The sequence below is a fragment of the Carettochelys insculpta genome, chromosome 30 (assembly GCF_033958435.1).
Source record: "Carettochelys insculpta isolate YL-2023 chromosome 30, ASM3395843v1, whole genome shotgun sequence".
In the NCBI taxonomy this organism is placed as follows: Eukaryota; Metazoa; Chordata; order Testudines; family Carettochelyidae; genus Carettochelys; species Carettochelys insculpta.
Genome location: NC_134166.1, coordinates 12141492 through 12377683, shown reverse-complemented (window position 1 = coordinate 12377683; position 236192 = coordinate 12141492). Strand labels below are relative to the sequence as shown.

Sequence of the window (236192 nt, the reverse complement as noted above, 5' to 3'; positions counted from 1 at the left end):
TTTGGCTAGAGCAGTGGTTCTCAAACTCTTCAGCCCACCTCACTGCACACAAGCCTCCCTGCAGCCACAAGCAACTGCCCACCCTGGCAAAATACTGGTGCTTATCAATAAATACCTGAATGTGTTTGTCTCTTGGAGCCTAAAACAGAGATGGCAGTTGTAATATGGGCAGGGGGTGCAGGGCTGGAGAGCCAGGGAGGGCTTCCCACAGCTGCAGGGTGGGGAATAGTCCTGAACCCACAGCCTCCCTGCAAGATGAATGTGGACTGGCCACTAGTGGTCCACAGCCCAGACTCTGAAAACCACTTGTCTACAGCCTAGACTGTGCAGTTGCCCCACCACAGGGCAGATCCCATCCCAACCCTGGCGGCCGGATGCTGCTGTCAGAGCAGCAGCCCGTCCCTGGGCTACTCAGCGGAGCAGCCCAGCGGACAGCACCTGGGGAGCTTGAGAGTCCAGAAACGGGAGACCACTGCATGCAGCTTGGGCTCCTGCAGCCTGTTTGGAAGAGCAGTCGCTCATTGCTGGGTATTGGAACTGGAATTGGCTGATTTGCAAGACGAGGACATGTGGACTCGTAAATTCAGAGGCTGGGTGACTGAACACGAAGCTCTAGAAAGGCAGAAATCTACCCTGGCACCTCAACACAGATGAGCCGAGATGCTTGATCTTAAACGTTACTGGATGCTAATAGTAACAGGAAGAGAGACGCATCTGGTATCCTGTCCACCTCTGGATCTACTTACCTGTGTGAGCAACTTTCTGGGGAAAGCCAGGACTTTGGAAAGGATTATTGTGGGCAGAGGCACCTAGCGTGAGGGATTCCGGGCGGGACACCAGCCCCATGCCCCAGCCTACCCCTCCCCTCTTCCACCACCTCCCTGCCTATACTCCATGCACACCCCAGCTTCTGCTTTCCCCACGCTCTCTCCACTCCTGCCCCCTCTGCTGGTGGCAAGGTCCAAAAGTCGTCTGCTCTGGGGCTGGGCTACTCTTGGAGAGGTGGGTCTGCCCTGCACTCATCAGAAGTGGCACTGGGGGAGGGTGATGCTGGGGTGCATGTAACCCCCCCCGTGCCCCACCCCCCCCATGACCTCCAAGGGGCTGCAGAGGGCGAGTTACTCAACAGCAACTCTCAGGGTGAAGCTGTAGTGAAAAGCTACAGCCGTTGGGCTGGGCCATGTGGGGCGTATGGAAAAGGTGGTGATCCAGCCCTGGGCAGAGCTGGATGAGGGGATACTGTGCCAGGAGGGGCAGAGAAGAGTCAGGGTGATGCCACCTTTGTAGTGAGAATTGCAAAACGCAGGCGGAGGGAGAGCGGCCTGCTCTGCGATCCAGCAGCATCGGCCCCCCAGGCCCCATGGCCAGAAGCAGGAATGAGAAGTCTCTTTGGGTTCAGAATACGCCCCAGGCTTGTGAGGGTGATTCGCTGTTGAACCCAACTGCCCAGAGATGGGCTGGATTCTCCTGCTCTGGGTGTCTTCTAGCGCAGGCAAATTGCTTCTCTGCTAGAGAAGCTCGTCTGACCTACGGGACGCCTGTGCTCTGCAGGGGTGAGATTAGCTGCTCTAAAGCCCCTGCTGGCCAGGAAATCTACAAACCTATGAATGCTGCAGGTAGCTCAGGGAGCTACCTCTGATGTGTGGTTGTGTGACACACACCCCCCCCACCGGGGGGTCCAGAGTGTCACCCCTGGAATGGTGCAATCCAGGGCAGCAACTCACACATCACAAGGGGTGGGTTGAGTGTAGGACCTCAGCTGTGCAGGGGAAGGGTGGGTGTGGCAGTGACATCATAAGAGCCTTTGGCAGGATCTCAGCCTGTTGGGCTGGGGATGCCCTGACAGCAGCCAGGCGGGTGCAGGGCTGGGCCAACTGAGGGGATGCTGCATGTCGCCTCTGCATCTCTCCTCCAGTGACCTGTGCCATTCTCTGAGGTGTTGGCTGAGAACCCTCTGCCTCCCCTCCACAGAGTCTCAGCCCTGATGGGCTCAGAAGGGGGCTAGTGATGGGGCAGGGGCTCCAGGCCTTGTTCTCCTTTTAGACCAAGTAAATAAGTCACAGTCAAGGATACATTTGAGTAACTGTGATGCTTCTTCCCATTGGTGGTGGCTGCAGCGGGGGTGTCAAGTGCAGCTCCCCCTCCATGGTTACCATCAGTGCCACAGTGCTTCTGCTGAGTGTGGGGCAGTCCCAGCCCCTGCCCTGAAGCAGCACAGCAAAGAGCAGCATGAGCTTCCAAGCTTGTGCAGCCCCCTAGGTTGCTGCACCAGGAGGGGCCCACGGTGGAAGTGGGGAAGGGAGAACTGCCCCATGCTGCCCGAAAGCCATGTGGTGCTGCAGCGGGAAGCTTGGGTTGCAGAGGGGTCATGCTGCTGTGAGCTCACACCAAAACACACCTGTTCACGGGCAGAGACCCAGTTCCAGCCTGGCACAGCCCCTGTGAGAAACTGCTCTCCAGCATGAGCTGCTGCCAGCTTTGGACCCCTTCGTGCCTGAGGCTTCACAATAAGGGATGTCCCTGAGTCATGGGACCTCAAAAGCCTCCAGAGAATCAAGCTCTCTAGCTTTTTCTTGCTTTATACCCCTCCCAGCTGGTCTCCTTCTGGGACCCCGCTGTATATAGTGAAATGTGAATCCTGTTTAGCTAAACCTTAACTAGCTATTTTACTAATGTGCTTTACTAGCCAACTGTAACACTATAACACAGGCGTGGGGGGAAGGAGCCCGCTTAGTCTGTAGCTTCACAAAAAAACCAAACAATCCCACAGCACCTTAAAGACCGACAATCTGGCTGCTCCATCCCCTCCTGCGTATCAGGCCCTCTGCAGAGTACTGTGGTGGGCATGGGTGGACGAGCCAGGTAGGACATCCTGGCTAGAAACTACTGACTGCAGCCCCTGGGCCTACAGTGACACAGCTACGTGCATCTAACATGGCACACACAACAGTGGCACAGCTGTAGCACTTGTGTAGACACAATGTACGTGGAGTGCAGGGCCAAGGGCAACTGGTGAGGGAGCACGTGACCCCCCCTAGCCCAGGGAAGGGCTGGGATAACTGCCTTCACCCCCAGCTCTGCCTTTTCCAGTCCCTGCCCCACCCTCCCCCTGGCTCTTCCCCACCATTACTCTGCCTCACCCCCCAACTGATGCAGCCCTGAGGAAGTGGGGCTGGGAATCCGGTGCTGGTGGCAGAAGCCCCGTCCTTCATGCTCCCTGGCAGTAGGCCCAACCATGCAATGCTAGGCTGGTAAGGAGGAGACTGTCCTCATGGCTCCACCAGCACCAGATAACAAAACAGATCTCAGGCTGGTTACAGAAAACTTCGTTGGGCAGCATTTTGTCTGGCAGGAAACTGCTTAGCAATAGTTGGAACTGTGGTGTCCTCACCCTACGGTTATGGGCCTCACTTCCCTATTGCTAGTATCATCGGTCTGGTTTTCACTTACCTGCTATGTACTTAATTTTGCTAAGGGTAAGCCAATTAAGGAGGTGGGGCAGGGTTGGTCGGATAATTCTGTTACCATATCACAAAAACAAGCAGCCCCGTAGCACCCTGAAGACAATTTTATTTATTAGGTAAGGAGCTTTCATGGGTTAAGACCCACTTCATCAGATGACCCACGAAAGCTTCTTACCTAGTACATTGTCAGTCTTTAAGGTGCTGTGGGATTGTTTGGTTTTTTTGTGAAGCTACAGACTAAGCGGGCTCCTTCCCCCCATGCCTGTGTTATAGTGTGTTACAGTTGGCTAGTAAAGCCCATTAGTAAAATAGCTGGTTAAGGTTTAGCTAAACAGGACTCACATTTCACTATATACATCAGGGTCCCAGAAGGAGACCAGCTGGGAGGGATATAAAGCAAGAAAAGAAAGGGAGCCCTGGCACAATGCACCTAGATGGTGCAACAACTAAAATCCAGATGAAGCTGACCTGCTCTGGCCAACAGGAAATTCACCTACCTTGATAAGGATGGGGGGGCATCGCCCCATGTGCTTAGCATGTGTCCTTTGCTGGCCTGGTAATGCTCAATAAAGAGCACTAAGGATATTACTGGCTAAGGCCTTTTCACCCTAAAAGGTCCTGCAAACCCACAGGAAGTTACAGCCTGAGCTGTAGGAGTAGGGTAAGGGGGTAGCCCTGGGGACTGGCTCATGATGTGTCTAGTGGGTGGGAGTGAGACTTTTACATGGGTAACACCAGGCCTGGGCAGGTTCTTCTGTTCTTTACCCTCCTGCTACAAATGGGCCACCTTGTCATTTCCCATCAGCTGGAGGAATGGGGGGAGGGAGGCTGAGTGTCCAGCCAGGGGCTGTTAGCAGGGAGAGCTGCTGTTCCCCTCATCCTGGAGGAAAAGTTGTTCACTCAGGGCTAAAACACCTGAGATCCCCTGGTGGAAGGAGCTCTAGGACTGGGACCACAGGAGGGCATTTCAGGGTGCTGAGAGCTCCTTAGCTCATCTGACAAGGACAGAGGAGACAGTGGTGGCTGAACCCAGACCAACCCAGCTTGGACACAGGGCAGATTTTCCCAAGAGAAGGGAGCTGACCCTTGGAACATCTGCACCAGGGGCAGGACAGATCTTCCAGTGCTCAGAATCCCTCCCTGAACATCAGGCAGATGCCTGTACAAGTTCCACCTTCACTCAACCAGCAGCTGGGGGCTAGAGGCAGGAACCCCCCCAAAGGGCAGGGGTGGGGCAGTGCTGTCTGCCTACAGCCCCCACCCAGCCCCACTCTGCAAGCCCCCCCCAGCCACATACTAGCAGGCTGAGTAGCACCCAGCCAGTCCTTCACACAACCATGTCTAGGCAAAAACCTGTCCATGCTGTGCCTCACACCAGCCACCTCCTTGTGTCCTGCCCCACACCAAGTGGTGAGGAGCCCCAGGAGGCCAGCCTGCACCCCAGTCCTGCTCCAGGGCCCACTGGGGTAGCAGCTGGCAGCTTCTCCACCAAGCCGTGTGCACACACGTCCAGCTGGCTGGCTGAGCTCCCACTGCCCCCGGCCCTTTCTGCAGGAGACCAACACACAGCTCAGTAGGGGGTCAGGCTGCAGCCCCCCACCCCCCCAGACCTCTCCCAGACCCCAGCTGCTCGTCCCCCCATCCAAGCACACCCCATGTCACAGGACCCCCTTGGCAGCCTGCTGCCAGCGCTGCCCCCCACACCCAGCCATCAGTCCAGGAAGCGGCTCCTGTTCCTGTGAGCTTCCTCCAGGTGTTCACTGACGCCCTGTATGAGTGGTGGGTGCTTGCGGGGCGGAGAGAGCATTTGTTCTGCAGGGGTTGGCGCAGAGCCCAGCTCCCAGACTCAGCAGCAGGTGCTGGGTCTTAGGCTTGGACTGTCCAGATGTCTGGCCAAGTCGAGGGAGGAGACAGCTGAGTTATCCCTGGTATCCCCAGGCTGTCATTGGCCCAGGGCAGAGGGTAGCAGTGCTGTGACCCATCACTATTCACTGGTTTGACCGCAGCGGGCTGCCACCCAGGGGGGCTATAACCGGCGAGCTGAGCCGAGCCAGAGCGCCAGAAAATCTGCTCCCCTCGCCGACATGCCCAGAAGGCAGGTGTGAAGGGTGATGAGGGGCCAGCTGCGCCCTCCTCTCAGGCAGGATTCTCCTGGCCTCTTCTCCCAACTGCGGGAGGCGAGTGGGGTCTGGTGGCTGGAGGGGGGGGATTAGGAGAGACTAACTCCTTAGACATCCTATCATGGTGCCCTATGAAAGAGACAAGGATACTGCCAGTTTCATCCTTTTACTTATCCAGGCCTAGACCCTGTCCCATTGTAGAGCACCGCACTCTCCAGCGGACAGGACCAGAGACAAAAATTGAAATCAGAGGATCAGCAAGCGGCATCACACCAAGGGGCTGAGCAGAGCCACTGCCCGCAGGGCAGGAGCGCGCATGTGGCCAACACAGTGACACCAGCCAATTAGATCTTGCCAGGAAAAGTTCCTTCTGCTATGCGTTCATCCCAGGTAGTGACCTGAAAGAGACCAATGGGCAATCAGAGGAAGGTGGGGGAGGGAGGAGACAGTCAGCACAGAGGCTTCCCTTCACATCCCTTCTCAACACCACTTTTTGGCCGCAAAGCCAGAACTTTGATTAGTGCCTCATGGGAGCTGTACTTCAAAAGGCCTCACACTCCCATTCTCCAGTGGGCAGACATCCTGGCTGGACCACAACTCCCATGATGCACCACGGTCTCCTCTTGGAGAGGTAGTTCCATTAGGACAGCTCCTGACTGCATTGAATCATGGGAAATGAAGTGTAGCTATGTAACCCAGGTCATGAAGGGGTCGAAGCCAGAAGGGAAAGCAACAACTCCCATCAAACACTGCGGCAGGGGAGCCAAAGGGAGACACTTCAGATTTAACGACAATCTGATTTTTCCCTGCGAGACAACAATGAATTGGCCTGATTTTCCTTCACAATCACGTGCCCGGGGAGCTGCCTGAGTGGGGGTATTGGAAGTTGGTTGTTACAGTAACGAGGCAGCACCCAGCCACCTTAGCTCAGTGCAGATATGAAAAGCTGGGCCACTGCAGGACAGAGATCTGATGGGGGAAATCTGGATTCCTGGCAGATCTCTGAACAGGTTCTAGAAATACGGCTTCTCAGGGCAAGGAAGAGAGGGCAGCAAGCTCAGAGACAGCCCCAAGATCAACACTGCTGACTCGCTCTAAGCTCCACCCACCCTCCTAGCTGCGTAGTTCCATATGGGGAAGGACAGACAGATGGGGGAAGTCAGGACTCCCGCCTGGGTGAACGGTGCAGCTGTTCGAACTGTCCTCTCCCACAGTGGCACTGAGACCAGGAGGGAGGGGCTGAAGACCCCATGTTTGGCAAAGTGGGGGCAAAGATGGCCTCCATCCATTCAGCTGTCTTCCAGCCACAGGCTGGGGATTCTCAGAGGCTGGGGCTACACTAGCAGCCCCCTTTTGAAAGGGGGATGCTAATGAGGGACTGCCATGCATATGCAGCACCTCATTAGCATATGGGGGCCGCACGCATTTCAAATGTGACACATTTGAAATGCACGCTGCCGGTGTAGACGGGGGCCTTTTGAAAGGACCCCCAGACTTCAGCCACTTCTTCCCATTTGGTTTTGGGAAGAAGGGGCTTTCAAAATTGGGGGATCCTTTCAAAAGGCCCCCTATCTACACCAGCGCTGTGCGTTTCAAACACGTCACTTTCAAAACGCGGGCAGCCTCCATTATGCTAATGAGGTGCTGCATACCCATGGAAGCACCTCATTAACATCTGCCAAAGTGGCTCATTAGCATCCCCCTTTCAAAAAGGGGGGAGCTAGTGTAGCCAAGGCCAGAAAGAAGACTTCCTGTATCCCACAATTCTTTGGGCCTGCAAAGGATTGTGGGAGCTGGGTCACAGGATGATTTTTCAGGTGGAAGTTAAAGGGAGCCATGCAGCTCTAGATCAGACATGTTGCAGCTTCCCAGATATGTTCATCAGCTCCTGTGTCTCGTCTCCAGATGGAATTAACAAGACACAGGCCCAATCCTGCAAGGTGCTGAGCACCCTTTCTCCCACCCCCTATCTAGTAAACCCGGCTTTCCGGCCAAGAATCTTTCAGCCCCTCAGATGAAGGAGACACACCCAAGCAAATGCCCAGCCCTTCCCAGCAACCTACCCAAGAGATGGGACACAGGGACTTGTACACGCGACGGTACCACTGGCAGCATGTGGCATCGGCTCCCCGGGCAGCCATGGCTTTCTCGCAGCGATGGAAGTCTGAAAGAGTTAGAGAGGCGGAGGGGGGTGGTTTTCAAGGCTCGAACTATTCCCCAAAGAGCACAGGCTGATGCTTCCAGGGACACAGGAGCAGTTTCACAGATTCCAAGGCCAAACAAGACCTCCTGTACCAGACAGGCCATAAGATGTCCCTGAATCCTTTCCCAGAGCAGCTTTTTTAGGAAAGCCACCAACATGGATTTTAACTTACACATCACTTCCACTCTGAATTTATCAAGCTCTAACTGCCAGCCCCTGGATGGGCTTAGACCACAGAGCCCATAAATATTTATTCTCCAGTGCAAGAAAACAGGCCCACACTGGATGCAGGCAAATGGTTTTAAATGAAGTTTGAATATTAGCATGAGCAACTAGCCCAAAACATGTGAAAAACACCCCCTCTTGAAGGCTTTGGTAATATAATTCCTTTTGGCAATGAAAGAAAGGATGGCCAAGTGGTTAGGGTACTGTAAGCCTAGAATTGCAGAGGCCTGGAATTAAATCCCTGTTCTGCTGCATGGGCAGTGTCAGATAAGTTGCTTAGTGTTGCTGTACCTCAATTTCCCCTGTTTGTTTAATGGGTGTAAGAGCACTACCCTGATTCACAGAAGCCTGGTGAGGCTAAACCCCTTGAAGCAGAGCCGCTGAGAAGCTGTCTCCCCATTGACTGCAATGTTCTGAACATTTTAGCACCAAATTAAAACGAAAACCTGAACCTTCAAAATTCTCCACGGAATTTGGAGCACTTGGCTCTAAACCATCCCAATGTTTTAGTCTCACTTTTTAATGTAAGTTAATATAAAGTACAAATGTAAACTTTAGACTTGCAACTGAGCCTTTTCCCCTCAATGAAAGGGCTCGTTTGGCCACTTTCCCATTTAAAGTTATCACACTCAACATGTTCCTCCAAAAACCTTCAATTCTGGTGAAACTGCGTTTACCAAGGAAAAACTGATGCATGGAAAAGTTTGAGATGCTCAGATACTGCAGCAATAGGGGTAGGGGGCAGATTAGCACTGAGCCCAGAATCACAGGTGCATGCTGTGTCCTTGAGGATGGCACAAAATAAGGGCTAGCACCTGGCTGTCAATCTCCACTGATCGGCACCTGTGGTGGTTAGCCCTGGAGGGAGCTACACAGATGCTGCCAGCCCTCTCAAGCCCTCAGCCTTCCACTCAAGGAGACTCTCTGGAGAATCAATGATTCAGACACAGCTGGGGATCAGGAACTTCCAGTGCTGAAAAGGCTAATGGAATCCCAGAATGCATAAACAGAAGGAAGTGGGTTTTCCCTTTTGTTGTCAACCCTGGGGTGACCACAGCTGAAGTCCTGTGTTCAGGAAAGATGCTGAGAAGTTGGGGAGGGTTCAGAGAAGAGCCAGGAAAGAGCCTGAAGAGTGACAGACTCCAGGAGGTCAATGGGGTTAGGTTCAGAAGAAGGTTAAAGAGCTACTTGATCCCAATTTGTTAGTATCTGCATCAGAGCTGGAGTTATTACCCACATAATTCCCGCGATACTATCCCGTAAGTGCCTCTTAAATCCAAAGGCTAAAGGACTTAATTCAATTACAGTAGAACCCCAAGATACACACATTTGAGTTGCACGTATCTCGGATTAGCAGGACTGAGTGGCAGGGAGCAGGCTCCTGGCTGCCCACCACTCAGGAGAACCAGGAAACTGACCAGCACAGCAGCCCTGGTCAGTTTCCTGGCTCCTGGACATGGCTGGCAGCCTGGAGTCAGGCACCAGCTCCCTGCCATTCACAGGGGCAGGGAAACTGACCAGCACTACTGCACTGGTCAGTTTACCCCTCCTGTCAAGGGCAGCAGAGTCAGGTACTGCCATTGACAGGAGTGGGGAAACTAATCAGCACAGCAGCACTGGTCAGCTTCCCCTCTCCTGTGAGCTGCAGGCAGCCCAGAGCCCTGATGTGCTGCTCAGTTTCCTGACTCCCCAGAGTTATGCAAATTTTGACTTACACGGGGTTGCACAAGAATACAACCTCCACATAAGTCAGGGGTTGACTGTACTCTAAACACACTTATTTAATAGCACTGACAAGCATTTGACTGAGATACTTACAACCACGCTACACCCAAGGGCACTTCAGCCCAAGGCAGGGATGCACTTGGGATGCCACAGCAGCATAGCTACAGCACTTATGGGAAGAAGCGCTCTCCTATCCACGGAGTAAGCCCCCTGCCTGGAGGAACTAGCTGTGTCTCATTTATTTCTCTCATTACCAAGAAACGATGTTTCCAAAGCTGTTGAGAGGATTTTTTTTTTTTTTAAATAAGATGAGTATTATTTAGGCCTCCTATGATAAATCAAAAGGCCCAGAGCTGTGTCCTCCCTTGCAGTGCTGGAAACCAGAGGCAAAGGCGATATGGTTAAATACCCATGCCACAAACTGAATTTGATGGTTCTCTTCCCTTCGCAGAGCAGAGTAATTCCCATTTTCCATCTTTCACAGATATTTGAATGAAACCTGCTGCACTATTACTCACACAGGCCCTGCTGAACAACTCACATGAGTAACAGGAGTTACTTTGCATCTCAGCAACAACGTGGGGAAAATGAGGCTCTCTTTGGACCACCTGAGGATGCAGCATTCAGGATGGATTGCTCAGGCCTAGACACCACCACCCTTGAGTCCAAGCAGCTCCATCAGAGCACCTAATGAAACCCTGTTAAGTTATTAACCAAACTCCCCTCCCTCAATCATCTTTTGACTTATCTTGGGGGCAGGATTTCTGTGCCATGTGCTGTACAACACCTGCCAAGTCAACAGTCTGACTGTTGCCTGAAGCTTGGGGTGCATCTGCCAGAACTTTATTTCCTGGCTTTTAGAGGGTTAAGTTTAGTTCCTCCCCACATTCTGGAGGGCAAGAGACAACACAAGTCTGCTTTAAACACTGCATTAACAAGCCCACTGACATGCACTTAATAGAAAGTGAAAAAAATTGTTACTGGGCTCAAGAGCTGGGTGACATTCTCCAGCCTAGTTATCCAGGAGGTCAGACAGTGAGGTAATAAGCCCTTCTGGCCTTTAAATTTACTTATCACCCCAAGGGGTCTTCAAAGGGTCTACGAACCAGGTGGAGAGCCCGGCAAACCTGCCCATACCTACTTTATATCTGCAGACCATGTTTGTGGATTGGCTGTGGATAGAAAATTTGTATCCATGCAGAGCTTTAAGCACATGCAGAGGTAAGCAGGTTCTTAAACCTTTGAGGGCTTCAGGGTATAATTCCTTCAAGGCAAAGACTATTATCATTATCACTGAGCACCCAGCATCTAGTGGCCTTAATCCAGCGTGCTACCAATTAGAAGAGGGGACAGCAACTGTTTCATTACCTCAGCATTTTTAACTAAACAATTTGCAGACTGGGGCAATATAAACTATCATTAAGAAGCAAAACTGCCTAGGCTGTTAGCACACACTAAAGTGAGCTAGCTACATCAGAGGTCGCATATCTGGTTGCTAACAGCCTCTCTCACCGAGGTAGTTCTGCCAGCAGTTACGAGTCTGGTTCTGATTTGGGAACCTGCTGTCAAAGGGAGCAGTTTTGTAGTTGTCCAGCTTGGCCTGGATGTCGTCAGCCATTTTTCCTGTTCGAGAGAGAGAGAGAGAAAATTTGTACAGTGGTAATACCCAAGATCCATAACAGGACCTGCTCCTGCTCTGGCCCTGTTGTGCCAAGCACTGCCCAGACCCACCAAGAAACAATCCCTACCCCGAGGAGCTAACAGTTTAGCCCCAACAAATCCTGAGCTTTGAGCAGCAACAGCTTCCCACAAAGCATGAGGATCGTCTGATCAAAGGCTTCACACCCCTTTGCTCTGGGACCAAAAGTGTGTTATAGCTACAGCTGATTTCCCACCTCTGGGATGCAGCAAGCAGAGCCCCCTCAAGCTGCCAGTGCCACCTGTTTGTAACACCCCCAAGTCAAACAACCCAGATAACGTGGTGCAGTGACCAGAACAGACACCTACGTTACACAGCTTTTACAGAGTGGGGGTTACGCTACAGGTTGCACCTTCCTGGTCCAGCACAGTCAGGACCTAACGTGTCCCAAACAGGAGAATTTGCTAGCTCGGGAAGATCCAGGGCTTTTGCCATCAGGCAGCCCAACAGTCCTGCCTCAAATTCCCAGAGCCGCTGTCGGGCTCTGGCCCTGCTCCAGCTCAGGTCCACGGATGCCCGTCTGGCCACAGGCCCGGGACACTCCAGTCCTGGAAGACCCGTGGCCCTGCCCTTGTTGCTGGAGAAGAGACAGGCGGATTTAAGAGGTGGCCCGCGAGGCGGGTCCCACGACAAATCTTTCCTCCTTCCCCACCGGGGCGGGCGGCGTTACAGTTTAAGCCTCTCGGAACGACAAGATGCGGCTCCATTGCCCGCCGGGGCAAAGCGGCAGAGCCCGCCGCAGGGAGACGCTCTGCGGTCCCGTGTCGTCCCCCCGCCCCAGCGCCTGCACCCGGGCCAGGCCCCGAGAGACACGGACGGCGGGAAGGTCCGGCCCCGGCCACGGACCCGGGACCCCCCCCCCCGACGCGGGGCAGCCCTCGGGCCGGCACCACACGGCGGAGTGACCCCCCTCCCCCCCACGGGCCGGGCGGCCCCGCCCACGCCGGACGAGGGGTCAGGGCTGAGCCGAGGGGGCTCAGGGCTGAGCCGAGGGGGCTCAGGGGCTCCGGTTGGCGCGAGGGGCCCGGGGCGGAAGGGGAGGGTCTGGGGGCGATGGGGGGAGGGGAAGTGCGGTCCCGGCCTCACCCGGGCAGCGGCGGGAGAAGCGACGGCTCTTCCTGAAAGTGACTTTCACCCGAGCTCGACGGCCTCAGACCGGAACCACAGAGACCAGTACGGCTAGAGCGGCGCTGGAAGTGACGGTTTATCACCGAGAGGAAGCGACGCCCAGGGGGTTCGCAGACTAGAGCGTCGCCGGGGAGGATGATAGAGACGACAGGGCGGGCTAGAGCGGCACCACACCTGGCTGGCGAGCTGCGCGGGCGGGGCGGTGTTCCTCGCGGGAGTCTGAACCTCCAGCTGTTACCATACTACAGCACCTAATACAATGGCGGCTATCGTAATGCACCTAATAAACAGGCCAGCTCCTGCTGCTCAGCTTCCAGGTGAGCCCGTCCTGACTAGGCTGGGGATTTCGTGAAGGGTGTCACCGAGTCACTAGCTCCACCTGCAACCCCTCTGCCCTGAGTGCTTCCATAGGCAACGCCGACCCAGCTCCAGCCCTAAGATCCACTAGTACCAGGTTCAAGCCCCCCTGTGAGCAGCTACACACGGCTGTAAAAGGCCTGGCTGCTGAGGGCAAAGCTGGGCTGCTTCTCCAGGGTAACCAGCACCAAAGGTGGTCTGGGAAAAAGTCCTTAGAACGTAAACGTGCCTTTGCTGTACTGCTAAGGACTCGCTGTCTGTGTGGGAGTCTGGGCCCTACCTGGTCAGCTGAGCCAGTCCCTCCTAAAGGAAAGAGTCTCTCAGACAAGTGGGATTAAATGGACAAAAGCAGATCACCCACTGAGGGGTATCATCTTTTCCCCCCAACACTGGAGAGTTGGACAAACAGAAAAGCTTTCAGTAAATTAAGCAATGCTTGCGGTATGACAGCACAGCTTATTTCTTGACAGCAGGGAAAGATCCCAGCGGGTGGCCACTCTTTTGCACCGCTGCTCTTTCGGTGCAGCATCCCTCAGTGATAGCGTGGGGTGTCCAGTAAGTTCACCACTCAGCCCATGCGGCGAATGGGACCCTGCACTGTGACACATAGCGGGGTGGCCAACCTGCGGCTGTCGAGCTCCTCCTGCGAGCCGCACGCGAGGAGTGCCATCGGCCTGCCCTGCGCACATGTGGGAGAAGAGCGCAACAAGAGCAGCTCCAGCAGTGGCCTCGAAGGTGGCTCTGGTGAGTCGCCAGCATTGAATAAGAACAGGCGGTTGGGCATCCTGGCTCTGCGGGAGGGCATTTACTTAGAGCTGGGGGCTGGGAGTGCCTGGCTGCTCTGTCAAGTTTTGTATAATACAGTGTGGTGAATATGGAAAGACGACAGCCGCAAGTGTGGCGATCTTGGAGCTCCGGTTGGATACCGCTGCGACAGTGCAAAGAATAGCCCAGGGGCAGGGGTGGGAGAGGAGAGTGAACTAGCTTCTCAATCGGTGTGTCTGGGGGCAGGCGAGGGGGGGCACGAAGAAACAGCAGAGCCACTGGTGTAAAAAATAAAGTGTCCTACACTCCTCAGGCTCCTGGGTAGAGGGAAGGCAGGAGCCAATGTCCTGCAGTAGCAGGTTTGGGGAGACTGCTGCTCCCCACCCCCGTGTGAATCTCCCAATGATGCCCCAGTGGAAGAATCAAAACAAAAAGCAGTCAAGTAGCACTTTAAAGACTAGCAAAATAGTTTATTAGGTGAGCTTTCGTGGGAAGAATGTGTCTATTGAGACAGCTGCCGTTGCTTGGGGAGGTGGTGTTCTTACAGGTTATGCCCTGCCACTGTCGTGCTACAGTGTAGGCTCTCACTCCTACTACAACCAGCATAGACACAGCACCTTAGGGAGCATTTACATGGAAAACCCACACAGGGACCGCTCCATGTCACCGGGGTGTGAAAAATCCACACCTCTGCGAGACAGTGAAACCAAACTAACCCTTAGGGTCGGCAGTGCCAGGTCAGTGGAAGGATTCTTCTGTCCCCCTAGCTACTGCCTCTGGGAGGCGGGTGGGTTAAGTACAGCCAAGGGAGAGCCCATGCCATGGACAGGGTGTGGTGTGGAGGGCACAATGGGGATCAGTACGTATTTGAGAACTAAACCCTCAATGAGAGACCTGAGCTGCTCAGAGACAGGGGATGAAGAGAAGCAGCCAGAGCACTCGGACACATCTCTGCTTAGGGCTTAGTTCTTTGGTCTTAACAGAGAACAAAAGGCCCTGCATCTCCTCCCTCTGCACAGCCCCCTGCTCGCCCCATCCGTGGTGAGACCCAGGGAGGTGGGAGGCTCAGGGTTCTCACCGAGGGCCCAGAGATGGGCCAGGACCCCAGGGGAGGGGAATCACTCTCAGAGCTCAGCTCCAGACCACCTCTCTGGGAGGGCCTCCCACCATAAGCCTTGGACAGAAACACCCCCCTCCTCGCCCTGCCACCAACCCCACACATGGCTCCTGGTACTGAGAGGAGTGCAGGGGAAAGCAGAAAAGAGGCAAGAAAACCAGAGAAAGGAGAGAGGGAGGAAAAGGGAAACAAGGAGGAGACCTCATGTCCCCAGGGGGTGTCAGGGACAAGGCCCAGAAGGAGGAATTCGGCCACTTCAGGCTCATGTTTTCCCTGCCTACAATTCAGCTGGCGCCAGGTGGCTCAGAGGGAGCAGGATCCCAGCCCAGCAGAGGCGCTGACCTTCCAAATAGGGATGTCTGTTTTCCAGCCAGCTCAGTGAAAGACCAGGAGAAAACTCCAAAGGGAGTTCTCCTGGTGCTCACCTGTGGGAACAGGAACTCTCTCTCATTCCTCCAGGAGAGATCTCGGGAAGGAGAGTTTCTGAAACAAAGCCACAGGGTCTCTGGGGCTGCCCCAGCCCTGGACGTTTGTCCTATCCAGCTGACATCAGGGTCTCTCTGTGAGGTCACCACTTCCCCACCACCTTTGACCAACAGGCTGAGGTTCTTCCAAAGGTCTTTGTGATGTCACTGCCACACCCACCCTTCCCCTGCAGGGCTGATGTCCTGCCACTGGCCAGCCACACTGGTTGTTTCAGCTACCGCCTCTGGACCAGCCCATGCAATGAGGGCTCCTTCCAGGCCCCAAGCCAGCCACCCAGTAACACATCTGAGGCTGCGCCCCAGGACACACTCAGCTGTTGGCCAGAAGAGATAACTGGACGATCTAATCTGACTCTCTGCATAGCACAGGCCTGTGTAGCACAGCAGAGAGTTTTTGACCAGACACACTCCAGAAAGGAATCTAGTCTGTTCAAAGATACCAGGAGATGGAAAATCCATCATATTTCTTGATGGTTTGATCCTTTGGTCAATCAACCTAATTGTTGAACTTTTTTGCCTTATTTCTAACATGAATTGCTCTGCTTTCAGCTTCCTACCCTGAGGTCCTGCTGTGCCTTTCTCTGCTCCATTACAGAGCCCTCTGAGACCTGACAAACCAGAAAAAAATGCCTTGCATGTTGAATAGTAACAGAGAGTGAGCCCTGCTAGTCTATACACTATCAAAACAAAAAGCAGTCGAGTAGCACTTTAAAGACTAGCAAAAAAGCTATTTTGTTAGTCTTTAAAGTGCTACTTGACTGCTTTTTGTTCAGAAAAAAAATGATCAAGGTGAACGAATCAGCAAGTGGAGGGGTGAGGGGGGAGTCAAGAATTAGATAAAGCCAAGTATGCCAAAGAGCCCCTACAATGACTTGGGGCTCTTTGGCATACTTGGCTTAATCTAATGATTGACTCCCCCCCCCAACTCCGCCCCTGCCCCTCTGCTCTCTGATTTGCTCACCTTGGTAATTTTTTTTTCTGATTTGTCAACTTTGATTACTGTTTTTGGTTCTCTGTGCCTTAATTATTGAGTCTGTTCTGTTCTGGCTATGGTCTGAAGAAGTGGGTCTGTCCCACGAAAGCTCATCACCTAATAAATTATTTTGTTAGTCTTTAAAGTGCTACTGGATTGCTTTTCTGTTCTGGTCGCAGAGTCTCAAGTTGCTAGCAGCTGGTTAGAGCCAGACTAGGGAGGTTGGGAGGGGGACCGCTGGTGGCCGCAGGCCTGATGGAGGTGAGCCCATCAGGGAGGCTGGTGACCTGCCAGCTCAGAGATCTGACCTCACCTGGTCCGGCAATCTCCCTTGTTCGGCTTGTTCCCGCCGGCTCCTGAACGTTCCGGACCGCGGGGGGGGGGGGGGGGGGGGTCGCGCTCGGGGTGTGTCTACACGGGGAACTGTGGTCCGGTTTGTTCCGGTTGATTTTCTAGCACCGGATTTGTAAAGCCCCAGCCCCGGCCCCAGCCTTCCAGTCATGCGTCCATCGCTGCCTGGGCGGGGCAGCTGGGGGTAAGCGGACAAGTGATTCCCGGGCAAAGGGAAACCCCCCAACCAGCCTGCCAGCGCCGTCTGTGGATCCGCCCGCAGGCGGAGCGGGTGCTGGGGCAGGTGCCGCAGAGGGAGGCTCTGGGAGCCGGAGGCAGCTCCCTGCAGGCTGCGGCCCTGGGCAGGGGGCGCGTCCCCAGGACAATGGTTTGCAATGACCCCCCGACGCTGCCGGGATGGGGGGCACTGAGCGGCCCAGCTGCAGGGGGCGCGTGTCGCCGGGTCCCCGGGCTGAGCCGGGCGCTGGTTTTAACAGCCCAAAAGCGCCGGCTGTGTCCGGCTTCACCCCCAGCGGCAGCTCTGCGCCCCCTGGGGCTCTTCCAGCGCCGGAGCGGGGCAGCACCGCCCGGCTGGGCTCGGAGCCCCGCGTGGGGCGGATCGGGGTGCGGGTACCCGGGGCGGGGAAGCCGCAGGCGGGGTTCAGCGGAGAGTCAGAAACCGGCCCGGGGCGGGGCGTTAACTGCGGAGCGAAACAAAAAGTTTCAAGTCGGGCACGAATCAGCGGCGGAGCTGCTGGGCGGTGGTTGGACCCGCCAAATTCAACCCCCTGAACCACGCAGCCGGCCGGTAGGGGCGATCCGGGGGGCGGGGAGCGGGGGCAGTGACGGGCGGTGGAAGGTTCCCATGGGGCAGGGGGCTGGCGATGGGGAGGTGGGGGCAGTGACTGGCCGTGGAAGGTTCCCACGGGGCCGACGCCGGGCGATGGGGGACCCGGGGACAGCTCAGGCCCCGCGCCCCGTCCTTGCGGGCAGACGCTGGGTCCGGCTCCTGCTAACGGGGTCCCCCTCCCCCCCCGGTCTCTTCCAGCTGCTTTCGGCCCCTGCACCGCGATGGCCCCGGGCCGCGCCCTGCCCCTGCTGGCCGTGTGTGGGGCGCTGTGGGGTGAGTACCGCCTCCTGCCGGGGGCCCCGTGTTCTGTCCGCTCACAGCGGCCGGCGGTGCGGGGTGTGGGGCAGAGCCGCTCCGGGCCCGCGGGGGGGCAGCATTGGGGGGCTGCTGGGCTGGCCCCAGTGGGGGAGGGGCTCGAGCTTTCCTCATTTGCAGACCCCCAGGAACCCGGCCTGGAGCTGCGGGCCCGGCCCGGCCCCGCCCCGGGGCCCGGCTGGAAGCGCTGCCCGCCCGGGGGGCCCGGAGATCCGCGGGGCAGCGGCCGCTGCAATGCGTGAGGGACTCGCTGTGAGCTGAACGGCGGGGCGGGCTACTGCCTTCTGATTGACTGTCGGCCTCACGGCCCTGCCCCCACCTCCCCTGGGAACAAGGGGGCGCCCCTCTGCCGCGGGAGGTTCCGGGGAGCTGCTCGTGTTCATGGCAGAGAAAGCTGGGAACCAGCCTGCTCCTGGCCACGCCCACATCGTTAGGTCCCGCCCCCTGCCGGAGCTGGGAGAGAACCCAGGAGTCCTGCCTTGGAGCAGCAGAGGCTGGGAGGAGTGTTGTCTAGTGGTTAGACCCGGTGGGACTCAGAGCCAGAACTCTTGGGTTCTCTTCCTGCCTTTGTCACAGGCTGTCCGGGTGACCGTGCGTCAATCCGTGCCTGGCCTTCTAGCCTCAGTCTCCCCATCTGTGTAATAAATTGTGACCCTGCTGTGTCACTGCAGCCCAGACCTCTGGGGTTGCTGCAGGGTGGGTGGAGCAGGACTGCAGCTGAGACCTGCAGCTCCCACTCCCCAGCTCTGGAGAGAATCCCTGTCCCATCCCCATCCCCCTTCAGGACTCATCACAGCTGAGTTGCCCGTCGCTGCTCGGTTCGGGGGGGACATCACCCTCAGTTGCCTCTTCCGCTTCCATCCCGGGATGAACTTCCAGCACCTGACACTCACCTGGCAGAAAGAACAGGAGGGGGCAGAGGCGTTGGTGGTTCACAGTTACCATTACGGGAGGAACCAGCTGGAGACACAGGACGCGGCTTATAGGAACCGGACCTGGCTGGATGCAGAGGGGCTGGCCCGGGGGAACGGGTCCCTGGTGCTGAGGGACGTCCGCAGGCAGGATGAGGGCGTCTATCTCCGCCACGTCACCTCGGCGCTGGGCGAGACACTGACAATGAGACAACTCACAGTGGTTCAAACCAGCTGCATCCCGACCGGGGTGGCGGGGGTGGAGAATGCGGGCAATGCTGCAGGTGAGTGTGGGGGGGAGCCCGTGGTGGGGCACAGGGGGTTGCAGGTCAGGACTGAGTGGTGCCAGCAGAGCCGTGGGGTGGGAGGGTGAAGCCCTAGAGCAGGCGTCGGTACCTTTCCCAGGCAGAGTGTTGAAATTTGACCCTTCGACCTCTAGGTACGGTCCGAGTGCTGGTGATAGTTTTAAAGTCACTAATTGTCCTGCTCACAGATGCTTCATTCATAAATAGCTGACGAGGCAGAGCATTACCTACCGCTTAGGGTGATCATTGGCCTTGCTCTGCCTTGAAGTCATCCCCACCCCTGCCTCTATGTGTCTAAAGCCCTATACAGCCTGTCCCTTCCCACTGCCCCATCATGGAGATGGGTCTGCTCCCCGCAGACAGGGCTTCCTCCCCTCCCACTACAGGTCAGGCAAAGCCTCCCTCCCAGCTGAGCTGAGCCCTCCCGAGGGCAGTGGGTGGTGGGCACAGGGGGGATAAGCCAGTACCCCCATCAATAACCAGCCACCGAGCTGGGCTCTGCACACCCCCATCAGCACCCCAGCATCTTGAGCCCGGAGATGCATCTCCCCCTCCTGGCAACAGCTGGCCACCCTCTGCACCCCACTCACCTTCTCCACAGCAATAACATATTGGGCTGGACATCCAGCATAAACAGCAGTGACACCCTCCCCTCCCAGCATCATCCCCCTGTGCCAGGAGCATATTCACTCTGCCCCAGCAACAGCTGGGGCCCTGGCAGCCTGCACAGGGAGCAGGTCAGTTCCTGCCACTGCACCACCCCGGGGGTCCAGTGATCCCAGCCCTGCACTCCGGTCCCCTCCCATGCTCCATGGGGGAGGAGGGGGTTGGAGCCCCAGCTGCATGCTGCTCTAAATCAGCTTGTTTACCCAGAGTGGAATTCATGCTGGAGATTGCTGAGCCCTGCCCTAGACTGGGACAGTCAGTCACACTCCTCTTCACTGAGCTGCATCACCAGCTGCCCTGGATCGGGTTGTGGTGGTTCTGTGACAATCAGGATCTATCTTAGGCTGACCCTGGGCATTAGGTATAGCTAAGGCCTAGCCGAGAGGCACATTTACTGCCAGCTGGTGGCCCCCAGCCTGACAGAGGCTGTGTCATCTACCTTCTGAGTTACCAATGGGCAGCTCGTGGACTGTCAAGGGCTCTAGAATAAACAGGAATATCTTGTTCACTTTCTATCGTCGCTATTGCTGTATGAAATATGCTTCTCTGGAAACAGTCACCCCACAAAGAACAATGATATTCAGAAAAGGGCAACAAAAATGATGAGGGGTCTGGAACAGCTGCCACCTAAGGGCAGATCAGAAAGTCGGGGACTTTTCAGCTTAGAGAAGAGGAGATGGGGCGGGGGTATCACAGAGGTTTGTAAAAGCAGGACTGGTGTGGAGAAGGTGAATAAGGAAAAGTTATTTACCTGTTCCAATAACACAAGAACTAGGGGTCACCAAATGAAATTGTTAGGTAGCAGGTTCAAAACAAACAACTATTTCGTCACACAGTGCACAGGCAACCTGCGGAACGCCTGGCCAGAGGACATTCTGAAGGCTGGGGCTTTAACAGGCTTTAAAAGAGAACTCTGAGTTGATAGCAAACAGATCCCCCATTGGCTGTTGGCCAGGCTCAGCAGAAAGGGTGGCCCTAGCCTGTGTTTGCCAGAAGGTGGGAATGGGCGACAGGGGGATGGATCCCTGGATGATTACTTGGTCTGTTGGTTCCCTGTGAGACACCTGGCATTGGTCACTGTCAGAGGACAGGAGACTGGGCTAGATGGACGTTGGGTCTGACCCAGTTGGGTCATTCTTACGGAGTCTGGGCCTTGACCAAGAAAATTGGACCTAGAGGAAACATAATTGCCTCCCCATTTTCTCTCTCGCAGCAGGGCTGGGCAGCAGCTGGGTCCCTTTGCTGGGTCTGGGCCCAGTGCTGATCCTACCCCTTCTCAGCTGACATCACTGGAAGCCCTGTGCAGACATGTCTTGACCTGCCAGGATCATTTGGGCCCTGAGCCCCGTCGAAGAGACCGATGTGCAGGAAGCCAGATCCTGGGACCAGATCCTGCATGTCTGTGCTGAGCAAAATGGGCCCAACCTCCTGGTGACATCTCTGGGGCACAGGCCCCGGGCTGCTGGGCTGGATTCAAGGGCAATGAAGATTTTCTTGAGACAGAGCTGCTACAAACACCATGAAGTTGTTCTTGGGCAGAATTCAGCTTCGTGATGGGATTGTGATGTGTGTCGCACAATGTGTGCAGTGTGAGGTATCATTAAAAAGCCTTGTCGGAGTTTCACAGAAATACAGTGTGTGGTTGGTGGCCCCTCGCAGCCGGCCTTTCCAGGCAGCAAAGGAGCAGCCCTACCTGGTCAGAGAGAAGCTGATGGTCCCTCCAGAAGGACCCACTCTCCCAGGAGTTGCTCAGGGAGGGCACATGCACAGCCTAACACCCCCCACCCCGCCGCCCCAGGTCACATCAAGAATCCTTCCAGCCACTGGACATAAGGTATCAGAGGGGCAGTGACATCACCACCTGGCCTTTCCCTTGTCCCATCGCAGCCCTGGCAGAGGGGCTGGAAGTGAAATACTCTGAAGCAGGGAGAGTGGTCCCAGCCGGGGAAGGAATCCAGCCTGTGTGCCCAGAGCTATGAGGTGCCTATGACACAGGCAGCTGGGTTCAAATCTAGCTCAGTCCAGAACTGAGACTGCAAAGTTTTTATTTGTCACAGACTCTGCTCCCCCTTCCGGCTTCTTAACATCCGTGCTCCGGGTTAGTAAATCTGCAGTCACGTGCTGGAGGAATCACAGCCCAGATTACAAAGGCTGCTGCCTGTCCACTTGCCTTTGTCCAAGGGGGGATGCACTAGGCAAAGGGGCAGGAGCGGGGTCAGAGGGTTTATTTCCGGGCTGGAGTGCTGGGCTGGTGTATCTCGGGGAAATGGGTGAGTGGCTCAGTGGCATTCCTGCAGCTGAGCTGGGTGTGGGGGCTGCACAGGCTGCTGGGTGAGTGATAACAGCATCTGGAGGGGTTTGTGGACTGTCACTGGCCCAGTGTTGCGAGAGGCAGCCCAGTGCTGAGAGTTAAGGGGGTGCACATTGCACCCCAGGGATCCTGTCACAGCAGGTTTTCGCCATTGTCTGTTGGGGATGCCTACAACTTTCAGACAGAGGGGAGGGCCCCCTGGGGTATCCCAGACATACGCAGCGGCTCCCCAGAACACAAATTGCAAACCAGTGGTGTAGCTGACTGGCCACAGGGCCCTGGTGCAGCCGGCGTAGCTGACAATGCAGTTCCAGGCGTGTGCTCCAAGCTGGTGATGCTTAGTGCTCGCTGTGTGCAAACGGTACGGCCACCACCTCTGCTGAACATCATACGGCCACACTGGCGTGTAAATATGTTCATCGCCACAGAGCCCTCGTGCACATGTGCTTTAGCCAGTGAATGTCTTAATGTGTTCACGCTGATAGCGCCCACCCCAGTCCCAGGCCCTTGTGTACAGCTGGGGCAGACCATTTGGTCCAGCTGGTCCCATATTTAAGCACAAGCAGTTTTGCTGGGCAAGGAAAGGCAGATGCCTGGGGTCCAGGCACACCCTGCTCACAAGCTCAGGGCATTTTTCACACGACAGGTAGGGTGCAAATTCAGCCAGAATTGGGGAGCATTTTCCGAGGGGTTTCCACTTCCCAGTTCGGGTGTGGGAGCCGGGCGGTGGTTTTTTCCCAGGACAGATGTGAGATGGTGTCACACGGTGCCCTGCCCCAGGAGCGGGGAGAGGCAGGAAGAAGTGGTGGGGGGGGAGTCCAGGGCAGAAGGGAGAGGAGAGGATCGTGCTGGTTCCTAACAGCCCCTTGACCCAGTCGTGGGCACCACAGCAGTTGCTCAGGTCCTGCCCTCTTCTGCACAGAGACTTTCTGATTTCCCTGGTGCGGGGAGTTGACCTCTGATCTGATCTGCTCTGGGGCTCGCCTCCAGGCACACTCCACCCCTTTTATCTGGGGCAGCCCCCTCCTCCCGCATTCCCTTTGCCCCGTCTCCCCCGTGCCTCCTGCAGGTGGCTGAACAGCCGACAGCAGCAGGCTGGGGGTGGGGCTGAGCTGCAGGTTCTCTGCTGGGTGCTGAGCACCAGCTGTTTTCACCCTGTGCTGGTGCCGAAGCTCCCAGCCCTCACAACCTGGGGAAGGGTTATGTCTCCTGAGCCCCCTTTGCAGCCCACAGAATTCTGGGATCTTTTCATCCCCCCTGCCACCCCCACACCCACCCCTTCCACCTGGCAGCAGACAAAGCTGGGGATCCAGCCCCAGCCCCCACGGTGCTCTGGGGCGGTGGTTTTTGATGGGTGTGCCACGACCCATGGGTGCGCTCCGGGAAGTCTCCAAAGGAGCCCTGAAAGCCCAGCCATTTCCCCTCCTTGCAGCTCTTCACAGAGCCGCAGCGAGGGGAGGTGGCTGAAATGCTGCTTCCCCCATCCAAACACACGGGCAGGGAAGCTGCCCCCGCTCCCTGTGGCAAGGGAGAAAGGAGGGAGCCCGTTGGAGCTGGGAGGTGGTTTAAATACCCTGTCCGGGCTCCAGTGAGCTGGTGCAGAGGGGAGCCGGCCAGCTGGAGCCACCACCTCCACCCATGAATAAGCCTTTGAAAACGCGTCTGCACTCGCGGTTGAAGACGGGGGCTCGGTGGCGGCTCTGAAACGCGAATGCATTTGATCCTTGCGCAGCTTGTGTTCCTCACTGCTAGGTTGCAAAACTCTCGAGGAAGACCATAACCGGAGTAAATGTAAATCCATGTGATGTTTCTGAGCAAATCGACTCAGCTGAGAAATGTGGCAGGGCCACGGAATCGTTTCTCTCAGGGCGGTGGGCCAGGTTCCTGAAAAGTTTGGGAACCACAGTGCTAGATTGCTTCAGGGCGCTTCCGCTCTCAGAATCCGGTGCCAAGAGACCAGATTCACGAATTTTGAGGCCAAACCAGAACAGATTTAGTAACATTAATAATAAATAACACCTCGCTTGAACATGCAGCAGCTCTCATGGCAGCACAAAGACATCAGCAGTAATAGCCCCATTTTATAGATGGGGAAACTGAGGCATTTCTTCCCAATTGCCCGGAGCAAGGAAGACCAATAAGTCTGACGCAGCCAAAGACTCGTGCAAGTCAACATTCGAAACCTCAACACTTGGAGCTTCAGCTCACAGGCCTGTTTTCTCCAACAGAAACGTATAGCAAGAATGTTTAACATAACCAAGCAGGACATCCTATCAAACCCAGACACTCAACGCACAGGTGGGGGAGAGGCGGACAGGACAAACCCCAAGTGCCAGCTGCACAATTGGCAGAGCTGGACAGGACAAGGGCAGCCAGAGGAACAATCACAGCTGCTCACACAAGTATTGGGCAGCCAGGGATCTGCTACAGGGCTGACAGGTGGAGCCCCAGCCTCGGTTGATCTGGCAGGTCTGCCACAGCTAGCTGGGCTCATGCACTATCCTGGGCCAGGGCTGCCTCTACTCCCAGAAGGGGTGTTGTTGCAAAAGGGGGAGGCTATTCGGGGGGCCCTGGTTGGAAAATACAAGAGCCGGAGTCCTGGGGCAGGACTGCAGCCCGAGACCCCTCAGTGACTCCGCCAGGGGACAAGGTGGGTCTCCAAGCTCTTGGCCTAGGGCAGCAGGCAGAGGGGCTTGGCCAGCTGGTACAGCCAGAACAGTGGGATTGTCCTAGCTCCCTCTAGCGCTCAGGTGTCAGGACCTGACAGAGCCCATGTGGCTGATGGTGGCTGCAGCTAAGCCCCAACTGATCAATCTGCATCAGTGCTGCCTGGTTGCTCATTGCCAGCGGGGCCGGCTTCTCCTGAGCTGGGGCTGGCTGGGACCGGACAAAGGGCCTCTTTCTGCTCCTTCTCAGCCATCCCCCTGGAGTTGGATTCGACCGGGCGCTGGTGGAGATAGTAGAGAAACGCAGCGGCCAGCAGGACGAGGAAGAGGCTGGCGGTGCAGAGGACAGCCAGGCGGATCCCCAGGCAGGAGACTGGGGAATCCAGGAGTTCTGCAGCAGAGTGAGGGGATCAGGCCATGGCACAGTGTGGGGGTTGCCCCTGATGGCAGCTGGGACGAATGCTCAGAGAAAGGGGTGGGGCCCTAGGGCGCTGGCAGGGCAGATCCACCAGTGGGGTGTGGATGGGGAGGAAGGATGGGGCTCCCTTGTTCCCACTGGGCTCCCCCCATCTTCAGGGTCCCCAGGGTAGCACTGCTGCTATCTGGACACTCCCCACCTGCCCTGACTCACCTGGGCTCATCTCCACGCTCAGGAACCGGGTGATCGGCGTTCCCAGCGTACGAGGGCTCAACACGAAGGCCAGCCGGGCACGGCGGGTCGCAGGCGGCACCATGACCCAGCTGGTGACGTGGTAGAGCCCCTGCTCATCTGCCGACTGCTCTGTGGCGCCCTCTGCCGTGACGTTCCCGCCTGCCTCGTCCAGCCAGTACAGGGTGGCCGCGGGGTACCCGCCCCCGGCGCAGGCGGTCAGGCGGACTCCGGTGCCGGAGATGCTGACAGTGAGCTGGGGCTCGCTGAACGGGGCTGGGGGCAGAGACGCGGCAGGGGGTCAGGGAGGGGCTCGCAATCGGGCCTCCAGGCGGAGTCTGGCCCTGGGCTGAGAGTTCGGCTCTGGCCACACGTCTGGAGTTTCAAGCGCTGCCGCAGGGCTGGGCGAGATGTCTCCCAGCACTCCGGGTGAACCGCCTCCCCTGGGGGAGCAGCTCCCAGCCCTGGCAGCCTGCTTGCACCAGCTCTGTGCAACCGCTGCAGGGGGTGTAGTCACACTGCCTGCTGGCTGCAAGGGGCATGGAGCCCCATGGCGTTAGCCAGGCCCACAGGCGGCTGTATGCAGCTGCGTGCCAAGGCCCCACCAGTATCAGGCCAGGTCTCTCCCGCTGCCCCACCTGCTAACCTCTGTGCACCTCCCAGGAGCATCGCTCTGGCTGGCGCCTGCTGCGCATGGGTGTGAGCCGGCAGTGGCTGAGTGCTGTGAGGGGCAGGGCAGGGCATCCCCCGTGCCCAGAGGGGAGTCCTTCCTGCCAGGGGCTTGGGTGTGGACACATCAGGCCAAAAGTCGGGGGGGGGGGGCAAGGAAGAGGTCCAAGCCCCAGCCCTTCCCACACCCCAACCCCTCTTCTGCACCCTACAGCAGGGCTGGGCAGACTGTCCCACAGCCCAGTCACATGCCTGCCCCATGCCGCTCCAAACCACCAGGGGCTGGAGCCTGCATGTGTCTCTGCAGCGTCCACCCCAGGGGGAAAGGGGGTCTTGTGCACTGCTCAGCCCCAAGCACGATGCTTCCAGCTCCCACTGGCCTGACGCTGCCTCCTCCCTGGGTGCATCCCAGGCAGGGAAACACAGGCTGGGCCCAGCTGCCAGCTGCAGTAGCCAGGGAGGTGCCCAGGGTAAGCGCCTCCCAGTGAGAGCCTGCGTGTGACAACCCCACCCTCCCACGCCCCAACTCCTGGCCCCAGATCACAACCCAAACCCTCTGCACCCCCCACCCATGTGAGCAGGTGTAACTGGCAAATGGGGACGTGGCGGGACGCTGGCCATGTGACCTACCCTCCTCTGCTCCAGGCCCTGCTTCTCCCTGCCCCCCCCGCCCAACCTCTCCCCTAGCCACGCGGTGGGGAAAACAGAGCAGTGGTGCTTCACTTCCTCTGCCCTTGGCAGTTAGTGCAGGGCTGGGTGACTGACCCTTGCTGCAGGCCCCAGGCTGCCCTGCCAGTCCCTCCGGATGTCCAAAGACTCTGGCCCTGCCCTCCCCACTCCTGCCTGGGGCCATCCCTGCCCTGAGGCCTGCACCCCCACCCTCTGCCCCAACCCTGAGCCTCTCCTACACCCCAAACCCCTCATCCCAGGCCCATCCAGACCCAGAGTCTTTACAGGGCAGCATCTGGACCCGCTCTGGCCTATCCCAGGATGCCGTGTGCCCAGCACTCACCGGTCACTCTCAGCTCCCAGCGCTCAGCCCTGCTGCCCAGCGCCGAGGTGACGTGGCAGAGATAGACGCCCTCGTCCTGCGTGCGGACGGCCCTCAGCACCAGGGACCCGTTCCCCTGGGCCAGCCCGTCTGCATCCAACTGGGTCCGGTTCCTATAAGCTGCGTTCTGTGTTGCCAGCTGGTCCTTCCCATAATAGTAACTGTGAACCACCAGGGCCTGTGCCCCCACCAGCTCCTTCTGCCAGGTGACGGTCAGGCGCTGGAGGTCCATCCTGGGCTGGGACGGGAAGAGGCAGCTCAGAGTGACGTCCCCCCCGAACTGAGCTACCACCTCAGATACCAACTGTGCTGCAGGGAGGAAAAAGTGCAGTTATCAGTGAATTTCAGGGTCTGAAATTACCTATCCCAGCAGGGGGCACTGTGGGGAGCGGGGTGGGGGGCAACCTTCGGCCTCGGAGATGCTCCTGGCTACTTCAGACCAGTTAGGCCCTGCAGGGGGCGCTGTGGGGTGGGAGCGGGAGTGCCAGATGTGGGAGCAGCTCTCAGCCAGACCCAGCAGGGGGCGCTGTGAGGAAGGGGTGGGCTGGCATGCCAGCTGTAGGAGGCACTCCTGGCTAGGTCCAGCAGGGGGTGCTGTGGGGCATGGGGCAGGAGTGCCAGATGTGGGAGGAGCTCCCAGCTAGATCCAACAGTGGGTGCTGTGGGGCATGGGGCAGGATTGCCAGTTGTGGGAGGCGCTCCTGGGTAGATCCAGCAGGGGGCACCGTGGGGTGGGAGTGCCAGTGGTAGGAGGCACTCCTGGCTAGGCCCAGCAGGGGGCGCTGTGGGAAGGGGGCGGAGCTCACTGCAACTGTGATCCCCAAGGTACTGTTGGTGACATATCCCCTTACCTTCTCCCATGGACAGAACTGAAAAGTGCAGCCAGTACACAAGCAACGTCTTCATAGCTGCTGCTGGCGGCAGGGACGACCCCGAATGACTAAGGGCTGGGATTCAGGAGTCCTGTGTTCAGCTCCTTGTTCTACCACAGACCTGCATGTCAGATGTGGCATGTCCTCTGTGCCTCAGTTTCCCCCATCTGTAACAAGGGAACACCAAACCGTCCTGTGTCTCAGTTACTGCTGGATCCCTTCAGGTGCAACTGGCACATGAGACGTCAATTCGTCCCTCTAAGGATTGTGCCCGGCCTTGTTCTTTTCAGACTGTTCTGTGCCGAGGGAAAGTTCTTAAAAGGCCCAGTTTGTAAGGTCATTTTCACGCCAAAAGGCAATTAGTGGAGTTACATTGGGTGGGGGGTGCAGAATCAGGCCTGGGCCTTCAAACAACCCTTTAACCCACTGGGGGCAATCATTTCTGCTGGGGGGCAGTCCAAGGTTTTGGTGAGTGGTTGAGGGCTCTTCTGCGGAGGGGGTGTGGGGTCTGGGATGGAGGTTGCAGCACTCCACCAGCACTGGGTGTGCAATAAACTCTCCTGCTTGCTTCATACACGGTATCCAGACTTTGCTCCAACAGGCAGCTTCCCTGCCTGGCTCAGCCCCACACACTGGTCCCAGCAGCAGACAGCTGGGGCTGGCCAATAGGAGATGTGGTGGTGGTGCTATGGGTGTGGCCAGCTCCAGCAGGCAGGGAACCGGATCCAACGACTCGACAGGGTCACACGCCCTACCTTGCCCCACCCCTTTGCCGCTATCCCACTCTTTGTGCCTCCCCACATCTCCCTGAGGGATCAGTCACTCCAGGGCTGACCCTTGAGCCTCCCGACCCCGTTTCCTACCACAAGCTCCTTGCATGAAGCCCTTCAGGCCAGACGCCAGGAGAGCTGTCAGGGAATGAGGCAAACGGGGAGCTCCTGCCAAGACTCAGTACAGCCTCTTCAAAGCCCAGACACAATCATCGCTTACCTAGAATTCATCCTCTGCAGGGCTCAGCCCAGGGCAGCAAAGGAACAGGCCCAGGGACCCCTCCCGGCCATGCTCAGCTGAGACTCACCTCGGCTCCTGGTTGCTCTGTGAGATCCCCTCCGTGGTCACAGCAGTGGCAGACTGGTGGCTTGGGTGGGTGGGGTGCTTCCAGCCCTGGGTTCTGGGAACAACGCCTGAGCTGGGGGTTCCCCAGAGAGCCCTGAATGGAATCTCCCCCAACCCCAGTGGCTCCACAGCCCTGGAGACATGGGTGGCTGCTTACCTGTGCTGGAGAGGGGCCAGGATTCTGGCTCTGCGCTGGGAGCCATGGCTGTGGAGCAGGAAGGACTGATCCTGAGCAGGACCCCAGGAGGTGGGGCTGAATCCTGGGGAGCTTTTCCCTGGCTTTTATGGGTTCTCAGGTTCCGGACACCTGGGGCTTGCTCAGAAGCAGCTGGGTGGCCAGCTGGCACAGCTGCAATACCTCCAGCTGCAGCCTTCGGAAAGGAAGCCAAGCAGACGCACTGGGCCAGAGAGGGAGCAGCCGCAGGTAGTTGGGGGACTGTGGAGATGTAGCACCTGGAGAGGGAAGGCCGGTGCTCTTATACGAGCCGCTAAACTCTCCTCCCAGGGGCTGACGTCTCTGTGGCCCTCATCCCCTTGGTTACCGGCTCTCATCCCCTCATGCTCCACATAGCAACAGCCTAGGCCAGACCCGTCTCTGCACAACCACTTCCCGAGTTTACCTGGGCAGCAGCTGGCGTCTGCAGGTTGAGAGCGCAGGCCAGCGTTGGCTCATCTGTCGCTGTTCCCCAGGGTGGTGAGGCAGTCCTACAGGTGAAACCGCGGCAAGAGCCGGCCCTAAAGACCAGCGACTCAGGGACAGACCCTGCATCCACTCCACAGAGCTCTGCTCTGCACCACATTCCCCTAAACCAGGCAGTCAAGTGCACATTAAGGGCCAGGTTGGGCAGTTGCTCAAACAAAGCAACTGTATGCCTGGCTGTATCCGCCCGGGGGTCTCCAGCAGCGTCCTGCTGTGTGGGGCACAGCGAGCGTGGCCCTTTCATGGTTTCAAGTTCAAAAATGCTTTCCTGTTGATCTTTAACCCACTCGTCCTGTCGCTGGGAGCAACCACGCCTAGGAGGGGGATTTTAACAACAAAAAGGAAAAAAACCCTTGGAAAGTCCCTGAGAACAAGGAGTAGCTGGTGGGAAGGCTGAGGGCACCGCTCAGTGCCTGAAAAGTTAAAACCTCCAACCCTTCACGGAGGGGTTTGGCATTGGCTCACCTGGAGACAGCCCCCTGGTGCTGAGCCCCAGCTGGGGAGAGGATTACCCTGGCTGCCATTAGACTGCAGAGCAGGTGCTGGGGCTGGATGTGAGTGAGTACCTGTGGATGGAGATTTCCTGGGGGATCCCCGGCCCTGAAGGGAGGGAAGACCCAAGAGGCGCTGGGCTGAAGGTGCAGGTCAGCTGGGTGGGAGTCCAGGGAGGTAGAAGGAAAAGGTCAGGTGGAGGGAATTTTGCCAGCTTGTCTTAGGGTCCCTGGCCTGGAGTCCATGCAGCCAGTAGGTTCCCTGCCAGCCCTGTGGAGTGTGCAGCCAGCCCAGAGGAGCACAAGGACAGGAGTTTGGGGCTGATGATACTTCCGAAGGCCCCCGGAGTGGGACACAACCCTGACCTGCACACTGGCCAAGTGGCAAGTGTTTGTGGCAGGTGCAGACCCTGCGTGCGAATAGCTGCTATGCCTCACCTCACCAGCAGGGGGCGCCAGCCACAAGGACACCCCACCCAGGGAGCAGGAGCCAGAGTCAGGGGTCCATGCTGCAGAGGAGGGGGAACCTTTGTCTTAGAGGCTCGGGGGGGGCATTTCACTGTCCAGCCCCAGGGCCACTTGTACAGACCAACAGGTGGAAACGCCCCTGCTGGGTGAACTTCCCCTTCGGCCTCTGCCAAAGCCACCAACCCCCTTCCCAGCCGCGCCAGCACTCGCTTGAGGGCCAGACAGCTGCTGAGGCTATGGCATGACTGGCATGGGGAGAGGCGAGGGGTGGCTGCCCATTTGGGCACCACCTGCTCTACGCGACAGCTGCAGGCGGTCGGCGCTGCTCCCACACAGCGCGGCTGTACGTGGCATCTGGTGCTGCTCCCCAGTTACGTGCCCCAGGTCCCCCGAGAACAGCCGGCTGCCCAATGCTCCCTCCGGCCCCATCGTCTCCAACAGCGCCTGGCCTCCACGGGAAGGCACAGAACAGGGCCACTTTCAAGTATGCTGTCCCCGGGCAGCCAGCTCCAGCTTCTCTCCCTCTGGGTCTCCCACTTGCAGCCTGAGCAGTCCAAGGCCCCCGGGGTGGCACTGCCCCACCCTGGCCTTGGCAAGGGCATCGGAGCTATTGTTGAAAGGCAACACCCACCACACACCACCTGCAGCTGCCTGGAGGTACCCGTGGGGAATTCTTAGTGCAGCTGATCTCCGCCCTTGCCAAGAATCCTGGTCCTTCCCCTGACCTAGCAGCCAGGCCCAAAGAGCACCCAGCCCTGTAACAAAGGCAGGAAGCTGCTCCTATCCTGCCCGCCCCACTCCCAGCAAGCCTTGCAGCGGCGACCTACAAATACCAGCTGCCCCGGGAGCTGCTTTCCTAGCCCCTTTCTTTTTGGCCGAGGTGGAGCGGTCAGAGTCAGGAGGCAGCAGGTGGTGGTGCTGTCAAATGTCTTCCAAAGGTTGTTTGGTTTTCAGTTAGGTTTTGCACTGGAACATGGAGCCACTCCCGTTTAACCCGCGTAGTGCAGACTCAGACTACAGCAGCAGAAGGGGTTTTTGCCCTTGGTACAGGTAACCCACTCTCAAAGGGGTAGCTTACACCATGCCTTTGTCTACCAGAGGGGTGTGGTCAACACAGCTGCAGCACATAGGTTGTGGCTTCTTCACACCCTGGAGTGCCTTCACTACCTGGACCTAAGTGTGCGAGCGAGAGGCCAGTCTTGGGGAGATATGCAGCACCGTTACAGAAGGGTGGCTGGGAGCCTTGCAATTGCGTGAGCTGCATGTCAGTTCACTCTCAACCTTGAAACTTTTCAGCGAAGCCAAGATTCCCCCGCTGCAGCTGCATAAAGGGGGAAAAAAAGGCCAAATCTCAGGATCAGATCCCAAGAGAGTCACCAGCCCTGAGCCCCTGTGAGGCTGAGTGCAACCATCACAGCTGGGAAACAACCAGGCAAATCCAAAGAGCCCAACACAGAGTAAATAAAACCAGCCAAATGTGGTTTATTGTAAGCCAGTCTCCTGGCTCAAACAATGCCACCATCCAATGAGCCAGTGCCTCATACAGCTCGTTGTGATCCATCTGTGTTGGGGTGGTCACAGGAACACACTAGGCAGGTCTATGTCCTGGCCGGTGAGTGCTCGCTTGGTGGGATCCCTTTGGTGGGCTGGCCCCTGAGGCCACACACAACTCAGCAGGGACAGCCCTGTGGACTCCATAGCTCTGAGATGACTTCGGGCCCTAGCATCCTGGCCAGGCTGGGACACTCAATGGGGTGGGGGTGTCTTAAGCCTGGGCTTCAGCCCAGCCACCCAGCCAGGGCCATCCACTCTGCTCTTTTAGCCCTGCACTGCCGGCCCTAGTCAGGTGCCCCAAGCCCTAAAACTCGGGGCCATGGACAGAGAGGGGCTTAGCTGTACCTTCCATCTCCCATTCACTCCCAGCTGCACGCTCTCCCCACAGGCCAGCCACAATACCCCGCTTTGTTCTCCAGCTGGGTTTGGTGGTGCCGCCTGCTGGCAGTGTGCCCGATAATCTTTTCCATCCATGGGTGGAATAAATTTTGTTACAGGCACAGGCAAATGTGCACCACCAAGATAAACTCAGGCTGTCCACTCTGTGCGCTCTGACAATCAGTTGAACAGCACCTGAATCTCTCCTGGGCAGCTGCCCAAGCACTGAGCTGACAGGAAACACTGACTGCTGGAATTTCCAGTACTCTGTGTTGTTGCTCAGTCCCTAGGGAGCTCACACAATCTCCCGCTCATCTCCGTGTCGGGCTCAGTTTCAACCAGTTCTTTAAAGGCTCATTCGTTCTGCCACGGCACACAATGCACATCCCCTGTTCTGCTCCAGGAGCAGGGTTCACCCTTTGGCACCGAGGGTGCAGCACTGCTAACTCCATCAGGAAACTGAGGCACAGATCAGTTCCAGAAAGATGATTTTCTGTAATCCTTCTTTGTCACGTCTGCCGTGCCTAAAACGCAGATGGGTTGGTCTGCATTGCTGCAGCCCCAAGCGTATTGGCTGCACAGAACTCCCTTGGGGGAGCTTTTCAGGAGGACGGCTGGCCTAGTGCCTAGGGGGCTAACATGAGGCAGGAGACCCAGCTTCAACTCCTTGTGCTGCCCTAGACCTCGGGGTCTGTCTGCTGCACCATACAAAATGCTGCAATTCCTGGGGGAAAGGCAACGTCACATGAGCTCCTGCTGTAGACAAAACAGTTCCCAAGGAGCCGGGGGGGACTTTTCCCCCTGCAGGTGGCATCAGCAGGACGGATGTGGGAACACTGCACCCACGGGATGCTGAAAAACTGCAGATGGGCAGGAAAAACCACAATTATTTGAGGCCAGAAAACTCTATGTGAGAGACAGGCTTACAGAACTCGATCTTTTTACCATCTTAACCCCAGATTGAGGGGTAGGTGATCCCAGTCCATAATGGGGGAAACCCCCAGGGGCTAACAGGCTCTGGAGTGTAGCCCCGATGAGAACTGACGGCTGGGAGCGCAAGGCAGACATGCTCCAGTCAGCAACCAGGCCCCCATTCTGAGCAGCGACAGCGGTTAGCCAGAGGATCAAATTCCACAGGAACATGGAGGATGCGCCATCCCTCCGGGAATTCAGGGCCAGGCTGGATGTCTGCAGCGGGGACTGGATGAGGTCCTCTGGTCTGTGCCAGGCAAGTGCAACTACATGATCCCAATGGGCTCTTCTGGCCTTACTCTGTGGGATCAGCTGTTTTCCTTCCGTTACCGTTACCAATCCCACTCTGCCACCAGCAGAGCTGGGCTCAGCAGTCTCCTTCTCACCAGGATTAGAGCAGACAGACAGATGCTCCACCGTGCACAAAGGGCCTGCGTTTAACACCATCCAGTCATTACTGGCAGCAGAGCTAGAGCCGCCCCTACCCTGCAGCTAGTGCCAACAATTAGTTCTCTTCCTGAGCAGGGCAGGTGTTCCCTGAGATGTGGGGCTTTCCCTGTGAGAGGAGCCGCCCATCTGCCCAGAACACCAAGAGCCAGACACATTGGACAGCTCCTGGTTTTAAAGAGCACAGACATTACAGGCACTGTGCCAATCATCTCTCTTACAGGAAACAGGGGAAATGGTGGTTGAGACCAAACTGAACAGACTAATAGTTCCTAACTCTCACGTATCATCCTCAGTCCTCACAATGCAGGTGAGGATTGGTCTCCCCATTTCACAGGTGGGTGAACAAGGCAGAGGGAGCACCTGGCCCAAAAATCACGCAGTAGTTGAGTGCCAAAGAGCCGTGAATACAGCACAGGTTGCTCGGCACTCAGCTTGCTGCTCTAGACGCTGTCACCGACAGGGCTCACCCAGAGGCAATGACTGACAAAGGCTAGAGTGAAAATCCCAGCCGGGTGAGAGGGGATGGTGCTGCAACATGGGGTGGGTGTCCTTGCAGGCCCAGCAGAGCATCACAGCCATGGACGCCCAGAACAGAAGGGACCATTCTGCCTGTCTAGTCTGGCTACCTGCCCAGCCCAGGCCAGAGAACCTCCCCCATGGATGCAGCCTCCAGCCCAGATCTGATGGTTGAGCTAGTGCACAGGTTGTAGAGACAGATGCCCGTTGTCTATGATTCTCTGATCATAAGATGTGCATTGAAAATCTGACCTGGAAGGGACCTTAAGAGGTCATCAAGTCCAGTCCCCTGCCTCACGGCTGGACCAAGCACTGTCTGTATCATGCCAGTTAGATACTTAGCCAAGCTGCTTTAAGTATCTCCAATGATGGAGATTCTATAACCACCCCAGGCAATTTATGCCAGGGTTTAACCACTCTGACAGTTAGGAAGCTTTTCCTAATGTCCAGCCATAAACTTTCCTTGCTGCAATGTAAGCCCATTGCTTCTTGTCCTATCCTCAGAGGCCCAGGAGAATAATTTTTCTCCCTTCTTTGTAACCCCTCTTTTAGGTACTTGAAAGCTGCTGTTACGTCTCCTCTCAGTCTTCTCTTTGCCAAACTAAGACAAACCTGTCTTTTCATCTTCCCTCACAGGTCATATTTTCTGGACTCAATCATTTTAGTTCTTCCCTGGACCCCCTCCAATTACTTCATATCTTTCCAAAAATGTTTACAATTCAGCCCCTGGCAGAGGCAAGCACCAAAGACAACTGAAGGGAAGGAACAGCAGCCGCATGAGACAAGCTGAAGTGACTGGGTAGGTTGAGTTTGAAAAAGAGATTAAGGAAGATATGACCCAACATCCCAGAAGCCAAAGGACAAACACAAGGGGCTGTCCAATGCAGACAAACAACATGACACTGACAATCTGGCAACACAAACAAGATGCAGAGAACAAGAAACTGCCCACAAACAAGGTGATGCATCAGTAGTAAAAGGACGCCTCCAACAAATACGCTCATCAGTGGCAAACTGAGTCGCTAACCCAGCGACGCCAGAAAAAGAAGCAGAAATGTGCCGGCCAGAGCGTAGCAAACAATCACCGACCAGGGAAAGAAACACCCAGGAAGGGGAAGATCTTTATATCCACCCAGACACCTGGACGAAGGAAACAACAAGAAGTCCTGTGGCATCTTATAGACTAAGATATTTTGGAGCATAAGCTTTCGTGGGCACAGACTCATATCACATGCATGAGCCAGGATACCTTGAATGCAGACCCCACCTTTCCAGCTGCTCCCATGGACTAACCCTGCCTCACACCCAGCCGTAGGGAACCCCATGGGTTAAACGCCCCCAACCTCGCAGCGCCAGGGAGTCCCCGGGATTTTCTCCTCTGGTTCAATGATTCTAAACCTGCTCCATCCTGTAGGCCCGCCCACCCAACCAGCAATGATGCAGGTCACACCTACACAAAGCAAGTTGCAAACCCCCACCATCCTACACACACACACACACCCTCCCTCCCTCCCCCGGGATCGGAGTGGAGACACAAACCTGCCATTGTTCTCTGGACCCCGCTTTGCATAGATGCAAACAACGACAGAAGGTGCCTGGCTCTGGCCTTGTCTAGTGGCCCTTTCGCACCTGCCTGGGGGGGACCGGGGGGGGTTCTGTGCCAGGCTCAGAGCCAGCCTGGCCTTCCCTTTGCTGCCCCCCAAATCCCCCAGGCCAGGGCAGCCTGGAGCAGGTCAGGCAGCAAGTGCAGGCCCCACTCCCCGGGCAACGTGCACCCCTGTCTGCTGGGAGCAGAACCCTCTCCCCGCAGTGACCAGGCCGGTACCAGGCTGCGGGAATGGCCAGTCCCCTCCGGGGGCCCATCGCAGCTGGTACCTGCCCTCCGCTTGCGCAGCCCCGGCTCCCGCAGCCTGGTCTCCACTGCAGCTCCAGGGCGTGGCCCTTCGCGGGTGAGCAGCTGGTGGGGCGGGGGAGGGGTTAATTAGCTGATAGCTGATAAATTGCGGGGGGGGGGGGGGCATCCCTCTGCAGCTTTCGCAGCTCCAGGCCCCCAGTCCGGCCACCCCTCCCCCAGCTGCTGCCACGCGCCCCTCCCGCAAAGGGTGAATTCTACCTGCGTCAGTGGCCGCGCTGGGGAGGGCGCTGGTGGCCGGGGACTGCGCGGGGGACCCCGCCCGGAGCAGGTGGCGGGGGGTTCGGCGCAGGGAGGCCGGCTCAGGCCGCTGCACCTGGTGACGAAGCAGCGGGAGGGGGGATTCTTAGTCTTGCACGAGCTGCGCGTGCCTCAGTTCCCCCGGGGGCCGCGTGTGCACGCGCGGGTTTGCTGTTGCACACCAGCGAGTGGGACCCCCCCGGAGGTGGGGCCCCCGGTAGTGAGTGGGAGACCCCCAGGATGGCAGGAGAGGGGTCCAGAGCTGGTGGTCGGTAGGTTCTGGCCCATGGCAGGATGGGCTGAGGAGAGAGGGCCCTGGCAGGGCTGCCAATGGGGGGAAGGGGGCAGTTGCCTTGGGGTTCTGGTGATTTAAAGGGCAACCCCAGGCCCTTTAAATGGTTCCTGGAGCCCCACATGGCAGGGTCGGAGCTGCACTGAGGGCTGCCTACCTGTACCCCACCCCCACGGGGGGCCAGAGCCCACCAGTGAGCAGGACCCGCCGAAGTGTTGCCAGCCCTGGGCACAGGCCATCAGCCGGGACCAAAGTCTAGACCACCAGGCTGTGTAACCACAGAAAGCCAGACACCCTGTTTCCTGCTTCGCTGCCCTGCCCTGCCCACTACACGCGCCCCCTCCCTGCACTCTTCCCCAGCCTCACTCAGCGGCAGGGGGTTGGGGTGTGGGAGAAGGTTTACGCTCTGGCTGGGGCGGCAGGTGGCTGGGGGCGGGGAGCATGGGTCCCTCTAATTTTGTTGATCCCTGCACAGAATAATTTTTTTGTCTGCACCAAGATATGTGGATGTGCACCACCCATAGAAACACATGCTGCCGGCTGTGGCTGCTGGGTGGCACCAGAATTTCTCCTGGGAAGCTGCCCCAGTGCTCGGCTTCCAGAGAACACAAGCTGGGGCAGGTGTTTGTGGTGCAGGAGGGGGTATGGGGTAGGGGCTCTGGGATGGGGCTTAGGGCTGGGACAGGGGGCTGAGGTGCAGGAAGGGGGTCAGGAGCCAGGCACCAGCCAGGCGATGCGCCGAGTCCCAGTCAGCAGTGCAGTGGGGCTGAGGCAGACTCCTTCCCTGCCCTGGTATCACACCACTCCTGGAAATGGTCAGCACCTCCCTAAAGCCCCCCCAGGGCAGGGAAGAGGCCCAAGTAGCCCTGGGCTCCCCCTGCCTGAAGGAACTGCTGCTCTAGGGCCATGCTGCTTGGAGGGAGGGACAGGACCACACTGGCACTCATCAGAAGCACTGCCCTGCAGTGGGGGGTAGGAGCTGCTGGGGTGCACGTGAGCCCCCCTATGCACCTCCCATGTGTCACCTCTGAAAGGACTGAAAAGGTGCTGCGGGGCTAGACAGCAAAATACGAGGGGCAGCTAGAGGCATCCTTTAAAAATGTGAAGTTAAATCCTAGCTTGGAAAAGAGGAAGGAGCCGAAGCTCTGGGAAGCGGCAGGTAAATGTATTGAGAGGTCGACCAGAAAGAATTCGAAGAGCAACAAACCGAAGACTCAAACTAACAGCAATTTTTTTTTTTTAAATCTCTCAGCGGCAGGAAGCCTGAGACCCCATCTGCTCAGCACCTGCCAAGTGAGCTGCTAAAGGGGCATCTCAAAAGATAGGTCAGGAGAAGCTAATTCGGGTGTACAACAGCACCCAATCAGAACTGTGCAGCACCCCCGTCTCCCGCAGCATGCTCTTACAACACCTGGCCCTGGAGAGCGGGGAGCCAGGGGATCTGGGCGGGGGCGGGTCTCATGACCAGAGTTCCCTGGACACTGAGCACTCAGGTGGTCCCAGGCCAGAGCAGGCGCTGCCCAGTGGATTGCCAGTGGGCCTGCAGCTGGCAGCGTGTTTCTACTGGTGGTGCGCAGCCACCCATGCTTTGGGGCACAGAACAACATTTATTCAGCCAGTGAGTGGGAAAAAATCAACAGGAACCCTGCCCAGCCTGGGGAAGGGCTGGAGAAGCCCTCTCCTTCCCAGGCCCTGCCTCTTTCCTGCCCACCTCTTCTCCCCACCCATGCAGCTCAGGGGACTAGCAGAGCAGGCCCCTCTTCTCTCCACACCACCAGCAGTGTCCCAAACACAGTCTACTACCCTGGCATATTGCTCCACTTCCACTGGTGGGTGTGGGAGCAGTCCCACCCCTCCCTCGTGGGGTGTGTCTGGAGAGTAGAGAGAGCTGGGTCCTCGTTGCCCTGCAACACAAACACACACACACAGTGCTGGTGAGGGTGGGGTGGACCCCTGGGCAATGCGATTTGGAGGTCGCCAGGCTCTGCGCCTCATCCACAGTCAGGAGTGACTCTCACTCTGTTATGCTTTAGACACTCAAGCTCTTTGGTAGGGGAAAAGGCAGGACGCCGCATTTATGGAGAATATAACAGCAGCATTTGCTTTTCAGTCACACCCACATACACCCCCACGCACGCAGTCCTGCCGAACGATGTCGTAGTTACCAGTCCAGAGCCTGGGTCAATGTAGTGGCCAGTTAAATCGATCGCAGAAGGGGAACGGGGCCTTGTCGGTTGCGATCCGATGCTCTCCTGGAGTTGGTGGCGAGACGAACCCAAAGTCCCATGGCAAAGCACCTGCTTTTAGAATCCTCCTCTCCATTGAGGTTTGCTGTGTCAGGCTGGGACTGGTGTGTTATCTTCCCGACACCAATCTTTCTCAGAACATCTCCAAAAGGCTCAGCCTGTAATCACTTGTCTTTGGGGTGCCTGCTCCATGCTTTAGAGTCATCAATCTGCCAAGCCAATCACTTCTTAACCAGAGAGTGGGACGGGAAGTCAATCAATACACACTGATGGTCCTTCTCCCATGCCTCACCCCTCCTTTCTTGGCCATGTAGCTCTGGGGATAACCTTTGCATCTTTATCTTAACACAGACATACCACTTTCACTCGCAAGCAATTCTTACAAGGGCTCTCAGAGAAAAGCAGACCAAAAGGCATTGTAAATCAAACAATTAAGGCTTCAGCCTTCAACATCATCCTGCAATCTTATTAACACAGACATAATACCAAAAACTCTGTCTCTTTACCTACTAAACTCTGACACAGAGACATATATTTAATTAAAGAACTTAATCAGTAAAATCACTAAAATGTTCCATGTGTTAATATGTTACTTTACATTGCTACTTTGTTAAGCCTAAAATTCAAAGTTTACAGAGAATAAAACTTTCAACTCCAACAACTCCGCCAGTGGAACAGAACGTTTAGGAGTAGACGTGGATACAGCATGATACCAACTCATCAGTCCAGAAGCCAGAAACAGTAACAGGCCAATCCATACTGGGGAGAGGAGCCCCCAAGGGAGTTGCGTTACCTAGTGTGTGACACTGTCACCAGCACCAAAAGCAGCAGCCATGAAAATGTGAGGAGCGACGTTTCCTGCCCCTCTGGGGTTGTGATGTGTTTGCTGGTCAGGCTGTTCGGTGAGCTGTCACAGTTCTGTAGGGCGGGTGTCTGCACCCAGCTGCCCCAGAGCTACATGTGGGTCTTTAAGGATTTCTGTGGGGCTCCCGATGTTATAATTGCAGAGTAAAAATCATCCCCCGGACTCTTTTTGATAAACAGTGAATGTCTAAAAGCCCAACAATGAACAACTCAGATCGAAATAGCAAACGATATGCGATCTCGAAATGTTGGATAACTCCCCCTTTAATATGTGCAGTGCATTGTGGGATGTGATACAGTATCTGTGCTTTGATCAGGCTTCTATTAAAGTCTTGCATTTGAAAAGGAAAAGGAAGCTTGCGGTGACACACATTTTAAGAAAGAAAACTGAAATGAAGTGTGATAATTGAACATGGTAGTTAAAGTGGGTTCGGGACTGAAAGTCAGGAAGATGGCAGTACAAACACACCAATGTAAAGAGGAAGGGAATCAAATACAGTAAACCCTCAAAATGCGCAATTTTGAGTTGTGCTTGACTTGCATAAACACCAGTCAAGCTTGATTCAAAATCCCGCTCCCCCCGCCCCAGCCCACACAGCCCCGATTCAAACCCCTCCAGCCCCACTCACCACCCTGGTGTGGCTCTAGCTTAACCACCCACCTGCCCCAGTTCAACCACCACCCCCATAAGCAGCTCCAGCTCAGCTCCACCCCCCCACCTCCTTGCAGCCCTAACCTACCCCAGGCTTAACGCCCCGTCCCCCTCCCACAGCCCCATCCCACCTCCAGGCTTAACCTCCCCAACTGCCCCCCCGCTCAGGACTTACCTTTCCAAAGGAGATCCGGGTGCTCCGGCCGCAGAATGTGTGCTTCAGTGGGGAAAAAAGCCATCCCCCGACTTACATGAAATTCCAGTTACGCAAGGGTGCGTGGGATAAAGCAAGGTATGTAAAAAGTTTGTGAATGTCCTGCAGTAAACACGCATCACCATACAAACCACTACGTGAGCGCCATTCTTAACATAGTATCGGAGGGGTAGCCATGTTAGTCTGGATCTGTAACAGCAACGAAGGGTCCTGTGGCACCTTATAGACTAACAGAAAAGTTTTGGGGTTACAAAAGTCTGGTTTGATGTTACTTGTTAAGAACCATCTCGTATTCACGTGCATTGCAGCTCTTGAATTTTTACCAAATTGAAAAAAAAAAAAAAAGGTGGTTCTTGCTCTTTTGATCGCGGACCCCTGCTCTGGAGCAGCTGCGTGCTGTGTGCAACCCTAACTGGGGACGGGGAGGGACTGCTGTTCCAACAGAAACAATCTGTGCATGACCCAGAGTGGCCCCTGGGTGGTACTCCAGCACTGGGATGAAGACACTTGGCTTTATTCTGACAGATGAAATCAGATTATTCCAACACTGGCCATTTCTCTCCCTGGCCAGCTGGTGTCACTGCTGCCCCACAGATCACCCAACTGGCCCTTCAGAGTCACTGCTGTTTCAGGACCGAAATGCTTTGTGCATTCAATGCACTGGTTACCTGGGGTCACTGGAGGGCTCCATGCAGACTTGGGCCCAGGTCCTGCCAAAGAAATGGATGTGGAAGAAGCCAGATCCATCCTGGTGCCCTCAGGACGCAATGGGCACAGCCTCCCACTGATGTCTCTGGAGCCTGGGCCTGGGGCTACTAGTCAGGATTCCTGGGCATTGAAGATTTTCTTTGTACAGAGCTGCTACAAACTCCACTAGGCGCTTGGTGTGTTCTGTACAACGTGAGCGGTGTCATTAAAACGCCTTGTTGTGGTGAGCATCACTCTCCTGTGAACTTGTGTGGAGAAATTAGGAAGTTTCACTGGGTGTGTTGCTGACATATGGTGTGTGGTTGGGTGTCCCCCCTCTGCCCCCAGCCAGCCTTTCAGTGGCGGCAAAGGAGCAGCCCTCTATGGTCAGACAGATGTTGATGCCTGTTGAAAAGAATCCACTCTCCCAGAAGTTGCTCGGTGATGGCCAATCAGATGGGAATTTTCCCACAGAGCGCAGGGGAGGAGCCAAGAAGCCCCACATGACAGGCACATGCTGTGCAGGCAATAATCCTGAGGGACCGATAAGACACGCACCAGCAGGTGCCCTGTGGCCCTCTCCAGCCTGGCCACCTGGGATGCAGGAGATGCTTAGGTGTCAGATGATGTGGGGCTCCCTGGGGCTCTCCAGGACACAGAGGTAGTTGCTGCTTCCTCCCCCAGGCAAGAGCGTTCACCTGCTGACATCACAGAGCCCCCTGACATCTCTCTGCAGTCTACTGTCACCCTCCACTGCCACGTTGTTCCTGGATCTGTCCAGCCACAGCACAGGGGCCTCACGATATCTGCCCTCCACGTGGCAGGTCGGGACCACATGGCTGCTCATGCTAACCTCCAGTCAGGCTGCTGGGTGCAGGGCTGGAACACCAAACAACGCAAATCTGTGTCACTGGCTGCCCAGCCCTGGGAAGTCACAGGAAGTTGGGCCGCTATCTTCAACAGGGATGGGTAGGCACCTCACGCTCCCCAAGAGGTGCTCAATTAGCCATCACTGCAATCTGCCTCACTAAAGTCATGCCCTGCTCCAAGGTGATGTGTCAAAAATAGATGTTCTCGTTTTGCCCCTCAGTGTCAGGAATGCATTCCCTCGGGCCAGCCCCTCTGCATCCAGCTGGTTCCAGTTCCTGTAACCTATATCCTGTCTCTCCAGTTGTAATATTAATACCCTGTAATAGTAACTATGATCCACCAGATCCTCCACCCATCCTGCTCCTTCTGCCTGGTAAGGCTTGCTTATCAGCTGCGTTAGAAGTGGGCAGCATCCACCCTGGTGCAATTAGCCTCATTAGCACTGACGTAAGGGTGTGCCTGGATCTCTGCCGTCCAAACCTTGGTGCATCTGAGGATGGAAGCTGCAGCCCACAAAAGACATTACTAGATTTTTAAAGTAAATATAGAGGCCATTTATGTTATGGATGGGCTAAGTAGCAGTGCAACAGAAAAGGACATGGGTATTACAGTGGATGAGAGGCTGGATATGAGTCAAGAAGGCTAGTGACATATTAGGGTGTATTACCTGGAACATTTCCAGGAGATCTAGAGAAGTTATTATTCTTCTGTATTCGGCACTGGTAAGGCCATATCTCGAGTAGCGTGTCCAGTTCTGGGCCCCTCAGTATGAAAAGTATGTGGATACATTGGAGCAGGTTCAGCAGAAGGCAACAGAGGTTCACTGTCCCATGGAGTGGCACCTCGACCAGTTACACAGAGAAAGACTCTGTCTCTTCTACAACCATAGCTGGGAGCCAGCTGGCTTTTATTTAGCTCAAACTGTAGAGCCTCCTGCACTAAGCTCCAGAGGGCTCAGGTTCCTGTGCAGGGTTACACACTGCTAGTTGCACAGTGCTGAGTGAAACTTTTCACTCACAACTTTTCACAGAGGAACTTTTGGCATCTCTCTAGAGTCTTGTTTTTCTTGTTAACATATTGGGCTTTACACCAAGATACCTCACAGAGATTTGATTTATTTTAAAGAGGTACAAATTGCAGCAGAAATTTCTGCAAAATCAGACCCCCAGTTCTGGGATTTGTACTCCAATTGAGGGCGTCAAATGTTAAAAAAAAAGGCAAATGAGAGCATTAAAATGGCCCCAAGGTAGTTTTAAGAAATACCAACCCCCATTGCATGGGTCATTCTGCATCGCAACCCCACATTGGTCTGACCCCCATTGCACGGTTCATTCTGCACCCCCCTGCCCCACATTGGCCCGACCCCCATTGCACGGTTCATTCTGCGCCCCCTGCCCCACATTGGTCCCACTCCCACTGCATGGTTAATTCTGCTCCTCAACCCCACATAGGTCCCACTCGGCCGCTGAGTGAATTCTCCATCCCCCCCACACTTCGATCGATCTTCCCAAGTGGGGAGGTGGGGAGGGGTACGTGAGTGGGCGGAGCGCGGCACCAATGAAGACGGCCCAAGTGAGGCACTGGGGGCGGGGCCAGAGAGGTGGGCGGGGCCGGGAAGGACTGGGACAACAGCCGAGCCGGGGAAGGACCCTGCGTGGGCTCAGTCAGTGGGAGGGAGGGAACTCCCCGCCCTACTCCCGCTTAGGTGCCGGAGGGCGAGTAGGAATCACGTGCTCAGCGGAAACACCAATGGGAACCAAGCCTCAGGAGAACCACGCCCCCTTCCTCGCTTTGGAGGGCTCCGGGCCCCGCCATAATTTGACGTCATGAGAGCGCGCCGGATGTAGTCTATGGGGCTTCTGAGCCTGCGGCCCTGCACCGGAAGGTGTCGAACGTCATCAGCTGTCCGCCGGAAGTTGGTGTGTCGGGACGCCGCGCGGAGCGGCGGAGGCTGAGAGCGGAGCTCGCCATGGCGGCTCCGCCCGCCCCGCCCCCCGCCGGGGCCCCCCCTGCCCCTGCCCCCGCCCCCGCCCCCACACCGGCACCTGGCCCCGCGGGGGCAGCCGCGCCAGCCGGGGGGCCCAAGAGCGGGGAGGAGCGACTAAAAGAGATGGAGGCGGAGATGGCGCTGTGAGCGCGGGGAGATGGGGAGACCCGGGGGCAGCGTGTGGCAGACCATGGGGGGAGGGGTGATCCGGGGGGGTCTGGGTGGAGTGAGGGGGAGTCCCAAGGGAGGGGTTGGGCTCTGGTTCCGGCATCTGGCTTATGGGAAAGACGAGCGGGCATGGCCCTGCGGGGGGGGACAGGGCTGGCCCATGGGTGGGAGGATCCATGGGGAGACGCGCGTGAAATAGGGGGAAGGTCTGCGGGTTGTGTGAGATGGGAGGGGAGACTTGGCGTATGGATTACCGGAGCTGGGCTCAGGACTGGGGAAGACAGCTGGGATGGGAGCAACTTGGGGTAGGTGGGAAGAGGATTAAAGAGTTGGGTGTCCAGAGGGGATGATGGGGGGAGAGAAAGGAGCATTCAGATGAGGAGTTAAGGCTGGTACAGGCTTAGGACAGAAAGACCCCAGGATAGCATAGTGGGAGGCCTGAGCGGAGGAGAAAAGGTCAGTGGCAGTGGGGTTGTAGGTTAGTAGAGGTTGGGTCCGGCTGTAATGATGTGGAAGCAGACTGGATGGGAACCTTTTAGAGGTCGTAGGAATGGAGGAGCAGCTAGAATCTTTATGGGTGTTGGGAGGGTGACAGGGAAGAAAAGGGGGGGTTAGGAGTGAGAAGGTTGTGGTTAGGCAGAGACCAGGGCAAAGTGGTGAAAAACCCTGCAACGCAGAGGAAGCGGGACTTGTGGTAGGAGGGAGGCTCAGGCCAAGGGCATGGGAAACCCTGGATGCTGTCAGAGAAGCTTTAACGTGCTTCTATTTGTAATCCCAACCTTTTACAGGTTTGAGCAGGAGGTACTGGGGGCCCCTGTTTCCCTCCCACCTGGGGCACCAGTAGTGGAGGCTGTCCCAGTAGCTCTGGCAGTGCCGGCTGTGCCTGTGGTGCCCCCAGTCCCAGTGATCCGGCCCATCATCGCCACCAACACCTACCAGCAGGTGAGGCACCAGCACGTCCTTAATCTCGGGGCATGAGCAGCATGGGGTTGGTGCTGGGTGCCACTGTTGTTCATTGCTCCAGAAACATGACTAGCAAGTATAGTTTGGTGACAGCAAAGAGATTAAAACCAGAGAAGCCCTGGGTCCCTGCTGGCCGCAGCCCTAACTTGTGTCTCAGTGACTGCATTTCTCCATCTGTACCCGGCCATTGCTGCTGTGTCCATCTTTCTGGCTTGGTTAGGGGAGAGTGGTGACGCCCTTCTCTAGGGAACAATTTTTTTCCCCTAAAAGTCAGTTTCACCTGCATTTGCAAGTACTGAAAAAAACATGTCCTTGCGTGAGCGTTAAAATTTATGTTCAAAGTAAGCAAATTGCTGCTTGGCAGTGTATTTTTTTTAAGGTTTTCTCCTACGAATATTTTGGAATGTGATGTAGGCAATTGGAGTTTTAATGGTTAAAATCTTTTAACTTTTTGAATCTCAGCATCTACTGTTAGTAAATAATTGTTGTCTGACTTTCCCCAGTATCTTTCAGCCACCATGAAAAGGTAAATAATTGGTGGAGAAAATCCCATAAAACATCAAAGGTACTCATTGAAATTATGTTTTTAAAATCAAATTCTGCCAAGTATGCTCATAGACTGGGGCTTCCCTCTGGATGCTGTACAAACCCACAATGAAAAAGACATTCCTTGCCCTGGGAATTTCTAATTTCTGCTTTGTTTGTGTGTACAGCTATTTAAGAACAGTAGTGCCTAAGTACTTGTTTGTGTTTTCCCAAGTGAATAAGGGTGTTCGCATAGGGAGTTAACGAGGAATAGATACTCTGCTTTAGATTCACACCCTTCCTTACTGGTTTTCAACCTGTGGTGTGTAGACCCTCGGGGATCTAAGCTTTCCAAAGAGGTCTGCATCTCCAGGCTTTTTACGGGATGGCAAATGGAAAAAAAGTTGACAACCATTACCCTGCCTTATTCTAGACTTGCCATAGAATCCCAGGGTTGAAAGAGACCTCAGGAGGTCGAGTCTAGCCCCCTGCTCAAAGCAGGACCAATCCCAACTAAATCATCCCAGCCAGGGCTTTGTCAAGCCTGAATTTAAAAAACCTCCAGGGATGGAGATTTCACCACCTCTTGAGGTAACGCATTCCAGTGCTTCACCACCCTCCTGGGGAAATAGCTTTTCCTAGTATACAGCCCAGATCATTGCTCTTTGTTCTATCTATGCTGAGAAGTTCATTCAGATTAAGGCTGTTTTGTTCTGTTTTGCTTACCCCAAACAAATCATTGGAACATACTCCCAAGGGCTGTGGCAGATTGTACACCTCTTGATGTCCCCAAAGCTGGACAGAACACCTCACTGGCAGATGCTTTGGGGTGGGACTCAGTGTGGTGGGTGCAGGCTGAAATTTCCTAACCTGTTATACAGGGGGTCAGACTTGAGGATCGAATTATCTTGGAATCTAGGAAGATTGCTCTGCACAAAAAGCAGTAGCCACAGCACATCTCTTTAGTTACCAGGTCCTTGCCTTTCTGGATGTTTACCTGTTGAATGTGGTCTAAGACACAGGTTGTCAGGGACGTGGGACATCACAGACGGTAGCTGGGATCCAGTCCTCTAACAGGCTGTTCCCAGATGTTGGTCCCATACCCCACTGTGGAGTGGGTCTCTAGATCTCAGCTTGCTCTCATTTTTGTGGGGCAGTGTTCATCTCTCCTTGCCTTCTGTACTTGTGAGCACTGTGATGTAGAGGCCAGTGGTGTGCCTGAGCTAAAGCTAAATTATCTTTCTATGCCTTTGCCAGGCTTGGTGGGACAGTTGAAGGAGTGAGCCCTGCTCAGCAGTGATGTTAATGGTTAACTGAGCCCCCCAGTATAGAAAGGGTGTGAATGCATTGGAGAGGGTCCAGTGGAAGGCAACCAAAAAGATGAGAGGGCTGGAGCACATGACTCAGAGATTTGGTATTATTTAGTTTGTGAAAAGAGAAGAGTGAGGGTTGATTTGATAGCAGCCTTCAACTTCCTGAAGCGGGGCTCTGAAAAGGATGGAGACAAGCTGTTCTCAGTACAGACGGATGGCAGAACAAGGAGGAAAGGTCTCAAGTTGCAGCAGAGGAGGTCTAGATTAGATATGAGGAAAGCTCTTTCCCCAGGAGGGTGGTGAAGCACTGGTCTGCGTTCCCTGAAGAGGTGATGGAATCTCCATCCCCAGAGACTTTCAAGTCCTAGTTTGACATAGTCATGGCTGAGATGGTTTAGTTGAGGTTGATCCTGCTGTGGGCAGGGGGCTGAACTTGATGACCTCTTGAGGTACCTTCCAGCTCTGCAACTTATGATTCTAAGCCTCATCCTAAATGGGGTTAACCGGGGGGCGGGGGGGTGAGAGTAGCTCCCCTCCCAGCATAGGGAGGATCACTGCCAGAGTGGGGGCACTCCAGCATGCTGGGAGGGTGCTCCAGCCCAGCTCAGGTGGGAGCAGTCCCCCTGCAACAGACAGGGGTTGCTCCGGCTGGGCTGGAGTGCCCCTGCCCATGAAGTGCCAGGAACTGGCGCTGCTCCAGCTGTCCCCCTTTAGTAGTTTAAACAGTAGGTTAACCAATTAAGCAGGATTTTACATCCCTACTGCTCAGCCTCTCCCCTGGTTCTGCTGTGCCCTTTGACCAGCTGCTCCTTTCTGCAGCTGGATATATCCCTGGGGAGGTGGAGGCTGTGTTACCTGAGGCCCATTTGCCTCTGGGCAGATGTTTCAGGACATGGGCCGGGGAACAAGGTGATAGTCCTTCACTGGCCCAGGTGCCCCTTTCCCAGTGTATCACAAGGACCTGCATTGACCTCTGTTCATGTTTCCTTCCTGCTGCAGGTCCAGCAGAGCTTAGAAGCCCGCGCAGCTGCTGCAGCCACTGTTGTGGCCCCCATTGTGGCCCCCCCAGTGCCATTTGTGGGACCAGGTAGGTAGCGTGTCTTGGGGGCTTGGTCTCTGGCTGCATGTGGTGCGTCTGAGATTCCAAAGCAACATGTCAGTTCTTTTTCTTTGAGTGAGCTTCAGCGCTGGCCAGAGGTGCCGGATTGACAGCCCTGGGAACCGAAGCCCCCTCTTCATCCGCAGGGCAGGTACGGTGACAGGACAGGAGTCTACCCCGTACCTCACCGGCTGGAGGGAGGCTTGGCCAGCCTGTGGCTCCTCTGCCACGGCTGCCAGCGAGCAGTTTCTGCCAGCTCAGCTCGCTGTGGGCTCTGATAGAACTGGGAACTGGCAGGAGACCCAGTAGCGCCCGTTCATACATGGGGCTGCTGAACGGTTCTCACCTGGGGAACAGCTTTATCCTGTGTCTAGCAGTGAGCCCTTCTAACGCAGTGTCCTGTCGCCACCAGTCAGAACTGGGGCCCTGTCACACGTGGCCTCCTCCCTGCTGTCTGGGTCAAACCACCAAGTCTATCTAGTGAGGTATCCCCAGCTGCTTCACTGGACAGTGCATCTTGTGCTATCCTCTGGACAGTTATGGGATAGTCTGCTCTAGGGCAGAGTTTGTTCTTGAATAGTCCTCCCATGTTTTATGAGTGCTGTATGCCACCCCAGAGGCAGCTGCATCCTAGCCCTCTGCGGGTGATTCCGTTATAGGATTCCAAAGCCCTGTAGAGGCCGCATACATGGTCGTCTTTCGCTCAAGTGATGAGATGCGGCTGCTTCTGGGGGGCACAGCAGCTGTGTGTCATCACTGAGTGAATGAGAACTGTGGGCAGCCTCTAGAGAATTTTGGGATCCTCTAGCCACAGAGGTGTAGAAAAGATACTCTCTTTGTCCTGTTGCCGGTGCTGATGTGACAAGACGGCTGGGGCAAATCCAGCTGAGCCAGCAGTTGACGTGACTCAGTTGGCCCTGTGTTGACAACACGTTTGTGAACATCTGCTCTCCAGCTGGGGGAGGAGATTCCGGCTCCTCCTTCCTTATCCCCTGCTCACATGATCTCTAGACAGAGTGCAAGTGGGTGTGGATGAACATAAGAACGGCCATACTGGGTCAGACCAAAGGTCCATCTAGCCCAGTATCCTGTCTGCCAACAGTAGTCAGCACCAGGTGCCCCAGAGGAGGTGAACCGAACACAGTTGCTAAAGCCACCTATGGACCTCACCTCCAAATATTTATCCAGCTCTTTTTTAAACTCTGTTAGAGTCCTGGCCTTCACAGCATCCTCAGGCAAGGAGTTCCACAGGTTGACTGTGCGCTGGGTGAAGAAAAACTTTTTTTATTAGTTTTGAACCTGTTACCCATTAATTTCATTTGGTGTCTTCTAGTTCTTATATTATGGAAACAAGTAAATAACTTTTCTGTATTCACTTTCTCCACACCATTCATGATCTTATATACCTCTATCGTATCGCCCCTCAGTCTCCTCTTTTCTAGACTGAAAAGTCCCAGTCTCTCTAGCCTCTCCTCATATGGGACTCATTCCAAACCCTTAATCATTTTAGTTGCCCTTTTCTGAACCTTTTCTAATGCCAAGATATCTTTTTTGAGGTGAGGAGACCACATCTGCACGCAGTACTCGAGATGTGGGCGTACCATAGTTTTATATAGGGGAAGTATGATATTCTTCGTCTTATTTTTTCTATCCCTTTTTTAATTATTCCTAACATCCTATTTGCTTTACTGACTGTCGCTGCACACTATGTGGATGTTTTCAGACAACTATCCACTATAATTCCAAGATCCCTTTCCTGATCTGTTGTATCTAAATTTGCCCCTATCGTATTGTATGTATAGTTAGGGTTATTTTTCCCAATGTGCATTACCTTATACTTACCCACGTTAAACTTCATTTGCCATTTTGCTGTCCAGTCACTCGAGGCCCTTCCTCCAACCTGCAGCCATCTAATCAGAGGGAACACAACTCTCTTGGCGTTGCGTGTTCCCTGCACGGTGCTGCCTTACAGCCTCCAGCCCAGAAGGGCTTTTCCCCTAACGATCAACCCTGGAGTTAGTACTCTTGGTCTGTCTGTCTGTAATACAGTAGTGTCCCCAGCTGAGATTGGACTCCTGTTGTGCTGGAGGAGGCCTACGTGCAGTGACAGGCAGTCCCTGTCCCAGGTAAGATCAGAGGACCATCGTGTCAGGCAGTGCCCAGACACACAGCGAGAGACACGCTCTGCCCCAGGTAAGATCAGGGCTCCATTGCACCAGGCATGTGAGAGGCAGACCCTCCTCTGAAGAGCCCTCAGTATAACTGGCCAAGTCAAAGGCTGGACCTTTCACCAAGTTTTCCAGGTAAGAACACTGAAGCATGGAGCATCGGAGTAACTTGTCTGCGGTCACCCAGGACGCCTGCGGCAGTGCTGGGATTTGAGTCCCACCCTTGCGAGACCCAGCCTGGGGCCTTAACGTAAAATTCTCCTTCTCGCCCTCTGCAGTTGTCCCTCCACAGCGGCCGCCCATCCTTCGACCAACCTTCGTGCCTCACGTCCTGCAGAGATCTGGTAAGCTTCTCCCACCTGCCCCATCTTCCCCTCTGCCTGCCGTCCCTGGACCCTGCTCTCCCTCTAGATCTGGAGACACTGCTGAGGCTTAAATCCCACTGATACCAAATATCCCCTCCCAAGCTTCCTGACGAGGGAGATTCTTGCAGCCAGGCCCTTTTGGAAGTCCTGGGGTTGTCAGTGGGTTTGCTCTGCTGATTGCCAAGGGATGGGGAGGCCGGTTTTACTTCCTGGACTCCCCCTGCCCAATCATGGGAAATGCCAAAACCCAAGCGCAATGGGGAAGTCTGTTTTGCTCTTTTCCCTATGCTTCCCACAGCCTGGGAGTGGGGTCGTCAGTTTCACTTCCTGGATTTCCCTCCATCCTCCAATTGGGGGCTTGTCCCAGGATCAAAGCTGGATGGGAAATCTTGCTGCTGTAAAAATGGAAAATCTCTGTCTGTCTCTTAGCAGGTGCTCCCAGGCCCCTGGCCATGCGCCCACCTCACCACCCAGCCATGGTGGGGCCCCCAATGCCCGGTCCCCAAGGCCCACAGATGATGTTGGGGCCTCCCATGCAGCGGCCCTCTGGCCCACCCCTGGGGCCTATAGGACCAATGAGAACTGGCCCTCCGGTGAGTGCATTTCCCTCAGCCTGGGGGTGTGAGGGAGTGGCAGTTAGCTGCACTGTGGGGTCAGATCTGGAGTGAAGCAGTGTTGAGTCTGGTTGACACTTGGAGAAAAGACTAATGGAAATAATTAGGGGGCGGGGGGGCCTCTCCTTTCACAGTCAGTTCTGACCTTAGCCTGGCATTAGGGGACTGGTGGGGCTCTCCCTTGGCAGTCATGGCTGGTTTTGATAATGCCGGGCAAAAGGAGGGGGCACCGTGCTGCAGGGAGGAGGGCTCAATAGAGGGGACCTTCTCCCCTCACAGGCTGTGCTTATGCTGTTACTGGCACTCTGTTGTGTGGCTGCTCACGAACTGCCACGTCCTACTCCAGAGGCAGCTGCATTTTAGTGCTGGTGTGTCACCAGCTGTGACAGGAGCCTCATTTCTGGGCTCGGCTGGACAAAGACACAGGCTGGGGAGCCAGTGTCTGCATTAGTCCTGTTTAGTAGCCCTGGTTCGCTTCTGTCTAGGTGGGACCTGGGGTCCCCGTTGGTCCGATCACTCCTCTGATGTCGGTTCCCCGCCCTCCTGTCCTGCCTGCGCCGAAGATAAACCCCATGGTGATCCAGGCAGCCCCCACGGTGTATTCTGCCCCACCGGTAAAAAAGCAGGAGGTGAGTTGGCAGGAGAGGGAACATTGCTCTCTGCCCCTCAGCCTCCCTCCACGCTGGAGAGGAAGGCATTAAACCGCCCCAACCCCCTCCACTCCCTTGCTGGGTCATCCGACACGCAGCTGGAAGGGTTCCTTCCTGACTCCAGTCTGTGCTTGTGCTCCTGCCCTGGAGCATGTGGGTCACAAGCTCTGATCCTTGCTATCCCAGCCTTACATGGGGTTGTTAAACATCATATTCCCCTTTTAAACATACTGAGCTGATTGCCACAGTGTCTCTGGCTGGGGGAGCATGCAGGCAGGGATTTGATGCTGCTGAGGCTGCGGGGGCGGGGGGTGCTGGTACAAGCCACACCTTATAGCAGAAGTGGAAAGGTCCCAGGAGATCCACTTCATGTCCGCCCAAGGATTCAATCCTTGCAGTGAACTTTGGGGTTCACCCCACTGCATTGCTGTTTGGGGGATCAGTGCATGGAACTTGCAGACCCCATTACATATCCCTGCGGCAGCGCGTTCCGCAGGTTAACCCCAGTCATTTTGTATTAGCCCTATTAACTTCCCTCATGGCAGTGAGTCCCATGGGCCGGTTCCGGTGTCCGATTGGTTCATTCCTGTAGAATAGCCTTCAGGGCTTCGGGCTGGACTCCCATGGGGCAGGGGGTCCCGGGGGCTACCCCACAGCCCTGGGGCTGGGGGAATGAGGGGGGGAAGCGCCCCAGGCTCATCCCTCTGCTGTTGTGTGGCCCTGCTGCTAACCCCCTGGTTGCTGCAGGAGGAGCTGCGGGAGCCACCCCCACCAGTCATGGTGGAGGAGAAGGAGCCCATGGGGCTAGAGGAGGCTGTAATCGGTCCCAGCATGCCCGAGATAGAGCCCTTGATGCCAGAGGCCAGGGTGCTGCCAATGCTGCGTGGACCTGAGCTGGGGCCCCTGCGGGGGCGGCGGCCCCGGGGCCCCGAAGTTGGATTTGGGCCAGTGGAGGTGAGCGGGGTGTCTGCCTGGCCGGAGGGGGCGGCACCGCAGAAGGAGTATGGGCAGGGGTGGGGGGAGCGTGTGGGATGGTTGTGGGGAGGCACCGAGGGGAGGAGGGGGTGGGGCTGGGGAGCCATGGAAGGACTGGAGGTGGCTTTGTGCCAGGGGTACCAGAGGTGCCAGTGGCCTGGGAGGGTCTTGTGTCCAGGCTACAGGGGATCGGGTGGGGGGCTCCATCCTGGAGATGCTGCAGGGTGAGGATGGGTCTGCACAGTGTGCTAGTCCCTTCTCCGCCCATTGGCCTCAGCCCGGGGCAAGAGCTCCTCCGGATCTCGGGGTGTGGTCTGGCGCAGCCCTGGGCCAGAGGGCTGGGAAGGTCGGAGTTCGTCTGATCTGCAGTGGAGGGGCTGGGCTGGGTTCTGCCCCGGTGATGCTGCTGACCCCTGGCCTTCCCTCCCTCCCTCCCCCCAGCCGGTGGTGGAGCCTGTGGTCGAGGACAAGAAGAAAACCAGGCAGGAAAAGCTGAAACGCTGCATCCGCACGGCAGCTGGGAGCTGCTGGGAGGACTCCAGTTTGCTGGAGTGGGACCCAGGTGAAGCGGGGGGGATCCAGACTGGTCAGAGGGGCAGGGAGGGAGGAATCGCCACCTGGAGCAGGGTCCAGGCAGCATTGGCGTTAATCTGTGGGACTCCTCGCTGCAAGGGGCCGATGTGGAGGCATGACCCCTGGGACTCCCAGCCGCTGGATCCTGCTGGGGGCAGCCCAGAGGGCTCAGTCCACGGAGCAGGTGCTGAACTCTGTGGCGCAGGGTTGCCATGGTCACAGGTGGGGCTGGCCTGTCCCTGCCCCACTCACTCCTCCCCTCTTCCTCCTGCCGGCAGACGACTTCCGGATCTTCTGTGGGGACCTGGGCAACGAGGTGAACGATGACATCCTGGCCCGCGCCTTCAGCCGCTACCCCTCCTTCCTCAAGGCCAAGGTGATCCGGGACAAGCGCACCGGCAAGACCAAAGGCTACGGCTTCGTCAGCTTCAAGGACCCCAACGACTACGTCCGCGCCATGCGCGAGATGAATGGTGAGGGGGCGGTGACGGGCGCCTGCTGCCGGGGGCCGGGGGGAGGCCCGCGGTAGGGGGGAGGGTTAGGCTGTTGCGCTGCTGCCAGGTTGGGGGGCAGGTTACACTGTCAGACCCCACTTGGCCTGGCCGACCTTAACCCTGTGCTGCCCTTGGGATGTGTCTGGACTGAGCCTGCCCCTCTGCCCCCGGCAGGTAAATACGTGGGCAGCCGCCCCATCAAGCTGCGCAAGAGCATGTGGAAGGATCGCAACATCGACGTGGTGCGCAAGAAACAGAAGGAGAAGAAGAAGCTGGGACTGAGATAGTGAGACGGGGTGGGGGGGACCTGTGCCCTGGCCCCCCACCTGCCCGGGGACTTCTGGCGCAGGACAGCCGCCTCCTGTGCTAGCTGTGGCAGCTCCTGGCACAGGGCAGGGGATGGACTCTGAGGTGCCCCAGGTGAGTAACGTCCCCCCCCAGGGGCTGGAGGTGCCACCCCAATAAATGGTCGTTTCTTTTGTATTTCCAAGCCCAGTTGCCAGGGTTTGTTGCTGTTTCTCCTCAGGTGCTGGTTGCTCCCCAGCAGAGCTGACTCATTCTGCCCAAGTGCCCCTCGGTCCCAAGCCGCTACCTTCTCCCTGCCCAGCTCTTTGAGTGCCCCTCAGTGCTAGCCCATGCTGCTGGCTGAGTGCCGGAGCCCTGGCTGTCCCTAGGGTCGGGCACCCTGCTCAGACAGGAGCGTGTCCTGCTGGACCAGGCCTTGGCGCCACCCTGGGGCAGGTGCTGGCCTGCATTCCTCCCAGGAGCCAGCCCTGCCCCGCTTCCCCCTCCAACCACTGGACCCCACTCCCTACTCCAGCTGTCCTCCCTCCCTGGCCTGGGCTGCAGAGGTTCCCTTCCCATAGGCTGCGGTGGCAGGAACCGGGCAGTGCTGCCCCCCCTCCGCGCAGGGTTGGGGAAGGTTGGAATAGCAGCACCAGGCAGCTGTATCCAGTGGGGGGAGGTGCTGGCTGGGGTGGGGGGCAGAGGAGGTGGGGTGCCAGGGAGGGGTGGCAGGAATGGTCGTCACTGTCCCAGCTGTCCACCCCTCACTTGAGGGGTTTTAAACTCTTCCCTCTGTGACCAGCTAATGCCCCCCCAGTCCGGCCTGTGCCCCCTCAGTGACCAGCCAGTGCCCCTGTGGGGGAGAGTCGGGCCTGGAGGTCTCTGTGCCCCAAGGTGGCCTCAGCTAAGGGCAATTCTGGAGTTCAAGTGGGGAATGGATGAGTTCTGGGGATTGTCACGTGCACGTGCACGCGCGCACACAGCCACCCCAGTGTCCTCACTGCTAGTCCTGTTCCCTATCCCCTCTGGGCCTCCCCACCCGCCCCCGCAATCACTTTCCCCACACAGTGTCACACAACACCACAACCTTTAATACACAGGCTGTGGGAGGCACGTTACAGTCGCTGTCAGCCCTCGGAACCGGCTGTGTTGGGGGTATCATGGCTACAGCCCCCCACTAAGCAGCAGCATTACTGCGTCGCACACTCTGGGTTCCCAGGGAGGGGGGTGGCGAGCAGGCGCCCCACAGCTCTGCATAGGGGGGTGGGGAGCAAGGGAGTGGCTTGGGGAGGCACTTGGCTGGGGTTCCTGCTCCAGCTTTGCCTGTTCAGAAGCAACAGCCAATTTCCACTCCTCCATCAGCACCACAGGCAACAGCCGCCCCAGTGGCTCCAGGCAACTGCCAGAGTTCCCACGCCACAGCCAACCTCTTCACCCCACTGCACCAGAGGTCAGCGTTCAGCAGCTCCGCCTCACTCCCTGCTGTGTCCAAAGGCAGCAACCCACCCACCTCCTCAGCAGTACGCCCTCAGCTGCCTGACCCGGCTGTTCCCTGCCAGCCGTGCCTAGCCGGCCCTCGCTCCCAGGCGTGCACCCCATCTCCTCGCCTGACAGGCATCCCCTGTGCCCCGTGTTCCCCGCCCCCTTGGGGTTGGGGTGTGGTGGCATCTGCTCAAGGCAGGAAGTCAAGTGCAAGTTTATCTCTTGTTTAAAAACCCTGTGCCCCAATTAATCCCAGCCCAGGGGCTGGCCCCAGGGCCCAGGCTGGCCCAGAGCACAAGGGTCCAGCCTGAGCCCAAAGGTTGGGGAGGGAAGGGAAGAGGTCTTCCCAGGCAGCGGCTGGGCTGCCTCCCCTTGGCTGATAGAGCCCAGGTGGCCCCTGGTGGGCCATGGCGCCCTGTGGCATGAAGGTGGTTAGGTGGCCACCAGCAGGCCAGGACACCCTCATGGCTAGTAGAGCTCAGGTGGCCATGGAGGCTGGATCGCCCCCGTGGCTACTTAGGAGGACTGGTGGCTGCTGGTGGGCCAGTACACCCCCATGGGAGTGGAAAGAGTTCAGGGGGCCACCAGCAGGCCAGGGCAGCCCATGGCTAGTAAGAAGAGGTCTGGTGGCTGTGCCACCCTGTGGTGAGTAGGAGGAGGACAGGTGGCCACAGGGGGGTGGGGCACTGCCATGACCAGTAGGTCAGACGGCTGCCCCCGTGGCTAGTAGAAAGTTCAGGTGGCCGTGGCAGGTCAGGGCAAGCCCCATGGCTAGTAGAAGGAGGTCAGGTGCCCGCTGGCGGGCCGCGGCACAGGTGGGCTCTGGTAGAGGTTCCCGGCACTGGCGTTCCAGTAGGGGGTGGGGGCGCTGAAGAAGTTGGCGGAGGAGGCGGGCAGCTGGGGGGCGTGGCTGATCCCGAAGCCCACCTTCTGCTGGTGGTAGGGCGGCAGGTAGGCCAGGTCGGCCGGGTGGTACTTGTAGGTGGCCCCCTCGGCCGGGTGGCTCTGCTGGGCCTGGCTGATGCCCTGGAAGTCGAACTTGTAGGCGTAGCGCTTGCCATGCACCTTGGTCATGATGCTCTTGTCGTAGTAGTAGCGCAGCGCCCGGCTCAGCTTGTCGTAGTTCATGTTGGGCTTGCTCTTGCGGGCGCCCCAGCGCCGCGCCACCTCGTCCGGGTCCGTCATCTTGAACTCGCCGTTCGTGCCCTCCCACGTGATGCAGCCCGCGTTGCTGCTGTCCGAGAGTAGCTCCAGCAGGAACTGCCACAGCTGGATCTGGCCGCTGCCTGCCGGGCATGAGAAGGGCATGAGTGGAGGGGCTCTTCCCAGACAGGGCGCCCCACCCTCCTTCAGAGTGAGCCACGCCCACAGCCAGGGAGCCCCACCTACTTGGCAGAGTTCCCCCTTCCTTCAGACTGAACCATGCCCACAGACACTCAGTGGAAGCTGGTTTGTTACTGGGGGAGGAGGGGCTGACCTCTGCCCCAGGTAGGAGGGTCCTGCTTTGTTGTTATAGGGTCTTTGCAGGTTTGTTTATTGCAGAGCTAAGGGTGTGCACTGGCTTATTAACTAAGTAACCCACCAGACTCCACTCCCCTCCCTGAGCCAGGAATCCTAAGTCCCAGCTTGTCTTTCCCCAACTTCATCAGCACCCCCCCAGCTACCCACCCTGTGCCAGAGCCAAGGCTCAAACCCAGGAGTCCTGGCTCCCAGCCCTTCAAGTCTCTAGCTATTCCATCAGCCCCCTCCCCTGCAGCTGTAACGGGTATTCAGACCCACCTGGGTTTGCCAAGCGGCTGCTTGTGGGTCCCAGGACCTGGTATGGATCTGAGCGGGGGTGAGAAGGGCAGGGGGAGTTAGTTGTGTGGCACCAGAGACACTCCCTGGACCCATCCCACTGCAGCTGTTATGGAGCCCCGTGGTCCTTACCCCAGCCCCACTTCTAACTCCCTGAACCCCCCTGTGGCTCATCACCCCCAAATGGGCTTCACCTCACACCCCAGGAGGCCAGCTGGCCACAAGCCAATCAGACACCTCCCTGCCCCCAGCCCAACATGAAACCCCCCATGGGCTGGAGATTGTAGTACCCCACACCTGCACCCTGCTTGGGGTCTAAAACACTGCAGCCAAAGCCCCCTCCTGGCTTTTCCCCCCTTGCCTCGGGATGTGGGGAGGGGCCATCCAGGGGGGGTTAATCTCCCATCACCCACACAGCAGAGGCACCCACCTGGGACCATTCGGGGGGAGTCACTCGTCCGATTCACACCCTGAATCTGTGGGGGGGACCCTGGGGGAGGGGAGAGAGAGCATTAGGGAGGGGATGGACATGCAGGCCTGCCGGCAACCTGTTCACCCTGGGGCAGGGGCGGCGTGCAGGTTTGGATTCAGGGATGCAACCAGGTGGGGCTGCCAGTACCTTTGGAGGCTGCACTGATGGAACTGCTCCAGCTGCTTCGCCGGATTTCCTCATAGGGGGATTCTGCAGGCAAAGAGGGGTGAGGGGGACAGCCCATTAGTGTGGTGGTGGGGGGGATCACTGCTGGAGGGGACAAGCCTGGCTCTGGGTGCAGCACCCCCTGTTCTAACCCCTAGTCCCTGTCCGCACCCCATGCAGCTGGGATAGAACCCAGCAGTCCTGGCTCCCAGCCCCCACCCTGCTCCAACCACTAGACCCCACCACTTTCCAGAGCCAGGATGAGAACCCAGGGGTCCTGGTTCCCAGCCCCACTCTGCTCTAACCATGAGGCCCCCCCCTTGCCTTCCAGAGCCAGGGTGAGAACCCAGGAGTCCTGGCTACCAGCCCAGGCAGCAGGGACAGGGTTGGTATTTAGACTCACCAGTTTTCACCTGCACCCGCGGCGGGGGTGCAGGGGGCTGGGGTGTCACAGCCGGGGCGGCCGGGTAGGTGAAGGTTGGGCTGCCTGTGTGGGAAGACAGAGTCCTGGTCAGCGACCCCTCACCCCAGGGCAGGTGAGGCTCCCGCACTTGGGGGCCATGGCCTATTGTGCTGCACAGGGCTCCCAGGTTTGGGGGGTGGGACTGGGGGCCTCAGACCAGGGGGCTCCCTGCCAGGCTGGGGCTCCCCGATCTGTGTGTGGGCAGGGAACCCCCTCATGGGTCAAAGTCAGTGGGCGGCAGGGCTCCTGGTGGCTGAGTGGGTCCCTGAATGAGTGGAGCTTCCTCATGTGCAGGGAGAGAAGCAGGAGGCTCAGTCTGGGCATGGTTCTGGCTGCCGGTGGGCGGGGCTCCCTGTCGGTGGGCGTGGTTCCGGCTGCCTGTGGGCGGGGCTCCCTGTCAGTGGGTGTGGTTCTGGTGCCTTGTCAGTGGGAAGGCGGGGTTTGTTGTCAGTGGGTGTGACCAGTTGCTTGTGAGCTTGGTTCCCTGTTGGTGGGCGTGGTTCCGGCTGCCTGTGGGCGGGGCTCCCTGTCAGTGGGCGTGGTTCCCTGTTGGCGGGTGGGGCTTGCTGTTGGTGGGCGTGGTTCTGGCTCAGTTGGTGGGTGGGGCTCGCTGTTGGTGGCCATGGGGGGCGTGACCATACTCTGCCGCAGGTAGGCCAGGTGGGACAGCAGCACGTCGGCGTTGTAGGGGGAGGTGAGACGCAGGAACTCTTCTTTGCCCATCTTGCACAGCTCTTTGCCGTCCACGTGCTGGAACAGGGACACGTCCACCTCCTCCAGCCCATACTCCTTCACCGCCCAGTCCAGCCACTGGCGCACGTGCTCCTGTGTCCACACGCCAGGGTCTGTGGGGGATAGACATGGACATGGGGAGTCCACCTGGCCCAGACGCCTGGGTTCCCTGATACAGGTACTTACACAGGGCAGTCACAAATATACGGGGATGGGGAGTCCCTGTGGCCTGGATGCCTGGGTTCCTCAGAGCTCTGACCACCCAAAGCACGGTGTCCCTGTGCACAAGGCAGTCCAGCTGTCCTGGATGCCTCGGTCCCAGGGACACAACAACCTGGCCGCTGCTTTACTGGAAGGAGGGACGCCTGGGTCCAGAGGAGCAGTGACTCACTTGGGGAGGAAAGAGTCCAGCTGGCCCGGATGCCTGGGTTCTCAGGCTGAAGGTACCCAGCCGGGAACATGGCATGGTGAGGGGCCAGCTGCCCGGATGCCTGGGTTCCTGGGAGGTGTTTACTAGCCCTGCCCCAAGCTAGGAAATAGGAGACCCTGGCACTGGGCCACACGTCAGGGAGAGGCAGGCAGTGGCTGCACTACAGAGAAGGACCATGACAGGGGCACAGGACAGGGAGGGTTCACTTACCTGCTGGGACAATGACCCTCTTCTCCTCGCTGGGGGGATTGGCTGGGGGGCTGCTCCGCTGGTCACTGTAGCTGGCAGGATAGGGAAGGGGGTGGGGGTCGCTCCCGGATTTGCCTCGTCTGGATATGCTGCAGTCCACAGGGGACTGTCTGTGGGGCAAAAGAGGGCATGAGAGCTGGCACTGCTCGCTCGGGGAGTGAGCGTAGATAGTCTCAGACGCTGTGTAGGTGGGCAGGAGCTGCAGGTTGGGACAGGGCACTGACAGGGCTGGAGTCCCAGAGCTGGGCTGGCAGGGGGCACAGGTCGGGCCTGAGGGGCACCAGCAGGACCCTGTTGTGTTCTGTCCTGCCCTGTCTGGCCCCTGGCACGGAGGCTGGCTGGGTTCACAGCAGAGCCCCGGTGCTGACTGAGGTTTCCTGGGGATGGGATGAGGGGAAGTGAGTCATTTCCTGTGGGTATCAGCACAACCCAGCTCTGCTGAGCCTGGAGCTGTGGGGCCCGGGGAGGGGGGCGGGTATGCAGGGGTGTGTGGCTGGACTGGGCCGGGTCCTTCTGCCAGGCCACAGGCACAAGAGACTCCCCCTCTGCAGCCGGCTCCGTGGGCCAATTTCCATAGCAGCTGGGCGTCTCCCAGATTAACACTACTGCCTCCCTGTGCCTGGGGTCCTGTCCGGTGCAGCCCCTCACCTGGAGCAGTTGACACTTTCATTCTCCCTCTTCACAGCGTGGGCCCTGCTGGGCTGAGTGGACCAGTCTGGCTCCCCCAGGGCCGGCCCCTCCTTGCCGTTGTACTCCTCAGTGGGGGGCACCTCCGTCTTCATGAGGTGGGGGGCGGCGTAGGACGGGTCGAATATGGACTGGTCCTCGCTCACCACCGAAAGCGCCTCCTGCAGGCACATGGTGGGGTTAAAGCCTCTGCCCTGCTTCCTGCAGCCCCCCAGCACCTGCTGCTGAGCCCCCACCCCACTCATTGCAGCACAGCGCCAACCCCCCCCCCCGCTGCATTCCTGCCCTGTCCCCTGCTGCTCCACTGACCCCCTGCTGGGGTCCCACCCCACTCACTGCAGCCCCACAGTGCCCCCTGCTGGGCCCCCACTGCATTCCTAACAGCACAGCGCCCCTGCTGCATGTCTGCCCTGTCCCCTGCAGCTCCACAGCCCCCCTGCCGGGCCCCTGCCCTACTCCCTGCACCACAGCAACCCCTGCTAGGTCCCCACCCTGCCCCCTGCAACTCCACAGTGCCCCCTGCCAGGCCCCTGCTCTGCCCCCTGAAGCCCCACAGCACCCACTGCTGGGCTCCCCTTCTCCCCGCAGCCCCATAGTGTCTCCTGCTGAGCTCCTGTTGCTGCAGCCTGGTGCCCCCACCACACCTCCGCCTTGCTCCCCACAGCATGGCACAGCCCTGCCTGCCAGTGTGCCCTGGTGTTCTGCCCCAAGCGAGGTGGTGGCTGTCCCTGGCCGTTAGTCCCGGGCTAGGGGGAGGGGATGTTTCCTGTTTGCCGGAGCCCAAGCGTGGCTGCTGCAGGTGACAGTTTAGTGGCCCTGCGTAGCTTCCTGCCTGGCCCTGCCAGGGCTACACACCCCTCTTCCTCCCCCAGGACTGGGGCCCAAGGAACCACCTCCAGCCTGGAGCAGTTACAGCTGACCCTGGCTATGCGAGCCACCCAGGCCAGGTACAGTCACACGGACATACATGACCCCCGCCCACGGGCCAATGCCCACATGAACACCCACCCACTACAGCCTGACGGGGGCACGCTGATAGTCTCAGCTGCACACAGCAAGGCAATCTCTCTCTCTCTCTCTCTCTCATACACACACAGAGAGAGAGAGAGGCCTTCGGCAGGCCTAGGACTGGTCCATACAGCTCAATATACAAACTTGCACACTGGGTACAAAACCTCACACACAGTCAGCCACACCCAATGCACTTGTGCAAACGCGGTCGGACACACCCACGGCCTGCAGCAGCCTGCGGGCAGGTGGCTGCTGCTCACACCTGGCGACTACACCCATTGGAGCCATTTGGCTGATGGAAAGGCAGAGATGGGGAACTTCTCCAAAGTTACATCATCTATGGCAGAGGCCCCAGGCCCCCTCCATGACCCACTGCCCTTCTAGAGATGGGCGAGAACTCCAGAGAGCCGGCTCCCAAGCCCCCCCCTCCTTATTCCACAAGGCTCGGATGCTGGGATTCCTGGGCTGATGTAGTGCCAGCCTGGTCAGGGCCTGTAGAGGGGCCGGGCTGGCTGGGCAGAGGCAGGTAGTCCCTGGGAAAGCAGACGGACAGGCAGAGAAGCTGCTAGCACCCCCAGAGGTACAGAACGGGCCTCGCAGGCAGGGCCATCTTGGGGGAGCGGGGGCGGGGATACAGGACAGCCCTCACCCTGTGTCCCAGGTAATCCTCCGCTGTCCTGTCCATAGGCCGGTGAGGGCTGCTGCCGCAGGGGACCCCAAAAATGCAGGGCCTAGAGCAAGTGCCCCACTTTGTCCTATGGCTGGTTTGGCTCACAGGCAGGGGCAGCGCTCACACTCATGGGGTACGAGTACAGGCAGAGGTGCGGCTGGGAAAGGTGAGGTACAGGCACACGCTGCAGACAGAGTAGCCGAAAGCACAGGCAGCGGGTGCAGGCAGCCCCTGCAGGCAGGGAATCCGGGGTACAGGCCGGGAAGCAGCAGTGTGGGGTCCCACACCAGCGCCGAGCTCACCCTTTGCCCCTCCCGTCCTGGGCTACACCACCCACCTAGAGGTAGCAGAGCCGCAAGGGTCTCCCCCACCCAGCTCATTGCCTGCAGTGCCCCCCGCTGGGCTGCTAGACTTGGGCGCTGCAAGCTCCCCCCTCCCCTGCTTGCAAGGGGTGGCAGGTGCTGCAGGATGACTCCACTGCCCCTGAGCCCCTCCCTGTGGCCCTGCTGAGGGGCTCTGAGCTGGGGAGTGTGGGGCGACTGCCTCTCTTCCCTGCCCCCCTAAACAGCGCGCTGGGCGTGGGCTCCTTGCACGGAAAGCAGAAGTCTCGGGGGAGCTGGGCCGAGCTTGCAGCCGGAGCTGCTGTTCTGGAGATGTTATCGGGCGCCCAAGCCCGGGAGGGGGAGGGGGGGGGGGGCTGGCTGCGGTCGCTCCCTTGCTGTGCCTGCCCGCCCCCGAGGCTGCTGCACTGCTCAGGGCTCTGCTTGGCTTGCCTGCTGCACCCTCGTGTGCAAGGCGCAAGGGGGGCTGCAGGGAAAGGCACCTGGAAGAGGCAAGGTGGCGGGTGGCCCCCTGTGGGCTGAGGCATGTGGCAGCGCTGAGGCTGTCTGAGGGCACAATGCACAGGGGGCGTGGTGCAGCCGTGTCTCCGGGGCACCAGCCGTGGTGTCCCAGGGCGGTGCCCTCTGGGTACCAGCCCTGCAGTGCTGAACAGGGGAGGGGGCTGCTTGTCACTGCAGGCTGGCACCCACCTTTGCACAAGCTCCTTGTGGTGCAGGGCCATCGGGGTCACCCCAAGCGGTGCAATAACCCAGGCAGCTGCAGCAGAGCGCTGGCTGCATCGCACGGCCCAAAGCAGCCGGAGGGGGCTCCACGCAAGGCCTGCTGGCCCAGGGCAGGGTGGAGAGGCCGCGGCAGCACACAAAGGGCCGGGGGGGGCGACGCCGTCGTTAGACGAGCTCCGGGTACCCCATTGTGTGAGGCAGACACAGATCCCCGTGTGTAATCACCTGCGGTGCCCAAAGCAGGGGCCACCTCTTGCAGCACAGAGCATGGTGGAGCTGGCCCTGTATGGTGCACACACGAGCCGTGGAATCATGCCCTCCTCATCGCACGAGCATTGTGCCACGTGCCCCACAAGCCCTCATGTTACCATCACATCAGTGCATGCACAAGGCAGCCTCCCCCAGCAACAGAGGTGCCATTTACAGCCCACTGGGTAGTGCAAACATGGCCCCATCGCACAAGGGACGTGCCAGCCACATCACGGTCAGGTCAGAGCCAAGGCTGCAGCCTGCACAATAGCATGCAGTTTGCAGGCCTGCAGAACATGCCTCACAATCAGTGTGTTGCACGAGCAGTGCAACTGCACAGCCGTAGCCTGAGGGATGTGCCAGTTGCATCATAACTGCAGCCTGCATGACTCGCACACTTACACGGTTGTTGCACAGCAGCTGTGCCATTTGTACCAAAATCAGAACACACACAAGCAGTGCAAGGGTGTGCCCGGTGTATGACAGGTGCAACACGTCTCACAAATACAGCATGCACAAGGAGTACACTATTTGCACGCCCATTGCACGACAGCTGTGCCACATGCACCAAATCAGAGCACAAGCAGTGCACTTGTATACCTGCTACACAGCAGCCACAGTAGCTGCATCCCAACTGGAGTGTGGACAAGCTGTGCAATTGTACACGTTGCACGATGGGTGAGCTGCATGCTTCACAGCCAGCACGTGCACCGTCAGTGCGATTGCACAAGAGCTATGCCACACCCAGTATGCATGGCCAGTCCCATCCCAGCCTGTGGCACCAGGTGGATCCAATGTTGGAGCTCTCAAGCAGGACAGGGTAACACAAACCACAGGGAAGAGAAACTACGGTGCCCTGTGTGGCGTGCACGTAACGTGCCAGGCCCATGCAGTCGAGGAGGGGTCACAGGATGGGTTCTCGTGTGCTGCATGTGCCTGGGAGGGGAGCCAGGCACGGGACACACACCGAGCGCTCTGCACAAGGCGCTGGGGGTGTTCTGCGTCACCATCCCAGCCCCTTTCCTGCGGCTGTACAGCCTGGCGCATCCAGCAGCGACCGAGCCCCACCCCCACCACAAAACTCCAGCCAGCACCACAGGCAGTGGGAGTCAGGGATCTGCTCCAGGAGCAGGGACAGGGCAGGATACCGGGGCAGACGGGCCCATGGCGGCTGAGGCAGGGCGGGATACCGGGGCAGATGGGCCCATGGCGGCTGAGGCAGGGCGGGATACCGGGGCAGATGGGCCCATGGCGGCTGAGGCAGGGCGGGATACCGGGGCAGATGGGCCCATGGCGGCTGAGGCAGGGCGGGATACCGGGGCAGACGGGTCCATGGCGGCTGAGGCAGGGCGGGCTACCGGGGCAGATGGGCCCATGGCGGCTGAGGCAGGGCGGGATACTGGGGCAGATGGGCCCATGGCGGCTGAGGCAGGGCGGGATACCGGGGCAGATGGGAGCGGGGGGAGGGGGGAGTCTGACGGGGGAGGGGTGGCAGGGTCTGTGCACATTGTGCGGGGCTGTGTTGGGCAGCAGCACAGGAAGCCGAGACAGGAAGCCTGAGGCTGCGAAGCCGGAAGCCCCTTGGGCTCCTGATAAGGCCACCTGACAGGAGCGAGGCTCGGAGCCCGCTGGCCTGGGCGGCTTTAAATAGCTCCCATCCGGCCAGACAATGGGCTGGGGCACCGGCTGGGTGGGGCCCCTGATGCACTGGCTCCCAGCCCCGCCCCCCCCCACAGAGCTCCAAGTCAGTGAAGGTGGACAGCAGGTTTTGTAGCGCTGCTGCTCAATTGAGGCCACCTGGTCCCTAGGCCCAGATGCCCTGGGTAAACTTGTGTCCATTGTTACATCTCCCAGTGCCTCAGTTTCCCCTGCCCCACAAAGAGAAGGCTCCTCCCTTTGTGGTTGTACGCAGGGAGCAGGCAGCCGTGCTGGCCTGCAAATGAAACACCCTGCAACTAATTGTTACAGTTTCCTGGCAGCTGAAATACACCAAGGTCAGGTGTAGCACCCCCCCCCCCCGCCCCCGCCCCTCTAATCCCCATCAAACAGGCAATTACACGAGAGCCAGAGAGAGAGGGTGGGAGACAGGTGAGCACATGCACAGAGCCAGGCAGCTGTACGCACACACAGACACAAAGACAGGTTGACACACATGGCCCGGCAGGTGTACAACCTCCAGGGAGACAGATACACACCTGCATAGAGACAGGTAGCCACAAAGACCTGCTGACACACTGGCAGACAGGCCCAGAGACCCACGTGCGCACACACACACCCCGAGACAGGTAGACACACCAAGGCAAATACCCCTCTTCTCCCACAGAACAGCCCAGGGATTCCCAGTAGGAAGGGAGACACACCCGGTGTGGTTGCCGTTTCAGCCCCACCCCGTGTGATAAGGGAGCTTCAACCTGATAACAGCCAGACACACAATCTGGCCCACAGGAGAAACTGGAAGAGCTGTTACGCTGTGTGGGAACAAGGGGTGTCTGGAGGGAACTGGCACAGACCAAATGAGCTGTAATGCAGCCAGCTGTGTTCAGCTCGGGGCGTGGGGGGAGGGTTACCAGCCCCCCCCCCCCCCCGCCCCAGGACTGGCCTGGAGTCTCGGGAGCGCATGTCAGGGGATGTGGCCTGGTCACCCTGCCTGGTGCCGGGGTGGGGCTGCTGGAGGTGCCCAGCCTGACAACGGTACTTTCAGCTTTGCTGGCCTGTGTTGCTGCTCTCAAAGAGCTACAGAGCCTCAGGTCAAGCCCAAGTTTTGGCAGATCCCAGCACCCTGTGCCAGGGGCCGGTTGGTGCCCTGCGCCGGGGCTGGTCTGAGTGCGGAGTTCAGGGCATGACGGGAGCGTGATGGACGAGGCAGGCTCAAAAGTCACCTCCAACGCTGACCTGAAGGCAGGGCCAAGCACCCAGCTGGGATGGGCAGCACCAGCCTGAAAGGCTAGAGAAAGCCCCACCCTCAATTGTAGCACAACCTCCCCCAGCCCCCCCCCACACCCCCTGTGGGGTCAGAGGGATGGGTCTGGTGCCCCCAGGGAATACACCCACGATTGATGAGGGGCAGCACAGAGGGCCGAGCGGTTGGGGGGGGGGGGTTTATGCTGCCCACTGAGCCAGGGGGAATCACCCTGGGGCTGCAGATTTATGGACCGTTTGCTGGAAAAGCCCCCCCCCCCCCCCCCCCGCCCGAAACTCCAGCGTGTCTGCAGCGGGGTGTGCGGCTCTGCCAGCTGGGGGCTCACTGACACCCTGCCTGGGTTCTGCCCTCGGCTCTGGGAGGGGAGTGGGGTCAAGTGGTTAGAGCAGGGCACAGGGGAACCAGGGCAAATCCCTCACCTACCTACTGTGCCATCTTGGCTGCCTCTGGGCCTGTTTCTGCTTCTCCGCTTTCTCTGCTGTACGCTTTAGGCAGGGCCTGTGTCCATGCAGCGCCTGGCACAACGGAGCTCTGATCCCAGCCCGGGCAGGGCCTGTCTCTCCTTGCGCAACTGTGCTATTGGGTGCAGCAGCCTCAGCAGCCGCAAGCTCCAGGCTGGTCCCCAGGAACCGGAGCTGGGCACACCCTGCAAAGCAGCCTGTTCCCCTGGCTGGCCAAGGCTCCTGTTCCCCCTCAGCTGCGGTCACGGCCTGGCTGAGAAAACAGCCTCTCCCCAGACTGGGCTTGGTGTGGCCAGGGAACCGTGGGGGTCGGGGGAAGGTGGAGGTGTGGCTCTAGCAACCTCCAGGTGCAGCAACTTTTATCTGCCCTGCCCAGGGCTCCCCAGGCATCTCCCTGTCCCGGAGCACCAGGGATGGGTGGCTCGTATGTGATTCCCTTGTTGGCTCAGGGCCTGGTCCATTTCCCTCCCCACTGAACACAGCGACCTGAAGCCCCATCTCTCCTAGTGGCCAACCCTGCTCCCAAAGAGCTGGAACTCTGGGGCTAATCCAGGCGGTGCTGAGCCCTAGACCTGCCCGCCCTGCTCCAGGGCAAAGGTGCAATGGCTGTGTAGCAAAGGCAGCCCCTCAAATCCAGCTGGGCTTCCAAGCTGGGTCCCGGGAGCACTGCCCCAGGCCAGGCAGGCTAATCCCAGCTGGGGTGCAGCTAACCCACACAGGGGCCGGGGAGGAACTCCTGAGCGCGCGCCGGGACAGGCACTTTACAGAGAACTGGTGGAAAGAGAAAAAAACGGGGAGAAAACCGCCTGAATGTGACCGACAGGCCGAGCCAGGGGAGCCGGACTCTGCAGCCCAGGGAAGGCAGGAGAAGAACAAGCCTGCATGCTCTGAAAGCCCCACAGGAGACACTGACCTGTTAAGCAAGGCTGCACCCCCAAATCTCCATCGTGGGGCCACAGCCACCCTATTTCCAGCCTGGCCTGAGATCCTTTCTCCCCTGCGTTGGAGGGACTGTCCATAGCTGCCCCATGGCACCCCAGTGCTACATGGAGGGGTGAGCCCCATTTCCTTCCCTCGGGGAGGAGGCGCTCCCCGAGCCTGACCCCCTTCCCGCTCACTCCCGGGGCCAGGGGAGAGGCGTGTGCATGTGTGGGGCTCTGGCTGCACGGCGCTGCGGGTGTCTCGCTCTGGGGCGGTTTGGTTTGGGTTATTTAAGCTCAGCAACATCGACCGCCACGAACGGGAAGGAAGAGGAAATTTGTTGTACCAGAAGGAAAGAGCGGGGGGGGGGCGTTTGTGGAGCTGGGGTGCGCACCAGAGAGGAACTGAACGCCGCCCGCCCGCCCGGCACCAGCCAGCCCCAGCTGGAGCAGACCTGGGGGACCATCTCCAGAACCTACCTTGATGGTTCCGTCCATCGCTGGGCCCGTGCTCAGCGCCTGCCTAGCGCGCCATGGACGAGGCGAGGCGGTGCATTGGCAGAGGGGGCCGGATGAGCGGGGCTCAGGGTGTGTGTGTGTGTGTATGTGTGTGTGTGTATGTGTGTGTGTGCGTCTCATTTTGGGAAGTGAAGTCACACAAACCGCTGGGGCTGGTTTCCTATTGGTGTGACCGAAATTTGCAAAGCTTTTTTTTTTTCTTCTTCTTCTTTTGGCGCTCGGGTTGGGTGCTTCTGCACTGCCATTGGGGAGGGCAGAGGTGTAAGGGGCTCAGTGCAGAGAATTGGCGTGCCGGGGGGGGTGTTGTAGCACATTTAGCCCTTGCACAACAATAGTGATGCACAGCTTTCAATTTTCACTATCAATCTGCCCAGCGGCAGCACCCAGCCAGAGCAGGGCAGAGCAAGGCCCCGTTGCCCCAGGCACTGCAGAGAGAGCTAGACAGACCCTGCCCCAGTGGCAATCGGGGCACTGTCATGCCAGGTGCTGCCCGGACCCAGCCAGAGGCAGGGCCTGCCCCAGAGAGTTAAGTCTCCAAAGGGAAAAAGCAGGAGAAACAGGCCCAATGTTACACATTAGCACTGAGAACCAACCCCAGGAGTCCTGGCTCCTCCTGCTCTAACCACTAGACCCCCATGCTGCTCCTAGAGCTGAGGATGGAACCCAGGAGTCCTGGCCTCCAGCCCCCACCCTGTGCTAACCATTAGCCCCACTTCTTTATCAGATCCTGGCTAGAACCCAGGAGGCCAGGCTCCCAGAGTGGGGGAAGGGAGGTGTAGTGGTTAGAGGAAAGGAGGTCGGGCACCAGAATGGCTGGGTTCCATTCCCAGCTCTGGGGGCAATGTGGGGTCTGGTACGTTAGTACAGGTGGGACTGGGAGCCCGGACTCCTGGGTTCTTCCCACCCCCCCGCAACCACCTCGCACAGCAGGAGGGGGCTGGGCAGGAAGTGGTTATGGGGTGAAGACTACTAAGAAATGCAAATCCTCGAAGGAGCCTGTGCCAGGAACCCAGCAGCACAAACCCCACAACCCCTCCCCAGCTCTGCTCCCTCTTGGCTAGTGCTGGATCGAGCCCGATGGGCCCTGGGGGCAGGGCAGTCACAGACTAGGGGCTGGCCGTGCCCCAGGCTGCCTGCTACAGGCCATGGGGACAGGACCAGCTGGGCACAGGCTGCTGCAGCCACCCCAGTGGTCGGCCCCCTAGAGACCTGGGGGGCAGGGGACACCCCCCCAGCACAGGGTCCAGCCAACCGGAGCACTGAGCAGCACAACCCCACCAGGGGTGTGTCAAACTGAGCATCTGTTGTGTGTTTATGTGTGGGGATTTGTGCGCGTCTGGCTCGCTCCACGATGCTGTTCGCCATTGTGTGTGTGCACGGGGCTGGGTTTTCATGGTGTCGGATTGTGTTGGTGTGTGGCTGGATTTGTGGGTGTGTTTGTGTACGCTGCTGCCTGTGTTTGCGGGCAGACGCTCTGCTGCCCCCTGCTGGCTGCAGCCGCAGCCGCGCCACCCTGGGTCACAGCCCACACACGGACCCTGGGAACACCCTGCTCAGGCGGCGGCTGGCGGGCCTGACTCCCCACCCTCCCGCACAGCCTGGCGGGGCTGCAGTGCGCCCCCTGGGGGGCAGGCCCGGGGCGCTGGGCCCGATGCACCTGCAGGGCGGGTGAGGGCCTGTGGTTTCCGTTCTCTGCTGCCTGGTGCTGGGCCGTTGCACAATCCCCAGCCGTGCCGCACAGCGAGCCCCATGAGACGGGGGCGGGGGGCGTGTTAAGCAGATGACCCAGCACAAGAGGAGGGAGGGAAGGGCTCGGGCTGCATGCGGGGGGCAGCGAGACCCCCCCCCCCACAGCAGCAGCAAAGGGATGGAGGGAGGAAATGGAGGTGCCTAAGCGAGGCACAGAGCCGAAACCGTAAACGGGGAGTGGAACGCAGGGGTTACAGGGGGAGGCTGGGGAATCACAACTCCTGGGTTCTCTCCCCAGCCTCGACCCAGGAGTGGGGGCTACTGGCTACAAAGCAGGAGGGCAGAGCTGGGACCCCTGAGCTGTCACCCCAGCCCTGCGAGGGGAGTGGGGTCTAGTGGTTAGAGGGGGAAACCTGAGGCTCAGGCCTTGGCAGCCCTGCAAGGAGAGTGGGGGTCTAGTGGGTAGAGGGGGAGGGCAGAGCTGGCAGCCCTGGGGAGGGGAGTCTACCAGTTGTCAGGTGGGAGGAGCCAGAACTCCTGGGTTCTCACCCCGGCTCGCACTCTTGGGCAATCCCGGGCTGTTACCCAACCCCCCATGTGAGAAGCAAAGGGGCCGGGTTGCGACAGGCCCAGAGGCGCGTGCCAGCCAACCCTTCCCCACTCACCCAGGAGAGGCAGGCAGACCCCCTCAGGAAGGCGCTGCCAGTGGGCATGGAGGGGGTCACACTGCCTCCTGCTGCTGAGACCCTGAGGTCGACGCAGACCTGGGTGTCCAACCCCCACCACAGCATCATGGCCACAGCTGGGGGGGCTCCCAGGGAGGCCCCTCCCAGTAACAGCTGTCCAGGCACAGCAAGCCCCAGGCCTCGGTGCAGGCGGTGGGGACAGGGCCTCGGGCTGGGTGGGTGGCACCTGTGCCAGGGTGAATGCTGCGGGGGCGGAGGGGCTGGGGGTGTGCGTTGGACAGTGAGTTGCTCTGGCTGTTAGCCTGTGTGACTGGTGGTGGCAGGAGAGAGAGAGAGAGTGTGTGTGTGTGCGCGTGTGAGCAAGTGCGAGCACCCTACCGCGGGACACAAAGCCATTTCCTACCCCTTGGCCCAGCACCCCACAGAGCAGGGGGTGGCCGTTGCTGACACACACACGAGGGATCCCACCACCAGCCTGCTGCCCCCCACTGGAGCTGGGGGTGGGGGCGCTGGTGCATGGGCAAAGCCCTTGGCAGAGCTGGGACGCAGAGGTTGCCCCCGGGAAGAAGTGGTTAGAGCAGGGGGCTGGGAGCCAGGACTCCTGGGTTCATTTGCCCCGGCTCACTCCCTTGAGAACCCAATGAAGCTCCCTAGGGAAGCAGTGGGGGGGAGCCCAGCCTGGTCCCCAGCAGGCTGGTGGGTTTATTGGGGGTCCCTGATGCAGGGGTCAGCACATGCAAGACGCCCCCCAGTGGTTACAAGGAGACCCCAGCGCACCTGGCCGGGGGCGGGGCAGGTGGAGGGGAGGCTTACATGGCGGTTCCAAGATGGAGGAAATGGGGCAGGCCAAGGAAGGGGGACTCTGGTGAGCACAGGGAAGGAAGGTGTGTCTGAGGCTGCCGTGGGGCTGACAGGCCTGCAGTGCAGGTGGGGTGGGTCCAGTCCCCTCCCTGGTGCCCACCAGCTTCATGCAGTCCCAGCCCCACTGCTCCTGCTGGAGCTGCTCCAGAGCCTCCTGGGGTGACCCAGCCCCACAGCCTGCTCTGGGGACAGACACCTCCAGCCCCCAATGGGGCAAGCTCCAGCACCTGCCGGAGGGTAGTTAACCAGCAGCAGTGGGGGGAGGGGGCTGGGAGCCAAGACTCGCGAGAAGGGCTAGGGGCCAGGACCCCTGGGTTCAGGCCACTTCCCTCTCCCTGTTCCATGCCTCAGTTTCTCCATGGAAGAGGGACAAGGACTTGCTCCCTGCCCACGCACAGCTTGAGGGGCAGGTCTGTCCAGCAGGTGCCATCCCAGGCCAAGAACCTGCCTAAGCCTGGGGCCTGCGCTGGATGGGTGAGAAAATGGGGATGTGCTGGTACTGGCACTTGGGCAAGGCAGAACCATGGGCCCGAGCAGCCAGATGGAGTTGGCACCCCCTGGTGGGTAACCCATTGCCTGCCCAAGATTGAGCCAGCCAGTCCCCTCCCTGGGGTGGATGAGAGGATAAAGCCCCCCCGGCCCAGCCCTGCACAGGGCAGATGGGAGCTGGTGCCCCCAGAGAGTCGCTGGTCTGAACATGAATTGAGTCATTTATTTAAACGGACGGGAATTAGAGAAAACCACAAAACCCAGCTGGATCCCTCCAGACCTGACACCCCCACTCTGCTCAGCCCCTCAGGCCAGGGCCTAACACCCCCGCCCCCCGAGCAGGCCCCCCCCAGCTTGTCACACCCATACACCTTCAGGAACAGGGTGTGGCTATCTTTAACCACACCCCCTTGGGGGCAGGGCCCTCAGGCCCAGCTCTGCTGCTGCTGCTGGAGGGTCTTGAGGGCCAGGGTGCAGCGCTCCAGCCACTGCTGCAGGGTGAGGCCCAGGCGGCGCTCCCCGGGCAGGACGAACTGCCCCGGCTGCTCCCACCTGCAGGCAGGGAGGCGGAGAGAGTGGGGGGGTGAGACGGCTCCTTCCGGCCCAGCCCTGCAGCCCAGACACTCCCCCCTTCCCCCCACCCCCACGGGCAGAACCAACTGGCCCCCGGGCGGGCAGGTCTCCTCACCAGGCGTCGATGGCCGCCTGCACCTCTGGCCAGCGCTCGATGCGGCGCTCACACTGGTCCGTCACCCACCGCATCCGTGGGCCCAGGGCGTCGGCCAGCTCCCGGTCATGGGCCCGCAGGGCCTGCACCAGGGCTGCAGAGAGAGATGCCAGTGAGGCCTGGAGGGGGCACGGAGCTGCAAGGGTGGCCAGGCAGGCGCCTCTTGCAGACCCCGGGCACTGCTGCCAGGGGAGCTCACCTTGCGTGTCAGTCTCTGGGGAGCCCTGGCGCTGCTGCAGGCCGGCCAGCGCCCGGCTCTTGTAGCCCAGCTGGGCACGCAGGGCCAGCAGCTCCTTCTTCAGCTCAGCCACATGGGGCAGGAGGTGCTCCGGGGCCTGGGGCACAGACAGGCAGGAGTGAGGGGAGATAGGACCACGCCCCTGCCCACACATCAGCCCCCCCCCACAAGGCTTTGGAGGAGTTCTAACGCAATCAACTGCCCCTCCCCGCCACAGGAAGCTCCCACAGAACAGAGTTCACTCCCACACGTGGGGCCCAGATGCTGGTGTGTCCCCCCATTCCCAGCCCACGGGCTGGTCCCATCCCGTTGCCCTCAAACATGTGCCTCACCATCAGGGATCCCTCTAATTTCGTCTACCCTGGGCGGAATAAATTTTGTTCTGTGCAGGGAGAAACGCGCACCACCAACAGGAACACAGGCTGCTAACTGGAGGCGCTCTGCTAACCAGCGAGCGGCTCCTGTATCCCTCCTGGCCGGCCGCCCCAGCGCTCTGCTGACGGGGAGCGCTGCTCACCTTGTAGAGGGGAAAGCCAGCAGCCAGGCATGCGGTGAGGAAGGCCCGGTGCTGAGCGGGCGCCGTCCGGTCCAACCTGTGGATGGAAAGCTCGTGGGCCGGGACCTGCTGGGACCTGCGGGGGTGGGCAGGGAGAGAACCGGGTCAGTGCAGCCACAGATCAGTCCCTGAACCCCCCAGCCCCAGGCACCCCCATCCCTGCCGGGCTGCCCAGCCTGCTTGTACCCCCGCTGCCCAGGAGGAGCTGGCAGGGGCATTCCATGAGTGCCCGTCCTTGCAGCAGCCTACCAGGGCAGGCCGACGTTGGCGCCCCTGCCCGAGCGGCTGGTACCTGTGGTCCCAGGGTATTCGCACGCCAGGCAGGAGCACGGCTGTGGGGACTGGCCAGCTGTAGGCCGGGGACTCACCCAGGGAGGCTGCGCCGCAGCAGGCAGGGGAGGGCAATGGCCCCCAGCTGCCGGACCTCGCGCTCTACCCCCCCGTGCAGCCGCTGGGTCTCCAGCACCACCTCCTGCTCTGGGCCCAGCAGCTTCCTCTGCACGAAGGCCTGGACCTGACAGAAAGCGGGAGGTAATGCCAGTGCCCCTCCAGCCCGACCCGCAGCCCCCTGGTGTCCTAACCCCCTCCCCGACATCTCCGCTGACGACCCTCAATTCCCACCCACAGCTCCCTGCCCACCTGGGCCGGTGCCCCTCACTGCACCACGTCTCACCTCGGCCTGGTTCTTGCCCAGCTGGGATTTGATGTAGGAAGTACCTTTGATCAGCGCCCGGACGTGCTGCTGCTTTTCCCACTGGGCAGGGAGAGGGGAGGGCAGAGGAGGGTCAGTTCTAGAGCTGCTGCGAGCCAGGGTCCTGCTCCCCTGCAATGCCAGCCAGGCCCCCCCCAGGCCCCCCAATCAATGGTCCCACTTATCTGGGGCAGGCAATGCATGGGGGCCATGCTGAGATGTAACCTGTCTGCAGAGGGGCGAGGGCTGGGGTGCAGGACAGGGGCAGGTGACATGCGACTCTCAAGCCAGATCTGACCTCCCTGCAAGTCCTATGAACTGGCCCTGGGCCAGCCCCCACGGATGCCAAGGAGAGCACTGGGCGCTGCCTGCACCCACAGCAAGATCTCTCAGCTCCCATTGGCTGGTTTCAGGTGCTGACCCAGCCCCAGTAAAGCATCTCAGCTCCCGTTGGCTGGTTTCCCATTGACGGGAGCAGACACCTTTGCTGGAGGCGGGGGCAGCACCCCAAGCTCTCCCCCTGCACAACAGCAGGGACCGGCCACAGGCCGGGTTAAGAGGCTTGGGGGCGGGGGGCTGATCTGCTCACCCCGCGCGAATCTTTCCCACCCATGTGTGGACTAAATTTTGTTGTATGCACTAAGGCACATGCACGTGCACCACCAGGAAAAACAAAAACCCAGCTATGGGCTATATTCACCCCACCCGCAGGCACCTCTCCCCAGAAGGTACCCCCCATCCATTCCCTCCCTTCCCCCAGCATGTACCTCCTCCACCCCTTCCCCCCAGGCCAGCCAGACCCCCCCCAACCAACCCCTCCCCCATCCACAGACCATTCCCAGCCACCCCCCCAGCCACAGGGTGCCCTGCTCTGGTGCCCAACCTCCCCCCAGCGCCCCCACTCACCACCAGGTGCCGGAAGTCCAGGATGCGCTGGCGCTTGCTCTGCAGGGTCTGGAGCTCAGCATGGCGGGCACTCACCTCCTGCTCCAGCTCCCGGCAGCCCCGGCGCAGCCCGTCCCGCAGCCCCGCCAGCCTCACGACCCGCAGCTCCAACTCCAGCGCCGCCCTGGGGGGCGGACAGGAGAGCCCGGCTCAGTGGGGGGGAGGCAGATTCCCCAGCAGGGGGCGCTGTGCGCAGGAGCCAGCCATCTCCCCAGCAGGGGGCGCTCTCCCGGGGTGGGTGGGGTCACTGAGCAGGGGGGTGCGCAAGTGGGCTCTCCCAGGGCAGCTACCTGGCCAGGATGGCGCGCTCCGAGCCGTCCGCCAGCAGCCGGTGCATCTCCTGCACGAGCGAGGCCAGCTGGGCCCCACCGCGCTGCTCCTGCGCCCGCAGGGGCAGCTGCTGCACCCACAGCGCCTCGCACTTGCTCCAGCCTTCCTGCGGGGGGGGGGTGAGGAGGGGATGGAGGCGCTGCCCGTCTCCCCACTGCATCCCAGCCGGAGCTGGAGCCCTATCACCCCCCATTCCACACCCCAACTGAGGTACAGCTCCCTCCCCCAGACAGGGACCACCCCCCGGCTATGTCCCAGCCGGAGCCGGGGCCCTGTAACCCCCCCAGCTCCCTCCCCCAGACAGAGACCCCCCCGCTATGTCCCAGCCGGAGCCGGGGCCCTGTAACCCCCCAGCTCCCTCCCCCAGACAGGGACCCCCCCCGCTATGTCCCAGCCGGAGCCGGGGCCCTGTAACCCCCCCAGCTCCCTCCCCCAGACAGGGACCACCCCCCGGCTATGTCCCAGCCGGAGCCGGGGCCCTGTAACCCCCCAGCTCCCTCCCCCAGACAGGGACCCCCCCCGCTATGTCCCAGCCGGAGTCGTGGCCCTGTAACCCCCCAGCTCCCTCCCCCAGGCATGACCCCTGACCTCCCCGCAACACCCCAGCCCCTAGAACCCCCGGCACACAGCCCCCTCCCCGCTGCTACATCTGATCCCCCAAAGCCCTGCTAGACATGTGCCCTCCCCACCACTATATCCCAGCCCCCAGCACCCCTGCATGCCCCGCCCCCCGCTACACCCCAGTGCAGGGGTGACCCTTGGAGGGTGGGGACGCCCCTGCCCGCCCCTCCACACAGCCCTGCTCGCCTGTATGAGGTCCTGGACGGAGGGCAGGGCTGCTGGCGGGTCTGCCAGGTCTTCCAAGTGGGACTGCTCGTAGCGGAACCTGCAGGGCGGGGATACAGGCCCTCTGCAGCACCCCTGGGGTGACAGCGCCCCCCCCCAACCTGACCCGACACTGCCCCCTGCAGTACCACCTGCCACCCCCAGGGGACCAAAGCCCCACAGACCCCTCCCCCGCCATGCTGCCACCACTGGCAGGGATGGCTCCGTACAGCACCGTATGCCGGCGCGGTCTCCCGCAGAGCAGTACCCACTTGAGAGCCTCCCCATCGCGAGGGATGTTGATGTGGCTGGTGAGCTCCTGCAGCTGCAGGGTGTTCTCCAGGGCCAGGTGCTCCAGAGCGGCCAGCACGTGGTTGGGTGGGTGCGTACTCACGATGTCCTGGGTAAACCGAGAGCCACAGGATGAGCCATGCTGCGGGGGGGGGGGGCACTTTTCCCTCCAGCAAGGCAGAGCCCAGAGCAGTGCACGTCAGCGCCATGCGGCAGGGCGGGGACAGAGGCTCTCCCTTGGCCGGCAGGGCTGGCCCAATGCCCCAGGCAGTGCTAGGAGGCACCCAGCTGCCCCTCAGCTCTGGACAAGCCATCCCAGCGTGGTGTTATACACAGCTGTTCCCAGCTGCTCCGGTCAGAGGTGGCTGCATCTCTGTCAGGTGAGGCATCCCCAGGTCCCTACCCCATTGTCGCTCCCACTGTACCTCCACAGTGCTCAGCCAGTGCTGGTAGGATGCATCCAGCAGCTCCTCACTCGTCCCGCTGCTGAGAGATGGAGACGCAGGGGGGGTCAGGAACGGAGCAGGGGAAAGAGGGAGTGGGGGAGGGCGGGGGGGCAGGGTCTTACGAGTGGGCCCCAGACGTGCTCTGCTCGAAGAGCGACTTCAAGAACTGGAAACGCAGCTGGCAGGCCGCCCGCACGTCCCGCTGCCGAGAGACAGACAGACCGACCGACCAAACGGGAAACAGTTACCGGGGCAGGGAAGAGACAACTGCTCTCAGCCGAGATGCAGCTCACCGGGAACCACGGCGATTCCCCCTCCCGCCAGTGACCTGATTGATCCTCCCCCTTCTCAGGACCGTGGCACGAGGATCTGTGAGATCCCACTGCCACCGACCACACATATCCCCCCCGCAAAGGCCCAACTCCAGGCTTATCCCCAAACACGCCCCCCACCCAATCCCCAGCCTGGCTTTCACAGGGCTCAGATCACCCAGCACCTTGCCAGATTCCCACCACGGGATCTCAGGGCTGTGACCCTTAGCTCGCCCCCCGACCTGGATTCCCAAACCTCCCCCACCCCACTCACCAGCACGTGAGGCTCCACACCACCAGCAAAGCCCAGGTCTGGCACCTTCCCTCCCACCGGCAGCTCCACCTTGGCTTTCCTGCAGAAACCAGAGAGGGCCATGAAAACGAGGCGTAAGGTAGGCACAGTCCAATGTGTTCCACCCCCCGATCTGAGCCAGCCCCAGGCCTTAACCCCAGCCAGAGCCTGCTGGGGAGCAAAGCAACCTGGGACACTGGGAGGCCCACTGGGTGGGTATTGCTCTGGGAACAAAGGATTCTGGGGGGATCTCCTCCCACCCCACATACACACACCTGCTGATGTCCTGCAGCTGCTCCAGCTTCCCCCCCAGCTGTGCCACGCTGCCCTGCAGCTGCTGGAGCTCCTTGACCACGCGGGCCGCATAAGCCCTGAGCAGCAGCGTGCGGCGCTGGGCATCCTGGATCCGCTCCTGGGCCGCCTCCAGGGAGACCTCTGCGGGGCGGGAGGAGATAGCATCAGGGAACACCCACCCAGGCCCCCAAACACTAACCACCAGGCCCCACTCCCCTCCTAGGAGGGCCGAGGTGATGGGTATGAACCCCAAGGGTACGGGGGGGGGGCACAGACTGTGGGGGCAGAGCCAGATCCCCCCTCACCATCAGCTACGACCTGGCGCTGGGCTGTCTCCATCTGTAGGTCCAGCTGTTGCAGCTCCGCATGCAGGCGGGCCAGGCCCTGGGCCAGCTGCTGGCGCTGCTCCTGATCCGGTTCCGACCCGCTGGGCTTCCCCTGGGGGGACAGGGGCACTGGCTGGGGCAGGGCTTCCCCAGGACAGGCACCACCCCCCGCGAGTCACCCACAGCCCCTTGCTCACCCATGGACCCCCGATCCCCCCTGCTCCTGCCCCACTGCAACCAGCCCCCCAACTCTATCCTACCCCGTGGCAGCCCACCCGGCCCACAGCCCACGCCCCAGCTGGTTCCCTCCCGCTCTGAATCACTCATTTTCACCAGCTGACCCACTGCCCACCCACTCACAGTCCCCTGCCTCATGGGCTCTGCCAGCAGCCCCTGCCCCCCATTGAAAGCCAGGCAGCCGCCTCACCTCCGCCTCTTCCAGATGCTGGTACCTGAGACAAGAACTGAGTTAAGGAGGCTGAACACGCACGGGCCTGGACAGACAGACAGATGCCAGGGAGCGGTCAGGCTGGGGGTCCCAGGCCAGGAGACAGACACCAACCAAGAGAATACAAGGAAATTGAACCGCCTCCTCACTGCTGTAGGGGGAAGGAGCACACCAAGCCAGACAGGCCCAGTAGTCTGGCCTAGGGGCCAGGGAGGGGATGGGGCAGACCAAAGGGTCTGACCTAGGGGGCTGGGACAGGGTAAGGGACACCAGGCAGGACAGATCCCTCGGCGAGACACCTGCCCACACTGACCCAGTCCCCGAGGCGGAGGGAGACGAGGGAAGGATACCACAGCAAATTCCCCCGGATCTTCTTCACGTTTCTGTGGGAAAAAAGAGTGTGAATCTACTGTAGAAACAGCAACAGCACAGGGAAGGCAGTAGGGGCCAGTGGTTAGAGCAGGAGGGGCCTGTGCTCCATTTGCTGCCCCCCCACACCGCAGTCAGCTAGTCCCTGCCCTGCGGCCAGATGGGACTGGAAACCACTAGGGGGGAGAGGCCCCTTCCCCGGTCCCCTGAGCCAGCCAGACCCCTGCCCAGCCCCCTGGTGGGAGCTGGCGCCCCTTAGAGGAGATGAACTCTGTGTCCCATTTGCTGCCCCACAAGCCAGCCAGACCCCAGCTGGATGGGAACCAGCCCTCTAAAGGGCATGAGCCCCTGCCCCACTGATCTCACCTCTGGTGGTGCACGTGTCGGACAACGTATTTCCAGATCTCCGCACACTGGCCTGAGCACATCCTGGGGAGACAGCGCCAGCGTCAGCCCCACAGGGACGCAATGAGGTGTATGACAGGGGACAAGGAGACACAGGGGAACCCAGGGAGATGGAGCGGATGGGGAGACAGGAGAGCCAAGGAGCAGCTGGGGAGCCTGGAGAAAGGTCCTTGACAGGTCCCGGGATCAGGAAAAGGAGGGATCTGGGATGGGCCCATGCTGGGGTGCCCCAGGGAGGGGGTGGGAGCAGGTGGTGTGGGGGGCCCCAGTGATCTCAAGGCATTGAGGGAGCCCAGGGAAGAAAGGTGCTGGGAAGGTTCCCAGGACCCACTGGAACTCCTAGGGAGGGGGCTGGAGCAGGGAAGTGCTGGGGTGACCTGCAGAGAAGGGGGTGTTGGGGGGGAGGCCCAGGGGGTTTCCCAAAGGTGGTGGGGGAAGGGGCACCTGGGAGGTGGCTGCTCGACAATGCTGGGATGGGGGTCACTCGGGAGGTCTCGGGGGGCCCACAGGGAGGGGAGTCACTAGGGAGGTGTTAGGGAGCAAGGCACAGAGGGTCTCAGAGGCAAGTGCCTGGGGAAATTTTGTGGGGTGTGGAGGGTCCTGTGGAGCTGGGGGCACTGGGAGGAGCAGGTGGGGGGCACTGTACCCCATCCAGGGGGGGTGGGGAGCAGATGGGGAGAGCTTGGGGGGGTGCAGGGTCCTGGGAGGGAGGTTTTGGGGGTGTAGCGGTGGGAGTCCAGCGGCGTAGGGAGGCCCGGGGGGGGTGTTGGGGGCATTGGGCTGTGCCAGGAGGCGGTGGGGGGCCAGGTGGGAGGTGTAGCTGGAGGGTTGGGGATGATGGGGGGGCCTGAGGGGTGTGTAGCAAAAGGTGCTGGGACCAGGGGGGTTCAGGCAGGGGATGCGGGGGATTGGGGGGCTGGGCGGGGGGTGCAGAGAGGGCGGGGGTGTAGCGGGGGGTGCGGGGCAGGAGTCCAGGGGCTGGGGATGCAGAGGGGGCGGGGGGTCCGGGAGGTTGGGGGGCCGGGCGGGGGGGTGCAAAGGGGGCGGGGGCGCCGGGAGGTTGGGGGGCCGGGCGGGGGGGCCGGGAGGTTGGGGGGCGGGGGTCCGGGGCAGTGCAGGGCGGGGGGCGCTGGGACCCGGGGCCGGTCTCACCGGCGGAAGGCCCCGTCGGGCGGCGCCCGGCCCGCGGGCAGCCCCATCTCCCGGCTCGCCCAGAGCTTCAGCTCCCGCGCGAGGCCGCCGCGCTCCATCCTGATCCCGGCCCCGGCCCCGCGCCCGCCGCCGCACGGCCCGACGGGAGCTGTAGTCCGGGGGCGGGGCCGACAGCAGCAAGTCCTCTGCCCCGCGGGCGGCGGACGAGCAGTGCGGGAGCTGCACGTGGGGCCCGTCCCCGACCGGCCCTTCCACTGGACAGAGCAGCCGGCGGAGGCACAGGGAGCGAGCTGCTGCTGCAGGGAAGAGAGTGGGCTGGGGGGTGGGATTAGACGGGCCCTGGGGGTGCCTGGCCCGGGGGGGGTAAGAGCGGGGGTCTGGGGGTGCCTGGCCCGGGGGGGTGTAAGAGCGGGGGTCTGGGGGTGCCTGGCTTTGTGGGATGTGAGGGGCTCGGACAGGCCGCTCAGGCTGGGGGGTGGGCGGCTGGTCTCAGCGGTGCGGGGCTCGGGCAGGCGGCTCTGGAGTGCAGATCTCAGGTAGGTGAGTGGGTGGGCGGGCGAGCGGCTGGTGTGGTCCACTCTGGCAGCTGGCAATGGGCTCAGACAGCCGCCAGCTGCGGCTGCACCAGGCACCCGCAAGGGCCCAAAAAAATCTATTCGTGCTTATTTTTAATTGTAAATAACATTTGTATATCAAGTTTTTGTGTTTATTTTAAATTACGAATCAAATTTTTTCCTAGAGAGAGAGTGTGTGTGTGTCCGTCCATCCGTCCCTGCTGGAGGGGGTGAGCCAGGATCCATGGTGGGGTGGACCGAGCTGGAGCATGAGCTGGGAGCATGGCTCCTGTGGGTGGCCCTGAACAAGGACGGTGACAGAGTGGCACGGGGGGAGGGAGGGCTCAACTCTGGTGCTTGGAGGACTCTAAGCTACCCTAGCTGTGTAATGCATTGAGTGGAGTCGAATGTGCCTGGTACTTACACACAACAGTAATGCTGAGAGGCAAGGAAGGAGACATTCCTTGGGCATTGTGCACCTCCCAATGATGCTGCCCTGCACTCGAACCTCTTGGAAAGTCAGCTCCGGCTGCGCCCATCCCAGCCACTTGCCATCCTTGTACCAGGGGAAGCCCAATCCCCCATAGGTGCTGGTGTCCAGCTGGCACGTCAGGGACAGGGCTTCCCCTGCGTTGCGATGAGGGCCTGGGGCGGCCACCACATGAACCACCCAGGGGACTGCGGAGGAAACGGAACGAGGCACAAGCCAATGGCGCCCCTCTGGGACACAACTGGGGGCTTAGGTGCTCCATGGCATGGGGCAGAGGGGCTCTGTTGCTCCACCCTCAATGCTCTAACCCCACCCACATATCTGAGTGATGAGGATGTAGGCAAGCCCCTCCCATCTGGGAACCTGGTTCCACCTCTCATGGCTGTGGCCCCGCCCCCAAATGGAATATGGATGAGACCAGGACCCTCCCACTTGTGCTGCTTGATCACCCTGCCCCCACCCCTGGTGTGTCTCTGCTCTGGTGCCAGTTACCCACCGAGGATGTCCACATAGATGGTGTGGGACATGGCCAGGTAGCCCCGCCCAAGGCCGGAGACCCAGCCTATGCAGGTGTAATTGCCCCTGTGAGCCAAGGTTGCTTTCTCCACCCACATGGAGAGGCTCCTCTTCAGATCCATGTTGTTGTGAGCTGAGAAGTACATGTCCAGTGACCCACTGTCCCTCACACATCTCAGCGCGAATGACTCACCCTCCCGGATCGGGCCCGAGCCAGCAGCGTCCACCAGCATCTTCAGCTGGGGAGGCTAGCCTGAAAACGCAAGAGGTGATAGGTCAGAACCAGGGTCCCCTGGAGAGGGAAGGCCCCACGCCCTGTTCCCTGGCCTGGGAGCCAGCCAGTTCCTTGCCAGGGGCTGCAGGGGAGCCGGTGCCCCCAGGGGAAAGGCACTGTGCATAGAGCCACTCACCTGTGGGTGGGGGCTGGCACCCTTTGCGGAGGCACCTGTTCTGGTTGTCCGCACCCAGCACTCCAGTACCACCCCCTGGTGCTGCAAGATGATGACCATGCCCAGGGAGGCACTGGGGGGCCTGTCCATCTTTTGTGTCTGGATCTGCATGCCGGCTTCATCGTACCACGCCAAGCGAGGGCAGGCACAGCTCTCAGATCATGTAGGACAACTGCACGTGCAGGGCTCCTGTCCCAGTGCCCATCATGCCATAGCTGACCATGCAGGGATGTTCTGAGAGGAGGAGGGGAGCCAGTCACTACAGGGGCATAGCTGTGTCCAGCGAGCACCCCCAGTTCCTGTGTGAGAGCTTCCTCCAGAGCATATGGAGGTGTGACCTGCCCCAGGCACCCGTCCCAGAGCAGGGATAGCACCCAGCAGTCCTGGCTTGCAGTACCACCCCCCTCCGCTGTGACCACTAGGCTGCACTCTCCTCCAAAAGTTGGGCTAGAGCCCAGGGGTTCTGGCTCCCTGCTTTGACCTCTCGACTCTACAGTTAGTTCACAGCCAAACAGAGGGTTGTCATTGGATCAGCATGAAAGGTTATGAGATGTGTAATGGCACAATGGGTGCTGAGGTGCAGCCACCTCTGGGGTGGGGCAGGAGCAGAACAGTCACACCTAACCTTGCCCAGGACAGCTCGCCCAGCATCAACCTGCAGCCACCTCTGGGGCAGAGCAACTGCACATAACGCTGCACAGGGCTGGGCTGTGTTCTGGGGGACCAGTGGATTACCTGACACTGTCAGGCACAGGGCTCGAGACCTTCTCCAGCTTTTTTCCCGGATCTGAAATGCGAAGGAGTAGGTGCCACCGTCTCCGAGCTGCAGCGGGCCCGGGCACAGGGTGCAGTTGTGCGGCAGGTCACCCAGGAACTGGGCGTGCTCGACCTTGTTGGGGTCCTGCCCCACGGCCACAGGGAACTGCACAATTTCTTTCTTGCCCCAGCTCCATTTCGGGGCTGTGACCAGCTGCCCCGTGGGGTACATGGGATAGTCATGCAGGAGTCCCTCCATCTGACCAGGGGGGCCGGGGCAGGGTCACCCCCCAGTCCTGGCAGCGAGCACCTGGGGGGGAATGCAGCACCTGGCTATCGGCACCACAGCGCCCCCTTGTGCTGCAGTGGGCATCTGACCAGCCCTGACTGCCGGGGAGAGCCCCACGCCCACCCCACAGCACAGCGCCCCCTGGTGCCGTGGGGGGCCCAGCCCTGACTGCTGGGGAGAGCCCCACGCCCACCCCACAGCACAGCGCCACCTAGTGCCTCCCTGGCACACTCCCTTGCGTCCAGAGGAAAGCTCCCGCCACCCTCCGCTGTAGCACAGCGCCCCCTGGTGGCTGCAGCTGAACCCGAGAGGCTCCGCACGCCCCCTGCTGGATCCCCGGCTTAGGCATCCGACGCCGTCACCAGGCAGAGCTCCCCCCATCCCCAGCCCTGTTCACCCCCGAGCCCTGCATCCCAGCCCCAGTGCAGCCAGCACCACTCACCGGTCAGGATGCCCAGGGCCAGAAGCTGCAAGGCCTCCAGCTCCTCCAGGGTCAGCGTTGCCATAGCACCTATGGGAACAGGGCCCCGGCTGGTTCCCATGAAAATGTTTTCACCACAAAGGGGGTGAGTTCGGAGCCAGGCTGGGCCAGGCAGCGGCAGCAGATCTCGGCTGTGTCCCAGCAGCAACCCAGGCACTGAACCAGTTCCCCACCGAGGTCCAGTCAGGGCCAGGGTTAGTGACATCGGGGTTCCATGGAGAGCCCTGTCGGGCGCCAGCACATGGCGGGAACCCCAGGGTAACTGAGGGGTTATCACCCATCCTGGCATGGCCAGATCCCCCCACCGCCAAACAACCTGTTGTGTCAGCCAGTATTGTCCTCGCTATCGCCCTGGCCCCGGTTCTGGCACCTCCCAAGCCATGTGCCAGCTGCTAAAGGCCGGAGATGGGCCTGTGGGTCCCGACTCAGTGCCGAGCCAGCTTTCTGGTTGAGACAAGCCTGCCCTGGGAGCCCCGTGTGACCATGAACAAGCCACTGGGGGGTTCCCTACCTCGGTTTCCCAACCTGTACAATGAGGCTGAAAATCTTACTTTTGGCTCTTTAGGCCTGCCATGCTTTGGGGCAGGGCCTGTCTCTGGCTGTGTCCGGGCAGTGCGTGGTATGAGGGGGCCCTGCTCCCAGCCGGGGCATCAGACATGACCCTAGCACACGTGGGAACAGCAATAAGACCCTTGCTGTGTTCTCCTTTCTGCAGCCTTGCAGCTTCCTGCCTTGCACCCAACGCAGCCGCTGGCAGCAGCGCTCATGGATCTGTCCCTCTCAGCACCAGAAGTGCCCATGCATCCGCCCAGCCCAGAGACCTCTGCCCAGGGACCCTGCCTGCAGTCCAGATCTGATAGTCGAGCGAGCTGGTGCCGTGTTTTGGGTGGTGTCTAATCTCCAGAGCAAGGCCTGCAGACTCTGCCCTACCACGGACAGCTCCTCCCGGGTCAGCGCCCCTTAGCTCCAGTCTCCATTTCTGTGGCTCCCTCCGCGATCCACTCGCTCTTGCTCTGACCATCTGCTGGGCTGATAAGCCCTCTGCTCGCTGAGATCTCCCCCCACTGCTGACAGACGCAGATCCAGTCTCTTCATCTCCTTCTCTGGGTTAAACGCGCTCAGTGGAGCTCCTCCAGTCCTCTGGCCGGTTCCCAGCCCTCGGACTGGTCCCTCTCTCCCACCCTTCACTGATATCCTGTCTGACGTGCGCCCCCCCCATGTCTGATGCAGAGGGGATCCCAGCTCCTACTTGCCTTTCCCCTGCAAGTCCAGCCTGCTTGCCCTCCACCACAATTTCTCCTGGGAACTCAGGGGTGGTTGGCTCCACCAGGACACCTGGGTCCTTCCCAGAGTCACTGCTGACCGGGGTACAGTCCTCCCCTCTCCCCTGACACAAAGAGCTCACTCAGCATCCTGTGGGGCTGGCTGCTTGTCTGTGATACACACAGCATTTATCTGGGGCCTTCTCTCTTTCCCACCAGGGCCAGAGCTGCTGAGATCTTGTCTTGGAAGCTCTGATGTGAGGCAATGATTCTAACAAGGGGAGCTGGTAGAGAAAGTGGAAGGGGCTGGCCTGTGTCTGCTCCTGGGGGCCTGGCTCCACAACTTCCCAAGGCAACTTATTGCAGTTTAACCACCCTGACAGTTGGAAAGTTTTTCCTAATGTCCAACCTAAACCTCCCTTACTGCAGGTGCAGCCCGTTGCTCCTTGTCCTGTCCTCAGCGGCCAAGCTCCCTCCTCCTTGTAACACCCATTTCGGTACTTGTAAACCGCTCTCATGTCTCCTCTCTCTTCTAAACTAAACAGCCTCAGTTCTTTCACTCTTCCCTCCTTGGTCACATTTTCTAGACCTTTAATCATTTCTCTTGCTCTTCTCTGGACCTTCTCCCATGTCTCCACATCTCTCCTAAAATGTGCAGCCCAGAACTGTCCACAAAACTCCAGCTGAGGCCTAATCAGAGCAGAGGAAAGTAGAAAAACGACTTCTTGTGACCTTAGTGATGCAAGCAGAACTCCTGCATTCTTTATCCAGCTCTGGGATGGGAATGGGTTCTACTGGTTAGAGCTGGGAGATAGGGCTGGGAACCAGGACTCCTGGGATCTCTTCCTGGTTCTAGAAGGGGGAGTGGGGTCTATTGGTTAGAGCTGTGAGGGTTTTGGGGGGGTGAGGACTTTTGGGTGCTATCTCTGGCTCTGGGATGAGAGTAAGGGGCTAAGTGGCTAGAGTGGGGGAGACGAGGGTCAAGGTGCATGGCTCCAGGAGGGACAATGCTGGGATAAGGGTTTTGCCCTGGTACGTGGCTGAGTGGAGGGAGCTGTGCACATCTCAGCCATGTTCCTAGCAAACATCTGAAGCACGTCACCATCTCAGACAGCGTTAACCAACCCTTCAGCAGAGATACTGAGAGCTGAATGGGCCACAGGGATGTGGTCTCCTCTGCCCCCCAGAGAGGAGGAGGGCACTAGCAGGAAGACTGTGAGGATGGGGTACAGAGTGGCTCGGCAAAGACCCCAGGGGATCTCCTTGGCACAGGTGTCACTCCTATGTTTCTTCTGCCTGAAGCCTCCAGATGGCGCTGTTACAAACAGCTTTGCCCCATCAGACCCTCCATGTGCAAGCAAGTGTTCAGGCTTTGGAAGAAATCAGGTTGTCATTTGTTTTTGAAATTTAGTTCCCTCTGAGATATGCGCTGCCTGAATCCCTCAGTCAATGGAGTCAGTTGTCCCCTGGGAACCTGGCATCAGTGGTCCTAGAAAACACTGACCTACAAAGCCCTGGATTCGGTGCTGACTCCCCAGAAGGGCAGTGGTACTTACCCCTTTTGTGCAGCATCTTGCGCAATGGGGTGCTTGTCTATGCGTGGGGCTCAGTGCTACAACAACGCACATGATCACTAATAATATGTCTGCAACATCTTATATTTAAAAGTTCAGTTGCCCCTTTACACAATTCCCAGCCGCACACTGATGCTGCAAGGGGCAGGGTCTCCTGGAACTGAATTGCTATCTCCCCTGGGGCAGGAGAGCATCTGCGCAATAACACTCTCTAGGGGTGCAAAGATGCATCTACCTCTGAGCTGGAGCAGCCAGGGAACAGCTGCACATAACACCATATGGGGATGGCTTGCCCAGAGCTAAGATGCAGCCACCTCTGAGCAGAACAGCTAGGGAATAGCTGCACATAACACTGACTGGGGATGGCCTGCCTGGTGCTATGATGCAGTCACCTCTGGGGCGTAGCAGCCGACAGTAAGATCAGTTTCAATTTAAGCTGCTTTGAGATACAAAAAGCCACTGTCCCCGAAATGCATCCTCCACTGCAAACACATACCCTCGTCCTGGGGTTAGCCTCTGGGAGTCCAGCCAGTTCCACAGGGACAGTAACCCAGGAGGCAACCAGCTACAGCCCCAGCAGATAGACAAATAAGCCCTACTCTTGTGTTTCTGATCCACTTACCCTTGTGGAGGAAGAGGAACTGTGATAAAGATTTCCTGGTGCTTCAAGGCCCCAGATCTGACTTTCACATGTTACGATAAGTTGGGGGTGGGAGGGGCAGGGAGCCAGGACTCCCGGGTCCTGGCTGAGAGAGGAGTGGGGTCTGGTGGTTAGAGGAATGGGTTTAAGTAGGGGCACAACTCAGGGAAATGCTGCCAGCCGGTCTGGGCAGCTCACCTGCAGCCTCATGGGCTCCCCTCTGTGCAGCCGCCCACCCAAAGATTTGCCCGTTCACGATGCCATCCAAGCCCATTCTGCCTGCTGTTGAGCCCAGCGTGGTCTGGTCCTTGGGCCGTCATTCCGGCTTCTACCCCTGCAGGCATCCTTGACAGCTGCCTGTGTTTCTCTCTCCCTGGGAGCCATTCAGCCATTCAGATCCAGTGGAAGCCAGGCCCGTAGAGTGGGGAAAATGATTACAACCCCTGCACACTCACACATTCTCCACCTCCTCATCCCTGGGAAGGGGATTGTGTGGTGCAGAGGGCTCTTTAACCCAGCTCACAAAAGCAGACTAGGATGTCTGCCCTTAGAAGCGCTGCACTAGCTCAACTACCAGATATGAGCTGGAAATCAACACTTGGGATGGAGTTAGGTGTACTGCTGCTTGGCCAGCAGATATGGGCTTGTAATCTATGAAAGGGGCAGTGCAGAGGGCACACCTCTGGAGCCGGGGGAAAGTTAAGGGTAGATCTCTGAGACCTGCCTTCCTGGTGCGCCCCCCCCCGCCAACACGCTGTGCTTCAAACCACTGAGCTTTATTATCTCCTTGCTTCTGGGAGGCAGGAAGGTTCTCATGGCCCTGCTCCTGCAGCTGTCCACTGGGAGAGGCTGCAGATACCCATGAGGAGGGATTCCTTTTATCAGCCTTGATCACACTGCCTCCATGATGGATGTCAGCGGTGGGATCAGCCCAGACAACCAGCTGCTATCTCAGCTCCAAGGGGAAGTGTGAGCCCCTCTTAATTCTCACCTTCCTAGCAGCTTTTCCTTGTGTGGACTGAGGGGTCACAAAGAGCTCGTAGAGTCTTCAGGGCAGATCAGACCCACTTCCATGGGCAACAAGGCACCAGAGAGTGCTTCTCAGAGCTGCCAGATCTATCTCCCGGGGGAGGGAGAGATCAGTGGTTAGTGCATTGGCCTTGTAAACCCAGGGCTGTGAGCTCAGTCCTTGAGGGGCCTTTCAAGGGTCTGAGGCAGGTTAGCTTTAAAAAAAAGAAAATCTGTGAGGGGAAGGGCAATAGGTCCTGCTGTGAGTGCAGGGGGCTGGACTCAGTGGCCTCTCAAGATCCCTTCCAGTTCTATGACGTGTGTGTCACTTCAGCAGTGACTGTGTTGCATGCTGGTTGAATGCACCCAGTGGGGTGTGGTTGCTCCCCTCCCCAGAAGCAGCTGCATTTCAGTGGCAGGGGAATAGGTCCCCATGTTCACACATGAAGTGCAGAGTCTGAGGAGACATTAGATTAATGTGTAATTGTAGCTTGTGAGCAACACCTTTATTAGCCCTGGTGGGGGGTTCCAGGGTTCCATCCCTCAGTATGAGCTGTGCCTCTGGGCAGTGCCTGGCCCAACAAGGTCCTGAGCCTGGCCTGGCACTGGCTGTGTCCGGGCAGAACCTCTGGGACAATGTGGGGCTTTGTGTAGTGGTTTACATAAACAGTGTGCGCATCATGGAGTGGGGGTGTCCCCAGGCCCTGCACCCCCAACCCACAGGCAGCTCTGAGTCTCATGCAGCTGGGTTATCAGGCGACAGAAACGGCATAGACCAGGCTTGTCAGCACAGAAACCAGAAGCCATCAATACAATCTACCTTGGGGGGAGAGCCCCAGAGGGAGTCCCTGAGCTGGGGCCTTGGTCCCCCTGCCCCTTTCTTCAGCCAGAAGAGACTGCCCCACTCCCCAAAGCCCAGCTCCAACACAAACCAGCCAGGCCCCCTCCCGTTTCCACAGGCAAAAGGTGTCACCTGTTTGCCTAGGTTACGAAGGGCAGGGCAAGACATTGAGCACCTGTGACAAGGCATCACATCAAAACTCCCACCACCTGCTTGACACTGCTGTGGTGCCTAGGGAAATTGAGGCACACACATGCTATTACTTCAGGACAGTAGGACACACGTGCAACATAAGAAGGGGTATCAACTCTTCACAGTGTGTGCCTCAGTTTCCCTGTATGCTGCATATTTAACAAGGCAGTGGGAGAGGGTTTGTTGTTGCCCAAGGCCTGGTGTGACCTCGCCTAGTGGCCAGAACCCCGGATAGTGGCCTGGAGATATGGGGGACTCCAGCGACCCCTGAGCTGATGAATAAGAGGCCCAGCCCAGCTGGGAAGGCAGCCGGCTCTAGCCAGTAGCAGAACAATGGACTGCTGACCCAGGACCCATGTGATCAGACCAGCCTATTCCTGCCAGAGGGGGATGGAGGATGTGGTGGAGCTGTTAGGGTCTGGGGAGCGGGGCAGGCAGAGCCCACCTGGCCGCAGGACAGCCTGCAGTGCTGTCCAGAGGGAGGCCGGGCGGAAGCCCTGAGCGGTTCATGTGCTCAGTTCAATGGCTCAACAAACCCGCCTGTTTTACGCTGGCTGAGACCGGGGCTGCATCGCTCCCGCTGGGGTAGGGGTGAGAGCCAGGCAGACTGGCGGCTCAGAGAGGGTGAGCTCCCAGAGGTGGAGGGGCCTAAGTCTGAACCCCCCGGAAAGGGTGGACCCAGGATAAGCGCTGTCACACCAAAGCTGGTTCCCCCCAAGGCTGAAGAGGGTCAGGAGTGGGTGTGACGTGTGAGTCAGTGACGGCCCAGCACATTGGGCTGGGGCAGGGCCTGTCTGGCTGTGTCTGGGCAGTGCCTGTCACAATGGGGCCCTGATCCCAGCCGGGGCAGGGCCTGTCTCTGGCTTTCTGGGCAGACTCAGCACACTAGAGTTTCCACACTCACAACAGTCACCCACTCCATTAGAGGGCTGCTCGAAGAATGAGGAGCCAAAGCCCCAACGTTGCAGGGAGCGTGGGGCTGCCAGGGGGATGGTGGGGGCCAGCTGTCCCCACACAGCTGTCTGGCCCCGGGGCTGCTCAGAGAACACTGAGGCTGTCCTGGGAATGGTTTAAGAACGAATGTTTGCGTTCTGAGAGGCTATTACTTTTATACCACACAAAGTGGGGGGGTGGGCACCTTGCGGGGGGGTGTGACATTTTGTAAGGGTGGGCACAGCACGATCGGCTGCTGGGCCCCACACTCACCCATGCCTTGCACATGTTGCAAGTGGTCGCTGCTTTGATGGCTGTGTATTTGCATGTCTGTGCCCACGCTGATTCTTTACATGGGCCAAAAGGGCTTTTTTCACAGGAACGGAACCAAAATGTCCCTGGCTTTGGACGACATTAGAGGGGTTGGGGGGAGCTACGAATTGCTGGGGTGAAAAGTGGGGCCCAACAGAAAAATTGGCTCACTCCTGTGCTGCCCCATTGTCCATCCCCCACCCCCAACCCTACCTGTCCACCCCATCCTACCATCCCCCACCCCCCACTGTCCCATCTATCCACCTCCACCCCACCCCCATTCATCCCCTACACCCCCACTCCATCCCCCTCTACCCTATGCCCCCACCCAATCCTACACATGGCCCCATCTATCCCTCTGCCCCTCCCCGCACTAGTCACCCCCCCCCACTAGCTATCTGACTTTCTCCCCACATGCCCCCCCCAACCATCTCTGGTGTGGGCACCCCCAGCCGAGTGACCTGCTCTGAGTCACGCAGGTGCCCCAGTTGTGCTCCTACAGCGAATGACTCTTCACTTCCCTTTGTGTCTCACCAGCTAAAATTATCCTTGCTATAAAAGACAGGCCGGGCACCCGAGCCCACAAGTGGCTCTGTGGGCACAGAGGCACTGCCAGGGGCGTAGCACCCTGAACCCGGCTCCAACCCACCAGACCCCACCCCCTGGCCGTGCCCACCAGATCCAACCCACTGGGCCCTGCGGGGCTGGGGGGTGCAGCCAGTGATTGGTTTGGGGCCGATGGACAACATTGTTGATGACTCAGCATGGGGGCAGTGCACGGAGCCTGCCCCACTGCCTGCCCCCTGGCAGCAGCTTCTTTCCCACTGCCGGCGCATTTCCACCCCTCCCCTGCAAGCCGGGCCCCAGGATGGAGAGAGCTGGGCTGCGTGTGGGGGACGGGGGGGGGGTCTCTCGGGCCAGGGAGGAAGGTGGAGGGGTGTGGGTGTCTATGGTGGGCGGACGGGTTGTGGGGGGAGGAAAGAGGGGTATCTATGGGGACAGGTAGCTAGGGAGAGGGGTGTGAGTGGGGTGGAGCAGAGGGGTGTTTCTGGGGGCAGATAGGTGGATAGAGCAGTGGATGCAGGGAAGGAGAGGGGGTGTGGTGGGGGGACGGGGGAGTGGGTGGGGGAAGGGGGGTGTCGATGGTGGGGGATGGGGTACCGGTGGAGGAGAAGGGGGAAGGGTGTCGATGGTGGGGGACGGGGGGTGCGAGTGGGGCTGGATAAGTGCCCCACAGGTGCGGTAATGAGGACAGACGGACGGGAGGAGACGGTACATGAGTCTCTACCTGCCCCTCTCCTCCCCGCACCCCGGCTCCAGAGTGGAACCAGTGGCTGGGACGGGGAGGCGGGGACCGCTCTTGGGGTCGTGGCTCCAGTGGGGCAGGCGCAGGGACCCCAACGCCTGGAGAACTCGGGGCGGGGGAAGCGGCGCTCAGACCGGCCCACGCCGGTCAGTTGCCGTTCCTGTCTCTTTAAATTTCTGGCTTTTCTTGTACCGTTCCGTGGTTACCATAGGAACCGGCTGCAGCCACCTCTGATTGGCTGCCCGAGGGGAACGTGCGGCTGGCGCAGAGGGAACCTTCGGGGACATGTGGGCGTTGCCTATTTAAAGGGTCCCGGGGGAGGTCGCGCCTGGGCACTAGAGTGGGGAACACCCCGGAGCCGGCAGGGAAGCGCTCGCCCTCGCTGTGACACGCTGGGCCCCCGGCGCTGGACGCCCGCCCTTGTCACTTCTGCAAACGCGGTCACTGGAACGCTGATGTCATAGGTGGGGGAACCCCTGGTCCAGCGTCGGGCGAGAACCCAGGAGTCCGGACTCCCAGCTCCACCCCCCACGCACACACTCTCTGTGCACTAGACACACATGCCAGAGCTAGAGAGAGGACCCAGGAGTCCGGGCTCCCAGCCCCACCCCCCATATACACACACTCTGCACTAGACACGCACGCCAGAGGACCCAGGAGTCCGAGCTCCCAGCCCCCTACTCTGCACCAGACACTCCCGAGTTGCGGGGGGAACTCAGGAATCCTGGCTCCTGCACAACCCACTAGCACCTCCCCACCAGAGAACCCAGGAATCCTGACTCTCCTCCCCACCTCCCCGAAAGAACCCAGGAGTCCGGGCTGCCAGCCCCCTACGCTTAGCACTATGTATGCACCCGAGAGGACCCAGGAGTCCTGGCTGTCTCCTCCAGTCCCGGCTCCAGACTCCTGGGTTCTCTCGCTGGCTGTGGGGTGTGACTAGTATATAGAAAACAACCAGGAGGAGAACCCAGGAGTCCTAACACGCAGCCTGCTCCTCTATGCGCTAGACAACACACTCCCGAGCTGGGGAGAGGACCCAGGGTTCTTGGCTACCACACGACCCACTAGCTCTCCCCTGACAACCCAGGACTCCTGACTCAAACCCTCCCCCAAGCCACCGCCGGGGAGGGAACCCAGGAGTCCTGACTGTCAGCGCCCCGCGGCGAGCGGAACGTAGTCGGGCTGGAGCCCCGCCCGCGGGGGGCGGGCAGCTGTCACCCAGCGGCCTCGGGAAGCAGGTGGCGTTTCCTCCGCGCGGGGCGGGGCAGCTCCGGCCCCTCATAAGCCGCCAGGCGCTGAGGGCCGGCTCAGTGGGGCAGTGAGCTCGCGAGGACGGCGGCCGGGGGGTATGCGCTCGCAGAAAGGTGAGTGGGGCGCGCTGGCCCTTTAAAGGGGGCGTGGCTGCGCGCCTTCGCTGGCGTGAAAGTGGGGGACTGTGCCTTTAAGGAGCGGGGGTTGGACGGGACCAGCCCGGGTCCAGGACTACCTCACGAGGCTGTGCCGGACCGGTCTCCTGGAGCCAAGCCAGAGCGTAGGACCAATGGGGGCGGGGGCTGTATGGACCGGGCCTGGCGCCTGAGTTCTCTGTATGATCTAGTCCCCGGTGCCTGGCAGGGGGGAGCCCCAATCTCAGTGCAGCCGCTGGGGGTGTGGCCCAGGCTCCCCTGCATGGCCAGGGGGTCGGGGTCTCCCAGCACGGCCCGATCTTTATTGAGTGATGCTGCGATAAGGACTGGCCGGGGCGAGTAGCTGCAGGCAGTTGGTGGGTGGGTCCTGTCCCTAGCTCTGAGGCGAGCGGGGGCTCGTGGGTAGGGGGCTGGGAGCCAGGACGCTCGGGGGGCGGGGGGGCGAGGGCGAGAGGGCGTGAAGGGATCACCTCTGGGGAGGTGGGAGGCGGGTCTGAGATGTTCCCTCCCCCGCAGTGGACCTGACAGTCAGTCCCAGGGCGCTGGTGCGTGAAGTGGAATCCCCGCGCTGCAGCCCTGCGTCACTGGGAAACCCCTGCGAGCGATGGGCCCTAACCTGGAGGAAACAGTCCCCGCCGGGCCCTCAGCCCCGGGGGACGGGGGTCTGGGGAACCCAACCCGCCCCGCCCCGCCCCCACTGAGGGGTTCCCGGGAGAAGGAGTGGGGGAATCGTCTCTGTCCTGTCCCTGAAACCCCTCTGCACTCCCAGCTGCAGGAAGTAGGGGATAGAACCCAGGAATCCTGGCTGCTAAAACAACGCCCCCCCAGGTTTCCTGGAGCCGGGGACGTGGAACCCAGGAGTCCTGGCTGCCAGCCCCCCGCGCTACCTTCCCGCCCCCGTTTCCAGGACATACTGTCTCATTTCCTAGTGGGTCGGTGTCATCTGGGTGCGAATGTCTCAAACGGGGTTTCGGTTTGCAGTGGGCGGGGGGCGGAAATGAAACCCCGTGGGGGCGAGCTGGGGGGAAGCAGGGTAGCTGGGGGAGCAGGGCAGGACTGGGGCCAAGGAGTGGCTGAGAAGTGGGAGGGGGTGGGGAAGGGGGTACATGGGAGCAGTTACAGAGCCGGAGGGGGAAGATGTGACCCCCCCCCAGGGGCGCTCTGCTCACATGGGACCCCCAGGACAAGGGGGCTGCAGGCAGGGGGCGGCGGGGGAACACCGATTCCCTCCCAGCCCTGGGCTAAGCCTCCCCTGGAAAGTGGACCCCCCCCCAGGTGTGTCCAGCCCCAGCTCTGCCAGGGGAGTGGGGGCTCCAGGACGCCTGGGTCTCTCACCAGCTCCATGCATAGAGAGAGGGAATCCAGGCGTCCTGGTGGCTCCCCACCCCCGCCTGCCGCTGGTGCCCACCCACGTCACTTCCCACGGGCGGGCGGAGTGAGCTGTTCCTTCCCGGCGTGGAAGGAACACTTCGCCGCCGGGGGCAGGGGCAGCTTCGCCGGGCTCGGGGCGGGCGGCGGCGTCAGCCGCAGCACCAGGGGCCTTGGCTCTCTGTGTCTCAGACAATCCATGACACGTTTTCCTCCTGCGGCGGCTCGGAAAGGAAAAATCCGCTGTGTAGGCACCCGCCGGTGGAAACGATTGCTGCATGGGGGTGGGGGGGAGGGCGCTGAGCCCTCCCCTTAGAGTCCTACCTGGTGTCACCAGCCCCCGAGCCAGAGAGCCCAGGTGTCCTGTCTCCTACCCCCTGGACTCCCTAGACCCCTCCCCCAGCCAGCGAGAACCCAGGTGTCCCGGGTCCCAGGCCCCACCCTGGCTCTAACTACTAGACCCCACTTTCCTGTCACTGCGGGGGGGGGAGCCAGGCACCCTGGGCTGAGCCTTGGCTTCCCTCCCCCGGCAGGCGGTAGAGGAGACAGAAGCACAGTCCCACCCCAGACAGTGAAGAAGCTTCTGGAGCAGAAGAGACGGCAAAAGACGGAGCTGGGGTATGCCGCCAGCTCTCAGGTGAGCCCCACAATTTCTCCGGCTGTCTCAGCTGCAGCCAAGACCTCCTCACCCTGGGACATCTGGGGCGTGGACCAAAGCGCCTGGTGTCCTTTCCACTCTGCCTACATTGCATGCTGCAGGAGGGGTGTCTCCTTCACTTCCTGGCCACTCACTATGTTATGTGTAGCTGTTCCCTGGGTGTCCCACCCCAGAGGCAGCTGCATCTCAGTGCCAGGCAACTTGCCCTATGGCTCCTCATTATTTTCTTTTTTTGTTTGTTTTTTGTTTGTTTTTTTTTCTCCTTGTAGATCCCAACAGATGCTATCAACCCTCCCCAGACAGGTGAGTCCAACAGGGACCCTGGTAGTTTTCCCCAGCCCCACATAAACTTCACTTCCCCTGGGGACCCACTTCTTGCCCAGGGCATGACAGCTCCAGTGCTCCAGCCCCCTCCCTCTGGAACTTATCCCCCCTGCGGTGCACCCACCCCCATGTCTCTCTCCGTTCCAGATGAGCGCGGTGTGCCGGAGCCCATGGGGCTGGGAGTGGGACCTGGGGAAGAATCAGCCCCCGGACTCCCTCCAGCTCCATACCCACCCTGGCAGGTGGACGCCTCCTGCCACGCAACCTTCCCCGACTGCCACTACCACTGCTCAGCGGCAGCCAGCAGCTACCAGCCCCCAGGCCCCATGTACGAGGTGACCGACTCCTACGCCCCTGGGGGGACCGGGGGGTTTGCAGCAGCAGATCCCTACAGCACCTTGATGGCAGCCACAGGAGATCTGGAGGTGAGGTGGGGTCTGTGGGTCGCGAGTGAGGGGCACCAGTGGGGGCTGTGTCCCCCCCTTCTCTCTCCCCTTGCCAGGTCCCTATGCCACCCCCTCAGTGGCCCTGTCCCCCACCCAGCAGGCACCCGAGTCCCCCTGGATACAGCCTGCCCAGCACAGCCCCTACCCTGACCCCCTGGAGCCAAGCAACTTCACCAACCTGGCTGGGACCCTGGACCCTGGGGAGTTGGCTCAGGCCCGAGCCAAGATCCGGAGCATGGAGCTGGCCCAGCTGCTGCAGCAGGATGAAGATGGGGACACGTAAGTGTTGGGGGCAGCTGGAGATGCCCCGAGGCCCCTGGCTATGAAGAGAGCAGGACCCAGCCCCCCTGTGCTCTGCTGGGGCAGTGGTGGGGGGGCGGGTCAGGAGGGGAACGGATGGGAGGGGGGGATGGGAGAGCCTGAGGGGGTGGAGCCACCCCAGGGCAGCCCTGGGGGGGCAGGACAGGGCAGGTCGCTGACCTCCCACTGTCCCCTCCTGGCAGGATCCTCCACCTTCTGGCGGCCCGGGGCCTGCGCCACTTTGCCCAGGCGGCGGCCGAGGCCTTCAAGGAGTGCGGGCAGCTAGAGACCAAGGAGCACAAGGGCAAGGTGAGCCGCGGGGGCTGGGGGGGGAGCTGCTTCAGGTCAAAGGTCGCACTGCTGCCGGGGGGAGGGGGAGGTCTATAGGTCAGGTGGCCAGTGGGATCAAGGGTCGCTGGGCAGCAAGGGCGTTGCTGTGCTTAGGGTCAAGGGTTACCCCCATGAGAGGTTTGCTGGGGTCCAGGCCCCTGGGGTGCCCTCTAACGCTGGGCTGCCCCCCAGACCCCACTGCTGGTGGCGGCCGCAGCCAACCAGGCTGAGCTGGTGCGGGACCTGCTGGTGCTGGGAGCGGACGCCAATGCCGCCGACCACAAGGGCCAAACGCTGCTGCACCTGGCGGCTACCTACGGCTTCCCCCATGTCCTCCTGGTGAGTGTTGCCGCAGCCCTGCCCCCCCCACCCCGGGGCACCTCCGTTCCTGTCTAACTGCCCCCCATCCCCGCAGGCCGTCATGGCAGCCGGAGTCCCTGTCAACGTGGAGGCCAGGAACTTCGAAGGTAGGACAGCTCCGGGTGGCGGGGGAGGGGGAGCTCCTGGCCTCTCCCTGACCTGGGGGGAGTGCCTGGGTGCCGACTGTAAGGGGGATATGCTCTTGGCCCCCCCAGGGCAGACCCCTCTGCACTGCGCAGCGATCGCCCACAACGCAGCCCTGCGGGCACTGGGCACCGGGACCGCCACCCCGGAACGGCTGCAGGAGGTGCTGGGCTGCATCCAGGCCCTGCTGCACATGGGGGCTGATTACACCAGCCAGGTAGGCGAGAAGGGGACGCTGCACCCTCCCCCCACCACCCCCAAGCCTGTCACACTGGTCCTTTGTGGGGGGGGGGAAGAAATTCACTGGGGGGGGCAGACCTGCCCCAGGCTCCGAGACAGACACCCCCTGCCCTCCATGCCCGCACTCTGCCTCCTGTGAAATGGGCCTTGCTGATTTCATGGAGGGTGGGGGTGCCTGGGGACTGGATTTGGTCCCCCAGCCCCCAGTCACTGCCCTGCTGTCTTTGTGATCCCCCCCGCCACCCCCTGCAGGACATTAAGAGCAGCAAGACGGTTCTGCACCTGGCCGTGCAGGACGGGAACCTGCCGCTGGTTCAGTTCTTCCTGCAGCTGCCGGGCTCCCACCTCCAGAACTTCGTCAACATGAAGGTGAGTGTGGGGGGGCGGGGGCGGCATCCTGCAGGGGAGATGCTGGGGCAGGGGGAGCCGTGTCGTGGGGAAGGCTCAGCCAACCCCGTGGGGGAGGGGGCTGTGCGTGACCCTCTCGCTCTCCTCCCCCGCAGGCCCATGGGAACACGGCCCTGCACATGGCTGCAGCCCTGCCAGGGCTCCCCTGCCAGGAGAGCCTCGTGCACCTGCTTCTGAGCCACGGGGCTGACCCCAGTGCCCGCAACCTGGAGAACGAGCAGTCGGCCCATCTGCTGCCCCCCGGGCCCAGGGGAGACCAGGTGAGATACCGCCCCCCCCGCTGTCACTTGCTGGGGGCCTGAGAACTCCAGCTCCTGAGAGAAGGGGGCGCATTCCTGCCCGGGGGGAGGTGGGGAGCCTGCAGCACCCCCTAACTCAGCCTCTTCTCTTCTCCCCAGCTGCGCCTCTTGCTGAAGAGCCGGCGTACCCCCCTCAGCCTTGCCCGCCGTCCCTCCCAGCCCCCCTAGCACCTGGCCGCAAAGGAAGGACGAGGGGCTCACTGAGTGCCACTGGGGGGCAGCGGGTGAGGGGTTTTGCTGGGAAACTGTCTGTCTGTGTGTCTATAATATTGTCTGTATTTAACTAACTTATTGCAGAGGGCCCAGGTGCCTGGGTTCTCCCTGGCGCTGCTGGGCTGCAGCCCTGGGGGGTGAAGGGGGGCTGGGGCGTGTGACTGCCCCCTGCTGGCGCAAGGTCAGGCTGTACTTGCCAATGCCACAGGTGGCAGTGGAGGGGAAGGCTGGGGCAGCCACAGCTGTAACCCCCCCAGTCTCTGTTTTCCCCCCCAGGGCTGGGAATAGAACCCAGGTGTCCTGACTTCCTCCTCCTTTTTCTTCCTCTGCCCCACACTGGGGGAGGTTGGGGGGGGCACTATTAACCCTTTCTCTGCTGAGCCTTGACTCAGTCCAAATCTGCCTGAGCACAGCCCTACCCCCACCCCCAAGTGCTGGCAGCTCCAGCCCCAGGCTCTGATTTCTATGAAATCGTGGCTCAGTTCGCAATGGACCCCAGGTGTCCATCCCCCATTTGTATCATTTCTGTGAAATGAACCTTTATGAACCACAGTGGTTCACAGAGGGGGCAGCAGGGTGGGGGGGCAGATCCAGGGGTCTGCTGTGGTGTCTCCCCCCCACTTTGTCTTTCCTCACCCTCAGATGATCCCAGTGCCACATTTCCAAGCTGGCTTGAGGGACTGACTGATGGCAGGACAATGCCCTGTACAGGTAGTGAGCAGACCAGCTGCCTGTGTTTCATAGCCCCCACGGCCCATTGTCCTTGGGCAGCAGCAGGCTGGAGTCCAGCACTGCTTTTATCACACCTGGGGGAGCGGCGTTCCAAGGTTGTTCTGGTGGAACAAAAGACGTTTCATTAAGAAATAAGTTTTAGTGCTTCTTGCCTGTTTAAACTTCACGCACAGCATCTGTGTTACCACAAACCTGTAAGCCAGATAGCCTGGTTCAACTTACAGCTGGGCCTAGTGGCCCAGCCCAAGATCTGGCTTCATCTCAGTCCTGGGCTTGCTGTTCTATGCAGCTGTGCCCTGACTACCTCACCTCAGAGGTGGCCGCATCTTAGCGTGAGACTCTTGAGCTCTAACTATGCAAGGGCAAGGGATAGAGTGTAAGCTCCTGTGGGGGCAGGCCTGTATTTTTGTTCTGTGTCCGTATGGCCTTGGCCAGTCCGGGACTGACGGGAACTCCTGTCATAATGGAACTAAAACATGTGCTTGCCAAGACCTGTGTGATTAATGGTGTCCTTCCCCCAGCTGAACCCCTTCCTTACCCCCTACCCCCAGGCATGGCCAGGTCTTCTCTGCCTGCAACTCGCAGAGTGCTGGAGCTAGAGCCTGCCTGGCGCGAGGTGGCTCACGCTGCCTTCAGCAGCACAGCACACCAGCAGCTGGGCTGGGCTCTAGGGCCTGGCCCTACCTGCAGCCCTGGTTCACCTGGTCGGGCCCAACAGTGGAACTGCTCAGCTCCACCCAGCCTCCACTCCTCCACCTGGGGGTGGCTGTCTCGGCCCAGCACGGGTGATGCCAGCCCTTCGGGGGCCTCCCGACCCCCCTGACGTCAGCCACCAGCTAGTACTCATGGCCACGAGCAGAGCAGTCCTGGCACAGCTGGGCGATTTCTGCCCCCCCTCCCGCATACAACAGGAGCCAGGGGCTGAGGAGACCATGATGGGTTTATTTCCTGGTCCAACAGCCACTGAGCCCCCAGCCCCGCTCACACCAGCTCCCCGCGCAGCTCAAAGGGCAGCCCCTCATCTGCCACCCGATCATAGATCCTCAGGGGGTCCGTGGGGCCAGCCAGGGACTTGCCCCTCCACACACAGGTACCCTGGGAAGAGAGTCAGCCTGTCAGTCACCGCACTCCTGGCAGCCAGGTAGAGAACCCAGGACCCCTGGCTCCCAGACCCCACCTCCACTAAATCCCATCCCACTCCCAGAGCTGGGGAGAAAACCTGGGAGTCCTGGCTCTCAGCCACCCCCAACCTCCCTCCCAAGAGTCTGGGAGGGGACCCAGGTGCCTTGGCTCCCTGCCCCACCCACTAGATTTCCTCCCCCCCCACCAGAGCTGGGGAGAGAACCCAGGAGTCCTGGCTCACAGCCATGCCCCCCCCACCCCCCTCCCAAGAGCCAGGGAGAGAACCTGTCTTGGGGGAACCGGGGCCCGGGCACTCACTGTGTAATCCAGTGGGGGCAGCGCCCCGGGGTAAAGGGGGGGAGGCGCGGGCCGGTAAAGAGCCCCCAGTTCCTCATAGAGCCCCTGCTCCATCACATCCTCGTATTCGTGGGGGTGGGCGGGGCCAAGCCAGCGGGCTGGGGGCACCGAGTCTGGAAGGGCAAAGGGATGGGTGGGGGGGTCAGGCCAAGGAGTGCGGGGGCTTTCCCCACTAGGGGCCACAGCTCTCAGAGGGCCCCAGGGGAGCAGGGACTGAGGCCGCTCTGGGGATGCCATGGGGCTCCAGCCCCTGCATGTGTGGCCTGGGCACAAGCTGGTGAGGGGGGGCGGGGGCCAGCTCTGCCTCTCCCCCACACACCCACCTGCATTGCTAGTGTCCATCTCCCCCTCAGCGTGCTCGGGGTGGGGGGGCAGCTGGGGGTGGTACTGTCGGATGGGCACGTGTCCTGGCCAGGCGCTAACCGAGCTGCCCTGCAGGGGAGACACCCTGTCAGCCCGGCCTGAGAGCACAGTGAAGGGGGGGCAGCCTGAGGCCTCCCCCCCCGGCCCTGCTGCCCCCCCGCCACCGTACACAGCCCACCACCCCCGGCCCCGGGGGCAGCTTTCCCAGGGAGAGGAACCCCTGTCAACTGAGCCCCATGTCCCAGCACAGCGCCCCCTGCTGGGCCCCCGTCCCCTCCTCTGCAGCACAGCGCCCCCTGCTGGGCCCCCGTCCCCCTCTGTGCAGCACAGCGCCCCCTGCTGGGCCCCCACCCCCATCTCTGCAGCACAGCGCCCCCTGCTGGGCCCCCATCCCCCTCTCTGCAGCACTGCACCCCCTTCTGGGCCCCCGTCCCCCTCTGTGCAGCTCAGCGCCCCCTGCTGGGCCCCCACCCCCATCTCTGCAGCACTGCACCCCCTTCTGGGCCCTACCCCCTTGCAGCACAGCGCCCCCTGCTGGGCCCCACCTCCTGGCTGCCCCACAGCCTTGTCCACTCACCTCAGAGGATTCACTCCTCTCCGAGTAGCTGTCCAGGAGGGTGCGCCGGGCGGCTGGGTTCACTGCTTCCCCCACACTGTAGTCATTGGCAGCACTGGGCTTCCTGCTGCAGGGGAAAGGTGGGAGCCAGGGTGCCGGACACCTGGGTTCTCGCCCAGCTCTGGCGGGGGGAGGGGGGCTGTGGTTGTGTCGGGGTGTTGGAGGGCAACGGGACAGAGGAATCCCTGCCCCCCCATGTGCCCTGCCCCCCATGACACTCACCTCGCCTCAGCCTCCTGTTGGACCCCTGTAGTCAGAACCAGAAGAGAGCAGGATCAGCCTGCGCAAGGCCTGCTGTGGGTGCAGTGAGCTTCCCTGGGGCAGTGCCACAGGGTCAGGAGAGGGGGAGGGGTTACCTGCCCGTGCCTGGCGCCGCCGGAGCAGGCAGGCGAGGAGGGAGCCGTTGGAGAGCAGCAGCAGGGCCCCCAGCGCACTCATTCCCCCAAGGAGAGCTGGGGGCACCGCTGGGGCTTCTGGGGAAGCAGAGGGGAGCGTTAGCAGGAGGCCAGGAGCCGGCCCGAGGGGACAGGAGGGTCCTATTGCTGCCCCTGAGCCGGCCTGTGACCCGCTCGGACCACGTCACCTGAGCTGGGGAGAACCCAGGCGTCCGCCCCCCCCAGTCCCCCTCCCTGGTACCCACCTGCTGTCGGTGCTTCAGGCTCCACAGCCGGCGGCTCCTCCAGCTGCAGCTCTGAAATGGCATCAGCCCCGGCAGGTTCGAACCCCTCAACCTGCAGCACGACTTCCCCAGCCCGGCCCAGCCCGGCCCCCCAAGCCCAGCACAGGGCATCCCCTGCCCAGCCCAGCACGACTTCCCCAGCTCAGCCCGGCCCAGCACAGCCCAGCACAGCCCAGCACGGCTCCCCCAGCCCCGCACAGCTCCCCCAGCACAGCCCAGCCCAGCATGACTCCCCTAGCCCGGCACAGGGTGCCCCCCCCACCCAGCACAGCTCCCCCAGGCCAGCATGACTCCCCCAGCCCAGCACGCCCCGCCCAGCACAGCCCAGCACAGCTCCCCCAGGCCAGCCCAGCATGACTCCCCCAGCCCAGCACAGGGCCCCCCAGCCCAGCACAGCCCCCACAGCCGCCTGCCACAGCAAGTAGCACCCCTGGCCCCCAACCCACCCACCGCCGGCCACAACCCCCCACATGGCACGGCACCCCCCAGCACCTCCCCCTGAGCTCCCACCTGCAGTGGTGACGGTGACGCTGGGGCCCTGGGCGCTTTCCCCCAGGGCATTGTGGGCACTGACGCCCACGCTGTAGGGGGTGGCTGGGCTCAGCCCCGTCAGGGTAAAGGCGGGGGTCTGGGTGGGGAACACATCCACGTACACGGCACTGGGGGCACCCGGCCAGCGATACCTGGGGGGAGACAAGGGGTTGCGGGACCCCAGGCTGGGGGAGCCCAACTCATCTGCCCTCAGCTAACAGGGGCTCCACCATGCCAGCCCCACGGCCCCTCCCTCCTCCCCCCACCCACGCCAGCCCCCCCCCCCAGCCCTGAGGCCCACCTGCCCCTCCCCCTACCTGATGCGGAACCTCTGGGGCAGCCCCCCATCAAACCCGGGGATCCACTCCAGGGCAGCTGAATTGTGGGTGACGCTCACAGTCTTTAGCCCTGTGGGGGGGTCAGGGCGGCCTGTGTGGAGGGAGAGAGATCGAGATGACCCGGCTCCCCCTTACTCCTGACCCCCAGCCCCGTGCTAGCCCAGCCCCCAGCCCTGCTGGTGCCCCTCACTCCTGACCCCCAGCCCCGTGCTAGCCCAGCCCCCAGCCCCCAGCCCTGGGCCGCACTGGTGCTGAGCAGCTGGACGTCAAGCCGGTCGGTGCCCAGCGCGTTGCTGGCGAGGCAGGTGAAGGTAGCGTAGTCGTGCACCGCGCTGACGTTGGCGATGGTCAGGGTGCTGCTGTGCCAGGTGCCCTCGTGCCACGTGTGTTCTGTGTACCTGGGGCAGGAGACGGGGTCAGACCTGGGAACAGCCCAGACCCAGGTGCCGAATGGGAGCCAGGACCGGACTACAGCAGGGAGCTGATGAGGACAGAGGCAGGGGGAGATCCCGGCCCCAGCTCAGAAGCCGGCTGGGAGCAGCCGAAGTGCAGGAGCCCCGGCAGTGTTGTACCTGTAGGTGTCTGGGTGTCACTGGGGTGCCCTGGGGCCAGGCTGGAGGCGCATTAGCTCAGAAATCCAGCACCGCTGTGCCAAAGTGGGAATTTTCTGTGACTTTTTCATGATGCTGCTGCCTGCCTCAGTTTCCCTGTCTCTGGGGGGCAGCGCCGGAGCCCTGGGGCAGCCAGGGTGGGTTAAACAGCTGCCTGGAGCCCACCCACAGCCAGGGCCTGAGACCAGATGCCAATTCTCCCAGAGCAATCCGAGTGGGGACGCCAGGCCGCTCAGGGGTCATGCTTTAAGCAGCGTGTGGCAGAGGGTGGGACCCATGGTGTAATGCCAGAGGCAGGCAGTGAGAGTCCAAAAGCCCCAGGCAGATGGATGGTGAGAATGCCAATCGCCATGGTCACCAGGAAATCTCCCCTGCTAAGGTCGCAGCAGCGAGACTGTGGGGCAGCCCCACATCAAACCCGGGGAATCCACTCTGGGGCAGCTGAATTGTGGTGATGCTCACAACCTTTAGCCCTTTGCGGGGGGGGTCAGGGTGGCCTGTGTGGAGGGGGAGAGAGACCTAGATCACCCAGCTCCCCCTTACTCCCGCCCCCCCAGCCCCATGCTACTGGCCCTGCCCGATCTGCAGCTGGGGGATTGTGTACCAGAGCTGACTGACACAGGTTCCTGAGGGCTAGGAGCTCCGGCTGGTGGAGGATGTGGGTCCCAAAGGACCCGACACCCCCATCGTAGGGGTTTTGTCTTAGAATTGCCCCCGTGCCCTGGCTCCTGCCTCCCACAGGGGAAAATCCTGCCCTTGGTGGGTCCCCCAGGTGTGCAGGTGTTGGGGGACCAGCCAGCAGGTCCCAGTGGGACAAGGGCCAGCTTTGGAAGTGATGGCAGCGGTGCCCTGGCACTGCCAGCGAGGCGGCGCTGGGAGAGGAGGAAGCGGGGCAGGGACACCTCCGGGCTTCCTGGTGCATCAACCCCGCCCCACTTGGCCAAGGCGGCTCGGCCCATGGGGGCTGGGTGCACAGGTGCGTGGTGGTTAGCGGGTGCCCCCGCCCCCACCCAAGCAGGGCTCTCCTACCTGGGGTTGTCGGGGGGCAGGGCCACCCCGTTCTTGGCCCAGCTGAACTGCACGCTGGGGACCCCCTGGGCGCGGCACTGCAGGGCAGCCGGTGAGCTCCCGTCGCCAGGTACAGCCACTTTCCCCAGCCCCATGCCCTTCTCAATCTCTGGCTTGACTGGAGAGAGAGAAATGGGGGTTAGTCTGGGCACTGAGGGGCAGCATTAGTTAGCTGGGGGGGCCCTTGAAGGATCAGTAAAATCTCTGGGGAGAGGGATGTTCTGGGGGGGTCCTGCAGGACTTCTGGGGACCCCCAAGTGATGTGGGGGGTCTGCGGGGGGAGGAGGGAAGTGATCCCAGGGGACGGGCAAAGGACACAGTGAGAGACAAGAAGGGGTGCTGGGATCCAGATTGTTTTCTGGGGGCAGCTCCCTGGATGGGGGCGTTCCAAAGTGGGAAGTCTCCAGAGGGGCTCGGAGGGTCCCCAGGATGGAGAGGCCGTGTGTGAGGGGGATCTCTGGGCTGGGGGAGGGGCAGTGTGTGTGGGGATCCCCTGGGGGTGTTGGGGTGGGAGGGGGCAGAGAGTGGGGGCTTCTGAGGGGGGGCCCTGGGCTGGGGGGTTCCCGGGAAGGGAGGGGACCTATTTGGGGCACCCACAGCGCACAATGAGGCGGGCACTGCCCCGTGCGGGGGGGGGCACCCCGTTGTCCACACGGCACTCGTACAGCCCGGCCTGTGCCCGCCGGGCCCCCCGGATCCGCAGCCGCCCCACGGCCCCTGAGGCCTCCGGCTCCAGCTCCAGCTCCTCCAGGCTGCGCTCCTCCGTGCCCTGTGGAAAGGAGGCGGTCAGCAGGCAGAGGGTGGGGAGTCATAGGTCATTGGGCAAGGGCAAAGGTCACGTTGGGGAGTTCAAGGCTCAGGCAGGCAACAGCAAACGCTAGTTTGGGAAAAATGCAAAGCCGGGTGAGGTCAGAGGTCAGGGAGGTGAAGGGGCAAAGGGCACGTCAAGGTAAAGGTGACAGGAAGTCAAAAGCTCTGGGAGGGGACTAAGGTCACCTAAAAGATGTCAAAGGTCAGGGCGGAGGTCAAAGCTCAGAAGTCAGCACAGAGGGCAAAGGGCAGCGTGTGCACAAAGCTCACCCAAGAGCTGCAGATGCCCAAAGGCACGTGGCGGGGGGGTCGGTGGCCAGACCCTAAAGGCTGGAGTAGGAGGTCAAAGGTCACAAACTGGGGTTGAGAAGATAGAGGCCAGACCTGGGCATGTGAGGGTCAACGGTCACATAAAAGACGTGAAGGGTCAGGGTTCAATTCAGAGGTCAGACAAGAGGGCAAAGGTCAGCTGAGGGGCTCCAGCCACAAAATCATTGGGGTACTTCTGACACACTGTGGGGGGATGGGGCCAGGTCAGGTTGGCCCTGCCCGAGGGCAAAGGTCACAGGTGGTTCATGCCCCCCCTTACCAGCCACATCCACTGGAACATGCCCGTGGGGGCGGGGTTGGCGTCGGCCACACAGACGAGTTCAGCCACGGCGCCCAGGTCCACGTAGATGGGGTCCCGCAGGCTGCGGATGGAGGGGGCATCTGGGGACACAGAGGGGACTGGGTCAGGGGTACACAGAGCTAGGGGCGAGGGCAGGGGACTGGGGCTTACAGTGCACGTCCAGGTGGAGGTGAGTCTCATTCTGCCCCTCAGGGTTCTGGCACCGCACCCGGTACGGACCCGCATCAGCCCGGCTCACGTTCCAGATGGACAGGCTGCCCCCCTCCTGCAGGTGGTGCCGGGGAGACCCCTCTGCAAGACAGAGAGGGGGGGATCGCTCCCAGACCTTGTGCCCAGCCTGGGCACGGACAGCGCCCCCCAAACTCACAGCCCATCCCCCCTCCCCGTGTGGGAACCCCCTCTTCCGGTGTGGGCATGGACAGCTCCCCCAGCTCATACCCCACCCCCAAATCATCCCCATAGGGAGCCCCTAATATCTACCCCAAAGCCCTGCCTCCACCTGGGATCAGCGCCTTCCCACGGAAGCTCCAGCTGCAGCTCAGGTCGGGGGGGTTGGCAGAGACGCGCAGCGGCAGCTCCGCCGCCCCATGTTCCACGGCCTGGGCCACGGCCGGCTGCTGCGCCGAGAACTCGGGGGGGTCTGTGGGCACACAGGGGGCAGCAGGAGCTGAGATCCTTGTTCCCTGCAGCACAGCACCCCCTGCTGGGCCCCACCCCACCCCCTGCAGCACAGCGCCCCCTGCTGGGCCCCACCCCACCCCCTGCAGCACAGCGCCCCCTGCTGGGCCCCCACCCCACACCCTGCAGCAAGGTCCCCCATCCCCAGGCGGGGGGCGAGCTCTCACACAGGACGTTGAGCTTGTAGAAGGTGTTGACGGTCTCTGCCAGGGCAGAGCTGTAGGCCTGGCATGTCACTCGCCGCCCGTTGTCAGAGGACGACACCACCAGGGTCACCTTCCCCGAGGTGGAGACACCCCCAAACTCTGCCGACTTTCGCCCCAGATCCACACCCTTCAGCCTGGAAGGGCAGCACAAGGCAGGACAGCAGGGGCTGTGAGCTAGGAGTGAGGGGCACTGGCAGAGTTGGGGGGCCGGGGCTGGGACAGTTGAGGGGCTGTGGGTCGGGAGTGAGTTGGCACCTTCTCTTACCTCTCTGCATCCTTGAACCAGGTCAGGGTGGCGAAGGGGTTGCTGCTCCCAATGGTGCAGGTCAGGGTCAGCGTCTGGCCACGTCGCACTTCCTTGGCCATGGTCGTGATCTTCACATCTATGGGGGGGACTGGGCATCGGGGGGCAAAGGGGCAGAACTAAGGCAGGGTGTTACTGCCACCGCCCTATGGGGGTGCTGGGCCTTTGAGCAGGGGGTTGGTTGGCCCTGATACGACCCTACGCCCCACCCCGAGCCCAGCCCCAAGGACACACATTGGATGTGGAGGCGGGTGTGGGCTGTGAGCGCTGGGCTCTTGCCGTCGGAGGCGTTGCAGCGGTAAGTGGCCAGGTTGTCACTGGGGCTGGTGGTCAGGATCAGTTCTTTGGAGACGATCTTGCCCGAGGCCACCTGGGTCCCCTCCTTGAGGGACTTGGTGTCCTGTTGGGAGAGCCCAGAGCTTTGTGAGCGACCCAGAGATGCAGCCACCTCTGGGGAGGAGCAGTTGGGCGACAGCTGCATATAAAGGCTCTGGGTAGGGCTCACCCATCACAGAACTGAGGCCATCTCTGGGCTAGGCTGTGTCTCATTTCAAGGGGAGAGAGCCCCCTGCCAAGGGCCCACCCCACTGGCCACAGCATGGCTCCTTCACTGAGCCCCTCCATGCTTCCCTCAGCACAGCACCCCCACTGAGCCTCACCCCCCAGCTCTCTGAAGTAGAGCACCTACTGCCAAACCCCACACCCCATTCTCCCCACAGCCCGGTGCCCCCCAGGACCTTGATCCAGACAAGGCGGGGGACGGGGTTCCCCCCGCTGGCGAAGCAGGTCAGCTTGACCTTGGTGCCGGCCCGGAATCGGCTCTCGGGGGGTGGGACCTCCAGCCAGACCTTCTGGGGTGGGTCTGTGGGGTGAGGAAGGAAACAAAGGGTCATGTCAATCAACTCCTGTGTTGTCACAACAATGTGTATCAGCCCCTCCCAACAGGGGTGCAGCCCCCCACTTCCCCAGAACCCCTGTTCAGCCCCCCCCGGCTGGTGTAAGGGTGCAGGGCTGCCTGGAGCATGGGGGGAGTCTAATCTAACTCAGGGGGTGTGGGGCAGACTGGGGGGGTGTCTCCCCTCCCCCGGGCCTCCACTTCCTCTGCCCCCACCCCCATTCTCACTCCAGCCCCACCACCCACAGCCCCTTTGCCCGGTCTCAGCTGCACTGCCCCTGGGCACCACCCCACCTTGCCCTGCCCTGCCCTGCCCGGAGGCTCACACTGCACGTGGAGGGGCAGGCTGGCGCTGCGGGTGAAGAGCACAGCCTCATTGAAGGCCTCACAGGTGAGGGGCAGCCCGTTCTCCTCCCGCCGGGCCACATGCGTCAGGTTGGAGATGGTCACCATCCCACCATGCGCCGCCTGGGGAGAGAGCCTCGCACCCAGCCCCTCCTCCCCAGCTGGAGGGGGAGATGGGGTAGGGGCCTGTCCCCTCCAGGGGGCACTGGGTTCCCTCTGGCTTCAGGGCGGGGAGTGGCTGGTTCGGGGAACAGCAAATGGGGTGAGGGCCTGTCCCCTCCAGGGGGCACCAGGTCCCATCTAGCTGTGGGGTGGGGTCTGTCTGGCTGAGCAGGATGTGGAAACTGAGGCACACATAAGAGGAGGGGGGCTCATTGAAACTCACGAAGGATTCAGAGAGAGGCCGCTGGCTCCCACCCCTCCCTCGCTCTAACCACTGGACCCCACTCTCCTTCAGGAGAACCCAGGGGTCCTGGCTCCCAGCCCCCCTGCCCCAGTTTCCCCCGGCTCCATGTCTCCCCCTGCCGTGGCCGGGAACTGACCTCGGAGACGGTGACCTCGGTGGTGGTCAGTTCCCGCCAGCCCAGCCACCAGCGCAGCTGCACTGGTGGGTTGCTGGGGCCAGTGGAGCAGGACAGCGTGATCTGCTTGTTCTCGGGGGTGCTGCTGGAGCCCAGGATGGAAACCTCTGTGGGGAGAACTGGGGCGGGGGGGAGAGACCTCAGAGCCCCAGCACGGGGTGCTGTGGGGCAGGGGGGCGGGCTGGGGGTTCGGGTACTGGCCCATCCGGGGATGAATGGCAGGCAGGGGGATGCTGGTACTGGGGGGATGTGGGACACTCACAGACCATGTGCAGGGTGAGACTGGCCAGCAAGGGGCGCTGTTGGGGGTGGCTGGGGGCAAGCCGGGGGTGTTGGGGGATGGGGGAGGGGCACTCACAGACCACGCGCAAGGTGAGAGTGGCCAGCAGGGGGCGCTGTTGGGGGGGGCTGGGGGCAAGCCGGAGTGTTGGGGGGCAGGGGCGGGGGCGGGGCACTCACAGACCAGGTGCAGGGTGAGACTGGCCAGCAGGGGGTGCTGTTGAGGGGCTGGGGCAAGCTGGTGGTGTTGGGGGGCGGGGGAGGGGCACTCACAGACCACGCGCAGGGTGAGAGTGGCCAGCAGGGGGCGCTGTTGGGGGGACTGGGGGCAAGCCGGGGTGTTGGGGGGCAGGGGCAGGGGCGGGGCACTCACAGACCACGCGCAGGGTGAGACCGGCCAGCAGGGGGCGCTGTTGGGGGGCTGCGGCAAGCCGGGGTGTTGGGGGGCAGGGGCAGGGGCGGGGCACTCACAGACCACGCGCAGGGTGAGACCGGCCAGCAGGGGGCGCTGTTGGGGGGCTGCGGCAAGCCGGGGTGTTGGGGGGCAGGGGCAGGGCACTCACAGACCACGCGCAGGGTCAGGCTCGCCAGCAGGGGCCGGGGGGATACGTGGTTGGTGGCTTCGCAGCACAGCTGGGCCCCGTTGTCCTCCGGTTTGATGCTGAGCGTCAGGAGGCTGCGGGAGGCCTGGCCGGTGTCGTCCGTCTCCCAGCTGGTGGAGACCACGGCCCCGTTCTGCGGGGATATGGGTCAACGTCCCCTCCGGCCCCGCCGGTGCCCCTCACTCCCGGCCCCCAGCCCCGGGGTCCCCACCAGCCCTGCTGGTGCCCCTCCCTCCCGACCCGCAGTCCCCTGCCTGTCCTTGTTACCTTTAGCCATTGCAGCGTGGCCAGGGGGTTCCCGCTCTGCGCGATGCAGGTGAGTTTCAGGATCTCCCCAGCTTTGATTTCGGGGCGCTTGTACCCTTCGATGGTGGGTGGCTGGGGCGGGACTGGAGGAAAGGGAGAGCAATCACGGCTGGGGGGACCCCCCGAGCAGGGAGCTGAGACCCCACAGCCTGTGCTCCCCACGTCCCTGCCTGAGGGTGGGGAGTCAGTGGCGCAGCCCCATGGATTTGAGCGAAAACCTGCCCCCTCCTGTTCCCGTACCCCGGGGGGGCAGCTTTGGTGGATCGGAGGGTCAGAGAGCTGTCAGGGCCGCAGAACAGAAGGCGGCGGCGGAGGGAGGACCCGGACAGAGAGACAGACAGAGGGATCGCACAGGGGAATCACACAGGGTCGTCTCCCCACGGCAGGGCCCCTCCGTGGCCTGAGCAGCTCCACCCGCTCTCCGTGGGGCGCTGGGCTCACAATTAGGGCGATTAATGAGCCGCCTAATGACTCTCCCGCTGGGCGAGGAGTGGGTGTGGAACTCCCCCATCAAACAACCTCGCTCCACCCCTCTTGCCTTCCCCACCCGCGAGCCACGCACTACACGGGGGCGGGGGAGACCAGTTCCGCTGGGTGTCCCCGGGGGGGCGGGGGCAGAGAGAGGCGAGAGACAGACCTTCCCAGCGCCCCGATCTCCTCGGGGCGTCAGGGGCGAATGGTTATGGGGCAGCCTCGCACCCCCTGGGACTCAGCTACTATGCGCTTCCAGGGGGAGGGGCGGGGGACAGGACTGCCCCTTACCCCCCCACACCCCCACACACGTGTTTCCATCCACGGGTGGAATAAATATTGCTCTGTGGCGGAGGCCTGTGCGCGGGCCGCCGTACATATGGGTATACAGTTCCACTGTCGCTCGCGGTGATTCAGGACAATGGTGCGAGCGTTTTCGCGCCCCGGACGTGGAACTCGGGCTTGAGATAAATACGGTAAGAGGGCGTGAGGCGCGTGTGTTAAGAGAAGTACGGTAAGGGGGCGCGAGGAGCGGGTGTTAAGAGAAGTACGGTAAGAGGGCTGATCTGGCTGGGTGCGAAAGGGACCCTGGGGTGCGCCGGGGCCAGGACAGAGCCGGGGGCTGCGGCGGCACTTCCGCGCTGCAACGAGGGGCGCCCGAGGGGGGGCGGGAGAGGAGGAGGAGGAGGAGGAGGAGAAACCAGCGCTCCCGGGGCGAGCAGTGCGCTCAGACGGGGCTCACCGGCCACCGCCTGCCGCCCCCGGGGAGCTGCGCCCGCGCTGGGGGAGCCTGGCCCGGCCCGGCCTCGGACTTCGTTAGCTCGGCCCATGGGGAGCGGGTAGCAGAGTGGGAACTGGAGCAGCGTGTGAGCGTGTGCACGAGCGAGTGTGAGTACGAGCGTGTGCACGAGCGAGTGTGTGCACGAGCGAGTGCACGAGCGAGTGTGAGTGTGAGCAAGCGTGAGCCCCCCAGATGCTATTGCTGTGCTCTCAACACACGCCGGGCGCTGCCTCCCCGCAGAGAGACTCCGCCGGCGGCCGAAGCGGCTCTCGCCCCCGCGGGCTCATCACCTCATAGATAAAAGTGTGGGGTCTTCCGGCTGCTGCGTGCGGGGGCCTGGCGGGGGGGGGGGCAGAGCCGGGAGCGGCTGCAGGTCTGGCGTGGGGGGTGTCGGCCCCGGGCTGGCCGCCGAGGGATCGGGGCCGACACCCCCCACGGCCACGCCCCGCTCCTGCAGGTCCCGGCTCTGGGGCCGGTGGCTGGAGCTACGAGCCCGGGCCCGGTTCAGCTCCGCCTGCCCGTCGGGCTGGCCAGCCCCGTGTCCTGCAGCCCCGCGGGCCGGGGAGGGGCCGGGTCTCCGCACCGCTGTCCCGGGGATGGGGGGCCGGTCCGGGTGGGGGCGACACTCACACAGAACGTTCATGGTGAAGGCAGCCAGCAAAGGGGCCGCCGCAGCCTCGTGGGCCGCAGCGCACACCAGCCGCTTCCCGTTGTCCGAGCTCTGCGGGGTGATCCTGGGGAGAGACGGGATCGGGCTGAGCCAGCCAGCGCCGCGGGGCGGAGGGGGGCCGGAGGGGAGGGGGTAGGGCTGGGCTGGGGGGCTGCGGGACACTGGCAGGGCTGGCCCAGGGGGGAGGGGTCAGGGCTGAGGGGGCTTTGGGTTGGGGTGTGGGGCACTGGCAGGGCAGGGGGGAGGGGACAGGGCTGCGGGGCACTGGCAGGGCTGGGCCGGGGGGGAGGGGGCAGGGCTGAGGGGGCTTTGGGTTGGGGTGTGGGGCACTGGCAGGGCTGGGCCGGGGGGGAGGGGGCAGGGCTGAGGGGGCTTTGGGTTGGGGTGTGGGGCACTGGCAGGGCAGGGCAGGGCTGGGCCGGGGGGAGGGGACAGGGCTGCGGGGCACTGGCAGGGCTGGGCACCCTCCCCTGGCTCCTCTCACGTGAGTACGGCCTCGGTGCTGGAGAGCTTCTCGCTGGAGCCAGACTGCACCTGGTGCGACACCTCGGGGAGGGGGCTGCCATCTGGGGAGAGGGGCAGTTAGAGGAATGGGGTTCCCAGCACAGCCCCCCCCCCCCCGCCAATCCATCACTTCTTCGCTGGGGCCTCCCCGCAGCTGCGTCCCTGGGAGAGATGCCCAGATACCGGGGGCACAAAGAGACATTTCCAGGGCCTGTCCCCCACAGACCCTTTGGGTCCCTCCCCTGGCCAGGCCCAGGGCCTCCCTCACCCTTGCTGAAGGAGATCTCTGCGGCCGGCTTGGCATCCCTGGCGATGCAGGTCACCCTGTGCTCCACACCAGCCACCCAGGTCACAGTGCTGTTGGCCTCGTACTCCTTGAGGACGGGTGGCTTGGGGGGCACTGCAGGGGAGTGGAAATGAGGCTTGGTCCTGCCAAGTCCCCTCCCCCGGCTCCCCAGAGCCAAACCTCCCCCGCTTCGCCCCAGCTCACCCAGCACGCTGAGCAGCGCCGTGCGCGAGATGATGGCCGGACTCTTCTCAGAGCGCCCTGCCTGGCACTCGTAGCTGCCGTCATCCGCCAGCCGGCTGCCCGCAATCCGCAGGTGGTGCTCCCCTGCCAGGCAGGGCAGAAGGCATGGGGAATCCGAAGGGCCTGGGCACCTGGCTGCTGTGCCTGGCTGTGCTCCCAGCCCTCCCTGCTCCAGCCATGGGATCCCACTCCCCTGCCAGTGCTAGCATGGAACCCAGGAGTCCTGGCTCCCAGCTCTCCCTGCTCCAACCACTAGACCCCATTTCCCCCCCAAAGCTGGGTTAGAACCCAGGAGTCGTAGAACAGGGCCAGTTAGGGCTTTCACCAGCTGTCCATGGCCAGCCTGGAGGTGGGAGGGACAGAGGACACGTCAGCCTGAGCCACACGCAGCTGTCTGGAGGCCAGCCTGAGGCCTCACCTTTGCTGGGCTCGCCCGTCATGCTGTAGCGGGGGAACCCGGGGATGTTTCTGTCCGGCCCGAGCAGTAACCCGTCCTTCACCCACTGCACTGCACCCGAGCGGTTCTCCACCACGCACTGCAGGACAGCAACAGCCCCTTCCAAGACAGTGACATTCTCGGGCTCCACTCGGAAGGTCTGCTGCAGGCTGGCCCCTGCAGGAGGGAACATGGGAGGGATGGCCCTGGCCTCTAGTCGCTCAGATTTCATGTCGCCATTGATCATCCATTAATTATTGCAGGGGTCACACGCCAGAAGCCCACTCTCCCTGGCCCATCTGAGCCCCCAGGTGCAGGAAGCTGCAGCCCTGGAGCACCTCCCTTCCTTTTGCATCCTGCTTGGCCTGTTGTTTAGATCTGTCCGGGAGCTCTAGAACAAGGCAGGTTTGAAGGAAATGGGCCGCAGTGCTTTGGAGTGGCAGGTGGGCCAGAACGCCCAACAGCACTGACTTTGGGGGCCTGGCTCGTAACTCGGAGAAGACCAGCTGGGTTGGACAACTTCCAGCCGTGGATCCCTCCAGCGAGATGCAGTGTGGGGCCCTTACACCACCTGGCAGGGTGTGGTGGGGCAAGCTGTGGGGCTGGAGATCGGGTGGCCTGTGTCTGTCTCGTGTCGGTCCTGGGATACTGGCGGAAGTTCTCACCTCTCACGCAGGCGCTGAGGAGCAGACAGAGGAAGGCGGTGAGGGGTTCCTCACACCCCATCCCCACCAGCGCTGCTGGGACAGGCGGGAGGATGAAGGGGACTGCTGGGGATGGGTGGGAACCTGAAATACAACAGCAGAGGTGCTGGTGGTGTGTGGGGTGGAGTGAGCTGCCCTCCATCCCCGGCCATGCCCACTCCCCAGCGAGAGCCCTTCCACCCCTGGCCTGGCACTTGCAGACACCACCCTCTGGCACCCAGCCCTACCCTATGCCCTCCGTCTCCTGGGGGTTCTGTCACAGCTCCCCCCATCCACCTACCTCCCCAGTCTCCTTGTTCCAGGGCAGGAACCAGGAGCATCTCTCCCGCCTCCCCCCACCCCTGCCTCCTAACCCCCCTGCCCCTCCCCCAGAACCCAGGGTCTGATCTACAGAGTGAACCAAAAGAGGCCAGGCCTGCTGCCATGTAGGGGTGGGGCAGGGCCACAGCCACAACCTGCTTCCCTGCCCCCCCATCAGACCCCCAGGACCATCCCACCCATATCCCCCAACCCCCCCGCATCAGGCTCCTGGGACCCATATCCTCCCAGTCCAAATCTGACCCCTGGCCCCATCCTTCACTATAGGCCCCCACTCACCCAGCACCCTGGCCCCCGGAGTGCCCCCAGCTCCGGGCAGGAGGGTCTCTGGGGCTCACCAGCCCGTGTGTGCCCAGCCACTGGCCGTCTGCAGACCGAGGGGTAGGGACGAGATTCCAGCCCTGGGTGACGCCCCCAGCCCAGATCCCTGCTCCCACCCACTGGCACCAGATGGGACATCTCCCAGTGCAGCCCACGCCTTCCCGCAAAGGCCGCAGCCCAAGGATGTATCTGTGGGAGCTACTCAGTTAATTACAGGGTGAGGCAGAGGCCAGTGAGGACTGGCTGGGCTCAGAGCTCCTCAGCACCCAGGGGTCAGCTACAGGAGAATCCCCTGCAGCCAGGAGCAGTACAAGGGGTATGACCCGCAGAGCTAGTTCTCTCCACCACAGGCAGCAGATGCACATACAGAGGCTTTGGGTGAAGGGGGGCTGCCCTGGGATTTGGAGGTGGGGAGAGAGAGCCAGGCCCATGGCTGTATGTGCAGGTGCCTTCCCCTCTGCATCCCACACCCTCCATACCTCACCCCCCTGGATCCACCCAGGAATGAGTCATTCACAGTGCTGTGGAGTGCAACACCTGAGCACCAGAAGAGCCTTACTGGTGGGGGGGACCCCAGCTAATGAGCCCCCTTGGCGCAGTTCAGGCCTCAGGAGACTCCACTGCTGTGTGCCGAGGTGGAGAACAGGAGGGACCCAGGTGCCCCGTGCTCTTGCTGTGGTGGGGAATTGTCTAGGGGCTCGGGGGATCCATGCCCCATCCCCAACCACCTGCCAATCTGATCTGGGGGCTCTCTGCCCCGGCCCATGTCTGACAATCAGCCTGACCTCAGCGTGTGAGCCGGGCCTGCAGCCTGGCAGCCAGCAAGAGGACACTGGGCCAGTTCCTCAAGTAACCCTTCCCCCAGGGGTCCTGTCCCCAGGAGAGGCCAGTCCCTGCCCCTGCCTGGGAAAAAGTCAGAATCCACCCGGCCAGTTGTGCCATGGGCAGGGGAGGGGGCCACACCTTCCTGACCCCTGCAGTCGCTGGGCTGCTGCCCTGAAGCATGAGACTGGCTCAGAACCAATGATCTGACTGCAGAGCTGCCCATGGAGGAGCACGTGGAGGCCGGTGCAAGCTGTCCCCAAGTCTCCAAAAGAGGGCCAGGCCCAAGGCTCTGCTGTCCAGGCCTGTGCTTGGCTGGGACTTGAAACTTCTCCCTTTCCAGGAGCTGGTTGGAGGGGGATTCTTGCAACAGGCCTGTCTGCCTGCTCAGGGCCTCGCCTGACGCTCTGGTTTCCTCTCCCAAAGAGTCTCCGTTGCCCCAGCACTCGGGGATTGTGGCCAGCTCCTTGCAGGCTGGAAATTCATTCCCACCCTGCCTGGCATTTTCCAAGGGTGTTGCAAGGGGAGTGGGCACTCTGGCCTCCTGGACCCCTGGGGCATGACCGCCTTGCACGGCTGCTCACCACAGCCTCCCTCCAGCCACTGATTACTCAAGCCAGGAAGGAATGTGCTGCCTGAGAGGCCCAGCGGGTGGGAGTCTCCCGCCTTTGCAAGGCTTAGCCATCAGGTGGCGGCAGAATGCCAGCAGGTTTTGTGGGCGTGCGAGCGCACGAGCACGTGGGCACGCACCATTGAACATAATGGCCCGACATATGCCCTGTGCAAAGGGGCTGAGGGCTTAATCCGCCTCCAAGCCTGGGGTTTAGGGCTGCGTGGTTTAAACCGACCAACTGTGTGAAAATCCACAGCTAGGAAATACGGATCAACGGGCAGGATCCTGTCTGGCCCCCTCCAGCTGGTGCCTCCTCTCCTCACCCCCCCAGCTCAGATCCCTGCCCCTGCCCCGACCCACCCAAACAATGCCAGTTGTGGGGTCGGGTGCTGCCAGCCAGCTTGCTCTTGCCCCTCCCCAGCCTCTCCCCGGCCCCTTTTCTAGTTAATTGTGAGGATTGTTGGCAAATAATCAGCTTCTTTTAATGAGATGACAAGATTAGCTGGGGGGGACACCTGCCCCTCCCCGCCAAATGCCCCAGCCGCTTAGACAGCAGGCATGGAATTGGACATGTACCCGGATGCTAGGGGGTGGGGGGGCAGGCTATGGGGCAGGAGGCCTCAGGAATCCCTCAGCCACATCGCAAACCCCAGCCTGGGATAGCCAGGTGGGCAGTGGAAGCCAAACACATTTCAGGCCGTTCCAAAATTTCGAGTGCTCCCTGCAGGAGAGAAACAGGGGCTGGCACCCCATCTTGCCCTGCCCCCCCACCCTCCCCCGGGGTGATTGAGTGGGGTGGGGAGAGTGTTGGAGGACAGGGCAGCAACTCCACCCCCTATCATCCTAGCTCCAACGCAGGCCTGGGGCCTTTTTTGGGGCCACCGGGCACCAATGGGTAGGTAGTGGGCTGGCTCCCTCCCGCCTCCCCCCTCATTAAGATGGCACAGGAAGGCAACTGAAAGAGGGAACCCATCAACCAGGGGGGCAGAAGGGGCAACGCATGTCAAGAGGAAGATGGCTGTTTGGCCACTTCTGTGCCCCCAGGAAGTCCACTGAATTCCACCCAAAAGCCACGTTCCGTGACATTCCCATACCCTGCTCCATTGTGGCCTGAGGCTGGACTCACTTCCCCCACCCCCGCACCCCATGGGGCACATCCCTGAAGTACATCCCCATAGGCCCTGGGCACCATGGCCCAGGGGAGCTTGTCGACTTCCATCTTCCACCCAGCCAAGTTCAGTCCCTCCCAGCCAGCCGAGCATGGACGCTGCTGCTGCTCTTGGGAGTGAAAGGGTCCCCACGCGTGAGCCTGCCCCCACACACAGCCCCACATGACTGTCAGACCTACCCCCACAGGGGTGGGGGATGGGCGAGGGGGGCCTTCCCCCTAGGGGGTGATGGCTGTAATCCACTGGGGCGGCAGGGGCGTACAAGTGAAAACCATTCCTGTCTCCACTCTCTAGGAAGACTTCGGGTGACCTAGTTTGCAGCATCCAACGTTTGATAGAGAAGCAACCTAGTTGCATGGGCCATGGAGACCGACCGGCCTGCACTCCCGGCAGACAGGGAGTCCCGCAGCAAACAGAGAGGAGAGGTGACGGGGAAGATAGGTAGATAAAGGGATAGATATATAGCAGGGGTGCTTGGGGACAGGCAGACACATAGAAGGGGTGTCTGAAGTTAGATAGACAGAGGAGGTTGTCTGGGGATAAACAGACAGACAGCTAGAGGGGGGTATCTGGGGACAGACAGACAGACAGACAGTGGGGTGCCTGGGGATAGACAGACAGATAGAGGGGGTGTCTGGGATAAACAAACAGACAGAGACTGTGTTTAGTGGTAGACAGACAGACAGAGGAGGGTGTCTGGGGATAGACAGGCTGACAGATAGAGGGGGTGCCTGGGGATAGACAGACAGATAGAGGGGGTGTCTGGGGATAGACAGACAGACAGAGGGGGTGTCTGGGGATAGACAGACAGACAGAGGAGGGTGTCTGGGGATAGACAGACTGACAGATAGAGGGGGTGCCTGGGGATAGACAGACAGACAGAGGAGGGTGTCTGGGGATAGACAGGCTGACAGATAGAGGGGGTGCCTGGGGATAGACAGACAGACAGAGCGGGTGTCTGGGGATAGACAGACTGACAGATAGAGGGGGTTTCTGGAGACAGACAACAACAAAAAGAAGTCCTGTGGCACCTTATAGACTAACAGATAAGGTGCCACAGGACTTTTTGTTGTTTTTGAACAAACAGGCTGACTCTGCTCCCCCTCTGATACTTGTCACCATGCATGGGACAGACAGAGGGAGGGTGTCTGGGGACAGACAGACAGACAGACAGGGGGAGTCCGGGGTTTGCTAGGGCCGCAGCTCGCCAGGCTCCTCTCCCCAGCGAGGGCAGGCGGTGGCAGGGCAATGCCCACAGGAAGGCAGGCAGCCCCCTCCGCCTCCCGCCCCCCACTGCTGACATGTCAGGAGGGAACGAACGCGGCAGAAACAGATGGTGCTTTTGTGACCCCTGTGGGGGATAATGGAGCCGGGGGCTAGGAGCGGAGGGGGAGGGGGGCGGGAGCCAGGATTAATAGACTGTGCCGGAATGCCCAAACCACGCTTTTAATGAACTCCGATCAAGATTTAATGAAGCACGATGCGGCGGCACAATCGGGGTCCCTGACCCTGCGGGGGGGCGGGGGTCGTCATGGTGAGAGCGGCGCCCCCCCGCCCGCCCGCCCGCCTCGCTGCCCAGAGACAAAAGGGGGAGGAGAGGCCGGCACTTGGTTATACAGTAAAACAACTGCCGGGACAGAGAGCTGGGGTGAATGGGGCAGGTCGCTCACTGGGCAGGGGGCAGTGCCAGAGTGAGGGGCAGCTCTGGGAGCTGAGTAAGAAATTAAAGCTCAAACAGCCCAGCCTAGGGGCCTACGCTCAGCCCAGCCTGCAAGTGCCAACACATGGTGAATGGCCCACAGAGCGTCCGACTTTCCAGCCTCTGCCCAAAGCTACAGCTCCCCGTCTTGCACTGGGCAATTTTGTCCAGTTTGCAGGGGGGGAAACTGAGGCCTTGGGTTGTGCAAGGCTACAATGTAACCTTCCACAGGCAAGCTTGAACCTGGGACCTCCAGAGCTTAGGGTTGGAGCTGCTACAGTTGGAGGGAAAAGGCAGCTGGTGCTCAGCTCAGGCTGCAGAGGAGATTTGTTCTCTCCATATAAGTGGTTTAGGTGCCATGACACAGGGCAGTGGTCCACACCCAGTAGGTGTGGGGATCACAACAGCTGAGAACAGCCCCCAGGGGGCCTGCCTCCCCACTTCTGTAGTCTAACCCCTAGGCCCCGCTGCTTTCCCAGAGTCAGGGATAGACCCCAGGTGTCCTGGCTTCCAGCCCCACTCCACCAGAGCCACTCGCTCCCACTTCCCTCCATCTCCCCAGGATCCCTGGCATCCATCCACCCTTGTATGAGCTTACTTGGCCCAGTGCACTGTGTGCCAGGCAGTCGGGGCTGGCGGGTACCTAGCCCCGACGCTGCCCCTGTGGCAGGTATGTTGGCCCGGAACTGACATGGGCAGCTCGTGAGGTCCCCCCAGAGGAGTGGGGGTTTTGGGGGACAGGGCCTGGCCAGGGAGTCAGAGAGGAGGACTGTTGCATAGACCAGTATGGAGCCTTCTCCCACCAGCACTCAGCTTGCTCTGGAGTGGGTTAGAGCTGGGGAGCCAGGGGCTCAGGACTCTTGGGTTCTCTGCCTGGCTGAGTGGGGCCCAGTCAATTAGGACAGGGGGCCTGGGAGCCAGGACTTCTGGGTTCCCATCTGTGTGCCCATTTCCCCTGTGAGGAGCAGGGCCCTGGAGGGACCTCAGCAGCCGCCGTGTTGCCCTGTGGGGTTGGGGGCAGTCAGGGCAGGTCAGTGTCCATTGCAGACTCAAGCCCCACGATGGCTGCACAGGCCCGGGCCCCATCTGGAGGCCTGTGTGGCCCGCAGCGAAGACAGGCAGCTCCCAGCTTGTCCCACATGGGAAGCAGATGGCCGCCACGCCGTCCATCACTGCCTGTCAGCCCTTCAATGGCAGCAGGGCACCACGGGCAGCCCAGGCCGACGTGGGGGGGCAGGGTACCCAGGGAGTCAGGGCGTTGGGGGGCAGTGGGGGAGGGGGGAAGCAGGGCCTATGGGGTGCAGTGGGAGGCGGGGTGCACAGGGGTGCTCTGGGGGACAAGGTCCCAGCTAGGGGGTCATTCTCCCATCACCCATAAGCTCTCACTGCCCCCCATCCGCCTACAGACACCCCCTTTTCCCTCCCACTGCATGAGGCTCCCCGGCCCGGCAGCTTGGCCAAATCCTCGAACGAAGTCCCCAGGTGGAAGGTGCTTTAATTAGCTCTGTCGCCAGGTGCAGTTTACTCTCCCGAGACCTGGTGCCCAGGCCGTGGTCTTAGCTCTGTGCCTGACACGCAGCCAGTCTCCCGTCGGAGGTAATTACCCCCTGCGCTCTGCCCCGCTTTCTTCCATGACCTCACCCCACAGTCCCCTGGGTGCACGCTCGGAAAACAGCTCCCAGGGGACATGCTGGGGCCTGGAAATAGAGTAGCTGGTACAATGCCCTGTGGGGTGTTAACCCCCAGCTCCAGGCCCAAACTGCAGGCTGGCAGGCCCCCCGCCGCCTCTCTATTCGCCTGCTCTTTCTCTCCCAATCCGTCACTGTGCAGTTGTTGCCCAGCTGACGAGCCCTGAGAGCGGCTGCATCTCAGCACAGGTGGCCTGTCCCTGTGCAGTGTTATGTGTGGCCGCTCCACAGCCGCCTCATCCCAGAGCTGACTGCATCTCAGCGACAGTCATGCCTGGGGAAGCCTTCTGGGGCAGAAGAGGAGCATTCTCTCCTTAGTCCATCCAACCCTTATTCCCTGCTGAAGGGCACAGTATAGTACCAGCTGGAGCCCTCTTGCGCATCAAACTGGGATCTCCCTGTCCCATCACAGGGCCCCCACAACAGGCAGGAACCCTCTCCAGCACTGGGAAGAACAATCACCAAAATACCTTAAGGCACAGATAGAACCCAGGAGTCCTGGCTCCCAGTCCTATCCCACCCCCACTGTAACCACTAGACCCCACTTCCCTCCCAGAGAAGGGAGAGATCCCAGGCATCCTAGCCTGTGCCCCCCTCCACCCCCCGCACTATAACACCCACACCCCCCAGCTAGGAGAGAACCCAGGAGTCCTGGCTCCCAGCCCCCGGCTCTGGGCTGGGACTGGTGCCAGGCAGCTGTGGGGCGGGAAGCCGGGTGGGAGCGCGGCCACATGTTGCCGGGCAGTTGGGGGGGGGGTCCCTTGGCTTTTTCACACTCTCCCCTGGGGGATTTTGTCCCCCTCCCCCTCTGTCCGCCCTCAATAGGGCCGCAGCAGGCCCGTTCCCACAAGGCCCTGTTGCCCAGGCGACCAGCCCTGCTGGGCCTGGGAAGGCCGACAGCTTTTCCTGACGCCCGCGCCGATAGATGGGCCGCCCGCAATTCAGATGGGGGGCGGGGGCAGGTGTTGGGGGGTTACCCCCCCCACTGTGACCCCCTGGTGCCAGCTGAGGATTGTGACCCACAGTCCCCTCCAAGGAAAATGTGTCCTGCCCGGACTCCTGGGTTCCATCCCCAGCTTGGGGTGGGGGTGCAGGGGGGCTGGGAGCCAGGGCACCGGGGCTCTCTCCCCAGCTGTGGGGGGCAGTGGTTAGACTCAAGGGACCTGGGATTCATACACGGGGCGCTGGCTCTGGGTGCTCTGGCCTGGCTGGGCCCCACTCCCGACCGCAGGGATTTCCCCTCCCCCACTCCACACAGATGCCATTTTTTTTTCTGTTTAATCCCCAAATCTTCAGAATATTCTTTCCAAATCCTCTTGGGCTGGATTCCAGCTGCGGCTCACTGGGCGGCTGCGAGCCACCCCCAGCGCAGCCCGCACCGGCGCCCTCCCGACACGCCGACTGGCAGAGACCCGCACGCTGCCCTAGAGACACAGCAACAGCAACACACAATGTGTGCAGGGACAGAGCTAGACACGCTGCACGCACACACACACACACCCAACACACACACACGCACGGACAGAGCTAGACACGCTGCACACCCCCCCCACAACACACACAAGTATGCACGGAGATAGACACGCTGCACACACACCACACCACACACACGTACGCACGGACAGAGCTAGACACGCTGCACACACACACACACACCCCACAACACACACGTATGCACAGAGAGAGAGACATGCTGCACACACACACCACAACACACACACGTACGCATGTAGATAGACATGCTGCTCACACACACACACACACACACACACCCCACAACACACATGTACGCACGGAGCTAGACATGCTGCACACACACACCACACCACACCACACCACACACATGTACGCACGGAGATAGACACGCTGCACACACACACCACAACACACACACTTACACATGGACATAGACATGCTGCACGCACACACACCACACCACACCACACACACGTACACACAGAGATAGACACGCTGCACATACACACCACAACACACACACTTACACATGGACATAGACATGCTGCACACACACACACCACACCACACCACACCACACACACGTACACACAGAGATAGACACGCTGCACACACACACACCACAATACACACACGTACGCACGGAGATAGACACACTGCACACACACACACATCACAACATGCACATGTACACACAGAGATAGACACATTGCACACACCACAGTGCACACACGTGTACACAGAGAGATAGACATGCTGCACAAACACACCAAAACATACACAAACACACAGGTATGTGCAGAAATAGACACGCTACACAAATGCACTGAAAAACACCTGTACATGCCGATACACATGATGATACACAGTACACAAACATGCTGAAACACACACAGAGATATACACTCTACACAAGCATGCTTTAACACACATGCAGGTGCGTACAGATATAGGCTGCACAAAGATTCATAAACACACATGCATGCAGAGCTACACACACTGCACAAACATGCCAAAACGCACATGCAGGTACCCACAGAGATGCATGCACTACACAGATGTGCTTTGACACATACAGGTAGACATGGAGGCACACACAATACACAAACACATGTAAACATACACACACAGGTACCTCCAGATACACAGAGCAACATACACAGCCCTACACACAAGCACCCTGTAAACACACAGGCAGGCACCCCCCCACCCAGTGTTTTACACATGGCACAGCCCCATCTAAATGCACACAGCTACACAACACACACAGAGATTCCCCCAGCTCAGCCCCCCCCAGGTTGGCAGCCTCTGGGGGGGCTCAGGAGGACTCGGTGTAGGTCCACAACTGCACCTCACAGCCCTCTGGGGGCTGTGTGCACATGGCAGGGCACAGCCCCCACTCCCTATAGGGTAGGGGTTCTAACCCATCCCTGGGCAGGACCCAAGGGCCATGCACTGATTGACCCCAGACCTGCTGCCTAGGGCATAGGCACAACAGGGGCTCAGACTCAAGCATGAGGCAGAGCATGGGCTGCATGCAGAGTCTAAGTGTGTGTGTAACTGCCTGCAGGTGGGTTTGAACCTGGGATCTCTGGAGCTTAGTGGAGGCACCTCCACAACTGGAGCTGAAAGCCAGCTGCCAGCCAGGTAAGGCTGCAGAGGAGGCTCAGTTGTTCTCTGTGTGGACTAGGTGCCACTCTATGGGCGAGTGAGTCCCACCTGCGTGTGTGTATTCATGTGCCCGGGAGTATCCCTGCGTGTGCTTGTGTCTGTGTGTGTCTTTCCCCCTGTGTGCCTCTGGGAGTACTTTGGGGGGTGCCTGTCTCCCTCTTCGTATGTGTGTTAGAGTGTGAATGTGTGCCGCTCCGCCAGCCCTGGGAGCTGTGGCAGCGTGGCTGGCGCTTTGGCAGAGCTTTTCCTGGCACAGATCCGGGGGTTAAATCTGGCTAGCAAAGAAGCCGCAACTCAGCAGAAATCCCTTTAAATCTCCCCTCTGCCTCGCAGCCCAGCACAAGCTGCTTCCCATTCACAGCCCTCTCCCAGGGGACCGGCCGCGCTGGGCATGGGGCAGTGCACAGAGCAGAGGGGCTGGGAGCCAGCACGCCTGGGTTCTACCCACAGTGCTGGCAGGGGGCAAGAGATGTGGGGCCTGGTGATTCGACGCTGGGTTGATTCCATGAGGTTTCACTATCTCCCCCGCCGCCCCCCAATGTCTGTTGCATAAACTCCCAAGAGATGTGGAGGGGGGGATTTCCCAGCAGCATGGCAACGGCTCCCCGGGGCAGGCAGGCCAGGGCACGAGGCCGGCCCTATGGCAGGAGCAGGCCGTGCCTCGCAGGGAAGCTGGCGGTTGCATCAGGTTGTTGGGCAGGGGCTGCCCCTTGGGATTCCCAGTTCCTATTCTTAGGCCTTCCTGCTTGGGGGGCCCTGGGGAGCAGCTGGCTCCGGTTGTGCTCAGCACACACAAGTGGCACTCGGGCAGCCTGTGTGTGCACACGTCCTGCCAACCGCCCCCCACCCCCGGCAATGCACAGCACCACCCCCCCAACACAACCCTCCCTGCCCCCCGCCCCGGCGGCAGATGACCCAGGTCTGTGTGGGCGAGCGTGTGATCTTTTTTATTAATGAGAGCTCCCCCTCCACCAATCAGCACCCACCTTGGGCGGGGCCAGCCGGCTGCTGGCCTCAATGAGTTGCTATCCCCAGAGCTGAAGGGCTTCAGAGCACCAGGCTGGCTGGGCAAAGCAGATCCTCAGGATCAGGAGAGAAACCAGGAGTCCTGGCTCCCAGCCCCACTGCCAGGAGACCCCCCCACCCCTTCTCACCCAGAGCCAGAACCCAGGAGATCTGACTCCCTGCCCCCCACCTGATCCCTCTCAGAGCTGGGCATAGAACCCAAAAGTCCTGGCTCCCAGCCCCCACGCTCTAACCACTAGCCTCCCCTGCCCCTTCCCAAGCTGGGGCAGAACCCAGGAGTGCTGACCGCCTCCCTCCCCCGGTGGGTGCAGAGGAATCTGGAGCAGCGCCACGCTGTGGATTTACCGACCCCCCTACCACTGCCGGCAGCAGAGCGGAACCAAGGTCTGAATTACGCCCCCGGGGACTCCCTGACCTGGCATGGACGTGTCAGCCCTGCTTCCCTACTTTCTGGGCCTGACCTGCTTCGCCCACACAGGTAGGAACTGGGGGAGGGATCTGGGGATCAGGTGCCCCCTTCTCCCCCTGCATCCAGAGCCCCAAAATGGGACGAGCGAGGGCTGGTTTTGGAGGGGTCTTAGCCTTCTTTCCCAGGCCTCTGCGAACGCAGTACTGACTTTGGGAGGGGGGTGGGGTCTAGTGGTTAGAGCCGGGGGGCTGGCGGGAGCTGGGAACCAGGACTCCTGGGTTCTCTCCCTAGCTCTGTGACTGGCATGCTGACCTTGGGGAAGCTGCTCTGGCCTTTGCCGTGCAGGACGCTGGTGCCCAGCTGTGGCCTGGGGGGCAGAGCAGACGTGTCCTGGCACGAGTGTGGGGGTGTGTGTCAGTAGATGCAGGAAGCCCTGAGCAGGGTATGTCTCCTGGGTCACACTGCAGTGGGGGCGGATGGGGAGCAGGCAGTGTGAGCTGCCTCCCAGCCTCCCCTCACCCCATTCCACCCGCCCATGGGGTGTTCGGGGAAGGAACCAGCTGAGCCCTGCAAGCTTACAGTTTCCAGGATTGTCCCCTGCAGATTGTTCCCAGGGCAGTGGTTGCTGGGTTCAGTCCCAGCTCTGGGAAGGGAGCCGGGGCCAGTGGTTAGAGCAGCAGGAGCTGGGTGCAGTACTCCTGGGTTCCATGCCGCAGTCTGCCTCAGTTTCCCCTTCTGGGGGCCAGCCTCTGCTCTGGCTGGGGATACAGGGGGACATGGGGCAGGAGTGAAATCTCAGCTCCATCCCTCCCCCCTCTTTGCGGCTCCTCTGTCAGATCCTCTTCTCTGGAGCTGATGGGAAGGAGCAGATCTGGTGGGCGGGGGGCGGAGAGGGGCAGGGGGGTGCCCAGGCATGGCTGGGTGCCAGTCGCCCAAGGGCGGGTGTAGGCGTCAGGGTGTGTGGAGGTGTCAGGGGAGCTGAGCCAAGTTCACACATACACGCCTGGCTGGGCCGCCGGCCCCCCAGCGATGGATTCCCTTTACAGAAACACTAATGTGGTCTGAAAGGTGGGGGGCAGGGTGTTGGGAGCTGGCTGGTGGAGGGGTCTTGGCCAAGGGGCATCATTTCCCAGCCAGTCAACTCTGAGAAGCTGGCAGGGGGCTGGGGGAATGGGTCTAAGCTCTGTCAGGGGAGGGATGGGGGATCAGGGGTTATGGGGCTGGGGAATTGGGTCTGAGATCTGTCAGGGGAGGGATGGAGGGGTCAGAGGGTTATGGGTGAGGGGGTTTCGCGTCAGACTGGAGAGGGATGGGGGGCCCGGGGGAGATTGGGGGTTATGGGGTGAGGGGCTTTGGGGTCTGACTGGGGAGGGATGGGGGGGCCCAGGGAGGCCGGGGTTAAGGGCTGAGGGGCTTTGGGGTCTGACTGGAGAGGGATGGGGGGGCCCAGGGAGGTCGGGGTTAAGGGCTGAGGGGCTTTGGGGTCTGACTGGGGAGGGATGGAAGCAAGCAGAGGCTCAGGGGGTTTCCAGCGCTGGCTGAGGGCGGTCAGGAGAGAGGACCATAACTTCCCCATAGCTGCTGTCCATGGGCCTGGCCTGCCCCATAGCTCCCCCTGCCCCAGGCGAGACCCACAGGCCCTTCCCCTGGTTCCTGCCTCTCCCAGCTCAGGCTGCGTCTCCCCGTCTGGCCCCACGGCTGCTGCTCTGGGGTACTTTCTGCAGGGATCAGGGCACCTGGGTTCTCTGCCCAGCTCTGGAAGGGGCGTGGGGTCTAGCGGTTAGAGCAGGGGAAGGTGCTCTGGAGTAGGACTCCTGGGTTCTCTCCCTGCTCTGGGGGGCAGTGGGGTTGGTGGGTGGGGGCCAGGACTCCTGGGTTCTAACCCCCAGGTGGGGGGAGGAGGTTGCCTTTCCTGTGGGGGAGGGGCTGGCTTTGCACATACACACACACACACACAATTAACATCTGTTGGCTGTTTGGAAGTGACCTAATTTCTGGGGGCCGAGCTGGTGTCAGGCAGGGCTGGCAAACCTCTGGGGGTCCCTCACTGTGGGGGAGGGGTGTGTGGGCCCTCTGCCGTGGGGACGGCCAGACGTGGGGAAGGGGTGTCCCAGGCTGCGGGGGGGGATCTCCCCCACGACAGGAGAGGGGAGGGTGGTTTGTCCATCTTGCCCCTATCGGGTCCCCCAATTCCTCTCCCACGTGGGCCACGCTGCGGGGTGGGTGCTAGGCTGTGGCTTGGGGCAGTGCGGAGATGGAGGTGGGACTCAGGCCGGGCTGGGGGAGGGGTGCGGGCTGGGGGGTCAAGTCGGCAAAGGTGGGGCATGCAGGTCGGGGGACAGGTTGATGGACGTGGGGATGCAGGTGGGGGGACCGGCTGGCAGAGGTGGGGGGAAGGCTGGGGGGACAGATCGGTGGAGGTGGGGGTGCAGGTGGGGGGACCAGCTGGCAGAGGTGGGGGGAAGGCTGGGGGGCCAGGCCGCCTTAGGTGGGGTTACACAGGCTGGGGTGGGCGTGGCTGGCCCCACTGTAGCTGCTGAGGCAGCAGGCATGGGGCAAGCTGGACAGCAGGGCGGGAGGGGCACTGCCTGAGCCCCTACACAAAGGGGTCCATTGTGGGTCCTGGCGGCTCCCGCTCTCCCAAGCCACCTGTCCCAGGATGGGGCCCCCCCACATCTCCCTCCACACCCCCACTGCAGCTCCCAGCACAAAACTTGCTTTGTGTGGGCCCTCCGCTGACCACATGGCCCCCCACCTGCTCTGCCTCCCTGGCCCCGCCCCGCCCTGCCCTTGAACACCTCGTTTCCCTCCCTGGCGATGGGGCAGCCTCCTGTCACTCGTTTTTCCCCTTGTGTCTATGGGGGAAACTGAGGCACAGAGACCCCACAGAACTTGTCTAAGGTCACCTGGCGGTGGTATAGGGGCAGAGCCGTGGAGAGAACGCAGAAGTCCTGATTCCCAGCCCCCCACCCTGCCAGGAACCTCTCACGTGGTAGAGTGCTTCCCTCCTGACTCACAGTCCCATGCTCTAACCATTAACCCCCCTGCCTCTGGCTATTCCCACCCCAGGAGCCTCAGAATTTTCCACTGTGACTATCTCCCCCTCAGCCCCCTTCCGTCATGGGGGGGGCGGGGGCTTCCTGGGGGCCTTGGCCAGGCTGGGATCAGCAGGGCCCCAGCGTCTGCACAAAGCTATTTGTCAGAGCTGCGCGCCTTCCAGCGCCCCTCCCCAGAGCCAGGCGCACAATGGCCCCAATTTCACGCCTCTGCGCAGCTTCCAGGGGGCTTTGCTGTGGATGCGGAAAGGCGGCAGAGTGGCTGTGAGAGCAGGGCTGTGAGAGCTGGCGGGTGGAGAAAGTGGGGTGCTGACTCCCAGGTCCCCCAACTAGACACTCCTCCCATTTCAGAGCCAGCATAGAACCCAGGCACCCTGGCTTCCTCCCCCACTCTAACCACTGGGCAGCTTTCCCCATATTTCCAGCTGTGGGTCCAGTGTAGGTTCTAGCCAGGACACCTGGGTTCCTTCCCCAGTGCTGGGAGGCCAGTGGGGTGTAGTGGTTAGAGCAGGGCTGTCTTGGGAGCCAGGACAGCTGGGTTCCTTCCCCAGTGCTGGGAGGGCAGTGGGATACTGGAGCAGGAGTTTTCCTGCATGGGAAGTGTCATATAGCTGCTCCCGCCGAGGGAAGCCTGTGGCTGGCTAGTGGGCATGCCAGGCTGTGGGTCTGTGTCACAGGGTATCAATGTGCTCAGGGTGCCTGAGGGGGGAGCCTGGGTCCATCCCCAGAGTTTGTGTGTGGCTGGACCTATGTGGGGCGGTGGTGTTGCGGCCTTGGCTGAGGAGTGTGTGATGTTACAGGTGGGTCAAGGTATGTGAGGGGCCTCAGGTGTGTGTAACTCTGTGTGAGTGTGTGTGTGTGTGTCGGGGTGGGGGGCCCTGGGTGTGTGACCCTGTGTGCGTCAGGTTGTGTGTTTGTGTGGGGCACTGGGCATGGGATGGGGTGGGGGCTTCAGGAGTGTGTGTGTGTGTGTGTGTGTGTGTGTGTGTGTGAGAGAGAGTGAGAGAGAGAGAGAGAGAACCTGGTCAGCTCAGAGCGCCCGTGAGCCAGGGTGCGACGGGATGTGGTTACAGAGGAGAGTTTGTGTACCAAGCGAAAGCTCTGTGCATGTGTGTGTCGGTCAGCTGCCCCGACCCGCGTGCGTACACAGCCCCCTGCCCTCCCAGAAGGCTAGTGCAGGGCTGGCCCAGGCCCACAGCCTGCAGGGCGTTGTGAAGGGGTGAGAATTTACTGCCCATCTGTCCCTGCTCCCAGGCTGAGGTCCATCCCCTGACCTGGGGGGGGTCCCTCCCCCATCCCCCCACCCCCCCCTCCCCCCACCCCCCCCCATCCCCCCACCCACAGAAATCCCATTAACTCTTGCTGGAATTCCAGAGCCCTCATCGAAGTAGTGGGGAAGGGGCTATTCAGCATCAGTGAAGCCAAAACCAGTCAAGGGGTGAAACTAATGAGGGAGGCTGGAAATTAACCAGGACATCACCCCCCTGTCCAATTCCATGGGAGGTCACAACCTGTCCCACCACCCCGCCTGTTCCTCTTCCTGCCTGTCCTGGAAACCTGCTGGGTGCCCGGACGCCTGGGTTCTAGCCCCAGCCCTGGGAGGGAAGCAGGGGCTGGGGGCTGGGAGTCAGGACACCTGGGTTCTGTCCCAGGCCAGAGCTGGGTCCCCTGTGCTGCAGAACCCCTGGCATATGTCCATCTCCCTGTTTTGTTCCGTCTTCCTCCCCCGAGTCCCCCGCAGCGGATTATCCCCTTATTCAGACCCCGGTTTATTGGGTAAACACGGTGACAATGGGGACAAAGGGCAGTGTGATTGGATTTGAATTAGGAGGGTTTAGCCGGGAGATCAGAGCGGAGGAATCTCAGCCTCCTCGGCCTCAGGTGCCTTCCTCGCAGACATGCGGCAGCCTTGGCCCAGCCAGGGCTGGGGCGCAGCAGGGAGAGGGGCCCACATCTCAGCAAGGGGCAAGGCCTGGAGGGATGGGGTCAGTGCTGGGGTGGCAAAGGGCAATAGGGGCAGAATTAGGGGAAAGTGGCATCTGCACTGCCAGGGCATGGGCAGCGGAGATTCCTGGGGCAGTGGGTATCTGTGGGGCTGGGCTAGGAGGCAGAGCCCATGGGGAAGGGCTCAGGGATTTCTGGGGGAGGGGATTTGTGGAGTCCACTGATGGAGCAGGGACACGGGGGCAACCAGCCATAAAGACATTGGGGAGCCTCTGACTCCTGTCCCCCGGCCCTAGCATCACCTGGGCTGCAGTGCCTACCCCCTGACCCCCAGCAGCTTGTCAGCCCCACAGAAAGACTAGGCCAGTTCCCTGGGGATCAGCACCAACTTGCCCCTACAAACGCCCCTGCTTAAAATGCGGGGGAGGAGCAGGGCAGAGACCCCCCCCAGACTCCTCTGGGGACAGGGGAAGTGTAGGTTGGCTGCAGCCCCCCCGCCAGCCAAGCCCCTGCCAGAAAAGAGTGACAAGAATGATTAAAGTCTAGAGAACGTGACCTGTGAAGAAAGGCTGAAAGAACTGGGGCTGTTCAGTTTGGAAAAGAGAAGATTGAGGGGGGACATGATGGTGGTTTTCAGGTATCTAAAAGGGGGTCATAGGGAGGAAGGAGAAAACTTGTTCTTCTTGGCCTCTGAGGATAGAACAAGAGGCAACGGGCTTAAACTGCAGCAAGGGAGGTTTAGGTTGGACATTAGGAAAAAGTTCCTAACTGTCAGGGTGGTCAAACAGTGGAATAAATTGCCTAGGGAGGTTGTGGAATCTCCATCGTTGGAGATATTTAGGACCAGGTTAGATAAACGTCTATCAGGGATGGTTTAGACAGTTCTTGGTCCTGCCATTGGGGCAGGGGGCTGGACTCGATGGCTTCTCGAGGTCCCTTCCAGTCCTAGTGTTCTATAATTCGATGAGGCTGGTTGGAAGCTCCTGTGCCGTGTTCCCTGCTTCCGTTGTTAGCCAAGGGGCCTGCCCTTCCACACCACACTCTGCCCGCCCCTCCAGCACCCTGCCCCCCATTCAGCCCCCAGAACCATCCCCCCAAGGGGTCACTCCCTCCTTCACTTACAATTACAGAGAGACTTGCTGGGGCCCTTATCCCAGATCTCCCGTCCCCCACTGCCAGGAGCCCCCATCCCCCACTGCCCCTGGCCTGTGTGCCTTATATCCCACCTGTATCAGGATCCCCCCAGCCTGCACCCCCAGCCACCCTCCCTGCTACTGAGATCCCCCACTGCCCTCCCTACCACACTCCCTCCCCTGGCTGCCCAGATCCCCCCAGGACTCTGCTCCCCACACCGGCCCCCTTCCCCATCCAACCCAGCCCCACCTCCTGCTCCTGCTGGGAGCCTGCCCCTGCCAGCTGCCCCATTGCCCTCCCTGAGCTGAGATTGAGCCCAGGAGTCCTGGCACCCAGCGACCCGGGTGGTGAACACCTCCCACCCCCACCAGGCTGGGGGGCCTATTTCTTCCAGCAGCCCATGGACCAGGTGATCGTGGCGGGGCAGTCGGTGACGCTGGCCTGCGTGGTCATGGGCTACCGGGGCATGGTGCAATGGACCAAGGACGGCCTGGCGCTGGGCGGAGAGCGAGACCTGCCTGGTACGTACATGTGCTGGGGTCCAGCAGGGGGCACTGTGCTGCAAGGGAATGGGGATCCCTGGGGGCACTGAGGTGAGGAGGGATCATGGTGGCCATGCTGCAGGTAGCTCCCGAGGGGACACTGTACTCGGGCAGGGAAAACTGGGGGCTCCCCAGCAGGCACCATGCAGTGAGAGCGCCTGAGTGTCCCCAAAGAGGCCCTGCTGGGGGGGCCCCCAGCGGAAGCCAGGTGCCCTGTAAGCTGGGTGCTCATGCAGTGCCTCGTGAGCAGAGAGCACCCCGCTGGGGATTTGGTTGCTACTGATGGTTCACATCCGTACATGCATCGGTGCAAAATTTATTCTGCACATGGAGAGAAAATAGCTACACCTGGATGGAAAAGATTGGAGGGAACATAGCTGGGACGAGGGGTCCCCAGGGTCTGCTGGACCAGTCCCCGCAGCCTGTCTGTCCCTGTGCAGGCTGGCCCCGGTACTCCATCGTCGGGGACCCGGCAGCCGGGCAGCACAACCTGAGGATCGAGTATGCCGAGCTGGGTGACGATGCCATGTATGAGTGCCAGGCTACACAGGCGGCGCTGCGCTCCCAACGCGCCCAGCTCACCGTGCTCCGTGAGTGCCCCTTCCTTGCCAGTGTGGAGCACTGCCCTGGGGAAGCTCACAGCGCTGCAGCCCCTCCCCCTCCAGGCTGCACCACTGCCCTGGGGAAGCTCACAGCACCAGAGTCCCCTTCCTCACCAACACATGGCACTGCCCTGGGGAAGCTCACAGCACCAGGCCCCCCTCCCCGTCAACCCAGGGCACTACTCTGGGGAAGCTCACAACACTATAGCACCTTCCCTGCCAGCCTGGGGCACTGCCCTCGGGAAGTTCACAGCACCAGAGCCCCATCCCCCATCATCACAGGGCACTGCCCTGGGGATGCTAATCCCCTCACTGATCCTTTCTCCCATTTACACCCCCCCCAGTGCCTCCCGATGACCCTGTGATCCAGAACAGCCCCATCATCCGGGTCCAGGCCAGTGTGCCCTACAACCTGACCTGCCAGGTGTCAGGCGCCAAGCCCGCCCCGGAGATCAGCTGGTACCGGGATGGGCAGCTGCAGGATTCTGCCCACTATACCAAGGTGGGGGGGCATTAAAGAGGAGGCACAGGGGGTCAGGAAATAAAGGGGTGGCTGGATGTGTAGCAGGGCAGGTTATTGAAGTGGTGGACTGGTGTGCGTGTGGGGTACAGGGTATTAAAGGGGCGGCCTGGTGCGTGGGGGATACAAGGTATTAAAGGGGTGGTCTGGTGTGGGGGGTACAGGATATTAAAGGGGCAGCCTTGTGGGGGGGGTACAGGGTACTCAAGGGGAGGCCTGGTGCGTGGGGGGGGTACGGGGTACTAAAGGGGCAGTCCTGGATGCAGAAGGGTATTGAAGGGGCAGTGGGACGTGGCATGAAAGGACAGCCCAGTGGGAAGGGGGTGCTGGGTTGTCCCTCCCAGCCCCTGGGACACACTGGGGGTGGCCTTGCTGCCCCGGCCATGGGGACCCCGGCCTGAGAATTGGCCTTTGCCCCACAGGCCCTGATGGAGGATGGGAAGCGGGTGAGGGCGCTCAGCACCCTGCTTCTCACACCCAGCACCCGGGACATGGGCAGCACCTACACCTGCCGCGTGGCCAACCCAGCAGCGCCCACCGGCAAGCAGACCTCCGTCACCCTCAACGTGCTGTGTGAGTGCTGGCCCGGCCCGGCCCAGCCCAGCCCAGCCCATGGGGCAGGGCAAGGGCTGGGGAGCTCAGCGGGGGCTCCATTCTGCAGGGCAGGATGGGGGCTTGAAAGGGGAGCCAGGGGGTGTTCTGTGGAGGGTTTAAGGGTGCACCAGGGCACTGGGGGATGGGAAGGGGGTAGCAGGGAGCAGGAGGTGGGGCGAAGGGCACTAGGGAGCTGGGCGGCGGGGGGCTGGTCCGGAGCACCGTGCTGCTGGGGCAGGATAGGTGAGCTCCACCCCAGAGCTGGTGGCACCTCTCTGACTGGTCCCCCCCCCCCGCAGACCCCCCCACCGTGATCCTGTCCGTCCAGCCGCAGACTGTCCCGGAGGGCGGCAAGGTCGCGTTCCTCTGCACCGCCACCGCCAACCCCGAGGTGACCAGCTACCGGTAAGAGCCACGGGGGACCCAGTGTTAAGGCCCCAGACCAGCCTGCAGGGGGCGCCCTGTGCCCCCAGACCCATCTCGTAGGAGGTGCCTAAAGCCCCTGGACCAGCCTGTGGGGGCGCCTAATGCCCCTGGACCAGCCCATGGGGGCGCCCTGCCCTCTGCTGGCAGCAGGGGGGCATGCAGGCCGCCTCTCACGGCTCTTGCTGCCTTTCCCTTGGAGCATAGGGGACCCCTCGCCCCCTGGTGGGCGCAGCTGGTACTGCCCCCGCCGACGCCAGCTCTGCTCCCCACTCCTGCAGGTGGGCGAAGGGCGGCGTGCCCATCGCCGAGGCCAACGGGGACAGCTACGAGGCCACGGCCGACCACTCCTTCTTCACCCAGCCCGTGTCCTGCGAGGTGGCCAACGCCGTGGGCAGCACCAATGTCAGCACCCTGGTGGACGTGCACTGTGAGTGGGGGGCAGGGGGCTGGGCACCGTGGGGGAGGGCAGGGCATTGAGCGGGGGGCTGGGCTCTGTGAGGGGTGCAGGGTGGGGGCTGAGCTGTGCAGGGCGGTGCCACTGACTGTCCGGTCCCCCTGCAGTCGGGCCCCGCCTGGTCTCCCCGCCCAAGCCCCTCACCGTGGACGTTGGGTCGGACGCCTCCTTCACCTGCACGTGGGTCGGGAACCCACCCCTCACCCTGGCCTGGACTAAGAAGGGCTCCGGCGTGGTGAGTGCCTGGCCTGGCTCTGGGGCCGGCCACCGGCTCTCGCTCCTGTCCCAGCACTTGGGAGTGGGGGGATGCAGGCTCCCAGCATCAGCAGCTCCAACCACTAGGACCCACTCTGCTCCCACAGCCAGGGTAGAACCCAGGTGTCCTGGTGCTCTCCCCCTGCATTAGCCATTACCCCCTGCTCCCCTCCCACAGCCAGGATAGAACCCAGGTGTCCTGACACCCTCCCTCTGCTCCAACCACTAGGCCCCGCTCCCCTCCCACAGCCAGGATAGAACCCAGGCGTACTGACGCCCTCCCCCTGCACTAGCCATTGCCCCCTGCTCCCCTCCTACAGCTGGGAAAGAACCCAGGTGGCCTGACACCTTCCCTCTGCTCCAACCACTAGGCCCTGCTCCCCTCCCACAGTGGGGCTGGCACCCAGGCGTCCTGCCCCCCACTCTAATCTCTGCTGTGTGGCTGCAGGTGCTGAGCAATGGGAACACGCTGCACCTCAAGGCCGTGACGCAGGAGGACGCTGGCACCTACGTGTGCAAGGCCATTGTGCCTCGCCTCGGCGCGGCCGACAAGGAGGTGACACTGGCTGTCAATGGTGAGGGCAGGGGCAAGCTCTGGGGCGGGGCATTGCATGGGGGCGGGGCCACCTGGGCCTCCCCCTCCCATGGGGTCTTATCTGGGGGTGGGGCAGGTGTTGAGATGTGGGTCTCTATGCTGGGGGAAGGGCATGTTCTGGCACCGCCCCCTTTAATTCTGCCACCCCCCCCCCATTGCAGGTCCTCCCATTATCACCACAGAGTCTGACCCGCAGACAGCGCTGGGGGACAAGGCCCGGCTGGAGTGCCTGGTGGGGAGCACACCACCCCCTGACCGCATCGTGAGTGCTGCCCCCCACCCAGTGGCCCCCAGCCCCACCCGGAGCCCTGCTGCCCCCCACCCCCTGCTGACGGGCCGGTGTCTGTCTCGCGGCAGGTGTGGGCGTGGGGTGAGCAGGTGCTGGACGGCGGCTCGGGGGAGCGCTTCACGGTGGACACGGCGCTGACAGAGCAGGGGCTGCTCTCCGTCCTGCTCATCCAGGCCACGCGCCCAGAGGACTTCGCCCTGCCCTACAACTGCACAGCCTGGAACCGCTTCGGGGCCCGCTCGGCCACCTTCATGCTGCGCCAGCAGGGTAAGCTCCGCCCACACCCCCACTGGCCCCTCCCCCAGCCCCCCAGCCCAGTGCAACCCTGCTTCAGCTGCGGGGCGTGGGCCTAGCACCACGCAGCCTCACCCTGGGAGGCTGGGTGCCATGGGTTCTGACCCCCATCATCCCACCCTTCCACACCAAACCTGCTAAATCTTACCTAGCTGTCCCGCCCCAGAGGTAGCTGCGTCCCTCAGCCTCCCTTTGAGGCGTTATGTGTGGCTGTTCACTGGCTACTCTGACCCAGAAGTGGCTGCATGTCAGTCCTGGGTGAGCTGTCCTCAAGCAGTGTTATACGTGGCTGTTCCCTCACTCCCCACCCCAGAGATGGCTGCATCTCAGCACCCAGTGAGCTAGCCCTGTGCTCTGACAGCTGGGGCTCACTCTCACTTGCCTTTCCCTCACAGAGGTCCTGCCCATCATGATAATCGGGGCCTCGGCCGCAGCTGCCGTCACCCTCCTGCTGCTCCTTGTCACTGGGGTCTCTGTCTGCTGCCTGTGCCGGTGCCGTGGGAAAGGTGAGGTCACTGGCTGGCTCCGCCCCTTTCTGGGCACAGACACGATCACCCGCAAGGCCTAGGGGCAGACATGCTTCTCACGTGTGAACATGCCTGGGCTAATACATGGATGTGCACCCGCCACGTTCCCACACCGCCGTGGGTCTGTGCATAGGGATGCATGTGGAGACACACGTGTCTGGTCACCCACGTGGATTGGCGCCGGTCTCCTGGTGACATGGACAGGCAGGAAACAGGTCACAGCCAGACCCCTGCGTGCAGATGTGAGCGGGTCTGGCCAAGGCGCAGGCTAAGCAGAGCAGCTGCCCCCTGCGGCTGCTGCTCTCAGGATAACAGCCCTCTTTGGCTACCCACCCAGATGTGGGGGGTGCCTGGAGGAGGGGCGGGGGCCACAAGGATGGGGTGCACAGATCCCCCCCCGTGAGACAGCACTGGGTGGGGCCCCCACGAGAGCTCACACCCTGCGTCTGTCTGTCTGTCCGTCCAGCAACCAAACGAGGCACCAAGCTCTCCAAGACGGACATCCTGGTGCAGATCACCACGGCCGACAGCAGCCCCACCCGGCCCAGTGAGGCGGAGAACGACCTCAAGGAGCCCATGGTGAGCCTGGCGGGGCCCCCCCACAGCACAGCACCCCCTACTGAGCCCCCACCTCCCCCTGCCATGGTGCCCCTGACTGACACCCGCCCGGCTCCCCCGGGCACTGGGCCCTGCATCCAGGTTCAGGTGGTTTCTGGGGGGCCCATGATGTGGGCACAGGGAATGGGGCTGGCTGACATGGCCAGACACCGCCTCACCCCCGAGACTCAGCCCTTCCCCCCTCCACCCCCCTGCAGGTCACGAGCAGCGAGTCCCCGGCCACATCGCACACGGAGCACAGCGAGATCCTGGAGGAAGAAGAGGGCAGCCAGGACATTAAGGTGGGCACTGCAGGCCCCGCCCCTTCTACAGGCCCCACCCCTTTCCCCAGACACAATGCCATTGTGTCTCTTCCCCCCTCTCAAAGAAACCGCCCCCACCCCCCTACTTCCCCGGGCCCTTGTACCCCACCTAGAGCGCTCTGCTGGCCTGGGACTGGGCCCCCCCGGGATAAGGGGGCATGCAGACAACAGCTTGCTTCCCCCCCACATCCAGGGGCGCAGGCAGCGTCGCTGGGGTGCTCCCACCGTTCTCCCCTCCCCCTGTTGAGTGACGTCTCTCCCCCCCGCAGGACCCCACCAACGGTTACTACAAGGTCCGCGCTCACGAGGAGCCGCACCTGTCCGGCAGCTTCTCGGAGTTCGCCCCGGCCCCACGCCCTCTCTACGCCGGGCCCCACGCCACCATATTCCCCCCACCGGCACAGCCCTACAGCCAGCACTATACCCTGGGGGCGCCCAGCTCCCGCCCCGCCTACGAGCCCCACTACCAGCAGGACGGGGTCTACGGGGGGGGCTACCTCACGGCCCCCTACACCCGGGCCTTCACCAGCTACGTCAAGCCCAGCGCCTACGAGCAGGGAGAGAGCAGCTACGAACAGTCGGAGCAGGCCAGCAAGGCGTCAGGCGGCTCCCGTTTCTCCTACACCTCCCTCTCGCAGCAGTTGGACTACAGCCGGCCAGCACAGCAGCGCATGCAGACCCACGTGTGACCGGCGCCCCCCCCCCCCCGAGATGCTGGTGGACAGCGGCCCAGGGCCGCCCCCCTTGGCTGGTGGGGATTGGTGGAGGTTCGGCTTCCAAAATGGCCGACCAGTCGGCTGACTTGTGCTGCTGGAGGTGGAGACGAGCAGCTGTTGGCCGGGGGAAGTGGTTCAAAATGGCTGACGGCGGCAGGGATGAGTGGCTATTGGCTGGGGCAGGAACCGGGGCCTGGGTTCAAAATGGCCAACAAAGAGGGTTCAAAATGGCTGACAAAGAGGGATCAAAATGGCCGCCGGCCCTGCGGAGTTCCTCTGCTGGCCCTGGGGATGGACTGGCCCCGGATGCGGGGGAGTCCTACAGTACCAGCCATCGACACGGGTTCAAAGCGGCCGTCCCGTAGGGCTGAAGATGGCCGACGGCCCAGCTGACCTCTTGGGCTGGGCCTGGCAATGAGCAAAGGGGCTGAGCTGCCAAGCGCTGTTGGCAGTGGCTGATGCTCCTGTTCGTTGTCTGCACTCGGCCAGTCGGCTTCGCCCCGGGCTGCCCAGCTGCATCCAGAATGGCCACCGCCCCACAAAGCTGCCCCCAGAGACGAGTGGCGGCAGGAGCCGGGGCACGTGGGACTTCTGAGCGGCTTCCCTCACACCGCTGGCTCCAGCGCAGCCAAGCCTGGAGGCAAGATGGCGGCGGGCAGGGCCAAGATAGCAGCTGGTGGGGCCTGGTCAAAATGGCGTCTCTCGGCTTTCCTGTGGGGCAGGCTAGGAGGCTCGTGGGGGCAGTGGGCATGTGCAGGAATCCCCACACAGCGCCAGGGCCTGGGTCGGCTGCCCTCTGCCCACACCCACAGCCCAGTGGGGTGCTAAGGGCAGCTTCAGCCTCTCTTAGCGACAGGCGCAGGCTGTCTGCAAACTCAGGCTCGGGGGCCAGGATGGTTGGCGGGACAGGGATCGGGGCATGGGAACTTCACCTCCAGCGGGCGCCAGCGCTAATGCCCCACTCCAAGGTATGGGGGGGCAGGCCCCCACCGCAGCACCTGGCAGCAACAGGAGCTGGGCCCAATGCATCCGGGGTGGGGGGTCAGGAGCTGGGCCCAATGCATCTGGGGTGGGGGGGTCTGTGTCTCCCCAGCATTCCAAACACGCCACCCTGTGTCCTCACCACACCCAGGCCCTGGGGTGCCCCTGGGGGGTTGGGAGCTCTCAGGGCAACCCCCCCGCCCCCGTCAATCTCCTGTTGGGATCGCACGGCTGCAAAATCATTTATATTTAATAAAAAACATGGCCAGAAGCGGTGAGGCTTTTATTGGGGCGCCAGCCCGATGGGGGGGCAGGTAATAACCTGCGTAGGGTCCATCCACCCCAGAGCCCACCCATCCAACGTGCTTCCTGCCCCACACCCCAAAGCCGACTCATCTGGGTCAGCACCTGCCCCCTCTCTGTCCCCCTGGATCCCACCCATCCTACCCCTTGCTGCCCCCCAGATCAGACCCTGGCCCCTCCTGCCTGCTATCCCTTCCCTTGCTCCCCAGATCAGACCCTTGGGCAGCCACTGGTAGGGACCGTGCAACTTGTCACTTGCGGGCTGGCGCAGGCTGCTGCAGCCAACCCCCACTGCTCAGGACTCCTGAGTGGGGCTGCCCGGGAGGGGCTGTGTGGACAGGAGTCATGTGTTGGTGGACGGTGGGATGGCGGGGGCAGGCAGGACACCTGGGTTCTCTTACTTCTAGAACTGAATAGTGCCCATGAGTTCTGGAGCCCGGTAGACCCCAGACTGCTCCCCAAGCCAGGACAGCCCAGGAACACAGACTCCCGGCGCCCCCCCGCACTGTAACCACTAGACCCTGCTCCTCTGCCAGAACCAGGAAAAACCCTGGAGTCCTGGCTCCTAGAGTCCTGCTCTAACCACTAGACCCTGCTGCCCTGCCAGAGCCAGAGAGAATCCAGGAGCCCTCACATCCACCAACCCTCTCCCCACATACACACTTCCAGGGCCACCCAATGATCCCCAGGGTTGATTCACACAAAGCTGGGATGCAGCCACCTCTGGGGTGGGGCAGCTGTGGAACAGCCTCTTACACCTCCAGGGCAGGAAGTGGGCTACCTCAGAGAATGTGGAATAACATGTCCCTGGGGCCTGGGCCTGGCTATGGCACAAGAGATCACAAGCTGCCTGTGACAGCAAGAGCCAGGAATACCTAGGGAATAGGGGGAAGGAGGCGCATATCTTTGGGCAGCCCTGGTCAGGTCAGCTCCCCACATACACTGTAAAGCCCCCCCTCCCAGTTATCAGAGAAGCCTTGTTACCGCCCACCTGCCAGCCCAGCCGCTGAGGTACATGGTGCCCAGATGCTCAGGCCGCGGAGGCAAGAAATAAAAAATAATACCTGAGACAGACAGCCACCACCTCAGCCAGAGCTGGGGAGAGAACCCAGGAGTCCTAGCTCCCAGGCCCCCCCTCCTGAGCCAAACAGAGAACTCTGGAGTCCTGTCCACCCCCCCCCCCTTTACCTTAATACACTGACCCACCGCCCCAAAAGCTCCCAACTCCACATCCTGTCCTGGAGATGGAGATGTTTTTGAGGGCGGAGCTAAGGCTGGGGGCGGAGCCATCTTTGCCCCGCCCCTACAGTCCAGCCTACAAAGAGGGGGCACTGGGAGGTTCTGAGGTTCAGTGTGGGTTGCTGCTGGTGGGGAGGGGCCTGAAGTGGCAGGCTAAGGTCTGGCATGTACTGGTTGGGGCACCCCACCATGCACCGTAGCTGTCTTTTAGCAGGGGGTGCTGACCCACTGGGGGAGTCCAGCTCCCTCAATACTGGGGGGGCCCAGGAGACACTAGACCAGGGTCTTCCTCCCTGGGGGGCTTGTGGTGTCCTGGCTGTGGGGCCTGGCATGAGAGGCAGGGGCTGGCTGGGCCTGCTGTCTTGGTGGGGTGGAGGGGCTTGGAGCCAGGACTCATGGCTGAGAGGAACTGCTGGGTTGGTGGTGGTCAGGGGAGCCCCATCACGGCCGGGGAGACTGGAACACGTCACTGCCTATACTCGGTCCCCTATCCTCAGGGTTCCCTGCCCCACAGCTCTTCCAGCCAGCACCCCTTGCTGTCCAGGGGCTGGTAAACCCTTTTGGAGCTGGGCTACTCCCCAGAGCTGGAGGCATCTGGATCTACCACCTTCTGGGGACTGGCAGACTGTCCTTTTTGGCTGGGCTGGGCTGTATCTGGGCTCCCTAGCTGAAGGGAGAGGTTGTATCGTCCTAGTTGCTGGGGGGGGGCACCCCCCAGCCTCACATCCTGTTGTGAGCAGAAAGATGGGGTGTGAGGGGATGGCAGGGGGGGTGATACTTACAATGGGGGTCTCTGGTCTGTCTGCCTTCAGGACTTCTGTCACAGCTTCAGCTGCCCCACACCAGAGGTGGCTGCATCTCTGGGCCAGCAGAGCCGCCCTCATGCGGTGGTGTGTGGCTGTTCTCTAGCCACTCTGCCCCAGAAGTGGCTGCATCTCAGTGTCCCCTGCTACTTTTGGCTGTGATTTCAGGTGCCAGTGCTTGCTGCCAACCTCCGGCCCCTGGAAACAGGGATGCTTGCTGGATGGCACATGGGGCCATGGTAGCCTGCTGCAGACCCAGCTGTGCAGGTGGGGGAGATGCCAGAGTGGGGCTGGCGTAGGGAATTACCCAGACTCCGCCAGCCAGAGCTAGGGAATGGTGGGTGTTGTGAGGTTTGATCACTGCCCCAAGAAGAGGTTCAGGAGGGTGTGGGGGGGCCAGGAAGAGGGGCATGGAGGAAAGTTCGTAGGCTGCCCCAGAGGGGGCACTGGGGAAAGGCTGCTGCCTGGACTGTAAGGCCTGGGATTCTTGGGGTTGGGCTCTGGTTTTCCCAGGGAGAGGGGCTGTGCCAGGGAGAAGTGCTGTACCATGGCCGGCTGCACTTCCAAATGAGGGGGGGGCTGTGCCAGGGAAGGGGCTGCCCCAGCTGTCCTCCTCAGCTGCTGACCCCGCACTGTGAAACTCTCGGGTGACTGAGGGCCCCAGCCTTGCAGTGCCCCCTAAAATGCAGGGATGTGGGGGTGCTTCGAGCCCAGTGTCCCAGGGACCCATCCATGGCAAATCCCCTTCAGGCTCCCTCGCAGTAGCAGGACTAGGACACATGACATGTGGTTCTGCTTACAGCCAGGGCGGCGGCCAACCACTGCATTTCTGGGAGGGGGTTTTCCTCTCCGCTGCAACCCCGCCCCAGGTACGTGGGGCTGTCAAAGGAACAACAGGGGGTGTTGGGATTGTGGGGCCTGGGGGTGTCGGGCTGCAGTGGGGGAGGCTGGGGGAGGTAAGGGACAAGAGTGGGGTGTGGCAGGGGGAGGGGCTGAAGTCAGAGGCGGGGGAGGGTGATGTAACATCCTTCTTCTCTCCGGGCTGCACCTGGCCAGTCTGTGCCCCCCCACACACACAACTGAGCTGCAGCGATGCCCCCAAAGGCCTGGGGGCGGCTGGGCATGACACGGGCGGGGGGCACAGAACAGGGCACCAGGGGCCAGGCTGTGCGACAAGGGGCTGAGGGGGGCAGAGACACAGAGGCTGGAGGCAGAGGGAGGGGAGGTGGGCAGGAACCTGGGAAGTAGTGTGAGGGGAGGAGCTGGCAGGAGCTGCGGGAGGGAGTGGGTAGAGCTGGTGAAGTTGGGGTACAGGTGGCATCAGGCGGGGGGGGCTGGGCTGGGAAGGGGAGGGGCAGTGGGTGGGGAGAGGTCTGGGGAGCTGATGGAGGGGCAGAGGGCTGGGAGGGGGGAGGAAGGGGATGGGGCTGAGGGGATGGGGGCTCAGTGCTCCTGAAGCTGCCCCCTACCCCAGCCCCCCCAATTTGGTGATTGGGGGCTTGATGGCAATGCGGAGAGCCTGGGCCTGGCTGCTCTCCGCTGCGTGTTGTGGAGTCTGGGGCAAATGGGGGTCCAGGCAGGGAGGGGTGCAGAGTGGGGGCCTGGGGAGGAGGGGGTGCTATGGGGGAGAACTGGCCACTCAGGCCTGGCCAGTGTGGGGCCCAGAGGAGCTGCTGGAGGCCCAGAGCGGAGGCAGGGGGCGTCTGTCCTGTCCCTCCCCCACCAATACCATGAAACCCTGCTGCCTACCCCACCCCGACTTTCCCCCAGCATGACTTACTGGGTCGCTGGCTGGGGGCACCTGGGCAAGGGGAGCCCAGGGGAGGGGCTGTGGGGTCTAAGCCAGACCCAAAGGGGGAAGGTATGGGGGCCGGGCCCATGAGGTGTAGCTGGAGCAGGCCATATGGGGGCATATGGCTTTGGTGCTCCTAGCCAGCCCCTGCAGAGCTCATGCTGGCAGAGTGGCTGAAGGGAGTTTGGACAGATTTCACTGACTGTCCTTGAGGGTGAATGAGCCCCCCAGCTCCTCCCCACTGGGGCAGCGGGTGCCCCTTGTGTGCCAGCTCAGAGTAATGCAGGGCCCTGCTAGGCTGGGCCTATTGGTCCTTAACCCTCCCCCACCCCCAACTTGGGGTCCTTGGCTCTGTTTCTCTCTGCCTTGGCTGGTTTCACTGTGACGAGTTGTGCCCATTCTCAGCCAGTGCCTCTGATCTTGCTGCTGCATCGCTTCCGCCCTCCTAAGAAAGCTGCGCGTGGGCCTTACTCCACAGGCTGGGATTGCTCGCCGCTGCCTGGGGGAGATGCTGGCACGCCCTGCCCTGCCCTGCCCCGCCCCGCCCCGCCCCGCCCCACTAGTGTGGGGGTGCTGGTGGGGTGCAGACAGCTTGTCTTGTTATCTATGGGCTGCCCCTTTGCAGGGGCCTGGCTGGGGCCTGGGTTCTTTCTCTGGCTTGGGGGGGTGGGGGCTGGGAGCCAGGACTCCTGGGTTCCCCTCATCTCTGGGAGTGCAGTGGGGACGGGTGGTTAGAGCAGGGGGGTCTGAGAGCCAGGACACCCAGGTTCTCCCCGTCTCTGGGAGGGAGGTGAGGGCTGGGGGAGGCTGAGCTCCCTCTCTGGCTGGGGGTGGGGGCTCAGGACGACTGGGGGAGAGCCCCAGGCCACAAGGCAGTGGTGCCCCGCGGCTGCCAGGCCTGGGAAGAGACCCCGGCGCAGCCCGTTGACCTGGGGAACTCCCTGCTGCAGGGGTGAGGGGGCAGGAGGCCGCCCCTCCCCCTCGCCCTGGCCCTGCTGGGGGGGGGCGGGGCGTGGCGGGGGGCGGAGCCGGGGCTGCAGCAACCGCAGCTGGCGGCCCAGGCTCCTCCTGCCACAGCCCAGCCGGGAGGGAGCCGCAGCGCCGGGGCTGGTGCAGCGCGGCGAGCTCGGGTCCGGCTGCCGGGAGGCGAACTCGGGGCGGCCATGGCTCTGCCCGCGGGGCTCTGGGCGGCCTGGATCCCGCTGGTGCTGAGCGCCGGAGCCCCTAGCCAGGTGAGGGGGCGGCAGCCTGCGCGGCTGGGGGGGCGGGACCCCCATCCCATCCCCTCCCCTCCCCTCCCCTCCGCCGGGGAGCCCCTCCTGCCCGGGGCCTGCGGGTGTGACTCTTCGCGGGGGGAGGGGCGCAGCGGGATTTACCAAGGTCACCCCACGAGCAAGAGAGAACCCAGGAGTCCTGCTCCCAGCCCCCCCCCCCCCGTCCTGCCCCTCCCTGAGCCAAGAGAGAACCGCTCCCAGCCCCCATCCCACCCGCTTCTTGAGCCGAGAGAGAACCCAGGAGTCCTGCTGCCAGCCCCCAACCCTGCCCCTCCCTGAGCAAGGGAGAACCCAGGAGTCCTGCTGCCAGCCCCCAACCCTGCCCCTCCCTGAGCCAGGAGAGAACCCAAGAGTCCTGGCCCCTAGTCACAGGGCTCTGCTGTCCTTTGCTGTATGTTGCCCTCTTAGTGGCCTGATGCACTGGGAGTGGGGGTGCAGTAGTGGTGGGCAGCACCCTGCATCCCCACTTCAGGCCTCAATCCAGAGCCTCCTGGCAGTGCCCCCCTTCCCCCAGGTGTCCCCACTGCCCCATTCAGGGACCCAGCACTCAGACGTGGCCGCCCCATAGCATAGGACAGGCCTGGTGCTGCCCCTCGGCCCCCGAGAGCTCCCTGGGGAGCTGCTGTGCCCCATGCAGTGGAATGGCCAGGGGAGGGCAGCCTACCTCCATGGATGGCACAGCCAGAGGGAGGGGGGCCCTCTCTGGCCAGTGGGGCTGCAGCCTGGCACAGGGTTGCTGCTGAGCTGCCCCCAGGCAGGCCTGGCTGGCACTCAGGTCCCTGTGTGTGAATGTGCCTTGGGCCTGCTGTGCTGAGGAGGCACCGGGGGGGGTCTGTCTCTCTCACCCCCCCGTTCCCCTGGGCCCCCAACTCTGCCCTGTGCCAGCCACTGACTCTGGCAATCCTAGATCTCCCCCCCCCCCCCAACCCCCCGCCATTGCCTGTTGAGCAAGGTAGCGCCAAGGGGAAGACTTGGGCCGGGGGTGGGACACAACAACACACCTATCAGTGCTGCAGCTGCAAGAGGGGGAAGGGTAGGGAGCCCCCGGTGAGGCAGGGCCATTTTCCTCATGTCTGGGGCTTTAAACCCCCTCCCCCCACTAGCCCAGCCTTCCTGCTCAGTGCCTGGTGCTCTTGGGTTGATGGCTGGGGCCTGATATTTGGAGGGGTGGGGCCTGACTACCAGCTCTAACCCCTACACCCCACTCCCCTCCCAGTGCTGGGATTGAACCCAGGAGTCCTGGCTCTTGGCCCCTAGAGTGAGCAGGTGGGGAGCCCGGACTCCTGGGTCCCCCCAGCTCTGGGAGAGGCGTGGGGGAGTGTCGCTTGGCTCTCCTGCAGGTGCCAGGGGGAGGGGGGTCTCTTGTTGTGGCTTTGGGGTCCCCCTCATCTGCCCCTTGATCCTAAATTATTGCCAGACCCCACCACCACCTGCCTGGTGTGCCTTTGCCTCTGGGACAGGGGCCCTGGTTCAACAGCTGGTGCCTTAATGTACTGACGGATAATTCATGGGCGGGGGGGGGGGAAGGGAGATGGAGTGTGGGGGAGGGACAGAAAGTAGGGGGAGGGGGTGGCACAGCGGGCAGCCTCCACTCTGTTCTGCTGCTCCCCAGCCCAGCTGCTCCCCATCTCACGTCTGGGTCTCTGTCGAGCTGGAGGGGGTAGTATGACTGCCCCCCCAAGTGCCCCCTGCTGGGTGAGGCCAGGGCTGGAGTTGCAGGGTGCCCCTCCCCCCTCGTCTCCTTAACCGGGGGGCAGCAGGGGGTGGGGGGATTAGACCTGGCCTCTCGCTAGTTAATCTGCTCACATCCGATTTGTGGGCTGCCCGAGCCCCGATCAGCTGCACTGAGGCCCAGCCCAGAGGGGTGGGGGGGAGCAGCGAGGAGGGGGCGTTATCGAGCCCAAACCCCCTTCCCCAATCCCTGCAGACTCATTGCTCCCTTCCTGTCTCTGCCCCCCTCTGGGCTGGGGGGAGGCTGGAGTCTGCCCGGGGTAAACTGTGGCAGCTGCCGAAGAGCTGGGCGTGAGCCGCTTAGTCAGGGAGAGCCAGGGTAATCCTTGCTGAGCCGGGGGCGGCCCCTCCAGCACTCACCACCAGCCCGTCCCCTGCCCGTCCCCCACTGCACAGACACAACCCCCTGCCCCCCCCAGTGCCCCTCCCCCACTGCACAGGTAAAGCTCAGTGCCCCTCCCCCACTGCATAGGTACAGCCCCCTGCTTCTTCCTTGGTGCCCCTCCCCCCAGACACAACCTCTGCCTCCCCCATCCACTGCACAGACATGACCCCCTCCCCCATCCCAGTTCCTCTCCCCCGAAGAGACGCAGTCGCTGGTCCCTGCCCCCCACTTCTTGTCCCCAAGCTGAGGTTTCCCCATCTTCTGTGCTGAGGGTCACCCTAGAGGGATGGGGAAGGGGAACCCCCTCACAGCCTGCTGGTCCCTCGGTGGGTGCCTGAGTGCAGGCTGAGACATACACGGGGGATCTGACCTTCCCTGTGGCATCTGAGCTCAGGGCAAAGGGGGTCCTGGGGTTAGGGGAGCCTCCTCCAGGGCCATGAAACAATTCAGAGAATCCCCGCCACGCTAGGCCCGGTGCCCCTCGCATCCAGACACCCCAGCCCGGCCCGGTGCCCCTCATGCCTGGCCCTGGCTGCCCTGGCAGGGCTGAGAAGAAGCCCTTTGTTGTTGTTTTGATTGGGCTGGGTGAGGCTGTGAAAGGCAGTTTGTTAAAGGGCCAAGCTGGCACCTTGCCAGGGTGTGTGTTGGGGGGTGGAGATAGGGATGACACCTGGTTCCTCAGTCTCAGGGCTTGGAGGGGGTGTGACCCTGATGTCATCCTAGTAACCTCCCTCCCTGGGGCAGATGGGGGCAGGGATCCCATTTCTTCAGCACTGATGGGGGTTGGTAAGTGTGGGGGGTGAGGTGGGACAGGGTGGCCCCAGGGAGTGGAGAGGGGGCGGGGCGGGTGAGGGTACCCTGGGAGCAGGAGGCAAGTGGAGGAGGTGGGTTGGGGGAGGGGACCCTGGGGGGCAGGAGGCAAGTGGAGGGGGGCAAGGTGGAGGAGGGTGATCCTGAAGGGGGTTATGTGGGGGGAAGATTATTTAAAATTCCTTCTGGGAGACGGTCTCCATGGCAACCAGGAAGATGGGCAACTCCATGGGGAGCAGTTACCGCGGCAACAACATCCCTGTGGTTGCCAGGGGAGGGAGGGAGAGAGAAAGAGAGAGATGGCTGATGGGGGGTTGGGAGGTGAGGGGCCAGATGTGTCTGAATCACCCCTAGGGCCTCCCCAGTTCTGCCAGTGCCCCCCAAGTCCCCAGCTACTGATCTAGAGGGGAACATTTCCTGCCCCACAAGCCAGCCAGTGCCTGCCTTGAACAGATGGAAGCCGGCACCCCAGAGGGGAAAGACCCTGTGTCTCGCCCATACCACCAGTGGGCAATGTGGGGAGATGGCTGGGACAGTCTGGCTCATACTGCCCTCGGCTGTGGGTTCAGCCTCTGCTCAGTGGGTCCTTAAGGAGACGTGGGGAAAGATTGGCTGGGAGCCCAGTGCAGCTCCAGGATCGGGACCAGGGCTCCCCTGACCTGGCAAAGGGAGCCAGCAGCTCCTGCTCTCAGTCCAGCAAGGCTGGCAGGGGTAGCACCTCTGGCAGGTGCCTGGTGGGTACCACAGGGCAGGAATAGGGGTAGGCTGGGTCATAACCCCTCCCCTGTGGCAGGCGCTGGGCGTGGCAGGGGCAGGACAGGCTGGGTGCTACCGTCCCCCCTCGCCCTCTCCCCCCAGTGGAAGGCACTGGGAACGGTGGGGTGGAAGAAGTGGGCACTGGGCGTGGTGGGGGCGGGATAGGCCGGGCGCTAACTCTTCCTCCCCCTCTCGTGGCAGGCGCTGGGCATGGCGGGGGCATCCGTGGCCGAGCCCCAGGTGGCCGTGTTCTGTGGCAAGCTGACGATGCATCGAAACCTGCAGACAGGAGGGTGGGAGCCTGATGCTTCCGGTGCCTGTAGCTGCTTCCGCAGCCGCCAGGAGATCCTCGCATACTGCCAGGAGGTACCAGCCCGCAGGTCCCTGGCTTTGCACTGCCCCATGGCTTCCCCACAGCCCACACACCCTGCCAAGAGATCCTGGTTTGTTGCCAGGAGGTGCCCGCACCTTCTCCCCCCCCCACCCCAATACCCCCACGCCCCTCCCCAGAACTGGGCCTTCCTGCCAGACCCCTCCCCACATCACTTCACACTGGCCCCTCCTACCAGGTCCTTTCCCGTGCTCTGTTCCCACCTCCTGACCCCAGTGCTGGGGTCTCCCCAGGCTGTATGGGGTCTCCATGGGCTCATCACTCAGCCATGCCAAAGCTAAGAGATATGGGGGGGCGCTGACCAGCCAGAGTCTGGGGGTACACCCAGGGGTTAGGAAAAAGGGACAGAGATCCTTGGGCGCTCTTGGCTGGCCCATGGCCCTGCTGTCTGCCCCATCTTTAGGGGGGATCAGGGGTTTATGGACAACTAGTGGTAACAGCCAGTCTCCCCTCTGTCCCACAGGTGTACCCCGAGCTGCAGATCACCAGTGTGGTGGAAGGCACCCAGCCCGTCACCATTGACAACTGGTGCAAGAGAGGGCGCCCCCAGTGCAAAGGGCATCGCCATATTGTGGTGCCCTACAGGTGCCTGGGTGAGTGGGGCGGGCGCAGGACGCCTGGGTTCCAGCCCTGGCTCTGGGAGGGCCAGGGGTGCTGGGAAGCAGGATGCCTGGGCTCTTTCCCCAGCTGTGGGAGGAAAGGGGGCCTGAGGGTACAAGCAGGTGGGGGGCTGTGCTGACACCAAGTGTCGTTCGCCCCCCCCCAGTGGGTGAGTTTGTCAGTGAAGCTCTTCTCGTGCCTGACACCTGCAAGTTCCTGCACCAGGAGAAGATGGACTCGTGCGAGAGCTATGTGTACTGGCATGGCGTGGCCAAGGAGGTGAGCGCGGCAGGGTGCTTGGGGGGGCCCCCAAGTGACCCCCAGGAGACCAGAGCAAACCCCTTTGGGAGCGCCCCCCTCCCCTCCCCCTGGAGGTATCGGCCTGTACCACGGCCTTCTGGGAGGGGTGATGGGGAGTTCCCTGCACAGGTTTCAGGTGGACAGTTTTGGGGGGTGGGGGGCCTTGGGAGATACATTCTCTAGCTGGGGAACGGGTCACCCTCAGGAGATACCATTGCCATTTGGGAATGGGGAATGTTAGGTAGATGGGGGAGGGGCTGCTTTTGGGAGATACCACTGCTATTAAGGGGGACGGCTCCCCATGTCATTGCCATCTGGAAAAGGCCAAGGAAGATACCATTGCCATAAGCGAGGGTTGGTGGGAGGAATAGGTAAGTCTAAGAACATACCATTACCAGAGCGGGGGGTAGTTTTCAGGACTTACCACTGGTTGGGTGGGGGGTGGTTCTTGGGCAAATATTGTTGTTATTGGGGGGTTCTTAGCGCATACCACTGCCATGGGGGGAGATTTTAGGAGACACCATTGCACCAGTGAGGGGAGTTTGTGGAAGATACCACTCTTAGTGGGGGTGTCTTTGTGGATATACCAATGCTGGGCTGCTGTAGGGATGTCTGATGCTGCTCCCCCCGCCCCCCCCCCCAGGCCTGCAGCAATGAGGAGCTGGAGCTGCACAGCTATGGGATGCTGCTGCCCTGTGGGGCTGATCGCTTCCGGGGCGTGGAGTATGTGTGCTGCCCCTCGCGCCCCCTCCCCCTGCGGCTCGAGGACCCTACCCCAGCTCCCCACAGCCTGGCTCACCTGAAGGAAGAGCCCAAGCACAGGTGAGGAGCTGAAGGTGGGGCAGTGCTGTGGGGTTGCCTGTACCATGATCCCTTGGCTCAGGGCACTGCTGGGGGGAAGCTCGCAGCAACCCCATTGGCTATGGCTCAGGGCACTGCTGGGGGGAAGCTCGCAGCTGTGGGAGATGCTTGCTGCTCCTTAACTTCGGTATAGTGAGAGGCTTCTGACGGGCCAGGCCCACACGGGAGAGCAGATGGGGCAGAGGAGGATGACAAAGGCCCCTGGGAAGACGCAGCTGGCTCAGGGCACCGCTGTGGGGGAAGCTCGCAGCATCCCCTTGCCTGCAGCTCAGGGCACTGTTGTGGGGGAAGCTCACTGACCCCACAGCCCATGCCTGACTTTTGGCCCCCAACCCTGCTATAGTGAGAGGCTCCCGACAGGCCGGGCCCCCACGGAAGAGGAGACGCTGGAGGCAGATGAGGAGGAGGAGGAGGAGGACGAAGGCCCTGGGGACAATGCAGCCGACACTGATCCCTTCCCCGCCACCTGGGATGACTATTTTGTGGAACCTGGTTACTATGACGACGGTGTCACCCAGACGACTATCACCACCACCACACGGACCACTGAGGAGGAGGGCAAAGGTGAGGCCCACACCTTAGGTAGGCAGGTGCTGGGAGTGGGAGGCAGCCTCCCAGAATCCCCTACGGCAGGTGCTGGCGGGGGTGGCAGGGAACTGGTGGTTTCTCGATCCCTGGGACAGGCGCTGGCAGGGTGAGGTGGGGGGGACTGGTGGTTTCAGACAGGGCAGGAGTCCCCAGGCGAAGGGGGACTGGCACAGCCTGGCATGGAGCTGACACGTCAGCGGGAGGGAGACGGATGCTGTTCCCTGGGCTGTTTTGGTCCTCTCCCCACCTGACAATGGGGCGCCTGTTCTGCATGGCACAGTGCCCAGCTGTGCCAGGCTCCGAGCGGCCACCGGAGACCGCCACATGCCTCGACTTGGGAGAAACTGCAGCCCAGTGCCCTGGGGTCATGCTGGGGCGGGCTCAAGGGGTGTGCCGTGCAACAGGGGCAGGGAAGGCTGTGCTCTGGGGATGGGGGGCTTAGTGGGGGGCTCCATGCTGGGGGTGCAGTGGGGCTGGGAAGTAGCACTATGCTGTGGGGCACGGCCCAGTAGGTGGCTTGTTAAACGGCATGCTGACAGCCCCTCTCGCCGCAGCCACCCCCACGCCGCGCCCCACAGACGGGGTGGACATCTACTTTGAGATGCCGGGTGACGGGAGTGAACACGCCAACTTCCTGCGAGCCAAGATGGACCTGGAGGAGCGCAGGATGAAACAGATCAATGAGGTGCTTGGGAGAGGGGCAGAGCCTCGGCCCCACCACCTCCACCCCCCTGCCCTGCCCCGGACGTCCCCAGCATGGCAGCCCACACAGGGGTCTCTGGGTGAGCGGCTCCATGTGGCTGGGGCTGCCCCAATTCACTGGTCAGTCTATGCCCCCCGTGTGGCCTTGAAGGCCTGTTAACTATGCCCATAGCTTGGAGCTTCATGTGTCTGCATCAGCTCCCCTGCTGGCATGTGAATGGCGTGTGCTGGTGTATGGTTGGCATATGGGAATGAGCACAGAGAACACTCCCATGCCCAGCAGGACCCTGGAACTGGGGGCTGGGGTTAAGGACAGCTGGGGGTACGGGTATGGGGCCAGGCCCCATTCATCTGCTGTTCCCCCCAGGTGATGAAGGAGTGGGCCGAGGCAGACAACCAGGCCAAGGAGCTGCCCAAGGTGGACCGGCAGGCGCTGAACGAGGTGAGGCGCCTCACTGCAGGGAGAGTGGGATGGGGCTGCACCCTGGATCCCTGCCCCCTCTCCAGCCGCTTCCTCCCAGCAGTAGGGCTGCCCCACAGCCACACTGTGGTGATACCAAGCCTGCCTGTGGGGTGGGAGGACCACATTCACTCACCCCTTCCCCCGTGTACCCCGCACCCTCCCCATGGCTCACTGGCCCCACCTTCATGGACCTCCCTGGCCTCACCCTTCTGAGGTCTTGGCTGAGGCCCCACTGCCCCCCCCTCCCGGATTCTCAACCCCACTCCTGCTCCCCCTGAGTTCCTTGCCCCACCCCCTTGAGGGCTCCAGGCCCTGCCCCCGCTTATCCCCGCCCCCCGCCAACCTCTCCCCATGCAGCATTTCCAGTCCATCCTGCAGACGCTGGAGGAGCAGGTGGCAGGCGAGCGGCAGCGGCTGGTGGAAACACACCTGGCCCGGGTGGTGGCCCTGCTGAACGACAACCGGCGCGTGGCACTGGAGAGCTACCTGAGCGCTGTGCAGAGCGACAGCCCGCAGGTGAGCCAGGAGGGTCAGCCAGGGCACCTGGAGCCAGGGATGGGTTCTAGAGCAGGAGTTCTGATTTGGATGGCTCAGCCCCTGCCTGTCCGCAGGGATAGGCTGCCCTTGCGGGCAGACATGCAGGCTGGGCCAATCCAGAATGGGTTTTAGAGTAGGGGTGCTGATTGGCTGGCTGGTTGGTTCTGTCTCTCTCTCTCCCCCCTCCAACTGGCTGCCCAGCTGGAGCAGGCACTGGGTAGATTGATGGGAGTGGGCTAGTCTAGAATGGGTTCTAGAATGTGGTGCTGATTGGCCGGTCTGACCCCGCCTCTCCCCTGCAATTGGCTGCCCAGTGAACTGGGTAGATTGATGGGGCGTGGGCTAAAATGGGTGCTAGAATGGGTTCTAGAATGCAGTGCTGATTGGCCAGCCTGACCCTGCCTCTCCCTTGCGATTGGCTGGCCAGCCGGAGCGGGTGCTGCAGGCACTGAGGCGGTACGTGCGGGCGGAGCAGAAGGACCAGCGGCACACGCTGCGGCACTACCGGCACGTCAGCACCGTTGATCCGGAGAAGGCTGAACAGATGAAGTTCCAGGTGGGGAACCCCCCACTTTGCTCCCCGCCCTCCTGGTGGTCCAGGGATGGGCACGCCCATCTTAACAGCCCCCCATCTGTCTGCCCCCAGGTGTACACCCACCTGCACGTCATCGAGGAGCGCATGAACCAGAGCCTGGCGCTGCTCTACAAGAACCCGCGGCTCTCGGTGGAGCTGCGGGACCAGATACGTACGTACCTGACAGCCCCTGCTGGCAGCTTCCCCAACAGCCCCCCCCCCCCCCCCCCCCCGGCTCTCTGCAGGACCAGGTACGTACACACCCAGCAGCCCTTCCCCTGACAGCGTCCCCTTCTTGCTGCTGGGCTGTGGGACCAGATAAGTCCCTCCCCCAACACCCCCAGCTGCCCCCCAGCTCTCTTCAGGGCCAGATATGTAGGTACCTCAACAATCCCCAGGAGCCCCCCCAACCTTTTGCCTTGTCCATGGGGCTGGTCACCTCCCCTTTCACAGCCCCTCCCCCGAAAGCCCATCCCCAACAGTTTCCCACAGCTGTCTGGGGGCTGTGGGGCCAAATACGTACCTATGTCAACAGCCCCTTATGCTTCCTCCCCTGAGAGCCCCACAGAGATGGGGGACTGTGGGACCAGATTCATGCGTGCCCGATAGTCCCTTCCCCAGACAGCCCCCCCCACACTCTCCAGGGGCCTTGGATCCATGTGTATCCCCACAACCCCTCCTGCCAGCTCCCCTGGCTCTTGGAGGGGGGGGCTCTGAACCCCCATGGCCCTCCCCGACAGTGCTTCCCGGTGCCCTGGCACCTCGAAGGGCTGGAGGACAGGATCAGTACATGCCCCCACCAGGGATGTGTTGAACCTGAGAGCCCTGTCTCCAGGGGCTGTGGGCCCGGCTGTTTGTACCCGGACAGCCTCACCCTGCCAGCAAAACCCCTCGACATCCCTCAATGCCCCCCCATCTCCCACCCTTGCTCTTGGAGGGGCTGAGGGACCGGTGTGTAACCCCTGCTCTCTCCCTTCCCCTGACACCCGTGCATGTGGCCCCCCCCCCCCATGCACCTCCTGGCTCTGAGGGGCCGTGGGAGCCGGTGTGTGGGGACTGCATGCCTCGCTGAGATGTCTGGCCCCTCGCTCTACCCTGACACCCCCTTGCTCCGCTCTTGGAGGGGCTGCGCTCCCACGTATCTGGCAGGTTGGCAGGGGAGTGGTACTTAGTGGTTGGGGGTGGCTGGGAGTCCGGACTCTTGGGTTCTGTCCCCCTGCTGGAGGTGGGAGGGAGCCAGTGGTTGTGGGGGAGGGAGTTCTCCAGGACTCCTGGGTCTTATCCGTGGCTTTGGGAGGGGAGTTAGGGTCTAGTGGTTAGAGCAGGTCTCCCCACTGTGACCCGGGCACCCCATCCCCAGAGGAACTGCTGCGGGCTGAGCGGGCAGGGACCAGCAGCCTCCTCACAACATCCATCTCGGAGACACGCACCACCGAGGAGTTCCTGCCATTCGACAGCAGCGAGGACCTGGGCCCTGACAACCGTCCTGACCCCCTGGGCACTGGGGGCCTCTTCCCTGGGGAAGGTGAGGGAGGGGCCAGATCTGCAGGGTGGGGATGAGTCCTCTGGGGGCAGGGCCAGACTGGGAGGGAGGGAGGGGTTGGGGGCAGGGTCAGACTGGGAGGGAGGGGTCAGGGGCTGGGGGTGGGGCCAGACTGTAGGGTGGGTGTCAGGGTCCTGGGGGGATAGATTTCACTGGGGGCGGGGCCAGAAGTTCTGCTGGTTGAGATGACGCCAGATCCTGCCAGGGCAGGACCACACCCGTGGGGATGGACCCAATGCCTGTGATGGTGGATCTTCTGGGTGCGGGGCCAGAGCCTGGGTGCGGGGCCTGAAAGGGGTCACCAGCCCACTGGGCCATGACTCAGGGCAGCGATGGGGGTGGTGGTGGGGGCGCTGTACAGCAGGGCAGGTGATTCCCATGGGAGTGGGGGGGACAGGGAGATTCTCTCTTGGGAGAGGGGAGCGGCACAGGCCCCCCACCTCACAGACCCTTTTCTCTGTTCCGCTTCTTTCCCCCCACCCCCCTGGGCTGTCTGCTGGTGCTGGTCCTGTGGGTCCCTCTTCCCAGACTCCCAGCCTGCCGAGAAGAAAGGTGAGCGCTGGGGGTGGGCTCCAGCCCCCCCCGCCCCAGGTGGGCTCAGCCTGCTGGACCCATACGCGCCGGGGCTCCTTCCCCCACCCATGGGACTCTCTTCTGCCCCACAGCTTCAGGGATGGCGGCGGAGTATGACTACCTCAGCAGCGAGAAGACCACACCAGGCGAGGAGGAGCAGAAGGTGAGCCGGGCTGGGAACCTGGGGGGCTCCCCCAGTACTGAGTGGGTGGGAGGGGACCTTCCCCTGGATGGACCATTGTGGGAGCAACTTGACAGGAGGGGTCCCCTAATCTCGAGGTGTGGGTGTAATGCGTGATGGGAGATCCTTCCTATGAAAGGTTGACCTGATCCCCACACTCAGTGGGGGGTGTGGGTGCAATGCATGATGGGAGGCTGGCTCCATGCATTGTGGGAGCTGCTTGCCAGGCCTGCCTATGAATGGAAATGGAAGGAGAGCTCAGTGCGTTATGGGAGACACGATCTCCTCCAGGTCAGCGTGCTGGGGGTGCAGCGAAGGGCCATTGACCTCACGGCACCTTGTTGCCATGGAGGGAAGGGGGCAGGCGGGGGCCCCCCAGCTCAGTTTTTGTCTTCCCCTCCCAGATGAACATCTCGGTGGGGGACGTCAAGGGAGTGGCATACAAGTCTCCGGAGATCCAACGCGACGAGCTGGTGAGCAGCTTGTAGCTTCCTCCAAGGGGGAGCTGCTCCCCCAGAGCCCCTCAGCCCCTGCCTGTACACATGTCCCGCTGCCCCCCCCCGGTGTGCCACTGCCACCCTGTACCCTCACCCCTGCTACCCACCCCCCCGGTGTGCCACTGTTGCCCTGTGCCCCAGCAGCACCACCCCCCAGGCAGTGCTGTGCACACCTGTCAACTTGGCCCCTCCAGCCTGCGATGGCCCCTCCCACCTGTAGCCCCCCTCTGTGCCAGTGGCCTCGGTCCCAGCTGTGTTCCCCCACACCTTGGCCCCAGCGGGAGCCCTAGAAATCCCTCCCCCAGCACCCACAGGCCTCCCCGTAGGTCTGAGGCAAGGGGGGCAGTGCTGGGCTCTCAGCCCCCCATCTCCCTGGGGGAAGGTGGAGGCCTAGAGTTTAGGGTGTTTCTGCTGACCTGCCCCCCAGAGGGGTCTAGCCCCCAGGATCTGCAATGAGAGTACATGACTCTGTGTCCCCTACAGGAGCCGGACACCCTAGTAACCATTAACAGGGGCGCCCTCATTGGCCTGCTGGTGGTGGCGGTGGCAGTCGCCATGGTGATCATCATCAGTCTCCTGATGGTTCGCCGGAAGCCCTATGGAACTATCAGCCACGGCATCGTGGAGGTACCGGACCCTGCTCAGGGATGCTGTCTTCGTGGCATCCACAGGGGTGTGGCACAGCCAGAGATGGAACCCAGGAGTCCTGGCCCCCAGCTGCCACCTTGTGCCCCATACAGCCCCCTAGTGGGGTGTTTGGGAGCAGTCCCCCTGTTTCAGGGGTGGGGAAAGGGGGAAGCCTTCAGCCTAGCCCCCTAACCCATGTCTCTGTGCCTCTCTGGGGCAGGTGGACCCCATGGTGAGCCCTGAGGAGCGGCAGCTCAGCAAGATGCAGAACCATGGCTACGAGAATCCCACCTACAAATTCTTCGAGGAGCTGCACTGAGAGGCCGGCCGGGCCGTGGGGGAGCAGGGGGGACACACCGAGCTGCATTCGCACCCAGCTGCCCTTCCCCCGACAGCAACAGTGGGGCTTCATCCCCCCTCCCCCACCTCAGAGTCCTGTCTCTCCTTCCCCCTCTGAGCCCCCAGTGTGCCCCTACCACCTGCCCCCTATGCTCCCCCTGGGGTTCTGAACAGCTCACCTGGCCCTCTGGCTTCACGTCCCTTCAAGGAGTGTGTGCTGCACCAGGGCAGAGGACTCTGAGTGATTAACAGGGGCAGGGGAGGTTAGGGAGGTGTTTTTTTTCTAGGTGTTTCTAAAGTGTGGGAGTAACAGAACACTTACACACATACAGCAACCTGCCACCTGGTGCTCCCTTACACACACAACACCCTAGCTACATTCAGCCACCCACAAATGGGCACCCACTCTCACACACAACACAGTAGCTGCAGCTGCCTGCTCACACACAACCCCATAACTGCACCCAGCTGCCCACCCCTGAACTGGCACCTACTGCCCCCCCCTGCCCCCAAACACTCTAACTACACCCGCCCGCCCTTCAACCTCCATCCACTCAGATGCGCAATGCTGTAACTACCAGCTGGGCAATTGGGGCCTGGCACCATCACCTGCCTCCTAGGCTCAACTCTACCCCAGCTCTGTCTGTGTCCACATCCCCCTCCCATGAGTTTGTCCTACTGCTGGGAATATGCACACCCCCCCCCCCCCCAGCTCTGCTTCATTTATTTCATGGGATGGGGCAGGGTGCATGGACAGCCACCCACACAATGCAGGGTTTGCCTCCAGCTGGGGGGCAGCCCCCCCCCACCCCAGTCAACTGCACTTTAAGTGGAGTCAGAGGAGAGAGAAGGTCCACGTTCTCAAGTGGGGGGGGGCAAGCTTTGGTTCTAATTCCCCGTTGCTGGGACACAAGCCAGGTGTGGAGCTGGGGGGGGGGGGACGGGGCAGATTGGTGGGGCAGGGGAGTCAGGCGTGGGGCAGAGTTGGGTGGGGGGCGGTGGGCGGTAGGAACTGTGGAGTCAGGTAGTGGGCAGCCAGGGGAGCAGGGTGTATAGCGAGGGGGGCTGGGTGTGGGGGCGGACCGCGGGGGCGGGGCTACGTTCCTGCAGGGCCAGCACCCATATAAATTTCCACGCGTGACTCTACTAGGCTCCCCTGGAAAGTCGGAAATGGCAGATACCATCTTACCCCTGCGGGAGGGCGTGGTATTAGGGATATACCATCATGCCCTCCTGCGGGGGGAGAAGGGGGCGGGATTTGGCTTGGCTATGCCATCACGCTCTCCGTAGCGGGGGCGCCATGGGGGACGTAGGCTCTTGTCCCTGGCCGCTGTACTGGGACGGGACTATGTGGGACGTACCATGTTGCTCCGTGGGGGGTGGGAGTAGGACGGGGTCAGTTGAATGAAACACGGGGTAAGGTAGTTTCCCTGCGCGGCACCGGGTAAGCGCTGGGTTCCCCGGCCAGGGGGAGGAGTGTGAGGGGACGTACCACTTCCGCAAGAGGGGCGTTCGGGAAAAACCATTGTGCTACCGGGGAGAAACTGCCCTTGGGCTGTACCACCTCCCCTCGGGATGCATGCGGGCTATACCACTTTGTGGCGTGGGGGGGGGGGGCATGCGGTGGAGATGTGCCACCTCTGCTGCCGGGACGGGGGTGCAGTCAGGTGGGCACCTCCCACCTGCACTTGAGCTGGAGCCGGAGCCAAGCCAGTGGTCTGCGCCCCTGCCCCCGGGCCCGCTTTGCATGTGTGTGTAACGGGGAGGGGCGGCTCGCGGGGCTGGGAGCCTGGCGGGGGGGGGGTCGGGCCCGGCTGCCCCCCCCCCCCCACTAATAAACATTGTCACTTCCTGAAAGCCTCGTGTGCCTCGGTTGCGGGCGGACGGGGGTGCAGAGGGGGGTGCTCGGCGGGGGCAGTGCTGCAGGCTGGGGGGGCTCGGGGGCGGTGATGATGTAGGGCTGGGGCGGGGGGTGTAGAGGGGGGCGCTCGGCGGGGGCAGTGCTGCAGGCTGGGGGGGCTCGGGGGCGGTGATGATGCGGGGCGGGGGTGCAGAGGGGTGCTCGGTAGGGGCAGTGCTGCAGGCTGGGGGGGCTCAGGGGCGGTGATGATGCAGGGTGGGGGCTGGGGGGTGGTGCGGGGCAGGAGGTGCAGAGTGGGGTGCTCGGTAGGGGCAGTGCTGCAGGCTGGGGGGGCTCGGGGGCGGTGATGATGCAGGGTGGGGGCTGGGGGGTGGGGCGGGGCGGGGGGTGCAGAGTGGGGTGCTCGGCGGGGGCAGTGCTGCAGGCTGTGGGGTTTCAGGGGCGGTGATGATGCAGGGCGGGGGCTGGGCTCAGGCTCGCACACCTCATGCCGCAGTGGGGGCACCGCCCTACTCCAGCGAGGAGGCTCAGCTGGGGAGGGGGATACCCAAGCTTGGGGCTCTACCTGTGGCCAGCAGCTGGGCTAGTGATGGGTCCAGAGCCCCAGCCACTGACTGGCCCTGTCCCTGCCTGCCTCCAGCCTGGCTCCCTTGGGGCAGCTGGAGCCCCCTGTCATCGTATGCGAGGTCACTGACCCCCTAGCCTCTCAGATGGGCTGTCGCCTGCCTGGAGCTTGGCCTCCCAGCAGTGCTGGTGACTCCCAGGGACCATTCCCACCCGCCCAGCATCCAGCCACTCGGACTCCTGGCCTGCAGGGCCACCCCCACTGTTCGGCTCCCCATTTGCACAGCCCAAGGCCCCCTTCCAGCCACCCACAAGCAGGTTGTACCCGAGCTGCAACTTCGTCTGTGCTAGGGTGGGCTGCAGGCCTCATCTGGCCCCATGGCAGGGCACTGCCTGGCTCAGAGGGGTGGGGTAGCAGGCTGTTCCCAGTGCTGCCAGAGCCACTGGGGTGGGAGACTCCACTGGTGTCCCCCCAGTCGCCAGCCCACTGGCTGCCGGTGGGGGCTTTAACTCCTGGGGAAGGCTGTCGCCCTGGGCGTGGAGCCTGGGAGGGTAGGGGTGGGGCTTCCAGATCTGCCCGCTGGCTCAGCCTGGCCCCTGTGGCTCCACCCAGGCAGGTGGGTATAAAGGCGCAGGTGGGGGCAGGGAGACTGAAGCTACTGCAGAAGTAGGCAGCAGGTGAGTGTGGGTGAGGCTGGGGTATCAGGTGCGGGGGTGGCTGGGAGTCTAGTCTCAGAAGGGAGCCCCTGTTAACCTGTAGCTTGACAAAGAACAAGTAGTTCTGTAGCACCTTGTCCAATACATTTGTCTTCAATAAGCTCGTTACCTAATCAATAATCTGGTCCTCTTTAAGGTGCTACCTGAATGCTTGTTTTCTATGGGTCTGTCAGGTCTGGAGGTGCTCAGCTGGGAGCCAGGACTCCTGGGTTTTCTTCTTGGCTCTGGGAGGTGTTGCGGGGGCCTGATGGTTAGGAGGGGGTGCAGGAGCCAGGATTCCTGACTTCTCTCCTTGCTCTGCGAGCAGGGCTGTGGCCTGAGGGTTTAGGAACTAGGACTCCTGGGCTCTCTGTTTGGCTCTGGGAGGGAACATGGGATGGGTGGGTGGTCAGTGCAGGGAAGGGGGCTGGAAACCAGGCCTCCTGGATTTCCTCTGCAAGGCATGTGGGGTGGCTCAGAGCAGGGAGGGGCTTTGGCCTGGGGGCTGGGTGTACCTGGGAAGGGAATCTGTAAAATGCTGCTGGGGGGAGGTGGGGCAGCTGGAAAAACCTGCTGGCTATCTTGGGGGCAGGAAAAATCTGGCTGGGCCACGGCCCAGAACCCCCTTCTGTAGGAGCAGGGCCAGGAAGGTTGGGGAGATCTCTGGCCATGTTTGGGCTGTGCCCCCCCCCCCACCCCCAGGCCTGCCCTGTGGTGGCAGGAGGGGTAAGTCTGACCTACCTTGGCATTGACCTCTGCCCTGCCCCCACCCCACCCCACCCCACCCCACCAACCTTGATGGGGCTGGCTCTGGTTGGCTGTGGACCAACCTTGGTGCTGGAGGCAGGGGAAGACCAGTCTCACTTCTGAGGAGCAGGGAATGGGTGGGGGGGCTGACACCTGCATAAATCAGCATGGAAACCAGTGGTGTACATTAGCATACTGATCTAGAGGGGGGCCCCCTGTTACCTGGAGCAGCTTGGTCTAACCACCCTTGTGTGTTGCAGGGTGTGATCTGGCAGAGCCCCCCCACAAGCAGAACATGGCAGAAAAAGGAAACCCCCTCATTGTAGGGGTGCTGATCCTGGGGAACCTCATCATCCTGGTGAGGGGAGTGGGGGAGCTGCCCAGCTGGTGGGGGGGGCTGTAGTATGTTGGGGGGGTCTGTAAGTGTGGGAGATTTGAGTTTGGGGTGTGGCTCCCAGAGAAGGCAGGGCTATTTGGGGGGAGCTGGGACTTTGAATTCCTTGGGGACCCATGCAGAGCTGGGCTGGACATGGGAGTCCAAGGGGCTCATCCTCCCCTAACCCTCATCCCCTAGGGGTGTGGCCTGGGGCTGCAGTGAGGGATCCTGGGGCTCACCCCACCCTGCCCTGGGTGGGGTGGGAGGGTCTGGGTTGAGCTGACTCCCCTGGGGGGGGTGGGGGGCTGCAGCAGCCAGACTCACCCCTCCCCTGCCCCAGATGTGTGGCATCGCGCTCTACGCGGAGACGGTGTGGGTGACAGCCGACCAGTACAAGGTGTACCCCATCCTGGGCGTCTCTGGCAAGGACGACGTGTACGCGGGCGCCTGGATCGCCATCTTCTGTGGCTTCGCCTTCTTCTGCCTTGGCGTCTTCGGCATCGTGGCCCTGGCACGGGGCAGCCGCCTGCAGCTCATGCTGGTGCTGGGGGCTGTTGGGGGTGGGGAGGGGGGGCTGTGCTGGCTGGGCTCGGTGCAGAGGGAGGGACCCAAGGGGGCAGTCTGGGCCGTGGGACCCCCACGGCCCCGCAGTCTCACCAGCTCTTCCTTCCCCTCTTCCCCGCCCCCCGCAGTACCTGGTGCTGATGCTGATTGTCTATGTGTTCGAATGCGCCTCCTGCATCACGTCCTACACCCACCGCGACTTCGTGAGTCCGGGACCCTCCCTGCTCAGGGGTGGAGGGGAGACCAGGACGCCTGGGTTCTAGCCCAGCTCTGGGAGGCGGCTGGATGCTGGGGGGAGGGGAGCCAGGCTGTCTGGGTTCAGGGCTTGAGGGGGGGGGGTGCTGGGCCCATGGGGGTCTCAGTCTTGCCATGGCCCTGCCCCACGGCTCCCCCTGCCCCTCAGGTGGTCTCCAACCACAGGATGGTCACCAAGCAGATGCTGACGTTCTACGCGGCCCCCACGGCCCAGGGCCGGGAGCTGACACGCCTGTGGGACCGGATCATGATGGAGGTAGGTTCTCGCCATCCCCCTGGCGGCTGTGAGCCCCACTGCCATGCAGCCCCCCACACTGCTGGCAGGGGAGGGGTTTCTGAGGGTGGCCATTTTGGTGGCACCCATGGGAAGGACCTGGCCCCTCATGGGTGCCCAGCGCTGCCTCTGTGTGTGGGGGGCAGGGGGTTACTGGGGAGGCTGATCCTGGGTGGGACAGGGCTGTGTTCAGCTTTGGCCCCCACTGCCCAGGTGGGTTCCTGGAGGAGGGGAGAGCCTGGGGGTGGGGTGGGGGGAGCTGGGGGAGGGGACAGCACTAACAGGCACATTGTCGTCTGCTCCCCCCCAGCAACAGTGCTGTGGTGCGACAGGCCCCCTGGACTGGGTGAACCACACATCCGCCTTCCGCTCCCTGTACCCCGAGGGGCAGGCGCCCTGGCCCTTCCTCTGCTGCAGGCGGGACCCCAACTTCGTGATGCTCAGCGCCGAGGGCTGCCGCGTGGGGCACGTGGATTATATCAACACCAAGGTAAGGGGCCCCTCTGCCCCCCGCTGTGCTGGAGCTCCCTCGCCTAGGGCCTGGGCCCCTGGCCCCCTCCAGCTGTGCCAGGGCCCCTCCCCCAGGGTCCCTCTAACTCTCCCCCCAAGGGCGGGATGGACTTTGTTACCTGTACCAAGCTGCCTGGCTGGGCACCGCCAGTAGAAACCCGCTGGGGGCACTCAGGGGGGCGGCCCCTGGAGCTCAGCCTCCGGGGACCGCTGCGTCTGCTCTAACCACTGCACACCACTGCCTGCCCAGAGTCGGGGGGGAGCACCCAGGCGTCCTGGCACCCGTCTGCCCCGGGCTCAGTGCCTGTCTCCCCAGGGCTGCTTTGAGCACATTGAGAATGCCGTCAACAGCTACACCTGGGGCATCTCCTGGTTTGGATTCGCCATCCTCATGTTCACGGTAGGGCCAGCTGCTGGCAGTGGGGAGGGGTGGGTGGGTGTGTGTGAGAGAGAGAGAGAGAGAGAGAGAGAGAGGTGGGTTCCCAAACTTTTCTGCATCACCACCCCTCTTTGATTTTTGAGAGAACCTCACTTCCCCCACCCCCCAACCTCTTTTACTGTGGGCCAATCAACCACTCTGCCTGTCTGAGTGGGCCCCCCCCCTCAACTCACCTTTGTAGCAGGCAGCCAGCTCCAGCAGGGCCCTCGCCGGCTGCCTGCTTTTTATAGGGTCGGCCCCGGGTCGCCCATGTGAAATGGCTGAGAGCCAGAAGCAAGGGCCAGCTCTTTCTTGGGGTGGGGGGGAATGACTGGGGGTGGCTGGGTTGCCTCATGCCCCCCCCTAGATTCCTTTGTGTCCCCCGGGGGAAGCCATGCACTAAAACCTCTCCTGGCTCCATGGGAGCTGGGCAGGGCCCTTCCACCAGGTGGGGGCTGGAGCTGTGACCTTCTCAGCTCCCCTGGGGGCAGGTGAGACCAGGCAGTAGGGCCAAGCAAGGGGTTTGGGGGAGGATGGGCACAGGGGGCCGCCTCTGAGGGTCTCTTTGTCCCTTTCCATTCAGTGCCCTGTGATGCTCCTGGCCATGTACCACTACACGACCCTGTGAGGCCCTGACCCCAGGCCTGGCGCTGCCGTGGGGCAGGGCTGCTTTGACCCTCCATCTGCAGAGTCAGCACTCAGTGGGAGCCACCCCCCTTCCCTCTCTGAGCTGGGACAAGTGGCCTGGGCCCCACCAGCCCTGCTCCTGCCCCCATTGTGCTGGCTGGAGGGCCGTGGGAGATGAGGAGGGGGGGCTGGTACCTCCGGGAAGCCACTTGCTGCATATGACACCCTGGAACCCCCTTCCCTTTCCTCCATCTCCATTAAACACCCTGGAACCCCCTCCTGACTGCTGTGCTCTGTGGCGGGGGGAAATGCCTGGGCTGCCCTCACCCACCCTTGGAGGCTCTCTCCTGTGGGGGACAAAGCTGAGGCTGCCTGTACCCCCGAGTGCCCAGCTGGGTGTGAACAGGGGCCCCATGAGGCTGCTGTCCTGTGCCAGAGTGTGCTGGGGGGTAGGCTGCCCCCTTCTGCCCCGCTTTCCCTGCCCCTGCTGTCCCCATGGGTACGTCTGCCTGTCAGAGGGGATTGGGGGAGGGGGGGTTGGTCTTCCTCTAGCTGGGGGATGGGCGCTGCTCGGCAGGGAATTCCCCTGGCCAACCTCCCCTGCAGGGGCCTGAGCCCCAGGCCTGGTGTGGTAGGGGCAGGGGAGGGTCTGTTTCTCTCCTCCCCACCCTCAGGCTGCAGGACTGCCCCTCCCCCCCAGCTGTAGCCTTGATGTGGCCAGCAAGGGGCTCAGCCCTCCACCCGCAAACTGTCTTTAAAGGGACATATCTGAGCAGCCTCCCTGGCATTTTTCCAACCTGGGGGAGTAGATCTTGTTACCTTCACCTGCCTTGGTGTGGATGTTCCCCAGCGCTGGCTGCGCCGCTAAACACCTGCGTGGCAGCTGGAGCTCGCTGGGGTGGCTGGTTACACTTAGCTAATTGCTGTTCTGGAGCCCTGGCCTGGGGCCACCTTCCCCTCACCCTCTGGACTGACCCCTAGCAGCCAGCCCAGTGCTGGGCATCTGGTATTGGGGGGAGCAGGAACTGATGTAAGTTAGGGGGGTGGGCTGGTCCCTGTCCTGTGCCAGAGCTGGCTGCATCTCAGCGGTGGGGGAGTCATCCAGCAGTGGTGTTACGTCTGGGTGTTCCCCAACTGCCCTACCCCAGCAGTGGCTGCATTCCCTGTGGTACCACTGGAGGGAGCTGGACAATTACTTGAGGTTTGTGTTGCTTTGGGTAAAATTTACTAAGTTCTACCAGAGTCCAGCTCCCGTCCTCCCTCCCCTAGCGGGTGCTCATGTACATTTCGGTCCCAGAGCAGGATCCTGTTTTCCAGAAAGCCCCTTGTTTCCAGCCTCCGGTTCAGTGGCTGCTGGGCCCAGTCCAGGGCCTTCTGGGGAGCTCTAGCTGTCAATTAAACAATCAGCTGAAGGCTACTAGCAGAATCCCTCTTCTCCCATTACAGCTCTGTAGCTGGCTCTGCCAGTGACTCGGCCTTTGCAAGAGGGGCTGGTACCTCCTGTGTGGGTGCAGCATGTGGTGGTGGGGGGGCCATATTGGAGGCTCCTGCCCTGACTAGTAATGGGAGAATTGGGTGGGAAACTGGAAATGTGTGGGATAGAGCCTGGGTGTCCTGACACCCTGCCCCCTCCTGCTCTAACTACTTGCCCTCACTTCTCTCCCCACACTGGAGCTTGTAGCAGGCTTGACAAGTGGGGTGGGGCTGAGTGCTGGGGCTGGTTCCTGCTGTAGAGGGCTGGGAGCTGCATGCACCCGCCTGCTGCATGGAACAGCCTGTGCCCCCTTGGCCTTCCCTTGGGGGGGGCCCTGACCCCTCCCTTCCACTGCCCCAACCAGCAGCCCAAGCTGCATGCAGGGCAGGGTTCCTGCTGGCAGAGCAGGCTGGGAGCCTGGGCTCTGGCTGGAGGGAGGGAGTGGTGCCTAGGGGTTAGAGTGGGGCTGGGAGCCCAAGTGTGAGGGGCTGGCCTGGCTGGCTTTCCCTCTGGCTTTGTGTGCAGTGAGGTGGGGGACAGGGCCCCTCCCTGCCCCAGGCTGCAGGAAGCTGCCCCAGCCAGCCAAGCCGTATGCGGGGGGTGGGGCTCACTGCAACCCTCTGGTGGTCCATACCCAGTGTGCCTCCCCCTCTCCCTAGCCATGCTCGCAGGCTCCCAGCAGCCCCAGGCAGTGGCACTGCGTCAGTCACCCCAGGGCTGCTCCTGCTGCTGGACCAGCTTGGCAGGCTGGGGCTATTCTGTGGGGGCAGGGTGGGCCCCTTTTATCAGGGCACAGCCAGAGGCACCTAGCCAGACCAGACACACCTGCTCAGGGACAATTCTTCATAGAGCCCTGCCCCCCGGGAGTCCTGGTCTCAGCCCCTCCCCGCACCAGCTTCCCTGAATGAGGGGCAGACCCCAGCAATCCTGGTTCCTAGCACCCTTGAGCCTTACTGAGCAGCACGATGACTCTGTGCGTTTCCCTGTGTGTTGCACCGGTGACTAAGCAGTGGGAATAAGGGTCTGTGACAGCGTGGGCTGGGGGGGGGATGCTCCCCCACCCGCCCTGCTGCCTGCACCCAAAGGTGGCTGATACCCTTCAGAACCTGAGGGCAAGGATGTGATCAGGTGACCAAGGGGACCCAGGCTGGGGTGGGGGGGGGGCAGGTGTCTGAAAGCTGGACGGTTGGCTTGGGGTGGAGAGGGAGACTCCAGGTGAACCTCAGCACTGGGGAAGCTGGTCTGGAGCTGCCCTGCCCCACAGGTGGCTGCATCTCAGCCCTGGGTGTGATGTTATGTGTGGCTGTTTCCAGCTGCACTACCCCAGAGGTGCCTGCATCCTCCGTCCCCAGATTTGGTACCCACTGCCCAGCTGACCTGGCTGAAATCAGGAGCCACTGTGGCAGCAGGGACACTTGATTCTGAGAGCTGCCACATGTCCATCTGCAACACCATCTCTAAAAGGGCGTGGGCGCAGCCAGGCAGCACGGCCCAGGCTGTTCAAAGGCGTGCTTGGTGGTGCCACACGGTTCCTGGAAAAGGCAGCAGGGTCCTTTCCCTCTGCCCTCCCTGCCCCCTGTAGGCAGGGTCAGGGATGATGTGTGCTGGCCCCTCCAACTGGCTGGGAAGCACAACCTCTGGGAGCTGAGGGCACATGACCATCCCAGCACCCCCCACCCCCATGAGACCTTTGGGGCGCTGCTCGGCCACGTGTTCCTCCCCCTGCAGGTACTGTGCCCACTGGGGCCCTATTCACCCACAGCTGCAGGCTGCCCCAGCGGCCTCCACCCCAGGCTGGGTTTGCCCAGTGCCCACAGTGGCGGGGGGGCTGAGTGCAGGGCCAGGTCCCTGTGGGGCTCTTTTAACCCCACACTTAGCTGCCTGCCTCCCTCGCAGAGCTTCTGGGGCTAGAGTGCAGGTTTGCCCACCCCTGCCCCTGGCCCAGCACCCGGCCCCTTGTCCCTGCAGTCTAGTGGGCAGGAACAGTGCAAGGACCCCCCCTCCCCTGGTGCCCAGCCCACCCTGGCTAACGGTGCCACCGCAGCAGGGAGTTCCGCAGGTCGCTGGCACTTGGCTGCCCCCTGGGCTGGGCCTGGCAGCGCTGAGCTCTGGGGCCCATGTGCAGAGGCAGAAAGAACATTTACGGCCCCCCAGATTGCACCAAAGGTTTGGGGTTTGTCTTTATTAGTCAATGGGGTTGGGTTAAACCATTTAGTATGGGGGGGGGGGGCTTCAACAAAGCTGCTCACTGTGGAACAGCCCAGCACACCAGAGCCCCCTGCAGCAAGTGGGGGAGGGGGGGGGCTGAAGTCGGTGACAGGTTTGGCCATGCCTCCTCCAGCTCACCGCCCCCCCCCCCAGTTTGAGGGGCATTGGCTGGTTATGGGGGGGGAATGGGGGTGGGGAGCAGAGCTCCCAGGGGAACTCCCCTGACCATGGCCCCCCCCTTCTTTACACAGGGTTAGGCAAGGTCAAAGGTCAGCACTCCCAGGGGACCCCCCCCCAAAGTAACAGTGGGAGTTAGTGCAATAATGGCCTCCCCCCCAAAACACCGTACTGACAACCAGACACCCACAGCCACACAACCGAGCACCCACCCTTGCCTCCCCCCCGGCGCAGGGCTCAGCCCCCCTCCAGCTGGGGCAGCACCCCACACACCCCCCCCCGCCTCCTACACTCAGCCATCCCATGGTCTCTGGACACAGGGCAGCCAGCCAGGTGGGTGGGTGTGTCCCTCTAGCGGCCCCCCCCCCCCATGGTCAACCCTCCCCCCATGCTGGGGGGGGGTGTTAATTGGGTTAAAAAATTAGAAATCTTGCTCAGCTTTAAAAGCTTTATAAAACCCTCCTCTGCCCCCACGGGGGGGGGCACATGGGGGGGGCCCTCCCCATCACCAGGGTCAGCAAGGGGGCAAGACCCCAGTAATTCTATGCTCCTCATTGGCCCGGTGGGGTGGGGTTGGGGGGGGGGGGGCACAGAGTCAGGTACAGCTGTCATTCACTGTTCAGGTGCCCTTAGCCCCAGGTCACTGATAAGCAGCTGGCGGCCCAGCCAAGGAGGGTGATGATGTCACACTGGTGCAATGGCAACAGCAGCCCTGTGATGTCATCCTGGCTGTGGTGATGTCAGTAGTTACATCATCAGGGCACAGAGCGCTGTCAGGGCCTGGCTGTGATGTCACCACGCCCATGCTGTTGCCATTGACGATCTGTTGTGATGTCACAGGGCCCCCTCTTCCTGCCATTGGTGGCCCCAGTGTGATGCCACTCCAGCCCTGCAGCGGCTCTGGTGTGTCACCCAGCCCCTGATGATGTCAGCAGGGCCCCTGTGATGTCACAGCCCAACGGGCTCAGCTGTGGTTCCCAGCCTATGCTCAGCTCCTGCCCCATGGGCCAGTCCAGGCCCGGCCTCAGCAGTAGCTCCGGGTCTGCCCCTCCGAGTGTAGAGTCCAGGTGGGAGCCAGGCAGGCCGGCGCCGCAGGGGGCCCCTCCTTCCGCGCCACATTGCTGTAGTGGGGGGGCGGGCGCTCGGCGTAGGGGGGATAGGGCCCCAGCCGGTAACCATCCATCAGGCTGGGACTGAGCAGTGCTGGGGGCCGGGGCGCGGTGTAGGCGGCGAAGTGGGGGGCACAGCCGGTGGCCGGCTCCCAGCCAGGCGGGGAGGGGCGGCAGAACCTCAGCACGGTGCCCCCACAGGGCAGCATGTCCACCAGCGGGGGGTACAGGCCCGGCCCTGGCCCATAGGCCCAGCCCGGCGCCGCCCGCGGTCCCTGCCTCTGCTTCTGGGGGAGGGCCGGCCCTGGGGCGCAGTGCAGGGCAGCCCGGACAGCCCCCGGGTCAGAGCGGCTGCGCTGGTGCCCGGCCTCGGGTGGGGGGGAGGCCGAGGCGGAGGAGGAGGCCGAGGGGGGGCTGGCCCTGCTGTGGTGGGGGAGGTTGACGTAGACGGGCTCTGGGGGGTTGTAGGCGGCCCGCAGGGGGGGCGCGGGGCCGGGCCGGGGCCGCTGGAAGACGCCGTAGGAGGCGTTGAGGGCGGCCAGGTACTCGGGGGGCGCCGGGGGCCGGGGGGGCCTGGGCTGGTAGACAGGCAGCTCCGAGACAATCTCGTAGTATAGGTTCTCGGGCGGCAGCTCCAGCAGCGGGCGCCGGGGGGCTGGGGGGCCGCCGGGGTGGCGTGGGGCCGGGAAGCGGTGACGCGGGTGCAGCTGTGGCTCGGGCGGGTATGGAGGGGTGGCACAGGGGGGGCCTGGCCACGGGGGGGCAGCACTGAGACAGGCCGTGGGTCGGGAGTGGAAGTGCAGGGGGGCAGGGGGCTTGGGGGGGGCTGGGGGGTGGAAGGGGGCTGAGGCTCGAGGGAAGCGCAGGGCCTGGGGCGATGTGGGGGGTGGAGAAGCCCAGCGGTGGGAGTCGGGGAGGGCTTGGCTGTAGTAGGGAGGGGCTGCTGAGCCGGCTCTGCCCCCCTCTCCACCTGGGGCAGGGGCAGGGGCAGGGGCCCGGACCCAGGGGACCTGTGGGGCAAGAGAAGAAGGGTCAGTGAGGGAGATTTGATAGACACACAGGGCCCCACATCCGTCACCCCATAGCCTTCCATCAGAGACCCACCCCCAACAGCCCTCTGCCCCCACACTGCATTCACTGCACACCCGCACTGCACTCCCTGACCACTGCCACAGCCCCCACTGCACCCCAATTCTCTGCTCCCCTCAGCCCAGTCACACCCTAAGAACTGCCAGCTGGAGCGGAGGTTCCGGATGGGGGCGCAATTTCCCTGCAGCCGCCCCAGCTTCCCACCCACTCAGTCACCCCCCATTTAGCCACAGCACCCCAGCCCTCAACCCCCCCACAGCCCCACCACCACCTCCCCTCCCCCTTGTTTGAACTGACACCCCCCCCACCCCCACCCGCCCAGTTTCCCTCCTCGCCCCGCAGGGTGACACCCCCAACCCTCCCACCGCACCCCCGAACCAGCGACCCCTCCCCCTTCCGCCACTCACCTGGGGGCCCCCTGCCCGCTCCCGGCGCTGGCCCCTGGGCCCCCCCTCGCTCTGCTGGCGCTGCAGAGAGGGGCCGGGGGGCGGGGCGGGGGGGCTGGGGCGCACCACAGAGTACAGAGCCCCCTCCCCCCCGCCCTCCAGGGACAGCGAGCGCCGGAGCTGGGCACGCTGCTGCCGCCGGGCAGCCTGGTGGGCGCTTTCCGCCAGTGCCAGCGCCATCAACCGCGCCGGGTCCTTGGGGGGGGGCGGGGGCGGCCCGTGCCGGAACAGGGGGAGCGCCCCGGGCAGCGGGGGGGCAGCCTCTGCCTTTGGACCTGCCGGGGAGAGGAGACCAGGGTCAGCCCCCCCGCCTGAAAGGGGGTCCAGCTGGGGGGGCTCCAGGGGGCTGGTAGATGCTGGCTGGGGGAGATCCAATGGGGGGGGCGCTCCAGCTAAGGGGTGCTGGTCTGAGCTGGGGGGCTCTGGCTGGGAGGGGAGGTTCTGGCTGGGAGTGGGCTTTGGGGTGGGGTTGGGGGTTCCTGCCAGCGGGGGGCTCTGGGCAGGAGGGGCTGGAGGGTTCTGGGGGGGTTCTGGCTGGGAGGGGGGATTCCAAATGGTGGGGGGGTTCTGGCCAGTGGGGGATCCTCCCTGGGCAGGGGCTGGGGGGTCCTGGGGGTATCAGCTGGGTGCAGGGGGGTCTGGCAGAGAGGGGCTCTGAATGGCGCTGGGGGTCCCATCTTGTTGGAGTCTGGGGGTACCAGCCAGGAAGGGGGCTCTGGGGTTCCATGTGGGAGGGGCTGGGGGTTCTCACCAGGGGGTTCTGGGGGCCCCGGCCGGTGGAGGGTTCTGGGGAGGTTCCAGCTGGGTGGGGGCTGGGGGGCAATCCCGGCAGGATGGGGGGACACTCACTCTGGGTCCCACTCCCGCTCTCGGCCTGGCTCAGCTTGTGCAGCACCTCGCGCTGGCAGCTACGGCTCAGCTGCCCGTCGCCGTCCTGCAGCAGCCGGGAGAGCATGTGGGGGGGGCTGCGGTGCCGTCCAGGGCTCAGCACCCCCCCAGCTTCGCCCGCCCCCAGCATCTCCAGCACCTTGGCGGGCAGCGAGACGGCCGTGGGCTCCGAGATCTCCAGGGCAGGCGCGGGGTGCTCCAGTGGGGGGCCGCGGGGCGACAGGGCCTGGGCCACCTTGCGGGCGAAAGGCAGCCGGGCTGGGCTGGGGGCTGAGTCGGAGGCGTCGGAGAGTGAGGGGCAGCAGAGGGGGCTGCGCCGCAAGGGGAGCAGGTCCAGGAAGCCGTGGGGGCTGAGCTCTGGGTCTGAGTCCAGCTCGTCGTCCTCGTCCAGCCAGAGGGAACCCCGCTGCTGGGCCACCGAGGCTGGCAGCCCCTCCAGGCTCTCGCTGCAGCCACCCGAGGAGCTGAGCGACTCACAGGAGCGGCAAGGCTTGAGGGAGGCTGGCGGGGAGCTGCGGGGGGCCCCAGGCAGCGCAGGAAAGGCATCGCTGCTGGAGCGTGGGCGCCGCAGGCGGTGGAGTTTGTGCAGCCCTGGGGGACAGACAGACGGACAGCAGGTGTGAGCAACCCTGAGAGAGCAGGCAGCGAGGAATGCTGCGCAGGGCCAGCTCACTGCTGCGGAGATGCAGCCACTTCTGGAGCTGGGCAGCTGGGGAACAGCCACATGTAACTCTGGCTGGAGATGGCCTCCCTGGCACTGAGATGCAGCCACCTCTGGGGCTGGGCAGCTGGGGAACAGCCACATGTAACACTGGCTGGAGACGGCCTCCCTGGCACTGAGATGCAGCCACCTCTGGGGCTGGCTTCCCCAAACATCCCCTCCCCACGCTTTGTACCTGCGGTGCTGGACTGGGACGTGAGGGACTCCTCGCTCTTGGCGGATCGCAGTGTGATGGTGTCGGCCCGGAGCCCTGCAGCGAGAAGCGGGGAGGGCGTCAACTGGCTGTCAGCCATGCCCCCCCTCCAGCCCCTGCCCGAACCTCTGCTCCCACCTCCCTTGCTCGCCAGCCACTCCTGGGAATGCCCCAGACATCCCCCCACCCCATTCCTTCCGCAGGAGAAAGTTTCCAGCTTTCCGTGCCGCATTGCTTGTGCCCATTCCCGGCTGCACGTACCCACGGGCCTGGCTGCCAGAGGCTTCCCCTTAGCGGTGTCCATGGGGCTGGCTCTGCCCTGCTCCCATGCACCTCTGGCCTCACACCCTTGCTGACAACTGTGCCAGTGGGGCAGGTGGCAGGACAGACCCAGCTCGAAGATCACATTACAAAGCGCTCGGTGCCCACGAACTGTGGCCCTGGAGCCGGCGCCGGCGCAGTGGGACGCTAAGGGGCCGGGAGGGGCGCGGGGGGACTCCTGGGTGACGTGTGCGCGCCATGAGAGGGGTCTGGCGAACGCGCCGGATTCGCAGGCTCCCCTTGGGCGCGAGTACCCGGGGTGTGGCTGAAGCTCTGGACACGAGCGGCTGCGAGCGCCTGGAGGAGCTTCTGCAGGGCGGCTCAGCACAGGCCCCGCAGCTGATCGCCCCATTGCCAAACATTCAACGGCCGACACAGCTCCCGCTGCAGCACCTGGCCTGCCTGGCGTCGGCCTGCAGAGACCTGAGTCCTGCAGGGATGGGGCTGGCTCCTGGGACTCCTGACTCCCTCCTGTTGCACCGTGCGAGTCCCACCCTATGGTCGAGGACACACCCTGGCGGTGTGTGATGGAGTGGGGGGGGTGCATGTGTGAGTCAGGCTGGATGTCTGAGGCAGGCAGCAGCTCCCAGTGGCTAAGGATGACCCTGGGGCTACAACTGGCAGGTAACACCTCTGCCTGAACAAAGAGCAGGGAGGAGCTGAGAGGGGTTTGAATGGGGGGGTGGCAGAGAGAGGCGAGGAAAAGGGAGAGCTGGAAGGCAGCCAGCCTGAGGAGGGGGAAGCTACACCCCAGAGGGGCACCCCTCGGGGTCTTCTCCCCAGGACAGGTTGGAAGGACTGTCTCTGGCTGCTATGCTGTTGCTTCTGTGAGAAACTGGACATCTGTTGCCTAATAAACCTGCTGTTGTACCTGCTGAGTGAGTCTCTCCTGCCAGCGGACGGGGTGCAGTGCAGGGGGACCCCTGAACCCCATCACACGGTGCCTCTAGTGTGTCTCAGCTCCGTGCTGTGAACTGAGCCGTCGAAGGGCTGACATGGGCCAGCCTAACCGCGGCCGTGTTCCAGAGCCTGGATTTGATACCGCACCAGGAACGCCGCAGCTGGGGTGTGTCATTTGGTTCCTTTCACATTTTTAACGTTCTTTCACCTTCAGGTTGCAGAAGCCTGGCTAAGGCTGTGGTTTTGGACAGCAACAGAGAGGTAGCCAGGTTAGTCTGTGTCCTAACAAACCAAACCAGCCGTCCTGGAGCACTTTAACGCCCGTAGCAGGTGAAGTGGGTCTGCCCCTCGGAAGCTCATCACCTGCGAAATCGTTTTCTTAGTCTTTCAAGTGCTCCAGGCCGGCTGGTTTGTTTGACTGGGCTTTTGGGAACCCTCTGGCTTACAAATTGACCTGGGAACGTGGCTGGTCCCTCAGGGTCAGAAGAACCTGGGTTCTTGTAGCCTCTCGTCTGTGTGAGGTGCTACTGGGGGCAACGCCAGAGAACAGAAGTGGCGCTTGTGTGGCTCCTTGCTGACCCGTGCGGGGAACAGCAGTGCTCTGGGAGGGGTTTGGTGCCAGTCGGGGCTGTGCGTAGCAGTGCCGCTGAGCTACCTGACCTGGGGCGTCCCCAGAGCCCTGTCTCACAGACACGCAGGTCCGACGGGAGACCAGATCCCCTGGCTGGTACCCGTGAGAGGAAGGAGGCTGCGCTCTGGTGACGGGGCTGGACACAGCGCTGCTCGCACACGGCAGAGGCTGACGCTGGCGGTTCTCTGCAAGGGGAGTCTCTGAGCCCACATGGGCAAACCGTCAGCCCGTGCGCCTCCGACGGAGAGCAGGGACGCGGTGCTGTGGATGCAGAGAGCTGAGGCCGGCCTGGCGCCCGGGAGTGAGGCGGAGTCGGCTCTTCTGAAGCCCAGGGTCACACTCTGCTGCTCCCTCCGTCAGGACCCCAAACTCCACCACCTCATGGTCACCGCTGTCCAAGCTGCCCCACTTCACTTTCCCCTGATTGTGGGCAGCAGGTGGAGCTGAGCCCAGCCCCTGGTCAGTCCCTCCAGCCCTTGCACCAGGACGGGCTGTGCAGGGCTGTCCAGCTGTCCCGGCACATCGGGGTGCATGAGGCCCCCACCAGAACCAGGGGGTGTGAGTTCCAGTGCCTCGCGCGCCCTTTCCAGGAGGTCCTGTTGGGTCCCAGGGTCATCCGGAGAGAGTTGGGGGGTATCATGGTTCATCCAGGGATGACAAGGGACAGGGCCCCCCAAGGCAAAGCCCAACCTTGGTGCCTGCTGCCAGGCTGGGACCACACCCCAGCGCATGGGCCGAGCTGTGCCTTGGGCCCCTTCCCACTCCCAGGAGGCGTGCTCTCTCCCTGCGGCTGCTGGTGCCTCAGTGCCAAGGGAGGGGACGCCCGGCATCGGGAAACGGACCAGGGCGCCAGAGAGCAGGGGGGTGGCGGCAGGGCCGGGGGAAGGTGCCCAGGGCACCGGGAAAACCAGAGTGACGCCGGGCAACCCACATGTCAGCACCAGGGATGGGACAGCGGCGCTGGTAGTCGGCAGAACAGATGCCCAAGTACCACGGGGTGGCCCCATGGGAGGCTTTCCTGGCCCAGCTAGCAAGGGAGGCCCCGGTACAAAGGGCCCCAGTGGGTGCAGGGCCTGGACTGGGTCCCGCAGCCCGCTTAGGGGCTGCCCCTACTGTGCCGAGGCAGGTAGGGGGCCGGGCCGGGCTGTGCGGGGGTGAGTTGCAGTGGGGAGGCTGCCAGGCTGTCAGAGCGGCTGTGCTTGAGGGACACAGGGAATCCTGGGACCGTCTCGCCTAGTGACGTTGCTGCCACACCACAGGGCGCGGGGGCTTGCCAAGGCTGAGGGCAGCCCCACCTCCGGCACGGGTGAGAGGGCCCCGCACGCTGGCGCCTGCGCTGGCCCTATGGATCTCGCTAAGGGAGAAGGCTCCGGCAGCCGGGCACGAGGACAGGCGCACGCCTAGCGTGCACTCGACACGAGCGAGCCCTCGCACGCACACACGCACGCCCTGCCTGGGGCAGGGGAGAGACCGAGGGAACAGGAGGAAGAGAGATGTGGGGCGGGGGGGTGGGGAACCGGGGGAGGTCTGTGGGGCAGGGCTGGAAACGGGGCTGGGCCTGCACCAGGCAGACATCCAGGGGCTGAGTGGCAAGCTGGAGGACTGCATGGGGCAGAAGTCTGTGGGGTTACATGGGGCAGGGCTCACGCACCTGTCTGCTCACCCCTGGCCAGGAGCCCGCCCAGGCGCTGCGCTCGCTTGTGGCCGCCCAGGGCGAAGAAGGTTTTCCAGCTGCCGCCACGCGTCCGGCGCCTGCAGAGACAGAGCATCAGCCTGAGGAAGGGCCCCCCCAGCCAGCACCCCTGGGGGAAGGGCACATTACCTGTCCTGGGGCGAGTCCAGCGTGGGGGGCCGCCTCCCCGGGGGGCCCCGGCCAGGCTCAGCCTCGGGGCTTTTGGGCTGGCAGGGGGCTCCCTGCTGAGCCTGTGTCCGGGCCTGGGCCTCCTCCAGCGAGAGCAGCCGGGTGGAGGGGCAGCTGCCCAGCAGGGATTTGGGGCGCGGGAGGCAGGAGCGCCCTGTGGGGCAGGGGACAGATACAGGGGTCAGCGGCGCCTCCCCACAGGAACCGCAGTCCCTCCCCCAGCACAGCGCCCCTCGCAGCTCCCTGCAGCACAGCGCCCTCTGTGAGCCCCCTGCCCCCCAGCACAGCACAGCACCCCCCCGTGAGCCCCCAGACCCCTGCCCCACAGCACTGCACCCTCTGTGAGCCCCCTACCCCCCAGCACAGCACAGCACCCCCCCGTGAGCCCCCAGACCCCTGCCCCACAGCACTGCACCCTCTGTGAGCCCCCTACCCCCCAGCACAGCACAGCACCCCCCCGTAAGCCCCCAGACCCCTGCCCCACAGCACTGCACCCTCTGTGAGCCCCCTACCCCCCAGCACAGCACAGAACCCCCCCATGAGCCCCCTGCCCCACCAGCACAGCATCCCCGTGAACCCCCAGCACCCTGCTCCACAGCACAGCACCCCCTATGAGCCCCCCCTGCCCCACAGCACAGCATCCCCCTGAGCCCCCTCCCTGTCCCCCAGGACAGCACCCTGTGAGCCCCCTGCCCCACTCCCCCCCAGCTCAGCAACTCCCTCCATGAGCCACCCCACCCACTGCAGCACAGCACCCCCCGAAGCCTCTCCCTGCAGCCCCACGGCGCCCCCTGCTGGCCTCTCTCTGCTGCTCCACTGCCACCCACCCCACAGCATGGCACCGCAACGAGCCCCCCCCCGCTTCTGCGCAGCGCAGTGCCCCCTGCTGGGCCGTGCCCCACTCCCTGCAGCAGCCCAAGAACTGCGGTGCCCCAGTGCCCCAGCCGGAGAGGAGGCAGCGCCCATCAAACTACAGGGATCCCACTGCTTACACCAGTGATGGCTCTGGAAGCCGCCAGAGTGCAGGTGGGCAGGGCCCACCCCCACAGTGAAGCATTAGCATAGCTGGGCGTTGGGGGCTGTTACCTGGGAGGGTGCTGGCAGCAAGGTGCTAGCACAGGACCCAGCCCCTGCAGCACGGCCAGGTGCTGGGCTCAGGGCTCCAGTGGTCCCAGCTGGTCAGGAGCAGAAGGTGGCATCCGGCGCGGGGGGGAGGGTGCGGCTCCCCACCTCCGCAGCTTACTTGGGACTCAGCCTCCACCCTAGTATCCTGGCCCAGCCAGCCTACAGCCCCCCCACCCAGTTCCACACCCCCTGCACTGGTCACAGGATTGTCCACCCCTCCCTCCACCATAGGGCCGGCCTGTCTCTGTGCCCCCCCCAACCTCTGCCTCACCCCCCAAAACCCCCCAGCCTTGGCACCCCCGACCTCCCCAGCCTGCCTTGCCCTCAATCCCCACACCAACCCCCCTCACCTCCCCAGCCTGCCTTGCCCCCCACCCCCACCTTGATACCTCCACCCTCCCTCCCGCCTTGGCACCGGCCCACCTCCCCAGCCTGCCTTGTCCCCCACCCCCACCTTGATACCTCCACCCTCCCTCCCGCCTTGGCACCGGCCCACCTCCTCAGCCTGCCTTGCCCTCAACCCCCACACCCAGCCCCCCCACCTCCTCACCCTCCCTCACCCCCCAACCTTGGCAACCCCCACCTCCTCATCCCACTTCGGCACCTCACCTTAGTGCTTCCCACACACCCCCAACCCTGCTTCACCCCCCACCTCCCCTCCCGCCTTGGCATCCCCCACCACTCTAGCCTGCTTCAGTGCCCCCACCTTTGCACTCCCCCCCAGCACTCTCCCCACAGCCTGCTGCCTCCTAGCCCCTACCACATCAGCAACGCTCCCCCCATGCTGGGCTCCGTCCCCACCCCCGGTGAGGCCCACGAATCACAACGCGGGGCTTCGCCAGCTGGTGTTTAATGGTCTCAACAGGAGGCAGTTACGCCCATGCCTGAACCTCACCCCCGCAACCCCCTGGGTAGGCGCTGCCCTGTCCTGCCCCCTCCAGTCGTGGGAGCCCATGGGGCACAGCCCCACTGCAGCATCTGGCTTATCTGGGGGTGCAGGGGAGGGGCAGGGGGCTACGGCACCTCCCTGCCCACACCAGGACGCGGGCTCCCACACAAGGCCAAGGTGCAGCCAGGGCTGGATACGGGGGGAGATTGGGCCCAAGTCTGATCCAGTGGACAGCCGGCCTCCGACCCCCTCAGTCCCCCTGCACCTCCGTGGTGCCCCCCACCCCCTCTTGCTGTGTCTCTGGCTCCTGCTGGGCCTTGCTCAGGGCTTCGGGCAGGGTGAGCAGGCGGCCGGTCTCGGGCGGCCGGGCCAGTTTCCGGGGCGCTGGCTGGGGGGCTGGAGAGAGAACAGGGTTAAAGGGTGGCTGGGGGGCAGGAAGCCCAGGGGTGCCCCCATGCCCAGAGCAGGGCCTCACTCTCCCTGAGCTGGGATCCTGACACACAGCAGCGGAGGCCAGGGGAGTGGGGGAAGCTGCTGAGAACAGAACCGCTCGCTACACAGACAGCAAAGCACAGCGGAGGTGGTGTGAGCTGCTCCCCAGTGTCCCGCAGACTTTTCCCAGTGCCCCACAGCGCCTGCCACACCCCCGCCAGCCCCGCTGGCCCAGCCTTCCCCAGCGGGAGGAAGAGGGCATAGTCGGAAGGTTTGCTCTGAGTAGTGGGTGTGCCTCAGTTTCCCTCTGTCACTCAAGGCTCTTGGTGGGGGTGAGGGGCTGTGATCCCCACAGCGATGCCCAGGGCAGGTGTGCAGGCTGTCAGGCTGCCTGCTGGCCACTGGATCTGGCCACTGACACCTCGGGGGCCTCCCCTGCTGGGGCCAGCCCCAGGACCTGTTTGCGTGGGTGGGAGAGGGCCTGGGGAGCCTCCCCAGCCCCGCCCCTTCTGCCCAAGGCCCCGCCCCTTCAGCACCCACCAGAGCCCCATTGGGCTGCTGGCCACCGCTCCAGGCTAGGGCTCCCAGCCCCGCTGGAGGCGTGCCCCCCACAAAGACTGCCAGCCCCAGCTGGGACAGGATGGGAGCCGGGGGGTGTGTCTCAGGCACTTTGGGAAAGCAGATCCTTCCCGTGCTGCCCAGGGGAGGGACAAGGGAGGCAGGCGCCAGGCTGGGCAGCTGGACAGGGTCAGCCTCTTGCACAGGGACCCCTGGGGAGCCCTGGGCTCTGCCCCCCAGCTCCCAAGGTCTGTGCTACCAGGCTCCGTCCTGGGCGAGCGCGTGAGCCCTCCCCAGGTGTCCCGACCACATGAGCCCTGGGCCTGAGTGTCCCCGAACCCCGAACTCCCCCTGACCCCCGACTCTGCCCAGTGCCTCCGACCCCTCTTCTCCAGCTCCCCTCCCCAGCTGGCCCCAGGACCTGAGACAGCAGGAGGGCACAAAGCGCAGCGTGGGGGCTGGGGGAGGCAGGGACCCCCATCTTCCCGCTGGCCCCTCCCCTCCCCTCCCTTCCCAGCACCCTCGGTCCCAGCTCACTGCAGCAGCTGGGGCAAGCACAGCGCAGCATCACAGACAGGGCAGCAGACAAAGATCCCACCCTCCTCTAGAGCCGAGTCCCCCACTGAGTGCCTTGTGCGACCCCCAGGACTGAGCCACCCCCCCACTGGCCCCTCCTGCCCCACGCTCCCCCAGGCTCTCCCTCCATGTTGTCCACCTCATGCTGCCATGCCATACCGCTGCCCCATGGTGCCCTAGGCCCCCATGCCGCTGCCCCACACTGCCCCCCAGCCCCCCACGCCACTGCCCCACGCTGCCCCCCAGCCCCCCATGCTGCTGCCCCCCAGCCTCCATACCGCTCCCCCACACTGCCTCCCAGTCCCCCATGCCACTGCCCCACGCTGCCCCATGGTCCCCAAGGCCCCCATGCTGCTGCCCCACACTGCCTCCCAGGCCCCCATGCCACTGCCCCACACTGCCTCCCAGGCCCCCATGCTGCTGCCCCATGGTCCCCCAGTCCCCCACGCCGCTTCCCCACACTGCCTTCCAGCCCCCCATGCCGCTGCCCCCCAGGTCCCAGCCCCCCATGCCACTGCCCCTTGGTCCCCCAGACCCCACACCCTGCCCCACGACCCCACCTGCGCCGTCCTTGCCGATGGAGGTGAACTTGTCGCTGAAGAGCACCTGGACGTGGCGGAGCAGGAACTCCACCACCACGGCCTGGACCCGCACCTCCTGGAAGGCCTCGGCCCCGCTCAGCCCCACCGCCTCCAGCTCCAGCGACCTGGGGGCAGGGGGAGCTCAGAGGGCGGCGGAGGGGAGGGGCTGAGGAGAGCAGGTTGGAGGGGCTGTAGCGGAGGCAGGGGACGAGTGGGGAGGCCAGGGAAAGGGCTGTTATGGGGGGGGGGCCCGGAAGGGGGGTGCTCACGGGAGCAGGATGGGGGCTGGCAGTGGGCGGGGGCCTGGCAGGGGGCGCTCACGGGAGCAGGATGGGGGCTGGCAGTGGGCGGGGGCCTGGCAGGGGGGCGCTCACTGGAGCAGGATGGGGGCTGGCAATGGGCGGGGGCCTGGCAGGGGGGCGCTCACTGGAGCAGGATGGGGGCTGGCAGTGGGCGGGGGCCTGGCAGGGGGCGCTCACTGGAGCAGGATGGGGGCTGGCAGTGGGCGGGGGCCTGGCAGGGGGGCGCTCACTGGAGCAGGATGGGGGCTGGCAGTGGGTGGGGGCCCGGCAGGGGGGCGCTCACTGGAGCAGGATGGGGGCTGGCAATGGGCGGGGGCCTGGCAGGGGGGCGCTCACTGGAGCAGGATGGGGGCTGGCAGTGGGCGGGGGCCTGGCAGGGGGCGCTCACTGGAGCAGGATGGGGGCTGGCAGTGGGCAGGGGCCTGGCAGGGGGGCGCTCACTGGAGCAGGATGGGGGCTGGCAGTGGGCGGGGGCCTGGCAGGGGGCGCTCACTGGAGCAGGATGGGGGCTGGCAGTGGGCGGGGGCCTGGCAGGGGGCGCTCACTGGAGCAGGATGGGGGCTGGCAGTGGGCGGGGGCCTGGCAGGGGGGCGCTCACTGGAGCAGAATGGGGGCTGGCAATGGGCGGGGGCCTGGCAGGGGGCACTCACTGGAGCAGGATGGGGGCTGGCAGTGGGCGGGGGCCTGGCAAGGGGGCGCTCACTGGAGCAGGATGGGGGCTGGCAGTGGGCGGGGGCCTGGCAGGGGGCGCTCACTGGAGCAGGATGGGGGCTGGCAGTGGGCAGGGGCCTGGCAGGGGGCGCTCACTGGAGCAGGATGGGGGCTGGCAGTGGGCGGGGGCCTGGCAGGGGGCGCTCACTGGAGCAGGATGGGGGCTGGCAGTGGGCGGGGGCCTGGCAGGGGGGCGCTCACTGGAGCAGGATGGGGGCTGGCAATGGGCGGGGGCCTGGCAGGGGGGCGCTCACTGGAGCAGGATGGGGGCTGGCAGTGGGCGGGGGCCTGGCAAGGGGGCGCTCACTGGAGCAGGATGGGGGCTGGCAGTGGGCGGAGGCCTGGCAGGGGGGCGCTCACTGGAGCAGGATGGGGGCTGGCAGTGGGCGGGGGCCTGGCAGGGGGGCGCTCACTGGAGCAGGATGGGGGCTGGCAGTGGGCGGGGGCCTGGCAGGGGGGCGCTCACTGGAGCAGGATGGGGGCTGGCAGTGGGCGGGGGCCTGGCAGGGGGCGCTCACTGGAGCAGGATGGGGGCTGGCAGTGGGCGGGGGCCTGGCAGGGGGGCGCTCACTGGAGCAGGATGGGGGCTGGCAGTGGGCGGGGGCCTGGCAGGGGGCGCTCACTGGAGCAGGATGGGGGCTGGCAATGGGCGGGGGCCTGGCAGGGGGCGCTCACTGGAGCAGGATGGGGGCTGGCAGTGGGCAGGGGCCTGGCAGGGGGGCGCTCACTGGAGCAGGATGGGGGCTGGCAGTGGGCAGGGGCCTGGCAGGGGGGCGCTCACTGGAGCAGGATGGGGGCTGGCAGTGGGCGGGGGCCTGGCAGGGGGCGCTCACTGGAGCAGGATGGGGGCTGGCAGTGGGCGGGGGCCTGGCAGGGGGGCGCTCACTGGAGCAGGATGGGGGCTGGCAGTGGGCGGGGGCCTGGCAGGGGGGCGCTCACTGGAGCAGGATGGGGGCTGGCAGTGGGCGGGGGCCTGGCAGGGGGCGCTCACTGGAGCAGGATGGGGGCTGGCAGTGGGCGGGGGCCTGGCAGGGGGGCGCTCACTGGAGCAGGATGGGGGCTGGCAGTGGGCGGGGGCCTGGCAGGGGGTGCTCACTGGAGCAGGATGGGGGCTTGCAGTGGGCGGGGGCCTGGCAAGGGGGCGCTCACTGGAGCAGGATGGGGGCTGGCAGTGGGCGGGGGCCCGGCAGGGGGGCGCTCACTGGAGCAGGATGGGGGCTGGCAGTGGGCGGGGGCCTGGCAGGGGGGTGCTCACTGGAGCAGGATGGGGGCTGGCAGTGGGCGGGGGCCCGGCAGGGAGGCGCTCACTGGAGCAGGATGGGGGCTGGCAGTGGGCAGGGGCCTGGCAGGGGGGCGCTCACTGGAGCAGGATGGGGGCTGGCAGTGGGCGGGCGCCTGGCAGGGGGGCGCTCACCGGAGCAGGTTCGGGGCCCACACGATGGCCAGGTTCTTGACGTGCATGCTGGTGTCCACGCTGTGAGTGGCCACTCGGGCCAGGTGCCTTAGCAGGAACTCCAGGGTCCTGGCGGAGGGGGAGGGGAGAGCAGGAGATGAGGGGCCCAGCCCCCACCTGTGCCCAGTTACCCACAATCCTGCAGGGCCCTGACCCCTGTACAGCCCCTGGCCCTCCCCTGCCTGCAACCTTCCCAGTGCTCACCCGCCACCCTGCGGCGCCCCTCCCCCAGCGGTCACCATGGGGCTGGAGCCCTGTGGGGCAGGTACCTGTAGTGGGGCGGGGGCAGCTGCTGGATGACGTCGTGTACCCGCACCAGGCGCTCCTCCTCTCCAGGCACCGCCACGGCCTCCTGGGGGACAGGGGGCATTAGGGGCATGGCGGCTGGTGTGGGTAGGGAGCTGCGGGTTTGGGGTCAGGCAGGAGGTTGGGGGAGGGGTGAGAAAGGGGAAATATGGGGGGGGACAAGAGGCTGGGGGGCAGCCGGGGCTCCCCGTGACGGGGTACAGCTGGTGGGTCAGCAGCAGGTTTGGGTTGGGGTAAGAGGGGGGCAGGGCAGGGCAGGTGGGGGAGGGGGCGGGCAGACAAGGGGGCCAGGGTAGGTGGGGCAGGTGGGGGAGGGAGCAGGGCTGACCATGGACTTAGGGTACAGCTGGTAGGTGAGCAGCGGGTTTGGGGTCAGGGTCAGACCAGGGCAGGGCAGGGCAGGTGGGGGAGGGGGCAGGCAGAGGAGGGGTTCAGGGCAGGTAGGGGCAGGAGAGGGGGAGGGGCTGACCGCGAACTTGGGGTACAGCTGGTAGGTGAGCAGCGGGTTGGGCAGCTCGCGGAAGTAGAGCTTGCAGAGGGAGCTGACGCAGTGGATGTCCTGCAGGTAGGTTGCCCGGCTCAGCTCCGGCACCCGCTCGCTGTCGAACTCGTGCCTGGGCCAAGGGAGAGCGGGTCAGGTCGTGCTGGGCCAGTGCCTGCCCCCACCTGCCCCCTAACCCTGCCCCCACCTACCCCCTGCCCCCACCTACCCCGTGCCCCCTAACCCTGCCCCCAGCTACCCCCGCCCCCACCTGCCCCCTGCCCCCTAACCCTGCCCCCACCTACCCTCTGCCCCCACCTACCCCGTGCCCCCTAACCCTGCCCCCAGCTACCCCCGCCCCCACCTGCCCCCTGCCCCGTAACCCTGCCCTCCACCTACCCCCTGCCCCCACCTACCCCGTGCCCCCTAACCCTGCCCCCACCTACCCCCTGCCCCCACCTACCCCGTGCCCCCTAACCCTGCCCCCACCTACCCCCTGCCCCCACCTACCCCGTGCCCCCTAACCCTGCCCCCAGCTACCCCCTGCCCCCACCTACCCCCTGCCCCCACCTACCCCGTGCCCCCTAACCCTGCCCCCAGCTACCCCCGCCCCCACCTGCCCCCTGCCCCCTAACCCTGCCCCCACCTACCCCCGCCCCCACCTACCCCCTGCCCCCTAACCCTGCCCCCAGCTACCCCTGCCCCCACCTGCCCCCTGCTCCCTAACCCTGCCCCCAACCATGCTCACAAATCCTCCCCCACTCCTGCCCCCTGTGCCCAGCTCCCTAATCCCCCCCCGCCCTGCTCTCTGCACACTGCCCCTTCCCCTTGGTACCTCTCCACACAATGCCCTGCCCCCTCTGACGCTTGCCCTGCCCATGGGGGCTGCGCCCCTGCCACCCCCTGGCCCTGCCATGCACTTCCCACCCCCCAACTCCAGCCCACGGGCCTCACCGCAGCTTCTGGATGTTGGAGGCGACCCCCGAGAGGCGGTAGATCCCGTCCACCAAGCCGTGCTTTTCGATGAACTCCGAGCAGCAGCGCAGCACCTGGGGCACTGGGGGGTGGGTGAGTGGGGGGCACAGGGACAGACGGCTCTCAGGGACAGACAACAGCACAGAGACCTCCAGTGCCAGGCGGGAGACAGGGCACAGCCGGCGCATGGGAGGCAGTGTTCCATAGAGCCAGGCAAGGAGATGGGCACAGCCGGTGGGTACAGGCAGCAACACCCACAGCACCGGGCAGAGAGACAGGCGCAGCTGGTGGGTACAGGCGGCAGCGCCTGCAGCACCAGGCAGGGAGACAGGCACAGCCAGTGGGCACAGGCAGCATCACCCACAGCACTGGGCAGAGAGAGGTGCAACCAGTGGGTACAGGCGGCAGCACCCACAGCACCAGGCAGGGAGACAGGCGCAGCCAGTGGGTACAGGCAGCAACACCCACAGCACCGGGCAGAGAGACAGGCGCAGCTGGTGGGTACAGGCGGCAGCGCCTGCAGCACCAGGCAGGGAGACAGGCACAGCCGGTGGGTACAGGCGGCAACACCCACAGCACCGGGCAGAGAGACAGGCGCAGCTGGTGGGTACAGGCGGCAGCGCCTGCAGCACCAGGCAGGGAGACAGGCACAGCCGGTGGGTACAGGCGGCAGCGCCTGCAGCACCAGGCAGGGAGACAGGCACAGCCGGTGGGTACAGGCAGCATCACCGACAGCACTGGGCAGAGAGAGGTGCAACCAGTGGGTACAGGCGGCAACACCCACAGCACCAGGCAGGGAGACAGGTGCAGCCGGTGGGTACAGGCGGCAGCACCTGCAGCAGCAGGCAGGGAGACAGGCATAGCCGGTGGGTACGGGCAGAAGCTCCCACAGCACCGGGCAGGGGCTCACCGTCATGGCCCGAGTTCAGGAGATGCTCCCCCAGGTCACAGCCAAACACACGCTCACGCAGGATCCCACGCTGCTTCAGCCGCTGCTTGCTGGGCCGCGACTTCATGAAGGTGCGAAGGAAACCGAGGAGCTTCCCATGCTTTTTACACACTGTGGGAGAGAGCCTATCACCATCCTGGGCTGCACGGGCGTTTTGGGCACTGGGATGCAGCCACTTCTGGTGTGGGGGAGCTGGGAACAGACACACATAACGTCGCACGGGAATGGCTCATCCGGCGCTGGCATGCAGCCACCTCCAGGGCAGGGCAGCTAGGAACCGCTGCACATAACACTGCATGGGGATGGCTCGTCCAGTGCTGGGATGCAGCCACCTCTGGGGTGGGGCAGCTGGGAACAGCCACACATAACACCACACAGGCGCTGCTCACCCACCTCTGGGGGTGGAATATAATTGTAGGGTCTCATGCACCTTAGCCTCACCTCCCTTGCTTAGACTCCCTATGCCAGCTGTACTTACCTGATGTGGGGGAGAGGGGGCCCTGGGGTACAAGGACCCCAGGGACACTGGCGCCCGGCCCATCTGGGTCTGTAAGGTGCAGAAGAGGGGAAGGTCTGGGGTTGGGATGGCAAAGATGGACCTCCCCAACCAATGCCCCAGTAAAGGGATTGAGGGTACGGAGGGGCAGGTAAGAGGGTGTTGGGGTTCCCGCAGAGTGGTGGGTGATGGCTGGGGGGGATTTGGGAGTGGGTGAGGCATTGTGGGTAACTGGGGGTCAGGCTGGGACCTCCCCAACCAATGCCTCACCAGCTGCTCCCCCAAACCTCGCTGCCCCACCTCTGTACCCACACATGCCAGCACCCCAGGCCCTGCTTCCACCCCTTTACTCCTACACCCCTGCACCCCTGCATCCCCCTCCGCTAGGCACCGGTTCCCATGTTCCCCAGCACCTCCTCCCTGTGTCCTATGCCCTCCATACCCCAACATCCACCTGCTCCCAAGTCCCTGCCCCCCGCCTCACCCGTATCCCCCAAAGACCTGTTCCTCTCCCCCTAAGCCTCAGGCCCACTGCTTTGGCGGCAGAAGCAGCTCCCCAGCTGAGGGGCCCAGGAGTCACCTGCTTTGAGTCCAGGCGCCAGGCGGTCAGGAAAGAGCTCCACACACTCGCTAGGGAAGAAACCGACCTGGAGAGAGACAGACAGACAGACAGTGGGGTCAGGATCCAGGGAACACAGGGATCCTCTCAGGCCACCCCTCTGCCTCATACTCCAGGTAGTGAATTCACCCCCCGCCTCCACCGACCTCTGTGATGGCCCACTCAGATTGGGAAGGAGAACGTCCACACAGCCACTTAACTAATCCACTTTACCAGCGAATCTGGATTAACTCAACAATAGCAAATTGGGGCGAGCTCTGCCCAGCCAATCTGGATGTCGGTTCCTAACCCGTGTTAATGGCAAATCTGGATCAACCCACCACGAGTGAATCCGGTTTACGCGGCGAGCAGCGAATCTACATTAAACCACCAAGGGCAAATCCAAATGACCCCACCGGCACCACCTGAATTAACCCCGCAGCAGTGAATCGGGTCCCTGTGTCAATGGCCAGGTGTAGACGCGCCCGCCCAGTGGAGGCTCTCCTGCAGGCTGACCGGCCCCCCACAGCCCAGCTGACGGGCTCCCTCCTCTGTCCACGTTGCCATGTCTCCACAGGGATTTCGGTGGCCTGGCTCCGGCGCCGGCCCCAAAAGGGTGGGGAGGTCTGAGGTCCAGACTGGGGCAGCTGTTCCAATGGCAGCTACTGGGTAACCAGAGTCACTACCTGGGCAGGCCCATGCTTGGTCCAGGACAGCCGGTATGCAAGGGGGAGGGGGAAGAGGCCCCCAGGCAGCTGGGCCGTGGGGCGCATACTGGGGAGACCCCACGCAGGAGGAGGGATAGATGGGGCTCAGACCCCAGGGAAGGGGGCAGCTTGGCTGGTGCTGGCACTGCATTCCCACCCCCGCACCAGGCCCCCAGCCCTCCAGGCAGCACCCATGATGACTTGGGAATCCCCACACCCACCTGGAAGCCGTGTTTTCCTCGCCACCAGCTGACCTCCTCCTCCGGGGGCATGTCAATCACCGACACGATGTCCCCCACCTGTTCCCAGCAGAAAGCTTGTTAGGGGGCACCCAGCCCCACAAGTGCTGTGAGCTTCCCTGGAGTAGTGCCCAGAGGGAGGGAGGGGGCTCTGGTGCTGTGAGCTTCCCCAGGACAGGGCCCCAGTGTGTGGGGGGGGAGGGGCTCCAGGGCTGTGAGCTTCCACAGGACAGTGCCCCAGTGTGTGGGGGGGAGGGGCTCCAGGGCTGTGAGCTTCCCCAGGACAGTGCCCCAGGCCAGGCCAGGAGGGGGACCGCAGGCTCCCTGCCCCACCTCAAAAGACAGCTCATCGGGGGCCTGGGCCGTGTAGCGCTTGATGACGTGGGCGGCTGCGATAGCTGGGACGTTGATCGACGCCTCCTCGTTCACCAGCAGCCGGTTGCCATGGTTATCGATCTGCAACCAGGAAGTGCAAGAGTGAGCATGAAGCAAGGGGGGGCCTGGAGCTGGGGTGTGATCGGGGGAGGGGAGAGGGTGAATGCTGGCCTGGCCGGGGCGATCAGGGGTGGGGAGGGGTGAATTCTGGCCTGGCTGGGCGCAGGGGCGATCAGGGGTGGGGAGGGGTGAATTCTGGCCTGGCTGGGCCCAGGGGCGATCGGGGGAGGGGAGGGGTGAATTCTGGCCTGGCTGGGCCCAGGGGCAATCGGGGGTGGGGAGGGGTGAATTTTGGCCTGGCTGGGCCCAGGGGCGATCGGGGGAGGGGAAGGGTGAATTCTGGCCTGGCTGGGCCCAGGGGAGATCGGGGGAGGGGAGGGGTGAATTCTGGCCTGGCTGGGCCCAGGGGCGATCGGGGGAGGGGAGGGGTGAATTCTGGCCTGGCTGGGCCCAGGGGCGATCTGGGGAGGGGAGGGGAGAATTCTGGCCTGGCTGGGCCCAGGGGTGATCGGGACCAGTCTGTGTGTTAGGGGGAGCAGTGTGACGAAGTGGGTATATTTCTGCATGAACAGTGCACGTGCCTCAGTTTCCCCACATGCCACACAATTACCTAGGCGCAGGTGGGGGCAGGGGTGAGGAGAACCCAGAGATGGAGGTAGGGCCCGGGGCCAGACAATGGCCAGGTGATTTGGTATCGGCTCTGTGGGGGAAGCCAGCGGACACCAAAGAGGAGCCTGGAGGGGGCTGCAGGAGACCCTGGGGAAAGAGGCAGCCGGGGGACGCTGCTGGGACAGCTCCGTTCTCTGGGCTGGCTGCAGGTGCCTTGCACCGGCTGTGTCACCCCATGGCCTGAGTCAGCCGGGCTCTGCTCCCTGTGGAGGGGCAGCCTAGTCCTGCGGCCCAGTGTGATGGACCCACAGGGGAGCTGCTGTCCGGACCCAGGGCACCAAAGACTCTGAGCTCTGGTCCAGGTAGTTACTGGGCTGGAGAAGGGCAGTGGGGTGGGTGGGGCAGAGGCCAGGAGGAGGTTATGGGCTGATCGGGATGGGGAAGATGCTGGGGGTCTGACCGGGGGTCCCATGCTGGACAGTCCCTACTTTCCTTTCCTGCCCCTGTATCTCACCTCCATCCAGGTGAGAACAGGTCCACAGTTAATGTTGCTATCCACGATGGCGGAGAGCTTCTCCAGGTACTGTCGCAGCATCGCGGACAGCATCTAGGGGGCAGGGGCTGGGTCAGAGCCAGGGCCTGGCAATCATCCCCCTCTTGTCTGCTTCACAGTGCCATGGCAACAGCTCACCAGGTCTTGAAATGCAGCCACTGCTGGGGCGGGGCAGCCAGAGAACAGCCACACATAACACCACCCGTGGCTGGCTCACCTAGTGCTGAGTGGCAGACACCTCTGGGATGGGGCAGCTGGGAAACAACCCCCAGCAACTCACCCAAGCTCTACCCCACATTGCCCGTGACTCACCTCAGCCTGTCCCTGGGCCTGGCAGGGGGGCGGCAGCTCAGGCAGCTGGGAAAAGCGGCGGTCAAAGATGCAGCAGTGCAGGTGCCTGTCCAATGTGCAGAACTCCTCGTAGCTGCGGTGCACGGGCCACGTCTTCCCCTGAAGGGGTGGGGGGGTGTCAGCTGGGGGCGGGGGTGGGGCTGCAGGCTGCTCATGGCGGGAGAGTGAGGACAGAGCCAGAGGTGGGTCGGGGGGTCCATAGCAGGAAAGCGGGCAGCGGTGGGACAGCGTGGGGGTGCCACATTAGGGCACCGGGGAGGTCCAAAAGGGGGATGCAAGGGGGAAGGACAGGATTGTCTGGGGGTGCAGGGGTCCCCTCTCCCCCCAGCAGTTGGCCTGGCACGGGGGATTCTGGCTGGAGAGGAGGATTTGAGCCAGGACTGAGGCAATTAGCTGGGGGCCAGGGCAAGTTGGGAACTGGGGGGCACTCACCTGGCAGGTGACGTGGACGAGGAAGAGCGGCTCTCCGTCCCCCGGGGTAGCGGGCAGCCCCTCCCCTTGCTCGGGGGCCAGCAGGAGCTGCGGGCACACAGCTGGTGAGATGGAGGTGCCCTCGCAGGAGCCAGGTGTCTGGGGCCAGTGGTCGCCCACCTCACTCGGTGCAGGCTCAGCCCACACCCTGGGAATGTCCCGCCCCCCGAGCCTGGGAGGGAACCCAGGTGTCCGGGAGTTCAGCTCCCAAACATAACACCAAACCTGCATGTGATCCCCAGCTGGGACCCGCTGCCCAGGTAGCCCCCAGGGCTGAGAGGACCCAGGCGTCCAGGGGGTGAACCCTCCCCCACTCCCTGTACGTGGGACCGAGGCAGGGAGAAGAGTCCCCAGGCTGGATCCAGGACTGGGGCAGCACCTGGGAAGACCTAGACAGGAGCCAGCAGTCTGGGAGGGGCTCCCCGGGGTGACCAGGGATCCGCAGGGGGCTCCCTGTGGACGGGGGCTCACCTGGATGTGTCCGAAGTCCACGGCCTCGTAGTGGAAGTGGGCGCATTCAGCCAGCTTGGGGAAATGGGCTCGGGTGATGGACAGCCTGGGGGGAGAGCAGGACACCCTCGTGTGCCCCACACAGCACCCCTGTACCCCAGTGTACCCCACACAGCCCCCCGTACCTCCCCTCCACTGTACCTCACACTGAACCCCACTGTACCCTAATGTGCTCAGGACAGCAGCCCACAGTCCCTCACTCACATTGTATACCCCACATTGCCAGGGGCCCTGGGGACACCCCAAATCCAGGCACCCCCTCGCTACACCCCAGCCCTGGGACCTCCCACACCCAGACATGGCCCTTTCCCCTCCAGCTGTACCCCAGCCCAAGGACAAGTGCCCCCGAGAAAGCTCCCTTCCCAAGGGCGACTGCCCAGCCCACAGGACTGGCGGGGAACCAGCTTGTCGTGGGGTGTCAGGGCCCGGCCAAGCAAGCGTCGTGCCGTACTCACCATTGGGGGTGCCCTAGACACAGGGCAGGACTCTCATCTTACCTCTTGGAGGCTTTGCCTTTGACGCTGGCAGCTGTGTTCCCCAGGGGGCGGAGCGGCCCATCCCCTGGCCCATCCAGGCTGTCCGTGCTGCGGGCCTGCGGGGTGAACCAGGCAGGCATCAACCCCAACTCAGAGGATCCCAAAAGGAGTTCAAAGCGCTCGCTCAGTGCTGAGATGCAGCCACCTCCCAGGCAGGGCAGCTGGGGAACAGCCACTCACAACGCAGCATGAGGATGGCTTGTCCATTGTGGAGATGCAGCCAGCTCTGGGGTGGGGCAGCTGGGGAACAGCCGCACATAACGCTGCATGGGGATGGCTTGTCCATTGTGGAGATGCAACCAGCTCTGGGGTGGGGCAGCTGGGGAACAGCCGCATATCATACTGCAAGGGACAGCTCGCCTGCCAGTGACATGCTGCCCCACCCCAGAGGTAGCTGCATCCTTGCCCTGAGCCAACCAGCCCTGTGTAATCCCATCCCCTCAGGCCTCAGCAGCCTGTGGAGTAACAATCTCCAGGGATCAGGTTTCTCGTCAATAATTCACACCCGAGCCGCCTGCTTCCATACTCCTTGCACCCACCCGCCCCTGCCCTGCAGCCCCCATCGCCCCCAGTTCCACCCCACGGTGCCCCAAATATATGGGGCTGAGTTGGAGCTGGTGCCCCTACAGGCGAAAGGCCCCCCTAACCCCGTGCTCTGCCCTGGGGCTGGAGCTGGGCCTCTCTTGTCATGTTGGTGCTAGTTTGGAATGGGGCGAGGGGGCCTTGGAACCACACCTGGCCCAGAAACCAGGCTGGGCCCCCTCCCTGAGGGGGTGGGGGGAAGAGGGGCCAGAGTGGGGGATGTCATGGGGGCAGGGTGGGGGTTGCCCAGAGGGCAGGGGGGCAGACTGACAGATGCCACAGGGGGCCGGGGCAGAGGGGGGCATTACATGGGGGGCTCAGGGGAAGCTCTAGGGGGGCAGGGGTCAAAGGCAGAAAGGGGGATAAGGGGGAAATGGGGGCTCTGGGCTGGGGTGGCGGGACAGAGCTAGAAGGACCATGTCTGGAGGAGGGCGAAAGAAGACAAAGGGTGACACAGACATTGGCGTGCAACCCCCTCACCCCGCACCTTCCCAGCTCCACCAACAGGGCACCCCAAGGCACAAGCCCCCCACCACAGCTGGCCACATCCCCACGCCCTGCTCCCTTTCCCCAAAGGGGCTGCATAGGAGTCAGCCCCCTCAACCGCCTCCATGTGGGGGGTGCTTAAGGCACGTGGCGGGGGGGCGGTTATATAACAGCTTCTTGTAATGGCCCAGCTCCTCTCCAGGGACCCAGGAAAAACACAACCTGCCCCCCACAATCCAGATCCCTTTCCCCCTAGCCTGCCTGCCCTCAGCCCCACTGCCCCCTCTTATCTTCCACCACCACCACCCAGAGGTCCCTGCCCCTGGGGGAGCTGCTCCCCCATAACTCACCCCATCTTAATCAGTCCCCTTATAACTCACCCCAATAACTGGGGCTCTCTTTCCCCACAGCTTTGGGGTTCCCCCCACTACCCCAGCTAGCTCCATCATCGGGGTGAGGGAGCTCAACAGCCCCCGGATTAAAAGAGACCCCCAATTTCTTCTGCAAAAGTGGGGTGATACAACTCCCCCCATCTCATTGGGGCCTAAGATTGGGGTGAACCCCTATGTATCTTATTGTCCCAGATGATTTCAGGGAGAAAGGGGCCAAAATTCAGATCAAACCAGCTGGAAAAATTATACAGCCCCCACCCCAATAAACACCGATGGGGAAAAGCAGCCGCCCCCCCAAAGACTCCAGCGTGAGAGCGAAATCTCAGTGCACTTATGGGGCGACTCTTCGGCCCCCCAGAAGCAGATTTTTGAGGCAGGGGAGGTGAGAAGTGAGGTTCCCTGCCCAACCTCCCCCACACGCGAGATACCCACGGTGGGGATCCCCACATCTTTATGGCCAGGGATGCATACGGGGAAGGCACCCCTAACTCCATAGACCCCTACTCTGAGGCTAGGGGAGCTGGGGCGCATACCCTATTTATAAAACTGGGGTTCGGGGGCGGGGGCTATGGAACAGGTATGTGGGGCAGCCGGGAAAGGGGCAACAAAGGTGGGGTACCATCCAGCGGGGACCCCCCGAACCCAGACAATAACCCCACTTACCACCATTGTGTCTCCGGTCCGCTAGGAGGAGCCAGGGGCGGGGGCCGGAGCCATGCGGAGGGGGGCGGCATCTAGGGGGGGCAGGACCCCATGGGCAGCCGTCGGCCAGGACGGACAGCTCCCGGGGGGCAGGAGAGGGGGCGGACGCAGCCCCCAGCCGCCGGGGAACAGCCGGGCTGGGAGCCGCGGAGCGGGGGGACGAGCCAGGAGGAGGGGTGGGGGCGTGGGGTGGGGACGGAAGGAGCCAGCCAGACGGGTGGGGGAGGGGCGTGGGGGGGCGGACGGAGATAGACAGACAGACAGCCCGGAGGAGCGGGGGGTCGCTCTCTGCCCCCCCCGGGAAGGAGAGACCGGGAAAGCCCCCGAGGGAGAAGGGGCGGGACTCTGGGGTGCCCCCCCGCCAGTCTCCTTCCAGGGGCGTCCCGGGGGCGGGGGGCTGGGAGGCGGCGGCCCCCCCGCGCCCGGTGGTACGGCCCCATTGAGATGCAAAGGGCCAGAGACACAATGGGCCGAGCGCCAGCAGCTGGGCACCGCACAAAGGGGCTTCTGTTAGCCCGGACCCCTCCATCCGCCCTCCGCTCCCAGCACCCCCCGCCGGAGAGAACCCAGGCGTCCGGGATCCTAGCACCTCCCTCTCCCTCGGACCCGGGAGAACCCAGGCGTCCGGGCTCCCAGCGCCCCCCCCCCACCCCAACACACTCCGCCGGGAAAGAACCCAGGCGTCCGGGCTCCCACCCCCGGTGGCAGTGTCAGGACGGGACTCCCTGGAGGTGTGTGCCGGGCGCGGAGGGGGGGGTGCGTGCCCATGTGTCACCGTGTGCACAGGGGCCTTCTCAGCACAGATACACCAGGCACAGTCCCCCGGCCCCACCCCTCACTGACCCCAGCCTGACACCCTGCCCCCTCCAGGCACCCCCGGCGGGAGGGTGTTGTGGGGTGGGGATGTCAGTGCCAGGGCACTCGGCGTGGGAGGGGATCACTAGGCTGAGGGGCCAGGGGGCTGCTCATGGTGAAGTGGGGAGGGGAACGGGAGATGGGGGGCTGTAGGGGACCAGGACACTGCAGAGGGTTGGGGCAGGCATGGGGGCTGGGGCTGCATATGATGGGGGAGGGGTCAGAGTCTGTGACAGGTGAGGGAGGGGGTCAGGAGGGCTTCTGGGCAGCTGGGGCCCTGTGAGAGCCCCGGGGGGATGGGCCTGCTTTGTGTAGTGGGCGTCTCTGGGCTAGGGATACAAACCTGGGAGGGGGTTAGGTAGCAAGGCCAGGGCAGAGGAGCTGGGGGACAGAACGTTGGTGGCAGGGGAACATCAGGGAGCAGACAGCTCCCAGCTCACCCCCCAGAAACACCTGTCCTGCCCCCCGCCCCCAGTGCCAGCTGTGCCCTCCCAGGCCCCGACCTTTGGCGGGTGCTGAGTTCACGTTCGGCTCCCTACCATGGAGAGGGAGCGCAGACGGGGCGCCCACTTCTGCTGGCTGGTGTCCACGGAGGAGAATCGGCGCAGCACCCGGGGCTCCATGATGGGGGGTGGAGACCCTAAGCCAGGGAGTGGAGATGGGGGGTCAGTGATGGAGTCCAGAGGTGACCAGAATCCCTGCGCTGGGGCTGCTAGCAAGCCATTCCCACGGCCTGATGTGTGACTGTTTCTGGCCACCCTACCCCAGAGGTGGCTGCATCTCCGCACTGGGCTGTCTCTGGGCAGTGTTACATGTCGCTGTTCCCCAGCTGGCATGCCCCAGAGGTGGCTGCATCTCAGTACTGGGGCAAGCTGTCCCAGTGAGGTGTTATGTGAGGCTGATCTTCAGCAGCGCCCCTCCCCTTCCCCCAAGGTGGCTGCACATCAGTGTTGGAGGAGCATCTCCAGTGGTCCACAGGGCCTGGATCAGATCTCATGTTCCTCCAGCAAACTTTGCTTCTGCTTCCTGCCCGCTGCCCCCATTTGGAAACCGCAGGCGGAAGTGGCAGGGCCCAGCCAGCTCCCATCTGCAGTAAACCAGGGGGACGGAGTCTGAGCTGTGGGCAGGCTGGCAAGGCTGTGCTCGTCGCAGCGAGCCCTGGTGCACAGTCGCTCACAAGCCTCACACCTGCGCCTCTGTACCGGGCACACTCGCCTGGGCCTGGTGTATGAGGCTGCTCCGCTCCGCCCCACCCCACCGTGCCCCTCCCTCCCCCACCTTTCGCGCTGGGACACCCTTCGTGTTCCTCCCCCTCCTCTTTAGTGGACTCCAACCCCGCTGCCTCCACCCAGCTGGGAGATGCAGCCCCCAGGGATGGCTCCCCCAGAGATGAGACATAGCCACCTCCAGGGTGCGACAGCTGGGAACAGCCGCTCAGCAACACCCCAGTGCAGCCACCTCCGACTGCAAGGGGAGGGCGTCCCTGCTGAGACCCCATGCTGCTCCCAGTAGGCTCCCGGCCGTTGTGGAGGTTTCCCGCCCTGCCCAGCCCAGCCCAGTTCATGGCTGAGATCAGCACCGGAGCAGCCCCAGCTGGCGTGGGACTTGCCCAGCGGGGTTCAGAGAACAGCGCTGGGGTGGCTGCACCGAGGGGCTCGGCCAGGTGTGGGTTTGTCCCATCATGATGTGTGCTGCACCCCCTGGGCCATGCTTGGCGACGGGCCAGAGGGCAGCACCCCGGGACAGGCTGGGGCTGGATTGAGGCCAGTGTCCCCTGGAAGGGAACAACCCCGGCCGGCTGCCAGGTTCTCAGACCACAGCTGGCTCTGTTGCCTCCACTGTGGCCTGTGGTTTGGCTGGCACCACCGTGTCCCACAGGACTTCACCCATCACAGGCTGCTGAGCGCCTGAGCCCGGCGCTGAGAGACACGGGAGCTGCCCCGGGCGGGACCAAGCTGCTAATGCTGCCTGGGCCTGCCCAGCCCCGGCTCGTCTCCACAGGCAGCAGCCCTGGTGCCTGTCATCTTGCCCGTCAGCCCTTGGGCGCCCGCCCCTGATGTATCCCTCCCTGCAGGGATCCTGGCAGTGGCCCTGGCCCCTATCTAGCACGGGGGTGCTGAAAGTTAGGCCCTCCCTATGCCACAGCCCCCCGCGTGCTGGGCTGTAGCCAATAGGGAGACCCAGCCGGACGGACCCTGTGTAAAATGGGGATACGGCAGCCCCCCACCCCCCCTCATCCCCACCAATGGGCCTTAGGGGGACGCAAAGGCTGTGGGGCGGAATGTGGAAGGGCAGGAGGAGGGGGAGGGGTGGGAAAGGAGGGAGCAGACCAGCTGGGTGTGCGGGGGGAGTGAGGAATTCCCCCCCCTGCTGGGAAGGGGATGGGCTGAGCTGGGCTGGGGTTTCCCAGGAGGCTGGGGAGGAAGGACCCTGTGCAGGGAGGGGCTGGGGCTCAGCGAGTGACAGGCACACTGGGGTGAGGGGCTCAACCTCTCCAGCAGGGGCATTGCGCATAGAGCAGGGCTCACCCCTTGTGTGGGTGTGGGCAGCTTTCACCCCCACTCACTGACAGCTGACGGGGCCCAGGGAAGCCAGAAACCAGCAGGAGCCAGAACAGTGCTGGGAGGCACCTGGGAGCAGGACCTGTGGGGTGGGCGGGGACACGGGCCAATAAACCGACACAAGGCTGAATGTGGGCACAGGCAGTGGGAGTGGGGAAGGACAGCTAGATGGGGGGTAGGAGGGAGGGAGGGGTAGATGGAGGGGGCGTGGGGCAGGGTGGATGAGTGGGAGGACAGAGGGGGCGTGGGGCAGGGCAGGGGAGTGGAGCAGACCTGGAGCAGGGCAGGAGGGAGGTCCTTGGCCCCAAAGCAATAGGGGCAGGGCTGGGAGGAACCTAGAGAGGGCGCCCAGGCGAGCGAATGGCAGGTTTGTCAGACCCATGTTTCCCCAGCATTCGGCCCACGTGGCCCTGGCTGCGCCCTGCCAAGGACCAGCCCTGCATCTGTCTCTCCCCTGGCCCAGGGGCTCCAGCCCTGCTCCCTACTGACACCCTCTTGAGCTGTCCTGTCCCCACCAGGCAGCACCAGAACTGGCGCCAGGCTGAGCCCTGTGCAGCGTGGCCCCGGGCCTGCATTTGGCACCTGCGTGGCCCTGGGGAGCCCCCAGCTCCGACAGGGGCAGCACCAGTGGGGAGCAGGGCAGGGGGCCTCCCTCAGGGCAGAACCCGGCCCGCATGGTGCAGAATCCACCTCCACGCCAGGCAGCAGCGCAGACCTGGGCGAGCACCGCCCCATCCCACCACCGGGGAACTGAAGGGAGAGCTGGGGCCCTGGCGGAGGTACGTGGGGCAGGGCCAGGAGTTCTCCAGTCAAAGCCACACACCCAGCTGGTCAGGTCTCCCTGGCAGTGCCCGTCTTGCTCCGGGCACTAGGAGCCCTGGGGCTGGCCCTGAGCACACACTGGGGTGGGGCTTCCCTTGCCAAAGGTGGGGAGGGCAGCTAGGGAAGGGGGGGTGGAGAAGGAGGAGGGAGGGAGGGGTACATGGGGGAAGGTGCGAGGGGAGGGGTGCCTGGAGGGGAGGCAAAACATTCTGTGCGAAGAGGCAGGAGGCTGGCCAGGTGCTGCCCCATGGCCAGGCAGAGCCCCCAGGGCAGGGGGCACACAGGGGCCCCGGGGACGGCAGGAGAGCCAGGCATTGCCCCATGGCCAGGCAGAGCCCTGGGGCAGACAGCGTAGGGGGGAGCAGGTAGCAGGCCGAGCAAGCGGGGAACGAGCCGGGAAGCGAGAGTGCAAAGGTCCCCCTGACTGAGCACCGGGTTCCCCTGGACTCAGCTGGCGTCTCCGCCCCCCAGGACTCGACAGCTGGCGCTGCCCAGCCCCAGGTACTGGCAGGCTCCCCCCAAGCCCCAGCAGCGCAGCCCCCTACCTGTGGGGCTCAGCACCCGTGTCCAGGGTCAGGGGCTCTGGCGGGCTGCAACTGACAGCCGGCTCGGGCCGCCCAGCGCAGGAAGCTGGAACCCGCAGGTTAGCCCACATTGCCGTGCTGCTAAAAGGGGAAGTGGAGCTGCTGATCTGTTCCTCCAGAGCTGCCTGCAGGGAGCTGCCCCAGGCACCATGCACAACAGGGGGCTGGGGGCAACGGGCAGCGCCAGCCTGCAGCCAGAACCCCAGCGCCTGCTGCAGCTGGGCCTGAGGGGCACCAGCAGGCCGGGGGCTGGGACCAGGGCGTGCTGGGAGGGCCGGGGGCTGCAGCTCAGGACTGAGGGGTCCCAGCAGGGCTGCGGGGGCAGGGAGGCTGGGAGAACAGGGGCTGCAAGACCCTCTGCCCTTCCTCCCTAGCAGCCGTGGAGATGGGAACTGCCCCCGCCCCTCACCCTCCCCAGTGCTGCTGGCCCCCCACTTCCCGTTTGCAGGCGGCTGGGGCTGAAGCGCCGGGAGCCCGATTTAGCCTCCAGCTCACACTCACTTCCTGAGCATGGGACCCAGCCAGGCCCAGAGTGCTGGGGGCAGGGATCGCTCTGCTGGGCTGGGGGGGCTGGAGAAGGGGAGAATCCCCCTCTGCTGCCAGGGGGACGGGGTGCAGGGCACACAGTCATGCAGAACGCTGGGGTGGGAGGACGGGACGGGTGCAGATGCTGCTCCCCAGCAGGGGGCAGCATCTCCCAGCCCCGGCTCAGCTCAGCTCCCCGCCAGAGCTGCCTGGCAGGGTGCAGTTCCCAGGAGCAGGGCACGAGACCCCTGGCTCTGGGGGACGGGCGCCGGGTGGCAGGCAGCACACAGATGGCCATTGAGCACTGGGCACACAAAGGGCTGATTATGAGGGGCCTGGGGAGCCAGGAGCTGGCACTCACCGGCCTGCCATGGGTGTTGGCCCGGGGCCAGGACGAGCCGGCGTTAGGCACGGGGGTGGGAAGGGGACCAGGCTGCCTCACCTGGGGGCAGGACAGCGTGAGGCCGGGGGCTTCCCTGCCAGGCAGTGCCAGCTCCTGCAGGAGCCAGCTGCCCACGCCCCATCCCTGCCCTCCCGTACCAACCCCAGTGGGTGCCGCTAGGCCCCGTTGTCCCATCCCAGACCCAGCGGCAGACAGGCCCCTCGTGCCTGTGGCAAACCCACTTTATTACAATTCCTCAGAAAACAGCACGACCCACTCACAGGCTGGCAGGAAAGAGCTACCCTGGCACGCCTGGGCCCACAGCGTGCTGCCCCCTCCTCACAGCGCAGCCCCACAGCTGGTCTCCGCCCCACTCCGCACAGCGCCCCAGGCTGGGCCGGCCCTGCCCCCCTAACCCCTCAGTGGCCCTCCCCAAAGGGCAGCCGAGGTGCAGACAGGGCTGGACGGCATGTCTGGCCCCAGGCGAGCTGGCAAATTGGCCCGGCCCCAGCTCCGGGCTGGCTCAGCCCCACGGCAGGCCCATGCGACTCACGGCCAGTTGCCCTGGCTCAGGACATTGGTCCCACCCCCCAAAGCCGATTCCAGAAGACATGGGCTGGGAGGGAGGAGCCCCAGAGTTCCTCAGCAGGGAGGTCCGGGCGGCTCAGTCACTCCCTGAGACACAAGCTGGGACATGGCAACGTCAACGGCCCTAGAGGATGAGAGCATAGATTGGCATGGTGTGTCTCGGATGGGTGAGTCTGTGCTGGGCAAGCCAGATCTGGGATGAGGCAGCTGGGAAACAGATGCACAGAACGCCCATGGGGACAGCTCACGCAACACGGAGATGCAGCCAGCTCTGGGGTGAGGCAGCTGGGGAACGGCTGCACATAACGCCCATGGGGACAGCTTGCCCAGCCCAGAGATGCAGCCAGCAGTGGGGTGAGGTAAGTGGGAAATGGCTGCATGATTCCCCCTGGGGACAGCTGACCTGGCCTGGGGTGGCGCTGTGAGGAGAGCACCCCCAGCCTGTGCCCTGCCCCGCAGCTCCCCCCAGTGTTGGGCCAGGGTGATTACCGGAGCTGGCTGCGCAGATCCTCCCGCTGGCTCCGCAGCACCTGCAACATCGGATCCTCCTCGAACTCAGTGCCGTCTGATTCTGGGGGCAACAGAGACAGCTCAGCTCACACATCCTCTTGCACCTGCCCCTCCTCGGACCCACCCCTGCCCTCCTCCACACTCCTGGCAGATCGCCCGACCCCTCCTGTTCCCCAGCTGAGACCCACCCCGACCCCACCCACCTCCCCAGCAGGCCCCCCATATCTGTCCCCATCCAGACTTGGGGTTCTTCTACCTTTGCTCCAGCTGTGGGCGGAATAAATATTGTTACATGCACCAAGGCATGTGAGGCTGTGCACCATTCACAGAAACCCAATGCTGGCGGCTGGAGGCTCTGCCGATCAGCTGGGCAGTGCCTGGATCTCTCCTGGCTGCCACCCACGCGCTCTGCTGCCAGATCCCCCACCCCCGGATCCCATCCAGCTCCTCCACCCCCCGGCCAGAGCCTTGCCCAGAGCACCCCCTGCCGTGAAATGAGCCCTGAGCAGCTCTGCCCTTCCCACTGCCGCTCCACACCAGCCCCCCGCTTGCACCCCGCACCCTCAGCCTCTTCCAGCAGCTGAGCCGCCAGCCGCAGCAGTTGTGGGTGCTGGGAGCCAGGGGCTGGGGTCTCTGCTGCAGCTCCCTGCCCTGCCTGGCGCCCCCTGGAGATGGCTGGGGGGGAGAGCAGCCTCTCCGAGATCACCTGGGAAAAAGAGACGGGGGGGGGTCACCTGTCCTGCTCCCGCAGCCCCCACCTCAGCCCTGCTTCCTGCAGCCAGCGCCCCTGAGCCCCCACAGTGCCCCTCCCCACACACCCAGCACCCGCCCTGCAGCACCCCCTGCTGGGAAAGGAGCTCCCCCGACAGCTAGCACCGCCCATCCCCCTAACCAGTGCCCCAATCCACAGCACCCCCGGGTGGGAACGCCGCTCCCCCACCCCTTGCCCCTATGCACCCCCCACCCCCCCTACTGGGAATGCCGCTCCCCCACCCCCTGCCCCTATGCACCCCCCACCCCCCAACACCCCCTACTGGGAATGCAGCTCCCCCACCCTCTGCCTCACAGCACTCTCCACCCCCTGCCCCCCAGCACCCCCTGGTGGAGCGCAGGTCCCCCACAGTTAGCACCCGGCCCACTCCCAGCTTTCCCTGGGCACTGCACCTGTCCCAGGGCTCTGTGGATGGGCGACTCCTCCTTCCTGTTCTTCCTTCTCCGTCTGGAGGTGGCCTCTGGCTCCAGGGCAGCTCTGCCTTGTGACAGCTCAGGCTTGGAAGGCTCTTGGATCTTTTTAGGTAAGTGCTGGGCCACACCGTCTGCCCACTCTGCTCCCCGCCCAGCGCCCTGAGAGCCAGGCCCCTCCGCCGGCCCTGCTCCCCGCCCAGCGCCCTGAGAGCCAGGCCCCTCCGCCGGCCCTGCTCCCCGCCCAGCGCCCTGAGAGCCAGGCCCCTCTGCTGGCCCTGCTCCCCCACATCTGTCCTGAAAGCCAGGCCCCTCCGCTGGCCCTGCTCCCCCCCATCTGCCCTGAGAGCCAGGCCCCTCTGCCGGCCCTGCTCCCCCCCGTCTGTGCCTGGAGCCCCGTCTCTCTCCAGCATCGCCTCCTTCTCCTGCAGGCTGTGGTGGGCTGGAAGGGGTGGCAGCAGGCGCCAGCTGCCCCAGGACAGGGACTGCTCTGGGGCTCTGACCCCCAGCCAGCTCAGTAGTCAGGAAGGGCACTTCTGTGGGGTGCCCCAGGCCTTGTCGAAGCGCAGGGGGGCCTGATGCCCACGCTGGGCCGGATCTCACTTCTGGCTGCACTTTGCCATCTCCACTCCTCCATGCTGCTGTGCCAGGCAGCTGCCCGAGGCCGGGGCGTACAGAGCGCACCCCCTCACTCTGCAGGACAAGGCGGGGGGTGGGTCACTGGCACAGCTTTGCCTGCACAATCCTGGAACAGCACAGCCATGGGCCAGCCAGCCCAGCTCCTGGGAGACCCTCAGGCAGGGGGTTGGGAACTGAGCTACCCACTCCCCAAGTCCTGCCTGGCTCCACACAGAGCAGCCCCAGAGCATCGCCCCCATCTCCATGGTAAGGGGTTCCCCCTGGAAAAGAGGGGAGCCTGGAGAAGGGCTGCCTGCCACCAGAGCACGGGGCCTGCGAGGGACTGCCATGACCCCACGGCACTTGGACTCTGGGGCGGGGGAGCTGGGGAACAGCCACACAGACGGCTGTGTGCCCCCGATCCCTGCTGGGAGGGGCCCATCTCCCCAAATTCTCCCCCTGGGCTCCTACCAAGTTCGGGTCCCCGCCTAGCGGAGTCCTCCAGCCCAGCAGAGGCAGCCATGTGCCGGCCTGGCTCGCCTGCTCCATCTTCCGGCGCAGGCGCCACTGAAACAGGATGTCGTCCTCCGGCCGAGTGGAAGAGGAGCATTGTGGGATACAGGCAGGAGGCCAGCAGGCAGGGTGCAGACGCCCTGGGCGGGGTGGTGGCAAAGGGTGTCAGTGGGGATGAGAGACAGGAATAACCCACCCTGGGCCTGATGGGGGGCAATGCCCCTTCCACAGCAAAGGCCACCCTGCCCCACAAGCCACCAGCCTCAGTCCCGTGGCTGGGTGGGAGCCGCGCCCTCTAGGGAGGAAAGGCCCATTCCTTGGTTCCTACCTCGGGGGGGCTCTGGCAGGGAGAGGTGTGGAGGGCTGGGAAGCGCCTGGTCCAAGTCCGGGGAGCTGGAGGTGGGCGTGGAGCCCAGCCCCTCGGCGCTGACGGGGACGGTGTTGCTCAGGGAAGACTGGCTACAGGGAGAACAGGCAAGCTCAGAGGGGGCAGAGAGCATCGTGCAGGAGGGCTGGGGGCAGCGGTGGGGGGCAGCAGGGGGTGCTGCGCACGTGGCAGCCGAGGCGGGGAAGGAGGTGGTGGGATGGGACACCCAGTGGGGGATGTGTACGTGTGCCCAATGGGGGTGCTGCTGCGTACACGGCTAGCCAGGCAGGGAAGGGGGTCCCACAGGCAGCTACCCAGCTGGTAGGGGGATGGGGGCAGGACAGGACAATACCTTCGCAGCAGCAGCCGTGTGGCTCTCTCCTGCAGGCTGTGGGTCTCAGGGTCAGGCGACTCCAGCAAGGAGGTGTCTGAAGGGCTCCCCTGGAAGACAGCGAGTGCACAGTACAGGGAACGGTTCTGTGACCAGAGCCCAGGGAGCTGGCGAGACCAGGAACCATCCCCCCCAGGGGTGAGGTGGTCCCCAGACCTGACAGAGGGGCAAGGGGCACTGTCACGGGGGCAGAGGGAACCCCAGAGCAGGTGCAGAGAGGCTGGGCAGAGCTCCAGGGGCATCCAGAGCCAGCCTGCCCCTCTTCCTGCCTATCTGGCTGCCCAGTGCCCCCCCAGCAAGCAACACACTGACCATGGGGCGCAGCGGGGGGCTGGGGAGCGCCCATCCTGGCTTGGCCTCTTCCACCTCGGCACAGTCTGTAAGGAGACGCCAGGTTAAAAGAGGGGCCAGGGAACCAACCAGCCCTCACCTGCCTATGTGCCAGGCCCTGGCCCCTGAGCAGGGGAGGGGTACGGGCCCCTTCATCTAAGTGCCCTGCCGAGCTAGGGAGTGGGGGATCTCTGCCCAGTGGCAGGGGTACCTGGCTTTGGCCCCGCTTTCAGGGTGGAACTGTCAGAGGGAGGTGCTGACTCCAGCCACCAGAACTCCCTGGCTGGGGGGACAGTGGGTGCCTGGCGCTGGCTGCGGCTGCTTGGCTGCCCGTGGCGGAAACGCTCTATGTACCTGTGGGGAGAGGAGACATGTTAACAGCCAACCACCCCACCTGGAACCAGGTCCAGAGCCCAGGAGTCCCGGCTCTCCACCCCCTGCGACCACCAGGCCCTACTGCCCTGGCGGCAGCTCACTTGGCAATGACAGACTCTCCATCCTGGCTGGAGGCTGGGGGGCCCAGAGGCTGCCCCGAGGCTGGTATCTCCTGAGGGGAGCCAGAGGAGCTGCGCTCAGTTGAGGGCCACAATTCAGGAAAGGGGTCCGTGGAGTCTGAGTCCAGGGCTGTCTGCCAGCAGCTGGGGCCCTGCAGGAAGCTGAGATCTGGGGGGCTGGAGGCTGCTGGCTCCAGGGAGCGCTGTGGGTTTGGGACACCAGGCACCAGGCGTGTTGGGCTCAGGGCCTAGGGGGTGGAGATAACGAAGAGAGCTCAGGGGTACGATGTGGGGCCAGCCTGAGCAGAGACTGCACCCACATCTCTCCCACACGGCAGCCCCCGCAACCCCCCCACAGCCCAACCTAGTACCCCTGCAACCACTGCAGCCTCCTTACTGCCCTCCCATGCAACCCAGATCCTATCAGCAGCCCCCTCCCAGCCCGGCCCAGCTCCCCCACACCCCCTCCCAGCCCGGCCCAGCTCCCCCGTGCCCCCCCCAGCCCGGCCCAGCTCCCCAGCGCCCCCTCCCAGCCTGGCCCAGCTCCCCCCAAATTTCACCCACACTCCCCCACACCACGTGACCTCTCCTGCCCGCAGCCCCCCAAAAGCCTTTCCTGCCGAACCGTGCGCTGGTGCTGGGGGCCGGGCAGGCGGGCGGGCGAGGGGTGGTAGTGGCTGCGGGCCGGGCTCTGCGTGGCGAAGGGGCTTCCCTGGGCGGAGAACAGAGCCGCGCTGGAGGCGAATGAGGAGTTAGAGGGGGGCAACCAGCATCGCCCCCACCCCGCCTGGTCCGGACCGGACCGGACCGGACACCATCGCCCCCATCCCACCCCGCCTGCACGGACCGGACCGGACACCATCGCCCCCATCCCACCCCGCCTGCACGGACCGGACCGGACCGGACACCATCGCCCTCACCCCACTCCGCCTGGACCGGACCGGACCAAATCGCCCCCGCCCCACACCCCCGGGCAGAGCGCGCCGGGACGCAGCCAGCTTTGGGGGCCGCGGGGAGGGGCCCGATCTCGGGGCTGTACAGAGACGGGACGGGAGGGGAGGGGAGACCCGGGGGTCTGTATGGGAGTCGGGGGCCCGATCCCTGCGGCAGGTTGAGGGACTGGAGGCGGCCGGCGGGGCCCGATCCCAGAGGGCACTACCTGGACTCCATCCTGCGCGGGACGGGAACCCAGGCGTCCGGGCTCCGCCCTCAGGCTCGGGGGCTGCGACCCTTCCCCCAACCGAACTTGCCGCCCCGGCCGTCACTTAGCAACGGCCGCCAGGCATGGCGGGTAAACCGGCAGAGGGCGGGGCTGGCGGCAGTCCCGAAATGCACCGCGCCGGGCGCTCCAAATGGCCGCCCAGGCAGCTGCGGGCGAGCCCTGACTACACGTCCCATAAGGCGCAGCGACAGAGGCCCACGCTCCCATGGTGCCCCGCGCGCCTTGTAATGCGCTCACTTGAACGGCTAAGGCAAAGCTTCGACCACAACTACCGTGAGTCAGTGCGGCAGCGACTACAACTCCCATGAGCCAGCGCGCACCAGCCTCCCGATAAAAATGGCCGCCATGCGTTCTAGGGCCCTTTGACTACAGCTCCCAAGGTGCTCCGCGTCCCCCTGGATCCGTTCAAAATGGCCGTCGGCGCGCAAGCGTTACTCTTCCCAGGAAGCAAAGCGCCGGTTCCAGGACTCCAGGAGGACTACAGTGCCCAGAGTGCCTCGTTCGGGAGTCTGGCCGCGGACTGACTTCGAGCAGATGATTGGCGCAGACGTTCACCAATGGGAGAGCAGCAGAGGGCTGGGCCCTTGGTAGCGCTCGGCCAGTTCCAAAAAGCCGCAGCTGCTGTCAGAGGGAGGTGAGAGAGCTGAGGGGGGCGGGGGGGTTAGGGGGGGTACCTGGGGTGGGAGGGTGGAGCGGGGGCGAGGTTTAGGGGGTACCTGGGGGTGGGGGGCTGGAGCGGGGGTGTGGAGGTTTAGGGGGTACGTGGGGTGGGGGGGTGGAGCGGAGCGGAGCGGGGGGGAGGTTTAGGGGGGAGCTGGGGTGGGGGGGTGGAGCGGGGGGGTGGAGGTTTAGGGGGTACCTGGGGTGGAAGGGTGGAGCGGGGGGGGATGTTTATGGGGTACCTGGGGTGGGGGGGTGGAGGTTTAGGGGGTGTGGAGGTTTAGGGGGTACCTGGGATGGGAGGGTGGAGCGGGGGGGATGTTTATGGGGTACCTGGGGTGGGGGGGTGGAGGTTTAGGGGGTGGGGGGGTGGAGCGGGGGGGTGGAGGTTTAGGGGGTACCTGGGGTGGGGGGGTGGAGCGGAGCGGAGCGGGGGGGAGGTTTAGGGGGGAGCTGGGGGCTTGGTGCGGGAAGCACAGGGGGTGTTTGGGAAGGCAGGGTGTAGGAGTTGGAGGCGGGCGAATGGGGAAGTGGGAATGGGGTTCTGTGGGTACGTGGGCACTGGGTGGAGAGATGTGTGGGGTGGAGTAGCCGTAGGGAAGGGGAGATGTGGTGGTGAAGGTTCGAGGACTGGGCTTGTCCATAGGAAAGTCGGACTCTGGGGTGGGGCCCTATGACCCTGGTCTGCTGTGCTGGGAGGTCAGGCCTGTGTGACCGGGTCTGGGGGCTGTGCCTGGGCCCAGGAGTGGAGGGGTCCCTAGCTGCTTCTCACTGCCCCCAGCACACCTGTGGAACTGGGTTTGATGTTCAAATCCACCTGCTTCCCAGCATGGCTATCCCTCTCTCGGCACTGGCCCAGAAGCTGGCTGGTGCCACCTGGGCAATACAGCCTCCAGCTGGCACTTGGGTGTGTCAGCAGGGAGGTCCACAAAGCAAGCTGCGGTGTGTGGTGCTGTGCCCTGCTGCATGTTTGGCCTGTTCTGGGTTTGCTCCTGTGATTGCATCTGGGTGTGCTTGCGGTTCCCCAGCCACCCTCCTGGAGGAAATGGGCCCAGAATGGGAAAAGGTACCACAACCAAGTGCAAGCAGGCAAAAACCCTGAAATCCTGGCTTGTGCCTGTCGCTGTGGCTGGCTGCAGACATGCAGGGGCTGTGCAGAGTTCTGAGGTGGAAAAAAATCAGCAAAGTGGTTTGTACCCCCTTCCCTGCCCCCTTTGAGACTTGTGCCCCCCCCCACCCCACCCCCAGGTCTGTGTCCCCTTCAGCGCATCTGCTGAAGGACTAGGCTTGTCTTGCTGGGCATGTTGCCCATTTCAGGCCAAACAAAACCTCTGTCTGGTGCCGTTTTGTGTTCCTGTGGCATTGAACAGTCCCATTCCTTTCTCCCCACGCAGCCCAGAGCCCCTGCCTGGGGCTTATCAGGAAGCTGTACAGCCACCCAGCTTAGAGGAAACTCAGGTCAGGACAGCTGGGTTCTTTTTGTGCACTGCCCCGGTTGCTCCCCTGATCCTGAGCCACCAGTCCTGACTCCCAACCCCCCCAGCTATAGCCCACCCACCAGCCCCCATTCTTCATGTCAATCGTATGTCCCACTAGTTTGTACTCTGATCCCAGTCTTTCTCCACAGGGTTCCTGGCTCCAAGTCACCATGCTGCCTACCAAGGTGGAAACTGAGAAGCAAGGTAGGTTCTTGACCTCTGTGCCTCTGCCTGGAGAGACCTGGTGGTACCACTGGCTGGGCAGGCACCCCCAGCCATCTAGACTGGGGTTCCATCAGCCCCCTGTCAAGGTCTGAGACATTCACATCCCACTGCTCTGTCCCCAGTGGCTGATTCATTCTAAGGAGGCCACAGACCCTGTGCCCTGCAGGGGAGCAGGGTGGTCATGGGTGCTGGGTGCGGGTGGGAGGTGAGGTGCTAGTCCCTGCCTGGGATTTTACCCACCCTGAGTGTGTTTTTCATCTTCAAAATACTTTGAATGGGCCTGGGTGCACACCCTACAGATCCTGGATGGAAGACACTGGGACCCTCCTTTTGCCAAAGTGGCAGGTTCTGTGACAGTCTGGCCCAAAGTGAGGGCTGGTTCCCACTTGCCCTGTAGCCATGGATGCCTTCCAGGGCTTTGCTGCTGGAGCTGGCAGCCTGGACTGTGTGCTAGGCAGCCCTGGCCCAGCAGCCTGTCTGCAGTCCAACAGCAAAGAGAGGGTAAGTGACGCCAAGTAAAAACAATCTGGTTAGAAAAGGGTACAAGCAAAACCCGTGTCGAAAGCCAAGTGCCAGGCGGCATTCCCTGCCTGCGTGCTCTTCCCAGCCTCAGTCCGCTCTGATCTCTTGCGTCTAGTGCTGTGTGTCTGAGAGAGCCTCTGTCCTTGCCTTACGCCTTCAGAGACCTTGCTCCAAACAGCAGGAGGAGCTGAGGCTGCTCGTCTGTTCTGCAGGCTTCCCATCCGTGTGGGATGGTGCCTGTGTAGATGGGGCCCCTGTCAGTTCAGTCGTGCCTTGCTTTGCCTCCTGGGAGGCAGAGAGCTGCCATGCGCCCTGCCAGGGAGCCAGCTGTTTCTCCATGTGGTTTTACACAGGCTGTAAAACGTAATATCCTCAGTGTCGGTATTTCCTGTTTATAGCATTAATACAGATGCCTCCCTGGGGTGTTTCTCCTCAGCTCTGGTTTGCTAGCAGAGAAGACCTCTGTCGAGCCCCTTTGATAGTGGGATGTGACATATGCACCCTGTTAGTTGCTTTGTTTCTCACTGAGTTGCAGGGCCCTCTCCCCACTTAACCCTTTGCAATGGGTGCTTTGGCCAGGAAAATCCAGACCCAGATTTGCAGGCAGGTGGGTCGCATCTAACTGTAACTGGAGTCACAGGCATGTGTGAAAAGCCAGACAGCTGTGTGGTCGCAGGCAAGTTGAGGGGTCTGTTAAGGGGCAGAACACTTCATCTGAGATGCTTGGTCTCGCTACTCCAGACGGCTAAAACGTTGGAGCTGTGCTCAGCCACTGCCCAGGCTGGGTATGGGGCAGCCTGGACACAGTCAGGGGGTGGTAACGCCTCGGCCACTCCTTGCTTTCTGAAGCAAGAATCTGACACCCGCTGCCTGGAATTACTTTGTCAGGGAAAGAGAATGCAGTGCCAGAGCGTGGGCAGTGCAACAAGCTCCAGGCCTAACCAGTCGCCCTGCAGTAGCACGGCGGCTCCAGGCCTAACCCCCTCCCGTGGAGTTGAACGTTCCAAGAATATGGACATGGTGCACAGAGGGGGCACAGTGACCCACGTCTGGGAACCGGGGCTTCTGGGTCAGCCAGCGAGTAACCTCCTGCGAGCTTGTAAGGGGGTGTGACGTGAAGCAGGTCTGGATTCACACCCTGTGTACAAAATCCGCCTTGGACAGCTCCTGACTCACAGGGTATTAATATCCCTGGGTGATGAGGCTGCAGGCAACTGAGGTGAAGTTACGGATGTAAACTGGAATGTGAACTGGCAAGGGGCTGCCAGCTGAGCAGGAGCCACCCGGGCTTAGTTCCTCTCCTGCAGCACTGTGATTGAGGAGTAAGCAGGCCCACTGCAATCGCAAAAGGGGCAGGGGAGGGTGCCCTGCCATGGGGGGTGGCACCTTGCCACACTAGGGGTGGGGGCAGATGACCAGCCACACATCTTGTGGGCTGAGGCAGGACTGACTGTGCCCATCATCCCAGAGCACCCCAGTGGGCGAACCGCAGGCTGCTCCCTTCCCAATGGACCCCACCATGCCACCGCCCAGCTGGAAGTGGGCTTTTGTCATTGACCTTCCCAATGGCCAGGAGACGCCCAGCGACCTGGCTGTCATGAAAGCCTACAGGCTGTAGCCCTCTGACTCGGGGGGGTGGGGGGGAGGGCTCTGGCCCCGGGGTTTGCTCAGCCGGCTTGGGGTGCCAGGGGAGGCTTTTAGCTTGTTTGGGGTCAGTCACTAGAGTCCTGAGCAAATACAAAATTCCCGTCCTGACCTTCTCTGCCTGTAGAAATGAGCAGCGGTGGCCATCCACGCCAGCCCCCTGGGCTGCGGCTCCTCCTGCCTAGCCACAGATCTGCAGGGCCATGTCAGTCACTCGACAGCACTTGCTCCCTCCTGTAATTGTTCCTGCCCCCAGCTCAGGGCAGAGCTCTCTGGACAGGGGGACTCTGGTTTGTGCTGGCTCTCGAGGTAGCCTGGGCTGCGTGGGAACTCCGCCGTTAAAGTTACAAGCTGTGAGCGGCAGACCCAAACCTCCCTCAACTGCCTCAGGGTGGGGCTGGACGTCCCGGCGGGGGGCGATTTGGGGCTGAGTGGAGCATGGACTCATTGTCCCACTGATAACCAAGGCTGGGTAGTGCAAGTCAGTACTTGGCTGCAGAGCTCTGGATGAGGGCTGCCTAATACATGGCCATAGAGTGACTGAGGCACCCCAGGCAGACAGCTACAGCAGTGAGGTGTCCCACATGGGGTTATGGGGTATGGGAAGAAGTTCCCTGGTTTGCACCCCACAATGTGACAGGCTCTGCTCTGCCTCCCCTTGCATTCAGGTTTCTAGGCTTCCTGTCCCAGAGCGGAGCTCAGGTGACCTGCGGTGCTGGACTGTGGGCCAGGAGTGAGGGCTAGTGGTTACAGCAGGGGGGACCGGGGAGTCAGGACTCCTGGCTTCTGTTCTAATCCTGGGAGAGCCCCAGGAGACAAGGGGATAATCCTGATCCTCTGGCCAGCTGTGGCTTGTGGGTTTAGCTTTCCCCAGCCGCCCCACCTCAGAGCTGGCTGCCTGCCAGCCCAGGCAAGCCGGGGCAGCAGGTGGAGCCATCGGGATGGGCGGCGGGGGCACAGGCTCCTCTCCTCGTGTTGTGCCCGGGGCTCTGTGCGTCTGAGTTAGGCTTCCTGTTGCAGATCTGGAGATGACCAATGCCCGGAGCCGCCTCGATGCCGTGCTGCAGTGTCTGCTGGAGAAGAGCGACGTGGACCGGTGGGTGGAGAGGCCTGTGGGTTGGTGAGGGTGCAGACTGGGAGCTGGGCCTAGAACAGAACGGGAGTGGTGGGAACGGGGCCCGTGACAGGTTCCCTCCAGAACTGGGGTTCCACCAAGGCCTCTGACCCCCAGCCAGGCTCTCTCTCTCACTGCTGCCGTCCAGCCTGGGCTTCTGCCACCAGTTACGTGGGTTGGGGCACCTGGCGGCAGTTATGTGTCGGTTTTCTGAGCAGCCGCTGCATAGGACGGCTACACCCAGCTCCTCGGCGGCACGCCCTCTGGAGAGGAAACCCAGCCCCGTGCCATCTTGCACTGCCCAGGGAACTGGGCAGCTGATGCTCATAAAATTCCCACCTTCCTTGGTGTGGAGAGGAACAGCCCCTGGCCCTGAGTTGTGCGTCCCACAGGCTGGTTTAGAGAAGCAAAGCCAAGTTTCTTTACTGCCAAAGATGGCCGTGAGGGGGTTGTAAGGGACGGCCAGCAGAGCAACGCAGGCTCCCTAGCAAAGAAACAGAAAATGCAGCCTAAGCATCATGCTGTCCCTGGATTGGGGGTGACAGGCTTATCCCACGCTGGCTGCCCGCCCAGCCTTAGGGACATGCTGCCCGTAAGGGCTCCCAGCTTGGAATCCCTGGGGTTCCATTCACAGGCTGGAAACCCCTTTGGCTGGGGCCAGCCCTTCTGCCCAATCAGCTGTTGTTCCTCAGGTGTTTCCAGGAGCCCCTGGGGTGGGAGCGCAGACCCAGGTGGTAGCACTCCTGGCTCTGCCCAGGGTGGGAACCCCCTCCCTCAGAGCTTCATTCCCAGACCAGTCAGTGGAAAAACACTGACCTCCCAAGATGGAGTCCAGAGACTCAGGCTCACTGCATATCCATGCAGAGAGCCGGCAGCTGGTCCCCAGGGGCTGGCACATTCTGTGGGTGGGAGAAGAGCCCTCTAAGGTTTGGAGGGAGGCAACTTTCCTAGCCCAAGGGCCCCAGCAGGGCATGGAAATTGCTCTGGAGGGTTGTGAGTGCAATTGGGGTCCAGGAGGGGATGAGGGCTCTGGCTGGAGGTGCTGGCCCTGGGGTGGGGCAGGAATGGAGGGATCAGAGTGCAGAAAGGGGCTCTGGGCAGGGACCGAGGGGTTCAGAGGCTGGGAGGGGGATATGGGCTGGAGTGGGGGGTGTGCTAGGGATGCAGGCTCTGGGCTGTGCTTACCTCCTCAAGCAGCTCCCAGAAGTAATGGCACGTCCCCCGCGTGGAGGCCTGGCCCTAACAGCTACGGGTGCCACCCTGCAGTTCCCGCTGGCTGTGGTTCCCAGCTGGGGGTAGCACCGGACAGAGACCTTTGGCTCCACTGTGCGGAGGAACCAGCCAGAAGGGGGCCATGCTGCTGTTTCTGGGGGGCAGAGGCAGCCCGTATTCTGCCCTGCAGCCCATTGCCCAGAACTGGCCCTTCCCCAGCCTCTCTGACCTGCACGTGCCCTGGTGGCGGGCACTACCAGGGGTAACAGCATGTGAGATGCATGCAAAGGGAATAACCCTCCCTCCCAACACACCGCGGTCCCATTCCCAATGGCCCTCGCGGGACTGGCCTTGCACAAATGCCCCCAAACTGTGGCATCATCCCTCCGAGCCCCACAAAGTATGTGGGGTGTGGGGTCTCTGGGCCTTTCCTCTGGAGGGGCCCCTGGTTCTGCTCTGCCCCAGGACAGGGTCTCGCGACTGGTTTGGGGGTCAGGCGCTGGGACACCCCAGAGTGGGGAAGTGGCTGGCTCAGGGGTGCAGAAAACGGCTCATGGGGTCGCCCCACTCTGAGGAATGCTGGCCCCCATGGCGGTGGGCCAGCTGCCTGAGGGGCTGGCCCCAGGCTCTCGCTGTTGGGGATGGGCTGGCTCTGATTTATTCTGACCTGCTGCTTGCAGGGAGCAGATGGACGAGGACACTGGGAAGACATCTAGCGACCCAATGAGCAAGTAAGGAGCCTCTGGCTGGTTCGGGGCATCCGGGGGTGGGGGGAGCGCTCCAGCTCTGAGCTGCAGGGTGGCAGGGTTGTCCCCTTTGCTCAGAGCCCTGGGTTCCCCCAGCCAGGGCCAGCTCCCACCCCTGGTTCTGCCCCTCCTCCCTGAGCAGCTCCCACCCTGCTGACCCCACCAGCTGCCATCCCTGCTCCTCACAGCCCCACCCCACTCTGGGTCAAACTGTGGGCGGGATGGGTGCAGGGGGCACCTTGGGCCTCACCTCCCTCTCCTCTTGTTTTGGCAGGGACTCCTCTCCCTCTGCAGCTGGGAAGAGGTGGGCACCTCCAGAACACGCTGCCTGGCCGCGCCATTGGGTCGCCACGCCCACCCCGCCCGCCAGGAGAGGGGCTCTGGGGTCTAGTGGTTAGAGCAGGGCGTGAGCATGCACACGCAGACACCAGGATGCCTGGGTTCTCTCCCAGCCCTCAGGGCAGTGAGGTCTGGTGGGCTGGGAGGGAGGGAGGGCATGTCGCAACTGCTGGGCTCTGTCCCTCTTCAGCCCCTTGACCTGACGTAAGTTCCTTTGCGAGAGTCACTTCACCCTCCTACTGCCTTCCTACCACCTCCACTTTGCAGGCAAAAGAGGCAGAGTTTGTCATTAAAGGGCTTAGAGAGTCTCGGGTAATAATCACCGTTTGGCTGTTCCCAGCTGCCTGGCCTCAGAGCAGGCTGCATCTCTGTGCCAGGCGAGCCGCTTCTCTGTGGTGTTACGTGCTGCTGTTTGGCACTGCCTCGCTCCAGAGCTGGCTGCATCTCTGCACTGGGCAAACTCTTATGCAAGCAGCCCTTTGAGGGCTGGGGGTGGGCAGGCTGGCTCTGGGATTGGGATACGTGTGGGGAGGGGCTGACTCCTCTTCCACGTGTCTGGGCCCCAGTGCAGCCCTGTGACAGGGAGTCCCTTCTGAGGCCTGGCCTCAGTCACTGGGGGCGTGAGAGCTTGGCTGTCCCCCTTGGATCTGTCTCCTCCCCACGGCAGGCCCTCGGCCCGGTTCTCCCATCACCGGCGCAAGAAGAGGAAGGAGACGGATGACGGACTGACTGAGGGTGGCCAGCAGAGACAGAGTGAGTGGGTGTGGGGCATGGGGCCGTCCCCTCTCCTCTGGCCCCATGGTGGGGCCTGGCGGGGGACAGGAAAAGGGACAGGAAAAGGGACGTGGGCGATTTCCCTCCCTGGTGGGGGCTCCTGCTAACCGTGTTGCTTCCTTGCCCCAGACACCTACATCATCAAGCTCTTTGACCGGAGCGTGGACCTGGCGCAGTTTGCGGAGAGCACCCCCCTGTACCCCATCTGCCGGGCCTGGATGAGAAACAGTCCCGCTGTGCGCGAGAGGGAGCACTCACCCAGCCCCCCGCTGCCCACCCTGCCCGAGGATGAGGAGGTGGGGAAGGGGCTGCATGGGGGCCCCCCTGGTGCTTTTGCGGGGCGATGGATGGAAAAGGGGCTGGGGTGGATCCCCCTTTGCCATAACTGGTCTGTGCTGTGGGGGCTGAGCACGGGCAGGGGCTGTGCGGGGTCCCCCCCCTTCCTGCGTTCTGGGTGCAGGTTCTTCCCCCCTTGCTGTGCTCTGGGGGCCAGGAGGGGCTGTGCGGGGGTCCCCCTTGCTGTGCTCTGTGGGCTGGGAGGGTCTGTGCGGGTTCCCCCCCCGTTGCTGCGTTCTGGGTGTGGGTTCCTCCCCCCTTGCTGTGCTCTGGGGGCCGGGAGGGGCTGTGCGGGGGTCCCCCCTTGCTGTGCTCTGGGGGCCGGGAGGGGCTGTGCGGGGGTCCCCCCTTGCTGTGCTCCAGGGGCTGGGTGCGGGGAGGGTCTGTGCGGGGTCCCCACCTTGCTGCGCTCTGGGGGCTGGGAGCGGGGTCCCCCCCTTGCTGCGCTCTGGGGGCCGGGTGCGGGGAGGGGCTGTGCGGGGCTCGCCCTGACGGCTCTGTGTTGCCAGGGCACGGAGGGGCTGAGCCGGAAGAGCCAGGACGTGTACAAGCTACCCCCACCCTGTGCCGGCCCGGACAGCCTGGGTGGAGAGTCGGGGAGTGCCAGGATCCCCTCCCCGCTGCCGCCTGAGGAGGGGGAGCTGCCCTCTGACACGGTGAGGGGGCCCCAGGCACCTGTGTCCAGCGCCCCTCCCCCCCCCCCGGCCCCCGGGCCTTGTGCCAGCTGAGCGCGGCCCCTTCCCTCCCCCTGCTGCAGCCGGAGCTTCGCCTCTGCCTCTCCCCTCCCCTGCTCTGGCGGCTGCCCCTCGCCCCGGAGCTCCCTGCAGACCGCCAGCCCCTCACTTCTCCCCCCCTCTGCCTCCCGCTGCAGCTCCCCGACCTGCTGCCCTCCATGTCCTCGCTCATCTACAAGAACATGGAGCGCTGGAAGAAGATCCGCCAGCGGTGGGTGCGCCGGAGCGGGCAGCTCGGGTGGGTGGGGGGGGGGGGCGCTTTCCCCGGGGGGGGGGGGGCGGGCAGGGCTCTTGCCCCCCGCCCCATCCCTGCTCTTGCCCCCCCTGCAGGTGGAAGGAGGCGTCGCACCGGAATCAGCTGCGCTACGCCGACAGCATGAAGATCCTCAAGGAGATGTACGAGCGGCAGTGACAGGCTCCGCCCCCTGCCCAGGCTCCGCCTCGGGGGTGGGGCGGTGCTGCAGCCGGCCTGTGCGGCTCCCGCCTGGGCCCTGGCTGTGCGGGGGGGCAGGGGGGTAGCTGGGGGCTCGCCGCGTGCCCTGTCCTGCCTCTCTCCCCCGGCGGCCAGGGCCCCGCATGCACGCAGCAGCCAGTGCATACGGGGTGGCCTTGCCATGGCTATTGCGCCCACCCCACTTCCAACACAGCTAATAAAGGCAGTCCCTGCGCCCAGGTGCGTCTGTGTCCTGGGCCAATGCGCCCTCCCGTGGGGCCAAGGTGGTGGGGGAGGGAAGGTGGGCTGTGGGGGGTAAAGGGGCTCAGGGGGAGCAGGTCTCTGTAACCCTCCCACCCTGCTGCTCCGCATCAGCCTTGAGTGTCCCTCCCCTTGCCGGGTGGCCTAGTGATGTCAGGCAGGTGCAGTGCTCCCCTGGGCTGGCATAGAGTGGGGCTGGACCCCTCTCGTGCAGGGAGCTGGAGCAGGCCCTTTGCCTTGAGGGTCCCTGGGAGCCCTGTGGGGCTGGGTAATAGGGGCCCCAGGGAAGGAGGCAGTGTGCACGGGCCTGGTTTCTTCCCCGCCCCCCAGGGGGAACAAGAGCTGGAGGGGTGAGTGTATCCCTCCCCCTATGCTCAGGGCACATGGCTGGGGCACACTGCCTCCCTATGCACAGCACCCCCATGCCATGCAGCACCCTGGGCACCAGGTTGCCCAACAGTGCCCCCCCCCACTCTGTTCCAGGACACCCTGCCCTGGGCAGCAGCCCCCCCCATACCATATGGCTGCCTGGTTAACAATCACTGCCCCCCTGTGCTATGCATGGCCCTGGGCAGCAGGCCCATCCCCCCCACCTGCCCCACACACCACCAGGCAGGCCCAGTACCCGCCCCCCCCACAAACGGGCACAGGGGAGGCAGGGCCCCTAGGTGAGTCTGTTTATTGGCTCCGGCCAGACCCAGGCCCAAGGTAGAAAAGACCCGACCCGACCCGCCGCGCCTGGGTGGGGCCCGAAGCAAATCCGAGCTCTGGGGGCCCCCCGCCAGGCTCTCTGCTGCCCGCCGGGGCGGGGGGTAGAGGCGGCCCCTTGTCTCCTATTTCCCGGTCACGGCTGGGCTCTGCTGGCGGGCGATGGGCACGCAGCGCTCCTGGGCCTGGCCCGCGGGCTTGGCGGGCGCGGTGATGGAGAGGATGCCGTCGGGCGAGAGGGCCGAGGTGATGGTGGCGGGGTCCACTCCCCGCGGCAGTCCGTAGCGCCGGTGGAACTCGCGGGAGATGTAGCCGTGCTCGTCCTGCGGGCGAGAGAGGGGGGTCAGGGGGTCAGGGGAGGCTGGCAGGGGGGCGCCCTCGGGGGGGTCCGTACCGGCCGCTCCTCGTGCTTGGCGTGAACCTCAACGTAGTCACCCACCACCTTCACGCTCAGGTCCTCCGGCGAGAAATGTTTCACGTCCAGCAGCACCGAGAAGCGATCCTTGTCCAGCGACACCTGCGCGGGCAGGGAGGAGGGTGAGGGCACTGCCGGGGGGAAGCTCGCAGCGCGGGGGGCTGGGCACTGCCGGGGGGAAGCTCGCAGCTCCGGGGTCCCGCCCCTCCCGCAGGGCCCTGCAGCCGCCGGTGCGGAGAGGGGCACAGAGCCCGGCGGTAGAACAGCGGGGAGCAGAGGTGGGGGGCTCCGCAGAGACCCTGGCCGGCCCCGCCCCCAGCCCGCCCAGCCGGCAGCAGGTGCGCGCGGCGCGGGAATGTTACCATAATAGGGCAGCCCCTGCCTCGCCCCCGCCCGCGGCGCGCGCACCCCGCTTTGCCGGCACGCGGCGCACCCCGGGCAGCGCTCAGCCGCGCGCTGGGCACGGGGGCTGGCGGGTATCGAGGCTGGCGGCGCGGGGGGCGGGAAGCTGCTGCATGAGTCGGGATCCAGGGAGCCCGGCAGGCCAGGCGTGGGAGTTCAGGGGCGCCCTGGCTTGTGGAGTGGCGAGGGGCCATGAGCAGAACTGGGGGTCCCGGCTGGGGAGCGCCGCGTGGAGTCGGGGTGCAGGGGAGGCCATGGCCGGGCGGGGGCCGTGCACAGCTGTGGGGGGGGGGCTGTAGGGAGTCAGGGGGCAGCCCGGGGGGGAGGGTTTGGGGTGCAGTGAAACTGGCGGGGCGGGAGTTGTGCGGGGACCCGTGGCACCGGGGACCAGGGATCCGGGTGCGGGAAAGGCGATGCGCGGATCTGGGGACAGTGGGAGGAGGGCAGGAAGGGGAGGGTTGGGGGTTGCAGGGAAGTGGGCCTAGGACTGAGGCGGTGGAACAGTTGGGCTGCAGAGTACAGCACATCCCCCTAGCAGTGTGGGGCGCAGGAAACCAGGCAGTGAGGGGCGCAGGGAATGTGGGGCTCAGGGGGTGTGGGGCGCAGGGACCCGAGCAGTGAGAGGCGCAGGGGGTGTGGGGCGCAGGGACCCGGGCGGTGTGGGGCGCAGGGTTCCAGGCGGTGTGGGGCGCAGGGACCCGGGCGGTGTGGGGCGCAGGGGATGTGGGGCGCAGGGACCCGGGCAGCGAGGGGTGCCCGCCCTGCCCCGACCCACCTCGGAGAGGCCGGAGTCGGGCAGGGGTGCCCCGGGCAGGCGGCCGTAGAGGGGCCCGAAGCCAGCGGGCCAGAGGGCGGCCAGGTCGCTCTCCAGCAGCCCCTCCCCGAAGCGCTGGTCGAAGAGGCGGTTGGCCAGGAAGGGGCCGAAGCCGGTGCCCAGGGGCCGGCGCAGCCAGGGGTGGTGGATGGCGATGTCCATGGTAGCCGGTCGGGGCGTCCGTCTGCTCCCTCCCCGCGCCGGGGCCTTATATCCCACGGGCGTGGAAGGCGCTAGAAGCCCGGACGAGGAGGGACCGCTGGGCTCAGGGCCAAGGGGAGGGCCGGGCCGCCTGCCAGGCCTGCGGGGCCAGGAGGGACCAGCACTGACGGACGGACCGGGCAGGCGATGGCCCAGCACCAGTCGCCTTGCACCAGAGAGGGGCTGAGCCCGGGGCAGGCTGCTGGCGGGGGTCCCGGGGTCCCCCAGGCTGGGAAGCTGGGAGTAGGGCTGGTGCAGCCCCTCCGGCAGGGGTGGGTGGATGGACAGACAGACAGACACGCACACCCCGCCGATCAGGGCTCATTCCCTGCAGCTGGGGTATGGACAGACAGACATCCGCTCTGACTCTGTCCCTCCAGCTCCGGATGGATGGACGGAGAGATACTCCTTCACCAGGCCTCAGCCCTCCAGCTGGGGGAATGGACAGACAGACACCCCGTTCAGTGGACAGACAGACACCCCCCTACCAGCCCTCAGCCCCTCCAGCCCCTCACTGCCTGGATCCCCTGCACCCCTCGCTGCCCATCTCCATCTGGGAGACGGACACACAGACATGCCTCTGCACCTCACCTCTCCAGCTGGGGGACCGACATGCCCCCTGGCCCGTGCCCCCCCATGACCGCCCCTCCTGCCAGCCCGGGCAGCAGCCCCTCCCACGCGTGTCTGCCCGGGGAGGGCCAGGTGCATGCAGCCTGCTGGGGAGGGGCAGCGGGATGGGGCGGTGGGCCTGGCGCCCTGTCCCTGCAGATGGGTCCGTTTCCTTCCCACCCTCCCCCATCCCCCGCGCCCCAGAGGCCGGGCCGGGCTGGACTGGCCGTGCTGTGCCGGGGGCAGCTGCCTGCCGGGCACTCAGACGCGTGGGTGATATGGGGACGGACCCAGCTGGGCAGGAGAGACCAGGGCAGAGAACGAAGCAGCCTCGCCTAGGAGACCGGCCTACTGGGGTCCTGCCTGGCCACACACGCCCACAGGGAAGCTGGAGGCAGCGGGGCACTGCCCCAGGGAAGCTCGCAGCGCCGTGGTCCAGGATGGCAGGACGCAACTCTCCGCTGGGCACTGCCCCGGGGAAGTTCGCAGCAGCAGTGCCCCAGCTGGCTTGAAAAAGCAAAACGTGTGTAGTGCCAGGACGCCTGGGTTCTCTCCCCGACCTGGAGAGGGCAGCGGGGGGCTGCGGGTTAAAGGGCGGGGGTCCCTTTAAGGCTCCAGCGGGGTTCTGCGGCCGGAGCGCGCCGCCAAATGCGCTCATGTTCTATATCGGGGATGAGCCCACGGGTCAGGCCTTCGCCAAGGGACCGGGGCTGAAGTGCGCACCTGCTGCGGAGCGCCCGAGGAATGGGGGCTGGGGCACGGGGCGGACCCTGCAGGAGGGGCGAGCTGAGGCCCACACACACCTCTTCCGAGCCTCACCCCCCCGCTGCCCTCCCAGGCCCAGCCCGGCCAGGAAAGGGCGTTCCTCGCCCTAACGCAGGGGAGCTGAACTCCCCCAAACCTGGAGCACAAGAACTGCCCGGCGAGCGGAGCCGTGTGACTCCGGGGCCATGTCTGTCTCACGGGCCTCTGGCCCCCCGCCCCGCCCCGCCCCGGCCGCCCCTAACGCCACACGGGGCTGGCTGCCCGGCCTGGCGATGCAGCCACCTCTGGGGCCAGAACAGCGGCGGGGCAGGGTTCGGCCGGCGCTAAGACCCCCGCGCTTGAGGCGGAGCGGCGGGGACGCAGCCTGAGCAGGGCGGGGATGTTACGCGCGTTCCCACTTTGATGTGCGGGGCTGGGCCCATTGTCTCACCTGCTGTGAATGCCGGAGCTGGCGGGGCCCTGTAATTAGCGCTGGCCTGACGCCGGGCCCTGGCTGAGCCTGGGGGGGGAGGCTGGGTCCTGGTGCCTCCCTCCCAGCGATACCCCACCTGGGGCTGGGGCTCTCGCCTAGCCCGGCTCCGGGGCGGGGAACCAGGACGCCTGGGTTCTACCTCCCTGCGGGGGGGGCCTGTTGCCGGGCTGCACCTGGGCACCGCAGTACGTTATGGGGAGCACCTGGGGAGAGGGGGCCTGAGCTGGGGCGGTTCCCGGAGGGGCGTGGGGGCGGCAGGGGGTTAACGGAGTCGAGTGACTCAGCACCGGGGCTGCGGCATGTGCCCACTGCCCGCGTGGGCAGCAGAGGGGACATGGGGGCTCCCTGGGCCGGAGCCGCCCCCATGGCTGGCTGTGAGCAGGGGGGAGATCCTGAACCAAGGCTCCCAGCTGGGCAGCAAGATAGTAAGTGCCCAAGACAGAGGAGTGGAAATTGATGAGTGTGGCTGGAGACCTGGGCGTGCAGGGCCCTGTGTGCGTGCAAAGCCAGGTGTGTGCACGCGTGCGTGTATATGTGTGCATGTGTGTACAGAGCTGTGTATGTGTGTGCACGTGTGTGCAGAGCTGTGTATGTCTGTGTGCCTATGCGGGACCCTGTGTGTGCAGAGCTGTGTGTGTGCACGTGTGTGTGGCCCTGTGTGTGCACGTGGGGGGCGTGTGTGTGTGTGTGCGTGTGCGTGCAGGGCCCAGTGTGTGCATGCATGCCTGTGTGTGGGGCCCTGTGCATGCAGAGGTCCCAGGTTGGATTCGGCTCCTACCCCAGAGGGCCCTGCCAGTGAGTCCCACCAGGGCGGGGTGTTCACAGAGCTGTGGGGGTGCCGGTGGGGGTGTGTTGACAGGGGCACAAGTGCAGCGTAGGGGTGTTGGCTTGTAAATGTCCCTGGGGGAAGTGGAAATATGCTGGTGTCTCCCTCTGGCCTCCCCTGCCAGGATCTGACCCAGCGCCCTGGGCAGAGGCTCAGCCAGGGAGCCCAGGGACGGATGGGGTGCAGGCTGGGGTGGCTAAGCCAGGCTGGAGGAAGACTGCCCCCAAAGCCCAGACAGACACAGCTATGGAAAGGCTGCATGGGGCCACAGGGGCTGCTGTCCTTCGGGGGCTGGGGCTCGGGAAGTTGATGCCCCCCGCCCCCGTGACCCAGAGGCTGGTGGGGGCGGGGTGTGTGTGGAGCCATGGGCCAGGCTCCTGCTGCTCTGAGCCACATGGAGGTTGGGGTGGACCTCAAGGACCCTGGGGCAGCACCAGGCCTCCAACATGGCTGCTGGACTGTGGCCCCCAGGGGGAGGGATGAGGCCTGGGATTGGGGAGAAGGGGCATGCGGCAGGAGGCTGCCCCACACCTCAGCTAGACTTCTAGGCCTGGGCGAGGGGAGTCCTTCCTGGGCGTGGGGGGTGCGGGTGTACCCAGAATTTGGCAAGAGCCAGTGCCTGCTGTGTGGGGAGGGGGCAGGAGTGGGGCGATGGGGGGCAGGGCAGGAAGGGACAGTGGGCTGGTGGGGGAAGGTATGGGGGGCAGGAAGACTCCTGCAGAGGTGACACAGGCAGGGGTCAGGGGTACAGTCCTGGGAGGAGGAAGGGGGGAGGGGCCATAAGGGGGGTGGCCAGGAGTGGGGGTGGGAAGTGGGGGGGCTGGGAACCAGGCCTGCTGGGGGGGGGGCTCTCCTAGCTCTGGGAGCAGGGGGAGGGGAGGGGAGGGGGAGCCAGGCAAGAGATCGCCATTCAGCTACCCCTGGTGACCTCCCCCAGCCACTTCCCTAAAGCACCCGGAGTCCGGCAGCCCCTTCCACACCGCCCCGGCCCTGCCCCAGGAGGGACCCCTGGCATCCAGTGTCCTGAAACACTCGTGGGGGCTCAGCAGGGGGCGCTGTGAGGCGGAAAAGGGCGCGGCGGGGCTCAGCAGGGGGTGCCGTGAGGCGGCAGAGGGCGGGACGGGATCAGCAGGGGGCGCCGTGAGGCGGCAGAGGGCGCGGCGGGATCAGCAGGGGGCGCCGTGGGACTGCAGGGGCAGGAGGGAAGCGGGACGCACTGGCCGGCGCTCCTAGCCTGGTTGTCGGACGCCCGCGGGCTGCTGGCGCTAGCGACCGGCTGGGGCTTTGTGCGCCCGGTCCCTAGGCGGGCCGCCCCCCGCCCCTGCGCGTCCCAGAGCCACTGAAAGCCGCGTCCCTCCCCGGGCCTCCGCGGATCCTTCTTGCAGGCGGGGCCCCAGTGTTGTGCCCGCGCACGGCGCTGCACAACCCCCAGCTTTGCGGCTGCGGACAAGGTCGCCCCGGGCTGACCGCCCCCCCAACGCGGCGTCAGCAGGTTTCGCCCCCTCTCCACACGCTGGGGTAAGACAGCGAAGACATTAACCGCGACGCCCTCCCGAGCCGTGGGGCACAGCGCCCCGCCCCGCTCGGCGTCAGGGCAGCGCCCCGGCTGCCAGCCGGCCACGCACCCTGGGGCTCGTGGCCTAGTTCAGCCGGTGGCTGGCGGGAGCCCCGCCGCAGAGCCCCCAGCTCCAGGCACGGGTCGGGGGGCAGCACTGGCTCCCTAGTCCGGAGGAGCCGCTCCCCGCAGTGGAGGGACGGCGCGTTCTGCAACGCGGGGCGTGGGCTCGGCGCTGCACAACTCGGGCGCTCAGCGTCCCCTTGGCGCCGGCGGCTCCCCTCGGCCACACGCGTGCAGGGCCCGGGGCAGCCCCGGTCTGTGGCCCTGGTGCGTGTCCCGGCTCCCGCGCGACCAAGGGCTCGGGCGGAGCAGCGGCAGGACGGGGCCGAGCTCAGCCCCGGGTCCGGTGGAGCCGGCTCGGTCCTGGCTCAGGCGTCCCCGGGACCCGGGCGGGGAGCTCCGAGATCCGCCGCCTGGGGCGGGGCCGCGGGGAGCTCGGTGCCCAGAACTGGAGCTCGGTTCCTGTCCAGCGCCGAGCACAGCGGGACGCGCCCCGTCCCAGAGCAAAGCCCGTTAACCTCGCCCGACCCAGACACACACCCCGCGCGGTTCCCGGTCTGCCCCCGCCTCGGGGCTGGGCTGTCTCCATCCCGAGCCGGGCCCAGCACGGCCTGAGAGCGCGGGGGGTCATGGTCAGACCCCGGTCCCCAGCCTCCTTCCTGGCGGTGAGCTCCGGAGGCCTCCGAGCTGCGACCCCGAGCACACCACTTGCAGCCGCGCACGGAGCTGGCACGGGCGGGGGGAGCGCCTCTGGGCCCAGCACGGACCTGCAGCAGCCGGGAGAGAGGAGCCCCCCACTCCGCCCCCAGCCGCCGGGAAGGTGCCATGGCTGGCAGGGAGCGGCCTCTGAGAGAATTGGAGGAGCCCCCCTTCGCTCCCGGCAGCCAGTACCCCAAAGCCCCACCCCAACCTGCACCCCAGCCAGAGCCCCTCCCCTGCTCTGAACCCCTCGGCCCCACTGCCAACCTGCACCCCAACCAGAGCCCCTCCCCCGCTCCGAACCCCTCGGCCCCACCCCCAACCTGCACCCCTCCCCCACTCCGAACCCCTCAGCCCCTCCCCCACTCCGTACCCCTCAGCCCACCCCCAACCTGCACCCCAGCCTGAACCCTTCCCCCGCTCCGAACCCCTCGGCCCCACCGCCAACCTGCACCCCAACCAGAGCCCCTCCCCTGCTCCGAACCCCTCGGCCCCACCCCCAACCAGAGCCCCTCCCCCGCGCCGAACCCCTCGGCCCCACCCCCAACCTGCACCCCTCCCCCACTCCGAACGCCTCAGCCCCTCCCCCACTCCGTACCCCTCAGCCCACCCCCAACCTGCACCCCAGCCTGAACCCTTCCCCCGCTCCGAACCCCTTGGCCCCACCCCCAACCTGCACCCCTTCCCCACTCCGAACCCCTCGGCCCCACCCCCAACCTGCACCCCTCCCCCACTCCGTACCCCTCAGCCCACCCCCAACCTGCACCCCAACCAGAGCCCCTCCCCCGCTCCGAACCCCAAAGCCCCCCCCCAACCTGCACCCCAGCCTGAACCCTTCCCCCGCTCTGAACCCGTCGGCCCCACCGCCAACCTGTGCCCCAACCAGAGCCCCTCCCCTGCTCCGAACCCCTCGGCCCCACCCCCAACCTGCACCCCAACCAGAGCCCCTCCCCCACTCCGAACCCCTCGGCCTCACCCCCAACCTGCACCCCAGCCTGAACCCTTCCCCCACTCCGAACCCCTCAGCCCACCCCCAACCTGCACCCCAACCAGAGCCCCATTCCCCCACTCCAAACCCCTCGGTCCCAGCCCTGCCCCAGCTCATGCCTGTGGAGCACAAGTTTTGCTGTGTGCCCCAGCCGGCCGGCAGCGCCCACAACCCATTCCACCCCCACACGGAACACGAGCAGGAACCTCTGCCCCGAGCCACCTCTGTGTCCCCCTGCAGCCCCCTCCTCGCTGCATGGCCCAGCTGGGCCGCTGGCGGTAAGTGAGGGCTCACGGCCCCCCCACACCCCCTTTCCCTGGAGGGTGCTCACGACGTCCAGCTGCCTCCACTGTGGGGTGGGACTTGTTACCCCAGCCTGGCCCCTGAACGTTCACACCAGGTACAAGGGGCCGGGGGCCTGGAACGTTGCCGGTTTGTACCTTTGTCCTTGACAGGGTGTGAACCCCGACTCTGGAGGGCGACCGCGGTGGAGTGATGGGCTCACCCCCACCCTACACACACCCCATTGCCCCCGGCTGGGCCCCTGCTACCCTGGGCACCGGGGAGCACTTTGGCGGTGGCTATCCAAGGAGAGTTTTATCAGCGTTAAGTTTTCACAGTGGCACAAACTGGTGGGGTGTGAGCCCCTCCCCCACATCTGTCCATTTAAGTGGTCACAGCTGTGGGAAACCCAGGGCATCGCCAGAGCATTGCTCAATGGCCAGGCCAGCCAGGTGCAAAGGGGCCGTGGCAGTGTTACCCCCATTCACCCTCCCTGCGGACACAGACCCCATCAGTCACCTCCCCTCCTCCAGCCACGGCTTCATCACGCCGCCAAGCCGCAGCCAGGGACTGTCGGGGACGGAGACGCTTGGGCGCTGGGCTGGGAGAAACCCACCTTCACTGCTCCCCCTCTAACTCCCCCTGCTGTACACCCAGCATCCTTTTCTGCCCAGTTCTCCGGCTTCCAGGGCCCATGGGGAGCAGGGGCAACCCAGTGTCTGTCGCTTCATCCCATCCACTCCCTGGCCACCCCCACCCCCACTCTCTCCCTGTGCTGAGCCCTGCCCAGCTGCTCCCTGCCCAGGGCGCCGGACATCATCTTTTGCCTCCGGTTAACACCAGCCAGGCAGGAGAAGGATGTGAGCAGTGTGTGCAGGACCCACACACGCAGGAGCAGCCCAGCCCTTGAGAAGAGGCCAGCGCCCCCTTTGTTCTCTCGCGCCCGCCCCTGCTTCCCAGTAGGGGGCTGTGCTACAGGGGTGGCTGAGAGTGGGGCACTGTGAGCTGGGGGATGGTGCTGTAACCCCACTTCGCCCCCAGGCCCAGGTACTTTGCATAAGAAGTGAGATGTCACAAGCAGGCCCAGAGCTCCTTGCAGCGCTCTGCAGTTTAACCTGGACACAGAGCACTCAGCTCCCTTGGCAGCGTTGCTGTGCCCGTGTTCCCCCCTGCTGCTCTGCCCCAGAGGTGGCTGCATCCTCACACAGGGCAGGCCGTCCCCATGCAGCATTAGGTGCGGCTGTTCTTCCACTGGCTGTGGCCCAGTGCCCCCGCCCCCAGTGCTGGCTGGGAGCGTGGTTCTGCTTCTTACCCAGCGTGCACACATCCTGCTCAGGGACGGCTGAAGCCAAGAGTGGCTGGATGGGGGCCCCCATTTAGTACATGCTCTCCCCCACCTCCAGGCAGCTTGAATCGCTGCTGCTCTCGTCCCTACAAGACTCCCCCCAGCAATACACCCCCAGCCAGTGCTCCCCGATACCCACAGACCAGCAGGCCAGGGTGAAACAGCCTTTATTGATTCTCCTTGCATGCACAGTGCAGCCCAGCTGGGAGCGGGGCAGAGCTGGGCAGCCACCTCCAGCCAGGCTGCTGGGGATGACAGCTCCCACAGGAGGAGAAGGGATGTGACCCCCGCTGGTCCCGGCTGGAGGGTGCCCCCCGGCTGCCCTCGGAGCATGGCGGGCACCCTCACGGGATGCCCAGGGGGATGGTGAAGGACAGATAGTCGCCCAACTCGCCCCACTGGGCTCGGTGCGTCTGGAAGATGGTGATCCATGTGGTCAGGACAACCACCCAGAACAGCAGCCCCATGGCTGAGCGCTGGACATCTGAAAGAGACGGAGAGCTCAGAGCAATGGCCACTGTGCATTGGACCCACCCCAATGGCCCCTCCTTCACCCCCGCCCCCGGCCCTGCCCTGATGGCCCAGGCCTCTTGACTCCTCTTTGGCCTGCCAACCTGTCCCACTTTACCCCCTCTGGGCCACGCCACAGTAGCTCCTCCCTCACACCCCTTTGGCTGCTACCTTTGTGGGCCCTGCATGACGGCCCCTCCCACCAGACCATCCAAGTCCTACTGCTATACCAGCTGTTCCTCCCTCTACCCGCTCCCAACCCCTTGCATGGCCTTCCCAGCCTTTGACCAGAGTGGTCACTACTTTTCATGGATGTGGTACTGGCTCTGGGCCCCCCAGAAGGGACGGGAAGGGGCCCTGGGCAGAAGGAGCTGGGGCTACAGAGAAAGACGGAGCGTGAGTGTGAAAGAGAAACAGTGTGTGGGACAGGCTGTGACACAGACGGAGTGTGAGCTGTGGTGTGTCAGCGACAGTGGAAACATTGTTCACTTTCTTGGTGCCCCCACAGAGATGTAGTCCCAGGATCGGCCATCCCCACCACACGGAGCATGGATGAGGAACTGGATTGCACCCTCAGCAAGTTTGTGGATGACACAAAACTAGAGGGAGAGGCAGATACGTTGAGAATCCAGAGTGACCTGGAGAAACTGGAGGACTGGACCAAAAGAAATCTCATGTGGTTCAACAAGAAGTGTAGAGTCCTGCACCCAGGGCGGAAGAATCCCAAGCATTGTTATAGGCTGGGGACCAACTGGCTCAGCAGCAGTATAGCGGAAACGGTCCTAGGGGTTATGGTGGATGAAAGGCTGGATGTGAGTAAACAGTGTGCCTTTGTAACCAAGAAGGCTAATGGCATACTAGGGCGCATTAGGGGAAGCATTTTGTGCAGATCTAGAGAAGTGGTTGTTCCCCTCTACTCGGCACTGGGGAGGCCTCATCTGAAATAGTGTCCAGTTTTGGGCCCCCCAGTACAAAAAGGATGTGGATTTGCTGGAGCAGGTTCAGCGGAGGGCAACAAAAATGATTAAGGGGCTGGAGCTCATGACCTACAAGGATAAGCTGAAGGATTTGGGGATGTTTAGTTTACAGAAGAGAAGACTGAGGGGTGATTTAATAGGAGCCTTCAACTTCCTGAAGAGGAGCTCTAAAGAGATGGAGACAAACTGTTCCCAGTGGTGTCAGATGGCAGAACAAGGAGCAATGGTCAGAAGTTGAAGAGGGAAAGGTGTAGGTTAGATACTAGGAAAAACTACTTCACCAGGCAGGTGGTGAAGCACTGGAATGTGTTGCCTAGAGAGGTGGTGGATTCTGCATCCCTTGAGGTTTTTAAGTCCCAGCTTGACAAGGTCCTGGCTGGGATGACTTAGTTGGGGTTGGTCCTGCTGGAAGCAGGGGGCTGGACTAGATGATCTCCTGAGGTCCCTTCCAGCCCTAGGATTCTGTGATTCAGTGACCGTGTGAGGCACAGACTGGGTGTGTGAGACAGTAATGCAGAGGGTGTGCGCTGGCTGCTGCTGGGTAAGTTTCTGAGAGAAGCCAACCTCTGTCTCTAAGGGAAATCCACTCCTGAGCAAGTCACTTACCATTCACGCTTCTGCTGTGTGTCCCTCTCCCTGATGCAGGGGCAGGGGCACACCCTGGGTTCAGCACTCCCCTCCCCCCTGCACAACTAGTGTGGGACCCCCAGAAGCAGCTTGGCTGCAGACAGATAGGGGGTGGAGGGGGCAGTGGAACACAGGCTGCGGCTGTAAGGAAGAACGCTCTGTTCGTTACCTGGGCAGGCTGGATGCGGCCCCTGGGGCTGATTTTGCCCACGCCTGCCCTAGATCCTGCCTGCTAGCTGCACCTCCAATGCCCACTCCTGCCCCTCCAGGAACCACTTGCCCTGCCCCCTCCCCGCCCTAGGCACTGCCCCAGCCCAGGGCTGTTCCCACTCCAGCCCATTGCAGCACTTGATCCCCCGCCAGCTCTGCCCCACTCACAGCTCTTGATCTGCGGCTGCTCGGTGTAGGCAGGCGCCAGGAAGGCCTCACGACAGAACCACACCACGTTGACCAGCCAGAGGAAGGGAAGGAGGGCGAAGCCACCTGGGGGCGGGCAGAGAGAGGGGTCAGGCCCCAGGGAGGTTGACCCCCCCCCCCTAGCCCGCACGGCCCGGCCCTGCCCCGGGGAAGTTCGCAGCACTCTGGGGGCCTGCAGCGGGGTCACACAGCAGGCAGCCCCCCACCCCAGCACTCCCGCCCCTCCCCCAGCCTGGCGCCCCCCCTCACCCAGGTAGTATTTCCGGCACAGGTTCAGCTTCTCCTCGTTGGAAACGCGCTCCAGGTTCATCCCGGCGGCAGCTGCGGGAGGACCGGGGGGGGGGGGGGGGGTCACGTGGGGCCGCACCTCTCCTCTGTGGAGGGGCCACTCACCCGATTTCCGGAACCCCGCTCGGCGCGGCGCCGCATGCGCCAGACCCGCTGCATGCCGGGAGTTGTAGTCCTGGGCTCGGCCCCCTCCCCCACCACGCCGTGCATGCTGCGGGGCGTCATGCCGGCGACCTTCTTGCTGCGGTGCATGCTGGGAGCTGTAGTCCCGGGTTCAGTCTGGGCTGGGGGTGTCGTTTCCCGCTGCCTTCCTCACCTCCACGGGCTCTTCGTTCCCCACCGGATGTGAGGGTTTCCAGGTGTCGAGGCTGGGGACAGCCAGCACTGGAGGGGCGGGGCCTCGGGAAAGGGGCGGGGCTAGGAAAAGGGAAAGACAGGTGGGATCGGGGACCTTGGCAAAATGGTTGGGCACAGTGGGGAGAGGCGGGGCCTAGGGGAAGGGGTGGGGTAGAGGCGGGGCCTTGGGGAAGGGCTGGGGCACAGTGGGTAGGGGCGGGGCCTAGGAGAAGGGGTGGGGTAGAGGCGGGGCCTTGGGGGAGGGGTGGGGCATAGTGGGTAGGGGCGGGGCCTTGGGGGAGGGGTGGGGCATAGTGGGTAGGGGCGTGGCCCAGGGGAATGGGACAGGCTGGGGTGTTTGCGTTTGTTTGGTTAGAAAGTTGAGCAGGGGCTCAGAATGGGACCAGGTGGGAATCCGGGGCAGGGCTGCTGTCACCTGCTGGAGGAGGGGACTACAGTTCCCAGCATGACCTGGGACAAGGCTGGACAGTGGTTAGAGACCATCTGGACTCTGACCTGTGAGTCTGAACTCCTGTTTTGTTTTTTTGTTTTTTTAAGAGTTTGGGGGTATCTGTCTGTACAGGGGTCTGCAGCCTGCAGCTCTTTAAGGACTACTTCGTGGCTCCCAGTGATATAATTGCAAAGTTAAAAACAAAAACCCTCCTCGTTATTTTCAGTAAACAGTGAACGTCTAAAAGCCTCAAATGAACAACTAATATCTAAATAGCAAACAATATGTGATCTCAAACAGTTGGATAACTCCCCCGAGCGTCCTCCAGAGAGAGAGATGATTGGAGAGTGAAAGTCAGGAAGACAGTGGTACAAACACATGCATAAAGTGTGAGGAAATAGAATATGTAAAAAAGTTTGTGAATGTCCTCAGTAATCATGTATCACATTACAAATCACTGTGTGAGTGCTGTTCTTAAAATAGGGGTGACAGAAAGTCTGGCTGGACGTTATTTATTAAGGACCATCTCCTCTTCACATGCATTGTAGCTCTTGAATTACTGAGTGTTTTACCGAACTGGGCAAAAAGGCTCTTCTTGCTGTTTTGGTTGCCAGCCCCTGGTCAAATCTACTCTAATTCCAGGTTCAGAACCCTGGCCTGGGTTGGTTTGAGGTGAGACCCCGGCTACTGTACGAATCGGCCATTGGGGTGGGGCAGCCATTGATGCATTTTTTAAATTAATGACAATTTTTTTGTGTGTCCCTACCCCACCTGCTCCCGATATTGGTGGGGAGCTCCTGGGTGTCCTCTGCTGCTCCAGTCTTGTCCCTCGTAAGAAGGGACCTTGTTCAGGGCTCCAGCCCAAGGGGCAGTGACACCTTCACAAGCCAAAGTCTGCCTGCAGGCCAAATCTGGGCTTTCTTTTGCTTCCCAGAGTGGTACCCTGTGTTTATCCCCATCCTCTTCCCTGGTTCGACCCATAGCAATAGTCACAACCAAATTCCCCACTCCATACTGGAGCAGCTGATTAACAACAACAAAGTCACTGATCTTATCACTGGCCAGGGGCTTTCTTGGTCTTCCCGGTCTGTGCTTCCAGTACCCTGTCCCCAAATCGGGGTCATCCCACAAACACAGCAACAGGATCTTTAGCGTGCATGCTAAGATGACTTCCTCTGTGATCCTTCCTCAAAAGGTTATCAAAAGTCTTACCAACCACACTAACCACTAGGCCAACAAGCATGTTGCTTGTTTACGATCCGGGAAGTGCATTTACCCTGTAATATGAGTTGAGTTCCCCTAACCATTGAGAAGTCCTGCGGCACCTTAAAGACTAACACGGTTATTAAAACACGAGGTGGGTTTTATCCACCAAAGCTTATGCACAAATACATGTTAATTTTTTAGGTGCCAAAGGACTCCTGGTTGTTTTTAATGAAACAGATTAACATGACTGATTTCCCCTCTGAAGCTTGTCACTTCATGACTGTTTCACTTACATATAACATCCTCTTGCAACGAAATCCACAGAGGAACAGGTGTACGCCACTGGGGAAGGGTGAATTAAGTTACACCATTTCAGCTACATTAATCATGTAGCTAAAGTGGATGTACCTTAATCTGGGCTTCTGTTCCATCTCCACTTTGAGCTCCAGAAGATCGGCCGTGGCAGGGTCGCTCTTCCCTGTAGCACAGAGGTACCCAGAGGGACTGTGCGGGTGTGTCTACTCTTGCATTCCTCTTTTGAAAGAGGTATGTGAATGAGGTAAATAAAAAATGCAAGTAAGGCCTAAATTTGCATATTCAACAACTCATTTGCGTATTCTGATTTCAAAAGAGCTTCTTTCGAAAGGAGAAAGCCAGTGTAGACTCTGCTCTTTTGAAAGTAAACCCATCTTCGAAAGAATCCTTCTTCCCTTTGTTTAATGGGAAGAAGGATTCTTTCAAAGATGGGGTTTACCTTCGAAAGAGCAGAGTCTACACTGGCTTTCTGCTTTCGAAAGAAGCTCTTTTGAAATTAGAATACGCAAATGAGGTGCTGAATATGCAAATTCATACCTCATTTGCATTTTCAATTTGTCTCATTCACATACCTCTTTCGAAAGAGGAATGCAAGTGTAGACACACCCTGCATTGTGTAAACGACTTCCTTTTGTTTTAAATCTGCTGGCTGAAAAATCCCATTCAGCTACCTCATCTAGGCCGTGTCTACACGGGCACAAATCTTCAAAATAGCCATGCTAATGGCCACTTCGAAGATTACTAATGAGGCCACTTGGACCCGCACTTTTCGAAATCCACTTATCCCGCTCACTGATAAAGGACCGCCGTGTAGCCGTGCTGAGCCGCGCGCTTTCAAAGGGCCATGTCCAGAAGCGTCCTAATGCTATTGAGGTGCTGAATATTCAATTTGGCGCCTCATTAGTATCTTCGAAGTGGCCGTTAGCATGGCTGTTTCAAAGATTTGTGCCCGTGTAGACACACCCCAAGTGTGTACACACCATTTCTAGAACGGTAGATGTCTGAAAGAGCTAGAGTGTCTCGTGTTAAATGAGGCCATTGATGCAGCTGGCATCGCAGAAACCTGGCGTAGGGAGGGTAATCAATGGGACAGGGTAATACCAGGGTACAAAATCTATCAGACGGACAGAACAGGTCATGCTGTTGGGGGTGGGGCACTATCCGTGAACGAAAGCAGGGAATCAAATGAAACAAAAATCTTAAATGAACCAAATAGGACCCGAGTCGCTCCCTCCATACCAGCTCCGTGTCCACGGGGGACGCATGCTAGGGTTGTATTACCAACTGTCTGACCAGGGTGGTGAGGGTGACTGTGAAATGCTCGGGGAGGTTAGAGCGAGATGGGGAATTTCAACCATCCCCCTACTGACTGGCTCCACGTCACCACAGGACATGAGGCAGAGTGGGACAGGGTGAGGCCAACGGTGCGACTTATGAGGGGAACCACAGCTCCAAAAAGCAGAAGCCGCCCTGGAAATCAGGCAGAGTGGGAGCAGCGGGGAAAGGGGCAGCTGTCCCCACTCCAGGCTGCCATGGGCCTTTTCAAAGCACCCTCCTACCCCCAGTAGGAAGTGGGGCAAGAGCGAGGGTGAGGTTGAAGAGGAGTGAGGAGATGCAAACAGGCAAGGCGAGAGTTAGAGAGTGGTGCAGACAAATAACAGTGACAGCAGAGGAGATAAGCATCTCCTGCAGGTAACCTCTGGGCTCAGGGGACTAGGTGCTCAGCCTGCTCAAATCACAGGGCTCCTACTTGTTGCCCTTCAAGCCCAGGGACCAAAGCTTGAACCCTGGTAAGCGCAAACAGGTCCCATGCTGTGGGACTGTGGACTGAGCAGAGCTCTGGGGCCCAGAGTGACATTGACCCTGTCACAAAACTTAAAATGTCCCGATACCTGAAATGATGGCTGCTTGGAGTCCTGTAACTCAACAGAGAAAAGGCAATGCTTGATTTAGCCCTAAGGGGAGCACAGGGTCTCATCTACAGCTGGACCACTTGGAAATAGTGACCATAACATAATTAAATTTAACATCCCTGTGATGGCAAAAACACAACAGTAGCCCAGCATGGTAGCATTTCATTTCAGAGAGGGGAGCTCACAAAAGGAGGGCAGAAATTAAAAAGTACAGGAACAAAAGTAAACCCCCTGCAAGCTGCATGGAAACTTTTCAGACACCATAAGAGAGGCTCAACCTAAAGGTATGCGCCAGATCAAAAGAACACTGTAAGAACCAAAAAAGTGCCACCTAAATAAAAGCAGTGGGTGAGCAAAAGGCTTTGTTTGAGAAGTGGAAGTTAAATCCTAGTGAGGGAAATGGAAACAAACACAAACGCTGGCAAATGAAGCGTGAAAAAGACTCAAAAAGTAACAGAAAATAATCTTTTACGTACATGGCTGAGTAAGGGAGGGAGATTCCACAGCCTAAGCCATTCTTTTCAGGTGACAGATCTGAGGAAGTGTCCCAGCTGGAGGTTTTGGAACAAACTGATAAACTATCTGATGAAGTGGGTCTGTTCCACAGAAGCTCGTCACTGAATAAATCATTTTGTTAGTCTTTAAAGTGCTACATTCCTGCTGTTTTGTTTTGCTGGAGTACGGACAAACCCGACTCCTTTTCTGTTACTAAAGAGTACTGAGTCATCAGGATCAGATGGCAGCCATCCAACAGTTCTGAAAGAACTCAAAGATGATGAGTTACTAACTGAACTTTGTAATTTACCATTTACATCAACTTTTATGCCAAATGACTGGCAGAGAGCTAATGTGATACCAAGTCTTAAAAAGGCTCCAGAGGTGATTCAGCAATTACAGGCTGATAAGTCTAACGTCAGTACCAGGCAAATCAGATGAAACTGTAGTAAAGAATAAGACAGTCAGATACGTAGATGAACATAATTTGTTGAGGGAAAAGTCAATGTGGTTTCTATAAAGGGAAATTGCGCCTTACTGATCTGCTAGAGCTGTGCTCATCAACATTTACCGCCTCGTGCCACACTTTGGCACTCGTTCTAATTTCACGGCACACCCAGTATATATAACCCATTCTCTTACTTGAGAGACAGACATCCCAGTCCCTGCTCTAACCCAGTCATTTGTGCCCATAATACAAGAACTAGAGGACACCAAATGAAATTAATGGGTCGCAGGTTTAAAACTAATCAAAGAAAGTTCTTCTTCACTCGGTGCACAGTTAACCTGTGGAACTCCTCGCCAGAGGAGACTGTGAAGGCCAGGGCTGTAACAGAATTTAAGAAAGAGCTAGATGAATTCATGGAGGTCAGGTGCATAAAAGGTTACTAGCCAGGAGTTGGAATGGTGTCCCGGACCTCTGATTGTCAGAGGCTGGAGATGGACGGCAGGAGACAAATCACTTGATCATTGTCTCCAATCCACCCCCTGTGGGGCACCTGGCACCAACCGCTGTCATCAGACAGGCTACTGGGCTGGATGGGTCTTTGGTCTGACCCAGTATGGCCATTCGTCTGTAATCCTCCTCCCCTTCCCCAGGTCCAGGCACCCGCAGCCCCCTCCCTGGCTCTAACTCAATGCCAATGACTCACCAGAGCTGCCGCCGCCACATGTTTCTCCTGCCAAGCGCTGGGGCGGGTGTGCAGAGCAGTGGACCACGCTCCTGGCCCACAGCTCTGAGGAGAATCTGCATTTAATGGCTCCAGAGCCGCCAGTTGGCCACCCGATTTATTCAATTAACCTTGAATATATTTTGCTCAAACTTTGGCAGCACATTAAGCACCGCTTCACGGCACACTGCGCTTGAGCTCTCGGAGCGGGTCAACAAGCGGGATCCAGTGGAGATAGTGTACGTAGATTTCCAGGAAGCCTTGGACAAGCTCCCTGAGCAAAGGCCCTCAGGGAAAGTAAGTTGTCGCGGGTCCTTTCAGGCACTGCTAACTGGTTAAAAGGCAGGGAACAAAGGGTAGGAATAATTGGTCCGTTTTCAGAATGGAAGGAGGTAAATACTGGTGGCCCCCAGTCACCGGATGAAATTAACAGGCAGCAGGTTTACAATAAGCAAAAGGAGGAATTTTGTCCTGCAATGCACACTTACCCTGTGGCGCTCTGGGCCAGGG

At 62.6% G+C, this 236192-nt stretch overlaps 16 protein-coding genes and 1 pseudogene across 32 annotated transcripts; 7 read left to right on the top strand and 10 right to left on the bottom strand.

Moving 5' to 3' along the window:
- Positions 1-5734: 5734 nt before the first annotated feature.
- On the bottom strand, positions 5735-12656 carry COX6B1 (cytochrome c oxidase subunit 6B1). The gene is made up of 4 exons (XM_074981254.1): positions 12523-12656; positions 11250-11360; positions 7648-7748; positions 5735-5982 (listed from the first exon to the last, which is right to left on the bottom strand). The coding sequence occupies exons 2-4, from the start codon at positions 11353-11355 to the stop codon at positions 5929-5931; spliced, it is 261 nt and encodes an 86-aa protein (XP_074837355.1). The 5' UTR covers positions 11356-11360; positions 12523-12656; the 3' UTR covers positions 5735-5928.
- Positions 12657-12754: 98 nt separating this feature from the next.
- LOC142003896 (butyrophilin subfamily 3 member A3-like) lies at positions 12755-21225 on the top strand. 3 transcript variants are annotated; one of them, XM_074981252.1, is made up of 5 exons: positions 12755-12881; positions 13392-13665; positions 17640-17714; positions 18541-18951; positions 20852-21225. In XM_074981252.1, exons 2-5 carry the CDS (start codon positions 13497-13499, stop codon positions 20920-20922), a joined length of 726 nt encoding a protein of 241 aa, XP_074837353.1. In that variant the 5' UTR covers positions 12755-12881; positions 13392-13496; the 3' UTR covers positions 20923-21225. The 3 variants fall into 3 exon arrangements, with proteins under 3 accessions (XP_074837353.1, XP_074837354.1, XP_074837352.1); XM_074981253.1 differs by having other exon boundaries at positions 12759-12881; positions 13395-13665; positions 20855-21225; XM_074981251.1 differs by having other exon boundaries at positions 12759-12881; positions 13395-13665.
- A 2719-nt stretch (positions 21226-23944) lies between these two features.
- Positions 23945-36684, bottom strand: LOC142003809 (CD276 antigen-like). Of its 2 annotated transcripts, XM_074981099.1 has the most exons (6): positions 36615-36684; positions 28935-29425; positions 27836-28023; positions 26946-27293; positions 25247-25540; positions 23945-25006 (listed from the first exon to the last, which is right to left on the bottom strand). In XM_074981099.1, the coding sequence occupies exons 3-6, from the start codon at positions 27888-27890 to the stop codon at positions 24759-24761; spliced, it is 945 nt and encodes a 314-aa protein (XP_074837200.1). In that variant the 5' UTR covers positions 27891-28023; positions 28935-29425; positions 36615-36684; the 3' UTR covers positions 23945-24758. The 2 variants fall into 2 exon arrangements, with proteins under 2 accessions (XP_074837200.1, XP_074837201.1); XM_074981100.1 differs by lacking the exon at positions 28935-29425 and having other exon boundaries at positions 36615-36643.
- Positions 36685-44420: 7736 nt separating this feature from the next.
- RBM42 (RNA binding motif protein 42) lies at positions 44421-54861 on the top strand. 2 transcript variants are annotated; one of them, XM_074980716.1, is made up of 10 exons: positions 44421-44608; positions 45422-45575; positions 48434-48521; positions 50980-51045; positions 51499-51659; positions 52166-52309; positions 53078-53284; positions 53747-53867; positions 54157-54351; positions 54547-54861. In XM_074980716.1, the coding sequence occupies exons 1-10, from the start codon at positions 44448-44450 to the stop codon at positions 54657-54659; spliced, it is 1410 nt and encodes a 469-aa protein (XP_074836817.1). In that variant the 5' UTR covers positions 44421-44447; the 3' UTR covers positions 54660-54861. The 2 variants fall into 2 exon arrangements, with proteins under 2 accessions (XP_074836817.1, XP_074836816.1); XM_074980715.1 differs by having other exon boundaries at positions 44422-44608; positions 51496-51659.
- Positions 54862-55727: 866 nt separating this feature from the next.
- Positions 55728-69032, bottom strand: ETV2 (ETS variant transcription factor 2). 3 transcript variants are annotated; one of them, XM_074980575.1, is made up of 9 exons: positions 68910-69032; positions 61096-61295; positions 60409-60557; positions 59678-59881; positions 58977-59060; positions 58556-58618; positions 58367-58426; positions 57919-57966; positions 55728-57425 (listed from the first exon to the last, which is right to left on the bottom strand). In XM_074980575.1, exons 1-9 carry the CDS (start codon positions 68925-68927, stop codon positions 56911-56913), a joined length of 1341 nt encoding a protein of 446 aa, XP_074836676.1. In that variant the 5' UTR covers positions 68928-69032; the 3' UTR covers positions 55728-56910. The 3 variants fall into 3 exon arrangements, with proteins under 3 accessions (XP_074836676.1, XP_074836679.1, XP_074836677.1); XM_074980578.1 differs by lacking the exon at positions 68910-69032 and adding an exon at positions 68423-68568; XM_074980576.1 differs by lacking the exon at positions 57919-57966.
- A 3979-nt stretch (positions 69033-73011) lies between these two features.
- HAUS5 (HAUS augmin like complex subunit 5) lies at positions 73012-81438 on the bottom strand. 2 transcript variants are annotated; one of them, XM_074980848.1, is made up of 19 exons: positions 81320-81438; positions 80129-80191; positions 79744-79776; positions 79373-79397; positions 78925-79057; positions 78601-78760; positions 78308-78386; positions 77845-77924; positions 77702-77762; positions 77258-77385; positions 76968-77046; positions 76121-76266; positions 75792-75954; positions 74868-74948; positions 74563-74708; positions 74156-74270; positions 73600-73735; positions 73362-73494; positions 73012-73225 (listed from the first exon to the last, which is right to left on the bottom strand). In XM_074980848.1, exons 1-19 carry the CDS (start codon positions 81415-81417, stop codon positions 73099-73101), a joined length of 1986 nt encoding a protein of 661 aa, XP_074836949.1. In that variant the 5' UTR covers positions 81418-81438; the 3' UTR covers positions 73012-73098. The 2 variants fall into 2 exon arrangements, with proteins under 2 accessions (XP_074836949.1, XP_074836950.1); XM_074980849.1 differs by lacking the exons at positions 80129-80191; positions 81320-81438 and having other exon boundaries at positions 79707-79776.
- A 370-nt stretch (positions 81439-81808) lies between these two features.
- On the bottom strand, positions 81809-84879 carry LOC142004030 (uncharacterized; annotated as a pseudogene).
- Positions 84880-94255: 9376 nt separating this feature from the next.
- On the top strand, positions 94256-100633 carry NFKBID (NFKB inhibitor delta). 3 transcript variants are annotated; one of them, XR_012642879.1, is made up of 13 exons: positions 94256-94286; positions 96230-96333; positions 96624-96657; positions 96826-97103; positions 97222-97403; positions 97628-97733; positions 97947-98093; positions 98170-98221; positions 98330-98475; positions 98751-98867; positions 99002-99166; positions 99305-99511; positions 99714-99733. XR_012642879.1 is itself a non-coding variant. In XM_074981005.1 (12 exons), the coding sequence occupies exons 1-12, from the start codon at positions 94271-94273 to the stop codon at positions 99371-99373; spliced, it is 1416 nt and encodes a 471-aa protein (XP_074837106.1). In that variant the 5' UTR covers positions 94256-94270; the 3' UTR covers positions 99374-100633. The 3 variants fall into 3 exon arrangements, 2 of the variants coding, with proteins under 2 accessions (XP_074837106.1, XP_074837107.1); XM_074981005.1 differs by having other exon boundaries at positions 99305-100633; XM_074981006.1 differs by lacking the exon at positions 97947-98093 and having other exon boundaries at positions 99305-100633.
- Positions 100634-101099: 466 nt separating this feature from the next.
- Positions 101100-116240, bottom strand: NPHS1 (NPHS1 adhesion molecule, nephrin). The gene is made up of 30 exons (XM_074980991.1): positions 116165-116240; positions 115529-115651; positions 114846-115040; positions 114389-114511; positions 114167-114298; positions 113879-113960; positions 113355-113458; positions 111434-111555; positions 111128-111299; positions 110247-110404; positions 109686-109827; positions 109202-109326; positions 108699-108864; positions 108426-108555; positions 108122-108294; positions 107776-107916; positions 107427-107567; positions 107235-107356; positions 106433-106604; positions 105797-105953; positions 104403-104554; positions 104136-104247; positions 103798-103970; positions 103249-103299; positions 102965-103081; positions 102831-102855; positions 102570-102675; positions 101953-102061; positions 101591-101742; positions 101100-101245 (listed from the first exon to the last, which is right to left on the bottom strand). The coding sequence occupies exons 2-30, from the start codon at positions 115587-115589 to the stop codon at positions 101132-101134; spliced, it is 3729 nt and encodes a 1242-aa protein (XP_074837092.1). The 5' UTR covers positions 115590-115651; positions 116165-116240; the 3' UTR covers positions 101100-101131.
- A 10197-nt stretch (positions 116241-126437) lies between these two features.
- Positions 126438-140827, top strand: KIRREL2 (kirre like nephrin family adhesion molecule 2). Its single transcript, XM_074980706.1, has 15 exons — positions 126438-126848; positions 133285-133434; positions 133896-134045; positions 134402-134559; positions 135000-135150; positions 135471-135576; positions 135876-136024; positions 136159-136286; positions 136755-136881; positions 137063-137163; positions 137259-137457; positions 137880-137990; positions 138478-138590; positions 138827-138910; positions 139201-140827. The coding sequence occupies exons 1-15, from the start codon at positions 126791-126793 to the stop codon at positions 139618-139620; spliced, it is 2205 nt and encodes a 734-aa protein (XP_074836807.1). The 5' UTR covers positions 126438-126790; the 3' UTR covers positions 139621-140827.
- Positions 140828-145808: 4981 nt separating this feature from the next.
- On the top strand, positions 145809-159445 carry APLP1 (amyloid beta precursor like protein 1). The gene is made up of 17 exons (XM_074980950.1): positions 145809-145997; positions 149923-150087; positions 150576-150705; positions 150879-150991; positions 151656-151834; positions 152217-152437; positions 153016-153146; positions 153531-153605; positions 153984-154142; positions 154591-154719; positions 154810-154909; positions 156098-156262; positions 156809-156832; positions 156946-157016; positions 157439-157507; positions 158015-158158; positions 158379-159445. The coding sequence occupies exons 1-17, from the start codon at positions 145929-145931 to the stop codon at positions 158475-158477; spliced, it is 2043 nt and encodes a 680-aa protein (XP_074837051.1). The 5' UTR covers positions 145809-145928; the 3' UTR covers positions 158478-159445.
- Positions 159446-160828: 1383 nt separating this feature from the next.
- On the top strand, positions 160829-165660 carry UPK1A (uroplakin 1A). Its single transcript, XM_074981031.1, has 9 exons — positions 160829-161240; positions 161536-161600; positions 162626-162723; positions 163082-163282; positions 163434-163508; positions 163709-163816; positions 164145-164324; positions 164661-164744; positions 165346-165660. Exons 3-9 carry the CDS (start codon positions 162661-162663, stop codon positions 165388-165390), a joined length of 756 nt encoding a protein of 251 aa, XP_074837132.1. The 5' UTR covers positions 160829-161240; positions 161536-161600; positions 162626-162660; the 3' UTR covers positions 165391-165660.
- Positions 165661-169742: 4082 nt separating this feature from the next.
- On the bottom strand, positions 169743-199211 carry ARHGAP33 (Rho GTPase activating protein 33). Of its 4 annotated transcripts, XM_074981179.1 has the most exons (24): positions 199196-199211; positions 195807-195907; positions 192212-192306; positions 191676-191760; positions 191166-191252; positions 190695-190832; positions 190344-190436; positions 189119-189241; positions 188768-188845; positions 187822-187888; positions 187224-187292; positions 186707-186856; positions 185776-185878; positions 184810-184954; positions 184304-184386; positions 183996-184103; positions 181548-181693; positions 177369-177561; positions 177198-177298; positions 173677-173751; positions 172742-173371; positions 171997-172167; positions 171854-171944; positions 170394-171367 (listed from the first exon to the last, which is right to left on the bottom strand). In XM_074981179.1, the coding sequence occupies exons 2-24, from the start codon at positions 195888-195890 to the stop codon at positions 170539-170541; spliced, it is 3744 nt and encodes a 1247-aa protein (XP_074837280.1). In that variant the 5' UTR covers positions 195891-195907; positions 199196-199211; the 3' UTR covers positions 170394-170538. The 4 variants fall into 4 exon arrangements, with proteins under 4 accessions (XP_074837278.1, XP_074837277.1, XP_074837279.1 ...); XM_074981177.1 differs by having other exon boundaries at positions 169743-171367; positions 171854-172167; positions 177210-177298; positions 199196-199210; XM_074981176.1 differs by lacking the exon at positions 199196-199211 and having other exon boundaries at positions 169743-171367; positions 171854-172167; positions 195807-195983.
- Positions 199212-200413: 1202 nt separating this feature from the next.
- On the bottom strand, positions 200414-206404 carry PROSER3 (proline and serine rich 3). Its single transcript, XM_074981450.1, has 13 exons — positions 206294-206404; positions 205760-205868; positions 205117-205382; positions 204852-204994; positions 204623-204687; positions 204272-204360; positions 203881-204011; positions 203511-203692; positions 202704-203114; positions 202404-202631; positions 201801-201945; positions 201219-201300; positions 200414-200853 (listed from the first exon to the last, which is right to left on the bottom strand). The coding sequence occupies exons 1-13, from the start codon at positions 206302-206304 to the stop codon at positions 200784-200786; spliced, it is 1932 nt and encodes a 643-aa protein (XP_074837551.1). The 5' UTR covers positions 206305-206404; the 3' UTR covers positions 200414-200783.
- A 493-nt stretch (positions 206405-206897) lies between these two features.
- LIN37 (lin-37 DREAM MuvB core complex component) lies at positions 206898-216808 on the top strand. Of its 4 annotated transcripts, none has more exons than XM_074980843.1 (10): positions 206898-206990; positions 208644-208698; positions 211906-211981; positions 213892-213942; positions 214232-214261; positions 214964-215049; positions 215200-215366; positions 215916-216062; positions 216278-216351; positions 216471-216808. In XM_074980843.1, the coding sequence occupies exons 2-10, from the start codon at positions 208665-208667 to the stop codon at positions 216550-216552; spliced, it is 747 nt and encodes a 248-aa protein (XP_074836944.1). In that variant the 5' UTR covers positions 206898-206990; positions 208644-208664; the 3' UTR covers positions 216553-216808. The 4 variants fall into 4 exon arrangements, with proteins under 4 accessions (XP_074836944.1, XP_074836941.1, XP_074836943.1 ...); XM_074980840.1 differs by lacking the exon at positions 206898-206990 and adding an exon at positions 207681-208082; XM_074980842.1 differs by lacking the exon at positions 206898-206990 and adding an exon at positions 208115-208205.
- A 688-nt stretch (positions 216809-217496) lies between these two features.
- HSPB6 (heat shock protein family B (small) member 6) lies at positions 217497-219400 on the bottom strand. 2 transcript variants are annotated; one of them, XM_074981132.1, is made up of 3 exons: positions 219135-219400; positions 217982-218059; positions 217497-217865 (listed from the first exon to the last, which is right to left on the bottom strand). In XM_074981132.1, the coding sequence occupies exons 1-3, from the start codon at positions 219333-219335 to the stop codon at positions 217668-217670; spliced, it is 477 nt and encodes a 158-aa protein (XP_074837233.1). In that variant the 5' UTR covers positions 219336-219400; the 3' UTR covers positions 217497-217667. The 2 variants fall into 2 exon arrangements, with proteins under 2 accessions (XP_074837233.1, XP_074837232.1); XM_074981131.1 differs by having other exon boundaries at positions 217937-218059; positions 219135-219386.
- A 7729-nt stretch (positions 219401-227129) lies between these two features.
- On the bottom strand, positions 227130-229896 carry PSENEN (presenilin enhancer, gamma-secretase subunit). Its single transcript, XM_074981133.1, has 3 exons — positions 229759-229896; positions 229471-229575; positions 227130-227462 (listed from the first exon to the last, which is right to left on the bottom strand). The coding sequence occupies exons 1-3, from the start codon at positions 229817-229819 to the stop codon at positions 227323-227325; spliced, it is 306 nt and encodes a 101-aa protein (XP_074837234.1). The 5' UTR covers positions 229820-229896; the 3' UTR covers positions 227130-227322.
- Positions 229897-236192: the final 6296 nt, after the last annotated feature.

Bases quoted from the DNA above. Each gene is read 5' to 3' on its own strand.
- HSPB6 (XM_074981131.1), bottom strand. From the start codon at position 219,335: ATGGACATCGCCATCCACCACCCCTGGCTGCGCCGGCCCCTGGGCACC. The intron at 218,060-219,134 runs GTGGGTCGGGGC...CTGCCCGCGCAG, and splicing joins CCGACTCCGGCCTCTCCGAG to GTGTCGCTGGACAAGGATCG. The intron at 217,866-217,936 runs GTACGGACCCCC...TCTCGCCCGCAG, and splicing joins CCAAGCACGAGGAGCGGCCG to GACGAGCACGGCTACATCTC.
- ETV2 (XM_074980575.1), bottom strand. The intron at 60,558-61,095 runs GTGAGGGGCTGC...TTTGCCCCACAG, and splicing joins GAAAGTGTCAACTGCTCCAG to ACAGTCCCCTGTGGACTGCA. The intron at 58,427-58,555 runs GTACTGGCAGCC...CCCCTCCCCCAG, and splicing joins CATCAGTGCAGCCTCCAAAG to GGTCCCCCCCACAGATTCAG.
- COX6B1 (XM_074981254.1), bottom strand. From the start codon at position 11,355: ATGGCTGACGACATCCAGGCCAAGCTGGACAACTACAAAACTGCTCCC. The intron at 7,749-11,249 runs GTGAGAGAGGCT...TAACTCTTTCAG, and splicing joins CTGCTGGCAGAACTACCTCG to ACTTCCATCGCTGCGAGAAA. The intron at 5,983-7,647 runs GTAGGTTGCTGG...GGTCTCTTTCAG, and splicing joins CCCTGTGTCCCATCTCTTGG to GTCACTACCTGGGATGAACG.
- LOC142003896 (XM_074981252.1), top strand. From the start codon at position 13,497: ATGCGGCGAATGGGACCCTGCACTGTGACACATAGCGGGGTGGCCAAC. The intron at 17,715-18,540 runs GTGAGTACCGCC...ATCCCCCTTCAG, and splicing joins CGTGTGTGGGGCGCTGTGGG to GACTCATCACAGCTGAGTTG. The intron at 18,952-20,851 runs GTGAGTGTGGGG...TCTCTCTCGCAG, and splicing joins GAATGCGGGCAATGCTGCAG to CAGGGCTGGGCAGCAGCTGG.
- NFKBID (XM_074981005.1), top strand. The intron at 96,658-96,825 runs GTGAGTCCAACA...TCTCCGTTCCAG, and splicing joins TATCAACCCTCCCCAGACAG to ATGAGCGCGGTGTGCCGGAG. The intron at 98,222-98,329 runs GTAGGACAGCTC...TGGCCCCCCCAG, and splicing joins GGAGGCCAGGAACTTCGAAG to GGCAGACCCCTCTGCACTGC.
- LOC142003809 (XM_074981099.1), bottom strand. From the start codon at position 27,890: ATGAAGACGTTGCTTGTGTACTGGCTGCACTTTTCAGTTCTGTCCATG. The intron at 27,294-27,835 runs GTAAGGGGATAT...TCCTCCCTGCAG, and splicing joins AGTTCTGTCCATGGGAGAAG to CACAGTTGGTATCTGAGGTG. The intron at 25,541-26,945 runs GTGAGTGCTGGG...CTCTGCCCCCAG, and splicing joins CTGGGAGCTGAGAGTGACCG to CCCCGTTCAGCGAGCCCCAG.
- PSENEN (XM_074981133.1), bottom strand. From the start codon at position 229,819: ATGAACCTGGAGCGCGTTTCCAACGAGGAGAAGCTGAACCTGTGCCGG. The intron at 229,576-229,758 runs GTGAGGGGGGGC...GCCCGCCCCCAG, and splicing joins GTGCCGGAAATACTACCTGG to GTGGCTTCGCCCTCCTTCCC. The intron at 227,463-229,470 runs GTGAGTGGGGCA...CGTCTCTTTCAG, and splicing joins GCAGCCGCAGATCAAGAGCT to ATGTCCAGCGCTCAGCCATG.
- LIN37 (XM_074980840.1), top strand. From the start codon at position 207,690: ATGACCCTGGTCTGCTGTGCTGGGAGGTCAGGCCTGTGTGACCGGGTC. The intron at 215,050-215,199 runs GTGAGTGGGTGT...TCCTTGCCCCAG, and splicing joins GGGTGGCCAGCAGAGACAGA to ACACCTACATCATCAAGCTC. The intron at 216,063-216,277 runs GTGAGGGGGCCC...CTCCCGCTGCAG, and splicing joins GGGAGCTGCCCTCTGACACG to CTCCCCGACCTGCTGCCCTC.
- HAUS5 (XM_074980848.1), bottom strand. From the start codon at position 81,417: ATGGAGCGCGGCGGCCTCGCGCGGGAGCTGAAGCTCTGGGCGAGCCGG. The intron at 74,949-75,791 runs GTGAGTGGGGGC...CTCCCTGCCCAG, and splicing joins TGGACTTCCGGCACCTGGTG to TGGGAAAAGCAGCAGCACGT. The intron at 73,226-73,361 runs GTGAGGAGACCT...CCCTGCCTGCAG, and splicing joins CAGGCGGCCATCGACGCCTG to GTGGGAGCAGCCGGGGCAGT.
- ARHGAP33 (XM_074981176.1), bottom strand. From the start codon at position 195,890: ATGGAGCCCCGGGTGCTGCGCCGATTCTCCTCCGTGGACACCAGCCAG. The intron at 177,562-181,547 runs GTGGGGTCGTGG...CCTGCCCCACAG, and splicing joins CATCGGCAAGGACGGCGCAG to GGCGCTCCTGCCTCCCGCGC. The intron at 177,299-177,368 runs GTAATGTGCCCT...CTGTCTCTGCAG, and splicing joins CTGGACTCGCCCCAGGACAG to GCGCCGGACGCGTGGCGGCA.
- KIRREL2 (XM_074980706.1), top strand. From the start codon at position 126,791: ATGGACGTGTCAGCCCTGCTTCCCTACTTTCTGGGCCTGACCTGCTTC. The intron at 134,046-134,401 runs GTGAGTGCCCCT...CACCCCCCCCAG, and splicing joins CGCCCAGCTCACCGTGCTCC to TGCCTCCCGATGACCCTGTG. The intron at 136,287-136,754 runs GTGAGTGCCTGG...GTGTGGCTGCAG, and splicing joins CTAAGAAGGGCTCCGGCGTG to GTGCTGAGCAATGGGAACAC.
- RBM42 (XM_074980715.1), top strand. From the start codon at position 44,448: ATGGCGGCTCCGCCCGCCCCGCCCCCCGCCGGGGCCCCCCCTGCCCCT. The intron at 51,660-52,165 runs GTGAGTGCATTT...GCTTCTGTCTAG, and splicing joins CAATGAGAACTGGCCCTCCG to GTGGGACCTGGGGTCCCCGT. The intron at 54,352-54,546 runs GTGAGGGGGCGG...TGCCCCCGGCAG, and splicing joins CGCCATGCGCGAGATGAATG to GTAAATACGTGGGCAGCCGC.
- UPK1A (XM_074981031.1), top strand. From the start codon at position 162,661: ATGGCAGAAAAAGGAAACCCCCTCATTGTAGGGGTGCTGATCCTGGGG. The intron at 163,283-163,433 runs GTGCTGGGGGCT...CGCCCCCCGCAG, and splicing joins GCCGCCTGCAGCTCATGCTG to TACCTGGTGCTGATGCTGAT. The intron at 164,325-164,660 runs GTAAGGGGCCCC...CTGTCTCCCCAG, and splicing joins TGGATTATATCAACACCAAG to GGCTGCTTTGAGCACATTGA.
- APLP1 (XM_074980950.1), top strand. From the start codon at position 145,929: ATGGCTCTGCCCGCGGGGCTCTGGGCGGCCTGGATCCCGCTGGTGCTG. The intron at 150,088-150,575 runs GTACCAGCCCGC...TCTGTCCCACAG, and splicing joins TCCTCGCATACTGCCAGGAG to GTGTACCCCGAGCTGCAGAT. The intron at 153,606-153,983 runs GTGAGGCGCCTC...CTCCCCATGCAG, and splicing joins ACCGGCAGGCGCTGAACGAG to CATTTCCAGTCCATCCTGCA.
- PROSER3 (XM_074981450.1), bottom strand. The intron at 202,632-202,703 runs GCAGGGCCAGCA...GGGCCTGGCTCT, and splicing joins TTCAGGACAGATGTGGGGGA to CAGGGCGCTGGGCGGGGAGC. The intron at 201,946-202,403 runs GTGCAGTGCCCA...TCTTTTTCCCAG, and splicing joins TCCACAGAGCCCTGGGACAG to GTGATCTCGGAGAGGCTGCT.
- NPHS1 (XM_074980991.1), bottom strand. From the start codon at position 115,589: ATGGGGTGTGAGGAACCCCTCACCGCCTTCCTCTGTCTGCTCCTCAGC. The intron at 104,248-104,402 runs GTGCGGCCCAGG...CCCTCCACACAG, and splicing joins CGTCCAGCTGCTCAGCACCA to GCCGCCCTGACCCCCCCACA. The intron at 101,246-101,590 runs GTGAGTGCCCGG...CTCTCTTCCCAG, and splicing joins TGCCCCCACTGGATTACACA to GGTACCTGTGTGTGGAGGGG.